Source organism: Vidua macroura, chromosome 20 (assembly GCF_024509145.1).
Source record: "Vidua macroura isolate BioBank_ID:100142 chromosome 20, ASM2450914v1, whole genome shotgun sequence".
Lineage (NCBI taxonomy): Eukaryota > Metazoa > Chordata > Aves > Passeriformes > Viduidae > Vidua > Vidua macroura.
Genome location: NC_071590.1, coordinates 9541642 through 9808026, shown reverse-complemented (window position 1 = coordinate 9808026; position 266385 = coordinate 9541642). Strand labels below are relative to the sequence as shown.

The window sequence follows — 266385 nt, the reverse complement described above, 5'->3', positions numbered from 1 at the left end:
CTTTATCTGTTTCTGCAAGGCTGTGCTGTTCCCCTGCCCTTATCAGAGTCAAACGCTGTTCTGTTCCGCTGTCCTTATCACTCCCAGGAAGCCATCCCCGGCTGCAGTGCCACGCTCACGGTGTAACATTACTCTGAAGAAGCAATTACGGCGGGCAGAGCAAGGAACTAAAGACAGGTCACCTAAATGAACTGAGGGAAAAGTACATGAGAAAACAAGAAAATGTCTTCATCACTTTTCAGGCTTCAAATTGGAAAAACAGGGATCAATACAGCAGAACTTCATTTAATGGTGTGAAAAACAATCCACCCCAAGACAGGCAGGAATCACTTATTGCAAAACAAACAGGCCAATTAGGGCCGGGCAGGGCGTTTGGGACACCAGCACTGGGGCCATTCCTGCAGCCCCGGCTGCTGAGACCTGGCCACAAGGGATGGGGACACCAGGGCAGGCTGCTCCGAGGCCTCAAAGCAAAATATCCCCCAAAAAGGGCAGCGTGGCTGCATTTTGCTGATTTTTCTCCCCTCGTTTTTTCATCCATGCTCCTTCCCATTCCGTTTGGTGATGGCTGAAACGCTGGGCAGCCCTGGCTGATGCAAGCACTGACAGCTGGGCTGGGAGATGGGAGCAGAACTTCTCCCTGATACCCAGTCCAAACCTCTGACAGTGTTAAACCATTCCCTCCTGCCCTGTCACTCCAGGTTCTTGTAAAGTCTCTGTCCGTCTTTTTTCTCAGCTCCTTCAGGTGCTGAAAAGTCACAGTTAGGTCACCCTGAAGGATTCATGGCCTTAAAACCTGTGGTGTGAGAGTCCAGAACCCTCAGAGTGACTGTTTCTGCTTTGGGAAGTTTTCTGCAGCTCTGCTCTCAGGACACCTGAATACAGACATCTGCCACGGGAGCATTTTATTGCTTTTCCTGTCATCGCCACTGCCAGGCCCTGGAGCAGATTAAACAGATTAATAGAAGTGATGTAGAGGGAGTGTAAAACCCACCAGGCTCCACCGTGGGCCAAGCGAAACGGGGAAAGGAGGGTGGAGCTGACATTTGCAGGAGCAACCTCATGTTATTAAAACAAATTTGGCATGAGGGGAAGATATGTTTGCTTTGCACTTCCTAATGGCTACGAGAGCATATTCAAAATCAAATATTTGGAAGGCAGTATGTCAGTGGTTTTTCAGTGTTTTCTCCTCCCCTTTGCCAGTCAAACATGGTCCCTGTGCTGCTGTGTCACAGGGCTGCTGCTTTTAAAGTACACGAGAATGCAGAGTGGACATCAGCCCTAAATCTTAAAATCTAACTGGGAATTTATATTTGTCTTCAGGAAAATAATCAGCCCCCAAACTCTGGATGCATTTCCAGAAAACTGCTACACACTGCAATTTTTCTCTCTTTTTTTCCCCCTTCTGACGAAACATTGGTTGTATTTTCTCCTTTTATTTATTGGAGTGCTAAATGGATTATTTCAGCAATAAATCAGGCCCTTTCATTACATTTTTAAGGTGTTGTCACTGTTATGAAGTACAGTGTGCCATCAAAATTAAGCTCAGATTGCATTACCACCTATTTTATAGGTGGAGAATTACTTGATGGATTTTTTTTCCAGCAGTCTAAGCACTTTGTGTCTTCCCTTCCAAGCCCAACTGTCTCCCTAGTTCCACAGGCATTTTCCTTCACAAGTTATGAAATTCTCATGCACATTCTCTCCCAAACACCTTAGGTTTTAAAACAGAGGGATGATACTTCTTTTAGCCCAGATTATCCATGTAAAGCACAGGGAAGTCAGGGGTGGGAAAGACCTGTCTGAGCCCCCCGTTACAAACCTGAAGCACAGCAGCTCTTCTGTGAAACCCTCCAGCTGGGAGGAGCTGCTCCATTAGAACCACTGGAATCTGAGATTAAAGCTTTACAAAAGGTGTCCTGAATGGCATCTTTATGATATTATATTTAACATATAAAATATAACTGCTGCCAGGTGTAAAGAAAGGGATCCATAACGCAGCCAAGGTGCTGCTCCATGGCCACCTTGTGCTGGGGACAGGCTGAGCTGCACAGGCCAGACCAGGTGGGCAGGACTTTGGGTCACAGAGGGTTAAATTCAGACCACTGACCCCAGTCCCCTTCCCCCAGTGCTGCCATCCTGCTGGGTTTAAGGTGGCACTTCAGAGAAGAATTTCTTCTAAAGTTTCAGAGCAAGAAACTTTTCAGCATTCCTCCTCCATGCCTTTCCTTTAAATTGACACTAACATTTTTTTTGCCAGGAGTTTTAGAATCCAGAATGTCCCAAAAGAAATTAATAAAGAATGTCTCACCTGAAAATTATACAACCCTCTCCAACCTCCACCGTGCCTGTTCCTTCTGCACCCCCCTGATGCACACTGGGAGCAATCCAAAGAAATTAGTGACATTACCCTCTGGTAGCCTGGTGACACTTACGTTCCAATCTTCAGAAAAGTGACTGCAAATCTGCCTGGTGCTGCAGAAGTAATTTTAGAAAACTAGCTGCTGCACATTATGGGCGATATTTTGGGAGCTGTACGTGTCAGTGACCCACTGCTGCATCCTCTGGCAGAGCTGCAGAGCGCTTCATCCATCTTCCCTTTCTGGCAAGACGAAATCTTATGTATTATTTAAACCTTCCCCTTTTTTTTTCCCCCCCCTCCTCTGATTGTCCAGCTCAGGGACAATGTCCTGCAGCTCTGCAGTGCCAGCCCTGCTCCTGTGCAGGGCCTGGGGTCGGGGAGTTGGCTCAGAGCGAGGTGTTGTGGCTTTGCAGGCTGCAGAACTTGGCACCTGCCAGGAAAAAAAAAAAAAAAAAAGCAATAATTTCCATTTAGTGCTTGGGGCTGACTCTCCCTAAGTGCCAGAGGATGACGTGAGTGCTCGGAGCTGGTGGGGAAGGGCCGGCCACCAAAAATCCCAACTCTTCCCAACTCCAAAGTTTTCTTGTTCATTAAAGACAGAGCGGAGGACCAAGCTGCTCAAGGAGTTAAATGTATTAAGCAATTTACAATTAATATAGAACTCATTCCAGAGATATCTACTAGAGAGTACAACAGGGCAATTAACCCACTAATACACTAGGCTATTACATCGCTATGTCTCTTATTTTAGCCTGAGGTGATTTGAAACGCATTGGATTAAAGGATATTACAGGAGATAGCATGAAAAATAGCTTAATGTAATGAGCCATCCCGTGATGTCTGCTATTAAAGATGATTTGCAGTTGAAAACTACAACATACAGTAGTTCAGCCATTTAGAAACACGAGTGTGTTTAACCCTTTTCTGGCCTGCACGTCCCTTCCTTGAGTCGGTGCAAGAGTTTCTCCCTCTCCTCCCCCTCACTTCAAATGCCTTTATCTGAGGATTATCAAATGCACCTTATTAAAGTACAATAGTGTCTTTGGGAGATTGGTGCCTGAGGTGGATAGAAAACCAGTAATCTGCTAATAACTTTTAAAAATAGATCCCCGAGAGAGTAAATAGGCTATTTGACTGGAGACACGTCCCCGAAATGGGAACTTGTAACAAATTTCTCTGCTAGCCTTAGGCCTGTCATATCAGTTCCAAACGGTGACCCAGGCACAACTGGGAAACAAAAGCACCTTATCTTAAAATCTATAACTGCACAGAAACAGCAGCACCCAGGGAGGGGAGGGAGAGCAGCTGGAAAAGTTCCTGCCTCTGGAGCAGCCCTGCCATGGAGTCTGAGCATCTGCTGGTTTCAGTTCCCAGGAAAAATCACAGTGCTGGGAAAACAGTTTCCACCTGGACAGCGTGCATTTCTCTTTCTCCCATTTCTGTGCTCTCCTCCCCGATTGGAAACACGGGGAAATCATTGAATTCGTGCTGTCAGGCGTGATGGGTTTTGTCTGTGAGACAGGTGAGGCTCTGCATACCCCAGGCACAGTCTCTCTTTCTAACAACCCCATTTACACAGAAATAGAGGTGAACAAAACTGGCACTAATTTTCCCACCAGAAAAAGGGAAGGTTGTTTCCCCGTGTTTCCTGTGAAAAAGTTTTTCTTCTACAAACAAGAAGGAAAAATAATCCCATGCACCCCATTAAAGACATCCCAGGAGGGCTTGGGGAAGAGCTGTACATATAAAAATATTATGAAAAGATGAGTTTTCTGGGCAGATTTGCAGCTGGGTGAGGCATTACAGAGCTGGGTTATCTCACCTGCCTCAACAGAAACAATCCTGCAGGCACTTCTCACCTTCCCCACCTTCATCATCTCCTTCCCCATCCCATTTTGCCACAAGGTCCTGCAGATCTGTGGCAAATATTGGATTTCCCCTTTTTCTTTTGTGATGTCCTCCAGCCTTCTCAGAGCAGCAGTGCCTCCCTGAAACCCAAATAAAAGCACATAGTATTTTTTAGAAGGATCAAATGAGGATTTTCGCATTTGCATAAAAACAGAAAAACAATTAGCAGTGCAAAACAGCCCGAAGTGATCACACTTCTCTTGGAAAGCACTGAGGTGCTCTTCACACAAGGGATAACTGCAGGGGGGCCAACAATTGGATGGATGCTATCAATACTGCTCCTTCTCTAAAAAAAATATGTGAAGAATGGGGAAAAGAAGGGGAAAACAAAAAATAAACAAACAAAAAAAGCGCTTTCAGGCTGAGACTCCCCTGAGCCTGAGCTGACACATTGCTGCACCAAAATGGAAAGAGAAGACAAGAAAAGAACCCATTCCCCAGCTGACCTCCCTCTGCATCGAGCATTTTCAGCAGAGGGTGCTGCTCCCCACAACCCTTTCGGCAGGGGGGAGGCAGCGCTGGGGACCTTTTCTACCCAAAGGACTTGTCACGGTCGCTGTGGTGGCAGCAGGTGCAGGAGCAGCACCCAGTGCAGGCTGTGCTGCCTGCTCCCAGGTGCCGCACGAAGCTGTCATCTCTCGTTGCCATCCCGGGCGACGAGTGACGTGGGAGGGAGGGAGAGGATGACCAGGGCTCCCTGGCCTTTTCTCGCTCCACCTGCCTCGCCAGGAGGAGATGGCAATCACGCTACGCGGAACCGACAAACTCATCTGCGTGTCACGGGCTGACGGCGGCAGTGGCGGCGTCACCCGGCTCGGGGACAGCGTGTCACCCTGCCGGGATCAGGGCTGTGATGGCCCCGTCGGGGACTTTGAGCCTTCCCACTGCACCCCACTCCTGGCCGGGGCGGGATTGTTTAATCGCCAGCGCGTTCATCGAAAGTCTCGTCGTTCCTTCCGCAGGGGATCGGTGTCTCCTGGCAGAACTCCTCCTGGAGGGGGTAAAACTGTGAGACCTCTGAGCTCTCTGCGCCACTTTGTCAGTCAAACTGAAGATCTGTTATGGGGATGGGGAAACCGAGGCACGGGCAGGTGGTGGAGATCTCCCAAAGCCACGCCCCGCTCCCTCCAAGGCTTGTCCTGCAGCCACGGGATGGACAGATGGACACGCAGGGACAGCCCCTGCCCTGCAGTGCCCACCCTGTGCCACCCCCAGAGCTGTGCCAGCAACAATCCCACAGAGGGAAGAGGCGAGGTGTCAGTGACCCCACAGAACTGTCCCCAGCTCCTCCTGGAGGCGAGCAGGGCCCGCAGCACCCAGGCACTTCCACAAATAGCCAGCCCAAGGCACTGCCAGCGTGGTGATCAGCAGAGCAGTTAATTAGTCCAAATTCCAGCAGTAAAAGTGGCCAGACAGGAGCATTCAGAGCCAGGACTGGCATCTCTTAGCAGGTGAATCCCGAGCCCGGCTTCCAAACTCTTCTCTGCCTTCAGGGCAGGGTCCTGGAATGCCCCTCGGTATCCTTGGTGTGTCTGATGCTGAGCACAGATTTTGGCCACAGGGGGCTGTGCCTGCTGCAGGCGATGCTCTGGAGCTGCCCTGGCACCACAAACCCTCCAGGCCTGCCCAAGCCCTCTGCTCTGCCCTTGGATGGGCACTGCAATTCCCATCCCAGCTCCTACGGCTGGCAAACGCACCTGGGTTTGGGAGGGAATGTTTATGGTGAATCAGAGGCACCACATTACGGGGGGATTTTTACATTTCCTCAAAGTATCAAACCCTACACAAACCTGCTGGGCACACAACAAAGAGCAGCCATGGCATCATTTGTGTTCCAGGGGAGAGATGGTGATGCAGGACTGAATGTTCCAGGTTGGCACGAGGCAAGGCAGCTGAATTCCCCTAATACCTGACTGGAGAAGTGCAGGAAGGCAAAGGGGGAGAGGGGAGAGAAGTGAGGGAGAAGGTTTTGTACAGAAAACTCCCTTTTTGGAGGGGAGGAGGGATATTAGTTGTTAACAGCAAGAGCAGAGATTTTTTGCACTCCTATAAATCATTATTACTGGATGTCCCTGAGGGGATGAGAAGAATGAATCAGTTACACACACACAATGCCAAACTTTTAGATGGAGGAAGAAAAAAGAGAAAGAAGAGAGGGGGGGAGAAAAAGAGAAAAGGAGAGAGAAGAGAGGAAAAAAAGGGGGGACGTAAAAAGGAAAATAAAATATTAAAGATGGGGGGGGGAAGAGATGAAAAATAGGAAAGAGGGGAAACAGAAGAGGAAAATAGAAATAAGAGAGATAAAGAAGAAGAAAAAGTGAAAGAGAAGGAGACAAAGGCAAAAGAAAAAGGGAGGAAAAGGGAGAGAGAACAAAAGCCAAAGGAGAAGGAGGAAAAGAACGGGAAGAATGAGAAGAAGAGAATGAATGAACTTTGGAAGCAATTTATAATTCCTTTCACTTACATCATGAATTGAACATGCAGAAAAAAAAATAAAAAGAAGAAAAAAAAAAAAAAAAAAGGAAAGGAGGAAGGGAAAATATTCCGCCTAGCATGCAGATTATCATTTGAAAAGATTCTGTTGCCATGTTTTTGTCCCTGGGTGATGAAAATGAAATTGTCTGATGTGTGCGCCGTGTTAGATTTACCTTTGCAGGGTTCACCCACAATCAGTAGAGAGGGGTCATGCCACAATATGTCATCTCACAGCTCCATCACACCAACTCCAATTTATACGAGGAGGTATTATGCATTTCAAAGGAACCCCCTGCGCGTGGCTCTTGTTACTGATCTATATCACAGCTCAGCTGAGGGAAGATTAGTTCTGCTGCAAGGGCAGCCAGACTTATTTGTTTATGATTATATTCTCCTTAAAGACGCACCGTTCCATTTTTTTTTAAATGTCTAATTTCAAGTGTGCATTAAAGGGGCTGGGGAGGGGGTGGGATGTAAAAGGTGAGAGAATTCTGCACTCTCCCACAAGGAAACCTAATAGTCTTAGTCTCCCATGCATCCTGCTCATTAAAAAAAAAAAAAAAAAATCTCCATTTAAATGCAAATTCGAGTTTTAGCTGGGGACTCCCCCAAAAGCTTCTCTCGGAAGCACCAGGGAAATAGAATTCAGAACCTAAAATGGCTGACAGCAGCCGAACGCCCGTGGAAAACGCTTTTTCCCGTGTGAATCCCCTCGTCCTCCTCGCCGCCGACGGCCCCGGGTGCGGTGCTCGGGCAGGGCTGGGGCAGCATCGCTCCCGTCCCACCTGGGGCAAGCAGCGCCCGCGTGTAGAACTCACAATGTCAGCTTCCAGCTCCTGCTCGCTGCTGCTTTCAGCAGCCTTTGCCCACGAAGTCGCCGCGTTTGTCCCTGGTAAAGGCTTGCGAGGATTTGCGGGGCAGCCCCGCGCTGCTCCCGCCCTCATCCCGAGCGTGCCTCGGATTTTGGGGCCACCCGGGATGCCACCGAGAAGCTGGCACTGACTCGATCTGTCCCCGAGCTGAGGGGGAGCCCTGTAACCCTGCTGGCGTTAAGAAATCAGCGAATTCTAGGAAGTTTTTCCAGGAGAAAAGCCCATTTGTTTGGTGGCGAAAGACGCAGAGGGAAAGGATGGTGGTACCCACGTGCCTGCCTGCACTGGGGGGATGCCCAAAGCTGTCAGGCACCCCAGGAAGAAAAGTAAATATAAAAAACAGAATCAGGGCTTTCTAAACCAAATAAAAAAGGAGGTGTGTGGGATGAGAGAGCTCCTTTCTCAGAGTGGGAGGGTGTTTTCCTCTCCAGCAGGGTTTGTGCCGAGCTCTGGTGCACGGACATTCGTGCTGCTTCTCGCTGCTTCCCACTCCTCTGCCCCAATTAATGAATTGCTGGTCACGATACACAGGCCCAGTCCCAGCCAGGAAATAAATGGGGACAGCAGGAGCAGAGACACCGAGGTGCTGCTCTGCCCCCATCTCCCAGCACCTCCAGCCCTGGGAACGAGCGGAGCCACCAGGACTCTCCAGGAGCAGAGGATGGGCACACAGCTCCAGCTTTTCTTAGTGTTTTGCCGAAGAACTTTGCCAAATCAGTGCAGAATCAGAAGCATTGGCTTCCAATTGTCATCAGCCATGTCCATCAGAAATGCAACCAGAAGTGGGAGGATGGCAGTGGCACTCATCTCCCGTGGCAGTGCTGGTGACACACAGGGACAATACACAGAGGTAGAAGAAAATGAGCGTGTTAATTAGGGGTGAATAGGCCCATATTTCATTGGAAATGTATCCTGTATTTATGTGGCATTTCCCCTGACCCCAGGTTCCCACTCGGTGGGACCCAGGGTGGCTGTGGTACCCACAGGGATCCCACCCCAAAATGCTGCTGGTCCTACAGCAGGTCCCTCTCGTCCTGAGGGTCTGATCCTGCTCATCCACGGGCTGGGGAGCACCCTGGAAAACCTCTGGTATCCCCAAACCCCTCTGCACTGACATGAACAGCCACGCTGGGCAAGGAGCTCCCAGCTGCTCAAAGTGTTAAAGATTTTCTGCCTGGGTGCAAAATCCTCACAGTGCAGCTCATCGAGCTTCTTCCTGTGCCAGAACCAGAGATGCCAAGGGCCTGGCACTGCCATGGCACCACCTTCCACCACCCGGGTCAGGAACTGAGAGCCTGGGGCAGGCAGCCAGGTGCCCATCCCTGCTTTTCCAGAAGCTCCTCCTGGGAAAGGAGCCAACCTTCCCTCTCCCTGCCATTTCCTCCCTTGTTCTTCGTAAAAACCGCACTCATCTCACTACTTTGAAAGCACATAATATGATGGGTGAAAACAATTAAATGAAATAGACTGGTAATACCCATGGGAAAACATTTTTAGATATGATATTACAATCTTGTTTCAAAATTGGATTTTGCCAAGAGGAAATACAGTTTATTATAAAACACATTTTCTTTTAATTTAATTATATAATCTTTGGCTTCAGAGAAGGGATGCTTAAATCAGACCCATTTAATTTTCAAGTGTATTCACCCATCACCTAGGGCAAATTGGTTTAAATTAGTAGGTGACTATATAAGTTCTAGATATGTGTCAGACAAAAATTTATCTGCAAACTCCATATAAAAGACTATCTACAGCAGCAGCACAGCGGCAGAAATCACCTGGGATGAACGCACAAGCACCTGAAGAGCAGCATTTGCTCTGATTTCAATGCTACCCACTACAAAACCCGACCCGGGATTATTTTTTAGCTTTGTTAATGTTTTGCCAGATCAGTCCATCACCCTGCACGTCTGCGCCGTGCCAATAAAACCTGATGACCTGCAGTTAGATTCTACCAGGTGCATTAAATCCCCATAAGGGGAGCAGGTCTCGCTGAGTCTCCCTGGCAGAGATTGCATTTCCAGCCTAATGACAGCCGCGGTTTGTTCCACCCCACCCAGCTCAACCCAGCCAAAACGAGTTTCAGCACAGATCTCCTCCCATCCCACTGCTCCTGCTCCCACAGGCCGAGGCTGAGGATTGTTTGGAAGCAGTTTCAGAGGAAACCTCTCCAAACCCAGCAGCGCCCCGATGCCCGAGCCGGGCTTTGCTGCTGCTCGGGAGAATCGCCCGCAAAAGCCAGAGAGGAAATTCCCCAGCCCAGGGAAAATGCTGCAGTGCAGTCAGGGCTGGCTCGGCAGGAGCTCCACAGTGAGGACAAACAATCCCCCGTGGGCCGTGGAAGGTGCTGTGCAGGGCAGGGAACCGAACTGCAGCCGTGCTGCCTGGGGGAGGACGAGCTGCCTCCCGCTGCCTGCCCAGCCCCAGCACCCAAAGCAGCTCGTCCCCAGCATCCCTGGGCTTTGGGGCTGCTCCCACACGGGGATCACCCTCCAGAATTCTCCAGCAGCCCTTCTCCAGGTCCAGCAGAGCCCCCAGCCAGGCTCATCCCCATCTCTGCTCAGCCCAACACACACACCCAGGTCTGTGCCCTCCCTGTGACAACACCAGCGCCAGGCACAGGGACCCTCACCTCAAATAAACCACAAAAACCAGAGCTTCTGCTGTGACACTCACATTCTCCGGACAGAGAGACATAATTCCAGCTCTCAGGATTTCTTGGAGAAGCACAGAGAGAAGAAGAGAAAACAATCTTTATCTCTGCTCCTTTGTTTTCCCCATGTGGAATGTGGTGTGGAGATTGTTTACCTGCAGTGATTGCTGGGTTGGATTCTGGTGAAGGTTGTTTGGGGTCAGTGACCAATGGGATCCAGCAGTTGGGTCCAGCAATGGGATCCTGTTGGGCTCTCAGCAGTCAGTCATGAGTTAGTTTTAGATAGGTAAGTAAGAAGTATGTAGAACAGTACAGTATCTCTCTAAATAGTATATTAATGTAATAGAGTATAGTTTTACTAAAGCAGATCCTTCAGCCTTCTGATCTGGAGCCAGACATCAGCATTTCTTCCCTGAGATGGACTCTGCTGCATTTTACTATATTCTGCCCTTGCACCTGGGCCAGGAGCTCAGCCAGCCTCAGGAGACAGAAAATGAAAGCAATACCAAAACTCAGTTTAGTTGTTAAATTCTCTCAGAGCTGTTTTAACAAACAACAACAAAATCTACATGACAATTCTCATGCCAGGCAGGAGCGCAGGTCACTGTGAAAGCCAAAGCCAGTGAAGGCTCCTGCTGCCACAGCTCATATATAAAAATAAAAATATAAATATATACATGCACCAGTGCAGAGAAATTCTGGAAAGGTGAGCTGAAAGTGTTTGCTAAAGGCAAATTCTTACTAAACTCCACCAAATCATTATTTGCTGAAATAGCTCATTTTAAACCACGGCTCACAAACCCAGAATTCCAGGCAGCATCTCCACCCTGCATTCCATGTGTTGCAAGTCACATTGGAGCACTGGGGGCTGCCCAGGGCAGTGGTGGATTCCCCATTCCCAGGGGGATTTCAAAGGGTAGGAGTGGCACCTGGGACGTGGTTTAGTGTGGGGGCATGGCTGGATTTGATGGTTTTAAACACCTTTTCCAACCTAAATGATCCTGGGGTTTTCCATATAGGTGTAGTGTGAACGTGGAGGTGGTGCTGGGTTGAGGGCCGGACTTGATGATCTCAAAGATCTTTCCCAGCCTTAACAATTCCATGATTCTATGGGTATTCCCTGAATAAATGTGAATATTTCAACAGGTGTTGGACACCCACTTCCTTCTGGCTCTTTGATGCTCTCCCCCTCAGTTTGGGGAGGTGCCCAATCCATCCCTGAGGACCAAACCCCAAACCCAGCCGGCCCTGCCAGCCCCAAAAGGCAGATGCACTCCAAGTGTGATGCAAACATATGATCTCAGCCATGTCTGGCAAATAAACATTACAAGGGGCTGTTTCAAATCTTTGTAGTAGCAAATCTCAGCACTTAACTAGTAATGCAATAAGTCCTATCAAGAGCAGGCTGAAAGGTGGAATAAATTTCCTGGAGAACAATGAGGGTGATGTATGCATATGACCAAGGCACAATAAAACTGTAGAAGGGGAGGAAAAAAATGCATACAGTCAATACAATAAAATCAGCACAAACATAGGTTGTGTAAGCAAATAAATCTAACAATCCAAATATTTTACAACAGGCTCACATGCAGAACATTTTCCCCCCCCTCCCCAGAAATCTTAGGGTGAAAAAAAAAAAAAAATTAGACTGTTTTGCATCTGAGTGTATTGTAAAGGCACCAGCGGCTGTCTGCACAAATTACCATTCATCTAGGCGTTGTTGTGGAAATTTTCAAGGGATTTGCAGTAATTATATGACAAAATGCTTGCAAATCTCACTCATTGCTGAATAGAAACACACGGGTCAAAGATTGAACACTCTCAGCTTGGTAATTTGTAAATGTCAATCAGACGGGGGCCACGGGAGGCACACAGGCGTAAGCACTGAAAGGCACAGCGACGCCGTAGCAACCAGAAAAAGCCTTTTCAATCCACATTATAAAAGGCACGGGATAGTTTTACTTTCCAGCTTTTTTTTTTTTTTTTTTTTCCCTCCCTTCTCTCTCTCCCTTTTTTTTTTTTTTTTTTAAACAAACTGATCACCTTGCGCCCAGAGGGGGAGGAGGAGGAAAAGGGGGGAGATGGGAGGAGGGAAGTAAAGAAAGGAAGGAAAAACAGTTTAAATAAAACTGGTGAGATTAAATTAACTGATACATACATTCGCAGAGGTAGATCGTTTGCTCTGTAATAAATATGGACTCCTATCTCCCCTCCTCGCAGACAGCAAGGAAAGCAAAATAAAATTAAAAGATATAACAATAAAAATTATAAATGCATTGCGGGCCCGCAGACCAAGAGCCTGTAATGAAGCTGCTGCGAGGTGGGAAGCTCCTTATCTCTGGGGATCATAAACGGGGAGAGGCAGGCAAGGTGAGGGGGCCAAAATCCCCCTCCCAAACTGCCCCGCGGGGACACGGACCCGCCACAAAAAGTCAGCTCGATCCGTTCTCCCCAAAGTGCAATTCGGAATTCGATTGTCCCCAGCGTTACCAAAGGGACAATCCCGGCTCTCCCACTCCCCCGGGAATGCAGATTTGCCTCTGGAGAGCAGCACCTCCTCCTCAAGGGCTGTTCCCGACACAAGAGAGCCCCGGCTCAGGAATTCAGGAATTCAGGAATTTGGGAATTCCTGTGGCACCTGCCCTCGAGGGCTTTTCTGTGCCTTGCCCTCTATTTCGGTACCAACCAAAACTACACTTTTGTTTAAAACCAGACACGTTTGGGGGTTCCTGAGGCTGCTTCCCTTTGTTTTTTTTGTTTTTTTTTTTAACACGGGGGAACCCCCCACGGAACAAGATGCTGCTGGTTTTGTCTCAGATATTCCAATTTCAGGGCTGGAGCCCCACGGCAGGAGAGCTGCCACCATCCCAAAGAGCCCCTGAGCCCTTCCCACGAGTGTCCCAAACTTTCCCCTTCCCCTCCTCCCCCTGCTGTGACACCGTGGCCAGCCCAGGCTCCTCATCACACCCGATTTTGTTAAATTCAGCATCCTTTTGGGCGAGTTCCAGGAAGCACCAAGGGCAGGAAGCTGCAGAGAGGATTTTCCATGTGCCCACAGTGAGGGGACATCCTGGGCTGGGGAGGATGTGACACCAAAAGCCCTGAAAGCCCCCAAAACATTGAAATGTGAGCTTTGGTAGAGGAGCAGAAAGGTTACAGCAAACAGAGCAAAAGGTTAGTGCAGAAATGGGAGAAACCCCACAGAATCTGTCACTAGCCAGGGCCAAGCTGCTGGAATTCAGCTCTCACCCCCCACTCCATCCTCTCCCTCAATCCCAGGTTCACCTCACACAGTGTGAGCTCAGCCTGGAGCTGCTTCCAGGGGGGTTTTTGAGAATCCCAGACTGGTTTGGGTTTGGAGGGACCTTAAAAGTCATGGGCAGGAGCACCTCCCACGGAGCAGGTGAGCCAGAGCTGCCCATGGCTCTGGGAGTGCCATCAGCCCCACCCTGCACGGGATTTAATGAATCTGAGAAAAATTATGAAGTACCATAAAGGCACAAGTCTCATAAAAAGTATAATAAAATTGAGAAAAGCTATTAAGTTATAAATACAACCAATACATGCAACATCACTCAGATGGCAGAAACTGGCCATAAAATAAAGTCATTTTAAGCCATTATTCCACAAGTTACCAAGTGTCTTAATTCACCAGTCACACGTCCCTTTATGGCACCCAATCCCATTGTCTGTACAGAAGCTTTATAACTTCCACCTTCCTGTACAGTTAAAAATGCTCCTGCCCTGATAGGAAATGTAGGACAAAGGGCTTCGGTGCCTCTTCCAGAGTCTCAGGGAGAAGTTGTGCAGATCACTTGGTGATTTCTCTTATTTAACCAACTCCCAAAATACCTGGGACGGGCAGAAAACACCCCTGGAGTTCTTGCAGGGTACAGCAGAAAGAGGGGAGCAGGGAAATAGAAGGACTCCTGCAGCCAAAATCCTGTGTTTTTACAGAAATCAGTGATGATATTTGAATTTTGAGTCGTGGTGCTGCAGCTCCAAATACGTCTTCTTTTAAGTCATTCTCAACACTCCTGGTGTCCGTTGAAAACAAATTATTCTCTAATAAGTAGGAGTTGTATTCATTTCTTAAAAATATATCATATATAAAAATGAATAAAAATATAAATATATGCACCAAGGATTTACAGTGCAGGTGTATTTCATTCTCCTCCCCCAATTTATATCTTTGCTTCTCACCCTCCCAACTGCTGTAGAACAATTTCCTCTCTTTATTTCCTCTACGGGTCCTGTACATTATGAATATTCATTGAAATAATTAAGCACCCTGTTCACAGCTTGTTGTGTTTACTGTTAGTCCAATAAAACCCAAACAGGTTAATGATGATATTTAATATGGGAATTTAATATTATTTCACCTCTATATCGGTGAAAAGTTTAACTTCCCTTTTAAGCCTCATCAATTTAGGGAAAATAAGTAACCACCATAAAAACCCACTGCAGACTCACAGGTACAAAGCTCCTGTGGTTTTGTCTTCCGAATCTCTCTTTTTGGTTTAGCTCCAGCATTAGAGGAAAAGTGAGGCGTGTTTTTGTTTTGTTTTTTTTTGTTGGTTTTTTTTTTTGTTTTGTTTTTTTTTTTTGTTTTTGTTTTTTTTTTTTTTTTTTGTAAGAATTACTCACATCCCAGTGATTTTAGTACAGGTGGTCAGTGGAAAGCAAAACCACCTTCAGGATGCAGCAGCCGTTGGGAAAATGCATTTATCAAAGAGCCTGGTGAGGGAGAAGTGGAATTCGTGGGTGCAGAGGCCAGGGCAGCACCCGTAGGTGCCACCCAAGGCAGGGCTGGCACTCGCTAATTAACCCTTCATCAGCCCCATTAGCCGTGCAGAGCAGGAGGCAGAGCCCCGCAGCCAGAGCAGCACGAACCAGGGGGGTTTATGAGGATTGCTCGCATCAATTCCATCCTTTACAGGCAATAAACCTTTGCTGGTTCATTACTGGCCCCTGTTAAGTTTTACAGGAGTTTTTCAGGGCGCAGCTGGGCTGGCCAGGAGGGGAGCAGGGCTGGGGCCAGCGTGGGCTCGCTGGTGGCACAGGGACATGTCACCCATCCCCAAAAACAACTCTGTAACTACGAGAGGGGTGAGCCAAGGAGGCATTTCCCCGTTTCCTCAGCACTCGGGTGTGTGCCAGGACAGCCCTGCTGCCTGTGTCCCTCACGGGAGGGATGTGGCTGCACAGCTGGACCATTCTGGGATTGTCCCGGCGCTGCTGCCATCCCTCTCCAAGGGCTGAGCCCTCTCCCACGCCTTGCCCGGCCCCCACAGGCACAAACCCAGCCGGCAAAGCGAGTTTCCCATCCCGCTCCCCGCTCCAGCTCTGCCACCGCTGGGTTTCCCCTCCTGCTTCTCCCATCATTTTGTCCTTCCAGGAGAATCCAGGGCCCCGGGCTCACCCCCCATGCCCAATATCAGAGCTCCATCTAGCGCTGCTCAGCCCCTCCCGCTGCCAGGGCCACGGGGAAGGAGGGGGGAAAAGGAAAAAAAAAAAAAATTAAATATATTAAAGGTGTTAATAAGCGACTTATTTAAACGGAGTATCACATATTGAACATTAATCACCTTGCAGTAAAAGTGTAATTAAGGAGTCACTCTGCCTTCTGGGGAAGGCTCGCTTGGAAGCCGAGAGAAAATGGTCTCTTTATTAACACAAATTATTTTATTTGGCTAAAGGTAATAATTCTAAGTGAGGTCAACGGGCCTCGTGCACACGCCAGCGGTGCCGGGGCCCGGCCAGCGTTTCCATGGCGACTGAGCCAAGTTCATCCTCCGCGGTAATGGCTTTGCTCTCCCACCTCCGCCGGGATTGTTCCTGGGGAAAAAAAACCCAGCCTGGGCTCCGCCAGCGGCTGCATCCCGCCGGGACAGCCCCCCGCGCCCTCCCGGGGATTTGGGGCCGCCTTCGGGGGGTGCTGCCACTGTCCCCCCACCATGGCACGGCACCCTCGCAGCGTTCTCCGTGTGGGAATGGTGCTCCCGGAGCAGGAGCAGCACGTGGGATTGGCTTCTGGCGTTTTGCAGCCCGGGATGGTTTTAGGACAGCTGTAGGGCGGCGGTGAGGTGGTTGTAGGGTGTGGCAAGCACATTTCTCTCTCTCTCAGGATTTTTTATTGAGGTGCACAGAGAGAAATGAAAGAGAAAACAATTTCTATTTCTGCTCCTTGTTTTTCTCTTGTGGAATGTGTTTGGAGAATTGTTTACCCAGAGTGAGTGCTTGGTTGGACCATGGTGGATTGTTTGTTCCTGACAGCCAGTCGGATCCACCTGTGTCTGGGCTCTGGAGAACAGGGTCACAAGTTGTGAGTTAGTTAGATATGATAGTCAGAGAAAGTAGCATGTAGTATTTAGTATCCTCTTTTCTATAGCATATTAATGTATTATAACATAATTATAATAAAGCAATCATTCAGCCTTCTGAAATGGAGTTAGACATCATCATTCTTCCCATTGGGTTCACCGACATCTACAACAGTAGGGTGGCTGTAGGAGCCCATCCCTGCACGGCCAAGCTGTGGGGATTTCCCCCCCGGGGGAGCCAGGGCTCTGCGTGGCTTCACCCCTCCAGCAGAACTGCAACAGGCTGCAAGCCCAGCGGGAGAAGCACGCCAGGGATGGAAGCTTTCTGCCCAGAAGCCTGTTTGCCTCCTCATTTTAGCTCGATGCCCACCTCAGCACCCTCGTGGCAATGAAGCCTCCAAGCACTTCCAGCGCCGGGCATCCGAGGGGAACAGGGAGCAGCAAATTTAAAAACCTCTCGAATGTCATAAAACCAAAGTCCAGCAAGGCACTGGTGAAAAGCAGAGGGGTTTGGGCTGGAGCCCCCTTTGTCCCGGGCACGCTGCTGCGCTGGGAGCTCTCATGTGTTCCTGTGTCTGGCAGGGATGATGTGGCAGTGATTTATCTGCCCCCCGTGTCATGTCACCCGTTTACGTGCAGCCTTAGACGTGGAGTACAGCATTAACATTTTACTATTATTCTTACCTTTCAACGCACAAAGATAAGAGTGTAAATCTGGGAGACAAGGGACGTGTCAACAGCGCTCCTGGCACCGGGGCTGCCCGTGGATGCTCCTCCTCCTCTTCCTCCTCCTCCTCCTCTCTCTGCACTCCCACGCTCCGTGGGGACAATTCCACCACCCAAATGTGCTCTGATTCTCCTCCAAAAATAAATCCAACCCCCTTAACCAACATTCCTCGTGGTCCAACGTCCCTCCTGGCCCAGGGCTGCAGCCACAAACAGCCTGTCCCCAGCTGCTGGCCAGGCCCACGGAACTTATTAACACCTAGTCGAGATTAATCAAGCAGGGAAAGCTAAAGCAGGGCCCTAATTAGTTGCTGATGATAACTATATTTGTCATCCTCTCCCCAATTAGTCTACTGTACATTTCGGAGTTTAATTGCACCTTATTCTTCATTTAAATGTCATCATGTGCATATATTCTCCCCCTTCTTTAGCAAATTTGAGAAAAATTTGACATTAAATATAGATTATCTTTAGATTTTCATAATTAACGCAACTGAACTGCCATGGGGCTAAATGCATCTCCTCTGCTGTAAATGTGGCCTCTCTCTTGGGAGTGGGTGTTCCAAAGGGCCCTGGGTGTGGGCTGCACCCCCTGGCACTGCTGGCACTGGGACATGGCCTCGAGGTTCCCCTCAGAAGGAAGGGATGGAGCAATCTCTGGGATTTTCTCTCTTTTGGGGCTTTCACAGCTGATAACGTTTGGCAGCGTGGTGGCTCAGAGTGTGCCCGGGGAAGGACGAGGGTGAGGGGACTGTCCCATGTCCCCCAGCCCAGTGAGAGCCCTGCCCCGGGCAGCCCCCGGAGCCCTCCCTGCCTCCCTGGGCAGGGCCAGGCCGGGCAGCTCTGCCCGTCCCCGGCTCCTCCCCGTGCCGCTGATCCAGATCGGTGGATATTCAGCACACCCATGGACGCGGCAGAGCTGCGGGGAGTGACCTGTGCCTCCGCATCCAGCGCCTTTAACCCTTCAGCTGCTGCCCACGGCTCGCCACGGGACTCTGTGCCACCCAGCGAAGCTGTCCCCAGGGCTGGGGACACCCGGCCAGCCCAGCCCCTGCCACCCTGTGCCTGCTGGGTGCCATGGAAGCTCAGGGGCAGCAGAGCCTGGGGAATGATCCTGAGCCGCTCCCTGCTGTCACCAGGGAGCCTGGAGCTCCTCTCCTGACACACCTGATGCTGCCAGGCCCTGCTGTGCCCCCCTGAGCCCCCAGCCCGGCCAGGAGCCACCCCTGCAGCAGCTCCACAGCCCTCCCTGTGCTCCTGCTGGCCACTGCCAGAGGCTGGGACCAGCACCAGCCCCCCCAGTGCCCACCCCAGCCCCCCTTGCCCACCTGGAGGGCACCCACTGCTGCCTCCTGAGCACCCAGCCAGCCGATGTGGCCAGCAGCTCTGCCCACAGCAGGGCTGGCACCGAAAGCACCCAGAGGAGGGGAAGGGAAAAAGCCATGCACAGTCCTACCTGTCCCTGAGGAGGAGGCTCAGCACACGGGTCATCCCTAGCACCTATTAAGAGCCCAAAAAGCCCCTCTGGTCTCTGCTCTCCTCCCTGCTCCAGCGTGTCCAGCGCAGGGAATGCAGCACTCACTTCCCGGGAGGAGCTGCTGCCGTGTGAGGCAAAGAGAAAGGAAAAGTGGGGAAAAAAATAAAAAAAAAAAAAGAAAATCGAGGAGTAATCTGAAAGTGTATTAGAAGCAAATTTGGAAGGAAATCGATGGCATGTAATTAGGTTTGATTTTTCTGCCCGTCCTCTGTGGCTGGGGGGGTGTGTGGGGTCCCCCTGTGAGCACAGGGATTAGCACAGAGAACAGGTGCTGGAGCACGAGCCCGTGGCCACCAAGGCGTGACAGCTCCACCACTGCTGGCAGGGCCACGGCAGGAGGAACATGGAAACAGAGACAGGGGAAGCACCCAGGCATTTGCTTCTTCAGTGTTGTACCTGCTGCCCCCTCCCCAGGCACAGACCCGGCCTGGCAGGGCAGGGATTGTCCCCAGAGCTTCTCCTCCTTCCATGGGCGACCCAGACAAGTCCTGCCTGGTGGAAAGGTCCCTAAACCTCTGGGGAGGGACTCCCAGGTCCCCACAGCAGGAATGCTCCTCCCCTCCTGCTCAGGACATCGCTGGGCACGGGTGGTGGGCTGTGGATATTCTCAGTTCAGTCAGAGAGAAAAAGAGAAAGATTTCTGCCAGGCTAAGCCTGGGAAAAAGTCTGGGAGAAATGTAAACAATCTGTTATCTTGTTTTCCATTCATATTGTTCATAGATCTGTTCTGCCACACTGACCTAAGTCCAGTGTACCAATCAAGTGAAATGGTTTTACTCTAAGACCAATGGAATTAATGTTCAGGATGTTCTCTATAAAAGAGACAAGTGCTTTTGAATAAATGCTCATTTTGCCTCCTGAAATTGTGTGAGCCATTTCGCCTGTCCCAGTCTCAACAGCATCAGTGGGCAGCAGGAAAAGAGAGAACACTTGTCCCAGTCCATCCTGCATCTCCACCTGCCTGTAAATCCCAGGCAGGTTCTCCTGCCCTAAACAGGAGAGACCCACGAGGTGCTTGGAAAGCAGAGCCCAAGCCCTGCCCGGCACGCACGGGATGCTCACAGGGATGCTCGCTGTTATTCCTTGGGTAAACACGGCCAAACCTGAGGCAGGAATTGATAAAGCCACGCTGATGGTGAACCTCAGCCCTTCCCACAGCCAGCAGCGTGACAAAAAGCTGCTTTGGCCTTTTATTCCACCTCTTTCCTGAGGAAACTTCCCACAGCTGGAGAGCCCAGCTCCACGTCACATTTTCCAGCCAAAGCTTGGGGAACAGGCCCAGTCTGTAAGGAAAGAGGATGGGAAGCACTCAGGGGTCTGCAGGGCATCCACATTCACACACAGAGCTTTGGGTGCCTCATGCCTGTCCCTGTGTACACACACATTTATTTATATGTTCATCCCTCCCTGCAGTTTTCCAGCCATCTCTCCTCGCCTTCCGAAGTTGTTTGGGTTGTTTTTTTTTTTTTTATTTTTCCCCTTTAACCTTGAAAATTAACCTAAAACACAGGGTGCTGTACACATGACTTGCTCAAATAAATTGCATCCTTAATTATGAACACCCTCGGCTCCGCTGTGCTCCAGGCCACGCTGCCCCAGCAGACACCCCCCTCCTGATGAGTGGTTATTGAACACGGGAACAACAATCAACACTAATTAAATACTCAGCTGTTGAGAGGAGACAATGTTTATCAAAAAATGCAAGAGGAGGGGAGCGCATCTCCTGTTTTCTATAATTAGTTAGCGATATTCCCCAGGCGGTCTCGGAAATCGAACTCGGGTTTGTTCACATCTGTTTGGCACGGGCAGACAAAGGCCAGCGTGGCCCTGTCCCCGTGTGTCCCACCCCACCCTCCTCAGCCCCCCAGCCCCGGGGATTGGGACATTCCAGGGCAGCCAGGCACTGCTGGGATCCCGTGCTGGGCACCCCAAGGGATGTGGGCAAGGGGACCACGGGGCCCTGTCCCCAGAGCCAACCCCTCAGGCACAGGAGAGGGGGGAAAGGGAAGGGAGGGGGCACAAGGTGCCTACACCGTGCCTTGCACCCACCAAACCGAGCCCCTCGTCAGCAGGAACGTCATTTGAATGCAAATTGACACCTTTTTAATGCTTTTCTGGAATTCTTCAGTGGTTTTCAGCTGGGGAAGGGGCAGGACAGGGCCCTTCATTTCCCTCTGTCTCACGTTATTACCAGTTTAAGGATCTACTCAGCAGCAGAGGACAAGAGTTAAAATTTCCCTGAAGGGGAGGAATCAGGAGATTACTGGGGCTGGGGTTGGAATGCTGGAGCCTGGGATAAGCATCCCAGATAAGCAAACACTGGTTTCAGTTTTCCCATGACTGAAGAATAGGAAGAAAACCCTCTCTCCATCAACTCCACGTTCCAACATTCATCCAAGCACTGCTGGATGGATCCCTGTCCTGTCCATCCACACCCACATTCCCTTCCTGCGTGCCACACAAGCCTTGTGGTGAAACCAGGCTTGCAAAAACCGACCTCAGGCCCTGCTCTGTCACCAGATGACACAAGCAAAAACGATGCACCACAGCCTTGGTCACGATGAAGAGACTCATTTATTTTTTCTGACTCCAATCTTTTATAGTTCTCAAAAGGTGCCAGTGGGTTGGAGGGTGAACGTGCCACCTCTCCACCGACACTGGACAAACTACCTGTACATCAAATTTCTCCGCCTCTATGAAAGAATGCAAAACAAGAGGTTGTTTACAGAAAGTTGTGTGGGAAAGTTCTCTACAAGAATGTCAACTCAGAAGGCTTTAGAAAACTCTTGATAACCAGGGCGACACTGCTCCGAGGTTACTCCACTGGCTGCACTCAGAGTGGTGCCAGGAGCCCCTGGCAGACCCCAAATCACCTCTGCTGCCACTCGTGGGCACCCCCCGTGCACAGCCCCTGCCGCAGGCAGCCCCAGCGCCTTTCCCAGGGCTGTCCCCTCACGATGAGGGCTCATCTCCCCAGCTGTGCCCAGAGCTCGGCATTAACGTGCCAGCGCCGTGCCCAGCCCGCTCCGGGAGGATGCTCGGCGGGGCTCGCCCCGGGGATGCTCCCGCTCCCGCCGCTTCCCAGCCCGGCCCCGCTCGATCCGGCACTGCCGGGGCCGGGAAGGGCAGGAGCGGCCCTGGAAGGGCAGGAATAGCCCTGGAAGGGCAGGAATAGCCCTGGAAGGGCAGGAATGGCCCCGGCCCCATCGATCGGCCCCGGGGGGCTGCACTTGTTGAGCGAGGCGGCGCTGGAGCGGGAGGAAAGCGCAATGAACGCGTTCTTCCTCCTCCTCCTCCTCCTCCCAGAGCCAAGGCTCGGGGGAATCAGCGCCTTCCAGAGCCGTGCAGGGAATTGGGATGGCAGAGCTGGGGCTGGGGCACAGCCCTGTCACTGTCACTGCAGCTGGCAGCGAGCTCTGCCACAGAAACACACGGGGAGAGCAGGGGAAAGCAGGGGAAAGCTGAGAAAAGAAGAGGAAAGAAGAGAAAAGCAGGGGAAAGCAGAGGAAAGAAGAGAAAAGAAGAGAAAAGAAAAGAAGAGAAAAGAAGAGGAAAGCTGAGAAAAGCAGAGGAAAGCAGAGGAAAGAAGAGGAAAGCAGAGGAAAGAAGAGGAAAGAAGAGGAAAGCAGAGGAAAGAAGAGGAAAGCAGAGGAAAGCAGAGGAAAGAAGAGGAAAGAAGAGGAAAGAAGAGGAAAGCAGAGAAGAACAGAGGACAGCAGAGGAAAGCAGAGGAAAACAGAGGACAGCAGAGGAAAGCTGAGCAGGGCTCAGGGGACTTCACCTCCCTCACCCTCACCCAGCTGCTCTGGGCACCTCTGGGGGCTACAACGAGCACCAAATCAGACTTTGCAGATACCTCTCATGCCAGGGATGTCCAAGTGCTTGTATGGAGAGCAGGAATTAATCCAGGCTCCCCAGGAGGCAGAGGAGGACGGGGAGCCTCTGCTGATGGTGGCTGGGGGGTGACACTGGGACAGGGCCACAGCAAAAGCTGCTGCTGCTGTTGATGCCCTCCCAGCACTCCAGGTTAAATAACCAGGCTCAGAAATGAGAACACTGCCCTTACCCTCCCATCTACCCTAAATACCTACAACATTTCTGGTAGCAAACAATCTCCAAGACTCATTTCTTGGAGCAGCAGCAGATGGTCAAGAGCATTTCCTGAAATTGAATACTGTAATGAATTTAGGATCGAGAAAATTTACATAATAATCTGTTTTAGATTCTGATAGTGAAGAAACCTACATAAAACTCTTTCTTTTCAGCTATTTGAATTAAAGTATAAATCTCCAAGTATTTTAATTATAAACAAACTTTTTGCTCTTCTGGATCCATGGAAGAAATTGAAAAATTAACTACCCAGGGAGGCTGAAGGCCACACATCAATTCAGGTTTGCCTCTCATGACCCAGGGGCTGGAGTGGGATGTTTGGGGGCCTGGTGTGCCAGAGGTGACTCAAATTTGGCTGATCCCGTTGATCCCTCATCCAGCTGCACCATCCCAGACTGGGAACCTGTGGAGCTGCTCAGGGAAGTCAAGAGCTGCTGGACTGGGGGGTGTTACAGCCTTTGCTGGAGGGGTTCTGGGTGGGCACCCACAGCCAGGAGTGGGATGGGATGGGATGGGATGGGATGGGATGGGATGGGATGGGATGGGATGGGATGGGATGGGATGAGATGGGATGGGATGGGATGGGATGGGATGGGATGGGGATGGGGATGGGGATGGGGATGGGATGGGATGGGATGGGATGGGATGGGATGGGATGGGAATGGGATGGGATGGGATGGGATGGGATGGGATGGGATGGGATGGGGATGGGATGGGATGGGATGGGAATGGGATGATGCCTCCCAGGGAATCAGCCATTCCCAGATCCCAGTGAAGGATCCAGGATGACGCCGTTGAGGCAGGGACGGGTGAAATGGCTGACACAATTTCAGAAGGTAAAGAATGATCTTTATTCAAAAGCACCTCTCTCTTTTATAGAGAACATCCTGAACATTAATTCCATTGGTCTTACAGTAAAACCATTTCACCTGATTGGCACACTGGACTTAGGTCAGTGTGGCAGAACAGATCTATGAACAATATGAATGGAAAACAACATAACTGATTGTTTACATTTCTCCCAGACTTTTTCCCAGGCTTAGCCTGGCAGAAATCTTTCTTTTTTCTCTCTGACTGAACTGTGAATATCCACACCAGGATCCTCAGCTGGGTGCACACATCCCACTCCCCACCCTGCTCAGGGCACACACGGTGCCACAAGGCACAGGGTCAGGCTGGGAAGTTCCTTTTGGGGTCACCTCATCCTCATCACTGGCACAGCCCTGTGCCAATCCCATTCCCAGCACTGGCACAGCCAGGGCTCCAGCCATCCTCACCCTCCCTCTGGACCACAGGAGAATTCCCCATCCCACCCTCGTGCCAGGAGAAGCAGAGGGCCCTTTCCTCTTAGAAAAGCAAATATTTAGTCTGGATAAAACCCCCCCTGAGCGTTTTCCCCAGGTAATACTGGTAACTAAAATAATCACATTCACTTTGCTGGTTTAATTTTATATTTCCATTCCTACCTTATCTTTTTTCTGCAAGCATCATTAAACCACACCATAACAAAAATACATGAACTGTTATTCTTTCCAGAGAAGCCATAAACCACCTCAAAGCTTTTCAAGTTTATTCTTATCTCGTACATCTTCCTCTGGTTCGGGGTTTTTTTCCCCCTTCATGCATTTCAGAAAGGTAGTTTTCTCTAATGTTAAGAATAGTTGCATTGAAAATGAGATGCTGCCTCTGAAAAGCCCCTCTGGAGGATTAAATAAGTAAAATATAGCCAGAAAATAAACTGGAACCTCATTAAAATAATTTTGCAAGGAGAAATCCTACTCTACAATAGGTTTTCAATATCACTTAGAAAATTCTTCGAGTCATATATATATGTTCTTAATTCAGGACCTTCCATTAAAAAAGACATTACAGAGGGAAGTGAAAGGCCATTTAGCACCCTTGTTTATATAAAAATGCATATTAGGCACAGATGCAATCTCCAGCAGAAGGCTTGGGATGCAGTGGGAATGAGCTGTGTCTGGCTGGGAGGTGCTAATGAGGGCTGGCAAAGATGTGGGGCAGCACCAACACCTCTTTATTCTGCCAGGGAATTCAGCCACTCCTGCATCCCCCTTTCCTTTACCTATTCCCCTCTTCCTGGCCTCCCTGGGCAGTCAGGCGCCCACCCCAAGGTGGGTTTGTGGCACCAACCTGCTCCATCCTCACAGACAGGGATAAGGCTGTGCCAGAGCTTGGAACAGGGGTGAAAACTGCCCAATTCACCCCAAAATGCTGCCCTGGGATGGAGCTGGTGTGCCAGGAATGATCCTCGGGGAAAAGGGTGACTGTCCCTGCTGTGACTCCCTGTCAGGCACGTCTGCCATGTGACACCATCCCAAACCTTGCCACCAGTGTGCCCCTGGCTGGTGGAGGGGGTGGATCCAGGGGATGTGCAGGATGGGATGGGCACAGCTCCTAAACCAGGCCAGGTTTAACTTTGCATCAATTCCCAGCACTTTGGTACAGTTTTAAAGTGTCAAACTCCTGATCAGGGGCGAGGCAATCACTGCTGCTCCCTTCAAAGAAAATGCCAAGGAGCCATCACTGACCCAGGAGGGAAAAATTCCTGAGGAGGCTCCTCCGAGTGAGGCACTCTCCAGATCAGTCTGGGGGATAAATCATGGAAATTGCCCAGCTGGGAACAGTTTTGGATGTCCTGCTTAACAAGAAGGTAAAATACAGGTGACCCACGGAGGTACCCCCAGTGTGCTGAGAAATATTTAATCTCCAAAGGCTCCAAAAACCATCATTAGTGCAATTACTGTTCCCTGCCCACTGAAAACATGAGAACTTCAAACTTCCATCGTGTTGAGTTGGGCCTTGAAACAGCTGTAATAATTACAGGGTTATTAGATTATTATTATTTCTAATCTATATCTATTAGATTATTAATAGCTGTCATTTAGATGGGATATTGGGAAGAAATCCTCCCCTGTGAGGGTGGTGAGCCTGGCACAGGGTGCCCAGAGAAGCTGTGGCTGCCCCTGGATCCCTGCAAGTGCCCAAGGCCAGGCTGGAGCAGCCTGGCACAGTGGGAGGTGCCCATGGCACAGGGTGGAATGAGATGATCCCAAACCATTCCAGGATTCTGTGGATAATCCTGAGCCCGAGGCCCAAGGAGGTTAAAGGCTCCTCCTTCCTGCACTGACCACCAGATCCCACACAGCATTTGGGCAGCCAGTTTTGTAGAGAATAAATATCACACTTCAATTTCATGGTAACTTAGGAGGGTTTACTGGCAAATACCATGGCTTTTACATGGTTCTACCAATTACTGAGCAATTACATGTAACCTAGATCTGGAGGACACACGGCAGCCTCGTGATGTGTTCCTCTCTCCTAGAAAAGAAGAAGGCAGTTAATAGAAAACACTCTTTCTTTTATTATTATTTAAAACTATAAACCCCTCCACAATATTCCTGTGTGACATTATTAAAACTCCACGTCGATAGCAAACCCAAAGCAAAGGCTGCCATCCCATTAACACATCACTTGTGGGATGATCGATAAAAATTTACTTTAAACTGCACCATATGTTGCTCCCCACAAAGTTTTATTATTCAGATTCATCAGTTTGTACCTCAACCCCCTGTGCAATTAAATCCCATTTAGCAGCACTGACCTTCTGATTTGAACTCGTCATTCCTGCAGCTGGAGTTTTAGCAGCACTTTTAAATAAGGAAAATGTAAAATGTCTGTGAATTAATAGTGGGGAGGGGGGAGCATTCCATGGGGCAATCCCTCCTGTGCTGGAGCAGGGAGGGAAAAAAAAATAAAGGGGGGAAAAAAAAAAAAACCCAAAGAGTGCCAGCCCATTTTACCGTGTTGTAGCATATTTGTAAACATCGTTAATCACGGATTAGCAGATGGTGATGTTAATTGCACCTGTGGAAGTAACAAGACCTCAAGGTTGATTACATTTACAAAGCGGGATCGGGGCTGTGCGTTCCGGAGGTGCCCCGTGGGCAGCAATCCCAGCCCCAGCAGCAATCCCAGCCCCAGCAGCAATCCCAGGCTGCTCCCTTCCCCTGCCACCAGCCTGGCCTTTGGAGAGGGAAAGGTGTCCCCTGTCCCAGAGCCATTCCAGCCTCCAAAATATCACTGGGAGCCAGCAGTGAATTGGGTGGAATGGGATTTCTGCAGCAGTTGGATGGGGTGGAATGGGGTTTGTCCAGGGGTGGTGATACCATGAGCACAGAAGGGTGATTCCCAAAAGGGAAATGTGGGGCAGGAGCTGAGCTGCTCTCCCAGGCAGAGCTCCCCAGGGTGGATTTTGGGAGGTGGGAAGATTTGTGTTTTCCCCTGGCTGAAGATAAGGCAGCGCCGGCGCCGAACTCATCTTGTGAATCAAGGAGGACAAATATTTTGCCAGTGAGCTTAGAGACACTTTGATTATTGAGAAATCATTCTGGAAGGGCAATTAGTAAATTTTAAAATCAATTTGGTAAATAAGCCTCTGAAAGGAATCCATGACAAGCAGCAGGGAGGGAAGAATTGACTTTCAAATTACACACACTGTACTTTATTCATATCTAAATATCAAAGAGACTCTATGTACAAACAGAAGTAATCAGGAAACGTGTTTTGATCTTGCTGATGTACACAAAAAGTGACAATTAATGTCCCCCTTTATGATATAAAGCTGGGAGTTTTTTACAGTTACATTACAGGGATTATTATAGTCAAGCTTAAGGCTAAAAATAATGAAAGACTATAAAAACTACATTTTAACATTTAAAAATATCCAGGAAATTAACTGGAGAAGCAGGCAATGATCCAATTAATGGATTGCATTTATTAGATCAGGGGCAAATGGCACAGCACAAAGCTCCAGCACCAAAGGTAGGACAGTGCAGAGGTCCCCATGCTCCTCAGAGTCTCAGGATGGGGCTGGGGCAGGAGGACAAAGCATCAGCTCCATCCAAAAGTCACTGCAGGTGGATCCCAGTGGGAAAAAACGGGGCTAAAACTTATCACAGAGGGAAATGGGGTCAGTGGGAACAGCAGAGCATCCAGAGTGGGATTCAGTGCCCTCACAAGCAGCAAAGTCCGAGCTGCAGCCTGAGTTATGCACTCAAATCCTGAAATTCAAGCTCAAATGCACTCAAATCCTGAAATTCAAGCCCAAAAAGCCTTGTCTGATGCTCCAGTGCCAAATCAAGGTGCTCCATGGATACAGGACTGGGGAATTCACAGGAGAGTGCTGATGGCTGCTGGGCTGATGGCCAAGCAGGAGCTTCTCCTCTCACTCCAGTGGACACAGAGGTTCCAAAGGTTTTTGGGAGCCTTCCAGAAGTAAAGGAGCTGCTGCAGGGTTCCTCAGCTGCCTCCTCGTTAGAGGGGCTGAGCAGATGGCCAAGCACAGCCTGACAGAGCCCAGCTTCCCCAGCCCCACAAAGCCAGGAAGTGCTGAGACAAACTGAGAAAAATAGAAACGAAAAGGGAGAAACAGCAGTTCCTATGAGATGGGAAATAAATATACTTACCTGTAGGTGAATGAAGAAATGGCTTTACCCTGATCCCTGCTGCTCCAGAGGAAGGATTCAGCTAGCCAAGAGCTGAATCCTGGAATCTTTTCTCTGGAAAATGAGCAAATCTGAGCCACGGGCACCCTCTGCTGGGGCACCCTCAGCTGCTGAGCAGCTCCACAGGGCTGCCAGAGGCCTCTGGGCCTGCAGCCTTTTCCTCTCAGCTTTAAACCAGAAAAAGGGGCAAATTCAGCCCCCTAAATGCACCAGGCTCTCAGCCCACAGGGCACCAGCTCAGGGTTCTTCAGCTCCCTGTGGATTTGGGTAACACAGCCCTGTTTGTACGATGGTGTCGTTTCAGAGGCATTTGGGATTTGTCCTTTTCCTCAGGACACGTCCCCACCCCAGGCACCCTCCTCTCCATCACAGCCACAGAAAGGAGCCCTGGACACCTTTCAGGAGCTCCATGCCCTGTCCCACATCCCAGGCACCTGGAGTGTCCCCAGTGCCACCAGCCAGACCCTCCCAGGGACACACAGGGAATACCTCCACACCCAAAGACCAAGGTTTACAGACTTCATTTAGCTCAAAGATAAGTCCCAATTAGTCACCCAGAGTGATTTACTTATTCATTTGGAGTGGGGAGGGGGCAGACTGAACAGAATTGTTTGAAATTATCCCTAAAGGGCACTGTAAATTAAGTGTTAATGAGGAACCCTATGCAAAGGGCCACGGTAGCTAAATAAAATAATTAAGGTGCTAAGTGATAACATTCTTTTGGCTCTCAATAATTTAGCCAGCCTGGCTTTTCAAGCAGGATAGCTGCAAATGAAGCCACCCCAGTGCCACCAGCAGGATAGTGGGGCACCTCAGCCTCCAGTAGGATCAGCCCAGCTTGGAAAGGAAACCTCCCCAGAAGTAAACGAGCTCTAGATCCCTCTTCCCACCTGAAGGACTAATTACACCCTGGATTTATATGACACAAAATGGATTAATCTGAGTCTACAACCAATCTTTACAAAAGCTTTATTTCCACAGGCTGCATTTTCCCCCCATTCCAGCTGTTTGCCAGCCCTTGGCAGGGCTGCACACCTAGTTTACAATCAAATACAGAAAAACCAGCTCCAGTGGTTCCCAAGCACAGCTGGCACTCAGCAGCTGCTGCCCAGGGCGAGGGCACAGGGCACTTTCAGTGGCACTTTCACCCACAGCCCAAACTGCCCCCACGGTGCAAGTGATGCACAAAGTCCCCAGTGCACAGGTGCTGGCAGCCATCCCTGGGTGTTTTCCTGCCACAACTGGCTGCTCCCAGACCTGCCTGCCTTCCCACAGCTGCTGCTCCCAAGGTGTTACCTACGACATCAGGTGTCTGCCTTTGGTGTTAAGTCAGGGATCTGGTGGCTTCTGCAGCAGCCAAAATGCAGCTCAGGTCACCAGGGCTCACCCTGGAGCTCACAGTGATGGTGGAGACCCTGGGAAGAGCATTTCCATATCCTCCACCAGATAAAGATTATTTCAATCTCCATGCCTCCGTTTCTGGCTGCAGATGGAGTGCAGGAGGATACCTGTAGGAAAGCAAAAATAAATAAATATGAAGGGATTTTTTTTTTTTTTTCAAACCACAAGCAAATAGTCCAGCAGGCCTGGATGCTTGATTGTTAAATGCAGAAGGTGGGGTTTGGTGCCTGGTGCCCAGGACTGCTCTCACCTGCAGCCACAGAGACGTTGAGGGAGTCGAGGCCGGGGTGCAGCGCCCTGCCGGGGGGGATGGCCAGCATCCGCTGGCACTGCAGCTGAGTCTCCAGGGAAAGTCCCTCCCCTTCACTGCCTGCAGGACAGAGACACTGCTCAGCTCAGCTCCCTGCACTGCCAGCTCCTTTCCCCTCCTCGGTGCTTGTTCATGCTCTGTGTCTCTGACACTCTCCCCCTAAGCTCAGCCACCTCACCAGCTCCCACACAGCAACTGAGCCACCAGAGGGGAGCCAGGCACCTTCCTCCCTTCCCTCCCTTCCCTCCCTCGATCTGTTCCCCAGCATCTGAAGTGGTTTTGAGGAATATCCATGCAATGCAGCTGCCCAGAGATCCCACGGGGAGCAGCCACTGTGCCAGCAGAGAGCTCCCTGTGGGCACAGGCTGCTGGCACTGGGACAAGGCAGGCAAGGGGCCACAGGCCAGCTCTGGTCCAGCAAATCCCACATCCCTGTTGGCAGTGACAGCTCCAGCCTTCCCAGCACACACACACACACACACCCCCACCACAGCCTGGGTGCAACTTGTGCATGCAGACAGTTTAACCAGAGGCTTCAATTGATTAGTTGTTAAACCAGGCAGCAGCCCTGATATGTTTGGGCTGATACACTGGTGAAACAGAGTTGAAATCTATCCCAGGTCATTAGTAGTTGTTTGACTCACACTGTCACAAAGGGAAATGGAAAGGGAGAGGCTTTAAACAATGCTGTGTGCAGACAGGTGAAAATGCAGAGGGCCACGGACCTCCCAGCCCGCCTGGCTCCCCAAAGAATTCTTCCACATTGTTATTTAGAGGCAGCTCCAGGGCTGCAAGGATGGCCAGCTCGTCCCAAACACCTCTGGCAAGCAGGCCCAGCATGTGGCACCCCTCCAATAGCCATGCCCTGACCCGGCTGAGCCCCACACCAGTGTGGGATGGCACTGCCAGGGCACCCTGATCCCTCTGACCACACAGGGATGGGAAGTGCCATCATTCCCAGATGGTTTTTTTTTCCCCCTCATGTTTTACTGGGCTGTACTTTGGGTGAGGAAGAGGATGCTTTGGGTAATGCATCCTGCATCACCTTCCCAGATGAAATCAGTCATGGCAAAAGCCCTTTGGCTGGGGTCAGTGAGCCTTCAGAAGCCCCTGACCCCATCCTGACCAATCTTTCCCTCCTGCTGTAAGCCAGCAGTGCACACAAGGCCTGGGGGAGTTATCCAAGGTCACAGGGTGACACCAGGAATCAAAGCCAGGCCTCCCATGGCCCTGCCTGTCTCCTCAGCACTACTCCAGGGATGCTTAAGAAACCCAGAAATAGTATCCTGGAAAAGTTTTACACCTTACAGTGGTGTTTGCCTCCTGAGCCTCTCAATCCACACTCCCACAGGACTCTCCAACTGGGACAGCAGCAATGGCTCCTGGAGAAATCCTCTCCTGCCCCTGACAAGGGTCTTACAATTCCCAATAAAGGCACCGATTTTGCCTCCAGCTTTTACAAAGCTTTTTATGGCCCTGGCTGCTTAAAATAATTAGGAGAGATAAATTCAGGGCGAAAAGACTCGCACAGTGTGACACAAGGGAGGGAGTATTGACTGAATCAGATTAAATCCTCCTTTAGACTGGTGAACAAAACACTTCCCACTTCAGATCTTTAACTTCCACCTCTCAGCTTTGTCCCTCACTGACAGAGCTCAAAGACCAGAGCTTGGAGAAATGACAAAACACATTTCCTGCCCCATTTACAATTAACACCACTCACAATTGCAGTTTCCAGTGCAGGAAATTCAGATCCAGCAGCAGAAAAATATGCAAAATGAGCATCTCCATAAAACCAGCTCTATGAAGAGCCTTAAACCCCAAGCTAAAGGCTGAAGGTCTAAGAAGAATAAATTACCCAGAAACTCTTCTTACTCAGCCATCTAAGTGCTCCCAATCTGTTCCTGTGTGCACCAGGCTCCCAGTCTGAGCTGTCTGTCGCCTCCAGCAATGACTCCAGTGCAGACAACATTAAGCTGGACTGTCCAAATCACTCTCTGCCAAGCCAGCGAGGATGCCAGGAGGGGGAACTGGAAGCCTGCAAATGCTTAACTTACAAGACAATCTGTGTGGTGCCAGGGAGCTCAATCCCAGGCTGAATTATCTCTGCTGCTCCCTGCAGCTGCAGGAATGCTCCATATTCACATCCAGGACGTTTCTCCCAACAAGCCCAGCATCAGACGACCGTAATGTTCAATTTTCTTTTCAGCCAAGAGTTAGTGCTCAGCAGAGAGTTGAAATCATTACTGCTGCAAGGTCCGGGAGCTCTCCTCATGCATCTACCAATCAGCCTCCAATCTCCCCTGACAAAAGGATATTTGGACTTTTTCCTGGAGAAATCTCTCATAACTCAAGGTAACGACACTGCTGCCGCTCCCAGCCCCTGCCTCTCTCCGGGTGCTGTCGCCGTTTGTGGGATGCATTTCTTTGTGGGCAATCAGCAGAGCTGCCAGCCTCCCTGCTCCCCCTGGAATACAGCTCCACACATCTTGTAGAGATGCCAGATTTGCAGCGTTGTCTTGTCAGTGTTTCCAGGAGTTCAATAAACATTTTAATTAAAGGAATATCCTCCGAGCCAAGCCAGCCCCAGCACGGGGCAGGATTACAGCCCCTCCCTGGCTCGTGGCCAGCAGGACTCTACTTCCAAGTGTAAAAGCTCCAGCCAGCTCCTGTGCCAGGTGACATGGAGTGGGGGACATGGCACGGCCACACACAGGTGCCTGGAGCTGCATTCCTGGGGGAATTTCTTTCTCCAGCTGCCACAAAGCTGCTACTCCCCTTCCCTTCACCTTCTGGGAGGCTGCACAAGTCCAAACTGTGCTTACAAAAGGTGAGAGTGGGCAGAATTCCCTGCAGGAATTGCCCAGTTCAGGTGCTCAGGGAAGTGGCAGCCACTGCTCCAACAGGGAGGAGATTCCTCTGCTCCTGCTCCACAGCCAGCACCTCCTGCCCTCTCCCAGGTGTGCCCTGGCTGCTCTCAGGGGTGGCTGCAAAGCCCAGCTTTGCATCCAGACCACCCCCAGCAACAGCCCCTCGTGGTTCTTCCCAGACCAGACATTCCTGGTTTCGAAGGAGAAATGTGGCACAGCTCCCCCCGAGCAGCTCTGTGCATGAACAGCAAGCACCTCCAGGGCTCTCCTCCACAGAAAATCCAAATCTGGGGCCCCAGCACAGATCAGAACACAGAGCACAATGCAAACAGCACTCTGCAACTGCCCTGGCACCAAAACTGCCACCCAGACCCTCCACAGCTGCTGAACTCTGAGTGCACCCACAAACTGCTCCTGCTGGGAGCCCCCTCAGCTCCCCCCGTTCCTCCCAGTCCCTGCTTCGTTCACAGCCACATCATTCCATGGCTCCCTCTCAGCTTTTCTTTTCCAGACCTGCAACAATCCCTGGAGTGAAGCATCCCCCACCCAGCCCTCAGCTCTGGAAATGGAAATACCTATCACTACAATAAGGGGTTTGTCCCACTGGAATTGCGAGCAGCTGATGACAGGAACATCTTCCACATCCTCAGGCCTGCTGACTGTTCCCACCACTTCCCAGCCTTCTGCACTTTTAGCCTAGAAAATGGAAAGAAATCAAGAATTGCCAAATACTCAAGCTTAAAAAGAAATCATGTATGCAAGCACTCTTCTTTTTTTTTTTTTACATTTTCAGTTAAACTGTCTAGGATTTTTTTTTGGCACGCCTTAAATTTTTACCTGCAAAGGGCTCCCTCTCACACCTCATTGCATAGGGAAAATGTAAGAAGATTCCCAGCAGCTCCCCCCAGCCCTGGTTTCTCCTCTTTTCCTTGCTCCAAAGGCTGCCCAATGCTGCCATCGTGTGCCTGGGCCCCGGGGATGCTGCTCTGCCACACATCCCGAGGAGAAGGGAGACAAACCCTGGCATCCTCAGAGTAGCAGGATTATCCTGGTACTTCCAGAAAAAACAGCCACCCTCTCCCCTACCCGATGGAATGGGGCTGGGGTGTCCCAGCACAGACACTGCAAATAACTCAGGGCTCCCCCTGTGCCTCCCCTCTGTGGCATACCTGCGGTGTTTGAGTTTTCCTGAAAAAAGGAAAAAATATGAAAGAGGCTCACTGTACCTTCAGAAAGCCCTGCAGGTCATCCGTGCTGTACACATCGAAGACCTCCATGGCTCCAGCGCTGGCTTTGCTCACTATGGGAGTCAAGGGGCAGCTGCAAGGGGAAAAGAATGGAACAGTGTCACACGGGAGGAAATGCAGGTGAATTTTTAGATCCCACTCACTATACAGATGTGTTTTCCTATGGAGAATAGGAGGGCTCAGGGACTGACCCAGAAAACAGGTCACAACTGGGACAACAGAACAGGTTAAAACAAGGAGAGTCCAGGGAGAGCCTGGAATCCCACATCCCAAATCCTGCTCTACACAGATCAGCCCCAGAAATCTCTTGAAACAACAGGAGAGTGATGCAGGCTGGAAACCTGTCTGGGAGGAAAAGGGGGGCTGGAGGAGCCTGTACCTGTTGCTGTGGCTCATACCTTTTGCTGTGGCTCATACTTTTTGCTGTGGCCTGTACCTGTTGCTGTGGCCTGTACCTTTTGCTGTGGCTCATACTTTTTGCTGTGGCCCGTACCTTTTGCTGTGGCCCCTACCTGTTGCTGTGGCTCGTACCTGTTGCTGTGGCCTCTACCTTTTGCTATGGCTCATACCTGTTGCTGTGGCCCGTACCTGTTGCTGTGGCCTGTACCTTTTGCTATGGCCCATACCTTTTGCTGTGGCTCATACTTTTTGCTGTGGCCCGTACCTGTTGCTGTGGCCCCTACCTTTTGCTGCGGCTCATACTTTTTGCTGTGGCCCCTACCTTTTGCTGTGGCCCGTACCTGTTGCTGTGGGTCGCCACCACTCTGTCCACCCCGAGGAAGTACGCGGAGCGCAGCAGAGCCCCCAGGTTCATGGGATCCTGGATGTGCTCCAGCACCAGCCACAGCAGCTGCCGGCCCCCGCTCTCTCCGTGCCCCAGCCGCGGCTCCTCAGCCTCCCGCAGGCTCTTGAAGGGCAGCGGGGCGGCCTCCAGACACACTCCCTGGTGGGGCCGGCCCCGGCACAGCGAGTCCAGCGCCCGGCCCGGGACGTGCAGCACCGGCACCCCGCGGGCCGCGGCCTGCAGGGCGAGCTCGGCCCTCACGGGCCGCCCGGCGCCGCCGCGCTGCTCCTTCAGGAACAGCCGGAACATGGCTCTCCGCGCCCGGGCCAGCGCCAGCCGGCACGGGGCCACCCCGAACAGGATCTCGGAGCCTCTGGTCCTCTCCAGCGCCAGCGGCTTTCGCTCCGGCCCCTTCCCCGTGCCGGCCCGCGGCAAGTCCTGCTGTGCCCGCCACAGCTCCCGCCCGGTCCGCGACCCCCGCCCGGCCCCCGCGCCCTGCGGGAGGGATGCGGGGGGATCGCGGCCTCGCGGCGCCCCTTGCTCAGCCCCGCGGCTGGAGCGGAACCGGAGCCCGCCCCGGCACAGCCGCAGGGCCCGCTGGCACAGGCGGGGCAGCAGCGCCCGCTCCATGGCGGGGAGTCCCTGTCCGCGGGGCCGGGCCAGCCCCGGCCGGGCAGGCGTGAGGGGGGGAAAAAACAGCGAGCCCCGCTCCGCAGCCGGGGCCCGGACAGGGCACGGACAAGGCACGGACAGGGCACGGACAGGGCCCGGCGGGGCACCGGGAGCCGCGGGCACGCGCGCGGAGCCCGCCCCGGTACCGGCGGCCCCGCCCCGCGCGGCAGCGCCCCCTGGCGGCGGGCGGGGATACCGGGAACGGGAACGGAGCAGCCCAGAGCCGGGAACGGGAACGGGAACAGCCCGGGAATGGAGCATCCCAGAGCTCCTGGACAGAGCCCGGGAACGGGAACAGCCCGGGAATGGAGCATCCCAGAGCCCCGGATAGAGCCCGGGAACGGGAACAGCAACAGCCCGGGAATGGAGCATCCCGAGCCCCGGACAGAGCCCGGGAACGGGAACAGCCCGGGAATGGAGCATCCAGAGCCCCGGACAGAGCCCGGGAACGGGAACAGCCCGGGAACAGCCCGGGAACGGGAAGTGGGGAACCCCAGCGACCCTGGGTACTGGGAACAGCCCGGGAACGGGAAATGGGGAATCCTAGAGACCCCGGGTACCGGGAACAGCCCGGGAATGGAGCATCCCAGAGCTCCCGGACAGACCCCGGATACCGGGAATGGGGAACCCCAGAGTCCCTGGACAGACTCCAGGCACCGGGAATGGGGAACCTGAGGCCCTGGACAGACCCCGGGACCAGGAACAATGCAGGAACGGAGCATCCCAGAGCTGTCCCCGGACAGACCTCCGCAGGTTACTCCCAAGACAACTGGATGCTGTCCAGCTCTGGAAAGAAAATCTGTTTTTCCTCATAAAGACCCCCAATGGAAGGATTCTGTTTGGATCGTTCCCCAAGCAAAACTCTGGCTGTGAACAGCAAAAGGGCTGTTCAGTTTTAACACAAAAAATAACAAAAACACGCCACAGACGAGCCACAGTGTGCCTCTCTTTTTATTCTTTATTTTACAGCTCACAGTTAGAACCTACTGATAAATTACACAGTTCACTGATCCTCGCGTTTGAGGGGTTTCACTGCCTCGGAGTCGTGTCCCATCTCATCCCAGGAAGGTGGCAGGAGGTGCCACCAAGGCCACCCGAGGAGCCCTCCTTCGTGGGAGGTTAACAGGCAGCAGGGATGATCCCCTAAAACCACACTTCAAATGGAAAAATATACTGCACATCACCTCGAGGTGACTTTAGAGACTTACAAATGTTCTTGGGGGAAAAAACAAACCAACTTCCCGGGCTGCAGGGCTGCCAGGTTGTACTTGCAGGGAGCCACTACCCGGACAAACCCTTTGCCAAGGTTCTGCATCTTAAACAATTCTCTCCAAATCCTCCTTTTACAGCACAGGGAGATGTAAAGGCCCTCCTCAGCCACACATTTCAACATCTGCTGAACTCTGCACACAGCTGCTGCCACAATTCCGTGTTTCACCACTGCTGCCCACATCCCTGCTCAGAAGTTCCTAATTTCTCAATTTTTTTCTTTTTTCTTTTTTTTTTTTTTTTTTTTTTTTTCTTTTTGGCCTCTTTAGTCATTCAACCACCATCTCCTAAAGGTGGCACACGCTGCCCAGGGCACCTGCTGGGAATTCAGACAAATCCACACTTGGCATCCTGGAGAAGGGCAGTGCAAGACTTCCCAAGGGGCAGGGATTCTGCTCACAATAAATTAAAAAGCCAAATCCAGGTGCACTTGTCAGTAGAAACTGGTGACAGGTGAGGAATGGACAGAACACACCACATGTTAACAAAGAGGAAAAAAAGGGGCAAATTGCCTTTTGTTTTTGCCATCATGAAAGGAACATTTTGCCAGTTTTCTCCTTGTATCCTCCTACAGCTGCTCACCTTTGGCACAAGGAATTCTAAGTATCACGAGGTTTAATTCATAATAATACTTCAACATCAACACTCAGCACTTACACAGCGCCTGTCAAAGTGCTTTACAAAAGCTTGTGGGTCCTCACAACACCCCTGTGAGGTAGGTGGGTGTTATTATCCCCATTTTCCAGACAGGGAAACTGAGGCAGAGAGGTAAAGTGACTCGCCCAAGGCCGTACAGGGAGCTGAACTCGTGTCTTGGTGGCCCAGCTCTGGTCTCCCTTGCGCAGGGGTAACACAGATGAACTCCCAGGGCTCTCCTGGTGTAAGCCAAACAATCCAACCCCAATTTCCCAGGCTCTCCGTCCTCTGCTCCGACCAACTGACCATCCCTGACCTTCTGAAACGCTGCCTGGAGCTCAGCAGGAGCTGGGCAGGGTCTGCAATCTTAAGGCAACGTGTCCACGGAGAGCTGGACACACGCAGACCTCCCTGCAGAGAGTCTCCAGACAACTCCAGCTCTGCTTTGAGGCCAATTTTCTTCTCCCTCAACTCAGAGTAAACCCAGAGTCACACACTGGGGGCTGCACCAACACGAGATCTCAGCCAGACCCTTCACCTGCTGCTTTTTGTAGCCAAAATGCCCCTGCAAATCTCTCCTCGTTCCGGACACCTTCGGCACGGCTCGTTCCACTCTCTCTCTCTCTCTCTCTCTCTCTCAGAGTTTGTGTCTCTACGTAAAAATAAACTTCCACCATTTCCAGCTCCTCAGCACCAGCATTTCAACAGCACCAGAGCAATCCACATTTCCAGAAAAGTGCCAATGCATGCAAATATCACATACAGAACATCAAGAGTGCTGGGAGATGATACCAAGGATAGAGGTGATCACAAGACAGCACACGTTTAGTTTTTATTCAAAATACCAAACAACTCACTCTTACTGTAACTATGCCACTGAGATTATCATCCTAACCTGCACAGGGACAGGTGCTTTTCCTCCAACTATTTACCTACCTAGAAAAAAAGAGAAATGTCAAGCACACACATTTATACTTCCTCAAACTTGGCAGGCATGAGTCATGTGAAGGGGAAAGGAGGGCTGGGGGAGGTTGTACACTGGGGTTAGGGCAGTGGAGTACAAAAGAAATGGAAAATATCACATGCATCACCACCATCAGTAATCAACCTGATGAAAATAAACTCAGAATATTAGATGGATTCATGTATGACATCCACGATCTGAAAATCTCAAACCCTAAGCACACTGAAGCTGGCAAACATCTTGTGCCACTTCACTTAGGTCCACACACAGCATCAGCAACTAAGATCAAACAAACCTTGAAAAGAAAGCCAAATTAAGAATAAACCAGCCTGGAGACAAACAATCTTCCACAAACCACTTCCCTGCATTATTTTCAAATACATTTTTACTCTTAAGCAGTTTCAGAAAGGAGTGGGGGAGAAGGAGACCCACTACGAGTTTGTGGTTCTTTTTTTTTTTTTTCTTTTTTTTCAAACTGGCTCAGCACCAGCACCAGCTCAGAGAGAGGGAGAGAAAAACAATTCTTCAAACATGATCCTTGGTACTTGGTTAAAACGTTGCCAGCCAGCCGAGGGAACCCTGGGCTGCCAGAGGGCTCCAGGGGGAGTGGACACGGTGCTGCTCACGGTCCTCCTCATCCTCCTCCCCTGCTAGGAGATCTGCTCTGTGGGCCTCATCTGTATATCCCCAATCTGCAAGAGACCAACGTGGGGTGGGACTGGAATTCTGCACAGGGATTCTGCACTGCAGCCCTGCACTGGGCACTTCCCTGCTGCACCAGCCTGTGACCAGGAATGAGCCTGAGCTGGGAGGAAAGCAGAGCTGAAGGGAGCTGCTCTGCCTTAGCAGGTGGCAAAAGCTCAGATATACACGGGGAAGGTGCAGGATGAACCTGGTTACAACCCCAGGGCTGCCACAGGCAGGGTTTTTGCTCTTTTTAAGCCAAGAAAAGCCATTTATCCCCAGGGATGCAGTGTCAGGGGACACGTCTTGCTCCAGGGAGCAGAGTCCACCCCAGACACTGAGGAAGCTCTCGTGATCAAAGTCTGCTCTCACAACAGCAACCCTGCTCCTGCTGCTCCTGCCTCCAGCCCAAAGCTGGCCAAGCATTCCTGGTTTCTCAGGAGGAGAGTCCCTCTGGCATCTCACACTGGGGAAACAGGTCCAACACATCATCTGGCAACTGGCAGAAGCCAAGACTCTCAGCAAATCTCAGATGGCACCATCCAAAAGGGCAGAGTGTGCCCTTATCCCTCACCCCCCACCCCTTGCACAGTCCTTTTCTGGGATCACGGAAGCACAGAATATCCCAAGTTGGAAAGGACCCACAATGATCATCCAGTCCAGCTCCTGGCACTGCACAGACACCCCAAAATCCCACCCTGAGAGCACTGTCCAAACACTCCTGGAGCTGTGGCAGCCTTGGGAATGTGCCCATTCCCTGGGGAGCCTGGGCAGTGCCCCAGCACCCTCTGGGGGAAGAATCAGAGCCAGCTCAGCCTTTGCTGAATCCATAGGGATGTGAAGAGCCCCAGCAGTGCCATCCCAGAGCAATCCCACACCCCGAGCAATCCCAGAGCCCCAGCAGTGCCATCCCAGAGCAATCCCACACCCCGAGCAATCCCAGAGCCCCAGCAGTGCCATCCCAGAGCAATCCCACACCCTGAGCAATCCCAGAGCCCCAGCAGTGCCATCCCAGAGCAATCCCACACCCCGAGCAATCCCAGAGCCCCAGCAGTGCCATCCCACACCCCGAGCAATCCCAGAGCCCCAGCAGTGCCATCCCATACCCCGAGCAATCCCAGAGCCCCAGCAGTGCCATCCCAGAGCAATCCCACACCCTGAGCAGTGCCATCCCACACCCTGAGCAATCCCAGAGCCCCAGCAGTGCCATCCCAGGGCTGGAAGTGTAAACAAACGTGATCCCTGCTAATCCCCAGCGCAGGCTCCCTAAGCTCCCAGCTGATCCAGCAGCAGATCAGCCAGGCCAGGGCAGCCCTCAGCCCCCCCAGCCTCAGCCCCAGCCTACCTGTACATGAGGAGGGGCACTGAGGACATAGATGACAGCATTGGCCATGTCTTCAGCCTTGAGGCACTGCAACGACAGCAAAGGGGCTCTCGGTCAAAGGGCACCCACAAAGCTCCCCACGAGATCCCTCCTCTCCTGCCCGTCCTTGATGAGGTCAGACAGTGTCACTGGGGCTTGCCCAGGAGGTGCAAGCCAGCAGGAAACACCCAATCCATTGGAAATGTAGCAAAGGATGTGTCTGGTGCTGGCAATTCTGCCATTGCTGTGGATAATCTCACTGCTGGCACAGGAATTCTGCCAGGTCAGGCAATGCCATCCTTGTCAGGAATTCCCACAGGAAATCCCGTGCCACCTGCAAGACAACACTTCCCCTTGTGCTGGCACCTCTGCTTGTCCCATCTGCTCTGCAATGAGGAAGTCACAGCCTGCAAAATGGCAAAGCTGACTGACACTTATTTACAGAAGCATCAAAATAAAAGGACAAATGTAGGGAGCTGGAAAGTGAACTCAAATGAAAACCTGCACAATGTGTAAATACCAGTGGGAAGTGGAGGTTTGAGGGCTGAGATTGGAGAGCATGGGGCACCCTCAGGAACCATTAGCCAGGAGAAAGACTGTTCAGTTATAATCAGAGCCACTTCCCTCTGCTTCCATTCCTGCAAGTCCTACCCGAATGCTCTCATAGGTTGCAGCAGCTCTCTCGGGGTCGTTATCATGAAGTTTAAAAGCAAATCCTGTTTCCACCAGGCCCGGAGATATACACTGGAAAAAAGCAGAGCACATCCTAATAGGATGTGTAATATAACCTAATAGGATTTGTAATTCCCCTTCAGTAAAAGAATTAAAAAAAAAAAATCATTTTTCTGTTATTCTCCTTTCCCACCCATTTTCAAGGGACCAGTTGAAGTGAGCAGACCTTGCCTTACTGATTGTTGTGGCAGGTACCTCAGGTGGGTACTTCCCTCCTCACAGCCCAGAGGGGCAGAGAAGCAAAGAAAAACATGGAAAAGCTCCGACTGAGCACCAACAGCCCAGCTGAGTGCCTCGACGTGAAAACCCCAACAACCAACTGCCCACTCCGTGCACCCCAAAAAAAACCCTTCCCAGACCTTCTGTGCCCCCAGCCTGCCTGGGGCAGCTCCGCACAGCATTTCCTGAGCCCATTTCTGCACCCCCTGGGCTGCTCCCCAAGGGGAGGAGCTGTGCCCCGTGGCTGGCAGCGGGGCAGAGGGCATAGGCAGCCCTGGCACTCACCGTGGCTCGGATGTGGGTCCTGGCCTCGCGCAGCTCCTGCCGCAGCCCCTCGGTCAGCGCCGTCACCGCGTACTTGGTGGCGCTGTAGAAATGCACCACGGACTGGGGCACCACGCTGTGCCCGTTCATGCTGGGGACAGAGCACAGGGCACGCTGCTGCCAGCTGGGAAGGGCCCAGAGCACCACAATAAACCCACCAGGGGCTGGCACGGGGCTGCAGCGGGGCACGGACGCCACCGCAGGCTCCTCTGGCACAGCCCGACCCTCCTGAGCAGCTCCAGAAAGCAAAACCAGCCCTGCCCCATCAGCTCTGGCTGCTGTCATGCTTTTCTCCCCAGTCTGGGAGATCCTTTAAGCTCTGCTTTGGGGTATCCTTTCCTCCCTGGTTTGGGGTATCCTCCCTGATTTGGGTATCCTTTTCTCCCTGACTTGGGATATCCTTTTCTCCCTTGTTTGGGGATTTCCTTTCCTCCCTGACTTGGGATATCCTTTTCTCCCTTGTTTGGGGATTTCCTTTTCTCCCTGGTTTGGGGTATCCTTTTCTCCCTGGTTTGGGGTATCCTCCCTGATTTGGGTATCCTTTTCTCCCTGCTTTGGGGATATCCTTTTCATCCTGGTTTGGGATATCCTCCCTGCTTTGGGATATCCTTTTCTCCCTGCTTTGGGATATCCTTTTCTCCCTGGTTTTGCGTATCCTTTTCTCCCTGATTTGGGTATCCTTTTCTCCCTGCTTTGGGATATCCTTTTCTCCCTGGTTTTGCGTATCCTTTTCGCCCTGGTTTGGGATATCCTCGCTTTAGACCAGCACAGATTAATTTTGAAGTATCAACCACCACAGTCCTCAGCAAACTCCATCATCACCACAGCAACCTTGAAACTCCAGTGCTGAAACCCTTCCTGCAAGGCAGGGAGGAGGAGAAGGAAATCCTCTCTGTGCTGCAGGGAAGAGCAGGAAGGCCCCAGGCTGATCCCACACCCCCCTTTGTTCACCTGTTAATATTAATTATATGCCCATCATCTATATTTCTCTCCTTCATGGACTGATAGGCCTCCCGGGTGCAGATGCTCACAGCCATCACATTGACCTGAGGGGGGAGAAAAGAAGAAGAAATTAAGGCCAGCAGCCCTGCCTGGCACCCCTTGATTTGCCCCTCGTGTGCCCAAAATCCGGGATATCAGCTCCAGTGCCTGTCCCTGGGCAAGTCCCAGGAAAACCCAAAGAGGGAATTGCTCATCCTCACACCCCACAGCTGAGCTGGGGGCTGCAGCCACAGGGGTAGAGGGTGCACAGACACCCAGAGGGAGCAGGAATAAACGGATTTGGTTGTTTTAGGGGCAGGTGTGAGGGTAAAGCCCAGTGAAGGGAGAGCAAACCCCCTCCCCACGGCAGCTCTGCCCAGCACGGAGCACTCCGGGCTTTGGGCAGCTGGCAGGGCACTAGCAGCAGGTAATTAGGTCAGCTCGTTAACGAGGAAATCCCCAGATCCTGCCTGTCAGAGCGCCAGCAGCTCACAGGAGGCACCAAAAGAGCTCCCAGGCACAGGAAGCAAAGCTCACTTGGTGCCACAGGGAACGCCAGAGCGGGCAACTCAGCCTGGGGCTGTGGAAGCCACCGAGCTGTCACTGCCTGCTGACATCTGCCTCAGCCCTAGCTGGCAATTCACCCAGTCCTCCAGGATCCAGAGCATTCCAGGCTCTTGCTCTTTGGACCAGCACTCCCCAGAGTGCCCTGGCTTGGTTAAACTCGGTCCTATCGCCTCCACAAGCATTAATGCACGGCTGCCTCCAGCCTGTCCTGACCATAAACACAGAGCCAAAGCTGCTGGGAAGATAGAAGATAAGGAAACTCTCCCAGCTGGAATACAAAGGGCCCGGAGGTGGGTGCAGCACTGATGAGCAGCGATCTCAGCAGCACTGCTAATTGCTCAGGTGGCTGAGATTTGGAAGGGGTTTTGCTGCAGGCCTCCAGAAAGGATGTGACCATCCCCTGAAGGTCCTATCTAACATCGTGTCACTTTGCCAGCTAAAGGAGCAGCCCAGAAGGGTCTGGACACTGCAATCTCCAGCAAGAACTGGTTTTCTGATGAGCCAGAAGGCAGGTGGAGCAGCAGGAATGAGACCACGTGGACAGCGAGGGATGGAGACGGGAGAGGGCTGGGGATCATCACTGGGGAAATAAAGAACAAGAAGGGGGCAGAATAACTGGGACTTGCACAAAAGGCAGGAGAGAGGCACCGGTTTGGGAAGGGATGGAGCTGAGGGATGCAATTACTGAGCAGCACAAAGAGGAGCAGGGTCAGATCTCTGTCACTGCTTTTGTCTGGTCCTTATTCCCTATCCACTGCCAGAGGCCATCCCTGAGGGGTTTGTCTTGGCCAGAGATAAACAGGGCTTTAATCTGATCCTGGGAGTACCCAGGCAACCCGAGTGGAGCCATCACCCCCATCCAGGTGCACTTTGGTCCAGCAGAGTCGCTGCTGGATACCTCAGCCATCACACCTGGGGCTGCCGAGATAAATCTTTAACCTGGGAATTCACCTGGGCTGTGCCGGGAAGAAAACGAGCAGGGAAGGCAGTACAAGGGCCCCTCAGCACTGGGGTGAAGCCCAGAGCAGGCAGGGCACGGGCAGGATTTGGGATTTCACAGCAGGGTGCTCAGGGAAAGCAGGAGCCACCCGTGCAGCCTGCCCCGGGGCTTTGGGATACGGATCTGGTGTAAAACCCTTCATGGCAAACAATCCCGGCCTCCCTCACCCTCCTTTTCGGAGCAGCCACTCCCAGCTCCCTCTCCCAAGGCCACTAGAGGGTAACATCATCCCAAAACCTGTGACTGGGAGCAGCCATCCCCGGTGTGGGCAAAGCTACAAGGTTTTGACAGCCCCTGGCAAAGCAAGATCCCAATCGACAGGCACAAGGGAAAGTCCAGAGCCCTGTGATAAAACCCCACGGTACAACAAAACAACTGGCTGGAAGGCAGCTGAGCTGGCATGGCCTTTTCCCACCAGCACAGAGTGGTTTTTGGGGTGAAATCCCATTTCAAAACGTGGAACAGGCACTGAGGAACCTAAAAACACACCCGGGAAAGGAGCAGGTCTGTGTGACCCCGAGGCTGTCGTTACAAATACCCACAGCAGACATTTTTCTGCCTCGTTCCTATTTTAGGGAGAAAAGGCTCAAAGGTCCCTTGGCAAGGGTGGCCCACACACCTGGGCCCTGCTCAGTGCAGGGGCAGCAGCTCTGAGAAAGCAGCCACCAGATTTCCCAGCAGTTAACCAGCTCCAGCTGCCAGACTAGAGAACACAAAAGGTCCCGTTCCTGGAAGTGCTCAGCATTTCCCTTTCCCAGAATCAGCCTTTTCCAAGGCATCCAAACATATGGAAGCACAGCTTACAGCAGACATATCCCTGCACAGATGGTTTAGGAAAGCAAGAAGAACAGAGCCTGGCTTGTCAGTGAATATTGCCAAGAATCAAACCCATTCCGTGTCTAGAGGAGGGAGAGGATGTGTGCTGCAGCCCTGGGTGCCCTGGGCAGGGAAAACGGGAAGCTCAGCTTGAATTCCTGGCTGGAAAGGTCAGTGGGTAAGATGTGAAGGAGCTGCTGCAGCCCCAGAGGCTCAGTGTGTGCACAGCAGCCAGCCCCAGCTCCTCCTGCACATCAGGACTTTGCTCACAAAGCAGTGAGAAAATGGGGGAAGCTGTGAACCGAGGGAGGATGGGCTCAGAACCTGCCTGAGGTGACACCTTCCCTCCTGCACCCACTGCAGATCTGCTGGCTGGCAAGGCAGGGCTCTGCGCTGCTGGAAAGCAGCACATCCATAATTCCAAACATCCTGCAGCCTGGGGAGAAGCAGCTCCCACCTCGGGAATAAATACCAGACAATAAAGGACCAGAACATTAGAAAAGGAGAGGAATAAGTAAATTACAACATGGTTTTGACTGTTAGATGTACAGCAAGAAGGAAGATGCTGAGAGGGGAATCTGGAAGGACACAGAGCCTCAAAGCTCATAAAAAATGCATGGAAGCAAAAAATCAATTTACCAAAAAGGGAAAAAAAAAAAAAAAAAGGCTTTAATTTAAGGCCCTAATGCCTCCAAAATCGATGGGTCAATGGCTGTTTGGAAACTTTTCCCATCCTGCAGCCCAGAGGTGCCCTGGAACTCTTCCCACAGCATCTCCCAGCACTCCAGGGAAGCTTGGGAAGGAGCCTCCCTGCTGCCACACAGCTCTGCAAGGGCCAGTGGCCCGTGGAAGGTGCTGGCAGCCCTCCCTGGGAGGGAAAGGGGCCTGGCCAGGGCTGCTCTGGGGCTGGGGTGCCCTGGCAGGGGGGGCTGGCCCTGCAGAGCCCCCCCAGCCCTGCCACGGCGCCTGCACGGCCTGGAGACAGGGACACTGCCAGGGGACACTGCCAGGGGACACTGCCAGGGGACACTGCCAGGGGACACTGCCATGCAGCCACGAAGCAGGGGCACAGAACAAAGGGGAAAACTCCACTGAGCTGTTCCTACCCCTCAGCAGCAGCACGAAAAGCAAAGCCCAGCCTTGTCGGGCTGCCCAGGCCGGGGTGGGTGAAGCTTTGGGCTCTGGAGCATCCCAGGGCTTTGCTTTCCTGTTGGAGAGCTGTTCCATGAACACAGAAATCAGGAGCCAAGCCAGCAGCTGCTGGAGGGTGGTGAGAGGGAAATATCTGCCAGCACAGGGAGAGAGCTGGGGTGTCTCAGGCTGCTGCAACAGCCCTTCTGCCAAGCAGCCATGCAGATCAGCCCTGGGAATGAAACATTCCCCCAGCCTGGCCTCCTCACACTGCCCTTGTGGGGTCACCACCCTGCCTGTCCTCCCCACCCATCCCACCCCAAAGCAGCCCCCACGAGCAGGGGGACCCCACAGGCCCCCAAACTTGGAGCCACTGTAAACACCAACCCTGGAGTGCCTCCCACGGGACAATCCCCACTCCAAAAATCTTTCTCCCTAACAATGGTGGAAGGTGAGATAAAGGGAGCGCTTCCAGCTGAGCAGCCAGGGAAGGGAATGTGGATTGGGGAAGCTGGGAAAAGCCACAAGTCCCCCCCAAGCCCGCCCACCTGACAAAAACAAAGGAGCACGAGGGACACGCAGCATCCCCGAGGGATCCACACACGACACAGTGCCAGGGACCAGGACAGGGATTTTCCAAGGCCCAGATGACCCCCAGGGCCTGGCTCCCAGCTGGGCAGTGCCTGCTGAACAGCAGCTCAGCCTCAGCTACACTTCACTTCATTTTCTTTAAAGCCTCCATGGCAACCGGGGCCGGGAGATGCGGCCGTGCGGTGACCCGGGCTGGGCAGCCCACAAAAGCCTGCCTGGGCAGACAAAGCTGGGCTCAGCTCTGGCTGCAGTCACAGCAGCCAGCAGTCGGGCCAAAATCCTAACAAGAACTTAATTAGGCAGGATATGGCAGCTCTTGCCCTGGCAGCAGGAGTCTGATGTCTCAGTGTGCTTCTCTGTTCTGCTTTACGCAGCCCCCAGAGCACAGGAACAGCCAGGGGAGCTGACACGTCCCCACTGACTCCTGCAGCTCCAAACAGCTTTTCAGACATGTCCTTCCCTTCACCAGGACAAGCTCTCAGAGCTGCTGGAGGTGCCACAAGGGTTGCTCACGGCCATGAGTTCCACTCCTGTTCCTGTGAGGAAAACTGCACAAGAGAAGGTGGCACAGGATGGGGAATCACTCCATGAAAAGCTCACTCCATGAAAAGTTCAGCACCCCGCTGGCCAGAGACATTGCAAGGACACCCAAACCATCCTGCGGTCCCACAGCTGTGGCTGCCACTGCTATGTGCAGGAAAGGGCCCCCACATCATGACAAAAAATGGTGAAGTCACAGGAAGATGCCCAGCAGCACCTCAGGAGAGGAGGACCCAGGGAGAAGTTGTAAATGGGATGGGCCATGTGCACAACTCCCACTTCAGCACGTGAAATACTCTCATTCACATCCAGCCCTAACCAGATTATGGGCAGAAAATTAAGCTATAAAGACAAAAAGCATTACAGCTTTTTAAGCCAAAAAGAATCTGCCCATTTCTACAAACCACTGCCACAACTAACAGGATTAGCTGCAAAACCCAGCGCCTGGCATTCAATTTCCTGCTTTATTGAAGAAAAAAAAAAAAGAGGAAAAAAAAGAAAATATCACCCTTCAGAAAGCCAGTGAGCTAAAGGAAAAATGCTGCTGTGACTCCATCCTCCAAGGTGAGGGCTCAGCAGGGCAGGATGTCCTTCCACTCCCCAAGCAGCAAAGCTGGGCTTTGTCAGAGCATGCTGGGGAGCAGATCCTCAGCTCTGAAACGAGCAGATGGTGGCCAGAGGAGGCAGAAAAGTGGCCCAGCTCCTGGTCCCCCTGGGGGAATACTCACATCTATCATGGTCCTCCAGCCCTCTGTCCTCCCCGAGAGCAGGGGCTCGGGCCGGGCCAGCCCCGCGTTGTTGATGCAGACGTCCACACCCTGGTGAAGGGTCTTGATGGCCGAGAACATGGACAGGATCTCCTCCTCGTTGGACAGGTCACACTTGTACGGGATCAGCGTGCCCGGGTAGCCAGCACTCTGGCACTCAGCTGCCAGCTTCTAGGGGAGACAGAGGCAGGAGGGAAACAGCCATCAGGGAGGGGAAAAACAGCCAGCAGGGAGGGGAAAAACTGCCATGAGGAAGGGGGAAAAACAGCCATGAGGAAGGGGAAAAACAGCCAGCAGGAAGGATGGAAACAGCCAGCAGGAAGGATGGAAAGAGCCAGCAGCCCCCTCTCCCCATAGAGCAGCTTGTCCAGCCACTTCCTGAAAAACACACCTCAGGGCTATCACAGCCCCGGCTGAAAAGCAGGCACTGGGGAAGAATCACTGTGATGCTAATTAAGAAAAAGGAGCTATCAACATCCAGGAGAAGCTGAGAGCTTCAGCCTTCCAGTTACTGAACTGAGGGCACACTCCGTGCCCGCCCATCACCCTGGGCAGTGCGGCTCAAGGGGAGCAGCGCTGGCAAAATACAAATCAATCCTGCCCTGGCACCAGGCTGCAAGTCTGCCACACTGGCAGAGGACGTGCCTGGCAATTCCTCCTTAGCCATGAGCAAGGATGACTCCAAATATCCCAACCTTTTGTCAGGCTGGGCGGTACAAAGCCAAGGAAAGGCCAGGAGCTGCTGCCGGCCGCCACCACGTCCCCGAGGGTGCCCTTTCCCCCTGACACTAATGAGAAGCAGCATCTCCTCCCCGACGTGTCACAGCAGTGGCAGTGACAGTGACAGCTCCCAGCGCCGGGCAGGAGCCACATGATGTCTGGCTCCTGCGGGGAGATGGATTTTGGCTACCAATGTCCACCAAAGCGCTGCTGGAGCGCGTGGCCCGCGGCGGCGTCACCAGCGGTGACATCGCAGCGGGTGCCATAAAGCCCTGCTCCTGCCAAGGGCAGCTTTCCCACTCCTCCCTGCATTCCAGGCACTGCAATTCCCAGCCTTTTCAGAAAAGGAGGAGCGCAGGAATCTCCTGGAAGTGATCGCACATGGAGGCAGCTCCGAGCTCCTGCCCCACAGAGGGACAAACGCCAGCTCCTCCCCAGCCCTCCCCGCACCCCAAACACGTTCACTTGAAGCATCCTGGGGCAAGTTTGGTCAGTGAAGCACTCTGGGGCTGTTTGGTAAATGATTTTCAGTGTTTCCCAGTAGCTGAGCCCAGCCCTGAGCAGGGAGCTGCAGCTTTGCTGCTTTGCCTTCCCCGGACCCCGGCAGCTCTCATGGACCACAAGCCAAAACCAGCCCAGGGCAGAGCTGTGGTGCAGGAGCTGCTCTCCTGCCCGGTTCCCAGCTCAGGGAAGGCCCTGCAGAACACAAGAATGGTTATTATTATTGCTCTCACAGCACCAGGAGGGGATGGGCGTGTGGAGTTGAGCCGGAGATCGATGCAGCCCAGCAGCATCCCCGGAGAGCCCTGCTCGGCTGGGCTGACAGCATCTCTGCCTGAACAAAGGGACTGAATCCCACCTCTCTGTGCCCTCCTGGCACTTTGCCATGCAGGCAACCTTGCTGATGATGTGCTGATGGGAGTGGGAAAATATATTCCTTTTCACCGTCGGAGCACACGCTTGAAAAAACTGTGAAGCGGGGGCAGGGGGGGAAATCTGCAAGAGCAGCATTTAGGAAATTCACAGCAGTACTAAGGGCTGCTGGAAGGTTCCAAACTGCTCCAGGGATGGGGCCTTGCTCCTGCAAAGATACAGGAGGGGAAAAAGGGGCAAAAAGACCATGAACTGGTGTGAGAGCATGAATCAAGCAATGCCAATGATGTTCAAAAGTGAGAAACACGAGCACAAGGGGGTGGGAGGAATCTCCCGGAGCAGGAGCCGTGCCAGGAGAGCTGGCTGGAGGGAAGAGGAGCCCATCCACATGGACAGGAAAGGACAGACAAGATCACTGACAGCCCAGAGGGACACAGGGCCGTGTTTCACAGCTCTGTTTCCATGTCCAGCTGCCACTTCCAGCTTTCCCTGCTCAGTGGAGACACAGATGAAGGAGCGGAGGAAACACGGGGTGTGATTTGCTCTGGGATGAGCCTGCTGGAGCAGGGAGGCTGTAGCACTGTGGGCCCTCCAAGCTGACCATTCTGGCTGTGAGCTCGGGGCAGCAGTGCCCATCCTCTGCTCCCAGCCATCCTCCAGCTACCCCAGGAGAAGGGACTTTCACCCTGGGAGAAAAGCTGCTCTGACACAACCGACCAGGGAAATCAAATCCCTCTCAAAACCTTTCTTTCCCTGTCTGGTGTCTCCAGCACAGATCCTTTCATCTCTCAGGCTGCACTCGTGCTAACAAATTCTCTTTGAAAACCAGGCTCTGACATCCAGGCAGGGCTGAACGTGCTTCAACCATCTACAGATCAAGAGTCATCACAGACTCTTCAAAGAAACATCAACTGCGGGCAAGCTTGCAAGAGACTTTTGAAAAGCAGCTCTGAGCTACAGGAGCTCGTGGAGTTGGTTTTTGTTTTTTTTTTTAGAGCATCCATTAAGTCACTCAAGTGATGCTCATTCCACTTTGAGCACACCACATGCACAAGGAGGAAATTAAAAAAAAAAAGAGAAAAAAAAGCTGTTTTTCCAGATTCCATAAACAATTTGAGAGTGAGCAGGTAATGCAACAGCAGAACAGAGGAGGCCAGTGCAGGTCCAGCAGCTGGAGATGGAAACCTGAAATAAGAATTGTTTGGGTTGGAAGGGACCTTAAAGATCATTCAGTTCCCACCCCTGCCATGGGCAGGGACACCTTCCACTATCCCAGGTTGCTCCAAGCCCCGTCCAGCCTGGCCTGGGACACTTCCAGCATCTCTGTAGCACACCGTTACCTCTGGATGCTTTGGAAATGGACAGCCAGGTGCTACCCAGTCGGAAAGGATGCCTCACGTTTATGGGATGGGTCTGCTGGGTTCAGAAATCACCAGTTCTCCCCTGAAAGGGTTAAAGCTCTTTGTGCCTATGGGATGCCCTGCATCCCCATTCAGTCCTGGTGAAATGGTTTTACAGAACTAATTGATATAAAAATGTTAAGGGACTGGAAAGAGGAGGGGAAAAGAAGGAAGGAGTCAAGCAGGGCTTTATTTGGCAAACCATCCCATTAACTTCAGACACATTTAGTTCAGAGAGATTAAAGCCAGAAGAAGCCATTAGGTGATTTTTAATCTAACCTGCCATTCATCACAGGTGCTTGTGTCCTAGTGACTGAGCTTGTGCTTGAACACAGAGCTGCACCAAGAAACCAACTGGAAAAGCACCGAAATCACCCCAATTACCTTTGCTATCTAAAGGAAATGAAGGAGAAAAATTGTAACAAACAGCACCACAGCTGTGAAAGAAAACTGGGGGCTTACAAACGCTTTCATCCCACTGATTGGCAAGTCTGAAGCTGCTTTTAATCAAGATTTAATAACAGTACCACAGCATAATAGAGATGTACAGTGAATAAAGCACTAGGGGGAGGTTTATTTAGTTATTTCCACAGTGCTCTGTGACCATGAGTGAGGTTCAGAGCTGTGTCCCCCCTGCCAGATGGAGAGAATCACACTCAGAGCTGTGGGTGCATTTTGGCCCATATGATCCAAGGATAAATATTAGTCCCCATTTCTTCCCAGGCACTGGAGCCAGGCTCCTGCTAAGCTGGCTCTGGCTGAGCCATCATCACACCTCGCCAGAGCTGGGAGCTGTCCTCCAGAGCCACGCTGCTCTTTTCCAAGCCTTCTCTGCTCCCTGCACTTTCCCAGCAGCTAAACATCCCAGGATATGCTTTTCTCAGCTCTCTCAGTTTTCAATTTCCCTTGTCACACGTCAGCCAAAGCGCCCTGGAGGTCCCTGCCACCTTCAGGCACTCACACAGCCCCTCCTCACTCTCAAGGCAATTTTAGTTTTCCATTCCTTGCTCCAGGCTGGCGTGGGGGAGAGGAGACACTGCTGTCACCATGACAGCTCATTAGAGCAATTATCTCTGCCTTCCTCTGAGCTCTGCCCAAACCCGGCCCCGCAGAGCCCGGCCTGCCCTGAGCCCAGCCCTGAGCCCGGCCTGCCCTGAGCCCAGCCCTGAGCCCGGCCTGCCCTGAGCCCGGCCTGCCCTGAGCCCAGCCCTGAGCCCGGCCCTGAGCCCGGCCTGCCCTGAGCCCGGCCTGCCCTGAGCCCAGCCCTGAGCCCGGCCCTGAGCCCGGCCTGCCCTGAGCCCGGCCTGCCCTGAGCCCAGCCCTGAGCCCAGCCCTGAGCCCGGCCTGCCCTGAGCCCGGCCTGCCCTGAGCCCAGCCCTGAGCCCAGCCCTGAGCCCGGCCCTGAGCCCGGCCTGCCCTGAGCCCGGCCTGCCCTGAGCCCAGCCCTGAGCCCAGCCCTGAGCCCGGCCTGCCCTGAGCCCAGCCCTGAGCCCGGCCTGCCCTGAGCCCGGCCTGCCCTGAGCCCGGCCTGCCCTGAGCCCGGCCTGCCCTGAGCCCAGCCCTGAGCCCGGCCTGCCCTGAGCCCGGCCTGCCCTGAGCCCGGCCTGCCCTGAGCCCAGCCTGCCCTGAGCCCGGTCTGCCCTGAGCCCAGCCCTGAGCCCGGCCTGCCCTGAGCCCGGCCTGCCCTGAGCCCGGCCTGCCCTGAGCCCAGCCCTGAGCCCAGCCCTGAGCCCGGCCTGCCCTGAGCCCAGCCCTGAGCCCAGCCCTGAGCCCGGCCTGCCCTGAGCCCGGCCTGCCCTGAGCCCGGCCTGCCCTGAGCCCAGCCCTGAGCCCAGCCCTGAGCCCGGCCTGCCCTGAGCCCGGCCTGCCCTGAGCCCGGCCTGCCCTGAGCCCAGCCCTGAGCCCAGCCCTGAGCCCGGCCTGCCCTGAGCCCGGCCTGCCCTGAGCCCGGCCTGCCCTGAGCCCAGCCCTGAGCCCGGCCTGCCCTGAGCTCGGCCTGCCCTGAGCCCGGCCTGCCCTGAGCCCAGCCCTGAGCCCAGCCCTGAGCCCGGCCTGCCCTGAGCCCGGCCTGCCCTGAGCCCGGCCTGCCCTGAGCCCAGCCCTGAGCCCAGCCTGCCCTGAGCCCGGCCTGCCCTGAGCCCGGCCTGCCCTGAGCCCAGCCCTGAGCCCAGCCCTGAGCCCGGCCTGCCCTGAGCCCAGCCCTGAGCCCGGCCTGCCCTGAGCCCAGCCCTGAGCCCGGCCTGCCCTGAGCCCAGCCTGCCCTGAGCCCGGCCTGCCCTGAGCCCGGCCTGCCCTGAGCCCGGCCTGCCCTGAGCCCAGCCCTGAGCCCGGCCTGCCCTGAGCCCAGCCTGCCCTGAGCCCGGCCTGCCCTGAGCCCGGCCTGCCCTGAGCCCGGCCTGCCCTGAGCCCAGCCTGCCCTGAGCCCGGCCTGCCCTGAGCCCAGCCTGCCCTGAGCCCAGCCTATCCTGAGCCCAGCCCTGAGCCCAGCCCTGAGCCCGGCCTGCCCTGAGCCCAGCCTGCCCTGAGCCCGGCCTGCCCTGAGCCCGGCCTGCCCTGAGCCCGGCCTGCCCTGAGCCCAGCCCTGAGCCCGGCCTGCCCTGAGCCCGGCCTGCCCTGAGCCCGGCCTGCCCTGAGCCCGGCCTGCCCTGAGCCCAGCCCTGAGCCCGGCCTGCCCTGAGCCCGGCCTGCCCTGAGCCCGGCCTGCCCTGAGCCCGGCCTGCCCTGAGCCCGGCCCTGAGCCCGGCCTGCCCTGAGCCCGGCCTGCCCTGAGCCCGGCCTGCCCTGAGCCCGGCCTGCCCTGAGCCCAGCCCTGAGCCCGGCCTGCCCTGAGCCCGGCCTATCCTGAGCCCGGCCTGCCCCGGGACGCGGCCGCGGCGCCGGGCTCAGCTGCGGCTGCTGCCGGCCCGGGGAGCGCCCCGGCCCCGCGGAGCCCCGGCAGAGCCGGCATGCAGCGGGAGCACCGTGGCCTCTGCCGGGACTGGGATTGGGAATCACTGCCGGGACTGGGAATCACTGCTGGGACTGGGAATCACTGCCAGGATTGGGAATCACTGCCGGGATTGGGAATTACTGCCGGGATTGGGATTACTGCTGGGATTGGGATCACTGCTGGGATTGGGATCACTGCTGGGATTGGGACTGGGAATCACTGCCGGGATTGGGACTGGGATCACTGCTGGGATTGGGAATCACTGCCGGGATTGGGATCACTGCTGGGATTGGGAATCACTGCTGGGATTGGGATTAGGAATCACTGCCGGGATTGGGATTGGGAATCACTGCCGGGATTGGGATCACTGCCGGGATTGGGAATCACTGCTGGGATTGGGATTGGGAATCACTGCTGGGATTGGGATCACTGCCGGGATTGGGATTGGGAATCACTGCCGGGATTGGGATTGGGAATCACTGCTGGGATTGGGATCACTGCCGGGATTGGGATCACTGCCGGGATTGGGAATTACTGCTGGGATTGGGATTGGGAATCACTGCTGGGATTGGGATCACTGCCGGGATTGGGATCACTGCCGGGATTGGGAATTACTGCTGGGATTGGGATCACTGCTAGGATTGGGAATTGCTGCTGGGATTGGGATTGGGAATCACTGCCGGGATTGAGATTGGGAATCACTGCTGGGATTGGGATTGCTGCCGGGATTGGGATTGGGATCACTGCTGGGATTGGGATTGCTGCCAGGATTGGGATTGGGATCCCTGCTGGGATCACTGCCGGGACTGGGATCGCTGTCCATCCCCGAGGAACCCACAGACACCCAGCTCAGGGGGCAGAGCTGAGCCCCAGCCTCTGTCTGACACCCCCAGGTCCTGGCACCTGCCTCCTGTGTCATCTCCCCCTGGAAAAATTCAATTTGACTAAGCCAAACCCCACCTAACCTTGCAGCAGCGAAGGTCTGAAAAGGTGAGGTGTGATCAGAGGTCTGTGCAAACCAGCACGTACCCACCACCCCGAGTGCAACAGGTGACGGAGTGAGTAAGGGAACAGGTGACCCTGGTAAGGGCTGGGAGCGCTCCTGGGGACACCCAGGACTGTCCCCAGAGCTGCCACAGCCCTGCCCAGCACCCTGGCAAAGCCCCAGCGCACCCAGAGGGGCTCCCGGGCAGACCCGAGCCCCAGCTGCCCCCAGGGGCTGCTCCACGACAGCGCTGTCACAGTGTCACAGTGTCACAGTGCCACACCCTGCCCCTCTTCTCCTGCCAGCTGTGCCCGTGGCCTCTCTGCAGGGCTGCCAGGGCCGGGTGCTCTCGCTGTGCCCACGGTCACTGCAGCTCCCAGGCTGTAATCCCCGAGGAATCCTCTTCTGCCGAGGCAGATTAAAGCACACCACGAGGGGCCCGGCCGCCCCCCGCCAGCCCCCGGCTCCCAAATTCAGCTGGCGGGCGCTGGATTTCATTCCAGCCCAGGTGTGTGACCCGTGGAGGAGGCTCCAGCCCAGCCCAGCCCTGCCAGGAGCGGCCAGGGGCACACACAGCTGCAGCTGCTGCCATCCAACATCTGCAGCCACGCCAGCCTAATCCCAGCTAAGCTGGGCAGAGCTGAGGCTGAGCCCCACGGGCCGGGCAGGGACAGAAATCCAGCATTTCGCAGAGCCAGGGTGGCACAAACCCCCCTGGGGCTGCCCCAGGAATTAGTGCCAGGCAGGAAATCCCCGCTGGCACTGCCCACCAGGACACAGGAAAGAGGGAAAAACTCGACTTGAGCACAGCCACTGCTTCCTGCAGAGCTTAAACTGCTCATAAACCCCAGGAAAAACACCATCGACAGCACCATGGCAGCTCTTTTCACACCTCCCTGCCCTGGGCACTCTCCTTAAACCCAAAACCAGCCAGAAAGTCCCCTCTGTGTCCAACTCTGCTCCTGCACAGCCCTCCCACCTTCCCAGGACAGCTGCCAGGTTTTACACGGGGAAACTGAGGCACAGGACTGCCTTCCTTGCAGCACACACCCCCCATCCCAGCTCCAAAACCCCAGGAAAGGCTCAGTTATGATTTCTTTTTGGGGCTCTGAGCATGGTATGGCTGCTTTATTGCAAACCCCAGGGAACAGAAGAGCAGCAGAGAAGGTTGCTGCAAAGTGACATTCTTAAAGCACATTTTGGGGAGAAAGAGGAGGAATCCAACCTGGTTTAAACCCCCTGAGCCTCAAGGCTGAGGAAATCCATGAGGACAGGGAAGTTATTTGTTCCCCTTGCTCTGACAGCAGTTATGGGATCTCTGCTGTTTATCAGGACAGGATCTGGCCAGGGACAAGTGGCAATAAAAGCACTTCAGAGGCCTTGAGCGCCCACCATCCCCGAGGCAAAGCCTTGGCCAAACACAGAACAAACCCTCCCAGAGGCCAAGGAGACTCTGAAGGTCACTCACTGCACAGGGACCGTGCCCTGGGATCCTCCTGCCTCAGCACTGGGGAAACCTGTGGGAACAGCCCAGGAATCCCACCCCAGCTGCTGGGCAGAGGGACAGACCCACCAGGGACACACAGAATGCCAAAGTGGAACCAGGTGACCCCTAAACCATCAATGTCATCTGCCTGCAAGTAGTTAAACACCCCACTCAGCAATTAGCTGTTAATTACCCTGCTGGGAGCACCCACGGGGTCCAGAGCCTCCCTTGCACCTTAGGGTTCATGGAAGTGACCAGAGAGCCCAAAAATGGATGCTCAGGTCCCACGAGGAAGACTCAGCTCCTTCTTCCTCCTCCCACACAGCCTCCTCAGAGCCTGGGCTGCTCCAACCTGCAATCAATTGCTCAGCTTATCAAAGGCTGTTTCCTGAGCAAGATCTAACCTTGACAAAGCAGGGCCTGGTTATAAATGTTACCTTTGATCAATACCTGTCACAAATGCATTGGAATTAATTGGTTAAACCTTGTATCTTAAGTCACATTTATTGCTTCCTGCACGGCTCTGCTCTCAGCACGCCAACAAAGACAGGGAGGGAAAAAATGGATTTCTTCTGGAACACGGCATCCATGGTGTCCCTGGCCACACCAGAGGAAGGCAACCAAGCTGCTGGAAGATTTCCAGTGACCTGGAGCAGGTGGGAGTGTCCCACCTGGAGCATCTCCCACCAGTGACAGCCCCAGCCACGCTGCAGATCCAGGGCTCTGACACCGTGGATGGAGGGAGAGCACCTGCCAGCACTTCTGCCATTCTCTAGAAATGTAAAATAAATCAATTTTAATTATATAAAAAAAGCGTAGTACATCAATGCAAACCCCTTGGAAACAGCTCCCTGTCTCCTGCCTTCCTGTGCTGCAGGAGAAAAGCTGCAGAGTCCCTCTGAGCCAGAAAAACCCTCTCAATTCTTCCCCACCCCAGGGAAGAACCCTGCAAAATAAAACTCACATATCTCACTGAATAAAAGACCAGAGAGGGCTTTGCCAGCTGGGAGGGCAAGAACATTTTGTCCCATGCATGTGCAAATTCTCCCCTTTTTTCGTGCTGCTGCAAGAAGCCAGACACCAAACACAAATTTCCTGGAGAACACGAGGAGCAGGGGGAAGCTGAGGAGCACCAGAGTGGCTGTGGCTGTAAATCTCAGCGAGTCTCTGCACCCTGGAGACCCCAGGAGCAGCAAGGGGGTCCCTGTGAGGGTGATCATCACCCAAGGATCATTTTCCCCCCAAAAGCCTGCTCTTCCAAGCTGCTAAAAACACTTGGCTGCTTCATTAGAGCTCCTGACTTGGAACGCGTGGCGGTGTCTGGAGTGCAGCAAACACTCGCTGAGCACACGCCAAGAAGTCCTTGACAGCTGTTAGAACCTCCAGGCTCTGCATTTAAAACAAGCCTTCAACCTGAATTACCTCCTGGCATGCAAAAGGAAAATGCAGCCACTTTAATTATATTTTATTCCTCGATGTCTGACTGCTGAAGTTCCTGTTTGATGACCCACACGAGGAGCCTGCAGCAGCAGAAGCGGCAGGAGCAGGGAGCACGGGGAGCAGAGGGGGAAACGTGGCCAGCGGAGCCACTGGAAGGAAAAAAAGAAAAAAAAAAAAAAAGATCCTTCTGCAGTTTTGGTTTTTTGGGGCTTTTTTTGTGAGCCATTAATATTTTTATTCCAAAAGCCAAATAAAGACCACTGGAGCTGTGACACGGGTTTAATGCCAAACACGCAACTTTGCAAATCCTTCGTTATCTTGCCTCCAGCCCTTATCTGATTTTCCAAGAGATTAAGAAATCTTGACATAGCATTTATTGCCCGAGCTAAATCCCCACTGGACAACCTGCTCTTTCAGTTAGCTGGAGGTTACAAAACCACCTCACACAGGCTTCCAGCCATTTTACCTTAAAACCAGTGATTTTCATGAACTTTAATGAAATGTGATGTTGTGCTACAGAGTGAGCTCTGTATTCCAGGTTTTACACCCTGCTGTTTGCCCTCTTTCCGTGTCAAGCTTCCTTGGAGCACCCTGGGATAGTGGAAGGTGTCCCTGCCCGTGGGGGTTGGAATGGGATGGTTTATAAGGTCCCTTCCAACCCAAACCACCTGGGAATCCATAATTCTGTTAACTACAGCTGTGATGCTCTGGCATCACCAAACCCTCAACTCCTTCACGTTCCCCTTCTCTCCTCCCTCCATCACTGTGTTCCAGTCCTCAGAGCATCCCTCGAATCCCCCCCCAGTCAAATCCCCAGCTCAACACTTCCAAGTCTGCATATCTTCCTATTTTACTGTAATTTTTTTTTTAAAGGAAAAGCCTCAAGGTGAATCTGCTGGAGGAACCAGCTCTGCTCTGAAGCATGGCAGGATTGGGCACGAAGTTCCCACAGCATCCCTGGCAGCCAGGAGGTGACAGAGCTGTTCCCACAGTGACCCTGGATCCCCCCACGCTCCAGCACCTTCCCTTCCCCGAGCGGGCAGCACCGCTGGGATTTTCTTCCTCGTTAAGGAAACATGCTCGACAATAAATAAACCCAGAATAGCAGCGGAGCAAAACACAGTCCAGACACCCAGCAAAACAAGTGACAGCGCTGCAGACACACTTGGGTCCCAGGCAGGAGGGAGGGAACGGGGACAAACATCAGCTGCTGTGGGAACACGTGTCCGAGACAGCACAGGGCACTGGGGAGCAGCCTGGCACACCTGCAAACCCGACCAATCAATCAATCAATCATCAATACAGCAGTGATCGCTCCTGCTGCACATTCAAATCGAACCACAAAGCCTTACAGCACTGCTTGTTTTCAAACCCACGCTGTGTTTTGGCCAGGAAAGGCTCAGAAAGGAAGGAAACTCACGTGAACGCCGAAGGAAAACACAAGTTGCATTGATTTCTTTCCCAAATGAAAAGATTCCAGAACAAAATCCAAGATAAGGGCGCTACTGGAAACAGCAATATTGGAAATAACTTTCCTGGAGGGGAATGGGAAGCAACAACATCCTTTGCAGCATCCTTTGCCAGGCACCCCGAGGCTCCAGCACATCCAACGCCGGCAGCTGCACGTGGGAAAGCCTCTGGAGAGCTCAGCTTTCCCTGCAAACCGCAGCACCAAAACGCTGGCGAGCCCAAAATCAGCAGCAAGCCCCACGGGACGGCTCACGGAGCCGCCTCGGTGCTCTCTCCTCTCTGCAAGCGGCGCCTCCGTGACACGCAACGAAAAAAGGGAAAAGTTTGGCTTTTCCCAAGCACTTCTTTACTCAACCCCACTTAGCAACGCCACTGATGTCAAGCCTTGGTTTCCACGAATTTTGGACCATTTATTCCCAGTGCAGTCAGCTGTGCAGAGCCCTTATCACCTCGGCTAGGGAAACACAACCCTGGATATTTTACAGGTCTCCTTTCGCTCCCAAACACCCCGGACGGCAACACTTAAGATGACCAAAACTTATTTCCTCCCTCAGAGGAAACTTCCTAAATGGCAAATAAGGCACTGCGAGGCACAGCTGACCGACGCACAGAAAGGATCCCGAGGAAACACTCCTTTTAAGCATCTTTATTCTCAAGCCAGCGCCATCAGCTTTCTGACGGGGCTGTGGAGATGCTCCTCGCAGGACCGAAGCTTGTTTTAACACCAACTCCTAGGAACGCCCTGCCTCCCGAGCAGCCGCATCCCCGAGGGGCCGCAGGGCCCGCAGCCCCATCCCGCTCCCGGGGAGATGCTATTTTTAACCTCGATAAGAAGCGGCTCAAAAAAAAAAAAAAAACAAACCAAAAACCAAAAAAAAAAAACCAAAAAAAAAAAACCACCAACCCAAAACTGACCCCGCTCCTCGCTCAGGCACCTTCCCCCCGCTGCTCCAGGGGCTCTGTGGCCAGGAGCGGCCGGGGCTGCGCATCCCCCGTGCGGTGTCCGAGCCGGGAGCGGCCCCGCTCCGCCGCGGCCTCGTGGGGAGGCGCCCCCCGCCCCGCCGCCGCCCACCACGCCGCTACCTCGATCTTGTCGACGCTGCGGGCGCATCCCACCACCTTCATGCCGTGCTGCACCAGCGCCCGCGCCACGGCCGCGCCGATGCCCACGGAGGCGCCGGTGACCAGCGCGACGCGGCCGGACCAGCGCTCCATGGCCCCGGCCCGGCCCCGCCGCCGCCGCCGCGCACAAAGCGCCGCCCGCCCGCCGGCCCCGCCCCGCGGCCCCGCCCCGGACACGCCCTTGGGGACACGCCCCGCCCATGGGGACACGCCCTCCGTGCGCTGAGTTTTGCCGGGGCTCAGCTCCAGGTGCGAGCGGGGTTGGGGGGGGTTTTCCTTCCCCGGCATGAATAAGCCGCGGGAGGGATGAGCGGAGCAGGGAGCAAGCAGCCAAGCGAGGTTTGGAGAGGGAGAAAGCGGGTGTGGAGAGAGCAGAGGGTGAGCAGCGCGGTGAAGGGGGTGTTATCCCCCCTCCCCAGGGCTCAAATAATGCCCAGAAATCTGAGGAAGCAGATTAATTGGAACAGAAGAGGCACGGCAGGTATTGAATTGATGAAAGGGTGGGATTTAACAATGCCCCCACAACAGCCCAAGCTGCACCTTCCAAATCCAACCCCCTCCCCAAAGCGTGCTGCCCTTGGGCACGGCCCTCAGGCCAGGGTTTGCAGAGCAGAGCCCCCACCAGCTCCGTGGCCATCCCTTATCCCAGCTCCTGGAAGCAGAACAGGCACCTGATGCCGAGCAGTGCCAAGTTGGGAGTGTGCCACCAACACAGCCAGGCCCTCACAGTCCCTGCTGGGCTGGCAGCAACTCCACATCCCCAAACCATCTCCCTGGAGGAGCACAGAGCCTGGTTTTCAAGGATCTGTCCTTTCCCAGCCCAGCTTTCCTCACCTTACCTCCACCTCCACCCACCTGAAGCGCAGGAATTGAGCACTCCCGAGTACAAACATAGACTCCCACCTTTACTATGCATATTAATAAATATTCTTTATTTAAATTTTTGCACATTGCGCTTTAACATATTACATCCAAAACATTTTGCAAATGGATGTCTACTTTGTAAAATCTTATATTCAGCTCCTTGTCATTCTGTACAGAATTATAGGTACAACATTACTTTGCCACTAGTTTGCTTTTTGTAAGTCTCACAGGAAGAGAAACATTGAATGAAAAGAGATGGCTTAAATTAGAAGAGAGGCTTGCACAGCTACTCAACTAAAGATTACAAGCCTGGAGAAAGAACAAAATTAAGGAAATCACCTCCACCAGCCTCCCCCTGAAAAAAAAAAAAAAACAAGAAAAAAAAAAAAAGAATCACATTAATTTAAGATAAAATTTTGCCGTAAGTCACTAAATTAAGTTTGGAAGGAGAAGGCGCAGTAGTCATCTCGAGTTTCAGTGACAGACAGAGTTGGATTGGGTTCAGTTGGCTCCAGCTGTTGCCAGCCAGCTGTTGCAGACGGGCCCCTTGTGATCGTTGAGGCGACAGTACTTGTTGAACTTCTCCTTCAGGTGCTGCCGGTACTGCTCCCGGTTGCTGTAGAAAGACTTGTTGTTTGCCATGAATGATTGGATTTCATCCTGGGAGATGAACAGTTCCTCATCAGAAGTGCACTCTGACTCATCCTGCAATGAGAACGGGGATTTCAGAGCTCCAGCACATCTGTCCCCACCGCTCCCTGCCACACCAGCCCAAAGCTGATCTGGACACCCCGCTCACACAGGGCTCTGCTGGTTTGAGAAACAGCCAAGATCCATCATTAAATGGATCCAAATCTGCTTCAGTCTTAGCACATTCCCATGGGAAGATGATAGATTTTATTAGAGGGTTTTGGGGGAAAGGTGGGGGGAAAAAAAAGAAGGAAGGCAAGAGAGAAAGATGAGGGAAGACGAAAAAAGAAAAGAAAGAAAAGGAAAAAGCAGGGAAATAGAGCAAAGGATCTAAATAAGTGGAAGAAGAAGGAAAGGAAAGGAGAGAGATGAAAGCTGCCCAAGGAGCCTGCAGTGGGAAGTCACATCTGAGGCCTGAAGGCAGCAATAATGCCCACTTCATGTTACGGAATAACGCAATCCTCGACAATGAGCACTTGCAACACAAGTTCTGTCACTGCATTCCAGCGACCATTTCTCCTCCTCTGCAATTATAAACTTCTCAGGGAACGTGCACAAGGAACTGAACTGAACACTGGGACTCAATTCCTCACTGGGAGTTGAGTTCTCAACTCCAAAGATTAAAGCAAGATGCTACAACCCAAAACTTGAATGCAGAGGTTACTTACAAGGAGTTCCACTAAGCTTTTGGCACCTTTTCCAGTATCAGGGACAAGTGACATTTCTGTAGGTTCTGCAAACTGTGACACATTTTTCATATGCTCAAACCAAGGCAACTGCTGGCCGCTTTTGTCTGCGCTACAGCAGCTCTCAGCGTGTGTGTCTTTGGTCTTGTCGCGGTGAAACTCTGTGTGCGTGAGATTTCCTGAGGTCTCTCTGCTACCTGCATCTGCCAGACAGCTCCCAAGTTTCTGAATCTGAAATGGAAAAGAGCCTGCAATCAACTGCCAGCAGTGTTTAGTGTGGAGTATTCGAGCTGGAGACGGAAGCAGAGGGAAAAGAGGAAGGTTCAAAGGTGAGCGAGGGTAGATATTTATACTTAAACGTGTGCCTGGAGAGCTGGGGTGGCACATTCACTGAGAGTGAGTAAAAGTGCACATGCTTAGGAACACAGAAGAGACTCCACCACAATCTACTCGAGAGGAAGGACCTCAATGCCAAAACTTGGGATGACAAGGGAACAAGAGATCCCTGTTGTCCCATTTTCAGCACAAATCTCAATCGGAATTTAAAATCCTTCCGTAACTACTTTCAAATGTAAGCACTTAGAGAAGCATCTGGCAGAGCCATGTTCCTTACGTGGTCATTCTCACACTTCAAAGCTTTACTTTTCTTTTTCTTCTTTTTGTTTTTGCCTTTTATGTTACTCTCCTCTGCATTAGCCCAGCACTCCACACAGCTATCTCCATCCTCCTCCTTGTCGTCGCAGCGATGGACGCAGGCATCGTCCCCTGCAAAACACAGCCACGTTTCTTTTGAGATGCTGCAGCTCTGGGGATATTAAAGCATCATTATCTTCTTCCCAAACCTACCATTTTCATCATGGTTGCAGATGCCCTCAGTGCAGGCCACGTCCGAGCCCTCCCGGGACCCCGTTTCGCTGCCCTCCATGCTCGAGGAGTAGCCACAGTCGCTGCCAGTACAGTGTGGAGATAAACCTGAGACAGAGGCCAAAATTACTGCCATCTGTAGGAACTGCTGCACATTCTTTAGTTATGCCTCTAGCAAGAAAGACTTCAGAGAACCCCAGACAGGTTTGGATTGGAAGTGTCCTTAAAATCACCCTCATTCCACCTCCCTGCCACGGGCAGGGACTCCTTTTTAAAAACAGGTGACCGCTGTTCACCCCGTGAATGGCAAATGCTTTTTAAAAATGAAAAATACTGACATTTAACATACCTTTCTTGATTTTAGGTGAGCCTAATAGGGTACCACTACTAGGACAAGTGCAAGAAGTGCTTTCATTAGTAACAATTACTTCTACACAGTTGTTGGCTTCTTCGGTGCTACCACAGGCTTTGCAGCTGCTTTCCGTGAAGTTTGAGTTCTCCTTCAAACAGAAACAAAAAACACTTGCAGGCACTGAAAGCAGCTCAGCCAGCATTTTTGTAAAGGATACTCTTTCCATGAGAAAAACCAGCTGACACTGACTGATAACAGCATTGCTTAGAATTCTTCACAAGTACAACACAACTAAACAAAACCCCAACCAATTTACCTTGACCCACAGTCACAGCCCATTAAGGTCGGCCAAGGGATCCTGAATAATAACTGCACTTAAAGATTCCACCTCTCCAAAAATTCAGTGGTAATTGTCTACAAGCAGCATTTGAATCCCCAGGTTCTGAGAGACTGGCATGACCTGAACCTCAGATTTGTGATTTATAAAAAAACCCCACCCCACCAAACCCCAAAAGCTGAGGAGTCCCAGGTAACTACTTCACAAAGACTCTGCTCATCTCAAAGAGCATTAAATTCCACCAGGGACACAAATACAAGAAAATCCCTCAAGAACTCTACCATGGAACAGTGAGCTGATGGATGAAGCCCCATAAAGCCCCAGCTATCCATGTTTACCTTTGCCTGATTGATTTCCTTCTCTTCTGCTGCCTGCAGAGGAGCAGGGATCTCACACACACATTTATTTTTCCGTCTGTTCTTCCGCTTTTGGCGTTTCTTCTCTTGTTTAAGCTCTCTCACTCTCTCTTCTTCTGAAAACTCTTCACAGAGCTGCTCCAATCGACTAATGCCCTGCACTTTTTCCACAGCCATCTGTTTACAAGAGGTTAGGTCCAGTTATGGAACTCATCACAGTTCAAGCTTTTTCATTTATAAAACAGGAGAAGGAAAACAGCCACGAATGAAATCCCAGTAACACAACTATCGACTACAGGAGAGAAATGCCCACCAAGATGCAGCCACTCGGTGTAGATTGCTGGAAACTCATGTGTGGGGGAGCTCTGGCTTGCACCTATGGCCCAGATTCACATTTTTCAGTGAAGAGCTGCAGATTTTATTGCATTGGTGGATCTGTGATACTCTGGTCCTGTGGGAGTAAAAAAACTCCAAGAACTAACCAGCTCAAGGTTCCACTATGATCCTTCCCAAACTGATTTTCCTCCTTCTTCTCTGGTGTTTTAGAGGTTTTTAGAGAGAACAGTTATTATGAATGGAAGATGAACATAACAAAAAAGATATCCATGCCATATAAACTGATAATGAATATTAAGTATTGGCAGATGTTAAAGGAGTTCTGTCTGAAGCTCAGGATCCCACAGGATCAGAGTGCACTCGGAACAAGCTGAACACAAGAGTTTGCAACCACTTTTGTAATTCAAAAGCACATCCTCCAATGCAATCAGGTAGAAAAACGGAATTAATAACACAGAAGGTTCAGTGTACTGGAATGGGCAGCTTGAAAGTAAAAGCAAGCCTCAATCTTTTATATCCCAGTTTATTCCACATGGGAACACACTCCAGTTGTGCTGTGCATGGATGTCACACAGCTGAACAAGGGACTGACTGCAACACCCTTGACACTCCTTCCAGCCCAGTGCTGAAAAGCAGAAAATGAACTACAGTGACAACAGGCCCAGTTACTGCAGCAGCTCAGACACAAGTTGGACAAAACTGGATGTTTTTACCTCAAAGCTCTTGCGTAAAGCATCGACCCCCAGGTAAAAGAGCATCTGCCACGTCTGCTCCTCAGCCCTCAGCTTCTGCCAGATCCGGTGCAACCTCTCGTAGAGGTGGATGCCCAGGCAGGTGAGAACCTCCTCCTGGGCTATGTCTATTGTCTTGGCGTGCCTCTCTCTCCGTCTGGGGGAAAGGGGAACCAAAGCATTGTTAGGGCAGCTAGAAGCCAACCAAGGGATCAAAGCAGGGCCGACGTGTTCTCTGGAGGTACAACTGCAGCTGTGTTTGCAGGAGCAGCCTGGCAGGGCTCTGCTGTGCTGCATGCAGATGCAAAATAGAAAGGAACAGGTCAAAGCCACCACTGTGAAGCAGCACTGTGCCTTGCCACCTCTGGCTTCAGGTGCCATATCCTGCCCTTCCTAGGAGGGATCAAGAGTTTAAATGCCAGAGATGCATTCTTTTGTGTCCTAAAATTTGCTGGAGTTCACAGCAATTATTTCACCATCAGTTAGCTCAGGCTGAATAAACACACAGGGAATTATGTACATTACTTACCGTGCAGAGTAAAAACATTTCAGTATTAATCTGTTCATTATCCATCTATTATCTATCAATTTGGTCAATCTGTTAAGGGAAAACTACTATGAAAGGATTTACCCTCCTTATTAAACAGTTATGACTGAGCTTTAAAGGCACTGAGGTTGGAACTAGATGATCTTTAATGTCACTTCCAACTCATTCTTTGATTCTCCAATACTGAGCTCAGAACTGTCCTTTTCACTGGACAGTTTCAAGCTGCTTAAAAAAAGGTTCGGAAATACACAACTGGCAACAAGGCTAACTTGAATACTTGGCATTTGGCAAAACTGGACCAAGGCTCTCTTTCTATTTCGCATATTTGAACACCTCAGTGGGCAAGCAGGCAGCTGCAGGGAGTGAACAACCAACTGGAAGACATTTGGTCACTTCCTTCCTTCCAAAGCACAGCTGAAAACCTTCCAAGCGCTCTCTCCGAGCCTACGCCAGGTACAGATATCCACAACCACGAGTTCATCACACAGCAAAGAGGCAAAAAAAGCCACTTTGGACAAAGACATTTGAAGAGTCAAATAAAGAAGCAAAGCGCTAGATAGCCCACTCTAGCCAATTACATACTCATACCCTCCTGCGAACTCGGGCTCGGCCCGGCCCAAGAGGTGCGCGATGAAGTCGGTCTCGCAGCACACGTGGATGTGGCGCTCGTGGGGGCAGCAGCGCAGCCCCTCGTACAGGGCAGCACAGTAGCCCTTCTCCTTGCTGCAGTCCAGCTCCCCAATCAGGATGTTGTAGGCACGCAGCACTTTGTTCTTGCAGTCGGTGCAAAATCTGGGGGGGGGGGAAGCACAGAATCAGGCGAACGCGCCGGGTGCGCGGTGATGTGTCTGAACTGGGGTGTGGGAGGGCTGTGCTGCTCCAAAAAAATGTAATTATTATGGTATTCTGGCTATGATCCACCTAAATTGACCATGAATTATCCCATCTATTCTACGTTACTGACCTGGATATCAAACTTCTGTCCTCTGACCCATGGAGCGCAGCCCACCCAGCAAATCCTCGATTTGAAGAAATCCCCACAAGGAATTCAACTCAAAGATCAGAAATCTCAGCAGTGAGCAAATACTCCCTCAAAATCTCAAGTAACACATATCACATCTCCTTCCAGCAATTCTTTCAAGTGTACTCAAGTGAGTGATAAGAAACAAGGCAAAGTATCCTCCGGTGCCTGCTGTACAAGAGTGATCCTTGTTTCTACCACAGACATATTTTGAATTATTAGATTGCTGTGCTGATGGCCAAACGAGGGTTATTTATAACACAACATGCTCATTTTAAACATGTGACAGCTCACGTGTGACAGGAGTATACTTATAATTAAAATACAAGCAAATTAAGCTCATTCTGTGTCATAAGAGGAGTAACCTTCAAGAGGCTACGAGATCTCTTGCTGGATGACTCTAAAAATGCAAGTCAGACAAGCTGCTCACATTTCAGCTCAAAGCTGGCTCCCCATGCCAGCTTTGGATGGTGTTTTTCCCTCTCCTAGTGTCTCCAGCCATTCAACAGCACTAAATCAAAGATATTTTGCTGCTAGAGCTACGATACCTGTCTGCTTTCTGTGGTGGAAGGAGAGAAAACAGCAGTATTATTGCAGGTTAGCACCAGGAAGGCAGCCAAGGCAGTGTTTAATGTCACAGGAGATTAAAGTTATTTTGTTTCCAAAGTGTTATTTCCACAGCACCGCCACCCCCGCGCCCATCTGTGCCCCCACAGTTGATATCAGAACCTTGAGACTGCTGGAAATTAAAACTTTTCAATCAGCACGGCAGGTCCTGTGCACATGCAACTATAATTTAATGGTTTATTTCTGCCCTGCAAGAGAGATTTAACAGCACCAGGCATAAATAAGTGGTTTAAAACAGTGCTTTAAAGGCAACACCAAGCCTAAAATCTGCTTGCAGTAGAGCAGCTCACAGGATTCTGAAAAGGCACATAGTCCCTGAAAGCCTAAAAACAAGCACAGCCCAAGAGCAGTCAAAGAGTGAATGAGAACACACAGTTTTTAAACTGTAAATCATCATTTAAACCCAGCCAAAAAAATAAGACAAGCAGCTAGGACTTCATCAGAGGTCTCCACATCTTCCCTTTCATTGAACACAAAGAATGTTCCACCATCTTTGTCTCATCAACCGCGTGGCAAAGCCTCCCATCACCACCAAGCTGAGATCTTCAGCTTCACAAGAAAAAAACCCTCTGCACTTTGAGCGTTTTGAGCTCACAAAAACCAAGTGATTCCCCAAAGGAAGGTGTGGTTTGCTCCCCTCACATACCTGTGTTTTCGTAGGTAGGTTTCTAACGTTTCTAGGAGGCAGCTGGAGTCGATCAGAACCACTTCATCCCTGCACTCCTGGGACATGAGCTCCCACACATCCATCCAGCAACCCCTGCATGGAAATGACACCAAACTCTTCATTATCCTGCTGGGGGGCAGCAAAGAAACCCAGCAGAGCCTCATTCTTTACCTGACTGCTCCCTGGGAAAGTCCATAGCAGAAAATGATGCTACACTTGTTCTTCCTCTTCCTGTCTTCTCTACTTTTCTTAACTGCTCTTAATTTCTTTGAACTGAGTCTGCTACTGCTCCTTTCATTGTCACACAGTATTACCAAACATTTTTCAGACCTATAACATATATATTATCAGCTAGTTATTCTTCCTTAAAAAATCCTATGGAAAATGCTGCTCTGTTCCTTAATTTAATTTGAATTCTTTATAGGCTAAGCCATAACATCTATGAAAGTTTGGGTCAGAACTGACATACAAATTTTGCTTTCCATGTTTATAACCCAGACTCACCATGGCTTTCTAATGTCACAGCTGCAAACCAGCTGTGATTTTCAGACTATTACTTTAAGTATAAACAAATACAAGTTTTAATACTTGTCAGCTGAAGACAATTTGGTAAAATAACAAAAGAAAAAAGCAAAACGAAAAAAAAAAACCCAAAACAACTTTCACCATAAAACATCCTACCTCAAATTTCAAAAATCTGTTAGAATATCAAAGTAACTTTACAACTCACATTTGGATGTGCTAAAAGTGAGCAAAAAAAATGGACTTTAACAAGTCATGGTTACTTACAGGCTTGTCTACACTTGACACTTTATCAGAATGGTCATTTCTGTGTTATGGACACAACAGAGCAGGAACATGGGAAGAAGCAGCCCTGTTTCCTAATGAGAGGAGTTCTGTGTGCCATTACCCAGTTTGCCAGGTCACAGGGCTTGCATTTAGGGGAGTTTGAAATGCTCCTGAGCCCCAAACGGAGCTGAGGAGCCAAAAGCCAGGCACAGACTGAGGTCATCAAGTAACCCTCGAGTGGCATTAGCTGCTTACATAACTCCTCTAATTAAACACACAGCTCCAACTCAAAGCCTGTTTTGTGTGGAGGAAATGCCCAACAGATGCAACTCATCTGAAGGAGTTTCTTGTAAAGACGTGGAGCAGGAGCTCTAGGTTGGTAAATGAAGTTTGTTCTGTGACAACAGCCCAGCCAGAGCCTGTTTGTGTCCACTGCAGGCAGATTTATTTGCATTTATATCAATGCTGATAAACTCTGGTCACTTGTGTACACAACTCAGGGGTTTTAGCTGAGATGGGGAGTGCAAGTCCTGCTTCTTTAGCAAGCTGCAGTGCTTGTCCACAGGCCATGTTCTCTGAGAACCCCAACGTTTTACCTGCAGAGTATAAAACATTGCTCTTCCTCATATTCCCTGTTAACCTGCCAGCATCCAAAGAACTAAGGGGATTTATTCCAGCATGAAATGAGGAAATAAAAGCAGCATTTTCCTCTCTATTCATTCAGCTTCAGAATTGTTCTACCTTGCCAAAGCACCAACTGCAGGTTCCACGGCATCTGTTCTCACACAGGAAAGATTAAGCTTACTAAATATAAAAGAACCCCAAAACCCACTTTCATGATGCTATGAATTTGCTTTATTTAAAAAATAAATATATGTCTCTACACCCCTATACTCTCAGGATCTTGTGTAACATAAGCTTTAAAGTAATTTTGTGAAAGGCCTGTAACCAAAATATAATAGCAGATAATGATTAGCTCCCAGTATCCTCAATCAGCACAATCAAAAATCAAGTGTCAAATTCCACATGCCTGGTATCCCAGGGGATTTAACTAAACCCAGAGAGACTCCAATCTGCATAGAAAAATACATGTCTTGTAACTGGAAACCATGAGCAAGCTTTCACAGGTTGGAGGCTTCAGCAGCAGCAGAACACAGCTGAGTAAAAAAGGTCCAGACACTCCAATTAAGCCCAAGAGACTAATTTATTGGTCATCATATGAAAAAAAAAAAAAAAAAAAAAAGGAGCCACACCACAAACAAGAAACCTCCTCAGAATCCACAATAGATTTACAGGGAGTGTTTTTCTGCTTAACCAGCTGGAATAAATCATTTCAACTTCAAGACAGAGGCATATATGCATATTGTGCAGTGGTGTATTCAAAACATGCTGTCACTTTTGAGAAAATACATTTTATGGAGTTCCAGTTTTAACCCTGCATCCAACCACAATAAAGCCCTTGGTTAACAGTTGTGCAAGGAATTTTTAATAATGCCAAGCAAAAGGATGTATATTTATTTAGCATGTACCCTTTGACCTAAATGTGAGAAAATCTGCTGAGCAACCATTTTGGTCTAGAGCACAAAAACCAGTTTGTCTTTCTAGAGCACTGTTTATATCACAGTGCACAAGCCATCCATGCCCTGGGCATGCCCAAAACTCCTGATGCTTCTCTTCCTTCTCCCCAACAACTATTTGGGTCTGCTACAATCCAACTCCCACTCTGGCAAGCAGATCAGAGCATAAAAATTGATCCCAATGCTTAAATGATCTCAATGCTTAAAAATAAATTAGTCTCAGTACTTTGCCTCCTTAAAATATTTCAATTGTGCTTTTTAAACACAGACTTACCCCAAAGGTTTTGGTTTGTGTGTGTCCAGGGAGTGTAGCTGACACCTCTTGTTCTTCTTACTTTTGGGAATTGCATCAATCATGTCATTCAGTTTGGACCTATGGAAAAGAAAAAAAAAAAAGTGAGGAACTTTGTATCCTGAAAACCACTGGATCAGGTTACACTGCCTCACTTTCCCCATCTCAATCTCAACTCTGCTCTGACCTTCCCTACTTTTCCTGCTAACTGGAGCAAGAAGAACAAGCTGAAGCCAACTGGAAGGCCAAGACACACTGTGCTGAGCACTCACTGTTTGCTCTGCTGACAGCTGAGGAACTAATGGCACTGGGGTATTTGTTGTGCTCACCAAGCCCAGAAGGTTTCACTTTCTCAGCGTTACCTTTCTACCCAAGAGCAGCAAGCTTTGGTGGAAAAAATTAACACTTGTATTTCATTTTTTTACACGCCAACCAGTGAGGCAAACACTCTTCTTCCAGAGACCACGAAAACCCCGCAGGGCCTGCATCAGATTAAGGACCGAACATTAAACACTGGCATCTTCCAACTGCAATCATGGCACTGCAGCTGGTGCTATCAAAGATGAGGTTTGCTTTTTCCCCAGTTTAGGCAAGGAGCAGCTGTAATTACGGATGTTGAAGAGGAGAACGTGCTGCGACAACTCGGCAACGCGCAGAGCGCGGGGACGGTGCAAGCAGCTCGCAGACACTGACCCATGCACGTAGAAGAGCGTGTAAAGCTTCTTGGCATCAGTCATGCAGCTGCGGGTGACTGAGAGCACCCCCTTGGGCCCCACGGTGAGGGGCTCCAGGGCAGGGTTCCCTGACTCCACGAGCTGGGAGAAGAGGCGCTCCACGCTGCGCCGGCAGCCCACGCACGGCACCAGCTGCGACAGCGCGCTCAGCACCTCCCGCGACGTCACCATCATGGCAATGTTCAGGTCCTGCTGCTTCAGCATGCTGTGCCTCTGCAAAAACACCACAAAAACCAAATCATTTGATGCTTATTCTCCTCTTTTTTTTGTTCTCCTCTTCGTTGTCTCCTTTCGCCGCGAACGCTGCTTCAGAATAACCGTCCCAACTGGGAAATTCTTTTTCTCCACCTCAGCACAGATGTTGTAGGAAAAGGTCTCACACACACCAACTGCAAGTTTTCAACTTCTGCTCACACTCGTTTTGTCTTTGGCACATGGAAAGGAAATTCACGAAGGCTCGTTGGCATTTATGGAAATCTCATTTACAACCAACTTGTTCTGCTCAGACCGCGACAATTTAGCAGGATTTTTCTTGGAAGGCTAAATGCCATTTCCCATTACAATCCTACTAGCTGGAATTAAAGAAAGCACACATTACTACTCAGGGTGAAGCCTTCCACTTCAGTAGTGAACATCCAATGTGTGCTATTAATAGAACATTAATGAGAACACCTTCTAATATTGCTTACGTCAATAAACAGTTGTAGCTGTGTCTCCTGGCCCTTGTGTCAAACACATCCAGGCACACGTCCTCACAAAAAGCACATACCCTTCTAGTCCTTCTCACTGCTGAATTACTGCCTTGGCTTCCAGCAGCACTGGAGTGCCACCAGCAGAGCTGTGCAGAGCAGAGAGTCCCTTCCTCACACCCCAACACACAAACCCACACTTGAGTTGTATCTGCACAGGGAATGTCATGCCACCATGGAATTTTCTGTATTATTGTCACATCACACCACTCAAACACTCCCCATGCACAAAGGACTTGCCACAGCTTCTGGGGGAAGGAAGAAAAGACCACACAGCACAGCAGAACTCGCATCCACTGAAAAGAGAAAGCGTCCTCAGCTCCTTCTATGCAATATGGAAAGCAGAGGTACATCAGGCAACGTTTAAGGTTTGTGCTCTTACAGGAAGGCCCATTAAATCACCTGCCAAGCACTATCACTCTGCAATAACCCTGTTTCCTGTAATTAATTGCAGGAGTCACAGCAAAGCAGGAACGAGCTATTTTCACAAGGCAGCTGCACTTGGCATGCAGCACGTGTCTGCACTGCTGCTGTCAGCCCTGAGGAGGCAACTGTGCAACTGCAGAGCAGCAACCTCTGCCCCTCTGGACATCAGGAGGCACCACTCTGCAGCTGCTACAGGTGTCAGAATTGTAAGAATTTGGCACGTCAGTTTCTAGGATTAAAGTTTCTGGGGTACCACAAAACCAATTCTCACTACTTATCTACATAAAATCTACAAACTGGCACACAAATTCTACCCTGCTATGGGCACTAATCATAAGAACCCAACCTCGAGCAATCCACTCTTCCACTGGAAAGGGTGGTTCAAAACTGCTCAGAAAAATAAAAATTAGTATGTATTTAGAAGCTGTAGCTCCCACTGTAAGTTCTGAGCTCTCAGACGTGCAGCAATTGCCTCCTGACAAGACAACGTGCAATAAATGCTGTGGAATCCAGAGCACAACTGAACCCTGTGCACTTTGGTACCAATGTGTGATTGCTCCCAGGTGCTGACGTGTCTGAGGCATTCCAGGAGTCACAACCTCCTGGAGAAGCAAAAACACAAACCTGAGGAAAGCAAAAATCTCACTTCTTAGGAACTGATTTACCTGGATGAACTGTTTCAACTGTGTACTGTTATTCTGATGTCCATCGAGGTTCAGCACATTATCAGGAAATTCCATCACCATCTATACAAGAGAGGAAAAACAATTTAAAGAGGAGCTCTCAGACAAAACAAACAAACAAACTAACAAACAAAAAAAAAGCCAAACAGAGCATTAGCTGTTTTACTTTCTTGGGGGAAATAAGACTGAAATGATGTTAAATGCTCATTCTTTTCACATAATTACTGGAGCTTGGGAAAGGATAAAAGTAATTGTTTCAGATAGTGAATATTTCAGCAAAGTAATAAATGCTTCATTGATATAATGTTCTAGAGGCAGTTTATAAATGGCAACTCTTAAATAGCTGTTAGAAAGCAAAAGTTGCTAAATGGACCATCAGTGTTCAAATTATCATCTACATGACTTGAGACCCTGCTTCAGTTAAAAAAAAATAAAATAAAAAAAAATCCTTCAACACACTGAGATCCAAATGGACCCAACAGCTTAACTCGATTTATAAAGCTCTGAGGAAACAGTCACAACAGTTTAATGACAGAGTCGACTCCTCCAAAGGCTAATTTCAAACCATATTAACCCAACAAGGTACTCCAAGGCACAGTTTGCTTTGTGTGATTGCAGCTGCAACTCTCAAGAGGCTCAAAGCAAAATGTTAAGCCTACAGAACAATGTGATTACTTGTAAGTAATTAATAACATTTCTTATCAAATTACTGAGAAACAAAGAGGGTAATTTCTTGGGAGAAGGCAAAATCTGGAAAGCAACTTTCAGTCAAAAATCCAACTGTGCAACCATGGAATAAAATGAAAGCAACTAGAAAAATATGTAAAGTCTGGCTTAGTTCTCTTCTCTGTCCAAACTGAGAAACAGGGAATTTGTCAATATGAATACTGAAAGTTCACTCTAAAATGTGAAAGGCAAAATAACAACTTTGGTTAATAACCCCAATGCAAATGGAGCACCAAATAAAAGTGTCTGATACACCCCTTTTCCTCCTTCAGCTGTCTAGGGAAGGCAGAATTCCCTGCTGCCTGCCTAATTACCAACACGACCTCCAGAGAACTCACTTTTCCAGGCACTGAACACCACTCCAATATAAACACCATTTCTCTGAGAACTGTTTTGCAGTGCCATGTGCCCCAGTCTGAGCACTGGCCTTATCTTAGTGCAGAGCAGTGCCACAGCCAGTGCCAATCCTAACCCCCAGCTCCTTTTCCAGCCTCCCTCACACCCCTGATCCATCCACACACCAGTTTCTGCTGCAGATTTGCAGGTTTCCTACATCACTAATGTGGAGTTTCTGTGGGCCAGGAGCTACAAGCAAAAGTAAAAGCTCTATCTGCCAAGAGCAGAGACAAGAGATAAATCTGCCTATTTCTCCCCCCTCGCCTTCATCTCCCACTATCAGACAACACCCTGAGGTATTTTGTACAACAGAGCAAGAGAATCAAAGACTAAATTAATTCATGTGTCTGATGAGATTTTATTAAGTGGTTAAACATCAACCACCATCACACCCTGAACTGGAAGGGGGAAAAAAAAAATCCTGTAATACCACATCAAATGGAATGCCTTCTAGAAACCATAAAAGCTGCTTAAGAAATGAAAAGGGTTCAATACTGAAACCTCCTTTAATTTCTGGCTGAGCCAGAAGGAACAGGGAAGTGTGGTGGTGAAGAATCCACTCAGGGCAGCAGCATCTCCCTGCACCTGAGCTGCTTCCTGGGCTACTACAAAGCAAGGTTCCAGATGAAGAGCACATGGGCCATTCACTCCTCATTTGCAATCACTAATCACAGATCCCACATTTAAGGCACATATTAACTCTTTCAGCTGACTGGTCGCACTAATTTTTAAATTTGAGTTTTTGGAAGCCAGTTACTATCAATACCCACCATTATTTTTTAAAGATAGTGCTGCAGATGTAAAATTCTGTTTCAAAGACAGCTGCATGTCTTGTAATAGCTCTCATTAAGTATTTAAAAAATAAATTATAGATGACAGACAAGGAAGCTCAGAGTTCATTCACTTGCTTCTGCAGATTTTTTTTTTAATAAATGCCTCCAGAAACCACCTAGAAATCCAAATACTTTGTAACAACAGTAACACAATCATAAAAAATAAAATGGACACAGAGTAAGATTTCTTCATGGTGAGGATGACTTGCACTTGCATAAATGCCTTTTCTCCAGATGGATATAAAACTGATTTACAGCTAGAGGACCCTTTCAATCATGAGGATGTAAAAAGCAGAAGGGCAGCAACAACACAGTGCAATTACACAAAGTTTGGGCCTGGTATTAAATTCTGGGACTAAACCACAAATGGCATTTTAGGTCTTCTGAAGTCATCCACCTGGTAGAGCTGAATTTTCACTCTCAACCTATTACACACAACAAAAAAAAAGCAGAGCGTGGCAAGTCTACATGACACAAATTAATGGGTAAATTTTATAGGGAGTCCAGGAAGGATTAAAAAAAATAAAAAAAAAAAAAAAAAAGAGAGAAATCCAAGAGCTTAAAACCACATGGAAAATGAATGGGCAAAATAACTTTCAAGGTGTGGCCAAGACAGCAAAAAACTCAAACTTGCACTATTCCTGCACAGTGCTGGGTTTTCCAGGTCATCAGCCCCTCTAGGAGAGGCAGGTACGGCTTTGGACAGCTTTAGGGGAAACTTTGCCTGATACCTGAACAGAGAGAAGCCAAAAATAGTGATGATAATTGGTAAATTAATAATATGTCACCTTTCGCATTGATCAAAACTAAAATACAGCAACAGGACTTCCTTCAAATGCAGCAAAACCAGATGGGGCCTGTCTGAAGACATTCAACACTTTTGTTCTGGAAGGTGGAAGAATGGTTTGGGTTGGAAGGGAACTTGAAGATCATCCAGTCCCACCCCTCTGCCATGTGCAGGGACACCTTCCTCAGCTAATAAAACTCAGGGATTCTTCCATCCTAAACATCAGATTAGGAATTTAATCATCCCCATTTTACATCGCTTAAAGTAACAACAGTTACTGTCCAACTATCATGAGAAATCAAATATGAACCATTGAGATACCAAATTACACTAAGTGCAATATTATTTTCAACACATTTTCCTGCTTTAAGGATTAAAACAAAGAGCAACTGGCTAGTTTGAGATTTTTTTTTTTTTTTTCCATTTGCTCTGTGTGCTCCTCCAATGCAATTTTTTGAACCTTCCTCTAAACTCACGAGGAGAAGGACCAGAGAACCTCCAAGCTGCATTTAGTTGATTTTTTCCACTGAATCTTCTGGAAACGGCCAAACCACGTTTTCCAACTCCCAGCAACACCCTGGAATGGGAACTCTCAGATTCGTTACGTTTCTGCAGACTCCATAGCCCTGACTTCACGCCAAAGCTCTGGAAAATGCCTTTAGCCTTTCCTGGCCTGTTTAAGAGCGGAACAATCGGCCGGTTTTAAGCCGGGTTTAACGTTAACATGGCTCCCTTCCTTCCCAGCAGAAAAATGGCTTTGCTCCACCCTTGAGCACCGAGGCACGCTTGTGGCTCCGGCACAACTTGTGCACAGGCCCCGGCACAGCGATAACTCCCTCATTACGCGCTTCGCCCGCTTCCAGAGCCGGCCATCAGATAAAAAAAGTTGCCACATTCAGCTCTGTTAACCCCAAGTGTTGCAAAGTCCCGAAGATTAACGCTGCGGGAGCCCGAGGAGGAGCCAGCGAGGCCCGGCAAGGAGGAAAGGCCCGGCCTGGGAATTGCAACACGCGGGAGGCGCGGGCACAGCGGGACGGGCGGCGGGGACTCACCGTGAGGGTGTCATCGATGTAGAGGGGGATCTGCCTCTTCTCGAAGGGGAACTCCTCCTCGCCGTCCCGGCACACCGCCACCAGCCGCGCCATCGCTGCTGCTGCTGCCGCTTCCTCCCCGCTCCAGCCTGCGGGCGGCCCCGGCCGGAGGTAAACACCCGCCGCGCTTCCCCGCCACACTTTCACCAGCAGCCGGCACCCAGCCTGCGCTCCCCATCGCCTGATTCACCACGCCGAGCCCGGCCCACCCACCCCGCCGGGAGGGACCCGCGCGGGCCGGCAGCGGGCCGGGAATGCGGCAGCACACGGGCGGCGAGCGGGCACGGCGCGGGGGGGAGCGCGGGCAGAGCCGCGGGGGGATGGAGCCCCCCGAGGAGAGGGGGAGATCCGAGTGGGGGAGACGGAACCCCGGGCGGGGATGGAGATGGGAGGTCTAAGAGGAGAGATGGAGCCCGCCACGGGGGGAAAATGGAGCCGCCACGGGGAGATGGAACCGCCACCCCCCCCGCCCGCCACCGGCCCGGCGCGGCCGCCGGGACCCGCCCAGCCCGGCGCGGCTCTGCGGCTCCTCCGCCGCCCCCGGCCCGCGCGGGGGGGAGCCGTCGCCTGCCCGGCGCTGCCCCGGGCTCCCCGCGGAGCGGCCCCAGCGCCCGCCCCGCCGCCTCCCCGCGGGCTCGCAAGCCCGGCTGCCCCGGCAGACCCACCCCTTCCTCCCGTTGCTGCGCGGCCTCGCCCGGCTCCCCACGCCGGGCTGCGCTGGCGGGGAGCCGCCCGGCGCGGCGGTGGGGGGGGGGGACCCTATGCTGCCGCCCCTAGCCTCGCCCCCCCGGGAGCGCTGCCCCGCGGCCGGCGGGCCCTTACCGGCTGCTGGCGGCGCTGGGCGGCCCGGGCGCTGTGACAGGCGGGCGGCACCGCGGGTCCCGGAGCCGCCTCCTCCCTGCCCGCCCCGGGGCCGCCCCGCCCCGCTCTCGCGAGAGCCGCGGGCGCCGCCCGGGCCCGCCCCGGGCACCGGCCTGGCTTCGAGGCCGCGGGGCGCAGCGGCCGCTCCGGCCGGCCGGGATGTGCGCGGGGCTGTGCCTGCGGGCGTCGGGAACGGCTGCCGGCGGCGCCAGGAACGGCCCCCGCGGCGGTGGTTGGGCCGGGGGCGGGTGCCGGCCCCGGGGCGTTGGGGGTTACAACGAGCGGGGCCGGGCCGGGCGTTACCGCGGGTGCGGACGGCCCCGCCGGGAGCACGGGCTGATAAAAACGCGCTGAGCTCAACGCTGCGAGGCACGGCGAGGGGGGAGATTTTGGGGTGTCCTGCGCAGGGATAAGCGCTGGGCTCGGCGTCCTTGGGGCTCGCTAAAACTCTCCGCCTCAGACGCTGCCCCGGCATCAAACGCTGCTCAGCCCTCGGTGCGCTGGTGCCGAGCCAGGCAGGGCAGGATTTAACAGCTCTGCTTGGCGCCTGCAGCACCCCAGTGCAGCCAGCCCGAAATCCTGTGGCTGCCTAAATTAAGCAGCCAAAAAAAAAAAAGTAAAAATAAAAAAGCAACAACGAACCCAGAGCCTTTCTTGAACTACTGAATAATACAGCTGACCTGTTCATTCTTGTTGTGTATGGATATAGGCACTAAAGCCCTCACAAGAAAATGCAGGGGAGGTAATAAAGGAGCAGGATTCTTTCTTGTGTCTGCATAAAAGTGATGTTTAGTGGAGGAGCTAATTTACTCGAGCTCCTCGTGCAGCAGCTGTAACGGGAACAGTGTGTGGAGTCACGGTTTGCAGTCGGTGTGTTCGTGGCTTTCTGCAGCAGAAAAGCTGGGGTTCTGTACCGAGGGTAGTTTCTCACAGCAGAGCACGCTGAACCACGATGAATTTAGGTCTTTGCAGGGATGTGCTTTTCCTGTGTCACTCCTCCCTCCCACAACAACAGCATTGTCCCACGTTCTGTATTCTTGGAGCACACATTGATACAAAAAGCACCATTTACATTCCATACCATTTCTATCCATGGATTTTTAATTTTTTTTTTTTTTTTTTTTAAGTCGCTGGAACGCGTGGCTTGTTTTGTTATCTCCAAGGCGGTGGAAAGGCAGCCAGCCCCTTCCTGCGCTCATTTGCATGGCCCTCTTTGCCTGGAAGAAATACCTGTTCTCTGGGACGGCGTGGCTTTGAAATAGGATACTGCCTGGAATCTGCAGGGCAACATCTGACTTCAAAAGAGACACCACTGCAGCTGGGAGGGGAGGCATGCTAGAGTTGATCCTTAAAAGTAATGAGATGTGTTAAGGAGTTAGTGATGTTTAATAACAAGTTAAGGATAAATGTAATCAGCTCTACTCTCCCACCATATCCCAGCATTTTTCTACCCTGCAGCCCTACAGAAAGGTCATTTGGTGGAATTATGGCAGCAGAGGCAAAACAATTTCTGTTTTCCTCTGCTTTATTATTGCTGAAGCAGGTGACACATGATGGTTGAACCATTAGTCTTCGTACTTGAAACATCTTAAACTTTTAATCATTCTGTAACAACAAAATAAAAGCTTCTGATTTTAAAAAATACACCTTTAATCTGTACTTTGTTTAGACAAAGGCTTCTTTGTCTAAACATAGCCCAGAGTGAAGTGAAATGCAGAGTTCCTGTTCCTTCAGCTGTGGAGGTGTGTGGAGAACAGCAGTGTCCTGGTGTTCACTTTCCACATCTTTTCAAACCCAAACAGAGCTGTTTGTGAGCCCTGTGATCAAAGGATGCTCGCTCGCATCTCTGGGTTCGTTCAGAGGCCTGGGCAATTATCTTGTGTTCATAGCTGAACACTCAGCATTCAGAACTACAGCAGTTGCTTCAGGGCAGAGCTCGCTGCATTTGTTATCGACAACAGGCAATGAGAACTGTCTCATTAATTCACTGGTGAACAGCCCGCAGAATGCCAGATCATTTCGGTTGGAAAGGACCTCTGAGACCATCAAGCCAAACCTGTGACTGATCCACACTCTGTGAACCAGCCCAGAGCACTGGGTGCCACATCCACTCCTTCCTTGGACACCTTCCAGTGCCTGACCACACTTCCCATGGAGAAATTCCTCCTGATGTCCAACCTGGACCTCCCCTGGTGCAGCTTGAGGCCATGTCCTCTCTTTGTGTCACTTGCTGCCTGGGAGAAGAGACCAAAGCCACCTGGCTACAACCTCTAAGTTACTCCTCAGGCCTTTAGAAGCAGGAAAAGTCTCAGGCTGAGAAGCTGGCCTTGGTGAGAGGGCTGTTCTCAGGTGCACAGCATCCCCTGGGCTCGCTGCTGTTGTGGCAACCACAGCTGCAGCCCTGGAACTGGCACCACCAGCCCCGTGTGCAGCTCGCCCACCAGACCTCCCACGTCCTCCCTGCTTCACCCAGTGCAGTTGGCACCTGGATGCCCTGTGCTTGTCCAGACACAGCTCTGCCTGTCACACCCAATTCATTCTGAATCACACCGACAGGCTTGTGCTCGCAGGCAGAACTCGCTGCAGGTCCTGGGCTTTAAATATTTCAAAAATAAATATCCATGAGTAATTTTGCATAAATGAGTAGTGCCAGTTGGTTCACGAGGGAGACCTTTCTTCCCTAGGCAAGTCTAGGAAGTGTTTTAAAATAAACACATCCACCAGTTACCAGAAAACTCTGCTATAAACTGACAACTGTTTCTAAGAGGTTGTTGCCAGTTCTTGCATCTGTCCCCGGGATAATCCAGGCTGGTTTGCTTTAATTCTCAAGACTACATGGCTTTAAGTTGGAAGAAAACAAGGATGAACTCAGTGTGGCCACAGCCTGTAATCCTCAGATTTCACCTTTCTGCTGGCCAGGGGCTTGGAGCACTTAATAAATTTATGACTCTTCCACAGCATGTCTGTCTTAAGGAATCTGATTTAGAGGCTTATTCTCCAAAGGTTTGATGATTCACCACTTGTGATAGACAAGGAGAAATATGAAATATGGCCCAAGCGTACTGCTGTAACCCCACTGACACTGGACATCTATCATCAACTACCCTTGGTATTCTAATCTTTAAGTATTTATATCACATTATTGAATTCCTCACAATCTTTAAGTGTATTTCTCTTCCCAACAACTTTATGGGGACAGGAAGAACTGTCACAGTCAGGAAAGGGAACACAGAGGGTGTTCTGCTCTGGCCTTGCACGGAAGACTGAGAAACTGAGCAGTTCCCTTCTCAAGGCATTGCCAGAACCCTGGCCCAGTGCAGCCTGTTTGTTTGCTAAGAAAAATTAATACCAAATGTCCCCCTTGGAGACATCTCAGCTGGCAAAATACAGTATTCAATGTGCTGGTCTGCAGGTTGGAGCTGAATTCGTTTGGTATCTCTGTATTTTCTTATGAAGTGTTGTTCTTATTATCTGCACCACAACCTCCAATAACTGCTTTATGAATTCATCTGCAGCTGAGTTTATCCTTCAGAGCATCACACCTTATCTCAGGTCTTCATTTATATTCATCACTGGGGACAGAAGTAAAATTTAGCTTTAATTCAAAGGCTAATTTAGGTTTCAGTATATGATTAACATTCCACAATTACTACCATCAAAGTCAAGCTTATGCATAAATCTCTGCAGGACTGGGGCCAAAACATTTTCAAGTATCCACTTATTCAGTACATTTTATATGAAGAATTATTCTTATCTATTATTTATTTATGCAAGGGCCTTAACTAGGTAAATCTTGACACAGCTAGGCCTCTCTCTCCATATATAATTACTCATCTTCTTACTTTTCATCTGGTTTCTGCTCTACCTTGTTATCTAATTCCTTGGGTATGAGCACAGTTCACTAACTGTAAATACAATTTACTCTCAGGAGCAGCAGGAATATTCAGCAATCTCCAACCTAGGTTTTCAGGATAACATGCAACAACTCCCAACAGGTAAGATCATTGACTATATAATTTGGTAACATTAACCATTAAAGAGTAATCAACACGAAATAATAAAAAGCTCTGCTAAATTATATATTATTGCAACACATCCAGAAAAAATACGAATTTTTCCATGAAATGCCATCATTCAACTACAGCAAACAAAGTCCAGCTACTCCACTCAGCCAAAGTGGAATCACCAAAACTTTAATACTATATTTCTGGCATGCAATATATACATAATTAAACAGTTAAAAAACATGTACAAGTGCAGTATGCATAATGTAAAGGCAGCCTTGCTGTGGATTGTGTCTATCAGGATGTTCACAGCACCAGTCATAACATTCGCTAGCAAGAAAAACAGTAATTGGTTTTTGTTAATAGCACTAATGAGGCATAGCTGTGACAGCTTGTCCTGCCTTCCCACCGGCACGGCCTCCATTCCGCGCTTTTTCCCGGAATCAGGGGGCTGCACAACCCCCCAGCAGCAGGGCACGCTGGACCCCTTGACCAGCAGCTTTGTGAACACCAGGGTGAGGTCAGTGAGCACAAAAAAGCCCAGCAGCAGCAGGCAGTGGGCGAGCACCCAGGCGCAGAAGGGCAGGTTGGCCAGGCGGCGGGACACGGGCTCCGTGCGCGCCTGGCACAGCTGCAGCAACAGCGACAGCACCAGGACGGCCAGGGCCAGCCCCCCGAGGGCTTCCAGCCAGCCCCTCACCGAGCTCCGGCGCTGCAGCAGCCACAGCCCCACCTGCACGCTCACCAGGTAGATGGCCAGGTAGCCAAAGAGGGAGAGCAGCCCTTCCCGGTTGGCGTCGAGGAAGCCGAGCCGGGAGCCCCTGCCGTCGCTCCCGTGCAGGATGAAGGACTTCAGAGAGGTAGTGCTGAGGAGGAGCTGGTAAAGCACGGCCACAGCTAGAGCCACCAGCCAAGCCTTACGTTTGGGGAATATGGCTAAAAGCAGAGATGCTGCAAGTCTCACCAGTGCCAAGGTAAAGAAGAAGTTCCAGTGCACCCCGTACTCCGAGGTGTGCTCGTGGTACTCGATGGATTTAACACTCAGCAGCCGCCCAACGCCGAGGGAAATCAGCGGCCACACGGAAAACACCTGCCTGGCCAGGCTGGAGAATCTGGGCTGTGTCGTGTGAGACTTCTGCCGAACCTCAGGGCAAACGAGAGCATTTCCAAAGATGAAGGCTCCCACCCCCAAATCCATGGCTCCGGTGCCGTAGGTCTCGGCCTTGGCGTATCGCCGGGGATACTGCGGGAAATCCACGGCCAAAATGCTGATGGATGTCAGCACGTTGACATAAACACGGAACACAGTTATTGCTGGAATGCACTCGGGCTCCAAGCACGTCTTCTGGAATTCTTTTACAATTTGCCCAAAGGGCACTCTAGCCTCCCGTTTTCTCTGGCTGTATATTTTGGAAAATATTCCGGCACAGAAGGCAGCGAGGATAACTGGTATGAAAAAGATGACTGGAGACAAGACAGTGCAGGAGAAGAGGAGAGGAGACACCAGCACCAAGAAGTCTAGCAGCAGGCTGTACTGCCTTGAGCTCACGGGTTTTCCATGGTGCAGGTAGTACAGGATCAGGAGGAGCCCTCTGCAGAGCAGGCACAGCGGAGGCAGGGACAAGCCTGCGGAAATTTCCAGCAAACTCGTTCCGTTCAGGTTGCTGACAAAAGCTTCTTTCAGCTGTTTCTGGGACATTCTTCTTCCTTCCTCTGAAAACACAAAACGTGAACTTGAGGTAGCTTTGTAAAACGGGTCTCCGAACTCCTTAAAAATGAATCAGTTCACGAAACCAACATTGATTCCAGAAGTTACTGCATTACTTTTCAATTTAAAGAACACACAGCAGCACTGGAGCTGGTCTGGGAAGCCAAGGACAGGCACAGGCTTGAGGAAGCCTCCAGCATTTTTCATCCTGCTGTGTTCCAAAAAGATGCTCCGTACATTTTTGAGGGAGATCTCTCAACATCAAATACTCCACTGAATATTCACATGGTTGAATAATCTTACTGCTCTGTAGAACGCCCTTTGCCATATCCTCTATGGCCCAAACGGCACAGACATGTAAAAACGTGGCCCTACAGAACTTTGTACAACCAGCAGCTGCAGCCCCCAGGTGCCTTTTTACGGCAGCGGAACCCCGCGGGACGGAAAAAAACGTGAATTAATCAGGGGTTCTGCTCAGCCGCGGGAGCTTACCGGGAGCGGGGGGACGGACGGCGCTGAGGGCGCAGAGCCGGCGGGGCCCGCGGCCGCCTCTGCCGCCCTCACGGCCCCGGGTGAAGCCGGGCCCGGTAAAGCAGGGCCGGGATGAAGCCGGGCTGGGGTAAAGCTGGACCCGGTAAAGCTGGAGCCCGGTAAACTCGGTAAAGCGGGGCCGGGGTGAAGCGGGGCTGGGGTAAAGCTGGACCCGGTAAAGCCTGCCCGGGGTGAAGCCGGGCCCGGTAAAGTGGGGCCCGCGGCCGCCTCTGCCGCCCTCACGGCCCCGGGTGAAGCCAGGCCCGGTAAAGCGGGCTGCGGTAAAGCTGGACCCGGTAAAGCTGGACCCGGTAAACCCGGTAAAACGGGGCCGGGGTAAAGCCGGGCTGGGGTAAAGCTGGACCCGGTAAAGCCGGCCCGGGGTGAAGCCGGGCCCGGTAAAGCGGGGCCCGCGGCCGCCTCTGCCGCCCTCACGGCCCCGGGTGAAGCCGGGCCCGGTAAAGCGGGGCCGGGGTGAAGCGGGGCTGCGGTAAACCCGGACCCGGTAAAGCCGGCCCCGGGTGAAGCCAGGCCCGGTAAAGCCGGGCCGCGTTCCCCGCCCGCACTTTCGCCGCTTCCGCAGCGCCCGAGCCCCGCCCCGGTTCCGCCTCCCCGGCCCGCCCGCCCCGCTCCGCTCCCGGCCCCGGCCCCGGCCCCGCTCCGGCCCCGCTGCCGCCCGCGGTAAGTCCCGAGCCGGCCCTGCCCTCCCGACCTGCCCGGCACCGCCGCCGCCGGGCCCGGCCCGCCTCAGCCCCGGCCCCGCGCGGCCCTGAGGGGACACCGCGCCCGCGACCTTGCGGTCCCGCCCGGGAGCTGCCGCGGCCCGCCTGTGTCCCCGGTGTGTCCCCGGCGTGTCCCCGGTGTGTCCCTCGTGTCCCCCGGGGTCTGCGGGCACCGGCACAAAGGGCTCTGCCGGGGGAGCGGGATGGATCGGACCGGGGTTTGGGGATGGGAGCGCGCCCGAGACTCCGAACTGACTCCAAGTGGTGTTTTCATGCCGGGTTAGGAAGGAAATTAGGGATGGAGTAGGAATAACAATGGAATGAGAAGAGAAACTGAATAGGAATGGAATAGAGTGGAAATTTAGAATAGAATAGAATAGAGTAGAATAGAATAGAATAGAATAGAATAGAATAGAATAGAACAGAATAGAAACAATTAGAGTATAATAGAACAAAATTAGAATAGAATTAGAATAGAATATAATAGAATTAGAATAGAAAAGGAATGGAAGTAATGGCAGCCTCAGCTGCAGGAAGGACAGAATTCTTCCCGGCGGTGTGACTGGAACCTCAGCGTTTATCACAGAAATTCAAATGACTCACCTTGGGCTGGCTCCCAGAGATTTTCAGAGGAAACAGGAAGGGGACAACACAAACTTCTCTGAGTTACTCCCCTTCCCAAAGCTCTGGCTTCTCTGGCACTTTCAGACCCTCAGATCTGCCCTGTTTCTCCAAACAGGAGGAATTTTACAAGTAGTTGCAGTTTCTTACCAATAAAACTTGCTTTATTAAAGAGAAACAAAGTATTTTATTCCTGATGAAAGGGAAGATACATGATTCCCTCCAAAAAGCTTTATTTGCAGGGGCAGCAGCACAAAACCATCACTCTGGGTGGGATTTCCAGCTCCAGTGTTACTTGGGCTCCACTGGGATCACTAATTCTGTCTGAAGTCCTTGAGACTTGCTTGTGGAACCCTCTGGAGAATGACATGCCCTGAGTTATTTTTCTCTAAATACCTTTTTATTTTCTTTATTCAAGCATTCTCCAGTGTGATTTGAATGAAGTACCCTAAAGTAAAGGCCCTCTCCAGTGTTCCCATCCACAGGCCTGGACAAGATGCCAAAGCAGGTAAAAAGAAAAGCAGGAATTGTGTATGCTAATTAAATGTTACTGCCAGGAGAGAATTCTTGGCTTATTTCCATGCAGTCAAGATTAGGTAACACTAAAGAATGTTCACCCCTGCTTCATGAATTGACTGGACTTATTTACTGTGGGTTTGAGCTGTGTTAGAGACACCAGGCAGTGATTTTTGTTGGGCTCTAACAGGATTGGGATTTATTGTCACACATTCTTTTACTTCTGGCTGAGCAATCAGCATCTCAGCTGAAGTGATGCTGAGCAGGGCAGCAGAGCCAGGCCCTTCCTCAGGCCTTGCAGTCTCACAGTGGGTTTGACTTGCCTGGTGGAACACAGGGAGAAAGGGGAAAAAGGGGAATGGGCAGGAACTCCTCAGGTCCACGGGGTGTTTCCTAATTGTGGTGTCTCTTCTCTGACAGCAGCAAGCTGCTTAATGCTCATTCAGAGGAGAATATCAGAAATCACTTGGATGGCAGTGCTTTACTGCGTTGCTAAGCTTTTTTTTTTTTTTTCCTTACTGTGTAAAATTCTGTATCACTGGAAATGAAGTATTTATGCTGTCTGCAAAAGATGAAAATGCTCCTAAATGAGTACACTGTTGTAGCTTTTTTTATTTTCTTTTTAGGAACATGCTGAGTGGGGTTTGCAGTGCATTTCCCCTATATTAATGGGCTCAGCTCACATAGTGGGAATGCTGCTAACTAAATGTAGCATTTTCTGTACAAACAAGGTGCAGCTGTTCATTGGTTGGTACAGGTGAGCAGGGATAGTTTGGAGAATTTTCTGTCAAAGAGAAGGAGATCAGAAGAGGAGTGTACAGAGTGCAGAAATCAGGACTGGCATCTTTTCCATTCTTCATTTTCTCTTCTAGCCCCTCCTTTCCCCAGAAATGGCAAACAGGTCCTGGAATCTCTCTTCTGGCTGGTTTTCCATTACCTACAACAAGTGTGTCCTTCCAAATAATGTTGTCAAGGACATGGGAGCCCAGAGGCTGACATTTGAATATTTTAAGTGATTCAAAGGGGACAAAACTTCAGCTAAGGCAGGGCAGCTCTTCCCCCAGCACCATTCCTGTGCCCTGGCTGTGATGTGTGCACTCTGCAGCTTTCACCCTGAAGATGAGAGTCTCTGCTAGGAAAGCTGCGTTTGTTTTGGCCTGCAGGGGCTTCCAGCTGTACCTGCAGCCAGCCCTTCCTGCTTCCCTGAGCCCGGGGCACTGCTTGGATTGAATGCACGACAGGCAGAGGCTTAGAAATGAGCTGGTTGAAAGAGCATGGTGTGGGTGTGTGTGTGTGTGTGTGTGTGTGCAGAGCTGCAGTGTCAGCCCAAGGCCACGTTCCCTGAGTGCCTTTGCTCACAGCCAGAACCCTTTTCTAACATCAGAGCAGGAGGAGGGCAGCTGGGAGGAGGAGTAGCTCTCACATCCTGAGGTCTGGCTCCTGCTGAGACTGAAATTCGGTGACATGGAAGCAGCAGAAGAGCTGGAGCAGGGGAAGAGGTGAAAGTCCAGCTCTTCACCTTTCACTGGTGCTGATCTGACGTCCCCTCCAGGAAAATGGCCAAAGGGAAGATTCTCTCATCCAGAATGACCTCAGTGAATCATTTGAAGAAGAAGTTAGAGCCTTCCTCGGTGATGAAGAGAAACTGCATCTTTTTGACGACCTCACCAAAGTGAATCCGGTGACAACCAGGACAGGTGAGCAGCCAGGGACTGTGTGCTGAGGGATCCCTTGCCCTGCTGGCCACTGACACGTGGCCACTGCATTCCTGCTCTCACTGCATTAACACCATGGACACAGGAGTTATGTATATTATATTAATTATATTAATATGAATTATATGTATAATTATGTATGTTACACCTCCATCACTCTATGACCTCTCTATTAAAGGTGATAGGAACACACCTAGACTCTTGTTACCAACAGGCACAGCAAGAGTCAAACACACTTTGCCAAAGATGCTGACAGAAGGTGTTGCTTTTCAGTTCTGAAATGTCTTCAAGCAAGATACAGAGTCAACCTGTTCTACACAAATGCTGGCTGCAGCCTGGTGGCTTTAAATCCTTTCCAGCCTTTCTCCTGCCTCTACTCACCTGAGCTCATGAGGGAGTACCACGTTGCACTTTGTCCTCAGGTAACCCTTGTGTTTGAGATCACTGTCCTTCTGCAGAGCCCAGGTGTCCAACTGCTCCAAATTCATCTGAGCAAAATGCTCCCACAGGATAAACCCCATTTCTAGTGAAATATTAGTTCTGTTAAAAGAGCAGTGCTGTTTTCAGGTGAACGTGAGATGACCCTTGCTATCCATCGCTGTTGAACTGTGTGGTTACTGTACTCTTAAATATAAATATTCTCTTTCACTGCCAGGATCTAAAACCTCACATCTTTGCAGTGGCTGAGCAAACCTACAGGAATGTCCAAAAGCAGATGGACCCTGTGAACCAGTCCATCATTGTGAGTGGAGAAAGTGGTGCTGGGAAGGTAAGGAAATGTTTTTCTATGACATTGCTCTCAAGTTTTGAGCTCTGCCAGTGATTTGTAGTGCAGAGTAGTGCAGTGAATGAGCAAAGATGAATTAAAAACCCCTCTGACACAGCACGTAGCCAATCTGCCCAGCACGACTCTCTTGAAATGTGTGTGAAGCATTAAGTGATTGCTGCAGTTAAACACACTCTGCTTAATATAGCAGCTCTTCAGGTGACATCTGTCATTTCTGGAGGGCTGGGTTTGAATCATTCAGCAGGAATTGCACCTGAGTTAATGCCTCAGCCTGGTCTGTCAGGGAGCTCTGTGAGTCTGTAAAGACTTAGAGCAGTGGATTCAGCTCCTGTGATGGTCCATCCCTGCTCAGGACCATGCTGAGGAGGGTATTTTAAAGCCCAAGAGCAGGGTGCTTTGCTGAATGCTAATGACTCAAAATCCATTCACATTCATTCCATCCCAAGGCAGTTAATTCTGGCTGAGCTTCCAGATGCTGACACCTCGATGGAAGTGCCATTCAGCAGAGCACTCCCACTGCAGCAGCACTGAAATGTGTGTCTGTGGCACGGAGTTTCCACTGAAGCAGAGCTCTGAAGCTGACAGCTCCTCTCTTTAGCCTCCCCTCACCTGCACACTGTGTTTCCAGAAGGCAGCTCTGCTCCACTGACATAAGTGATAACATGTTAAAAACAAAGAGCTACTGGCAGATGTCTCTCTTGCAGACCTGGACCTCTCGCTGCCTCATGAAGTTCTATGCCTCTGTTGCTGCCTCAGTTATCTCCCCAAAAGGCAACGAAACTGTGGAAAGGATAGAGAAGAGAGTGCTGGATTCCAACCCTGTCATGGAAGCATTTGGTAAATGTGGCTTTTTTTGCAACAAAGTAAAGGAATGGCCACTGTGGGAATTTCCTTTGTTCCCACACGAGTCTAAGCTATCTCTTGGTCCTCTCCTTAAAAACAAACTCTTCAAATACTGGAGCTATTTACAGAGCACCCAAAATACCTGTATGTGCTGCATGGCAGAGTGGCACCACTCTGACTGTTCTGTGTCTGCCACTGGCAATTTCACAGGGAATGCCTGCACCCTGCGGAATAACAACAGCAGCAGGTTTGGGAAATACATCCAGCTCCAGCTGGACAGGTAAGAATTACTGTGTAAAACCTCACCTGTTGTCTTGTTCCTTTAAACCTTTATTATCTTGTTCCTTTAAAGCTTATTTCTGAAATCTGTTATAGAATATTTTATGTCTTTAGAGCATATTTTGGTTTGCTGGCAGCTTAAACTGTTATTATTTTCTTTTTTTTTTTTTTTTTCCTGAAAGCTCTTACCCTGATCTCTAAGAGACAGCAATGGGAAAAATAGAGATGTAGTTAAGAACTCTGAATAAAATATGAACAAAACTGAAGGTGAACTGCAAAACATTCACAGTCAGTTGGTCTCAGAACAACACAATCCCTCTTGGATTCTGTGAAGAGGTTTTGTTGAAATCTTTGCTCTTTTTCCTTCTCCAGATTCCATCATCTGACTGGTGCTTCCATCCAGACTTTCCTTCTGGAGAAAACAAGAGTTGCCTATCAGGCCCCCAATGAAAGAAACTTCCATATTTTTTATCAGGTTTGCCTTCAGTTAATTTTGCTGAGCATTTCTGACACACAGCAGGGATGGAATCACCAGATTTAGCACAGTTGCAACTTTTAATAATTACCACTTTCCCTGTCTGCCAGGCTTCCAAATTAAATCATCCTCCCAGTATGTTATTCTTCACTGTCTGGGAGCTGTGTAAACACCAAAGGCAGAATTCAATTTCTACCTTGTTTTCTGTCTCCAGATCACAAAAGGTGCTACTGCAGAGGAGAGGCTGGAGTGGAACCTTCCAGAAGGGGCTGAGTACCGCTGGCTGCCAAATTCTGAAAGAAACTTAGATGGTAAAGATTAGCTCCACTAACTAATTAATCAATCCATTAATAATGGCTGGAACTTTAAAGGGAGGCAGGCAAAAATACATCCTGTTCCATCCCCTGGTCAGCCAACAGCAGATGTTTTGCAAAGCCACCAGCATTAATGGGATTCTTTCTAAGTTTCACTTGGCACTAGTAAGTGTTAAAGCTTAGAATCAGTCACCTGGCTTAAAACAGCTGCTTCTGGCCTGGCAAATTTGCATCTTTGTGGCTTTGTTTAGAAACTGTCTTTGTCTTTGCATGTGCTTGAAGTGACAGAAAAAAAACAGTGGGTTGGTTGTCCAGCTTGTGTGTGGGATTTACCCAAGCAGCATCCCTGTTCTTCCCCGCTCTCCACTGACCATTCCAGCTGGACTGGATGTGCTGAGAAGTTCTGCTTGCCCCTGTTTGTGTGCTTGGCTTTTTCAAGAGCACTGTTTGGCTTTTCAGAGGACTGCTTCGAGGTGACCAGAGGGGCAATGTTCCACCTGGGCATCGGCCGTGCCACGCAGAGCAATATTTTCAAGGTCAGCCACGCAGCAGGGACAGCACGAGGCTGCTGAGGATGTTGGGAATGTGTTCCCAGGGTGGGATTGCTGCTGGGATAAATCCCTGGCACTGTGCAGAGCTGCTGCTCCTCTCTGGAGGGCCCTCAGCTCCACATCAGGCTGCACAGCTGAAGGTTAGAGCTGAGCCAAAACTCTGCAGCTCTGAATTTCAGTTTGCCTTCAGGAGCTGCAGCGTTAGGGAAACACTCAGAAGCCTGGGATCTGTTGGCTGCCTTTTGTGCAGGAATGTGCAGGAGCTGGCCTGTTCCAGGCTAAAGGAAGGCTCAGGGGAGCCTGCCTTGGGGGGAGCTGTCCTGAAAAACTCCCTGATTGCATTCCAGGTGTTATCAGGCCTTCTGCACCTTGGGAACGTTCAATTCTCTAATCCAGTGGATGAATCTCAGCCTTGTGAACTGGAAGACAAAACCAAAGGTGAGGCAACAGCCATGCCATGCTCCAGAGCCTTGTTAGTTCAGTGCAGATGGCCAAGAGAAAGGATTAGAGGGAGAAAAGAATGGAGAGAATTCTTTCCTTTATTTAGTTAGTTAATTTAGATTTACTTATTATATTTACTTCATTATTAACATTCCTTAAAATGTATTAAATCTACCAAATTTTCACTTGAGTAATTTTAACTATTTTTACTTTTCATTATTAATTCCTTTTAACTACTAATAAGTCTAATTACTTTATTAATAACAATTTTGAAAATTAATAAATTCATTTAAACAGTATTGAATTGATTGCATTTTAAATTATTAAATATAATTTGTTTAATTTAAATTAATTGAATTCAGAAAGAATTCCTTATTAGAGAAAAGAATTTGAACAATAACTCTCCTGCTGATAGGAGATGATCAAGGCCGTGAGCAACCCAAAATTTAGGTGTGTTTTTGTGAACAAACAAAAACCTAATGCTCCCCTGCCCTGAGAGATAATATCCTTCCTGACAGGTCAGGGCAACTGCAGCATTACCCAGTGATTTCAGGAGGATTATTGGCAGAACTGTGGCTCTTGTCTGTAATCTTACTCTGCCATCACAGGGCTGGCAGAAATCTGACCCAGAGGGAGAGCAGGGCTTTTCACATGAAAGCTTGGAAGTTTTCATGATAAAGACCAAAAGGCAGTGACAACAAATCTGTTAAATTGCAGCAGAAATAGAGGTTGTTCTGCATGCCTTTAGGAGGCTTGTGGATCTGTCTCTCCTTCAGAGTTAAAATGCCCTGAATGGTGAAGGTTCCTGCTACAATTTCATGTCCTCTGAACTCAAACTACCTAATAATTTTGACTACAGCTCAGCTGAGAAAGATCTTGAATGCTTTGTCAGCAATTACTCATTCTTCTACACTTCTTTCTATCCCCAAATCCCTGCTCTTTTCTTGGTCATGACTGTTTGATTTGTCCATCTGGATTTTGAAGTCCCTGCTCAAAAAAGGTGAAAAAGTAACAAAGACACACCTAGAGAGAAAAACAGCTTTGGTGTGGCAAATTTCAGCTTTTTCTGTTATTCCTCCATTTTAAAGAGAGCACGCAGAATTCTAGGGGAGCTCTGCATCCAAATTAAGAGTCTGGTTTTGGAAAACTTACTCCCAGGTTTGGGTAGAAAGATCCAAAATCCACATTTAAGTTGGGGAGCTGATGGAAGTGGCATTTTTCCTACACAATCTCTAGACCTTCCCTACCTTCAGAGGTATGAACACACCAGGTAACCTTGCACTGTTTGTTCTCCTGAACAAGAGTTTGTGAAGACCACGGGGGATCTGCTCCAGATTCCCATTGAGGAACTCCTGGAATCTTTAAGGATTCGAACAATCACTGCTGGAAAACAGCAGCAAGTGTTCAAGAAGCCATGCTCCAGAGCTGAGTGTGAGACCAGGAGGGACTGCCTGGCCAAAGTCATCTATGCCAGGTAAGGATGGGCTAATCCAGGTGACTTTTGGGAGGGAATGGGGAGGCCAGAGGGATTTACTTGCTGCTGTTTCATGGCACCACATCAGAAATTCCTCTTCCTTCTAAGTGACACTGATGGAAGCAGCAGTAAAAGAAACAATTCTGGTTATTGCAAGCCAGCAGCTTCCAGCTGATCCCATTGTTGCTGTCTGCAGGTTGTTTGAGTGGCTGGTTTTGGTCATAAATGAAAACATCTACACAGATCCCTCAGTGTGGACCAGCTTCATAGGTAAGGATATCCCACCCTGGTTTAACTCAGGGGCCAGCAGCCCTCCAAGCTGCTCCTAAACTAAAGCTCCCTGTCCTCCCACATTCTTCCAGGTTTGTTGGATGTTTATGGGTTTGAAGCCTTCCCTGAAAACAACTTGGAGCAGCTCTGCATTAATTATGCCAATGAGAAACTGCAGCAGCACTTTGTAGCTCACTACCTGAAGGCACAGCAGGTAATACCCCAAACTGAGGATCAAATCTTCAGTATGTGATTTAAACCAGCATCTTTTTGTCACTTCAATTGCATTGCTGTGCCCATGGTCAGGTGGAACCTTCAGTCAGTAATGCCACAGAAAGCAGTGGGAGGGAGCAGTGGCTTTGTGAAGAGGGGAGTGTGGGGCAGTTGGAATGACACAGCTTTGTCCCTTGGGGACTGGAAATCTCTTCCCAGCCCCACTGCATCTCTGCCTGTCAGACTGTTTGCTTTTCCTCAAAGAGCTGAACACTTGAGACTAAATTCTTGGGGTAAGTGCCGCCTGAAGTGAGATTCTCTTGGAAGTTTCTGCTTGCAGCCATGAAGCATAAAGTCCCTAAAGAGTGGAGCTGCTAGGTTGAGCTTGGTGTGAAGGCAGAGCCCACCAGAACCCTGTCACCCACACCTGAGCACGTGGGACCTGTGGAGGCCTCCTGCCACAGGGGCACAGCTCCCTGAACCCAGCCATGCTGGTGCCCTTAAAACAAGCCCCAGTGTGCTCCAGCTTTTATCCTTGAGTAAGGAGGGACACAAATGCTGTTGTTTCACAGCAGAGAAGGTTTTTTTTTTCCCACCGTGCAGTCCCTCACTGGTCACACACTGCTATTTCCAGCTCTCATCTGAGTGCCCTGCAAGGTGCAGAGTCCCTGCCAGGGCTGCTGCTCTGCCCCTCCCCACTGCAGATCCATTACCAAAATGCTCTTTGCCATTAACTGGAATCAGGGAAATCCTTTTCTTTATGGCAGCAGCGTGCTGGCACCTCCTGCCTCACAGCAGGGTTTTGTCAATTTATTCAGGAGTTAAGTATTTCTTTGACTGCCATTTGTGCTTTGCTACTGCCAGGCTGCTTTCCCTGCCTGCCCTGGTCAGCATGCCAGGGGTTAATGGTCAGGGAAGATGGAAAGCAAGTTCAAGCACACAATTGCTTTGCTTGAAACGGCTCCATGACCTCTGTTTATAGCACCCCTCCCACTCACTGCCTGCCCTCTTACCTCTGGATCTGGCTGTCCCCCAAACCACTTAAATGCCATTAGTGGCTGTGCTGAGCAAGCTTTTGGCAGGAGGCTTTTCAAATAACTGCCCAGAGCTTGTGCTTGTTAAACACTGCTGACAGTTTGTCCTGTAATTCAGCATAAATATTGTACTGATTATTCCAACCAGTATCTCCCTGCACTTCCTTTCAGATCAGGCTTTGCTTTAAATGGAGCTCAGTCAGTAAAGCCTGGCACACAAAGGTTGGGCTGGGGCAGTGTCCCAGTCCAAGGAAGGAGTTCTGCTTGTTCCTTGTCCTTCAGGGAAAATCTCAGCACAGCCAGGAGAGGCTTTGTGTGACTGTGGCCTTTGTTTGCTCTCTAAAGCAGCCTTGCAGCACACTCTGATAAATCCATGGGGTTCCCAAATCCTCTGATAAATTGTTCCAGCAGGTTCTGATCCACACCCAAAAGCTACCTGGGGTAGAATATCCTCACGTGGGTTGGTTTTTTTCTCAAGCTTGGTGTTGATCTGGAGCTGAGCTGGGATTAACTCCTCAAACAGGACCTGGATGAGCTGCCCAAGGCACAGAGTCCTGAGCTCTGGTGCCCTCTGCTGCAGAATAACCCCTTCCCTCTTCCTTCAGGAAGAATATGCAGCTGAAGGCCTGCAGTGGTCATTCATAAACTACCAGGATAACCAGAACTGCCTTGACCTGATAGAGGGAAATCCTCTCAGCATTTTTTCCTTGCTGAATGAGGTAAGTGGGATCATTTCTTGGGCCCAGTTTCCTGCCTTTGTCCCATGCCACCACAGAAAACACAAACAGTAAATTAATAGAAAACCTGTCAGCTATAAAATTTCTGCATGGCTTCAGCTTCACAAAATCATGCCACTGCTTCCTCCTGCTCTGAGTTGTCTTTTTCCCTCTGATCCTGGATGTTCTGATTCAAACATGAAGCCTCAATTACTTCTCTCCCCCTCTTCCTTCCCAATATTTCAGGCCTTGCATACTCAAAGCAGCTCTAAAGGTAAAATTGCTACGATTTGAATTTTAAACGTTGTAGCTTTTAGAGTCAGTTCTTTGGGACAAATAAGAGATGCTGCAACTGTGTGTCCTTTGCAGGAGTGTCGTCTGAACAGAGCCTCCAACACTGACCTGTTCCAGACCAGGATTGAGAAAGCCTTGTCCAGTAATCAGTGTTTAAGTCGAGATAAGTTTAGTAAGAAGCCCAACTTTATCATTTCACATTATGCTGGCAAAGTCTGCTACCAGCTGGCAGCAATGGTGGAGAAAAATAAGGTAGGTGTTTGCAGAAAGAGCTGTTTAAAAGAAATCTTAAAAGTATCTTACAGACCTAAAGTGATTTAAGTCAAACAGATATATTCAGTGCTGGGTACTGGACGTAACTTGCTGCAAATAAATCCTTGAGGCCATGTAAAACTGGGTGATGTCCTTGGTGTGATTCTCTGAACCACCACTGGCATGAGCAGATGCTTTCTTACACCTTGAACCATCACCAAATCAGGGCTTCTTCCATTCCTGGGGGATGCAGAATTGTTAATGGCATCAGGGCATTTTTAAATACAGCACTTAATTCCCAAAAAAAAAATCAGATAAATTTATGAGAAACAAGAGCATGGGCTTAACTGCTGCAAGTGCTCAAAGTACTCAAATTTTGGCCATCAGGGAATAACTGAAATGTGAAATAGTCTGTAGAGAGCAGGGTCCCTTCTCAGCTCTGACAGCCCCAGCAATTATAATTATGGCAAGTGCTATTATTTATTTAGCAATGAAACACCATCTCTTAATTCAAAGGGATATTTCTGATGTCTGCTGCAGTTTGTCTGTCAGGGATTAAACCACTCCTGAGAGCTGGAGCTCCCATCACTGTGTAACAAGAGCAGTGATGGGAGCAGTTGTATATTTGACTGGAATTGCTGAATGTTCAGCCAAACATTGTTTTCTGTTCCTAAATCTGACTATGAATGAATGCACATCATGAGATTTGAAACTGCAGCTGTGGTCACATCAAATTTGCCATCAGAAATACTGTTCTACTTCTCTGTGTGGAATTCTTAGTTATTTTCAGAGGTGCAGGTGCCTGCCAGGTCCAGATACTGACAGTCCATGTCTGTTTGCAGGATGCTGTTCCACCAGAGCTGGTCCACGTTTTGCAGAACTCAAAGGACCCCTTGCTTCAAAAATTATTTCCTGTGACAGAAAAGAACCAAAATAACACCAAAACCCAGAACAGAGCAACTGTTGTTACAGTGGTGTCCAAGTTCAAGGTACATCCTCTTCAGGTTTCTGCTGTAATTTTGGAAACTTTCTGGATTTGCCATCAACAATTTGATGAAATGCATCCACAGAGTGGATTTTTTGCTCAAGCTGTCCTGCAGAAGTGCTCTGACACTGAGTCTGTAAAGCCATCCTTGCCAAGAGCAGCTTCCTGGGGGTGGATGGGAGATCCCTGAGGAGGAGGAGCCCTGATGAGCCCTGTGTTTGTTCCTGCAGAGCTCCCTGGAACACCTGATGGAGATTTTGAGCAGAACCACACCCCACTACATCCGCTGCATCAAGCCCAACGCTGACTGCAAGGCCCTGACTTTCAGGAGAGAAGAGGTAACTCTTGCAAAGCCTTTCCCCAGGGCTTTGCACTGGCTTTCTCAGGCTCTCGAGTCACTTGCAAAGCTCTTTCCACAGCACATTTTGAAACAGCTCTTTGTCCTGTGAGATAAGCACCCTTTCAGAGTCACTGAGGTGCTTGTCCAAAACAGCTCCTAAGCACAGCAGCTCTTCCAGCTGCACCTTGCTTGTTGCTGGGGTGATTTGGGGTGCTGCCCTCCCAGCCCTTCACACAGGTGCAGGTGATCTGAGCAGCCCTGGGCACACACAAATACCTTCAAAACAAAACTCTGCTCGCTCCTGCAGTCCAGGGAGCTGAGAAGCTTTGGGAGCAGAGCAGCAGATGCTAAAGCTGTAACTAGAGAACCTCATCTGATGGGCAATCAGGCTTTAAACACCCGTGGAATCTGCTGAGCATGGAAAAACCAACCCTGAGCCTGGAAATACCAACGCTGGCTCTTCACACCCTGCTGGCTGTGGATGCCCAGGACAGGGCACACAAGGAGCAGCTTCCACAAAAGTCAGCTTTGCCTAAACCATCTCAATTTGTGCCTCAGGTTCTCAGCCAGCTCCAGGCCTGTGGAATAGTGGAAGCCATCACCATCAGTGCAGCAGGTTTCCCAGTCAGGTAAGTCCAGCTTCTTCAGCATAATCCATTTCTATAGCAATTAGTGGCATGTAGTTATTCAGAAGAGCTTATAAGCAGGAAACCCAAATATTTTGCACCATCAGCATATCCGTGCATAATTCCTGCCCTGGCTTTGCTACTGTTGCTGGGAAATCTGAATTTCTTCACCAGTTCTGTACTTTCTGGCCTGTTTGACCATTTAGTCATCAGTCTGTTTGCATCCCCTGCACTGGGTCCACAAAGCCATTCTGGAATTTCCCCCTTCAGAGGATGAGTTATTTACCATACAGCAAAAAGGATCAGTTATTTACAATAATGGAATTTACTGCACATTTGTCTCCCAGGATCCCTTTCCAAAGTTTCACTGAGCGCTACGAACTACTGAGAAAATCCTGGGGCTCCAGTAAAAAAAGAGTGTGGGACAAAAGCAGCTCTCATCCTGCTGAGAAAAAAGGTAAGTTTCTTCAGGTAATCCTCCTGCCATCAAGTAAAATTGTCACTGCACCCATTTGGTATCACACAGATCAGGTAATTACTGTATTCACCACTATTCTCAAAATATTTCTTTAACCTGTCACCAACCTGTGTTTCTAATTTGCTTTACACTTAAAATCTTACCCCTCACTGCTGGTTTTCTGTGTTCCTCCTGGGTGGAACAATCAGTTATGGTGGTGTCTGGGGTTCCCCTCACCCAATATAATTTGATTTAGATTTGATTCTTTAATAGACTTGAAAACCACTTACCTTTTGCTTTATCTTCCTTCTCCTTCCTTTCTTTCCCCCCACCCTTATTTCCTTGCTTGAATCACTGACCTTCCAGCTTACCTGGACTCTGCTGCCTCTTCCACCTTTTGCAAACTTCTCTTTTTCTAAGCAAGAGTGAGGATGGACTTTAACAAACACAATCCAGCCCACAGGTAATGCCTTTGCTATGAACTCCTGAAAGGAGGAGCTCATCAGGTGGTTACATTTAATCCTGAAGGTTACTGCAGCCCCTTTCTGTGCCCCAAATGAATCCCCTCTTCACCCAGTGGGTCACTTCAATGAGCAGCAGCTGTGGGAAGCAGGACCAGCCTGCTCAGATGAGTAAAACTGGTGGAAATCTGTTCACCCTGTGGAAATGGGGTGAAGTGAGGAAGTGCAGGCTGGAAAATTACTTACACACTGGATCTTTCCCCCTCAATTGCAAACCCATTAACTGCAAAGCCTCTTTGTGATGGCTTTTTAGTCCTTTTTATCGTGAGGGGGTAATAAGCTGCAAACAAAGCAAAACAATTGCCCAAACACGAGGATAAGCTTTGGTTCCCTTATCAGCCCAGCCCCAGGAACACCATCAGAGCCACCAGATGTCTTCCTGTAGGCAAGAATTGCTTCTATTTGTTTTCAGGACCTTAAAATGCTCTCATCTCCTTAGAAATATTTATAGCAGAAAAGCAAACAGTATCCAGGATGGAATGATGCATCCAGCCCTGTGCATGCAGGAACTCCTTCAACAATCTCTTGTTCCAGGTCTGAATTAAGTCTGTCTCTATTTCCAAAGAGATTCATCTGGCTGACCTGTTTGTAATGTAAAAAATTGTGCACTGTGTCCCAGAAATGGCTTTAATAACCTGTAATTGCTGCCATAAATTCCTGCTCAGTACAGGACCCCATAGCTGCTCCCAGTGTCCTCTGAGAGCTCTACAATTGTGTAGAATTTGTTTCCCCTTCCTGTACTTTTCAGTACATTAAGGCTACAATTCCCTGCCTTTTGTTCTTTGCTCCCACAGCTTTCAGTTTTGAGTATTTCATGTGATTTTCTTAGGACTGAGCTGCTCAGTCTATTCTTAATGGCATTGCTGCTGCTTTCTCATGCTTCCATGTGGGATGGGAGAACACCTGAGCCCTCCCTATGTCAGTGTAGATTTACCCCAAATGACAATTTTACCTGTGGAGGACAGAGGTGATAACAGATGGGAAGGCAGCACCCAGCCACAGCCCAGTTAAAACACCCCACACTGGTTTTCTGCTTGCTGGCACCTGGTGGAATCTGTGCTGTCACATTTTAGCCTTAAACACAGCAAGATCAAGTGCTCTCAGCCATCTCCTCCTCCCCTCTTGCTGCAGGTGTTTCCCCTCTAAATGGCCAAGAAATCTCAGTGCAAAGACAATGCCCTGGGCCCCATTTCCAAATTTTGTGGTGCCTTCTCCTCAGTGTTTCACTTCCAGGTGAGACTCCAGGGATGGGTGATGACAAAGCACCACGTGCTGCTGTTCTGGAGATCCTTGAGGATGCTGTTAGAGGACAAACCCCTGCTCAGGAAGCAGGGAATGGAGCAGGAGTCCCCTCAGTCTACTGTGGCAAAACCAAAGTGTTCCTGGCCAATTCCCTGGTAAGTGCTGTTCCTTGGCTGATGCCTCTGGAGTGCTCCTGCCTCAGGGCCATTCTGGCACAGACAGAGGCAAAACTCCTGCCAAGCCAGTGTGACCAGAACTGGGCATTTTCCATCCAATTATTAAACTCAATCAAGCACCCATCAGCATCGAGCTCTGCAAAGCACTTTGTGTAATGTTGGACAAGGAGCTGCGCTTGTGTCAGAATTCCAGTAAAGGTGGCAGCTTTCCTCAGCTCCACGTGACAGATTTGGCTGCTCCAGCAGGCCTTGGGAAGGAGAGGAAGGAGTCACAGGCACTTCTGCCAAGCTTGCAGGATGCAGCCCTAGAAGCAGGCCCTTCATTGGAGCTGGGAATGAACCTGCTGCTGCTGGGACCTTGGGAGGCTCCACTTCCCTCCCCAAGAACTTCCATTTCCGTTTCCTTGTTACCTGAAAGGCACCAATGAAGTGCTGTCACTTCCCAAGCCTAACCCAGCAGTCACAGGACACTGGAATGAGGCAAACACCAAGAGGCTCTAAAAGAGGGAAGAGTTGTGAGCACAAGTCCATCCCTAACTCCAGGCTCCTGTTCCCCACTGCAGCTGGAGCTCCTGGAAGCCAGGAGAGCAGAGGTGTTAAATGAGAAGGCATTTTGCATCCAGTGCTGCTGGAGAAGATTTAAAGAGAAGAAGACAGCAAAGGAGAAACGCTCTGCAACTCTCATCCAAGCAGGTGACCTGTGGGGTGGGGACGAGATAACAGAGCAAGGGACATTTCCAGTCACTCTGGGGGATTCCAGTGGCACGAGTGGCTAAGTGCCATCTCTCCCAGAGTGTGCAAGAGCTGCTGAGATCCTCTGCACTCAGGTTTCTCTCGTTCATCCCTCAGCTGTTCGTTCCTGGCTGGCCAGGAGTCGCTTCCAGAGGCTGCGCAGGGCTGCCCGTGTCATCCAGCGGGGCTGGAGGAGGTGGAAGGTGAGTGTGGGGGACAGGACAGCACTGAAAAGGAGCCTGAGGCTTCTTAGGGTCTGAGAAAGAGTAATAACTCTGAGAACTACAAACCCAGTGCTCCAGAGAAACTCTTCTCCAGCTGAAGAGCAGATGCCAGTCCTGTACAGCTGCTCCTGGCTCATCCTGCAGAACAAACTCATTCCTTACCTGCATGGAAATTGGGGTGTGCTGTCCTTCCAGCCTCCCTCTTTGACAGACTCAGTTTTGCAGTCCTAAGTCGTGCCCAGGACATTGACAGTGTTGTTGTTGTTGTTGTGTCTTTCCCAGGCAACAGCGGCCGCGCTGGCAGCAGCGGAGCTGGACGAGGGGGAAGGAGAGGAGTTCCCAGCCCCTGGAGCTGCCCTGGCCAAAGCTCCCTGTTCCCTGGACACAGCGTGGCCTCTGCAGGCAGCTGTGCAGCTCTGGCCCCTGGGCCTGGTGCTGGCTGCTGCCCCTGGCAGCACCACGGGGCCGCGGCGGGCGCTGGCGCTGCTGGGCTGCCTCAGGGGGCTGCAGGAGAGCCCCAGGGGACACCTGGGCTGTGGCATCGCCTCCATCAGAGCCCTCCCGCAGGTACCCCCCCCCTCCCTCCTGTCTGCAGCTTGGGGTAGCATTTCCCACTGGCTGGCACTGCCTTCCCTCAGAAACTGCACCTGCAAATCACCCTGGGGGCCAGGGGGGAACATTTCTGTGTTTGCAGCAGCTGTGGCAGTTCCTGCACACAGAATTTGATGCAGACACAAGAACTGAGCCAGGAGCACTCCGACCTCCAGAGTCTGAGCTGATCTCAGTCCAGTTCACAGTACTGGCAGTTTCTGTAGTGACCTAAATTTCTCCTAAATCCCATTTGTGGGGACTCCTCTGGAGGAGTTCCTCCGTCCTCATCCACCAGTGGTTCACACACTCCAGAACTAAATGTGAGTAACAAAGTCAGCTGCACACCTGGCTGAACACTGTCCCCTCCTGTCCCTGCAGGGCTCTGTCAAGTTCCACTGCAGGAGGTCCCCCCTGCATTTTGCCAACGTCAGCCCCCACACGGAGGCGTTCTCCATCACGGGACTCAACCAGATCCTGCTGGACAGACAGGAGCTCCTGCCCACATAGCTCTGCCCTGGCCTCGGCCTCCAGGAGGGCTCTGTGCAAGCTGCTGCTTCCAAATCACTCAACATCCACTTCTGCTGCTACCTCAGAGCTTCCACAGCGCTGCCCCGCACCTACACGGTGATGGAATGGGATACAGCTCATAATACACCTTACAATAACATTGTAATAACTTTAAATTACATTTACTGTGTGTGGGGGCAGCTCTTCTCCCCCCTCCCCACCTTACAGGAAATACCAACACTAGGAGAACAAATCAATTCCAAGAGATCAGGTGCTTGAAGCAATGAATACTTGAACTGAACGCTGCTGGCAGTGCCTGCACCAGCCAGAGTGAGCAAATAATGCAAATAAACGTTCCTGATTCCTGCTGGCTTCTCAGAGCTGCCGTCCTGACCGAGCACCAGCGTCCCCAGGGGGGGAGGAGCAGCCAGCTGCAGCCCATGGGGCAGATGTCTCAGGGAAAAGCAAGGCTGGGCTCTTGCTTTTATCTACAGAACCAAAATGTGTGAGCTCTCACAGCTGCCAGGTGTGTGCAGAGCTCCCCAGACAGCACCACCCTGCCCAGGGGCTCACCAGGGGTGCTCTGAACCCTCCCTTTGTTGCTTGTGGATCTTCAAAACGTTCAGCTGCTCGGTGTATGTCATTTAAAATAAACTGCTCAATGCCTTGTCAAAGTGTCTGACCCTTCCCAACAACCTTTAGTGAACAAAAACACTTCAGAGTGCCCGTGGCTTAAAAAAAATGTAAATACATTTAATATTGGCACCGTGAAGCAACATTTCCTGTGCCAACAGAAAGAATTCCACAGAGGACCAAGGTCAGCCCCCAGGATGTAAAAACGTGTCCCAGCAGAGCCCTGGCCGTGTGGCAGCTCCAGGCTGGAATCAGAGCCCTGACATCCCCGGGCACAGCGGCCAGGACACACACAGAGCAGCAGCTCTGGCTGCTGGCAACCCTCCCAAAACAAAAACCTCAAGGACAAATGAAGAAAAGCCCCGCTCGCACGGCAGCTCACTCGGGGAGCACGTTCTCCTTCTCCTCGGGAGGCTCCACAATGCGCAGGCAGCAGTCGGCGAACTCCACGAACAGCGGCTCCTGCATCAGCTGCCTCAGCACGGAGCTTTTGTCCCGGGCCCGCTCCAGGGCGAGCAGCAGCTGCCGCAGGTGCGGGTTCCGCAGCAGCTCCCGCAGCTCTTCCGACTCTCCTGGAGCGGGGAAAGAGCCGAGTTACGGCCGTGCCCGCGAACCGCCGGGGCCGCGTTAGCTGCCGCCGCTCCGGGGGAAGCCGCGGGGTTTATTCCGAATCACCCAGGAGCTGCAGTCGCTGCGGCGGGACGCGGTCCTGCTCCTCCTCCTCGCTCGGGATGTCCTCCGGAGCGCCGGCTGCGGGGCCCGGGAGAGGGCCCTGCCCGGCCGCCTCCCGCTCCCGCCGGGCATCGGGCGCGCAGCGCTCTGCGGACAGAGCCGCGTTAGCCCCGGGCCAGCCCCGGGCCCTCCCGGCCCCTCCCGGCCCGCACTCACCGCGGTGGGTCCGGCAGCACGGCACGGAGCAGCTGCGGGGAGAGCGGCGTGAGAGACGGGCCCGCACCGCCCGCCGCGCCCTGCCCGCTCCCCCGGCCCGCGGACAGCGCTACCGGCCGTGCCCCCCCCAGCCCGCCCCAGCGCGGACAGCGCTACCGGCAGTGCCCCCCGTGCCCCCCAGCCCGCCCCTCGCTCACTAAGCGCTGCCGCAGCGCGGACAGCGGTACCGGGCTGTGCCCCCCGTGCCCCCCAGCCCGCCCCTCGCTCACTAAGCGCTGCCGCAGCGCGGACAGCGGTACCGGGCCGCGCCCCCCGCCCCGCACTCCGCGCACGGCCCCGGGGCCCGCATGGCCGCGCTCGCCGCTTCCGCTTCCGCTTCCGCTTCTCTGCGCGCCAGGGCTGCCAATCGAGCGCCGCCAGCCAGGCGCGTTTAATCCACCGCCGAGCGCAGCGCGTTTTCTCGAGCTGTTTAGAAATATTTGCATAAACAAATAAATCCAGAGAGAGAGATGGACACGGATACACAGAGAGAGCGCTGTAGGTGGGGAAAGAAGGAGGAGAGGAGGGAGAGATGTATATATCGAGATAGGGGGAGAGGTATAGATATGGGTGTATATAAAATACATAAATAGGTGGAGATATAACAGAGAAATATAGAGAGTTAGAGTTAAATATAAAGATGAGGGAACAACAACAAAGCAGAGAAACTGGAAAGAAGTCCCTGAAAACTGCAGCTGTGGGATGGTGTGTGATGAATGTGAGAACATCATCACTCTGTGGGTTTTCATGGAATTTCATTGCCGAGCGTCGCTGAAAGCCACAGAGCAGCCGAGCAGTGCAGAGCCAGAATCAGGAGCTGATGTCACAAAACCTATCCAGCCCAGGCTTCTGAACAAGTTTAAACATTGAGATTCTTCTGGGAAATGTCCCAGTGTAGCCAAGAATAAACCCCCATCTCCAGTGGGATCTGACAGAATAATATCTATTAAATAAATATTCAGTAACCAACACTTTTTTTCTTTTGAGAGGGAGGAGTCAAGACCTTTTTCTTTTACACAACATTCTGGTTTTGACATTTTTATTTCTTTCTGTCCAGGCAACTTGACTGCAGCTGTGATCCTGAAGAGCCCAGGCAAGGTTTTCACCTGGAGCAGCACGAATTTCACAAGGCAGGCACTTGAGAGTGCCCTTAAGAGCAGAAATCTGAAAGTGCAGGTGAAATATCTCACAAAACCACCTCATCCAGCACTCAAAATTACAGCAGGGAGACAGTGCTGAGTGCCCCTGTTCATACAGATTCACCCGGCAGTCACAAGTGACTGAGCAAGAAAGTAAAACGCCGTTTTTCCCCCAAATTCCTGGGAATTCCCCAGCTGTCCCACCCTCCCGGAGCCGGCAGCAGAGGCAAACAAAGCAGGCAGGGCTCGTGGAGTTCTGTGAACCCCCGAGGGCAGGGACAGCGTGAAAAACAACAATCACCTGGTTTTTTTTTTAAATCTTAAAAGTTTATTAGTAATAGAATAATTATTAAAAAATAGTAATCAAATTAGAGTGATAAAATTTTGGGCAATGAGGATCAGGACACTGCGAGACAATAAAAAGCAAAGAATTTTGGATGTCTGGGTGTTTTTGGGCACTGAGCTGCCAAAACCATGCCTTGGGAACAAAGGGATAACCCTGTTCATGTGGCAGGCACCTTCTTCTCTCTCAGGATTTTTCATAGAGCAGCACAGAGAGAAGAAAGAGAAAACAATTTCTATTTCTGCTCCTTGTTTTCCCCATGTGGAATGTGTTTGGAGAATTGTTTACCTGGGGTAAACAGTAATCCAACAATGCTTGGTTGGATTCTGGTGAGGATTGTTTGAGCCTGGTGGCCAATCCAACCCAATCCAACCCAACCCAACCCAAAACCCAATCCAATCCAACCCAATCCAACCCAACCCAACCCAACCCAATCCAACCCAACCCAATCCAACCCAATCCAACCCAACCCAACCCAATCCAACCCAACCCAACCCAACCCAATCCAACCCAACCCAATCCAACCCAATCCAATCCAACCCAACCCAATCCAACCCAACCCAACCCAACCCAATCCAACCCAACCCAATCCAACCCAACCCAATCCAACCCAATCCAATCCAACCCAACCCAATCCAACCCAACCCAATCCAACCCAATCCAACCCAATCCAATCCAACCCAATCCAATCCAATCCAACCCAATCCAATCCAATCCAACCCAATCCAATCCAATCCAATCCAATCCAATCCAATCCAACCCAATCCAATCCAATCCAACCCACCTGTGGCTGGACTCTCAGAGAGGGGCACGAGTTGTGAGTGAGTTAGATTTGGCAGTTAGAAATGTAGGTTTGTAGTTTTAGTATCTCCTTTAAATAGTATATTAATGTATTCTAGCATAGTTCTAATAAAGAAATCATTCAGCCTCCTGAGCTGGAGTCACACATCAGCATTTCTGCCCACTGGGTTCACCTGCATTTACAGTACAAGCTCTCGCTGCTCCCCGGGTCCCGGAGCAGGTTCCAACAGTTCCAAGAAAAGGGAAAGAAAAAAAAAAAAAAACAATCCAGGGAAAGCTTCTCTGCCTCAGCTGGCTAAACGAACTAAAAGCAAAGGAGGGCTGTGTCCTGCTCCGTCCGTGCCCACACAGCACAGTCCAGCAGAATGGGGAGGAGAGTCGCTTTTAGAGGAGCGAGTGCAGCCTCTGATAACAAACTCCTGCTCCTGGCTTCGCCCTGAGCCAGTCTGGAGGGCGCAGAGCAGAATATCCAGCAGGGACAGAGCGCAGGACTGGGGACAGCAGCATCACAAAGCCACCCCAGGACAGTGGGCAGGCGCCGGTCAGACGTGGCCGATGGCGCAGGCCCGGGAGGCCGAGAGGCCCCGCAGCGCCTTCAGCCTGGCCCCCAGCGCCCTCAGCTTCAGCGTGTACAGCACGGGGTTACCCAGGCAGGTGAGGGTGATCAGCATGGCCGTGCAGTTCCTGAAGATGTACACCCCGGGGTACAGCTCGCCGTGGCAGCGCCGGTTGGCCGCGTCGAAGGCGACGCCGGCCAGGAAGGGCGCGTAGGACACCAGGGCCAGCAGCCAGATGGAGATGCTGGTCCTGGCCACCTGCGTCTCCGCCGACTTGTAGGTGCCCATGGCTTGGCCGCACGCCTGCATCCTCAGCTTCCTCTTCCTCAGGATGAGGATGATGCGCAGGTAGGTGAAGAGGGGCACGAGGAAGGCCACGGCCACGTTGGGCATGGCGATGAAGACGAGGTAGTTGACGCAGAAGGGGCTGTAGAGCACCGAGACGTTGCTCTCCGCCTGCAGGCAGTTCCAGCCCATCAGGGGCAGGCAGCCCAGGAAGAAAGCCAGGACCCAGCTGATGAAGACCACGGCGATGGAGTGGTTCCTGGCCACCCTGAACCTCGTCCTCATGCTGGCGGCCACGGCCAGGTAGCGCTCGATGCCGATGCTCACCAGGTTGTAGATGGTGGACAGGATGGACGTGGTGTACAGGGAGTAGGGAGCCAGCATGTCCTGGGAGCCAAAGATGGTGATGTCGGGGTTGGTGATGAACAGCATGGAAATCCAGAAGCCAGAGAAGCTGGTGAAGAGGTCAGAGACAGCCAGGTTGCAGAAGAGGATGGAGATGGGTTTGTGCAGGTCCCTGGTGGCCAGGCGGGTGAAGATGACGGTGCAGTTGAAGATGATGGAGACGACGTTGATGGTCAGCTGGGGGATGCCCAGGGCCAGCACCAAGTAATGACTCCAGACCTTGGTGTAGTTGGCAGAGCAGTTTGGGAACCCATTCATGGTGGGAAATGCTCCTTTCGGCCGGCTCTGCTCATCCCATTCTCCCCCGGAGCTCCCACCTCGGTCCCAGGGCAGAGATCCTCTCCTGACACAGCTCCTGCTGCCACATCATCATCGTCACAGGGGTTAAACTTTAACCAGGTGTGTTTTTAAATGTTTGGGTTGCCAGCTGGGGGCTGTGCCAGTCCCTGGGAGTTGCTAGGATAGCCCAAACTGCAGAACACGTTTCCCACACGGATGAGCTGCTGGAAGCAACCTTTGACAAGAGCAAAACCTGCCCAGGGCTTGGGGAGATGGGTGGGCACTCCTGCAGCTTAAAATCCTTCGAGGATGTTCTCAAACCCAGTGAAGTGAATCCAGCTTTAACTCACAAGTTAATTTGATCATAAAGGACTAGAAAGCCAGGAAAGGGAGAGCAGAATTTTGTGGGTTTGGAGGGCTGAGGGAGCTGAAATAAAACATCAGTGCTGTGTCTCCAGCCTGGACCCCAACAGCCCAGAAAATGCCTTTTCCCACTTAATCCTTTCATGGTAACACAGCTCAAACCCAGCCAACACCACTAGCCCTGCCCTTGCTACAGGATATTTTGTGTTTATTTTATGTGGCTTGTTCATTAATAAACCAGTATCAACACCAGTGTAGCTTTTCTTTCTCTGTCTTTTTAAATGCAAATGATTTTTGAGATCTTAGATTGAAAATACCTGACAGCTGGGGAGAGGAAAAAAGCTCTGGGGACACACATTCCATGCTCTCAGCAGAGGGCACTGCTGGAATAAAATACAGGCTACAGAGGCAGCAGGGAGATTTTATCCAGCTGAGCAGTCCAGGTGAGCAGGACAATTATCCAGGTAAATGATCCATTTATCCACGTTATTTATTCTGATTCAATTCTTATTTTATTGTTACCTTGATGAAGGATTCACCTCTGTTGGTCACAATTTTCTGCCACGGCCTTGCCAAGCGGCTCAGCTGAACTGATGGGCTCCCACATGCAGCACTGACTGTGACAGCAGCAATTCCAGAGCTGGGAATCTGTGAACTCTGATAGCTCTGCCAAACTTAAAATGTAAGACAGTTAGGCTATAATTTTGAGTTTTAAAAGGGGAATTCTAGGGCTTTTTTCTTCTATTGACGTGTATGAAAGCACGTTCAGTTTAATGTGCAGTCAGCATCCACAGTTTTTTGTGTACAGGAATACTTTATAATTAATTAATACACTTTCTAAGTGTGATTATTATACTTTATACAAGTCTAAGTAAGCAATAAGCATTTCAGATGGTCACAAGGGAATGATAACATAGAAATAAGGGCTGAGAATTGATCAATCAAGCCTGGGGGTGTATTAACACCCTAGAAAATGTTCCTCTCCCAGCGTCCCAGATAAAACTCCCTTTGTAATCCCAGCGGGGGCAGCCCTGGCAGCCACACCTCAGGTGTGAGGTTGCTGCTGAACAAGGGCCCCACTATTTCTGTCACCCCTGAGCCAGCCCAGCAAATCCTTTCCCTCCCAGCAGAAGTGGCAGCACGGCCCAGGTGGGCACAGGACACCTGTGATGGACACAACATCCACAAAGCAAAAGGGTTTTGAAAATACCCTGGTGGCTAAAAATAACTGAGCTGTGAATTTGGGCTCCAGAGGGCTCTAGATATTCCTGAAAATGCTGCTTGAAGTTGCTCTAATTTGAAAATTTGGTGCTCAAGCACAAAATGCTTAATGTTGTGATATCAGAATGTAATTAAAGTAATATCAAGTGGTATAAATAGCTCTCCACAAAAGATTTGTAATCTGATTTCCCTAATAGAATTGCATACAAATTACCATCGTGTTGCTGGATTAAGGGAGACAATAGTGGGGAAGCTGCTTTTTTAGTGGGCTTTAATACACAGAAACCCTCGGATTTGTATATTCCAACCCTCTGTGATGCAGCTGGGGCTCCCCAAACCAGATGAAAAATACTTTAAATTTGAAGCCCAGCCTCTTCATGGAACAACCTCAATTCAAGGGTGTTTTTCTACTCCCATATTCCAGGAACTGTGCAGCATTCTCTGTGCTTACCTCACTATACCCTGTGAGGAATTGTTATCTGCATCCTATAAGTGGGGAAAGAACAATCCCATTGTTTGTTTAAGGTGACACAGGATTCCAGGGAACTGAATCTAATCTCCAGGATCTCGGGCTGACACCTCAAACACTGACTGTACCTTGCTGTGGGCAGCCTTTGATTTATGTTCACTGAGACTTCTGTATCACTTTTTTTAGTTCTGTGATTGCTTTTCTTTTAGTTCTGTGATTGTATTGACTGAATTTATCTGAATGCCCAATTTATTTTGATGCATGTGTAAGAAATGGCCTCGTTTTGTGGAATTATCTGTTGACTGTGCCTGTGGGGAAGACAATAACCACTGACCACACTGAAGAGACTGAGAAAGAGGCAGGAGAGGCTTCAGGTGAATTTTTAGTGATGGTTCAAGTGAGGAAAATCCAAGTTCACCCAGCTGAGCTCGCAGCCTTGGAATTGCCCCCAGCTGCAGCTCTCAGCCTCCAGTGGGACCCACAAGGGCTCAGAAGGAGAGGCCCCAGCTGGGGCACACCAAAACTGATCCCAAAACAGGGAATTCATCCAGGAGCTGAGCCCCAGCCCTGCCCAGGAACCCTTGGACAGCTCCCACCCTCACCCTGGGGTGAGACACTGCAACCTCTGTGCTGGAACAGGAACTGTGCCCGAAACTCCAGAGAAAAACTGCATCCTTGTGGTGAAATAGGAATGCCACAGCACAGGGAAGAGAAGAGATGTGCATACAGGACAATCCAAAAAGGATGAGGGCTTTCAGTGCCCTGCTCTCTGCCCTGTCACATTCTCCACTCCTGACACCAAATCCTGGGAACTGGGATGGTTCTGCTTTCTCCCCGTTGTCCCTGCACTCAGCTCTGCACTGTCACCACGCTGCAGGCACCAAACCTGGGCCAAAATCTGCCAAGTGGCGTGAGCAGCTCAGCAGGATCAGTGCATGAGTCCAAGTCTCAGCATGACCCTCAGCAGAGCTGTGGGATCAGAGTGTCCCTCTGCCCAGGCTCTCCGTGGCCATCACGAGGCCTGTGAGGAAGAAACAGTCAGGAAAGGGAGTGATACAAATAAGGAGCCTATTTATCAAATTTATGTTTCAATTAATGCAGATTAAAGCCTTCCTTTCTGGAGAGGGAGACACAAACGGGGTGTGTGATCTCTGTCCAAGATTTTTTGGAGCTGTTTTGAAAACACAGAGCTCTGCTCCTCCCCGCTCCAGCCTCTCTCTTGGAGGAATTTTTGCCTCCCAGGTTTGGAGTGATGGGAGGCAAACACCTGGAAGCAGGTGCGTGGCAAACAGAGCCTCTCCAGGATGAGCTGGGTGTGAGGAAGGCAGAGCACATCCCATCCCTGCTCCCAGTGCTCCATGGCCTGACCCCGTGCTGGGACAGCATTCCCAGGGCAGCACTCAGGAGAGCCAGAGCCAGCCCACGCTGGCACATGGAAGATGAAGCTGTAATGTTTCTGCTTCACCCAGAGCTCTGAAATTCCAGATTTCCTCTTCAGTGCCGTGGGAACTCTCAGGAATAAAATGACAGCACACAGCCAAGTGAAGAGCACTCTGTGTTTTCTCACCCTGCAGGGTGGGATTGCAAATCACCCACTGGCTAATCCTGAAACCCATCTGGGTTTTAAATCCCTTGGAAGTGCTTCCCTGTCCCCTGCAGGGCAGTCCCTGCTGGATCAGCTCATCTCTGACCAGGGTTTGGACTCAAGCCAGCCTCATCCTCTCAGCCCTTGCTGCTGTGGCTCTCCAGGCCACAAAATAAGTGCAGTTTTTAGTGGATTTGATATTCCCACCTGTCCTTCCCTACACTGTAGCTGCCAGGAAAAACCAGCCTGGAATTCAGAGAGCTGCTTAACTTTGTGTCATCTCCTCTGACCAAGATGCTCTCACGTTTTCAGGTTCAGCATCCAAAAATCTTTGTGTAAAATGCACCCAGTTCTTGATGGCATCCTTGCATCTCAGGGCAGTTCTGGTTTTGCAGAGGAATCAGAACTACCCTAAAGTGCATCAAGAACTGACACCCAAGCACCTGTCAGGGGAGTTTCCTTAGGAAAAAAAGAAAATATATAAGGAGATCAAATTATGCCAGCCCTGCTTTTTTAGATGACAGGCTTTAGAAGGAAAGGGAATGCCTTTGCCTGAGTGTGCCTTCACTTTTGAGCTCAAATGAAGGCTTAATTAACGTGACTGCAGTGCAGTTTATTACCACTTTGATAATGACAGGCTGGAAGGTTTAGAAACAAAAAGAAGAAAATAAAAGAAAAAAAAAAAAAAAAAGAAAAACAAAAATAAATAAATCAAGCATCCTGATTTTCAAGACCAGAATTTCTAACCCTCAGCTTTCCAGTCCTGAACAGAGGACTTCAAGGAAATAGAGCAGGAGAAAAACTCCAGAGACGTTGGTTCAGCTCCCCCGTGAGGAGCAGCCCAAGGAAGGAGCAGAGCCCAGGAGGGAATTGTCCCTTGGATGCCCTTGGAGCTGCAGAGCTGCTCTGCATGCTCAGCATCCCCCTGGCCCCGCGGGGACCTGGAAGGGACAAAACGCCACCAACCCCTCATTGTTCCCCCCCCCCGCCGCAGGAATTATTTACCTCATCACCACGTGCGAGGCAAACCAGCGCCTGTGCAGGGTGGGAAATGTTATTTACAGCCCCGTTTTTATGAATAAAGGAGCTGCTCTGGGTGTGCCTGCAGCTCCCGAGCCCCTGCGAGAGCAGCAGGGCAAGGAGAGATTTCTCAGCTCCTTTTTCTTGAATGCAGCCTCTGCTGGATGACTCTGCATGCTCAGCTCAGCTGGAATAACATCACTCTGCCCATCCCTCACGGCATCCTGCTCTTCTTCCACCCAGCCCAGCTCTGGGCTTGTACCCCCAGGGACATTTGGGGAATTAATTTGTTTTCCTCAGCTGGATCAAAATGCACCCCCAAAAATCCCAAAGATGATGCTGTGTCTGTGATAAAGCTGTGTCGCTTTTCTTTGTTGAATGTAAAGTCTGAGTTGCCCCCGAATGGTGTCTAATTAAAAAAAAAAAGATTAGAAAACAAAGGGGATCAAAACAAAAAATCTGTGTATTTATCTTTCTACAGTAGAATGTTGAGAAAAAGGATTATTAAAAAAAATGTATCGTTGCTTAATTACATACGTAAGGTGTTGTATGTCACCTAATTACATTTCCTGTTGCTGCACATGGAATTCCCATTTTCCAGTCCCACAAATCAACTCCAATCCTGTTTGGAGAGCTGTGGGGTAGAAGTGAGGGGGAGTTGGAGTTTTATTTGTCTCCCTGGGTCTTTTTTTTAAAGGAAACATTAACACACGTATTAATTAAATGTCATGAGGCTGCCAGGAGAAAAACTCGCAGTAAATAAAAATGTGGCATTTTACTTGGGCTGCTAAACCTGTGCAGGTTGCAAAGCCTCAGCTCTTCACTAAAGGCTCCTTGCTCAGTGCCAGAAAGCCTCACTCCCTTTGCCATCCACTTTGGAGAATGAATAAATTCAGGCAAATCAGGAGCAGGGCAAATCTGGAGAAATTACAAAGGGGAGGAGTTCACCTTCCTGCTATGGCTTTCAGGTCTGTCCTGGACTACTTACTCCAGTATAAAACTGAGAGCAGAAATATGATCACGTCCTGAGGAGTCTAATCAATTCTGGTTTTAACACTGAGCCTATTTAAACTGGAGAATGGAATTGCTGCTCCTTGCTCTGCTCTGCCTGCACATTCTCAAGACAGAGGCAGTAGGTAAGTCCTTCCCTGCTCTTTCTAACCCCACCTTAAGCTCACTCTTACTTCTGATTTGCTTCTATCAGGACACGCAGTGCAGGCTCTCTGATTCTTCTCTCTGGTAAATGAAGGATGATTTATTTATTTCTCTTTTATTATTTGTGTTAAAATATCAAGGACAGGCTTTTCTCATGAATGAATGAGTGCTTTGGGGGTTTCTTTTCACCTTTAGAGATTCTATCTGCCTTCCTCCTCCAAGAAAAATCAATGAGCTTTGACTTGATCTCTGCATTTTATTATGTATGTGCAATTAAAATACCAAAACTTAATTTCTTTATCTTTAAAGCCCCTTTAAACTTGAAAGAAATTGCTTGTTTGAAATTTCTACTCCCTTTGCTTTGCTGTGTATGACTCAAGATGAAATTCTGCTGAGGGAGAAAGAACAATATGTCTTTGCTGCATCAGCCCAGCAGCCCCATCTATTTTTGCTCCCTGGGCACTATAACTGTGCACTTAGGATGGCTCAATTAAATAGTGATCTATAATTAGTATTGAAAAATGCAGGAGGTATTTTTCCCCCTGCTTCTGTTCAACCAGCAGCACTGAATAAATCCCTTTTCCTATGCAAATAGCAGCACAGAGCCTCGAAATTAAACACTGCAGCTCTTAAAAGTGACGAAGGGTCCATTGTTTGCACTAAAATAGAGCAGAGTGCAGGGAGGAGAAAAGGGATCCAGCATTATCAGGGGGAAGTGCTGCCCTCAGAGCTGCTGAAGGGAGATGGTGTTAAAGCAGATCAAGGTTCAGAGCTGCTCAGAAAGTCCTGAAGGGTTTCCCTGCGTTTATTTCTCTGCTCTTAATTAATTCCCTGTCCCTCGGCAGCTTGCCTTCCCCAGATTCTTCCCTGGCATTCCAAGCCCTTCCCTCTGCTCAGCCCCTGGCGCCGGGCTGTTCTCCCTGCAGGGGCTGCCCACACCTGGGGCAGGTAAACACAAAACACAAAAAGCTTTTGCTTTTCCAAAGTCTGCCCCTGGTGTTTGCTTCCGATTGATTCCTGGCTATCAACGCTAGATTTACTGCCCCATTAGGGGCTTTACTAGGGAAACCTAAGGACTGTCTAGAAAACCCTTGTGACTTGATTAGATTGGTGTCAATAATTAGGGTTTACCTCTCTATCAGAAGGAAGTAACAAAGGGAATGCATAGATGATAATTTGTAGGCGTTTTTTGCCACTCCCCCCCGATTATTTCCACATTTTTCCTTGAGTGTGGACCAAATTTCACAGTCATTAATAGACAAGAAAATTGCTCTCTACACCTTCTTCTCTAGACCTTTCCTCAGGCAGCAGCTCCACAGGATACAATTTATTAAGTTAAAGGCTACACGTTTCAAGAAACTCCACTTTTGAGAATCAGCTGAAATTCCTTCTTGTTTGTGTTCCTTCTTGTTATCTATATTTTTTAAAGAATAAACCTTTCCTTCCTGTCTTGCCACTTGTCAGAACCAGCCTGGGTGATCAGCTCATTGAGCCCAGCTCCACCTGGGCAGTTCACAACTCACCACACTGCAGCAGTCAAATGACTGATTGCTAATCTGAAATTGCTGCCAGCCTTGTCTGAACAGCAGAGCACCTGTGGTTTAAAATCAGTATTAACAGTTCTTAGAGGGCTTTCTAAGGAAGGAAGGGGCATTATCCCTGTGGTAGGAGAGGGAAACTGAGGCACGCTGGTGCAGGCACCTCCCCAGGGACCAAACCATCATCCCCAAACCTTTTCCAGCCCCTCATCCTCTGGCTCATCCAGGTCTCAGGGTGTTCCATTCACAGCTGCACTGATCCACCTCAGGTTTCTTATCTGGTTCCTTTGAGAGCTCAGGGACCCTCTGGTGCTGTTTTTGGGGAAAAGAGAGACAAAGTGTCTGCAATTTTCAACAGGAATGCTCCAAACCTTGTGAGAGTGAGGGACATCCATCCATCCATCCATCCATCCATCCATCCATCCATCCATCCATCATCTATCCCTACATCCATCCATCCATCCATCCATCCCTCCATCCATCCATCCATCCATCCATCATCCATCATCCATCCATCCATCCATCCATCCATCCATCATCCATCCATCCATCCCTCCATCCATCCATCCATCCATCCATCCATCCATCCATCCATCCATCCATCATCCATCCATCATCCATCCATCATCCATCATCCATCCATCCATCCATCCATCCATCCATCATCCATCCATCCATCCCTCCATCATCCATCCATCCATCCATCCATCCATCATCCATCCATCCATCATCTATCCCTACATTCATCCATCCATCCATCCATCCATCCATCCATCCATCCATCCATCCATCCATCCATCCATCCATCCATCCCTCCATCCATCCATCCATCCCTCCCTCCAGCAGCTCTGGGGTGGGGTTACAGCAAAGTCACTGAAAATAATTTTTCTTGAGGGGGGAATGGAATGAACCCCAGCACGTTTTAACCTTTTGCTTTATCACAGAGCAGGACTCAGCCATGAGGAGACAAATCTCCCACAGTCCATGCTCTGCTGCTCCAGAAGATTGCTGCCTGATAGGACATTCCTCTAATTTAGATGAGATTAGATCCCTCTAATTTTCTATATTTCTGCTTACATGCCTTTACCCTTCACAAACATTAAATTTACATAACCATGCGGACATTGGCGTCAATTCTCACTCTGGGGTTTCCTCAGGGCCATTCAGGCACAAAATACCCCTGAGAGCTCCATCAGCAGCTTAAAAAAAAAAACAAAACAAACAAACACAAAAAAAAAAACCCCAAAAAAGATTCTGTGATTCTTCCCTTTCCAGTTCTAATGGTGTGGACTGCACACAGATTTATGGTTGGGCTCCAAATCCATTTTAGAGCTGGCAAAGCGCACTTGGACACACTCTGTGATGAAAAGTTGCACTTTCAGCTGATTAAAGAAAGGATAATAAATGCAATGTAAGGCCTGGAACACAGAGAAAAGGCAGTGAGCCACAGGAATGATTGAATTACCCATGTGAGGGGTTTAGGTCACCTCTGGGGTCTCCATCAGGTCGGAAATCCAAGCTGCCCCTTCCCCAGGGATGAGGATGATCCTGCTCAGTTTTATCCATGATTTCCCCATGGATGCTCCTGGCTCTTCCACTGGGATCTTGGAAGCAGAAAAGCCTTTGACACTTGCAAAAAACCAGCACAAAGCTTGAGGTCTCCTAGAAAAGCTGCAAAGCCCAGAGTCTGTCTCTGTGCAGGCTCTTTTCCCTGCTTGTGGCGTTGCAGGAGATGCTTTGTGGTGTTCCAGCATCTCTCCACTGGCCTGTTATTAGATTTTTAGTCATATTTTTAGCCAGAGGATCAGCCAGCAAAAGCTCGGTGTAAAAGGCTGCAAAAGGCCAGCAAAGCTACCGAGTGATTTGCTTGAATGAAAATTTAAAAATACTTAAATAATTCTGAATTGTATTTTTATTAAAGAAAGCAAGGCAAAACCCCTCACAGGAGGAAATCACCTTAGCCCTGGATCCTCATTTTTTGTTACAGCTCCTGCCTTTGGTACAGGACATTTCTGAGGGCACTTTATCTACTGCAGAGTATCACAGGTCACAGCTGAAATCCTTCCCCTGCTCTGCCACACAGAGGAAGTCGTTTGCAGGTGTTAATAGATGTTTGCATATCCAGAATCCCTGATTCCCTTTGGATTTTTCCTGCAGTTTGTGTCTGTTCCAAAGGCCTCACCCAGCCTGTGATTTATGTGTGCACATGCAAATTAAAAACATCAGATGTGCTGCCCTGCAAGGCTTCACCACCCCACCACAGTAAAGCTGATTTCCAGGGCTAACTCCCCATCATCTCCTGCAATACACCTGCATGGAGATGTGTATCCCTGGGGAAAATCAAATTAAGGTTAAAAGTGAAGAGCAGTGAATGGCCACCAGCGCTTGCAGAGACACACAAATCTCGAGGTGAACTTTTGGAACTGGTTTTGTCTGTCAAAGGGGCTGGCTGGGCCTTCCTGAGGATGTGTAATGCTTCAGAAGGTACAAATATTCTCATGCCTATATGCTCAGTTTGTGGTCATTAATTAGAAAGACAGGCTTAGATAACAATTGCTTTTGTTTTGTCTTTTGCACTAAAAATAGAAAGTTTCACAAAGACAGCTAAAAATAGGATGAGCCCAACACAAGCCAGACCTAAAAATAAATCCCATGCAAACCCAGCTTTTGCCATTTTGGTGGAAAGGGATGCAGAGGTGAGAGCAGATTTTGGGGATGGATTTGAGGACCGAGGAGGGCAGAGCAGGGAGAGCTCTGGAGGCATCCCCAGCTCTGGGACCACCAGGAAAACAGGGAATGGCCAGGCAGGATGGCTGGAAGGGGGACAGGAGGCTAAAGGGACAAACAAAGGGCTCAGGTGAAAGAGAGAAAGGATTTGAATTAAAAATCAGCACAGGACATTCCTGCTCTCCCAGGCAAAAAGATCATTCACACTCCCAGAAGCTCAATATCTTTAATAAAACCAGCAAAAATAATAATAAAACCCATAACAACAACAACAACAACAACAACAACAACAACAACAACAACAACAACAATAATAATAATAATAATAATAATAAAAACGGCAAAATAGAAGCTGAATAAACCACAGCCACTCTATCAGAAGCAGGAATTGAGGCAGTTTAGCCTGTTTGAGTGACTCTTGAGTGCACAGGAACAGGTCAAATGGCATTTTCAGCCAGCCTGTCCCCAGCACTCCCAGCACACCAAGCAGCTCCAAGTGGGACAGAGCAGATTGGGGAAGTTTTGTGGAATTCAGACAATCTGAGCGTGGTCCAAAGAGCCAAAGGGTCTTTTCCTAGATCTCACAATAGCACCTTGGCAGGGCTGCTCCAGCCTGGCCCCCAGCCAGCAGCACCTCCCCTCTCACTGGGCAGGAGAGGCAGTTCTCAACGGCAGGAATATTTTATTTATTTTTTTGCCTCGAGCTTCCAAACGAGGCATGATAGCTAAAACAATTGAAACCGTTTGCAATAAAATGAAAACAATACGTAATTTGTATTGTTTTTTCTGCCAAGCAGCAGCTTTGGGCAGGAAGCAGTTGTAAATTCCAGGAGGAAGAGGCAGAGATAAGTGGGACTGCTCACGTGCCAAGAGAGACTCCCTAAATTTAACTGTCCTGAACTCTGTGGAGGAAGAGCCAGCCCTGTCCAGCCCAACTCTAAATTAAACCAAATAAAGTCAAGGTGACACCTGTGGGATGGCAAAGAACCACTGAAATCAAGGATAAATCCATGATAAAATGTAAGAGAAAGATGTAATTGATAATACATTTAGTCCAGGTGTGATATCTATATCGTTATCTATATCGTTATCTATATATTTTTATATCTGTATATCACAGCAATGATCTCAGCACCTAAACCACAAAAACAAACAAAAAAAAAAGCCTCCCTGAAACACTGAAAACCCCACTTTCTGCTGTGTTTTTCCAGCAATAAAATGAACTACAGGAAAGAGAGCGTGGGAGCTGAGGTTTGACTGGAAGAGCAGAGCAGGGTGGGATCTGAGGGCTCCCAGACCCCATAAAAAAGGGGGTTCAGAGGGAGGTTTTGAAGAGGGGACAGTGGGAAGGTGAAGGGCATGGTTGTCAGATGGGACAAAAGATGAATGAAGCCTGGACAGGAATTCCAGATGAAGAGGGAAATGTTTGGATGCTGTATACACCAGGGAGGGAAAAGAATTGTTTAGGGTGGTTCGGTGATATTTCTAGGAGTGATGGGATGCAGATAAGGAAGTGGAAAATGTAAACTATTAAATAGGAAACATTTCCTGACAGCATGGGCTAATGCACTGTGGCAAAGTCTTCCAAGGGAAGTGGCAGGAGCCTCTGGACAATTAAAAGTGGCCTGAACAACGTGCCTGAGGACATAATCCTGCCTAAAACCACGGAGAGCTGCCTGGATGTGACAAGGATCTTCCCTTCTTGCTTGGGAAAGAAAGCCCCAAAGCTCAGGGGAAGAAAGAGCCATTGTAATGCAAGGTTCCTATAGGGAGGGAGGCTCACATCCCACTCAGGTCAAATCCAAATGCAAATTTTCCTCCTCAGGGACTGCGTGGTTCCTCCTGAGCAGCACCCACAAAAAGGCTCCTGTTCCCCAGTGTTCCATTGCTGCCAATAAAAAAAAAACAAAAAAAAAAAAAAAAAAAAAAAAAAAAAAAAAAAAACCAAAAAAAAAACCCAACTACAAATAAAAAACCAGCCCTAATTCACACTAAACATGAATCCACTGTTTGCTCAGGCATTCTGTAATGTTTAATTAGCTCGTTCTTTAAGGTTTAACAGCTTCAAGGACACTTTTCTTATGAAGTGCTTTATTTATGTGCTCTTCTACTTCACTGATACCATCCAGCCACAAGTGTGGCAAGGACTTGGTGGAAAACACAATCCTTACCTCGTTCAGAGACATTGGGGATTTGGTGGAAAGATGCAAAAATCAGACACTAATTATTAAACACTCCTGAGAGCTGGATGTGAGAGCTGGATGTGAGGCAGTTGCAGCCACTGAGGGCTGGATTTTCAAAATTAAACTTTATTTTATGAAACTTTTTCTCCCCATCATTTTGATGGCCAGGCTGGAAGATCTGTGGTGTGCTCAAGTGTCAGTTTATTGAGACATGATTGAGACCCACAAGTTTATTTGATGGCACAGAACCACTGAAATCAAGGATAAATCCATAATAAAATGTAAGAGAAAGATAATTGATAATACAACTTCCCAGACACCTGTCCAGGGGGTAAAAACTCAGTGATTTCTGTGTTTGAGAAGGGTGGGACATAACCCATTTCAATCCCTCCTGGCTCAGGAGCACCATCAGCACAACCTGGGGATAATTCCCCTTGCCCCTGTTTGAATTTGGTGATTCCACAGGAGAGGTTTAAAATCTCCACAGCCCTGAACCTGCTGCCCTGGCTCCCAGCTGTGGCTCAGAGCACCTGGAAAATCAGATTTGTGTTGCAGAAATGCTTTGATGTCCGGGCCATGCTCCCACTCCATTGTGAAACCTCCTGGAACTGCCCAGCCTGGAGCTCTCACCTTCCCCTTCTGCCTTTCCATCCCAAAGATTTGGCAGCAAATCCTTCCAGGTTATTCCTGCTGGGTTTTTTTCACACCTGAAGGTTCCTTCGTGTGTAAATTGCCAAGAAACTCCCAATCCCAGGCTTGGGGGAATTGTTAAAAGTTCACACCGACCCCAGAGCAGCTGCCAGAACCTCACCTGGAGTCTTTGATCTGTGCAGAAAACACACGTGGAGGCAGTGAGGAGATCAGCTCAGCTGGCATTCTGCAATGAATTAAAATGAATAATTTTAATTTATTGATTAAGGCACTCGATGACATCCTGTGCTTGGAAATTCTGTGGTTTCCCAGTGGGGATGAGGGAAAGCTCAGTGCCACTGTCCTGGAAAGATAAAAAAAGCAACAATCAGGGCTGGAAAGTGAAGTTTTGTGTGTGTGAGGAATCTGCCAAAAGGATAAAACCTCATCAAACCCAGTTTTTGGATAACAACATAGAAATCCCTGCAGTTCTTACCACACAGAAAAAGCAAAGTTTTCCTTCCCAGTCTTGCTAAACAACAAAGTGAGGCAACACTGTTTGTAGTTTTCATCAGAAATTTCATTTTCGTGAAAGAAAAAGCAAAACTGACATTTTTTTTAAGGTTATATTAATTGCCATGAGGTCTCCCTCTGTGGCACAGCAGCTCAGGTTTTACAACAATTCTCTATTTATAACTTCTAAATCCTTAATAGATGGATGTATTGTTATGCCACTGATATCAAGATAAAGGTGTAAAAAGCCTTCCAGCAGGTATGTTATAAATTACAAATTAAGGTAATTACCAGTCAAGTGACAGGGCTCCTCCATAATTATCTTTAAAATTGATTAGCCATTTATTAAAATGTCTATAATTTACTAATCACAAGCAAACAGAAGGTGTGGTATTAATCATCATTATAAGAGGGTTTGAATTGTTATGGGTTGAAGTTAAACAGCCAAAGAGAACTACCCCTGTCAAAGTCAATTTAAAGTTTAGAATAAATAAAGAGCCACTGAAGCAACTTGGGATAAACAAATCAATCCTACTTTCCTAGCTAGATAAACACATAAAGTGAAATCAGCTCTTGTCCTCTGAAGTTTGTATTTCTTCTGACAATGAAAAAGCAAAACTCAGACGTTCTGCTGAAGAATTTTGCATCCATCCCTGTGGGCTAGGACCCAGCTGAGTTAGACCAAAGCTCCTCCAGGTCCTGCAGGAAGCGAGATCCTTCATTTCTCAGAATTCTTCCCCAGGTAACCTTCAAAGGAGTTCCTGGAACAGGCTGAGATAAGTCCTCTTGCAAAAGTGAATTTACAAGTCTGCGAGAGGCTGGCAAGTGCAGAGCTGATAAAAGGAAATTTAACACTGCATATATTCAAACGTGGAACTTTTGCCTCAAGAAGTTGAGGAAGCCAAGGTTTGAAAATCAAATTCTTTAGGATTGCAACCCATTCAGAATTCTGATGTCCTAAAGATTCCTGCCACCAGGTTTTGGGGGGATATTAACGGCTATAAAGTGGTTTACGAGAGATCAGGAGGAGATCTAGAGAGGGCAGAGCTGCCAATCCATTTCCCTGCTGCTTTTTGGGGGGTATAATTGGTACAGTTTTTCATTCACCTGTTTCATTTATTGTTTTTTTAGTGGGCCACTGGTGCTATCGGTCCCAGAAGTGTGAGCAGCCACAGTGTGAAGGTACTGCCAAGCAATTTACTTTTCCAATCACATTGGTGATTCTTCTGCTTTGCAAAGGGGCTGCTGAGAGAAATAATGCAAAAAATTCACAGCACTCGGCCTTTAATGCCCCGTGGTCACATTATTTGTGACCACGTCAGTGCCAAACAGGGTATTTTGAAGCCCTCGGTGTTTGTGGTAACTGCTCATTTTGTGTAGACCAAGGATAACGTAGAAATGTACAAATAAATGTAAAAATGTAAATACACAAACGTAAAAATCAAATACACAAACGTAAAAACCAAATACACAAATGTAAAAAGCACCCCAGAAGTTGGGGTGGTGTCTCAAACGCCCCATTTTGGCCAGGTGGGTGGTTTGGCTTTCTCAAGGATTTGCTGTTTACAAGGAAAAAAATAAACATGTTTTCTTCATCCCTGAACAGATCCTGCTCAGTGGCACAAGATCAACGCGACGTGCAAAGGGGACAGACAGTCCCCTGTCAACATTGTCACCCGAAATGTGGTTTATGACAAGAGCCTCAAGCCCCTGACTTTTGAAGGGTACGATGTGAAGGGCTCTGCCAAGTGGGACCTGGAGAACAACGGCCACACAGGCAAGTACTGCCCAGCCTGCTCCTGGGGCTGGATTTGGCCTTTCCCTGGCTCCTTCCAGCTCTGATGGGCAGCACTGATGAGATCCCACCCCTCTGTTTCAGAAGGGAAACTCCCAGAACCTTTTTGGCGTCAATATTTTCTTGGGAAGTTTGTGGGATGGCGAAGTTTTGGGGTTGTGGATGTGGTTCCTGAACATCTCAGCAGGAATTTCTGTGCAGAAACAGAGCTGGAGCTGCCACAGAACCCAAACAGAGTCCAGGGCTGGGGGCAGGTGGGCAGGACAACAATTTGGGCAGAATTTTACCTTTTTCTGCTGAAAGAAAGATAAAAGATCTTTTCCCACTTCATTCCTGGGCTGGTCCTTTCCAACTCTTGCCTCTGCACAAAGAATCCTGCTGGAGAAAAGCCTGCTGTGGGAAAGTCATTCTCAGTGCTGTGTGTTATTAGTTCTTTAAATAATGGGCTATATTCTTCTCAGATCCAGACCTGTTTTCTCTGCACACAGAATTATCTGATGTTGATCAGCTACTTAGTGAATCAGTAAACCTTGAATCAATTAACAGTAATTTAGAACTGTTCCACTTCCTCCACTTTCCTTCACAATACTGAGGATGCTGCTCCAAAAAAAATGATGCTCAATTACTTCGACTTTAAAAATAAACCTGTAGTCTAATTTTTTTTTTTTTTTCTTTAAGTTACGTGTAGGTGTTTTTAGAATCGTGGATGGGTTGTTTTAACTGCCAAATCCTCAAAGCAGAAAGTAGCATGTGGCAAATATTTCCCGATTTAAAAGAGAAAGGTGGGAAGGCAGTTGGGGAGATTTTAACAGCTACAAATTCTAATTTCAAACATTGCTGTCGTGGCAGACCACAAGAAAAAGGAATGTTTTGACTTTTCACTAATATATGGATTAATGACTTTCCCATTACAGGGTAATACTCCGGGATGTCCAATTACGGTCCCTTTGACATCAAAATTAATATTTATAAGGATTGCTCCTCATCTTCCCCAGCCATGCATAAGGATTAGGGGTTTAATCTGGGCTTTTAAAATCTCTTCCTTCTGAGGGCAACCAATTCCTGTGCTAAATGAGGAGGTTATTGCTTAAATTACAGCTGCAATTAGAGGCTGCAGGTGAGATTAGACCCTCGTTATGTTCCGTGATGGGCACATAGCAAAGGTCGCTGTCTCAAAGGTCTTAAGCTAAATAAACAAAGCCCACAAAGACATCTGACTCATCCATTTACAGATTAAAAAGCAAAGGAACTAAATGACTCATGCACTCTCCAAGTTCATTTGGAATTCAGAACAGAAATGAAATCTCTGGGGCTGCAATCCAGAATTTTCCTCTGGGGCTGCAATCCGGAATTTTCCTACGCAAAGAGAAGTGCTGTGCTTAAGGTGGGGGTCGAAAAAAGCAAAATTTTAACATATATCTCAAATATGTATGATTTAGGCTTAAATTGCAGCACTACTCTAAATTAAAACAGAACATCTTTAAACCCTGCCCAAAAGAAATGCTACAGTGCAGACAACAGGAGATTAAAATAATGGTTAAAACCCAAATAAACTGGGATCAAATTTACTTTGATAGAGGGTTTTTTTTAGGAAAAAAAAAAAAGAAGGAATATAGGGTCTTCTGAGAGGTATAAGAAGCTCTGATGCCAGAGGTCATAATGGTTAGAATTAATCTCAAATTAAACTCAGCCATGATTTTGTAGGAGTTCATTTTCTGCAGAGCAGAATTTCTGGAACACTCGGTCTGAAAAGCCAAGTGAGAACTTGCAGATAAATTTGAATCTCAAGAACATCTCTGCTCTCACTCGCTGTTAATGTGGGGCCTGCTCTTCTCCTTTAAAACAATTTATGCTTTTTTTTTCCCCAGTTAAAGTGGCACTAGACACATCCCCTAAAGTCGGAGGAGGAGGCCTGGGGAGAAAATACAAGGCAGTAGAATTCCATTTGCACTGGGGAGTCCTAGGTGAGCCACAAAACATCCCTGGCTCAGAGCACAGCATAGACGGAGAGAAATACCCCATGGAGGTAGGTGGGACTGTGCATGGAGCACGGCTTTCACTCCAGAACTCTGGAATTCTGAGATCCTGCTCACAGAATCTCTTGCCTAGCTCCCCATGGGAGGGCTGAGGGTGGAAATAATTGGCCTTGGCTGTTGTGTTCCAGCTTCACGTCATCCACATCAGAGAAGATGCTTCGGATGTGACAGAAGCCAAGAAAACTCCAGATGGTTTGGCTGTGTTGGCCTTCTTTGTAAAGGTAGGCAGGGAAATTTTCAACTGCCCCTCTCAAATCTCAGCCAGCAGTTTGGCTGAGGGATTATGTCAATATTTTATGTTTATGTCAATATTGGTAGCCCAAGATTTAACCTCCCTATCTTCTGCAGGCATTCTGCCAGCACTGAGTTCCTCTACCCTTTTCTACATCCTGCTTGCTGTTATTTTTTCTTGTGGCCCTTTTCTGTTTAATTCACCACTGATTAAAAGCAACCACTTGTAGGGAAATACATGACGTGGAATGAAAATATTTCCCTTTCAGGCTGACGAAGAAAACAAAAACTATGAAACTCTAGTGAGTGAATTAAAGAATATTAAATACAAAGGTAAGACACTCGTGCCAGGGATTTCACAAGCTGTGTGGGGTGAGGATAAACGTGGGCAAAACCTGCAGCCACAAGCATTACAAGGGATTTTCCCCCGTGCTTTTTCCAGGGCAATCAGTAAAGGTGGATCCTTTGCCACTGAGCTCTCTTCTCCCACCTGAGGAAGACCTTGGGAGGTACTATCGCTATCAGGGGTCCCTCACCACCCCTGACTGCTACCAGGGCGTCATCTGGACGGTCTTTGAGAAGCCAGTTGAGCTCAGCTTGTTCCAGGTGAGTGGCAGAGGCACAGCCTGGAGGTTCTGTGCCGTGCCCCCGGGCTGCCTGCCCGCAGGGTGACACCTCAGTGCCTCACTTGGCAGCAGCCTCAACGTGCTCCCCGCTGCCAGCGGACTGACCCTGTGAAATCACCCCTCAGAAAATGGCAGGAAAGGGGCAGGAAGGGGAAATGACGGCGTGAGGAGAAAGCCAAGAAACCCCCCCAAGCTCAGGGCTTCGTCAGCAGCACTTGCACTGCTGCCACCTGCTCACTGCCCAGCTCCACGGCTTTTGTCCCATTGTCAGGGCAGCAGAACACAGAAATTCCAAACCCAAACCTCGGGCCCATCAGCATCAAGCAGCCCATTTTTGACCTGCAGGCAGGAAGAGGAGATGGAGTTATGAGTGCCTGGAAAACACAGGCAGTGCAGAGATCAGCCTGGCCCCGAGCCAGCTGAGCTCCTCACTCACAGCGTGCCCTGAGCGCTGTCACAGTGCCCCCAGCACAGCCCAGGGTCACACAGAGCAGCCAGGAACCTGACCAAGGGCAGAATTCCTGCTGTTCCTGCCTCGTGTCACCGTGACGTGGCGGCGGGGGCCGGGGCCGCGTGCGTCAGGAGCTCTGGGGGAGCCAGTCCTCGGGCTGCACAGAGCATTTGGCTCCCACACAGGGGAAGTGCCCGTGATTGCCAAGGCTGGAAGGAGCCATCGCTCAGCGACCTCTCCAGTGGCCTCTGCCACGGCGTTTCCTGTGAGGCTTAAGGCACCCATCAAACCCTCGGGTTCAAAACCAGAGCCAGGCAGCAGGGGTTGGCAGCACAACAACTCCCAGAGTCCTCTGGCAAGCAGGTTTAACGGGCCGTTGTGTTTTGCAGCTGTCCCAGTTCGCAGCACTGCACTTTGATGGGAAGAACTCCACTCCCATGATGGAGAATTTCCGGCCAGCGCAGCCCCTGAACGGGCGCGAGGTGCTGTGGTCGGGTGCCAGCGTGGCCCTGCCCACGGCACAGCTGCTGCTGCTGGCCCTGGCTCTGACCTGCACCCTCAGCTCTCTGGCCCACTGAGCCTTTCCCACCTCATTCAACATCCTGGGCCTTAACTTCTTGTTATTTTTGCTGTTCTTTGTCTCAGCCTCTCGTGAATTTTGTCCCAATACAGCCTTGTCCTCCTCCAGACATTAACCAAGGGCTTCTGTGCTGCTCTGGTGATACCCAAACCACCAGAACTCAAAGGACCTGGGAGATAAAGCAGTGAAAATTCAATTTTAGAAGCCAATACACTCAGAGAAAGCATTAGTCTGGATTATTTTGTAGTTTTAAGGCAGCACTGGAAGGAGCTGCACAGAGAACCTTGGAGAGGAATCTGTTCTTAAGTGCCTGTGAAGGGGGTGGTTTGGAGCACGTTTACATTGAGCACTGCAAATCTGGCAGTGAAATGTGGAGTAATTCCTACAACCCCACACTGTCCTACCTGAAGGTACAACACAGAGCAAAGATAAATGCTCACACACAACCCTCATCCCCTCCAGGGAAGGGCACTCACCCAACACATAAACCCCCCTCCTTGCTCCAGAATGTCTCAGTTAATGCCAGATAAGGACACTGGGTTCCTTCCACCCAATCTCCTGCTGGGGCTACCAGGTTCCTCTGTTATTTATTCACCTCTCTCTGGGATGCCATGGCCAATGTGATGTGCTGGGGAGCAGCAGGGAGGCTCATCCCCACGGACCAGAGGCACATCTGTGGAAATTCCCTCTCTTTGGAGGGCTGCTTCTGAAGCAGGAGACTCTGATCATCCTTTGTAGTTGTTATTTGCCTAATAAAATAGGACAGCTCAAGAAATGGCTCTTTCTTACATATAAATATATATATATATATATTTCTTTTATATATATAATTTTTTATAGTAGCATACCTGCAATAGTCACATATGGCCAAGATTTATAGTTTTTTTCCAAGAAGATTGTGGTTTGAACCAATTCCTTCAGAGCTTACCCAATTACTTATGAAAAATACACTGGGAAATGGGGTTTCCTTGTATTATTCTAGTTCTCCCTCTGAAGAGGGACATAACATTTCTCTTTGGCTAGTGCCATATAACATGTTACAGCTTCTTTTAGGATTTTAGATTTTGGCCACACCAAAATAGGATTTCATATTAGCAGATATGTATTTTTTCCCTTTAAGGGCAATGTTTGCAGAGATGACTTTATGTATTTTCAGAAAAATCCTGGCAGTGAGAGCAACCACAGCTCACCAAAAGCAGGGAAATTATTTTCATATTAATCAATCAGTAAAGCTTAAAAAAAAAGCCAAACACATGGGAAAGCAAATGAACCTATTTAAGTTTAAAGGAAAGATTAATACTTTAACTGTATTTTTATGTAACTGAAAATCTTTGGAGGAGCAAACAGAAATGAAATATTAAAGGTGAACAACAAACCTATATTTGAATTGTTCTGAGTTATTTCTTTTGTCCTTGCTGAAGGGGAATCCACAAACTCTTTCAGAAGAGGAACATGACTTTTTTTCCCCCCTCCCTGTTTTCTTCACAATATTTAGGGTTGGGTTTAGGGCTGGGTTTGCATTTTTGGGGCAGGGGGCAGGGATGTGCAGTGCCTTGGGATGTTTCCACTGTCAGCAGAGTTCAGGGCTCTGTTTCACAGGGTGTTCTCTGCACTCAGCAGGCTCTGGAGTCTGGCACCTTGCCCAGGTGTGCAGAGCTGCTGCCCCACCCCACCCAGCTCCCAAGACAGGGAACTCCTGCTTTAAAAGCAGGGATGGGAACACTCCTTGGGACACCTGAGAAATGCCTTTTGCACTGAGCAAGGTGTGCAAGAGCCACCATCCCTCTCCTTCAGGTTATTCCTTCAATTCTCATTTCATGGACAGCTCTCCAAGGGATGATTGGGATAAACCATGCAGGATCTGGCTCAGCTGTCATTTATTGCTAATAATAATTGATCAATCACAGGGCACAGCCACGACAAAACAGATTAAAGAGAACTACAAGGAAGAAAACAATCTGCTGGAAAGAGGGTGAGCCTTCTCTAAGAGCTCTTCAGCACCAGCCCCAGAGTGAATAAAATCTCCCTGGACAAGGATCAGTGCTTTCACTGAGAGGCTCAGTGCTGTGGCAGTAAGGGAAAGGGAAATGCTCCATCTGCTCCTGTGGCAGGGATTGACACCAGTCTGTGCTCTGCCCGAGGCCCCTCTTGGCACCCAGGTTCTGCTCTGGGGCAGGAGGTGACAAGGACAGGACCAGCAATAATGCAGGGAATAAAAAAAAAAAAAAACAAAAAACCAAAACAACCCAAAAAAACTATTCCCAGGAAAAGACAAGAAGGCTTCCAGTGGGACATCTGATTTGCTTTGTGAGGATGGTTATGGAAAAGCAATTTGCTGTTCCTCAGGTAACCTGAGGTGCTGGTTTTCAGGAATTTTGTCTCGGCTACGTTTGGCATGAAATTCTTTTATTGTGAAGACACCAGGAAATGACAGTCACTCCTGAAGGACAAATAGCCAAGGCATGATACAGGAAAGGGTGTGGGGTGGAACAGAAGCCTTTGGAAGGATCCAGCAAGAACATTATTTTCCCATGTCCATTAGGGTTAGCACAGAACTGCACTGATACATTTCACACATGTTGGAGCCAGAGCTGATGGCTGTGGGGCTGAAAGCTGCAGTCCCAGGGAAAATGAAACAACACTGGCAATTAAAATTGGGGATAAAACAAATAAAACAAGCAGGGGGTTGTACAACCCATCCACAAGCAATCCTTTCCCAGCTTTGGGCTGCACTTTGGTTTGAGAGCAGCTCCAGAGGTGTGAGAAGTGAAGGTACTGCTCCTTCCCAGTCATCAGAGGGGCAGGGGGTGACAGCAGGGGCAGGCACAAAAAAAATCCTAATACAATGTGTTTTCAGCAAAACATTTTTCTCAGGAAGGACAGAGAGACAAGGAAACCAAACCATTACTCACTAGAAATGTATTTACATTACCCACAAAGAATTCTGACAAATTTGGCAACTCCACTTACAGTGAGCTCCTCCTGTGACAAAACACCAGCTCAAAATGAAGTTGTCTGGACAAAATTAGTTTTCTGTGACTGCTGGGAGAGAAGGACAAAGGCTTTTCCTCTGTCCTTTCCTTCCTTATGCAGCCAGATGTGGATTCCACAGGGAAAATAGCACTTGCCAGCACCCTCCCCATTAAAAAGATGTCACACAGCAAATCCACATAAAAAATCCATTCATCCACCTGGAGTCAAAAAAAAAAAAAAAAAAAAAAAAAAGAAAAACAAAAGGATACAGAGAAGCCTATCAAACTTCCCAGGCTGGTTTTAGAGTTTAATAAGTGTGGAGTTTAATAAATACCAGGTGTAACATCAACCCCCTCTGCTCCAGGGACAGGGACCCCATTGCACAGGAGCAACACCCCAAAAATCACAGCTGGACTCAATGATCTTAAAAGGTCTCTTCCAACCTAAATGGTTCTATTATTCTATAAATGATTCCATGAAAAATTAGTACTCTTGGAGATGGGAGGCTCTTTTTGACAGAATTAAAAGTGGACTTGGTGATTTTCTTCCATGAAGCACTAAAATGAGATGGGATTTAAAAACTCTGCAATGACAGAAAAACAAATTACCTGGGAACTGAGGTGGCTGTGGAAAATGCTTTGTGTGGGAGAAATGCATATGTAAATTGGATTTTTAAAGAAAGGAAATGTAGGATTTACTGGTAAATTATGTGTACCTGTGGAAAAGGCAATGAAAAACCCCAGCTGGAGGCACAGCAGGGCCACAGTGACCTCAGCCAGGACACTTTTCCTTCCTGATCTCCTCCAAACTTCTGAACAGACACAGCTCCTTCAAGACAACTGCTGAGAATGGGAACATGCAGTTTTCATTACAAGGTTTAAATGCATTTCCTAAAAATAACCTGCTGTTTGGGGCTTTTAGTATCAGAAATAAATCCATATACACCGCTAAAAGCTGATTATAATTAGTCACACAAGTAAAATTATGAGTGTAATTAACTACAGCAATTAATTGAAATGCCTTTGGCACATTATTTCCCTTCTTGCAGTTGAATGCAATTTACATTTAAAGCTATATCATAAAGGGTATAAGATGGTAATCAATTTGGGTTATTTTATTACCTTTTACCTATTAATATCTTCTGAAGTGATTTAGACATCCAGTACTCAAATACAGTTTGATGTAAAAGAAACCCCAACAGCTGACACTGTTTTAATGAGTTTTGTTTCACAACAATCCACTCCAAGCCATCTAAACTTTTTCCCTGCCCTTCCTTTTGACTGCCTCACAAAACCACACTGGTTTCCATCGAGTGGAATCACCTTTAGAATGCCACCACCCTTCCCCTCCCCACCTCGCCAGGGCTGCTCCTGTTCCCAGCACACTGAGAGACCTTGATGGATGAGTTTGCAGATTGGGGGTGGTTATGAAGAATTTATGAGAGAGAAAGGCAGGCAGAGAAGTTTTACATTTTGCTGATTGTGCTGATGTCGAGATTAAACTCCAAATAAATCATAGACAATCCCTATCAAGAGTGCAGTATCTTTGTAAGCCTCCAGTCATTGGAGTTTGTGGTACACAAAGCTCTCAGCTTTACACAAAATGCTTTTCTTACAGGCAGTAAAACATAATGGCTCATGTCCTGGAGCCCAGCAGCCACTGGGAAACATAAGAATAATCCTGCTAGAGCAGCAGTGACCTCCCCGAGGAAAACAAAACGAGTTTAAGTCTTAAAAGAGCAGGATAAAGACAAAAAATGAACTGTGGAGGTGCTGAAGCTTCTCTGTGCAGCTGAGACCCTCTGTGGCTGAGGATGCCCCACGTTCTGCGCGGCCCTTTCTGCCAAACACATCTGAGAAAAGGAGGATTCACCACTCATTTCCACCTCCTCAGGGAATTCCAGGGCTCCAAATCCTTGGTCCAGCTCAGGCATTTTGTGGACTGGGAGCTGGGACAGCCCCGGAATGTGGAGAGAGCTCAGCCCACAGAGCAGGTTGGGAGCAGAAAAATTGCCAAGGCTCCATTTCCTCCGAGGGTTTTAGAACCCTTTTTTTAAACAATTTTTTTTTTTTTTTTTGATTGGCAGGAACACGGTGTTATATCAAGCACTGCAAAAAGGGCTCTGGTGTCACATCACCCCCCCGGACGGGTTCCTGCTGTCCCTTTGTTCATGTGGCACTGCCAGGCCATAAACGGGACCTTGTGGGTTTATGATCCCACAGATAGGAGCGCACATGTGATGGAACCTGATGGATTTCTTCCTTAAAAAAAGGGGGCATTAAAGCTCATAAAGCACAAACATTGCAATTACCTTTTAAAATCCGGTGCAATTCCTGCTGCAGCCGCGGGGCTGTTCCGGGATTGCGGCAGTGAAGGCCCGGTGGGACCACGGGCAGTCCACAGGCCACGATTTCCAAATGGCTCGGGTAAAAAAAGCTTATTAAAATCAAAATCCTGCCCGTGTGTTCCTCAGCGAGCTCGGAATGACCTCGGGCAGGATTGAGCCTCGGGACACCGGCAGAAGTTCAGTGAAACCACACGAGGAGCTCCCTCATGGGCACAGGGGTTGACAGCGCCGCCTCACAGAGCTGCGCTCGTTTACTGAAGAAATCCAGCAAGATATATAAGGTGGAATTAATTTCCTCTCCTCCCATCCCTTGCTCCTTTCCCCCCCTTTTCTTTTAAAAAAAAGAATCCCCACCAATGACTGCAAAATTCAGTTTGACCAGCTATTCATAGGAGCAAACCAGAGGGGCAACACAGGTTGGAATGCACAGCCAGGGAAAAACCAGGCACCCGAGGAAACTGCAGAGATTAGGTGGAAACAGCAATATTTTGAAAGAAAAAAATCAATTAGGGCCTTACCAAAAGAAATAAAATCCCAGACAGGGCACAGCACAACTGCAGAAATTAAAGAGAATATAGTGACCTGCCCACAACGCACTCAGCTTTTGGTGTTCCAGACATTTGGGGAGTCCTAAGCAGTAAAATTGCTGGAAAGTTTTTGATGTGGCTTGCAAGGGATTGTCAGCATCAGTCAGCTGAGCTCCAGCAGGGAATCTGCAGGGAAATTATTGTGGCAAAGGCAGCTGAGAGGGCTTGAAGGACTGGGAATGGTGCAGGTTGTTGTCCAGCTGACAGGACAGCACAGCCAGCCAAAATAAATCTGGCCCCTCTCTGCAAGCAGTCTTCCTCAAATGCCTTCCTTTGGAGTAATCTTTTATTTTAAGCAAAACACACAAACAAAAGAAAATAGTGTCAGTTTTACTATTGTACACATGAATCAAAAATATCCACTATAATCACCACCAAAATAAATTATTGTCCCGGTCTGAAATGCTGGGAAACTGCAGTTTTCCTTTCATTCAAGTGGAGGACATTTTATGGAAAGATATTCCTCAGGGATAACTTACATTTTCATGGATTTGAGTGAGAGTTATTAGACATTTATTTATATTATAGCTGTGCATATTAAATTTAGTACTGTGGGAAACGGAAGAAGAACCTGATGAGGCTCTTAAATGGTCATTTTTATGCAAGAGAAATGAAGGATGACACTTCCAAAGGGGCAGAAGCCCCTTAAAACAGCAGCTTTCCATGAAAATGAAATAGCAGACAGAATATATTTTGATATATGGGTGACTGCACTCTTGTTCTTTAGGCAGGTGACTCCATGCAGCATTTCCCCAGTAAAGCACTTTCCAGCTGCATTTTAAGACAGAGAACCCAGCTAAGAAAACCCTTCCCTGTCCCCCTTTTCCCTCTTTTTTTTTTTTTTTTTTTCTTTAAGCACAAAGCAAAAGAAGTTTTGTTTAACGGGCTGGAGCAATCAGAGGGATCAGAGCTCAGGTTGCGGACGTGTCAGCTTTTCCACCACTGATCCTGTTCCCCTCAGCCATCCTGCATTTATTTTTAAGAGGTCATTAAGCAAGACACAAAAGGTGAAGTGCAACGTTACAGATTTATAACCTGGCCTGGAACACAGAGCTCAGGTACAGGAGGAGTCTCTTTGTGCTCTGCGACATCAAAGCCCAGCAGCCAAAGGCAGGGGAAGATACTCAGAAGGGAAATTCACATCTGGGTTCTATCCCCCACCTCCCTTTAGTCATCCCTTAGTGTATTTTGTTTATTTGAACTCTACCCTTCCTCACACTCAACTTGGCTTTTGCTGTGTGGCAGCACCTGCCACTCTCATGGAAGAAAACCTCAAATTACAGCCAGTTAAATCAGTTAAACAAGAGATTTCATGCTAAAAGCTCATCATTCTTTAGGTCACTTTTAATTCTTACTACTTAAACTGCAGTTAGAGCAGCCAGATCTCTGGATTATGTTAAAATCCAAATTTAATGTCCTTTTTAACTGAGCCACTATCTGAACACATACACACGGGAAACAATCACTGTCTCTCTTATAATTCATTCATAATAATTTAAAGAGAGAAAAAAAATAAAAGGGAATTGGAAGGAAAGGTAAGAAGTTTAAACACCCAGTGTGACATCCTTGCTCACATCTCGTGGCCAAGCTGCTCCTCTGATATGCTGCCAACTCTTTATCAAAAAGCTTCCACTCCAACTCTCTTTGTTACCAGTTAAATGCTGGGGCTGCTTGTGCTCAAAGAGTCTGTGGGCCCAGAGATTTATTCCCTGGCGTGTGTCTTTTAAACAGGAACATTTATATAATCAAACCTGCAGATAAAAAGGCACAGCCACACGGAGAGCAAACATTTCCAACGCGTTAGCTCCTGAGCAAGGTCCCAAACACGAGCTCACAGCCAGCGTGCAGCACCGGGATTCCTGTGTGGAATCCTTCCCTGCCCCTTCAAGCAGTGTTTGGGCACAACAGGACTGGCTTTGATTTAAAGGGTTTTTTTATTCCATATCAGAAGGAAAGCACCACGGAACAAAAATTCATCCACCTTTCTGTTCTGCTTGCTGGGGGCTCTCAACACAAACCTCCAGCACCGAGCTGTGGTTGAAATCATCCCTGCGTGAGCTGCTGAGCCCAGAGCTCCAACTGCAGCCAGCTCAGCCCTGATCTCTGCAGCTCCCCCGGGCTGGTTTGAACTGGGGGGGCTGGGGCTGTGCCCCAGCTGTGTCCTGACAGCGCTGAGCTGAGGGGGATCAGCACAGCCCAGATTTGATGGCTCTGCTCCTGCCAAGTATTCATAAATATTTGAGTCTGCATTGCACTGTGGTATGTTCATCCTGCCCCATTGCTGAACTCCTCCTCCCTCTCTTGGAATCCCAGGGTGGTTTGGGTTGGAAGGGCCATTAAACATCCTCATCCCACCCCTGCCATGGCAGGGACAACCTTCCACCATCCCAGGCTGCTCCAAGCCCCATCCAACCTGGCCTTGGGCACTTCCAGGGATTGAGGGGCAGCCACAGCTGCTCTGGACAAGCCCCCCACATCCTCTGCCCTCCCCAGGCACCAGGGGACAGCTGTCACCCTGTCACCCGAGCCCCTGGAGGAGGGATCTGCCTCACAATGTCCGGGCTGAGCTCTGTAATCACCCTGTTCCTTGCATTGTCTCCCTACTCTAAACATCACAGTACAAACATCATTTGTAAGGGTTTTGATTTGCCAGTGCTGGTGTTGGATCCTTTTTCTGGCCCTGCAGCAGCAGCTTCCCTTTGTTGTTCTCCAGCTCCCAACCAACACCCAGCTCCAGCTTTCCTGCAGCTTCTCCTCGGGAGGCCAAGGTTTATTTATGAGAGAGACAAACATTTTCCCCAAAGAAATGCTGCGTTAGGTGAAGGCACAATTTCATTGCATGTTAAACATACAGGAGATTTAACCTAAAACTCGGCTTTCTCTATCACATTTCAGCAAACTTTAAACCAGATTACCCACACATGCAGCAATTCCTGGACAAACTTCTGTGGGATGTAAAGACTGAGCCAAACCTGTTGCCTCAAACCCTTTCATTGACTGCAAACACAGAATATAATCCACCAAGTTTCCCATTTATTTGTTGGTTTAGTTCCTTTCTTCAACCTCAGTTTGACCAAAACCTCTCAAATTCACGGTGTACAAACAATGGAATTTGCAAAGTACTTTGAGGGAATAAGAAGCTGGAGAAGAATTTGGGATTCAATAGTTGTATGCAAAATAACACCTTGGTAGGGGCCTCAAGGAGCTCCATGTGCTTCCCTTGTTCAGGATCAGGGAAAACCAGAGGATTTTAACCTCACACAGAGCTGAAAAACAACACTGAGAATGCTCACAGCTGTTTAGAGACAGTATTTTCAAAATCCAAAAGAAGTCATCACACACCACAGCTCTCTCAGCCACTTCATTTGGACTTTGCACCCAATAAAAACCTAATGCTGAAAAAAGATTTCAGCAGCACTGAGATAAAAAATATCAGAGTACAGAGAGTGCTGCATTGCCAGCTCTCACAAACACTCTGACAAAGGCTCTGAAGCATCTGCTGCTGTTTATTTTTTTTTGCAGGGGAGGGAAGTGCCTGAACTCTGACCACCCAAAGCAGCTTGTGACCCACCTGGGGACATCTCTGTGCTCTCACCACGAGTTTTAAATGCACTGGTAAAAGTTGGGTGAGGTTCAGTCATCAGGTGTGTCTGAAATGACCCTAAATATAAATAAAACCTGTATTTTGCCGCAAGTTTTCCTCATTGGTTTTCTGTACTCACAACTCCCAGCAAAATCTAATTTCTATCAAATCTAGGAAGCATCCTTAATCTATTTTCTCCTTTGGACTCATTTTGCTGAAGGGACCTTATCAAACATTGCTTTTCATTTTCACAAACAGGAAATCTTTTACACACGATCGAGGAAGCCAGAGGCTTGTCCCAAACAAAAGGCACAATCTCCCCAGCTCCTGACAGGTTTTTATTTTCCTGAAACGATAAATCAGCAAGCATGGATGACTGCATTTTAGTCACTTCTTGCTTCAATTTACAGGACCTGAGGGAAAAAGGGTAACAAAAGGTATAATTAATATAATTAATATCTACGTGGATGCTCTGGGCCCCGAGCCAGCGGCTGTGCCTGGAGGCCAGCACGTTCTCAGGACATGATCACAGATAAATCTGGGATATTTTGATATTTAGATACAGGGAAAAGCAGGGATAGAGCCTCCTGTGCCAGCCCAGGGGAGGGCAGGGAGCAGAGCTGGTACAGCAGCTCCAGAACGGATTCAGCTCTTGGATCAGGATGGAAAATGCCTTTGGGATTTGGGATTCGGGGAAGGGACAGTGGCCACTCCTGTGGGCTGCAGGGCCCTGCAGGGTTGGTGCATCCATCCCTCCCCTCTCTCTGGGGGCATTAAGAGGGTTTGGCACAAGAGGTGCTGTCCCTGCTGTCCCCTTCCACTCCCTCCCAGGAGAAGCACCAAAAGGCACGCCAGGTTTGCAGAAGTCTGGCTGACCCACCCCAAAAGCAGGACAGTGCTCCAGCAACTCCACACACACCAAGGGAGCAGGGAAAACCCCAGCACAGCCCATTTCCCACTGCTCCCACCTCACCAAAGGGGCTCTGCCCAGCTCTGAGCCCTCCTGCGAGACCTGCACACCTCTGACCTGGGGAGTCAGAGGGATTCAGCAGCAGCACGTGGCTGCAGGTCGGGCAGGGATGTGACACCTTCATCCCTTTAATGTCCCCTGCTGCACTGAATCAATAACAGCTTTACCACTGACAGCAGCATGTATGAACATTCTTGGTAATTAAGAGTTTTTCATCCTTTTAAATTCCCCTTTCAATACCTCAAAGCAACAGAGGGAAATTCGTGACAGGAAGTACTGTAGCCCATATTCTTTATACTGAAATTACATTTTCAACCTTGAAAATGCCCAAGTGACCCCAGTGAGGCCGTGGGGTGATCACACCTGGTAAGAATGACCAGTGCTCTGAGAGTGGATCACCAGGGAAGTGTCACCACTCAGTGCTGCACCAACACTCCCATCCCAACCAGAGATGGCTTCACCCACTTCCAGAGACACCCTGAGGATGCTGCTGCGTGCTAATCCTTGGATAAATATCCACTGAGCATCTTCAAGGGCTGTAAAAAAAGAACAATGGTTCATTTCCAGCTAAAGAACCCAGGTGATGCGTGCTCCTGACATCAGCCCTGTGCAGACTTTGGTCTGGTTGCCAGCTCAACCAGATCCACTTCCTGCTTGGAGAAAAGCAGGGAGTGAGTGCAGCAGGGCTCCCCCATCCCTGTCTGCCCAGGGGAAGTGTCCAGCACTGTCTGCAGTCACAGCTACGTGGGCAAACAGCCCTGGCTGCAGCAGGGACACCTCAGGCACCAGGACTGCACATCAGGTACCTGCAGATCCTGTCCAAAGACACCAGGGCAAAGCCTTCCTGTACCTGAGGGAGCACTTCGCTGCTGACATGGATTGTTCTCAAGTAATAAAGTGTTATTATCATCAACAAAATACCCAACTTACCTTTTGTAAACAACGAAGAAGCTGCAAAGAATTGCTGGATGCACGCCCATGCTTCAGCTTTTGGATTGACAAAGGCATTTAAGCTTCAAAGAAGCAGCACAGATACTTCAAAGCAGGAAAACACTTATTAAAAATTATCTGACAAGAAGTGACACTTCATCTGCATCCACAGTATTTAATTTGTTTGAATAATATAGTTACAGATAAACAGGTTCACTCCATATACAATTACCAATACCTTTGTTTTAATACAGCTCATATTCCAGTACATCAACACTATTTTATTTACAAGGCATTTATGTACATTAACATCTTTCTAAAGTCAGTGCATTGTCAATAAGTTTTATACAATAATTTACAAAGTGAATGTAGTTAATAGTTAACTTAATAAATTTACTACTAATTCTTGAATTAATTTAATTTAAAAAAATTAATTACAACCAATGTAACAAACACAGAAGATCAAATAACATTAGTAGATTGTGCTACCTGCTTAAATAAAACATTTTAAAGTAAATCAGTTGAAAATCTTTCACTTTTCATGGAGTTTGCGGAGGGAGGAGTAGACAAGTGGGTGTTGAAAAAGCTTCTAACCTAGAAATTCACTAGTCATGTTTGCTTTTCTTTAGGCTCAATGTTCAGATCACTTTAAAGATAAAAAAAGACCATAGAGGATAAGGAGCAACACCTGACAGGTAAGACAAGACTCATTTTGGAACAGATCTGCTGTCCCCAAAGAGGCACAGCCTCCAAAGGCTGGGAGGGCTCTGCCTGAGCAGACAGCCAGACCAGCTGATATCATTTCTTCAATGGATAAACCCCAGATCCTCCTGGAAATGATAAACTGCTGAAGGTTTGGCATTCTTGTCAAACACCCCAAGATGAATCCAAACGTTCATCGCAGAGAACCACGTGAGTAACAGTTCTGTTAGTGAAGGTACAAAAATCTAGAGAACTGGGAAGATGATGTTCAACAAAATTAATAAGCTGCTTAAGCTCAGCTGAAGAACAAAAGGCCAAAAGAGTGAAAATTTTTATCTTCATTCAGATATGCAAACAATTTAACACTGAAAATGTTTAAAGAAATGCCAGCTCAAAAAAAAAAAAAAACAACTCTCTTTTTTTCCAGTCTCTGCTAAGACTCAGTCACACTTCCCCTCATGCAAGAAGGCCCTTGAATTACAGAGCACGTTGCAAGGGCATGGAAAGCAAGTCTGGTTTAATTGCAAGTATTTGCATAACCTGGTGTAACAAACAAACAAGATAATTTGAAAAGGCAACCAAATTTTGAAAACAAGAAACTGAGTTAGGAAACCAATTAAAAAAAAAAAAAACCTCCATCCATGAATGCTACGACAGCTACCTGACAGCCACAGCTTCTTCCTTTGAAATACACAGTGGATATTCACAGCCATTCACTCCAGAGCCCTTACAACAACAGCAACACAACCAACCAAAGGGTGGGTTTCAGTTGAATCAGATGCATTTTCAAAAGTGCAAATTTCAAAAGCAACACCAGTCATGAAACATAAGCTCAAGCATCTCTCCTTCCAAAAGCTGGGAACGTTCTGTGCAATGTGCACATTTTAAGACACCGTGAGTGTAATCACAACTACTCTCTCCAACCTGAAGTTTCTTCTTGAGGCAGCTCAAAAAAGTTTGAGCCAGCACTCTTCAGGCAGAAAAGCCATTCCTGAAACATGTTGATCTGCACAGCCAACACGTGGAAAGAAACACAAGTATAATAAACCATTCAAGTGTAGAAATTAATCTCTTCTCAAATGATGATTTGGTTGTGCTCCCAACATACAGAAAGAAAGCAACTGACACACATTAGTGGTGGCAAAACTGGAAACTTCTCTTCCCCATGACAATAATTTGTTTCCATTTGTGCACTTTTCCTTCTCTTGCCTTCCCTGTTTTGCCAATAAAATGCAATAAAACTGCAGGAAAAAGGAGGTAGCAATATCATGTTGTCCAAAGACAACACTATAAATTGTTTTTCCCCGTTACCTTAAACCTAACGAGAGCCTTGGGGGGTGTTAGAACAGTTGGTAAACTCTACACTACTCTGTTTAGCTCTTATTTGGATGTTTAATTTAGCTCTTATTTGGTCCTAGTTGGCTTTTCTCAAACCATTGGATTTAAAGGCCAGTGGCAGTCTCGGATGTCCAACATCAGAAACGTTTCGAGCATGTAGTGAGAAAACAGAACAAAACAATACTACTGGATATTAACTGCTTAACCAGGGGCTCTTTTTGTGCTTTCAGCTCACAGGGGACAACGACAACCACAAGCTGCTCTCTGTCTCAGTCACAGCCTCCCCAGGGGCACGTCCCAGGGTTTCTCCCTCAGCCTGTGGAGCCCAGGCTCACTGCAGCACGCAGTACTTCTTGTAGTCGGACTCGAAGTCCTCGTCCATGCTGCTCGTGTCTGCCATCTTCTTGCCATCGATCTTGGGCAGGAACTGGGCGTAGTCCACCCCCTGCTGCTCGTAGAACAGAATGTAGGCAGAGTCCGTGTCGATCTCGTCCGGGTGCAACTCCTGACACAGGGAAAACACCCGGGAAATCCCCATGGGATAACTGCTGCACTTCAGCCACACACTGCTGCCCCAAAAAGTGTATTTTGAACTGGGTGCAACATAAGGAATCCCATGTTCTGTCTCCCCTCTTTGTTAGCTCACTCCATGAATTACTTGGGAACTCTGACAATTTTATAGTGATGAATGCAAATACTTAGAAGTGTCAGAGCTGAGTTATTCACCCACTGAATACAAACTGCTGCCATCATGGCAATGTATTCCTGACTTTCCATTCTTAGTCACTTTTCCATCTTTGTACAAAATAAGCATCTTCCCTTAACTGTGGGAGCAGCTGATGAACAGATGTTACCTTGGAAAAAACCTCACGTACAATTTCAGCTAATAATTTTAATATTTATCTGGTGCAGCTTTGGAGATGCTCCTGATTTCAAACAGCAGCTCTCCACAAATGTTTGAGTGAGTGGAAGGTGTTCTTGCCCATGGCAGAGGGGTGGAATGGGATAAACTTTAAGGTTCCTTTCAACCATAACCATTCTGTGATTCTAAAATTTCTTTAGCTAGAATTTCCGATTCTAAATTTCTTTAGCTCTGGGTAACTGAGGCAAACATTATTTGAAATAATTAGAATAATGATGTGAAATAATGAGGAAAAGAAGTGCTTTACCTTGCAGCTGCTGTCATTGTAGCAGTACCACTTGTTGTTCGGGTTTTTGGCATAAGTGACATAATGACCCCCTCCCATAATTCCTGAATGGCACTGAGGAGAACGAAGAAGAAGAGAAATCCTGGATCAAACATCCAATAAATGACTCCCAAGTTCATTATCTGTGAGTGAGCCATCATGACAATCTAGACAGCTGGAGCTGACTAACTTTACACACACGAGCACAACAAATTAGCAGACACTTAATTCATCGCCCGTCTGACAGCGAATTTATGGTGCTGACTTTTGCCCTCCTTCCCTACACATCCCTGTGCTGGCACGAACCCAAGGAAGGCACTGGGTTAAAGCAGGGTGCCAGGGAGGCACTTCTGGCAGAGGAGCAGCCACCTACCGAGATTGCATATAGGTTGTAGATGGGGTTGACCCAGACGTCGTCTCTTTGGTCGTCGGCCGTGTCGTCCTCGCTGTGGTTCTCGCCCTGCCCGTTGCTGAGCGAGCTCTGCTCCCACAGGTACCCGTTGGCCAGAGCCCCCTCGCTGTCCTGCCCGGGGTACAGCTCGCTCTGGCTGCCCCCCAAAGCCTGTCCTTTAGTCAGAGCATCCCCCTGCTCGTGCTCAGCACCGTTCTCCCTGTTTGCAGCCAGGTTTTCCTTGCTGCTGGACAGTTTGTTTTTCCCCAGCTGGGGCAGCCGCAGGCGCCCTTTGCCTCTCCCCAAAGTCCTTGGGCTGCTGTTGGGGCTGCTGTTTTTACTTGAGGGGCAGCTGGTTCCACTTTTCCTCCCCAAGGACGGAGATGCTAGGACAGAAAGCACAGAGATTGCTAAGGTGAGTACAAACACAGTCTAGACTTCTTTTTAAAGTGATTTTTTTTGAATAACCAAACACTAAACCCCACTGTTTCACTGCAGCTCATGAGTAATATATAGAAATAAACCCCCATCTTTGTGCACACACATCCATACACCTAAAAACTGAAATTTAATTCTTTTATGCAGAAGCACATCCCTCACTAATTCCAGCCCACTTACACAAGTACCAATATCTGTTGTCACTCAAGAACTTCTTAAATTTTCTTTCATTTTTTATGCTAAAACTTCACTAAGAAATATTTCCAAGTGTAGTGCTTTGGCAAAAAAAAAACCCCAAACATTAAAATTTTGAACATAACACTTTTCCCTTCCAAACACCAGCACAGAGTGGAATTTTCCCCAGTCATTCCCTACCTTTGACATTATTGAGGACAGTAGTGTTTAGGGAGGATGGACTCCTGTTCAGTGTGTCCCCCTCTCCTGCTGTGCCAGTGTTCTGCACTTCTGCTTTCCTGGTGTCCCCTTGGCCAGGCCGTGCTTCAGGAAGGCTCTCAACCTGCAGGGTGAGCTGCTTCCTTTGGAAATGACTCGGATCCCTTTGTACCAAAAAGGCACTTGGGTCAAAATTTTCTCTGGGGAATTTAACAATTTTCTGGGATTTTATCCAGCGGCCGTTAACGAACTGAAATCTTTTCAGGTGAATGATCTAAGGGGAAACACGGTAAAGAAAATTATTAAAGTGGGGCAATGATATCCCAGTGAGTGATTTCACTGTTCAAAGAGAGCTTTTCCCAAAACATACACATTTTATTCTATGCTAGTAAAAATCATGCTCTGTGTGACGATTTGGATTTTGGGATTGAGCTGGTAAAATACGAAACCAATGTTTTCATGTGGAAATGATGGCAAAGGTTGCTTCAATACAGTGATCAACACTGTCTGCTTTGAATAAGCTACCAAATGTGAAAAATAACGACTGTAGGTGTCCCACAACCAGAGAGGAGATCTTGTCACCATCTGAGCATGAGCTGTGTCAGAACAGCTGACACTGAGCACAAACCACCACCATTTCCTGCAAGGCAGCAGCTAAAAACATTCAAAAGGACTTGAGGTTTGCTTTATTTGCCTGCAAACTCAGCCAGTGCCCCACCTGAGAGTGTGAACAAAGCAAACGATCTTATTCAGAGCAAGGCAGATTCAAATCTGGGCAGATTTGGGAACAACATGCTTTGGGCTTGCTGCTGAGGAAGAAAATGACACAAGATCCTACCAAAATAGGGGGCAGTCTCCAAAGATCCAGTTTTTTGGTGGCCAGACAGTGGGTCTTGCACTTGGAGCAGTAGTACATCTCATCCTCCCCCAGCTCCTCCTCGCTGGTGAAGGCTCTCAGACAGCTGTCCAGGTTGATGGGCTCCGCCTGGGCTCGGCGGCTTTGTTCAACACTTTCATGTTCTTCCACGATCTGAAAGGGACAGAAAACTGTCTCTGACTTGGAAATGTAACACACACTGCTCAGAGGAGGGCTCTCCTCACAGTATCACACAAATAACTTACTTTGCTGGGTTGTTCAGAATTAAAGATAAAAATGAGATGCAGCAATTTTTAGCAGGAATTTCATTTCAGTTATGAAGAGGCAGATAAAAATAATTCACTGTTCTTATACTTGGGCTCTGCTTATAAATTATCCATAAAGCACAACTTTATAGATAAAGCTCACGAATTGGAACAGTTATTCCAGATTAACCCAGCTACAGGCTCACCTTCAGTTGTGTTTTGTTGGCTTAAAGAAGAAATAGGTTTACTCACATGCTTAACTGTTTATAGTTACAGAAAATGTATCAAATTAAATATTTTGTAATGTATTATGTAATATATGATTATATATCTTGACTAGCTTAAAAGCAATTCACAACAGACAGGAAATGCACTGCTTTAAAAGCTCCTTTAAAAAGCTTCCCTTCCACACCATTAGACCACATCAGAGGTCTAAGTCTAACATCAAGACATCGATTTATCCAGAACACACTGCCCACGGTCTGACAGAAAAGGGACAAAAGCAGCATCACACAAATAGAAAGGCTGCAATGGGTGGTGTCTCAGAGGTGCTAACAAAGAACAAAGGGGGTTTGATGGGCTTTTACCCGTTCCTGCGAGGTCTGGTAGCGCAGGTGCAGCGCGGTGGGGTCCCAGTCCACAGCAATGTAGGCATTGCCCACACAAGCCCTGTCCTCTGTGCACTCGATCTTACAGCCACGGCAGAACCTGAATCAGAAAGGGTTGGGTGTGGTCAGTGCAGGGTGCAATCGCTTCTACATTCCTTCAGTTCTGCCCCTCGTTTTGGATCCTCTGCACCCTTCCAAGCTCCAGGCCTCGCCTTCAGTGTGAGACATTTTTATGTAGCAGTGCTCAAGGTTGTGTTTTTAATGCAAAGCTTTACCAGAGTGAGAAATGGAGGCAGCTGGGTGAGCTCCACCATCTGCCTGCACATGATCCAGTGGAAGGTGTCCCTTCCCATGGAAGGAGGTTGGAATGGGATGATCTTTAAGGTCCTTTCCATTCCATTATGATCCAGTGGTAACCAAACCCAGCTACAACCCCAAAAACTCCACTGCTCTGTCTCCACAAGTCATTTTCACCACGATAACTAATTCTAGGGGCTATAAAACACTTTAAAAAAATGAGTTTGTGGCCTGAATACCTTTGAGCAAGGATCTGGAATTTTCATTAGCAAGTCTTTGTTTATGGGAAATTCCAAGCATCCTTCCAGGGTGAATTTCTCATAGCCCATTTTAGATCTTACCCTTCAAATGGCAAGGAACTCACAGGGGTAGATGAATTACATCTGAAAACTTGGGTTTGTGTGCATCCCCTCAAACCATGCAAGTCTGTGGACATACAAAGCTGCACACAGACACTGAATATTGTAAGGGGTTAAGAGGTTTTGGATAATCTCATTTCTGTCTCCTAATTTAAAGTTTCTGTGGTAGCAGAACTTTCTGCTCTGCAAGTCATAAAAGCCATGCTGCAGTGCAAGTCTGCCTGGAGAGAGTTCTGGTGAAATTACATTCCAGATTCTTATTGTTTGATATTACCTCTGAAGTCTGAAATGTATCACAGGCCCATTACCATAAATTACCTTTCTGCAGGAGTGATTCCCTGCTGTAAATGGAAAAAAGGACAATTTACCTGTACCATGGACACCAAGCACAAGAATTTCCATCCTTCTGAACTACCCTGAGGGTGAAGGGGTACTGATACCCCATGCTGTCATCACTGAAACAGAGGAGAACACAACATCAAACAGCAGCACTCTCACTGCAATTACCTCCCTTCACTGGGCTTGTTATGATCACTTAAAGAAAACCCTCAAAATGATAATTTTGGTTACAATTTACTATTAAAAGCTGCCTTTCCATGGCTTAAATTCGTCAGATATAAATAATTATCAATCACTGGATAAGAATGAAGCCAACATTTAAGTGCAGCTACATTTAACTGCACTAAAAAGGATTTAATTTTAATTATGGCCATTGTTATGAGAAACCAAATGAACACAATTTTAAATCTTGCAAGCAAGGGTAAGGCAATGTACTCTAACTCGGATCCAACTCACCAGTCCTGTGCATGGTTACTGGCTTCCTGAGGAGGGAGGGGGCTGGCCAGCCTGGAAACCTGGATCCACACAGCATCATAGAGGTCCCTTTTCCGTGTGTGAACTGTGCAGGGAACAATCAATGGCATTCCAAAGAGACTGGGCCGATTCTTCTGAGATGAGAGAAAATACAGCTCTGTCCTCATCTGTGGAAGCAAAAGGAGGAGTCAGATGTGAAGCTGCATTAACTCACACTGCAATAATCACCTGGTTTGCTGGCCTTGTGACTTATTTCAGACTTTGGCAATTAAAATTAATCAAGAATTGTATTAAAATGACTTTAATTCCAATATTAAACACTGTAAATTTTGATCACTGACTTGAATACAGTTTAGATTTTATGACACCATGGCGAGGTTATCCGACCACATATAAATGTGCATAATTATCACGTGCACACTCAAAAAAATCTTTTGCTTTTTAAAAATTTCTTCCCAAGTGTGCAGCACCAAGAGCTGCTAAGCGTGCCAGGCCACTGACCATTTTCCTGTGCACTGCAATGATGTAGCCTGTGCAGGGGCTGTCACACAGCGAGGGCACGTGGCCGTTGAGGGCCCAGCTGGGCGGGCTGCGCTCCGTCCCGCATGGCACCACCGTGTTTGGCATCCCATTGGCAATGAGGCTTGGCTTGGCCACGTCCCCGTTCATCAGGATGCTGGGGGCTCCGTTGGCTGCTGGCCCAGTGGAGGTCTCTGCAAGCAGATAAATAATTTATCAATTATCCACAGAGCTGATCGGGGTTTTTATTCCTTTCCATTCCGTGTGGGTACCGAGCACAGCCCACACGTGTCCTTGGTAATCCTCCCTTAATGATAAGCTTTAGTCCTGAGCTTCTCAACAGAGTGCAGCTGAACTGAGCAGGAAAAGCAGAGTTTTGTCTCACCTGTCTGCACAGGGCTGGATGCTGAGGTGGGGGAGCCTGGGATGGGGATCTCAAACGCGCACAGGAAGCCGCTCACGGACAGCCGGACCTTCTGGTTGTCCTGAGGGAAGTTCTTCAGGAGAGAGGGAAAGCTGCTCAGGCACTTGGATACCTTCAGCTGGGACCAAAATGCCTTCTGTTCTTCTGCAAACCGCGTTTATCAGCTCCTCTCTCCCTCCCATCTGCCTCCTTACACCTTTCCAGAAGAATAAAGGAACCCCAGCCCTCTGTGGGAGTCACCAGTGGTTCCCCAACCACACCCAGAGCATCTCATTTCAAGCACTTTTGATCTACAGCCTCTCATTTCTACACTTTTGACCTAAAAACATCCCCCTGGAAATATCCACACACACTGTAAGCCAGTCATTACTTATGGTCCTGATGTCTTGACAGTGTTTAAACTCATCACAGCACCTTAACTTGAGATTTATTGCCTCAAGATGATTTTTTCCCCCTAAAAATATCATTAGCAATCAATTTTAATCTATTTACAGCAAGCCAAATTGCTGTTTAAGAATGAAATAAAAGTTCATCTAGAGAGATAACTAAGGTGATCTTTTTTTTATCATACTTTTAGTTAAACTATTTCACAGCTCTTGTAAGAAAGTTTAAATGTTAAAAATAACAAACAAACAACAAAATCACCCAAAGCATGTTGCAGTTATAATTAATCTTTTTTTATTTTTACCTTTATATTGGAGCTGTGCACCTCTGCAAGCAGAATCTGCTCTGGTTTGAGGCCACAGAGTTCACTCAGCTGTTTTTTCAAGCCTGTGTATTTCTCATCCATGTTCAATCTCAGCCCATATCGAACAGGAGTGGTGCCATCTAATTTAATTACTTTAAAGGGGAAAAGAAACACCCTGGTCAGCAACCCAGGCAGGTTTTAATGACAATAATACATTACAGCTCCCCACTTATTGGACAATATTTTTTCCCCAACTTGAATGGATGATTTATTTCATTTTCCAAGTCAATTTTTAAGGTCTGCAGGCGATGTCACAATGTCAGAAAATCTCTTGCTGCATAGGCAGTAGAAAATGGTTTCAAAATTTGTTTCACTTTTTTACCATTTTTCCTTTTGCTCCTTTTCCAGCAATCCTCAGCTCCTTCAGAGCACAGTTTATAACCCATATTGTATTCTCCCCCCCAGCCCCTGCTTTTCCTCTGGGCAGATTTAGAACAACCTCCACAAGAGAGGGAACAGAAGGAAAGTTCTCAAAATCTCCATTTTAAAATGGTTTTGTATTAAATCCTTCAAACATGAGTAAAAACTGGCCATCCTTTTCTGTTTCTAAAGGTCTTATCTCTGTTTAACTGTGTTCCAATGAAAATTCTTGCACTCTCATATTAAAATGACTGTATTATTCTTAATAAGTAGTAACACAAAATTTGATGTTTCATAGCTGTTCCACTTTTCCAGATTTTATTTGAGGAATGGCACGTTTACACCACTCACCTGTAATTTCTAGGTGCATGTAGCTGTCCATTGGCAAAGGCAAGGATAAAAAATTAAAAGGGTCAAACCTAACACTTATATGCCCACAAGTTTTACATTTCACTTGTGACTTCAGCTGCCCATGAAATAAATCTACAACAATGGATCTGTTTCTTCTCAGATGGTTTTCCCAGGCCTGAAACGAAGCACAAAAAAAAATATAATACAAAGTAAGAAACTGGAGACTACTTCATTAGTCTCCAAAGTTTCACTGGCCTGTGGGAGTTAAATTATTTCCACAAATTTATTTCCTAATTTCTAATAAATGAGAACTATTTAGTTACAGCACAAGTAAAGTCCAAACACAATAATCAAGGTATGACACCATTTAAAATATTTCTGAGGGGATCATCAAGCATCTTGAAATATTTTGATACTCCCTAATTTTGAGTTGTTCAAAATTGTTGTCAAGTATCATCTTCATAATTTTATTACAACAATTAAAATTAATTTCCAGCTCAAAGGTGAAATTATCTCTGTAAATCTCAGCTCTGACATGATCCAAAAGGTGCTCGAGTCCCAAAATGTTGCCAAAGGCAGCCTCATCAACAGTTTCTCAGCTTAGTACTGTAAGGAAAAGAAAAAACACAGAAAAACCCCCAAAGGCAAAGATTTGAAGCTCTACCTCTGCTGCTACCTCCCAGTCTGGCCGACCATCACTGTCCTTCAGTTCCACGTATGGCTTGTCATGAACTCTGTTCAAGTCCTCATGGAGCCCATCCAGAAGAAAAGCCAGGAGCTCCTGTGAGTCTTGCTGTTGAAAGCCATTAAATCTTGGAGCATATTTTGCTATTGTCCACTATGGGAAAAAAAAAAAAAAACCAAACAGAAACTTACTTACTATAGTGTAAAAAATGTAAAAATAAATCAAAATACTGTAGATGAGACATGTGCTCAATGAACACAAATTCAATTGCCAAGAGCTGAAGGGAGCCCCTTTGCTTTCAGAACAAAAGCTCATTTACAGGTAAATGCATCACCTTTTGTACCAAACAAGTGCTACAAAAGCCACTTCTTATGGCACAGCTTGTGTCATACCACATAACTCCTTTGGCTTTATAAACACTAATTCCACCAGGTCTGATGAACACTGACTCCTTCTAGGGAAAACTCTGAGTCTCTAAACAGCTGCAATACAAGGAACACCAGGAAAAAGTGCACTGAATTTCTGCTTTTCCAAGAAATCCTTGTTTTCCACCCCAGAATAACTCACCCTCAGCTTTAAGGGGGCTATGTTCTTCTGGGTGCCACTCCACAGCTCCTGCACCAAATCCCCATAGCACTTGGCCATGTGTCCTTTCATTCCTATGGGGTTTGTCCTAGAAATCACAAAAGAATTAATACCAGGTTCAAATGTGACCAGAGCTCAAGCCTGGAGATGAAGAAGGAAGCAGAAAAGCCTCCTGCTCCCAGAAACAAGAGGTTGTATTTCCATGCCTTTAACGTAGTGTCTGCTGCAGAGCTGGTAACACTGAATTTAAATCATTCCTTCCCACTGAATTTCAGCTTGCAGAAGCAGACAGCCCTGAAGAAATGCTCCAGCACCCCAAATGGCACTGATCTCCCCCAGGAATTACCTGTTGAGCTCGTAGAGATGCCTCCCTGAGATGAAGTAACGCGTCAGGGGCTGCGTGTTGCTGACACACTGGATGCTGGAGTTCATGAAGCACGTGTTCCCCAGGTTGCTCAGGCCTGTAGCACCCTTCTCAGTAGGAACTGAGCAAAAAACACAGCATTTTAGCAGTTGTGCAGATGAGGAAATTGAGAATGTTGTAGCAGCATCTTCTCACAGTAACCAATTTAGTGGAACCTGCTCCCAATTATGACACTACACGGATGTAGCAGATGTTTAAGGTATCTGCTCTCTCAACTCTTCTTCACAGAAATTGAGGTATTTTGTTGATCTGACCCACCACAGACAGCAGTGCAATCCATACAGAATATTTACAGGAGATTATGGTACTGAAAATTCTGGGTTTGTTTGTTAAAATCTTAATTATTCCTTGCTTTAACAAAATCCAAGGAAATACACAAAAAATCCCACCCTGCCACATTTCCAGCATTTCAGTTAATACAAAGGCCAAGCAAAGCAGCATAAAAACCTCACCCAGTGTTAACAGGTCTTGTGTTTAAAAGGATTGTTTCAACATTTCAACTGTTTTCTTGGATTTTTCTTCTCATCATAATCCAGGGACTCTGTGAAAGACTCACCTTTGTGTCTGTCTATTTTACTGCTGTTTGCTATAAAAGACATCTCTTCTGGCCAGCTCATGTCTTTGTTTCGAACTAAAAAAGGACATGAAAAGGGGCTTTTAAAAATTGTTACTTACTCCAGAGAGCTTACACAGCTGAAGAGGTTTAATTAATTTTTTCTAATATTTAGGATTAGAAATGTGCTTACTTCTAGCTATTATTTTTGCTAGTTTTCATTTCAATGTTTCTAATCATTACTGGAACTCATTCTAACACTGGCATCCCTCCAACCACACCAGTAACATCTTTAGGAAGCAGCCTTGGGATTGCTTTTGCTGTTGAATAGCAAATTTTCCAGTGCTTATTCTAATTCTCAATAAAGATCCACCAGGTCTGAACAAATCAGTTCATGAGCCACCACTATTATTTTGTGTTGTTGTAAACCAACAAAGGATCCAAATGCATTTCAAAACAGGGACAAAATACATTTAACTTTCCTAAATTAGCTTTGCCACCACCTCCCCATAGGTTCCCTCTGTAAACCTCTATTTTTAGAATTATAGTCAATATAGTCTTATACCTTCTATTACTAAATGCTGCTCATCTTGGATTTTAAGATATTCCAGTCTGTGATCTTCATCATCCAGCAAAGTGAGATAGTTCTGCAGGAGGAGAAAACACATCACAGAATTAGAGTTCTACATCTACAACACTCTGAGGATCCTTTCACCTCAAATGGGAATTAAAGCACAAAAACCTCTGAAAAACAAACAGCAAGAGCCTTTAACTGTAAAGGATCTTTACGACCACTCTCATTTCTCTGTGCATGTGTAGTTAGTAGATCCTGGAGAGGAATAAAAACCCATAATATTAAAAAAAATAACGAAAAGAAGGAAGGAAAAGGAGCAAGGTTACCTCACTGTTGTAGAGCCAGAGGCGCATGTCCTCCTCCTTTATCCGCAGCCTCTGGGACAGGTACTCGTGGATCTCTTTGATGGTTTGCATCCGACTGAAGCAGCCAGTGTAAGCCAGCACCCTCTTTAAAGGAGCATTTGGGGAAGGGACATTCCCTGGATTCACAGTGAGAGAGCAGGAAAAGAGAATGGATTCACCCAGAGGTCAGATCAATCATTAGACACTGAATGTACGCTCTGCAGAAAGGGTTATCCACTCGTAGTGCTTGTGTTTAGGAGTTAGGTGGAAAGGCACTGGTTACTGACCCTTTGGGACAACAAATTTGCTGTCACAAAGCAGATAAAATACCCCCCTTCTTATTAGAAAATTGCTTCTCTGAGATTCTCATAGGAAATTAAGAACTTCAATGGAGTTTTTTACAAGTTTTCACAATTCTTTTTGTCTCTTAAAGACACAGCATGAGAGGCAAAGGGAATTTTCAAAATAACTTCAAAATTTCATTAGGATTTCCTTTTTGAGGGACTGTTTTAAGTAAAATATAAGGTACAAAAAACCAGTTTGGCTATTTTTGGGAGCAGCATGACTTTGCTTCAGCTCTTCTGTGGGGATGAATGCTGATTCTGTGCACATGAAATCAGCCTGGCAGCTCACAATAGAAGTACTCTTAATAACTAAATTTCTTAAAAACTAAATTCCTCAAAACATTCTCTGAAGACACCTGAGATTTCCACCAAAATTTCTCAACAAGCTCACACTTGCAACAACAAATTAGTTGGTCAGGATTGTTGCTCTTTCTAATGGGAGCTCATCTTTAAATAAAAGATTTGCACTAGAGATGAGACCAACTTTAAAGAGGTGGGGTTTTTTTAGCTTTTTTTGTTTAAAATTCAGAAGTTCCTCTCTCCTTACAAACATGCAAAGCTTTTATTATCCAGCCCAACCCAAACTGGGCAACTGCAATACTTAAGTAGCCTGAGAAGTGAAACAATTCTATTTTCACTGTTAAAAGAATACAATAAATAAACAGTACAACATGAAAAGGTGCAGTTTTACATTATCACATGCAATTTGACAAGAGAGTAAATGATACCTTATAAATCAGCAAAGCATCAATCTGGCTTCAGTGTACCAAGCAAAGTATTCAGTTTTTTTTTAAAAGAAAACAACATTTTCTGAGATTAGGGGTCAGAGGATTAGTTGTAAGATTACAGCAAGAAAGCACATTTGAGAACTCCACAAGATTAATAACAGATTGGACAATCAAATTAGTGCAGTGCAAAGTAATTCCAAATCAAGATCAAATTTGGCACATGAGAAGATTCTGTTCATTGGAATTTGGGCATTTTAGGATGTCCAAACAAAGCAGTTTCCATTGGATTAGGTCAGGCAGGAAAGCTGAATTTGGGCAGAGGCAGTTTGTGCAGCACAACTCGATGGCACAGGCAGCTGCTGACTACACAGAGGGTTGAGATCCTGCCAAAGCAGTGAAAAACTGAGCATCTGCACCAGGGTTTTACCCACATCCTGACACTAACAAGGCTGAATTTTCAGCAGTCAGGTGAGCCCATTTTTGGACACGTTACTGGGGATGCAAATGTGTGTCCCAATGTGAATGCAGGGCTTCCTTCCAGCCTCTTGTGCGAGGCAAACTGGGAACTGGAGACAAATCCTGCAACACCTCAGCTGAAATGTGAGGCCACAACCTAAAGATTACTCTTGTACAATCTTTTGGTGAGCATTACCACCACAATTATGACAAACAGATTTTAGCTGGGTGTTTATACTTTGTATTTAATTGTCTTTTTGAACTACATCAAATAATAGTCTTCATATTCCATTCACTGCATCGCTCTCTAAAGAGCATGAAATAATTTTGGGCATCAAAGCCCAGCTGCCCAAGTAACTCAGAAGCAGCTGGCTGAGCATTAATTGAATGTATTGTGCCACTGTTCTATCAGAGAGGCACAGAGGCACCTATTCCATGGCTACAGCAATCAATCCCAAAATGGGAATGCCCAGCTCTGGCTCTCCTGATCAGTTCAGCTCCTGCAGTGCTCATTTCTCACCCCCAACTCACTCATAACAGTGGCAATCAACTGATTTCCCTGCAAATGCTCCCTGCTGGCCCTTCCCTTGAGGAGAGGGCAGGGGAAAGCCCTGCAAATGCTTTTTCCTTTGAGGAGAGAGCAGGGCAGCCCTGGATGCTCCCGAGCGCCGACTGCGCCGCAGGGCGATCGAGCTGGAGCACAAGCACGGCACAGGGAGCTCCCCCAGCCTGGGCTGGCCTAGAAACTGCACAGGGGGTGGTGGTTCTTGCTGCATTCTTAAGTTACCTCTGGGCAAATGCTGAGGGAACATTCTGAGGCTCATCATACCCATATTGACCCAGACGTTGGACTGCTGGGTGCGCGTGGCCGGCTGCTGCCGCAGGAACAGCAGGTACCGAGGGAACAGCTCCAGCTCTGGCACGTTGGTCTTGCTGTTCTTGATCACCTGCAAAACACGTGTGGAACATTTTAGGGACCTGCCTTGCAAGTGTGGAGGGAACAGCAATAGGAACAGGAGTGATTCGGTCATTAAAAAGCGATTAAATTATTAAAAAGCCAAATTCTTTTATGAGGAGACAAAAAAAATCCAAACTTCTCGTGGGGTTTTAGGCAAATATCCCCAGGAATGACAATTTCCTCATTCCTAAGCACTTTTTGGAGCTTATTAGCTGCAGGTTGTCAAAAGCAAACACCTTATTTAGTGCAGCATCACTCTCTGCACCACACCATGGAAAGAATATTTTTGTAATTCCTGGAATATATGTGAATCCACAATGAACCTCATTAATTCCACTCGGTGTGTAATACTTCCACATAAAAGTTTCACAGCTGTTGAAAGACCTGACAAATTCAGGATAAGACATTTGGTTTGAACTTTGTGATTGACTTAAAACCTTCATATTGTACAAACAGGCTGCAACCTACTTTTGTTGCGTTTTGCTGCATTGACAGAAAAAGCTGAGATTACCCCAAAAAATATTTTGCAGCTTTTCAGCCACCGTTTCTACAAAGATTTTACCACTTAGATCTGTCCAAATATACAACCAGAAATGGAAGGACTGTTCAGTCTTTTTGTGACCATGTGAAGCAGAAGAAAACAGCTCAAGCTGTGAGAAGGAACGTACCACACTGAAGTGCCACAGTATTCAACTTCAGCTACAACAAAAACAATGGTGATGACATTTTCTGAGGGGAAAAAAGCACATTACTTTGTGTATAAAGTGATGTGGCCTTTTCTGGATCATGAAAGGTGTTTGTTTCCATGGAGAATGTGTGGGAGGAGGCAAGAAGCCAGTGATTTTTCCCTGTAAAATAATTGTCTGCACTAGAGCCAACAGACCAAATTGTCAAAAATATAGAGATAATACTCTCCCATCTGTGACACTGCATGTTTGTGACACCAACCACCAAAAACCTATTGCTACCAGCACAAAAATCCCCTCACATCCTTTCTTTAAGTGCATCTCCTACAAGGGACTACCTGACACAGAACAAACCAACCACCCTGTGGAATAAATACTCTCAAGAGAAATGGAAGAAAAAGTTCCCAATGTTTCCAAGTGAGCAGACTCCTGCAGCTCCAGCTCCCAGGTGCTCCTGAGCAGCCATTCTGCCAGAGGAGAGTCCTGGCCTGCTCTCTTTCCTGGACTCACCTAGAGCCAGCTGCTTTTGAGCTCTTCCCCCAGCTCTGCACATTGTGTTTGTGTGATGCTGAACCTGAAGGAGGAATTGTTGCCTTCCCCCCACTTCACAACAATGCCAGAGAGAAGGAACAGGTTTTCAGAGCTGCAGGTGTGCCACTTTTCATTTTATAGCTTTTTAACTGTGTCTCAGCCTTAAAGATGGCAGTTTTGATGCCAAGCCTTTTAGCTGAGCTCAGGTTTAGTTCTGTGTGCTTTAGCAAACAGCAGCAGCTGAGCAGCACCTCTGCCCTGCTGCCAGAGCCCCTGGGATTGTGCTGCACACCTCCTGCTGAACAGCCACAGCTTTCCATCCAGGGCCAGCCTGGAGGCTGCTTTTCCCCAGTTTGCTCTTCCAGACACAGCATGAAGTGGGACATGACTGTAAGAGGTTACCTCGTGCCACTGGACAAATCTGGTTGTTAAAAAAGGGTCTAAAATCACAACTCACCGGCCTGGGCAAGGACAGGTTTGCTCCATACCAGTGGTAAAGTGCTCTCCAAACTGGTTCTGGCACCATGACATAGTCCTTTCCTTCCACCAGCTGTGGAGATCTCTTCAGCCTTCCACCCTCCATAGTTAATGATGCAGCCTTTAAAAAAAAAATAAAAATAAAGGGTTTTGTTGTCACATCTCAAGTGGAGAAATGAGTACATGGCCACAATGACGTTACTTCATGAACACTCTTTAATTATTAAAAGACTTCTAAGTAACAATTTGCAGCTGCTTTTCACCCTGAGAGATGGTAGTTAAATGTAACAGTAATTAACGTTCAAGTCTCATTATTTACTGGTTCTCTAAAAGCTTGTGCAGTATAAAATTCATGTGTTTTGTTCTTGTGTCACCTACTCCAACAACTCTGAACAGAAAAATCCCATCTCTCAGCACTGCTCAGCACTGATGCTGCTGCTCTGTGTTCCATGTTCTATTTGCACCCATACTGCAAAAACTATCAGTTTTGTTTCACTATATTGTTATGCAGCAGCAGTAAATTCATATTTAGATGGAAATGTTGAAGTGTTTGGTTATCAAAGTATTTTACATTTCATGCTGCAAGCTGTCTTTTCATAAATACCTTTCCAATTGTAAGAATATTTTGAATGTTTCTTTTCTCACAAAACACAAGAGAGCTGTAGAAGCAGAACACAATTTTTTCCCTCTTAGAATATGAGTAAGAAACCTAAATTTTGCTGTATGACAGAGCAGCATTGATCCAGAATAAAGCTGAAAAAAAAAACCCCAACATAAAAAAGCTGTGATAAAAGAGAGTTAAAATGTGTTTTTCCTCTATTGCCACGCCTTGGCTGCCTTTACCTTGACTGGCTCCTGGGTCACCAGGGGCTGGTTATCAATAGCTCCTGGTTTCTGGGGGTTCAGCTGGAGCAGAGAATTCCCACTGGATCCAAGGAAACACTGGTTGTTATTGTCTGAAGTGTTGTGCTGCCTTGCAAAGCTCACCTCAGAGCCTGGGGTGCCAGGGTACAGAGTATCTGAGCACAAAGCAGGAGGAAAACCAGAAAGAATTCAGTTCCTGATCCCATAAACCACAAAGGAATGAGTTACACTCTTGTATCCTTGCTTTAAAAAATAGCAAGTTTGCTGCCCTGCATCCTGCAGTGAAACATGCAGCTCCTCCACCCCCAGAGGGATAAATCTATTATCTCTCAGAAAGGGATTTATGATTTTATAGTGTATTTTATATATTTTACATCATGACTACACAAACACAGCTCTGAAACAGCCTAACCAGTTTTGCATGAGCAAATGTGGTGAGCGTTTTGTTATCTGGATGTCTGAATATCAAACTCCTAAAAACTCATATACAGAACTGAAGATATATCCAATAATGCCTTGTTTTATTTTTCCTTGAAAAAGCAAATGGTTTTATTCTTATAGAAGCTGCTTTGGTCATGCAGAACTAAATGGAAATTTCAATAAAAATAAAAATAAAAATAAAGAACACTTGTCTCTCTAGCCTTTGTTTCCCCCAACCCCTATACCCAAAACCATCACATTAATTTACCTAATTTCAATTTAAGTTATTATTTTAAAATATCAGATGCAACCTTCATCTGCCTTACAAGAAAAAAAAAATCTTCAATTCTCACAACTTTTTGAAAAATCAAGACTAAAATCTCTTCTTTTACAAAGATGGCTCTTAGGAGCTGCACAAACTCATTCAAATTTAAATCACATGCCCTGTAAAAGTACAACTGTGCTTTTCCTCATGGTTTTTTGCTGTTTCTTCCCTCTTTTTGCTATCATTGCATGGTAGAATATAGGATCAACCAGCTTAAAACAACTTAATGTGAAAGTGGGGGAAAAAAATCCACTCAGAAAATAAACCATAGGACAAAAAATACCTTGAAAATAATTCTGGAAATGAATCCCAGCATAACAGATGAGCTGCTGTTAAACAAGACTTTGTGTTTAGCCACAACAGAATAAAAAAATCTTCGAAAAAATCCTTAAAAAAATCCTTAAAAAACCCTTTTAAAAATCCTTAAAAATCCTTAAAAAATCCTTAAAAAATCCTTTAAAAAATCCTAAAAAAATCCTAAAAAATCCTAAAAAATCCTAAAAAAAAAAAAACCCTTAAAAAATCCTTAAATAATCCTTTTAAAAATCCTAAAAAAATCCTAAAAAATCCTAAAAAAAAAACCCCTTAAAAATCCTTAAATAAACCTTAAAAAATCCTTAAAAAATCCTTAAAAAAACCCTTTAAAAAACCCTTTAAAAATCCTAAAAAAATCCTTAAAAAAACCCTTTAAAAATCCTTAAAAAGTCCTTAAAAAGTCCTTAAAAAATCCTTAAAAAAATCCTTAAAAAACCTTAAAAAATCCTTTAAAAATCCTTAAAAAATCCTAAAAAATACTTTAAAAATCCTTAAAAAATCCTTAAAAAAAACCTTAAAAAATCCTTTAAAAATCCTTAAAAAAACCCAAAAACCCCCCCCCAAAAAAACTTTAAAAATCCTTAAAAATCCTAAAAAAAACCCAAACCCCCCCCAAAAAAAAAAAAAAACAAACTTAAAAAATCCTTTAAAAATCCTTTAAAAATCCTAAAAAATACTTTAAAAATCCTTAAAAAAACAAAAAAAAATCCTTAAAAAAATCCTAAAAAAAACCTAAAAAAAACCTAAAAAAATCCTAAAAAAATCCTAAAAAAATCCTAAAAAAAACCTAAAAAAATCCTAAAAAAACCCTAAAAAAATCCTTTAAAAATCCTTAAAAAATCCTAAAAAAATCCTAAAAAAATCCTAAAAAAATCCTAAAAAAATCCTTAAAAAAATCCTTAAAAAAATCCTTAAAAATCCTTAAAAAATCCTTAAAAAATCCTAAAAAAATCCTAAAAAAATCCTTTAAAAATTCCTAAACCCCCTGCAATCCAAGCTGTGCTATATCTCTGGCTGGAGGGGTCCATGCAGTGTGCAGTTTTCCCAAAAGCTGTTCTACATTAAACCTCCAAGGAAATAAGATGCTTACTGCTGCTGGTGGACTCTGAGGCTTCTGAGGCAGTGGAAATATTATCTGAAAACTTTTCTTCTGGTGCACTGAAGCCATTAAGACCTCCCATTTTGTCTTCTCCCTGTTCTGGGGTATTGGCTGCAGCAGCTACCAGGGGATTCTTACCTCCACTCAAGACAGATGAAGGCTCTATCACAACTGGATTTGCATCCTAGAGGTGGGAAGAAAAAGAAAAGTTAATTATGAACCGAGATCAAAGACGTGGCAGTCAAACCAGCCACCAAAAATTCACAGTTCTCTGACTGCTTTTGCACATCACAGGACTTGCTAGAGGAAAAATGCTTTCTACGTGTACAAATAAAAAAAAAAAAAATCAGCAGAAATCAACTCCTTAAATTGTTGAAATAATCAAATAAACCATCCTGCTCAGAGTTAGAATTCCAAAATTATTTTCCCTACCTAGATACATAAAAATATACCTGGTTTTAAACAGCTGTAATTACAGACTGTAAATATTTGAAGACTTGAAGTGCCTATGGTTAAATGAGAAGAGCAAGCACAACAAAAACCACATTTTTTCCCCTCAAACCTGCAGCATTTTCACAGAAATTCTGGTGGTTTTTGATTTTTGCTTGAGAAGTGCAGTGAGTAATAGCCTTGTGCCATTATGCAAAGGATTAGGGATAAAATCCTGTGCACATCTGAGCACTCACACCAGGGGAAGGATCAAATTACCTGGCATTTCTGGCATTTCAACCCTCATTTGGCCAATTCATTGTGCACAAAGAATGATGGTCATTGCAAGGTTAGTTTTCTGAGTACTTTCAGCTATTTGTTTTTATGAAACAAATCAAGTACTTCTGTGATTATTTAGGAGGGCATAAAAACTCTTTTGAGAGGTTTATTTCATTTGTTTAGCCTGTAAATAATATTTATCTCCAATTACATTTTATTAAGCATTCTGTATTTTGTACAATTCAGTGGTGCTTTAGCTTAAATATTTTAATTAAAGGGTATTAAAGAACACCCTGGATCTAAAAAGTTTTAGTACAACTCCTTTAATTGGGTATTAGACTACTTTTTGCCATTGCCTCTGAAGCAAATTATAGCAATTTCCTCCTTTGTCTAGAAAATTCAGAGTGTATTTGTGGCCCAAACCAAGTCAAACCCAAAGTGGGCAGCTTTATTATCAGATGGATCAGAAAATGTGAAATAAATGCTCCTGTGAGCGTGGTTTTTATTCAAAAATAATCTTAAGATGCAGGAATGATGAAAGAGATGAGAATTTAATGAAATCACAGTGCAAAGTTCCCCACATAACAATGATTCAGCAGAACAATTATTTTCCACCGAGGGACAGGAGATGCCCAGTTCAGCATTACTGGTTCAGCAGTCATTTCCTCCCCACTGTTTTTTCCATCAACACATTCAGAAAGACAAGAAATCACTCCTTCAGTATAGATTATTATTATTATTATTATTATTATTATTATTATTATTATTATTATTATTATTCTACTTACATATTTGACATATTCTTTCCACTGGTGCCACCAGGGCATAGCAATGAGAAACCAGTTGTGCCCTGGCTGGAGACCATACCTGCTCTCTCTTTCCAGCCAGCCTCTGCACAGGGAGAATGGGAAAATTTAGCTCAAACAGGGAATTTCCAGGTGTTTTGAAAATACTCAAAGGTGGATCTGAAAGCCATTTAAGCTTCTGAGCAAAGCACACACCTAATAATCTGTCCTTCCTCCTCTGGGGTGGCAGGTCTCAGTCCCAAAACGATGTGACACACCTGGAAAAAGAAATAAATTCTTATTAACGGGCAAATAAAAGCAAATAAACAACTCATCATTTAATAATGGAGTAAGATTACTTAAAATTGAATAAATCACTAATAAAAAAGGCTTTTGAGCTGTGAGATTCCCAACTTGTTCCCACTGTTAAGATAAAAGCACCAAGAATGTCAAATGCCCCAAGACAAGTAGGGAGGTGAAGAGCAAAGCAGTTTTCATTGTTTTCAGGCTGTGACAGACCCCAGGGCTGCAGTGGATCAGATTCACAAATGAGGATGTGTGGGTGTGCTGGGGAGAGGGAATGAGGAACTGGGAGAGTGCAAGTGGTTGGAAGAGGATGAACTAAAAGTTAAAAAGAACTGAAATGGAAAAAACTGGGAATGAGATGGGATCAAAAGGGAAACAAGCACTGGAGAGGCTGAGGGAGAAGTTCAAAGCAGAGCAACCAACCCCAACCACAGCCAAAACCACTCTGCAAAGTGCAGGGCATTCTCTGGATGTCTGCTGCTAGTTTTCTTTCTTTTTATTTAGCTCTGAACTGAACTGCAAGGACAAGGCTCCATCTCCTGGGCAGCTGCCTGGCTTTACTCCCAGTACAAACCAGTGTCAGATGGCTCCTACTGCACTCCCTTCCCAGTAAGGCTGGACAGGAGGGGAGGGAAGGGCTCCTCAGGAACCTGCCAGGAGCAGGGGCAGCTCTGGATCCTCCCAGATGGTTTTGCTGCTCCCCCCATGATTTACAGCCTTCTCCTGCTGTCTCTTTTGAGGCTATCAATTTGTATCTCAGCTGGAGATTTCTAATCACTGCTAAGATGTCTTATTTAAATTTATATTACAGTGAGAGAGACCATTTCACATTTTGAATGAAACAAAGGCCATTAGCCAGGGGGTAGCAACAGATTTTCCAGCACACACAACACAGCTGGGTCTGGTGTTTCTTTTTAAATTTGTGTAGCTAAAATGAGATTCTTCAGATAAACCAACCCCTCTGCAAACAAACCCATTTGTTGACAAGCTTTCCACTCAGAATATTTGGCTTTTCTGTCTGCAGATGAGGCACATGACACCTCAAATAAATGCCCAGATAAATCAATGGCAGACTCTGCCCTGTGCTGTACATGATAAAGTTATCAAAAAAAAAAAAAAAAAAAACCACTAAAATTAAAATCTGAAATGAAAACACAGCAGCTATGCCAGGAGGAAAAAAAAACATTGTAAATGAGACTTCCAATGAGCAATGTGCAAGATTGGTGATGTGTAATCAGCATTAAGAGAGATTTATTACATCTTCATTCATTCTTTATCAAGATTGCAGGGATATTTGTTAGTTCATCAATATTTAGTTATGAGGGGATATTTGATGCCAGACAGGCCAAAAATAAAGACAGCCCTTCTGCAGAAGGCTGCAACTTCAGCAAACTTGATGTAATTAGAGCTAAAATGAATTTGAAGAGCTTTCTGGTGTTATTCTTTCCAGCTGTGGTGTAGCTGGTGGCCTCAGGATACTCTCACTCAGTCACCCTGAAGCTCTTGGGAAAGTATAATTCAAAATGCAATTTATAAAGTAGTCACAGGCCAATTATTATTATTATTTAAACTCCAAGTATCAACCTGAAAGGAAAACAGGTAAGGAACAAACTGCAGTGGATGAAAACACTTTTTAGGGTTATTTTCTGCACAAAGCGAGCCAGAGCTAAAATATGGCTTTCAAGGATTTAGAAAAATCCAATTCAAGCTCAATTAAAACCCAATTCAGCACACACTTAATCCTCAGCTTCTGCAAGTGAACAGGGATAGGATATCCCAGCTTTCCAGGACTGCTTCATTAAGGAAGCAATGAGAGGCACCTTAGAGGGCCTTGACAGAAAGTGTAAAGGGAAACTGGCTGCAAAATGAAAAAGGAAAGAATTAGGGATTTTTTTCTCATTCCCTGGGTTACTTTCTTGGCAAAGATTTGCCACAAAAATCATTTCAAACACAGCCTTTGTCTAATGGAAAACGTAATTGCTGATGCACTCCAAATTTCATTTTCTGAACAGTGCACCAGGTTCTCTTGAACAGATGAGGCTTTGGGCACGTCCATGCACTGCAAGAACAACAATCAAAGAGAATCATTCTGCCAAGGCAGCCCAGAGCTGCAAAGCCACATCCCCTCCTGTGCACACAAATGCTGATGCTGCACTTCATGGCCATGCAGAAAGCTCAGCAGTTAATTACTGTAAATTATAACCTTAGATTTCCCCTAAACATACCTGAAAAAGCAGGTTTAAAAATTCATTGGCAAGAGCACTCTTCACACTCCATATCTGGTAGTCCTCCAGTGTAAGGTGTCCAAGCTGGAAGGGAGGAGAAGGAAAGGGAAGGGAAAAACCATCAAAACATGAACCTGGTTCTGGTAAAATGCTCAATACCTGCCTCATGCAAGGCAGGACAAAACCAGGGAATTGATAAAAATTGGCATCTACCACTATTTAAATAAAATGTGATCCAGTAAAAGGAAAAATTCCAGTTCTAGCATAGCACAGGCAGCCCAGAGAACTGAAGAGCTCAGAGTGCAGAGGGTGAGCAGTGCCCAGTGTGGAACCTCTCCATCACTCCCACCCAGGGTCCATCACCTGCACCCCTCACACCCCACATCCTCCTCTGAGGGCTGGGAAAAGCACTTTGGCTCAGCAGGCCCTTGTGATCTCACCTAACACCACAAATGCCATTAATTCCTCATCAGCTGCCAAGGCACAGGGGTGGAACACTGACCATGTCAGAGGGATCTCTGATTCACTGAGGGGATCAATCTGGTTTTTTTTTTATCTGGCAATATAATTCAGAGCCAATTTTACAGCACTGGCAGTTACTCTGCCTCTCCTTACAAACCATTTTCTCCAGATTTAACCCAGGTCAAAGCTAACACATGAAAAGAGGTTAAATAATTTATGTAATTACTGCACCATCAGCTCTTTCCAGCACTACACTGATGATGCCACTAAAAAAAATATTCTGAAGATTCAAGTCTTATTTTTTAACTCTTTGTGCAACCAGGACTGCTGTACACTTGCTTATAAATTACCTTTTCAAGAAGCCAAACAATAAAAACCTCAAAGGACGAAACAGAGAGAAGCCACAATTTCCACTGCTTTGGCAATTAAAGAATTACTATAAAGTATTTGCCCACCACTTTGTTGGAGTACAAGCAGGCAAGACAACTATTCACACACATAATTAAGCATTTCTAGACATTCTTTATAGTTCTGCATAAATTATTTATCGTTTCCAGACACTCTTCCCAATTAGTGAAGCAAAGGATGAAATAATGGAAGCAACTTCAACAATATTTTTTGTGGATATCTCCAAATCTCCTACTTCCAAAGAGCAAGGAGAAGAATTACAGATAATTACAGATTTACACCCAGCTACACTTAAAGCACAATATAAACTACCAGGACTTTCTGCTGTGTCATGACAGATGCTTCCATAGGAGGATAATGTGTCTTGACACAGCATAAAATCTAAGATAAACTCCTGCACTCTCTCACAAGATCAATTTTAACAGGAAACAAAGAACAGAAGTCAAGCATCAGATTTAAAACTGGTGTTTGCAAGCAGAGCCTTGCAAACAGTGCAGGCTTCCAATTAATTTCATCTAGTTATGCATTTTGGGTTTAGCTTCATGTATTAAAATGGCTTATAAAATTCAAACACATTCTTTCTTTCACAGAACAACGTGGTCAATTTTAATGGAAAACTGACATTTCTTGAAAAAGACTCTTTTATTGACACATCTCTGTTCTAAAGAAAGCACTTCCTTATAAATAAACTGAAGATACTGAGGTATAAAAATGACAAAGAAAGAACAGCAAATTCCTACCTTTGTGTTATCATGCACATGTAAAATATCTTCCACAATTTCAGACAAACCCATGTCCAACTCCTTCAACAAAAGGATTAGAAATCAGAGTTAAAGTCTCCCAGCAGGATGTGCTCAGAATAAAAATAAAACTGTTAGAGATGCTGGAAACTCTCAGTAATTCAAACCAAGGGCTCCCAGACAGAAAAAACTGTGCTTTTGTACCTTTCTTTATATGAAAGAACACACATTATAGACAAACCACTGAGCTTTGGGCAGGTCAGAACACACATTTAACCAAACCTGGGAGATTTGGGCAGGTCAGAATTTAACCAAACCCTGTGCTTTGGGCAGGTCAGAACACACATTTAACCAAACCTGGGAGATTTGGGCAGGTCAGAATTTAACCAAACCTGGGAGATTTGGGCAGGTCAGAACACACATTTAACCAAACTTTGGGATTTGGGCAGGTCAGAACACACATTTAACCAAACCCTGGGATTTGGGCAGGTCAGAACACACATTTAACCAAACCTGGGAGATTTGGGCAGGTCAGAATTTAACCAAACCCTGGGATTTGGGCAGGTCAGAACACACATTTAACCAAACCTTGTGCTTTGGGCAGGTCAGAACACACATTTAACCAAACCTTGTGCTTTGGGCAGGTCAGAACACACATTTAACCAAACCTGGGAGATTTGGGCAGGTCAGAACACACATTTAACCAAACCCTGGGATTTGGGCAGGTCAGAACACACATTTAACCAAACCCTGGGATTTGGGCAGGTGACAGCTCTGCAAGGCAAGGGACAGCCACCTCTCCCCCTCCCCAGCTGAGGGGCTCAGGGGAGCCTGTACCTCACTGACCCCCACCCAAACAAGATGCACATTCCTCCTCTGGAAGGATGGCTCAGGAAACAGAAGGAAACCAACCCCCAGACACCACTCACAGGTATTTTGTCCGTCCTGTTGTCTTTCCAGACCTCTAAAAGTGCCACCACCATGTCCTTGAGCTCGGTGCGAGACAAGACCCCATCGCGGTCCACGTCAAACACCTTGAAGCAAACTGAGGGAAAAGGGAATGACTTTGCTGTTAGAACCATTCCACAACTCTTTTTTTTTCTTTATTCCTTGCAGCTGATTCAGTGCTGACAGTTCTGAAGGGGGGGATGCACGTGTGGAGGTGAGGAAATGGAGCAGCTGTGTTTAATAAACTCAAATCCACATCCCTGCAATCCTCTGCTGTGCTTGCTGATGGGACCTAGCAAGGAACAGATGTGCATCCAGAAATTTCCAGGGAATTACAGCTTGGAAGTTGCAACAATGTGGTTTTGGAGAAGTAGGGAACAAAGAGTGCTTCAAAACACAGGAACCTTGCAGGGAGCCAGCTGGGAACTGGGCAGTGAAAAGCCACAACATGCTATTTACCACAAGACAATCAAATAGGACATTTGTTTTCTGTTATAGATAATGAGTAGCTAAGTGTTTGCACTTTCTATATTGAGATACCCATTTCTGCCTCAAAATGCAGAACACTGAAACAGTAACTTCTGAAATGTAGTTTTTCCCAGTTAGATAATTTACATGGAACTACTGATAAGCTGTAAAATATATGAAATTAGGTTTAATCATCCTTTATAAAAGGAAACCTTGATATTTAAAATTCCTCTGTTTTTTTTTTTTTAACTTTTAAAGTCACTCTTCTCACAGACTTGTTCAGTGGGAAAAGAACCTCAAAAGGTGAAAACAACTAAACCTCATTGTTCAAACTGAAAAACTGCTCCCAAATTAACAGTTAAATTTTGCATACTTACACTTCTGTCTCTCTGCCAAGGGTCCCCTGCAACATGCTGAGAGCCCACAGGAAATTTCTTTAAAATCTATGTGATTGTCTCGGTTTTCATCAAAAGCATTAAACAAACCTGCAAACCACAAAAGCATCTCCTGTTACAGCACCTGAGAGCCACCCTGCACCTCCACGAGAACGTGGGCAAGGAGAAGTACAAACACTTGTCATTTGTTCTCATTAAGTGTAATTAAGCACTACTAAGGCCATTTAAAGGTGAATTAGTTGTCTCAGGGATGGCTGATCCAGCCAGGGGTGGGGAGGGAAATCAGGAATTCTGAACAGCTGCCTGGTCCTCACACCCTCCTTGTAATGACTGATTTAGAGTGGAGCTGAACCTGTATGGCCAGACCTTCCCAGGCAGAAATTCCTGTGCAAATCACTGAATTGCACTGCAAATTTGGCCCTGAGCTAAGAGCTGTGGCCACTAGCCTTCAAAGCACTTAAGAGTTCAAATCATTCAGCATTATTTATCCTGTAACTTATTTTTTTTTAGCAACAATGACTCCACATAAGGCAAAGAATGACCAAAAAAGCTCCCCCCAGCAGCTGTGTAAGTTTAAATCACTCAGAAAAAAAAAGGATGTGGGGATATATCTCTACAGAATTGGACCTAAATTCTGATTTTTTACCACTGCAGATGATTTTCCCATTTGTTAATTACTGCTGCCACTTATCAGTAAAGCCAACCTTTTGGTAATAAAACAATTGTCACCCCAGGACTGCAGAGTGCAAGTGCAATGTCCCTGAATGTCCCCATGTCATGCAGCAAATGGCAATTGGACAACTCCAGTCATTACCAGAGTGACTTCAACTGGACAGACCAGTTTGGTTGTCAGTAGAAATAACAACCTACAAATCTCCTGAGTCTCCTGAATAAAATCTTCCTTAATTTACACTGTTAGGGAGGAGTGTTTCATGGGCTGCATGATACAACAGCTGAGGTGTCATGCAATAGATGAAACTCCCATTTGGCATTTGAAAAATGCTTCAGGGCCAGCAGTTTATTTTGTCTTTACAGAATCTTAAGAAAAAAAAATTATAAACAACTGCAGGGCAACTTCTACATAAAATCTGACTTATTTCCTGCCAACTGATAACAATGCAACACCTCCTTCAGCACTCCAGATTTCCCAGCAAACAGAGATTTTTCCCTCTTTTCCCATTTTTCAGAACTCAGTGAAGTTATTCTGTCCCTCGAGCTGAGAGGACATTTCAGAACAGACACTTTCAAAGCCATGAGAGCAGAGCAGCAGAGGTTCCTCCCTGCTCTCCCTCCTTACCTTCACTCAGGGACTGATGGATTGGGGGGGACACCAAGGGGGCAAATGTCTCCAAATCGAAGCGGCCGGTCCTCGACTGAGCTTTCAGCAGCCAGTATCGCTTCTCCAGGTCGATGATGTCGGATTCTTCCACTGCAGAACCAACAGAAATAAACCCAAATCACCTCCTTTGGCCACAGGATCTTCTCACCTATTCGCCATCGAGGAGTTCACCATCAATAACATCATCACAAGTGTGTAGAAACACAGAAAATTAACTTTTCCCACTGTTAGAGCCTCTTCATTTTTCACCTCTTCCTGCTTGGTGATTTGAACAGGCAGCTTGTATTTGCAGTGTCTTATTTTCCCAGGGTATTCAGTATTAAAATCCTCAAAAAAGATGTGAAGTAGCATTAAAAAAAAAAAAAAATCACAGATCTTTTATGGAAAATAATTATGTAGCACTTGGCTGCCCCTAAAAGACTCCTACTTGAAATTTTTAGCTTCTTTATAAAGTAATAAGGCTAAATTTTAATGTGGCATTTAAATGTTGTCTCTCAGCATTATTCACTTTATTATTTATACTATAGAATTATTCATAATTATTTAATTTACAGTAAACACTGGGGAATGGTCACACAAACCTACAATGCAGAGGAACTTAGAAGGCAATTTAAAAAGGGGGAAAAAAAACCCCAAACCCAAGAAATAAAACAAGGTGCTAAGCAAGGATGGATAAATATAGCCAGAGGAAGAACTTGTGTTTTCCTTCAAAACATTCTATACAAATGCTCTCTTTATGCTTTATCCTTGAAATTAAATATATATATATATATATAAAACAAGATTAAATTTCTGCCCAACAATACTTTTAACCTTTTTACATATGCAAGTGTGTCACAACAGTGCTTTAGGTCAGTGCCAATTAATTGGCTCTCAAATAGATCTGTAATGACAAAGCTGTCTATATTAAGAAGCACTATGTGTGATCTCATTCCCAGATGGTTCTGAGCCTTTAAATCCATGCCAGTTTTCTAATAGGTTTAACTGGAGCTATTTGGCCTGGTTTAGTCCACAGAAACAATAATAATCCTGTGAGGCTTAAGAACTGAAGGGCTCCACCTAAAAAGTTGTGTCAAATTGAAATTTTATTGATTTCTTTGCCCCTTTCTGTCATTAGTGGCAGTAATTTACTTAAAATAGTAACTTAGGTAACCCACAGTGAGTATGAAGTAGTTGTAACTGCCCAGCAGGAGCATCATACGATGCACCAAAACTTACACAACCCTTACCCCCAGCAGCAGAGAGAGTGGAGAAATCTGAATAAAATATCTGGAGCTGAAGGAGTGGAAAGGGTTTTGCATTTTCCTGTAAGGTGTTTTTAGACAGCCCAGCTGGAGAAGTGCCATCAGTGCCAAGTGTCCCTTTGCTGTGTGCCTTCAGAGCAGTGGCAGAGGTGACAACCCCAGCCCTGCCTCCCCAGTTCCTCAGGGCATCACGCCCAGCTCCTGGGCATGCACACAGGGAGAGAAGAAAAACTCATTTCCTTGCTCCTCTCCCCTCCTTCCCAGATGGATCAATGCCCTGATCTGTTTTACCATCAATGCCCTGATCTGTTTTACCATCCCCTGGCTCTTGGCTGGGGTGTAATCACAAAGTTATTTGGGTTGGAAGGGACATTTAAAGGTCACCCCATCCATGGACACCTTCCACTGGATCAGGTTGCTCCAGCCAACCTGGCCTGGAATGTTTCCAGGGATGAGGAATCCACCACCTCATCACAAAAACTTTCTCCTTCACATCTTCTCTCGGTTTAAAGCCATTTGCCCATGTCCTGTCACCTACAGAAAGTCTGTCCCCAGTAGAGGAGGAAGCACCAATCCAAATTTCTGAAGGAATATTATTCTATTAGAAATCAAGAAAGAGGAATAGAGGAGTTATTTCTTTAAAGATCAGCACACAGAAATATCACAGATGTGAGGAGAATCCCAGGGCTCTTCCCCTTCCCAAACAATGGGAGAGGGGAGGTTGTGCTGCCATTTACAGGAATTCCACTTCCACATTACTGCTCTCATTAGCAAACACAAAAGCATTATTTATGTTCTCTTGTGCATGACCATGTAAATCACTTTGCTTCCTTTTAATCCACCTCTGTAAGGAGGAAGAATAACAAATGTGTGAGCTGCACTTCATTCTTCAAGTGATGCAACACTGAGAATATTCAAAAGCCAGCAGGAAGTTCAAATTGTCCTCACTGAAGTGTAAATCTGCAGAAACCTTTCTCTGGCAGGTGCAATATTTATCTTTAGTAATTAAGAAATGAAAGAATATTTTGCCAGAGAACCTCTCTCAAATACCTATAGTAGAAGTTAGTTGTATTTTGATTTTTTTTGCTTGTACTTCACAGATGTTTCTACAGCGGTAACTCCACTGTTTTATTATTTCAGCACAGAAAAGAAAGGTTATGAGAAAGCATCTTGTCTTTGTTCAGTGGTTGAGCTGACATCATGGTCACTTAAAGATAGAGAATTTTCAAATAATCACCTTTAAAAGAACAGCTGATAAGTGTTAGCACAAGTGTTACATTCTTATTCTAGCCCAAATGCACTCATCATTTTCTGCACAAGAGCCAAGCACTTTAGAAAGTAAAACCACGTAGTAAATAACATTCTTAGCACTGATTAGCCTTACACAAATCAGGTTAACCACGAGTACAATGTGACAAAAGAATATTTCTCATTCCCAGCTATAACAAATTGCAGCCCAGTGCACCAGAATAAATGGAGCAGCATTTCTTGGATTGCAGCACAGGGAAGTTCAACTGCAGCTGAGCAGCAGCTGTTGCATAATTTGATTTCTCCAGACTAAGTTTTCACATAATCTTGTAAATCACTCTCAGGATATGCAGTGCACCATCTATTCCTCCATGAGTGCAAACTAAAAAAATCTCTGGCAATTTATGATTATTCACATAATCATATTTGTTACTGAAGTTAAATGAAGCATGGGAAAGGCACACTGCACTCAATACCCAAACATATCAATGTGCATGACAAAACACCACATTCCACAGAGGTTTTGTACAGATAAAAGACTTTATCTTTTCAAAATACATACTTTTTGCCCCTAATGTCTGTTCAAATCACATCAAACTGTAAACTGGGCTTTCACTCAGATTACTTAAAAGGATGCATTTTATATACATGATATAGGCCAAAACCTCAGGACACACAGGCTTTCTAGGCCAAGTAATTTTTCATTTTGGTAATGAAATACATGATTATTTGAGGTCACATGGACATGATGCACCTGAGAAATTTAAGCAGTTTACTACCACATGCTGATTTATGTCTCCCTCATCACTTGCCCATGAGAAATACAAAATCAGATCTTTGAAATACAAAAATCAGAAATACAAAAATTCAGATCTGTGAAACTATGAATACTTTTTTTTTGGTTCAATTCTCTAAGAATTAGACCAATATAATCAGAGGGATGATAATAAGTACAACTGAAGCACAGTCCTCTTCTTGTAAAGGAAGAAGAACAAATAAACATTTTCAATCAAAATATCATCTAAAACTGTAAAACTACTAAAAATGAGTTAAATTTAGAACGTTGATCAACAGCCAGGTACATGGCAGTGATAAACACTAAACCCCCATGTTACATTTTAATGCCATTCCCACAAAATGCCCCTCTAAAATATTCCATAGATACCAAGCCATGAATAATCTTCTGCCTTAGAAAACAGATTTAAAAGCACGTTTTCATTTCAGCCACTGCTGATTACAATCCTTTATACGACCAGAACTCCCCAAGTATTCCACCATATGACCAAAGTTCAATATTTACCCACCTATGGGTACAATCCTGTCTGGCTCACAGCAGCAGAAACATACCATATTCCCAACATTTTACCAGGACTGGCATTGCTTCCCTGCTCACCATGGCGTGCTCCAGGCAGCCCCCAGCCCCTGCTGGCAGGGAGGGCTCTTCATGGCCAGGCAGGAGCCCAAACTGACACCAAGCACTGGTTCTCACTCAAAATTCTCCTTTGTGCCTTGCAAATTAACCCCCAGAAGACTCTGGGACTGAGAGCTGCTTTGCAAGACATAAAATAGCCTGGAACTAAGAGGATAACAAGTGGCAAAATACAGATTAAGTGACACCCAGGCTTTTACTTATTGGCCTGGGCTGCTGTCAGACTTTCATCTTTGTGCTCTTGCTAATTAAAAACACACACACACAGGGAAGGGAAGGTTAAAACTCAGCCAAGAGAGATCCCTGTGTGTGTGTCAGACGTGGCCACCCAGGTGTTCATGCAGCAGAGTGAGGATTATCAGTGCCTCAAGGTGGGAACAGGGAGGTGTGGAGAGCACAGCTCCTCACCCTTGGGAAAGGCAGCACAGAATGAAAATCAGCCCTTCAAAGCAGCTTTCACAGAGCCAAAATCTCCAGGATTGTCTTCTAGTGCCTTCCACACATGCCTGTTGCTAGAGTGGGTGTCCCAGCTCCAGAAGATGGATTTAACAGCCAGCCTTTTAATGCCAGCAAAGTGAAGGGATCCCCTCAGTGCACTTTGCTTCCAGCCTCCCATCTCGTCCTCCCACAGAGCTGACAATCCCAGCTCTGGCACAACATTCCACAACCTTCAGCTTGCATTCCGTGCTGTTTCCAAAGCTGCCTCTTCCATTTCAGCCACCCTGCCTGCTTAGCCAGGCCTCCTCTCATTTACTGGACTAAATAGTGATAAATGTATATTCCAAAACAGGATTATTTGTACTGATTGCAGTCATAACTGCACCTCGGTGAGTGAGAGCTGTCAGAAAGAACTGGGTGAATTTTTCTGACAACACAAGAGTCTCTTCCATTCAAAGGGGAATTTGGATGTTATTTAATGAGAGCTCAGTGACACAAGAACTGGGTGACAAAGAAGGACAGATTAAACATTCTGTCAGTTCAAAACCAGCAACCTGATGAACGGGATTATTTTGCCCATGGAAAAGGGCTGAAAACCTGAGTATCTAAGCCCATTGCATGACACTGAGTCACACCAAAATGACACATAAAAAAGGCAACCAGCACCTATGTTGCAGCAGAAAAAACATTTCCAGCTAAATGAAGGATATCAATGAGGTGTCCCCTGAGTCAGTGTGACAGAAATGTGGGATTTACAGGCTCTGCCACAGTGCTGTTCAATGTGATGGCTTCAAAAAAATATAGATTAAATGAATTTAAATGCATATGATCATACTAAAGACCTGAGAAAATCCAAACTACTGCTACTTGGTCGCTCCTCAGGTATAAGACAAATTCATATCCATGAAACTGCTTTTTTAGGAACAAAGGCCAGTTATTTTGGCAGCTTTCAAATAAAATTATTCATATTTCTGATTTAAGTGAAACAGAACAAAATTTGATTAAAAGCAGCAAGTGTGTGCAACTTCCTGTAACTTTAAAATTTCATTTCTAATTACGTGTTGAGAAATGTAATTAAAGTCATCTGCACACCAAAACAAATGCTATTTACAAATGAAAAATTAGTATTCCTTTGTTTCCCTGATAGCCTGGCTCATTAAGCAAATTTAAATGGAGTCACTGATGCCGTGCATGAAATGGGGGCTGTTTCTAAATCAAAGGGAATAACTTTCCCTATTTTTATCACTGCCATTTTTTATGGCTCTGACATATTGTCCAAGAACTTGGATGGGAAGCAGAGTGTGAGGTAAGGCTGGGGAGGGGGGTCTGGGGCCTGTGCCAGGAGATGCAGCAGGACTGAGAAATTCCTGATTGCACCAGGGAGAGGCACAAATTACTTTGCATTTTACAACAGAAAAAAATTGAAAACTTCCCCCCTTTCCAGTATTACGGTGTATGCCTCAGTTTACCAAACATTATCTCACTTCCTGGTCCTTCCAAAGGCAATCATTCTCCCAGGAAAAATACTAAGAACGAGCCTTCAACAGCTCTCAGTGTCTTACACATTCAGCTGTGTTAAAAATACTGCTGTACTGAATTTCTTACTCTTTGGAGTGACCTGATTAGGCTGAAATTACTTCCAAGTGCTCAAGCACATTTTCCTTAGTTTTGCATCTGTTGGATGAGATTCCTACACTGTTGTAAATCACAAGGGAATTCAGTAAATTTTAATTTTATCTAGAGGTCCAAATGTAACTGTCACATGAACTTCCCAATTCTGTGGACAATAACCACATCACCTCCATGTATTTCTGGAATTCACTGAATTCACTGAAAAGCTCAATCCCAGCTCTGACACGATGGTACCAGTGACAGGGATATCAAAATCAGAATTGAGAACAACAAATGTTAAATAAAATCTATTAAAACAGTAGCTGTTACATTTATTTTTTTTAATTCGAAACCTCAGTTTCAGTATAAATAAACTACCTGTGAAAAGCCCAGTAAAAACCATTCTGAAAGTTTCAATTTCAAAGTGTAAAACAAAGCAGATCTCAGTTTGACACAGGTCAAGATCTTTCCCAGAGCTGAACTCCAGAACACTCAGAGGGTTGGGTTTTTCTTCACATTCCTCTTTCTCTACCTTGTCTGTGAGACCTCAGAATATTCAGTGGTTTTCTGTAACCTCAATGTCTCCTTTCAGCCTTTCATGCAATGCAAATAAATTACCTGTCCATAAACTCCTGACTTCATTATGCATTTTCATTTCAGATGGTCAGAAAAGAGTTTGAGTGCCCATATTTAAAACCAAGAGGATAAAATGGATGTGTTGCTTTATTCAAGTAACTCACCCATGAGAGGATTAAATGCCACACTGACACGTGTGAGGAAAATCCACGAGAGCACACGAAACACAACCAGACTGCTCAGATCCCTGACACCTCCACAACCAACTCCCTCCTCCCAGGGATGGAATGGATGTTTGCATTACACTGCTACATCAAGTGTCATTTATCAGCCTTTTGGTTTTGGATTTAATTTACAACCCAGCTGTTCCTTCTTTTACATTAACATAGACATAAGGAAGCACTTCTTCTCTGGAGACAATTCCTGAGGATGCTTCTCTTTGGTTAATTCTACCACATGCCAGGAATATTATTTATTTTACTGGAGAAGCAAATTAAGAGGTAACACTTATTTTTGAAGCAAATATTATTTTCTCAAGTCTCTCAGTAGTTTTACAACCCACTATAAAGACCAAAAATAAACCCAGTATTACCAGCCAGCCACTTCAGAAGATACTTTTTTTTTTTTTTTTTTAGCTTGCTTGGTAGCAAACTTCTATAGAAGTGTTGTAGCCTCAGCATTATTATCTCTTAAAAATAACAACCCAGTGTCCTTGTACACAACATTTTACATCCCAGCACAGAGAACAGATGAGCTCAGAGAAGGAATTTCTCTCACTGAACCCAACGTGGCGGAGCAGGGAGATTCAATGAACAACGATTCTGCCTGTGAACTCTGGCAGGGTTTGTTTGTTTTTTGTTTTTTTTTTTAAGATGTGCAGGACAAGAAGCACCTTTACTCACAGTGTGTGACTCCAGCCAGGGTCTGGTAGAAGGTTGGGGTGTCACTGTCATCAGTGAGGGTCACGTAGACCCCTCCTGAGAGCAGCCACCGCGAGAAGGTGAAAGCGTCTTTGTTGTGCAGCAGCCAAACCCTGAACTTCTCGTAGTTCACCTTCTCACCCTGCAAGAAAAACCAGAAAATGGGAGCTGTTTTTCTCACTGCCAGTAAACAGGAACCATCCAGCTGCATGAACAAAAAATTGGGACAATCTCCTAGAAAAATAAGTGCTAATGTAATTTTTCTACTTGGAGCCATGCCTGTTTTTCCCTTTCCTTTTGAAACAGCAATGGGAGGGAAATTAACTTTAAGTTCTCTCTGCATTTCAGCCACCTACTCAATGTGGCCTTTGGAAACTCATTTACTCTGAACTTCAGGTGAAAGGGATGAAAAGAAAAATGGTTACTTGCAATTCAAAAGAGCAGAGGTTATTTTGATGAATTTAAATGTATTATTATAGATACCAGCTCTGCTGCACCAAAAAAAAAACAGGAGCTATAAAATCATAAACATTCTGTTCTATCTGTGCAGGTATACAAACAACACAGAAAAATCAGACTTGGGAACAATTGATGCTGTGATTAATTACTGCAGGAACATGTGGACTTTTTTGCCTCTACTGACCAAAACCCACACTGGAGCATAAAAGTGAACATGACATTCCCAGGATCTCCTCACTCCCTGTCTCCTGGAGCTCCCTGTTCAGGAACACGTAAAAACTACACATTCACACAATTCCAGGGCTGTTTAAACCATTTATTTGGATCCTTGCCAAGCTGTGGCCATGAAACCATAGGGATCAGCAGACTAATTTCTACAGGACCTACAAAACTACCTCAAATAAAAGCAAACCCATTATCAGTAGACAAACTCATTATATGGAGATTCTCATCTCCAGGGGAAATAAACAGGGGTCTGCAAAGTGGAAGAGGTTTCAAGTCATTGATTATTTAAACTCCCCTCATATCACAGACCATTAAACTTCACTGAATTACATCTCTACAGATTCCAACAATTTGCATTTGGCCACGGACTATCTGCAACTGCCAAGTGCAGAAAATTGAAAATTCGCTATATTCCCTTTGCCAGGCTGCTCCAATGGTTCATCACCAGCACTGCTGAAACATTTGCTTCCTATTCCCATTGCAGGGGCTTGTTTCAGTTCCAGATACTCATTCTTTTCATGCCTCTTTTTCTAGACTACTTAAGAGTTTTATATTTTCATCCAACAAATCACAGACTGGTTTGGGTTGGAAGGGACATTAAAGCCCAGCCAGTGTCACCATGGGCAGGGACACCTCCCATTGTCCCAGGCTGCTCCAAGCCCTGTCCAGCCTGGCTTTGGGCACTGCCAGGGATCCAGGGGCAGCCACAGCTGCTCTGGGCACCTGTGCCAGGGCCTCACCTCCCTCACTTTGATTTCTTATCCTTCCATTTCTCCACCAGTTTGGATCAAGAGAAAAGAACATTTTCTCACTCTCTGTTCCACCCTTTCCCTCTACTTTCTGCACTGCTCTTTGTAAAGGCAGCAAGAGCTGGGTTGTTAAAACTCCAATTTCCCCTGGAAGGACAACGAAGAGGAACAGAAAAACTTTGGACAGGAAGAAGAAAGCATTTGAAGCAAGCAATGATTACAGCTGAATTATGATGGGACCTGAGCAATGCAGTTATCACTGAATTTTTCCCCTGTATTTCAGAAACAAAAGAGAAAAACAGATATATCCTAAAGCTTCTATTTCTAGCTGAGTACATGCAATAATTCTGATGAACAGGAGTGCCTATAAACATCATCCTTGAAATCAAACCCATCCTCCATAAGGCAGGCAGGAAGGCCCACAGCAGGAACATTGAACTTTCTCACTCTCCAGCAATGACCGTGGATGATTAAGAGCCCAGTAAATCCTGCTGAGTGGGTTATTACACTATTTTCATTTTAAAAGAAAAATCAATATGCAGCATTTTCTTGAACAGGAAAATGCTCTGAAGCCCAGATTGATACTCATCTTCCTGCAAGGCTTCAGAAAGTATTTCTGGATTTCTTGGACAGTGTGCAATTAACTTGTAGGGTGCAATTCATCACACCACACTGATGGGAAATTATAAATAGGAAATGGCACTGAGGGTCATCTCCAGAAGCTGGAGTGCAGTGGACTCAGGATTTATGATTGCAGCCAGGACTCAGGAATGCAATCACTGCCTCCAAAGCCAACAGGACACCAGGGCCAGAGCAGACTCTGGCTCAGGCACTGCCCACAACCAGAGCCATCTCCAACACAGAACAATAAAATGTCAAGTAATTAAGTAACCTGATAGCCACAATTAAAGCTTCCAGTCAATCTGGTCAATCCTTTTGCCAGAGGAATGTACAGTGATATCTCCATTTTCCTGGTCTTAGTCATCTGATAACAAGGCAAGCAAAAAGCCCTGAAAATTCTTCAGGATCCCTGGAGTCAAAGAATCATCTATGAATATAGCAAAGTGCCAATGCCCTGCTTTAGAGGAGGACTTCAGCAAGCTCCATAAAGATTACATCTCTCAAACAACTTAAAGCATAATTAAATGTTGTAGCTCCTGGCAGGAACAGTGATACAAAAGCAATAATATAAAACTATTATTTTGAAGCAACCATGGCTGTCAGGCATTTTTAAATCCAGGGTGCAGATTTTCTTTCTTCTCAGCTCTGTGTTCTAGATTTCTTCCCTGATTGCAATAAAATGTTCACACTAATGACTAAGTTCCCAGCAGCAATATTAGTATTTAAATTCACCTGATGACATGATTACCATTGGGAAATGATCTCTTTCCAAGGAGCACAGTGAATGCCTGCATTTATACACCAAACAATGTTCTCATCAATATAAATTACACGGAATACCACAACACAAAAAACCCATGAGCTTTTACCCCATTTAAACAAGGTCAGTTTGTTCCCATATGTGCATGAGTATGAAAAAGAAGCTATTTAATGTAATCTTGACTTTTTTTGTAACTGCAACAGGAGGAAAGGTGCATGACAAACCTCAGAGAAGCATTTCTTGAGTGACTCTGGGACTTTCCCATCAACCACATGCAGCATCTTCTCCATCTCTTCACGGACAACATAACTCCCAGATTCATTAGAGAAGAGGCTGAAAATATCTGAGGAAATAGAAATATGTGTAAACATCTACAGCAGTGACATTTTTCAAATGTAAGGTTTATAACTGGCTGAGAATGTCAAAGGCTGTGCAACAACTAAAGGATAAAAACTTAGGTTGATCCAAGTTCAAAATAGGTCCACAAGGTTTAGGTCAAGACCTTCCTTTTCTTTTACCACTGTAATCAAAAGAAAAATGAATATTATCAAGTCAGATTAACAGAGAAGACAAAACAACAGAAGCCAGTAGGCAGATGCTTGCTTTTTTTTTTTGAAAAATATCAATGCCATCCTCCTTCCTCTGCCCACATACAGAGACCATCAGGCTTTCTGTATGACATTCATGATGACTTGGCAAATATTTCATTTTGATGAACACAGAAAACAAAAGTGCACTTAATTTCCAAAAATACAGCTAAAAATGGTTCAAAAAATCCCATCTTCACTGTAAAGTGGTCACAACTTTACAATCACAATCCACTGTTTGAAGTTACATCACTTACATTTTGTTTTCTCCTCCTCTCTGCCTCTTGTGAGTAGAACTAATCCAACTATCAAGTTATTGAAGTGCAGCCCTTTGGATATTCCTCCAAATGAACAGTAGATAACCTAGAAGAATAAAATGGAGAAGTTAACCAGAGCCAGAGCAAACAGGGATGTCAGAAGTAAAACCAGCAGCTTATACTGAGGCTCCATCTTACATGGTTTTTAGGCTCATCACCCCACATTCAGCTAAAGACACTCCAATTATTAATTGTGTTATCCTTTTGTAGCTCTTCTGGTACCAAACAGCCTTTATTTAGTGAAACACAGGTCCAAGTCATGAACAGCAACATAAAAACTCCTCCAGTGAAGACACTTCTCACTTGCTCCTGGTGGTGTTTCCCCAGATTTCTTTATCAGGGCTGAAATCTCCTCCAGGCTGGGCTCTGATAATCTCAAAGCATCAAGGGGATGGAGCAGGAATCCCCAGGAGCAGGCTGGCAGCAGAGAGGGGAACACCAGAGCCCTGTGAGTCACTGCATCACCACGGGGTGGTTTCCACCACAAGTCCAAATGAAGCCGGGAACTGGGAGTGCCCAAACAAAACCAGTCCTGGGCCTGGCAAGGTTAGACCTGGCCAAGCCACACAGTGCTGTGGTGGCAGGAAGGTGATAAGGGGACACCTGACACAGAGTGGCTACACCAGATTTACTGCTGCTCCTCAGCAGTGCTGTGCCACCTGCAGAAACCCTCTCCTTGTCTGTCTGTCCATCCATCCAAACCTCAGTGTCAATCCAGGCACAGCAGGGTCTCATTCTCCACAAAACACCCTGACCCTCACTTCCATCCCACCCTGAGACACAGCATTCCCAAATACTTTCATTTCCATCAGCCTCTTCTGTTACTAAACTTTAATCCATTTACAAATGCTTGAAGGGCTGAATTATGACAACTGAATTTGTGCTTTATTTGGCCACAACAATGGTAGAGGCTTCAAGGCAGAGATTTGAATTCCACACTTGTTATGTCTAATCCTTCTGTCTTCACCAAATGCCTTCAAGGCTACACTGCCCATGTGAGCAATTTACCTTCACTGGAATAATTATTTTTTTTTAAATATGCAGCTAAAATATCCACTCACTTCTGCTGAACTTTGTACATCTCAGCTGTGAGACCAGATGAGCACCAAATATTACATTTATACATTATTTCAACACAACACAAGGATTGCTCATGAGATAAACAGGGGAAAGGAATTCTAGGGATAATGTCCAATGTATCAGGATTTAATATATGGAATTGCAACCATGGGCAGCTGGCATTGCTTGGAGTTTAGGTGCTCAATCATTCCTTGGGAAGAGTTTATAAACACTGAATAGTCATGTAACACATCATTTCTCCACATTTTTTCACGTTGGTGTGACATTTGGAAAACTTCTAATAACATGCACCATCAAAATGTGATGTAATTTTGTGTCTTCCAAAATTACTTAATGCTGTTGCAGCTTTCCTTCAAACAGCCACACCCAGGGAGAACCACAGCAATCTGCATTTCAGAATGTAAAATTTGCTATCATTATAAGACACATAGTACTTTTTAAAATAAAATTTAAGCCTGACATGTTCTGTTTCATGGGCAGCTGAAGAGAATAACAAGATTTAAGAACCAAAGCTGTGCTCATGCTTCCCACCACCTGAGCAGCTTTCCTGCAGTTTAACAACACAGACACATCTCTAAATTTCCTTTTATTAATATCTTCAACCCCATTCTCCCAAGAGACCCTCCCAGAGCATTACTGTCCTGAACATTTAAAAAATGTTTTGTGTGCAGGACAATCACCCAAATTGCTGGATCAAAGTTCCACCGGTTTCAGTTCTCTGTTTCATGTCCAGTTTAAAACTCCTGTGTTTTTAATTTCACAAATTCCTGAAGGCCTCTCACTCCTCAGATATGAAAAACCATTATTTACAGCATGCAGAGCACACAGCCCAGCTCCAAGGCTCCAAATGATCTGTTTCAGGGACTGAAAGGCTGAAAACCCAGGCTTTTAGCTGCCTAATGACTTTGCCTGCCTCTCCCCATCCTGAAGCCAGGGATTACAAAGCATCCCTTGACTCAAATCCCAATTTTGGCCCAATTTTCAAGCTCACAGATTTGATGCTGCAGTGCCTGAGTATGAATGCTACAAGTACATCATAATTTGTACTCGAATTTTGAGATGAGTTCTGATGAGAAGCCATCAAAAACCAATTAGGAGTCTTCCATTAATTTTATTTCACCACCTGGAAACCAAAAACTGCTCTATAACCATCATGAGTGTTAAAAGAGATAATCAGCACCAAAATAGTGTCTTTAAGGACAGATTTTTTTAAAAAGTAAAATAAAACCCAGGCAGAAGACATTTGAAACTCCAGAATCTCTGTTTGTGACCAAATCAGTAATTTAATCCTTAATACTGACCTGAAAGGGATATAAAGGTACAAGTTAGCACAGAACATAAAATTCTCAATATTTTATACTATTTCAAACCAATTGTGAAATATACATTTTTTGTTTAATCTTAGGGGTTACCAACTCTCAAAGCATCCAGAAAACACTCAAAAATTCATGCTGAAGACAGGCCTTAAGCTCTGGGCAAATCAGACCCCTCCTTTTCCACTGCAAATTCTCCTCTAAGCCTTAAACACCCACATAAAAAGCCAACTGTTTACAGAAGTAAAGTAGTATCATCCTCTTTGCCAAAATTTAGAAAAAACAGGGGGGAAAAAAAAGAATGGAGAAAAGATTAAGCTGAGGAAAAGGAACTCTGCCAGAGTGTAAAACCTTCAGCAATGCAACACTTCAGCACTCACATTATCTAAATAAAACTGGGGGACTTGCACGCTGCCTCTGAGGTCAACAGCTCTGAGGATGCCAAAAATAGAGGCTGTGACTAGAAATGACATGGAGCAAGAGATCATTTGAAAGGTCTGCCTAATCTGTGTCTCTCTACCAATAATATTTTGATATCTCTCTCAAGAAAGGGGCAATTCTCTAAAAGAAAATAACTTTTTCAACTTGCACATGTGTAGGATGGTATTACTATTTTGTTTTTTAGATATATACACATGGATGTATGTTTATATCCATGTTGCAGATTTTGATTCTGGTTATTTTTCAGCTCATTCATGCATCTGTTATGAACAAATTTATTTTTAAGAGCTTGTAAAGATTCATCTCTAGAAAACAAAGTAACAGCCAATGGAATCTCAAAGGAACCAACAGCAAGTGCATCTCTGGAGTAAATAAAATCTGTTATTGTGTTCTTATTACAAATTCCCAGTCTTTTAATTGCCCAAATTTACATCTGGATATTTAGGTTTGATAGGATATTTGACTTCCAAGTCACCTACCAGGTATTAATAGGGTTGGGAGCACGTCACAGCCCAGCACACCCCTGACCACCCACAACCCAAGTCTGGAAAACCATTTCCAGGCAGAGAAGGTGCATTGTGACGTTGCATAAAAAATGGGAAGCAATTCAATCAACTCCATAAATACTTGTGTGTGCACAGCAGCATCCAGCTGCTCATTATCCACTGCTTTTGGCTTCCCAGGAAAACAGCAATCCACAGCTCACCTCAGCAACTTTGGGAGGGACCCCATCACCCAGCACTTCCCTGATGAAGCACTGCTGGGTCATATAATAGGAGAGGCCACAAGTTCTCTTGAAAGCATCTTTGAGCCTCTTCAGTTCTATGTCTGTAACTGAGAACAGAGGAAAGAAATAAAAAAAAATCTGGTCAATAAAGATGTTACAGAAAGATAATAGCTTAAAGAATCTCAAAATCCTCCACTCCTTATGTTTACCTTTACAATAAAAAGACACAAAGGAATTAAATGCATGATTTCCCCTAAAGAGTGGGAAAATGAGATCGAATAATCTAATCTTGCTTGAAAAGAGACAAAGGAAGCAGACCTGTGGTTACCATCAATGTGAACAACAGCTCACTGCCTAAGTTTTCTGACTACAATAGTGGATTGTAATTTGTTCTAAATTCAGCACCATTCTTGTCACACAAAGGAAAATGAGGCAGCTTTATGATCAATTTTGCATTGCACGTAAGCCAGGGAAATTATCTGCAACCAACAGTGGTGAGTATTATTAAGAGCAGCTCCAACAGCATCTTTCAAGCAGTTTCATCTATTAACCAGTCTGCTTTTCTGATTTAAAACAAATAAAATACTTTGTCACCACTACAAGTTCATGAGACAGTGCAGTGAGGTGTGATTTAATAGGAAAAAATGTTGGACTACATGTAATTCTTCACCCAAGATCCCCTTGCACAGCCAAAACCTGCTTGCCAGCTACACCTGTTCGAACTTGTTCACAACTGCAAAGGTGGAAAATGTGATGACATCCCACTCATCCTGGCCTGGGAGCTCCCTGGAAAGCAGTGCTGCCTTCAGATTTTACGAGCACAAAGCAACTTTCTTAGAAAGTGTTTAAGAAGGGAAGGATCTCGTGGAACAAAACAAGCCCTCTGCCCAAAGCCAAGCTGTAAGGAATGGCACAGGACCCCCTGGAAGCTCCTGAGTGGTGCAGAAAAAGCAATTTACCATGCAGAAGCCCAGGGAAATGATGCTGCACACGGGAGCTGTGTCACTGTATTTATAGCAAGGCATTTTCCTTACCCTGCTATCACAAGCCAGACAGAAACAACACTGCCATGGCCAAAGGCTTGTCGAGCTTTTTGTCAGCCAAAATAAAACAGAGCACTAGAGGGCTTAATCCAGCACTCAGTAAAACTTCTGCTCTTCCGTTAATTCATTCATCAAAAGCAAAAATCAATCCTTAAAAGTAAATCACATTAAAACACTCCTCCCTAATTTTAATCCGAGTCAACACTGAAATAGAAGTTGACTCCACTTAACAATTGTGTAAAAACAGAAATTGGGTTATGTTTCCTCTCAAATTTTATTACAGATTCTGGGTACTTCTAACCATAAAGAAAAAAAAAATCAAATTATCTAAGAGATAAGCCTCAAGTGTGACCCACACAGCACCAGAGCTATCAATTAGCACAGTGGTGATTACCATTAGCACGTATCTTGTTTGACTAAAACGAGCCTGCTGTAATTACATGGCAGAAGAATGCTGGTCTCATACTGTTACCTGGCTTATAAGGTATTTAAATTCCTTTCTTTCACATTAACATCTACCCAGATGGTGCCTTTAGAGGGGGTGCTTTGATGAACACCCAAACCAGGAGGAGATGAAGGAAGTGTTTCACCTCCTATCACCTTTAAGTCACTACAGCAAATCTCCAGGCACGGGGACATCTCCCCACATTTAACAAGGGTTGGGATTGCTCAGGGATCATGGGAAGGGGAAGCTCCTGGCTTTGGAATTTTGGCAAAGCAAAGCAAACAACCTGGATCTTAGACTAAATCTAACAACAGTTCTGGGATGAAATTATTCTCATTTTTTGCAGTTTATATATGCCTGCTCACACACACATATCTTTAACAAAAATAAACTCTGTGCTCCGCTTTCTTCTCCCTCTCTTAATTCTTTGATCTCCTCACCATTAAATCCCATCTGGTTTGGGGTTATTTGGCAAAAGTTTCTATACAAACATTTGCTAAGCTGATGCTTGCAGCACCCCTGACTGCCCAGTGTGCACTCCAGGCAGTGCTCAGGAGTAGGAAAATCCCATATAAATGTATCTCCCATAATCCATGGGAGTGACTGGAGTGCCAGCCAAGGTGAGGAGAAGGTTGGGAACAAGACTTGTCAAGCAATACTCCCAAGATCTTCAAAAAGAACTGCACTATCAGTGTATTTAACAGGGGTGATAAGTTGATACTGCCAGTCCATGTTACATTTCAAAAGCAAATTATTATTGCCAGAACCCACTCAGTATTATTGTTTGCATACAGAAACTACAGAAAAGGTCATGGAATAACAGGAAAGGTAATTACTTCCATTCCTTCCCCAGGAGCCATTAAAATGACTGATGCTGCCCATTTAAAATCATCTGCAAAGCTTTGTAAAGATAAGTTCATTATACATTTAGATCCATGCACATGAAAGTACAACTGAAATGAGCAGAGTATAAATCAAAGATACTATCAATGTTTACTATGAGTCTGGAAGGCAAAATATTTGAATTCAAAATCCCAACACCAAAGCACCAATTATTCAACAGAGATAGAGCACGATGGCGTTTTGAGAGGAAATAAAACTAAGTCTTCAATTATTAAAGGAACATTTCTAGAAGCAATACATCTATTACTATAATAACTATAATAATTTCAGAAATTAGAACGCTCACATCCCCAGAAGCTGCCTTTTCTCTCTCAATTCCACAAGCCCAACACACAGGAAGCATCAGAGAACACAGAGGGGTTTTTCATCCTGCCTTTAGACACCAGCCTGTCTCCTACACTGACTGAAGTCCTTTCATTAGGAATATTCACTTTTTCCAAAGGCACAGATTCCCCAAACACTTCCAGGAGCCAGTTGTCTACAAACACCTCTGAGAAGGAGAATTCACAGGCTGCTGTCATTAGGCACAGGAGACAGACACCACACTGTGGGGAGCACCCTTGTATTCACAGCCTGACAGGGGAAAACAGACACTGACAACTTCCCAGGAGGAGTTTGTGGTAGTGAACACAGCAAAAACCATCTTCACATCCCACCTGCCACTAACAGGTGGCACAACCTCAATATTATTGCAGGGAAAACGACTCAACTGGAGCTGCACATTTCATTCTTTACACCTCCAGAGCACACAGGTGACCTTTTGACTGTGAGGTTGATTCAAGGTAACAAAACCACGTTTCAACACTTAAGATACCCTTACAAATCTACCTGGCCACTTCCAAAAACCACCAGTGAAACAAAGTCCCAGCCTGTCACTGTGCCTGTGGTAACTTTGCTAACACAAAGCTCCTGTGCCACCTCAGCTGGAAGGTTTCCAGCAAAGCTGCAGACAGTTGAACAGGAGATTAGTGCTGCATCCAACTCTCCAGGGAATATTCCAGCTCCAGTTTGTTTAATAAAGTTTAAATGAAACCACGCAACCTCAGCTAAAAATGTCACCCGGCTTAAAGTAATTGTAACAAACCTTCAGCTCACCAACTGCTGAGGGTATTTTTAGTTTCCCAGTGTTACTTAAACTTCAGGCTGTTTATATAGATATACTAATCCACATTTTTTGTTTTAATTCCCATCTATCCAGGTAATGAAATGTGTAGTGCCTTCCAAAACTGGCCCCTGCTGGAAACCACCTCCTTCTGCTCTGCCTTCACATATTTGTCACCAAGTCATCCTGGAGTTCTCCTTTTGGGCTAAAACTCTATCTGAAGCTCAGATTATGCAAGTCCAACTCTAGACTTGAACCTTGTTTTGCCATCCCTCTAAAACTGTTCAAACCAAGCTGGAGGAAATCAACCCTTCCAGTGGAGCTTTGCAAGTTTTGCTGCCACATTTCTCCATTCATTTTAGAACCTCTATTCACTTGAGAATTTTTTTTTTCTTTCCACATCCTGTAGCTCTAATCCCACCCCCACCTTCTGGGAAGGCTCTAAAATACCCTGGGAGCAATGTAGGGTTTGGGGTATGGCACCACCTCTGTCCCCTCCAAAAATCACAGTGAAAGGACAATTTTTGACAACAAAAACTGGGCAGCAAATACCTTTCTCAGCAAAAGCTGCTCTGTTGTTACCAGGCTGCTAGTGAAAATTATTAAGAGTCATCATAAAAATATAACTGCATGGCTAAATACAAGTAATATTGATATTTCTGCTTTTTCACGTCCTGTTTTGGAAAAAGACAGAGGAGAAAATGGTTACATCAAAGCCAATTCCTCACTTCTCAAAGTACCTACACTGCATATTCTGTGATACTTCCTTAGAGGCCTCTGAATCTGAGCTAAGGTTTGCAAAACTTACCTCAATAAAGTGTTTTATTCAAATGCTGTAAGAAGGAACTCAAGATCTTCCTTAATTTTACATATTTTTGATGATGTAACTATTGAACATAAGGAATAAAAGAACTGCCACACACTCTGCTTAAAGGTTAAAAGGAGTGGTTGGTCAGGCCTAGTGGAGTTATTACAGCTTAGAAAAAAATTATTATACACCTTACCTGTGATATATGCATCAAGAGCAAACACAATAAAGGTAATTAAAATTCCTATTTAATATTTATTTACAAAGTCAGGCCAGCCACAAAAACACCTTCCCTTACAACACTTTCCCCCCATCCTTCCAAATTAAAGCACACTTGTGTAAAATGCTGAGAAATAGAGGCTGAGACCCAAAACACAGCTTTCCAAAGCAGCCACTTGGCTGATGGAGCAAAGGTGACAAATAAAAGCATTTGAACTCTTAGTACTGCCTGAGACATGCAGGCAAGAGACACTTAACCTCTCCATGTCTTGTCTCAGCTCTGAAATGGATATAAACCCCAGGCTGCATCAGCCAGATGTGTGATAAATGAGCTCAGATATTCTGTAAAAGCACTACAAGCTACTACTAAAAAGCTGATTTAATCAGTGAAAAGGGCAGAACTCCAAGTGTTTAACCGAGGGGAAGGTGGAATTAATCTGTCCTGGCTACTATAAACTGACCAATTAACATCAGGTAGAACTAATTGGACACAGAAACAGCTCCAGAATCACAAAAGCTCCCTGCAAACCATCACTGCCATTAGGAGGAGCAGCAGTAACCACAGCAAAAAGCTGATCTTTGTCCCAAAAGCCTGAAATACTTCATTTGACTACGTGAAAATAAAGGATTTATTCTGGTTCACAGGTTCTCAGCACAAAACCCAAACCAGCCCAACCAAGGGAGAAAACCACGATGTATCAACAATGCTGAAAGTCAAAACAGGAAACAAAACCTTGCATAAGCAGGAAGAGAAAACACAGGATAAAAAGGTCAGTCAAGGTGAAGGGTCAAGAACCTTTCCAGCTCATCTGAGTGAAGCACTGGAAATTTCCCCTAGAAATGGAAGCATCAAAATGCCCCCATTACCTCCAAACACACCCCAAAATCTGAATTTCCAATGTCACCACTGGGTGAAAAGCAGCTTGCTAAGTCAGTGCCTTAAAAAACAAAATCCCACCAGCCCTGCACATCACAAGTACACAAAGCAAGCAATAATTTGCAACCATCAGCATAACATTGCATTTATTCTTTACTAAAAATAACCAAACCTGAATTCTAATAAAACTGACAACTTGCTCATCCTTCAGAAAGCAAGAAAAATTCACCTGTCTCAAGTTCTTCCTTACTTCCAGCTCGGTTTTTTTCATAATTCTAATATTTTGATTTTTAAGTGACAATTTTAGAGGTTCAATATCAAACTCACAGGGCATATAATTCTCTAACCAGACAATTATCTTCCCTGTAATCAGTCGCTCAATATTTCCCTTAGGAATCCTCATCCTAGTTATACATGGAAATTTTATTACTTTTTTCATTAGTCTTTATTGTGACTTAATGGCTGTGGTTATGAAGTTGTCAAGAACCAAAGCAATTACTAAAAAGCTTCAAAGAGGTAAAATGTGCAAGGGAAAGTAAAGTGTGTTTGGGAACAACCCCAAATTGAAGGAACCAACTGCAAAATACAACTGAGATAAATGAAGCAGCTATGACTAAAAAGTCAACCACCACACCCACACACCCTTGCTAAAAAGGAATCCGTTTGGGAATATTTTGGGAGAAAACACAGACTAAAAATTCCTGCCTTCCCTAATGGAAAAATGAATCCACTCCTAAGGAATCTTTCATGACTGGAATACCAGAAATGGCACCACTCAGTTTACACAGGGCACCTCCACAAAGGCTTCACACATTTACCACTAACAGGAATTTAAGGATAACAACACCACGGTTTGGGTATTAAAAAAAAAAATGGAATTATTCAATCCAGCTGTATTTTTTTCCTCCCACCTATTCCTTGGTTTTGGTAGCAGTGGCTCATCCTGTGGATAAAGCTTTCCCTGGTTCTATCAGACCTTCCCCTAATGCATATCAAAGGTTTAACATCTCCTGTGCAGGGAGTGCAAGGAGATTTAGTCATTACAACAGGATTTGCCAATTTTCTGTAACAAGAATTCTTAGCATTTATGTGATGCTTTTAATCTTCAAAGAGCTTACTCCTCACAGTCCCCATTCCCCTAAGAATTCCAGCATTCCCAGCCAGTTTTATCCCTCTCTATTTCCAGCATGGCACAATGCTATTTAGATTAACTCTCCCAGTAAGCCCAGTGTGGAGAGGAACTGGTACACAACAGCCAGTGAAATAATAATAATAATAATAATAATAATAATAATAATAGCAGTGAAACAATTCCTCCCACTATCTGAGCATGGAAATCTTATTGGCCATATTTTAGATCCTCAGGAATTAAAGGAGCTCCCTGGTCCATCCATATGAGCCATGGGATAAACGTGAAAATTCACAAAACTTGGCAGATGAGCAAAATCTATTTTATCATTTTTACAACTGCAAATTTAAGCACAATAAACTGCAATATTATATATTAGGGACAAAAAGGGATTCCTGTTATCAAGTAAAAAATTGGTGAACTCATTCTCCAGGAGCAATTCCTAACCCTGGATCATCCCAGGATGTCACCTTTCCCACCCACTCTGCTGGCTGGAAAAAGGGGCAAAAGGGGGACAAGTTTTAAATGGTTTTTAATGGTTTTAAACAGAGCACACATCATCTTGAGCAGCAGCATTGAGAATCCTGAACTACTCTCCAAAAGATAACATGGACTAAAAATAAATCAGGAGTCTGGGATGTCCATCTTCACCTGAGCTCCCAGTATTTGCTTTCCCTTTCCACTGCCATAGTTGTGGTTTGTCCATGATTTCCCAGGTGAATGTTTTAGCTCTCAGTCTTTCCAGCATTTAGAATTAACGTTTAGTCCTGCTTAGATTAGAAACTAAACTGCTTTTCTGAGCTGTCCCTTCATCAGTTTTCCTGGCAAACACACTGAAAGTTTGTGTTGTTATAGGTGAGCAGAGCAGCTTCTGTCACAATTCAAAAAAGCTGCTTCTGCTTTATTGCCACCACGAAAATCATCGAGACATTTATGCTTGTTAAGATTCACAAAATTACAATATAGAACTCATTTCCAAGAAATAAACACCCTGCTAAAATGAAAGGCAAGTGCCAACTATGTAAATGCAAACACCACATAAGGACCGTGCTACAAAATAAATTGAAATATAACAAATATTTCACATCCTGTCTCCTAGCAGTGCCAAAGATACTAAATGCTGCTGTAATATGAATTGTTCTTTAAATAAAAAAATATAGTCTAAGCTTGAAAGTTAAACAGAAGCTACAACTTCTACATAGGAAGGCAGAGCTTCCCATCACCTTCAGTGAGGATGAGAGGCAAGGAAGGAGTTCTAATTTGGGATTGCTGGCATAGTTTTGATCAAATATTCACTCCAGCGTTGGCCTCTGGCAGCTAAAAGAGCCAAATCTAGTAAAGCACAGCATTTACATACTATGACATGAATAATAAAAAATTCAGATAATATTTATACATTGCTACATCTTAATTTCTGAAGTCAGAGGAAAAATATGACTCACTTGCAAGGCAAGTGTCCTGGCACAAGCACTCCACACGTGTGTATTCACACGGCCAAGAGAAGGCTCTCTGCTTCCAGCCTTCCTATTCCCAGCTCTTGGGGACACATCTGTCTAAAATATCATCTCAAACTCAGCTGTAAAGGGCATATTTTAGTGTCAGGTCCCAAATTTCTGTCTCCTGTTGCGCTGTTACAAGCACATAATGACAAGCTTGATATACAACCTGTGAAAAATACCAGCACCATCACAAACACAGACACTGGACTAGGGAGAGAAGAAATAAAATAAAAACCACCATGTGCTTAGTTCTGGGACCCCATTACATGGTTGGTAGAACACCAAGAACTGAATCAGAGCTTTATTTTTTAACAGACAATAGCAAACAATTAGCATTACTATTTCCAAACTCCATTGCCACTGCTGCATCTCCTGTTAAGAGAATCCTCAATGAACATGCCAGGATTCATATTTAGGATTATCCTGAAAGATGCCATGCTAGTTTTACATGAGAGAATTCCTCAGTGCAGATATTCAGCATTATTCCCCCTCCATGGGAAGGATGAAACAGCACATTTAGGTGCACCCTGGGCCAGCTGCAGGGGAAAGCAGCTCCCAGTCACTGCAGGGCCACTGAGCAGCTCGGATGGATGGGATGGCTCCAATTCCAGAGATTGCTGTGGACACACTGCCCATTGTTCACAGACAGAAAAGGTGTCAGAATGACTTCACACCAAAGAGCCCCAGTGCCCTGAATGGAGGCAGCAGCTGGAAGCTCTCCCTGAATCCCTGGAGAGACTCACAAGATATCCTCAAGGACATTACAGTCTCTATTAGCAGCAGTACATTTACATAATAAATTATGAACGTTTTATGATTCTATATTTATCAAATATTTTCTATTCTGCTTTTTAATCTCTAGCCCTGTAACACTGTGGCCTCTGCAGATATTTATCCTGTGTTCTGCACTGGAATTAGTGCATGTTGTGGTTTCTTCCTGCTCCACCCTATCAACATTGCAATCTACTCATTATTTTTAAAATAACATTAGTTCTCACAACATATTTACTCCACAATTCTTTAACCAAGGTGATCAGAAGACAACGCTGAATTGCAGGCAACAAAAAAATAAAAAAAAAGTGGGGAATTGGTTAATGGCAAAAAGATGAATTATAGTTCTTTAAGCAAAGACAAATCATGGTGTTAGCTGCAGGATTGGAAAACAGGGACCACAAAGCTCTGACATTACTGTTCCACTGATACCAGCCCTCCCTAAGATCCTGCCACAACACAGACCAGGCTGCCCTGACTGCACCAACTGCTGCTCATTCCTCCTAAAGTACTCCTGTTTCAGCTGTACGAAGTGCAAATCCACTTTTTCAATTTTTAAACTGAAATCCAGGATTTAACTGTATCACATCACGAGGGAAAACGTGCTAGAAATCTTGACAAGACTAGGAAATTTCCAGAGTAAGATTTTGCTTCTGGATAACACCTAACAGCTAGAAACAGGGATTGAAAAGAAGTGCTTCTTCAGCCCAAAATACATTCATGATGCCACATTCAAGTTCATTTTTAGAACAAATTCAATCTGCAAAACTCAAGTTCTCATAATTACTATCCCAATACTTTCAGTTCTTTTCCCCCCCACATCCACAGACTTATTCAATCTGGTACTTCCTGTTCTGTTTAGGGCTCTGTGTTTCTTCCACTTTTTTATTTCATTCAAGGTCTCAAAATTTTAAAGGAACAAATTTTGCAAACTAATGGAGTAAAATTAATCATCTGAAACAATTCCAGCATCTGAAGGGAGCTAACAAGGAAGCTGAAGAAGGACTCTTCATCAGGATCTGTAGTGGCAGCAATGGGTTCCAACTGGAAGAAAGCAAGCTTAAATCAGATAGAAATCCCCGTTAAAATATTTCAGCTCAGGAATCTGTCACAAACCCTGAGCACTGCCATTGTCACCAGATTTGAGATAAGGAACATCTATTCAAAACACAAAAGAAACATAAGCATCCATTCTATATTAAACACTTAACATGAAATTAAACTGTGAGTGGATGACAACTGAAAGACCAGCTAACAAAAAGAGAGATATAATGTGAATAAAATCACTGATTTTGAGGAAGAATTCCAAAGGGCTTGTAGTAAGTTTTATTTTGAAAGGATGAAGCCTACATTTTAATACAGAATGTAATTCTCTCTTATTTTGGCCCAATGACATTGCCTCTCATAGCCTGTGGGCCCAATTCAGACTCTAAGTGAAACAGCTTCAGAAGATTTGGACATTTAAAAAAAAAAATCAAAATAAAGGTTAGAGATTCCTTTTGCCTCTGTAGCTGCTGCTGGAAGCAGTGCCTGGCTCAGAGCAGCTCCCACTGCCCAGCCCTGTGGCTGCAGAGCCTGACCAGGAGGAAGTCAGAGCTCTTTTTAAGGTACAGACTGTCTCAGTGACTATTTAAAACCACTCCAAAAGTCAGAACCGCAGTGTCTGACAAAGCCAGACGTTCTTTCTGCCCATCTCAGTCTGCCCAGTGTTTCCCACCACGAGGGAGGGCTGTAAAATGTATTATTTTTCAGGAGCATTCCTGTGCCAGGAGCTCTGGTTTGCAGAGAACTCCATGGTGGGCACAGGAACAGAAACAGCTCCTTAACAGCACCATTAATACCTTGTTTTGCCCTAAATACATCCCATAGGAAGCACAGGTCGCCTCAAAACCACATTTCCATGGGATGGGAGAGGCTTGGCCTGGTTAGTGACGGGTTAAAAGAGGATTTGAACACGCTGGAGATCAGGGCATGTCACTGCATCTGCCAGCTCACCCTACCTGTGACAGCTGAGCACTCCAGGGGAGGCAACGATTCAGTGAGGAACTATTTCAGGGCTTGCACCAGTCCCACGTTAAATAACATTTATTCAGTGGGAAATAAACCCTGGTCACTACAAAGTGCCTGATTAGCACCTGCCCAAACCTTTCTCAGCCAGCTCCTTATATTCAACACCAAATAAAGGCCCTGTTGCAAAGGTTACTCTATTTTTATAAGAAAAATGGTTTTGTTAAACTTTTAGATTATTAAACCAAGAGTCTCACATCTCTAGGACTTAGGCACATGCCAGTAATACACTAAAGTAATTAAGGAATTGCCTTTAATTGCCATTCTAATGAATTAATTAGTAGGCTACATAGAGAAATTCTGATTGATTATAACTTGCATCAGTTTTTAAGCAGATTTGGTGAACTACTGCAAAACCCACATGCAGACACATTTAGTGTCAAACCAAGATCTGAACTCCGTTTACAGCCATTAAAAATCAGAAATGCAGAAGAGATTTTACATCAGTTTAATAAAGCAGCATTTCAAAGTGATGCACTTGCCAAATAAGCCCCACCTGCAGGGACCATGTCAGCCCTGCTCAGCTGTAAATACAACCCCATAAAATCCCCATTTCTCAGAGGTGTTCAAATTCATTATATAAAAAAAGAAATGAAAACTACTACTAGACAGCTCAGCTGCAAACATTAAAGCTCCACAGCCTATGAGATATGGAGTCATCACTAACAAAGGTAAGGTGTCCCCGAAGAAATCACAAAAGAAAATGTGCATTAGGATTTTGCCACTCTTTTTAAGCAAGCAGGGAATTTTATTCCAGTAAGTGCTAGCAATAATCCAGCATTCAAAGTTTGGTGAATTAGGCCCTTTCAAACTCTTAGGCAGAATCTACCTTAATGGATTTTTCTTCTACATTCATCTTTGCCCAAAGGCTTCATTGTCTCATTATGTAAATGACCTTTTCATATGAAAATTAAATGTTAAAGATGCTTTTTGTAGTTCTTCAATACTGCAAATATCACATGGACATTCACAATAATTCAGACTAAGTACAACTTATAGAAAAAGCACCTGCTTCAAGGAGTGGAACAAATTAAGAAATAACTTGTTTTTAAATGACTAAGAATTGAAAGTCTTAATTAGAATTAACCCACAGAACTTTCTTTACTATACAGAAACTCAAAGTAGGAAACCATCAGGCAAAGAGGAGCCCTAAAGGAGGCCCTAAAAAGCCCAGCTGGGCAGTTCTGGTTTACATCAGGCTTGGAAATAACCAAAGTCAGTGGACAGAAAGAACTCTGCTGTTTGAAAATGCCACATTTGTCCTACCCTTCCTCCATCAGCTTTCTGCATGCTCACAGTATTTAGAACTTCTTCTTGGACCAGAACAGAGCGGGATTATTTTAATAATAATTAATAACTAAGTAATGGAGATGTCATAAGAGCTCTGGACTCATCAGACCTCCCATATAGCAAATGATTTATAGCAATGTATGACTTCACAACCTAACCAAAGATACACTCAATTTTCAGAAGACAGTGACACTTCTTGAATGACAGATATAGCATCAGGGTTTTTTAAATACAGAAGAACCCTACCCAGTCCTACCTCAAAGCAGGAGCTGTACAATAATCCTAATTTACAGAACTCAATAGACACTTCATGCCTCACCTCATCACATTACTTGTTAATGCTATGTTCTTTTTCATTCTCACAAGCTTGCCATCCCTTCAGAGGCCTATTTTTTTAATCTGATTTCATTTTCTTGAGTACTAAAGAACTGAATGCCTTACTTATTTTATGAAAGGAGACAGTGGGCCGAGCTCCCTTGAGCAGAGCAAAGGGGTGAGGTTTGTTTTACTCATTCCTGCCACAGTGCCAGCAGCCAGAAAGCCTGAAACTGTTACAAGTCAAGTAAACAGGATTCAAAGTAGTCCCCTCTTATTTTTTTTCTTTCACATTTCATTAGAGATGCTTCATCTCACACTGAACAACTTCCTAGTTTCTATTTTTGTCCTTTTTTTTTTTTTTTTCCCCTCTGTAGGACACTGTCAGGTAGATTTAGGACTTCATCAAAACAAGACTTCACAAAATTCAAGCTGAACAGAAATATTGTATAGAATCTATCAGGTTGGAAAGTATCTCAGGAGGTCACTTGGTTCACCCTTGTGCTTAAAACTGGGTCAAGGCTGAACTCAAACCAGCTTCCGGAGGGTTTTGTCCAGGCAGAGCTTGGAAATCTCTAAGGATGAAAGTTCAACAACTTTCTCTGGGCATGTATATTTTTAAAAAAGCCTGGTGTTACAGGAGGAAAAACTAGAAACTGATTAGAAACTATAAAACAACTGATGTCATTGATTAAAATCCAAGACATAAAGCTCAGGTTTATGACCTGTGAGATACACAGGCGTATAATCTATAATCCAAATAAATGTTTTGAGGACTCAGTTTCAGTCTACATCAAGATAAGAAAATGTATTACATATAGAATAGCCTGATAGTGGTCTTTTCACTTATATCAAGATATTTAACACTCAAAATGAGGATTTGTTCAGCTTATCCAGTGACCTCCAGCCCCATGGCTGGAATGATATCTATTTAAACTCCCCTGGCAGCTTTCCTCACTGCTTTGATTGGAATCTCCAGTAACACTCTGACAGGACAAAACTGCAGCTAATATTGTGAGCCTGCTCCTATTTAGAGACACGATTCACCTGAGAAGTGAGAAACCAGAGGATTCCCAACATTTACTGAATCATAATTCAGCTTTTTGAGGGTTTTTTCCTTTAAGATGCTCAACTTTTTCTTATTTATGAAACACCTATGTTCTTAAATCCTCTTTTCTCAGACTTGCATCACACTCTGCACATTCAACACTTGTGCAATCCCCACGTTTCTGCCACGCTTGGGAACCATCTAAGAATTACTAAAAACCTACTAAAAGGATGCAATCATCTCCCACAGAACCACAGCACTTGCAGCAGCCCAAGCAGGAGGCAATATTTACCCCTAATTTGTAAGTTTTCAACTGGTATTTCATAAAGAGCCTCTAAAGACCACAAAAGGTATGTCAGGAAAGGAAATTTACCGTTAGCTGACTTAAGTTCACGCCACCAATGTTCCTCATTTCCAACGGGAAATAACTTGGGGAGTCCTAAGCAAGAGGCTGAAACCCCCTGAGTTCACTTCCCTCAACTTGGGGAAGGAACTGAGGTAAAGGAGAAAGTGGTGGCTGCAATTTAGCAGCTGAAGAATTACAGATTACAAACCAACTCTCATCCAACAGATCAAGTGCAGCTGTAGGGAGAAGGATTTGGGAGTGCTGGTGGGTGAGAGGCTGGACGTGCCCTGTGTCCTGGGCTGACCCCACAGCGTGGGCAGCAGGAAATGGGGGATTCTGCTCTCTCAGGTGGGATCCCACCTGCAGAGCTCCCCCAGCCCTGAGGGGCAATCCAGAAGGACCTGGATCAGAGGGATGGAGCAGCTCTGCTGGGAGGAAAGGGTGAGGGAATTGGGATTGTTCAGCCTGGAGAAGAGAAGCTTTGGGGTGACCTAATTGCAGCCCCCCAGTACCTGAGGGAGCTGACAGGAAACACAGGGAGAGACTTTTCACAAGGGCCTGGAGTGCCAGGAGAAGGGGAATGGCTTCACACTGACAGAGAGTGGATTAGATTGGACATCAGGAAGAAATTCCTCCCTGTGAGGGTGGTGAGGCCCTGGCACAGGTTGCTCAGAGAATTATCCAAGGCCAGGTTGGAGCAACCTGGTCTCATGGAAGGTGTCCATGGCAGGGGAGTGGAACAAGGTGATCTCTGAGGTCCCTCCCAACCCAAACCAATCCGTGATTCCAAGGAACATCTCATCAGTTCATGGAAGTTTCAGTAGAATTCCCCAAGTCACTCCTGCCTTTGAAATACATGTTCAGCAGAGACTGCTGAGGTGCCCTCCCAAAACAAGCACCACAACTGAATGCCAGAGTTGTGAAATAATTACTGCTCTGTGAATTTGAGCGGCCACTTGCAGCTCTGCAGCTTTATAAACAGGAAGTGTGAAGCTCTGCATTCATACCTGCTTTCATCATATGACAGAGCCCTGAAGCCATCAAATACTGGCTGACATAACAAGCCTCGCTGCAGAATCTAGACTGTCTCCACAGTGGATTCTATTCAATCTGATAGCTTAAAAAAAAAGGCTGAGAGACTTGTAGGCATTTTCAGCACATGCCTCTGAAACTCAAGGCTCAGAAAAGCACAGGTTTGTACCCTTAGAAAATAACATATCCCAAAGAATCTTCACCTCCCTTATCATGGTCAAGCTCTGGTTTTCAGCTACGAGAGAAAATAAAGCAGAACAATCTTCTTTGTGGAATACAGGAAGAAGAGAATAAACTACTAAAATGGTTCCCTGACTGTTTTTCCTAAAAAGATGTCTGGGGTTTAGAAAGTTAATTTCATAATCTGGAGTGATAAAAAGCAGTTTTCCATGGGCTGAAGGGCTGAGTCCATGGATTTGTCACCAGGCTGAGATCGACAGCCTCAACTAGATGATTATATATTTGCACAAGTTTTCCATCATCCTCTTGTCAGATTTATGACATCTGTACGCTTGAGGATGTTAATGATCAGACACTAGATATATTTGCCTTGATTTAAATAAAACAAATGTAGCTATTTTTCAAATTCAGTCAAGACACAAAAGGTCATTAGCAAGATTTATCCTCTGCCCATCACACATTAGTCATTACTGGCACACACTCACCAAGCTCCTTGTGGGATAGAGAAGGTTCTTGTTACTTTGGTGCTTTCCAGTTGGTGCCATCTCAGAGACACACAACCAAGGGAAAAAACTGCCTTAAAAACCATTATTCCATGAGCTCTCCAGAGGGAAAACCTGTGGAATTGATACACCTGCAAGTTTTGCCTCGCTGTTAGCTGGCATTTTAACTGCACGTACATTCTCCAACAACAGCACTATTTCTGTGCTTTCATTTTGCTCTTTTTCTCAGAGATCACTGAGCACAGGACCAACACAATTAAATGGATTTATCAGCAGTCACTCATTTCTCCAAATTCTACGCTCACTGACCATGCTGATGTTGCAGCAGTTCCCCTTCTTCCATCCTGCACTCATGAAACAAAAACTGTACCTTGCTTTGAGCAGAAGGAAAACTCTGCCTTCCTCTCTGGCCCAAATTTGACAGATCCATGATTATTCACCAACATTTCTTTTAAGTGGTTCCCTGACTCAATATTTAGCATAGATAATTTAGCTGGGAATGGCCTGGATTACACCTGCTCTAAGTAGCATTCACAGAAACTTTGACTACAGATTCCACAGTTTCATAATTCACAAGTACCTACATAAATTGACGCTCAGACTACGATTATCCTCTCAAAGTTACTGAAGCAGAACACATTAACAGCCACTGGGAAATACAATCCATAGGGATCTGAAATAAACTGGCCACCAATACCACACAGGAACCTCTTTCCCGGAATTCTTATTAAAATATTCCATATACAACACAGGATTGTGCAGGAGCTGCTGTGCTAATACAGGAGCTAATACAATAGTACAATAACTGATAAAAAGTTCTTCTTTTTATCAAGTTTTATTGGCCCAAAGGCAGCCCTTTGAGGAACTGGGTGTTAAGACTGGCAGCAGAACTAAAAGATAAGGCAGGCTTTAGAGCACCATCTCCTTGGCAAGGCCAGAGCACCCAGACAGCCTGATGGACACAGTGGTAGGAGAGGAGTGGGAAATCAGGGATAAACATTGGAAAATCCACCAAAACAGGACACTGGCTGACTTGCAGCACTGTCATAAGCAGAAAATTGCTGTTAGAGCTTAGGTCTAAGAAGAAAGCAACAAGCTCGAGAGCCACAGTACCAGTTCATGCCACCACAAATTCAGTTTGATAAAATAACCGACAATTTTATGCTCAGTTTGGAACAAAGCACTTCTGACTTCACCTCCAATGACCTGCCCAAGGATTTCATCTCCTCACAAAGAATCCATCCTTGGAAGGAGGTCTGTGGGGTCAAGAATAGCTCTCCTCACTTCTCATTTCATACCTTTTCCACAGCAGCACCACTCTGTGCCTCTGGCTACTATAAATAAGATGACCACAATTGGCAAAATTCATAAAAAGAGATGTCTAAAATAGCATCCCTTGCTTTCCACTGCCAGGCTGCACAGGCAGACACAGATCTCAGGGAGGCTGATGAGACTCCTGTGACCTGCACTGGTGGACACGGGACAACTTCACCGTGCCCATCCACACGGCCACGTCACCACAGCAGTGTCAGCTGCCTGTGCCAAGGAAAAAGAGGAAAATAAAACAGCAGGACTGTCTCCTGTTCAAGGGTGGAAAAGGCCATCAGCACCAGGCCGCTCTGGCACTTTCGTCTCCTTGAACTGAAGTTACATTTTAGCTACAGTTATTTATATTGTGAGCCTTTAACCACAATTCCCCTCACCTTCACAACCTTTGGTTACTACCAAAATGGGATTGCAATAAATGAAACTGCTTAGAAGTCAGCCTCATTTTCTGAAGGTGACAAAAGCAGCATTTTTTCCAGATATTCTGAACAACTGAAATTCAAATTGGTGACTCAAAAATACGACCACAGCATTCTGAATGACTACCACAAGTACAGGTAACCAGTACTGATTACTCATAAAGAATTCCCAGCAGAAAAATCTGTACAAATACCACCTAATACAAAACTTTCTTGCCATTTAAGAACCAGGAAACAATGTTAGAGAAGGTGGATCTAATTGGAGATAAATATATTTGGCTTTCTTTTTTTAACATTTACGTTTATCCATTATCTCTGTTTGCATCCACAGAAATGCCACAAGTACCAGCAAGGTTCTGTGGAAGTAGGAATGGTCTAACAAATAATGTTTTGATAACTGGCCTGTTTTATACATACAGTGATTCACTGGTTTAAGTAAATAACAGAGTTATTTAGCAAAACATCAATTTATAACAGAGTGCCTAAAACAACCTTTCTGCTCTCCTACAGAAAAACAGTATTGAAGGTCTCATATAGAGAAGAAAAACATCCAAAAAAGTAACAAAGAAAAGTATTATATTCACTGCACAGAAATAATTCATTATTAAGGAGAAATCAATCTTATTACTTATGAAGCATCTAGATCAACTGCCTTGATTTTGAAGCAATGTAAGAGTTTAAATTGAACTTTAAAATTCAAAACACTTGTTTTTTCTTATTTAGGAACTTTGAATATACATCGTGACCAAACGACTGTATTCTCCACCAAACAGCTTATTTCAAACGCTTCCTGATATATTTAACTTCACACCTCTACCAAGCTGCATTTATAACTCCAGCTCTTCTAAAAATACGTGCACCAAAGCTTTCAAAGACTTCCTCCTATACTTTCACTAGCAGTGAAAATCCTTCAGGGCTGTTATGTTTAAAATCTGTAACAAGCGACTTTGAATCATACGTTTGTTTCTCCTGCTCGACACTACGTTGCTCCATTTCCTATCTGACATGGCATCCTTCAGAGGCTCCACCAGAAAAAAAAAAAAATTAGAAAATATTTAACAAAAACCCCATTTCACATCAATTTGTTTCTTTTTCAGTTAACACCCAGTGGTTCCTCCCAGTTCTCCCTTATCACTCCTGACATGCCTCTCACATGCAAGCAGGAATAGAAAGGGCAGCCATAGATTGCCTTGAGCTTATGAATTTTATCAGGGCTTTAAATATCAAACAGGTGAGCTGCTTTACCTGCGCTGCACCACGTGAACGCACAACAGGGCAACAATTACCAACACCTGTCCTCCCTGCAGACCATTTACTGCTGACAATTCCTGTCCCTCTTTGTCCTTGGACTTGGCTACCAGTTCCAGAGCCAGGGAGCTTCCAGGGTGTAGCTTGCCGTCGCCTTGGAGCCCTGCAGCTGCAAGCATTCACCATTCAGCTTGTTTATGTTTTCCCTTCGCTAGTTCCTCTTTAAATCCTCCGGGAGGACCCTAAACCGGGCTAAAAACAGCGACATCAAGCCCGAGCCACGCTCGCCACATCCATCTTGCCATGCGGAGCTGCAGATGCGTGATCCCCGAGCACGGGGAAGTAAACACGAGGAGCGGGGAGGGACGGCGGAGCCGGGAGCTGTGTGACAGCCCTGTCACACCGGGATGGCAGCGCTGCCCGATTTCTCCAGGCTGCCCGCGCACAGCCGGCCGGCCACAGGCGGAGGCCGGGCCGAGGGGCGGCGGGGAGGGGACGGCACCGGCGGAGGGGACCGGGCCCTGCCGGGGCCGCGTTAAAGAAGGGGAGAGAGGTAAAATAAATAAATAGATAAGGCAGATAAATAAATAAACGACGCGCTGGAGGGGCGAAGGGTGCGGGGAAGGAGCCCGCGGACGCCGCAAGTGCCTCCGCGCGGGGTCCGTCATGGAGGTGCCCGCCTCACCGCCCGCTGCCGGGGAGGGGGGGGGCAGCGCGGGGCCCCCCACACCCCTTCCCCCCGCCAACCTCCGCGCAGCCTTCCCGTCCCCTCTCACCCCTCCGCAGGGCCTCGTCGTAGCCGAGGAAGCCGATGCGGGACTCCTTGGCGCCCATGGTGCCGGCTCAGTCCATGGCCGCGGCGGCGCCCGCCGGAGCCGCTACCGACGGGGGAGGGGGGGCGGGGCCGCCCGGGGGGGGCGGGGGGAGGAGGAGGAGGAGGCGGCGGCCGCGCGCCCGCCCCGCCGCCGCCGCAGCCTCCATCGCGGGTCACGTGGGGGGGGGGGGGCGCGCGCCGCGTCACGTGGAGGCCCGGAGCGCGGCTGTGATTGGTCAACGCCGATCACCCCCCCCCGCGCGCGCCCGGCGGCGCCGTCGCGCGTCCCCTCAGGGGCGGCTGAGGGGGAGCCGCAGCAGCGCTCGGGGCTCTGCGGCGCTGCGGCCGCGCCGGTGCCTCCTCGGCTGCCGGTTCGCTCCTCGCCCGCAGAAGAAGGAGCTGTGAAGAGGAAGGACGTAGCTCTGCCCCGGCAGAGGCGCTTCGGAGGGTGTCGCTTGCGAAAGCTGTCAGCGCTTCCTGTGGCGCGCGCCGGCGAGAGGAGGAAGGTTGCGGTGCGATGGGGCCCCCGGCGGAACAGCCTCAGGCTCGCTCCTGTGGGAGGGTGAGAGTCGCAGCACCCTCAAAGTGCGCAGGGAACAGCCCCTCAATCCCTTCGATCCTCACAGGGGATCAGCCCCCCAAAACCTCACAGGGATCATCCCCTCAATGCCCTCAAACCGCGCAGGGAACAGCCCCTCAGCCCCCTCCATCCTCACAGGGATCATCCCCTCGATCTTCACAGGGGATCAACCTCAGCCCCCTCAAAGTGCACAGGGAACAACCCCTCCATCTCCTCGATCCTTACAGGGATCAGCCCCCCAAAACCTCACAGGATCATCCCCTCAATGCCCTCCAACTGCACAGGGAATCAGCTCCTCACCCCCAAAAAACTCGTAGGGGAGCAGCCCCTCAGCCCCTCAAACCTCTCAGGGCACGGTGGTTCTCCTCAAAAAGTCCTTTAAGTCGCAGGGCTGCAGGCATGGGGTGACAGTAGGAGGTTCCTGTTCCATTAAAATGTCTTTTCACTGTCTGAAACAGAAACACGGGCTGAATTGTAAAAGGATAAAACCACCCCTGCCCTTTGCTGTTCTCCAGCATGTTTGCTTTTAGTATTCAGCCCAGGACTGACACAGAATGGGAGGATTTCCCAAATGGCTTTGTTACAACATTAAGCCTGGTAACCTACCCTGGGTCACTCCCAAGCAGAAAATAAGGAGTTTGAAAGAAAACACTGATTTCTAAGGGCAGCTTGTTCCAAGGATTGTTCCTGTGCTGAAACAAAGCCTGTGAAAACACCAGTTGCGAGTCATTCCCTAAGTTACTGTTTCCACACAGAATGATCTTGCCACATCAGAGCTGCAGAAAGGTCAAGCCGGAGTTGCTTTCTCGCTGATGTAAGTTCATGCGTAGGTATTTTTATAGCAAACATTCCAAACAAATTTCATATCTGATATGCAAAGCCAGGAATGCTGCTTACAGGGACACGGGCTCCAAGGCCAAATTTCTCCTCATGTAACCCAAGGGCAAACACACTACAAGTGAAATAAGCTCCATAAAGCTTCCTTTTATCTTTTCTGATCTGTTTTTTTTATCTTAGATTTGTGGCATATCAAAAAAAAAAAAATAAAATTCAGCCATAAAATCTGCCACAAAGAGACCTTTTACCTCTCTTATGAGGATGAGGGGGAGAACTTCAGTGATTTTTAAAAATATAAATTAAATTGGTGGAAATATACTTCACTCATCAGCCACTGGTTATGTACTTATCATTTAAAGAGTAAAGGTAAATGTAATGTAAAAGTAGCAGAAGAATAACAGGATATAAGCTCCCTTGAGATTACATAGATATAGATATATATAGATATAGATATATATCTCCTCTTATTCCTACCCTACCTTTACATATCTCTTCTTAACATAGTTCCTCACCAAGCAGCTTTCAGTTTAGATACAAAATAAACTCTTTAAAACATTTGAGGATGAATTCAACAAACATGGCAATGTGTCAATCAAAAGCCTAAGCTGGCAATACCAGAAACAGCTGGAGAAATCTGTTTTATCTTGTGATTAAATGAAATATTCCATGGCATCCCTAGAGCCACGCTCTGTTTGTGATGGATCCCTTTCTTAAAGTATTAACTCTCAGCTGAGATGATGGGGTTTAATTCCTGACTTGCCTGTCGTGTTCCTGCGTGACCTTACGTCCAGTAATAATATTTTAATGTTTTGGTTTCTCCTCTGAATTACAAAGATAATGACCAAGTCCCATTTTGCCTGGAACGAGCAGCGCTGGGACACAGCCAGCCCCGAACTGGCAGAGCAGTTAGAGAAAGCAATTAGAGCAGGAAGCAGCTTCAGTGGTGGGGCAAGGCAGCTCCACACCAATTCCTGCTGGATTTCAGGCCAATTTCTCCATGATTGTTTATCCTCAGGCTCTTACTAGAGAGCAACAGCCAACCCCTGAGTACCAAGGCTCACCAGAGACCTGACACAACCCTGCCAGGCCTGTTTTGTCTACACCCAGCAGTGAGGGACCCTGCCAGGACAACTCTGACCCGATGCCTCTGCAGCCACCACAGTTTGCAAAATTATTACATTTTTATCTGTGATGTCAAGACAGAACTTCTGCTTACAGTTCACACAAACCCCACTCTCAGGCAGTAGAGATTATCAGGCAGCATAGGGGGTTTAATGACAGCTAAATCATGAAAAAAAATGAATGACTGAAATTATAATTACAGATCAGCCACCAGCTTATAGTCACAAACAGCTGACTGGGTATTTGGTGCAAATGAAGAAGCAGAACCCTCTAGCAAGGAGTTCCTTCCACTGTGGGAAGGAAAAGGGATTGGAGTGATGGTTCTTAATAATGGCTAACATTTCCTATAAACCACAAAACCCAGACTTCTTTCTGAAGAAAACATATGTCACTTTAAGAAAAACCCAACTAAAGTGGCATCCCTCATGTCCCAGAGGTACAGGCGGTGTCCAAGAACCAGCTGAATTTTGTTTGAAGAGCACTTCAAAATCATTTACTGGATCCATTGTACACACGGTGGCCTGCACCAAATTTAATCACAAAGATACTCTGGGTTGGAAAGCCAGGCTGGAGGCTCCCGATGGCAGTGCCTTTGTTCAGATTAAATTAAGCATGTTCTCAAAGGCACTGAAGCAAGAACCCAGAGATGTGTGTGCTAACCCTGGATTAGATCTGGCAGTAAGTTTTTACTGAAGCCTTATTGGGGAGCACAAGATTAGATGTTGCTGCTATTTAAATGCTGTGTCAAAGGTAAATCAAATTAAGATACAGCAAATTTAGACTTGCATTAAATGAATTGAGCTCCTCTCTTGTCACAGAGAAGTGCTACGTATGCAAATCGAACTGGGCACGTGTCCTTTGGATTGCTCGAATTTATTTAATTATTCGCTAATCAAAAACTAATTCACAAGCACTTAGCAAATATCTTTAAGTGTCTCTGCATCGCTGTCAAGGATCTGAGGCAAAGCAGGTATTTACTGCTGCACAGGAGCAGCGGGAGCCTGGCAGCACAGCGGCTGTCGGGCTCTGCCAGGGCTGCTGCAGTCCAAGGCTGCAGGGAAAAATCCACAGCCTCCGGCTCCTGCTCAGCCCACAGCAGGCAGCTGCAAGGAGAAGGGCTTTGGAGCCGCACTGGAAAGGCCTGAACTCAAAAGGGACGAGCCAAACAACAGAGGAACTGCTGCAGCGACTCAAAAACACTTCTGAGAAGAGCACTGTAAGGCCTTAGGATTTCCTGATTCATGTTCACTAAAACAAGCCAAAAATGCAACTTTGTTGTCGGCCTCTAAATCGGTGCCTCTTTCCCCAATACCTGTCTCCCCACCCAGGGATATTGTTAATTTAAAGGACTCTTCCTGGCTCTGGAAAAACACAAGACAACTTTTACCCCTTCCTGCATCAGACAGCCCTGACAGGACTGTGGCAGAGCACATCCCAAATATTTGAGAAGAATAGAAAGTGGGAGAGAGAACAAGATGCAATAAGAGGATTCAATCAGGTCTGCAGTGGTCAGAACTAAATGGTTTCATATCTAATTACAGGGAACTGGTGAATGAGAAAAATACCCCGAATCATTATCTGCCAGTCTGATTCTGAGGTTATCAGAGAGAGAGGAAATACAAAAGGCTTCCTCAAAGAACAACAGAACAATATTCAAATTGAAACTTCTATCACATCCCACATTTTCTAGGAAACAAGCGGCTTAGAGTGGTAGCAGAGGGTGACAGGTTTATATGAACTCTGAGGAAATAGAAGGAGCAGATTCTTACCAGGTCCCTTCCATTGTTGTAACCTGTACTCTCACACTATTGCTAGTATGAACTTTGTAGTAGAATACTGCTGGGGAAAATGAAAAATTTAATTTAAAAAAAGATTTTAAAATTACATTAAAGTCATCCGCCTTGTTGAAGGGACATGCTAATGAAGGCAGTGCTCACCAGGGCTGCAATGTGGTGTAGCCAGGAGATTCTTGGGGTGTGAGGATTGGGTTTTTTTCCCTCATTTCCAGTTTGAGGGCACTTGTCTTTTCACACCTGCCCTAGAGATCCCCTCTTCCCAGTACTCTTGTGACTTTTTGAAGCAGCTGCCCATCTCCACCCCTGCCCCAACAGCCAGGCCCTTGCCCTGGCATCATCCCCTGCTGCTTCCCGGCAGCAGCAGACACCTCATCCCCTCCTTTTTCCTGGTGAGTTCCAAGCGGGGCGGGGACACAGGAGAGAACAGCGCGTCCCTCTGTCCCGGAGGGCTGAGCTCTGGTGACAGTTCAGTGCGGGGGTGACAGCCACTGCTTCGCAGGCAAAGTGACAGCCCTGCTCTGCACACCCACGCGTGCCAAACGCCAGACCTGTACATCAGGTTGTGGCAGATACGGGAACGGGGTTTGGACAGCACTGCCCAGGCTCCAGAAAAGGCAGCAAGGGAAGCAGGAGCATCCCTCAGACCTCATTTGAGCTGTGGGCTACCTCTGTTTAATTCTGCCTCCTCTTTATGAGAGAATTAATGAATGTTTCTGCTGAGCCACTTACCCCTGGATGTTTGTGTTCAGGGAGCCCGTGACAGGTTTAAAGCTGCTCAGAAGTGCTGCTCACATTACTGCTCAATCCATAATTTCAGCTCCTGTTATTAATAGCGGGATCTCCACAAACCAGGAAAGTGAGGCACGCCACACGCGTTCACAGCTATTTTAAGGTTCGTGGGTAAGTGGTCCCCCACTTTTCCTGCAGTTGCCTTTGAAAGACAGAGAAGAAAACACCATAAGGCACCCTCCACTCTTGATATTCTCCTAAGCAAGGCTTCCCTGTGCGTGGAAGGGTGGCACAATCACACTTGAGGCCCACAAAGAATGGTGACAAACTCTTCTTTCCTGGCAGACTTTGCTGATGCTCCTCCAACCCAGGAGTAACGAGGTGCCACAGCTAATGGCAGTCACGAGGTAAGTGTAATGCCTTGGATATTTATAAAAATATCACGTCCTTCCCGATTTTCTATCAACCTGTTTGATTATGCCTTATACAGGGAAAGTGTGACAGAATTAATCAGCCTGCTGGAGTGCACACTAAGGGAACAGATGAGCTTTGGCAAGGCTGTTGTTAGCACTGAAAAACTGTGACAAAAAAGAGGCAGACTGCAATCCAGACACGTGTCATTCAGGAAATGAGACATGCTATGATTTATCAACGTACCAACAATTGATGGGAATAGAGATCTCCCATTTCAAAGTGTTGTTTCTGTGTAGATTAAGAGTAGTATCTGTCATCAGGAAACAATGGGAGAAGAAATGTATTTGATAAAAGCAATTCTGTGCTCTCTTGTAGACAGCAACCACTGTAGTGTTGGAATGGAGGTAGAGGATTTCTCTGCAGTTCCATCCAGGGCAGTAAAACCACCAGGGTTGTGACAAGAGGAAGTGCAAATAATTAATACCAGAAGATCAAATGAAAGGAGTGGCTTTGCAAGAAGTGACTAATGTTGACTCTGCTCTGGGAAGGCCCAGATTGCGTTGTGGAAAGAGGAGCTTGAGTGGCCCCCAGAGCACGGCACACAGCGGGCAGGGACTCGGCTCGGTGGCACCACAGGACACCTCTCCCCTGCAAAGAAAGAGCTGCTTGCTTCTCAGCTCAAAGGCTGCTGCTCACAGCATCCCCAGCACTGCAGCAGTTTGATTGTTGTGTACAGAGAAAGCAACACCAAAGCATCAAACACAGACCAACTTGGGGAACATTTTGCCAGCGGCTGATACAGTGGGAAGCGCATCTCAAAACAGCAGGGCAGCAGAGCAAAACAAAAGCCACAGAGCCAGAACTGTTGTGTCATTTGGCACATCCTGGCACTTCCCTTAATTCTGCTTCAGAACTTGCAAGGGAAGGCCAAAGCTTCTTATTTGCTAATTAGGGTTTTACACGATTCAAACACTGAACAAAGGACATCCCCAAACAGAAACCTGCCAGCCTTCATGCCCCTGCCAACAGGCTGATGTCTCAGTTCAGTGCTCTCCCAACACAGAGTGAAAGAGCTCTGGACAATGGCATATCCAAATGTGCACACACACACATTTTTATGCTAGCATGCACACATTACCTCTGATCAGGTTCTAAAAGTTCCACCTCCCTGTTTTTGTTAAGGACAGACACCCTACAGACAGAGGTGAAACAGGCATTAAAACAGCAGACCTCTATTTTATGGTGTCAAATGGCTAATGATAGTAATTAAGGATCTTAAAGTCCCTTATCAAGAGGCTTTATCTAAGATGGCTTCATGCCTGTAATCAGAGTCAATGAAAAACTGTTTGATAAGCCAAGAAGGCAACTAAAACAGTCTGATGAGTTGCCATCTGCTCAAGCCACCCCACCCCCTGAGTCCAGCAGTGAGCCACTGCAGGACACTGACAACCAGGTTGTTTTCCTGTCCTTTCAGCTGAACACTCGGTGCCTGTCGATGTGTTCCAGAGGACTCCCAAACCCAAACATGACACACCACTGGTCATGTAGCTCTGACAACATTTTGCCTTGCCACTCTTGTGGATTGATTGTGCATGTGCAGCAAGGTAAATCATTAGGGGTTAATCAGAATTTTGCCTACCATATTAAGTATTTGCATGTATATTTATTTTATAAAACGTATGGTTAATTGATCCATAAAAGCCTTTGGTACTCACTCAGCCCCTGGGTAAAAGTCCAGCTACTCCTAGAAGAGCTTTAGACCCAGCAATTGTAATAAAATTTAGGCCTGGAGTATGGAGTAGACTCTTGAGCAGATTCTTAGCAATAGAAGACAAGTTCAGGGTAGATGAAGGTTACCAAATTGTCACAGTTTGAAAAAGAAAATTGGTATATTCAAGGAAGGAGCAATTTGAAGTTCTTATAAAGCACTTGGACACCACAATGATGGGCAAGAGTTTCTTTACTCATTTTGCTTTCTCTTATCACTTCCCAGCTGTTTCTTCCACTTTCAGGTAGTTTCAATTTATCCTTCTATTTTTACCCACACAGTTCACTAACAGCCTTTGAGTTGAGATTCTTCTGGCTTTAGTGATGAGGTGCCAGCTGTGCATCCCTGCAAGCTGGTGCATGTACGACCTTGAAAATTTCTGGGAAGCCAATCAGGAGGTGCTCTCAAAGAGTTTCCTATCTCCCAGAGAGCATCTCTCTGTTTTTAGCTTTAGATATATATCACATTAGAACATCCAGAGCATCGTGCAGACATTACCCAGCTAATGCCAGCCCAAACCCCTCCCAGCCTGTACCCTGTTATTGCCTAAGTAACAGCTCCTCCATTCCACTGAAGCCAGCCCAGGGAGTTCTTTCTGCTTCCTTCTCTGCAGGAATATTAAACCAGAATGAGAATGAAGAGAGCTGTTCATTTTATGTCACGGCAAGGAAACTGAAGGTCTTCAGATCACACTTTCTCCTCAGTCTTTTAATTGCAAAATTATACTTCAAGATTTGACACAAGTTTCTCACCTCCCTGTTTTCAAGCTACTAGCAAGCAAAACCAGACAAAAATGCTTCTTTTTTTTTTTTCCTACTCTGCAAAGCCTATTAATTTCAGATAGGTGAAATATTGCTAATTAGTACCATATTCTAACAGAACTTGTGATTTTACAGTGAGCTGTCAAACTAAACCAGATTAAGGGTCAGAATGTGCCAATCTTTTCATTGTTGTCACTTTGTGATTTATGTTCCCCCTCAACATGTGCCCTGCCAGGTTCTTGGAGCCCTTGGCTAGCACTGCTCAGCTGCTCCACAGTTATTCCTCTCACCAGATCCAGCAACAAGACATTCACAGCACACTCTTCTCACATTTTCTCTAAGCATTAGGTACAATAGCAGAAATAGAAATTGGAGATTTAGAAGCAAGAGACACGGGAATCTGGGTGGAAACAGATGACTAACAGAATTTTTGCTAAATAAAAACATGAAAAGGGGTAAAAAAAGGATTCCTGAGCAGACATAATACCTTTCTTTTTCTGGATAAGCACTAATCTAGGCCCTGGAACACTCCCACGTCTAGATATGATGCTTAGTAACATTTTTCTAATTTCAAATTAGATTTTAATGAAAATAATGGGAATACTCCTTAAGTTAGAATGAGACTTCCTGTGGTCCTCCTCCAGGTCCCACACTTTTTACCTTTGCCATGAGACTGAGATTAACTCCACAATGCTTGACCAGCAGTGTGTCATGACCCTTCCCTGTCATCCCTAGAACCATCCACAGTGTCTTTCCTTTTGACTAAACTTCACCTTCCAAGATGGAAATTCATGCCCTGCCTCAGGACAACACCCTGCACAACAGGATCTGAGCATCTAGAGACCCCACAGGGAGTTACATAAGCAATAAATCATCAAACCCCATTTTTTGTGCAAATTAATGTTCTCCAAGTTACTCCTGCCATAAACTATAAACAGCAGAATATGCACTTCTTTGCATTCCAGCATGTTGTGGGAGATCATAAAGGCACTTAATATATTATTTAAGCCATTTAAACGAGATAGCACAACTGCTGTAATTAGCAACAGTTCCAAATCCCCATATGCCAGACAAAGGCTCACGTTCAGCATTTCCAGGCTGGTAGGAGGGAATCAGATCATCACAGAAATGAAATCCATGCTCTGCTTTTTTTTTCCTCCTGCCAATCTCAGTAGAGCCTACATTTCACTACAGCTACTCCCCTGCACCACCATACAGGAGACCCAAAGCATAACATAAAGAAGACTGCCCTTTTTGGGGCTTATTTTAAGAATAACAGACTACTCAAAGCTTTAAGAAAGAGAAATGAAGCCACTTCTCTTGACAGCTACATTCTGCAGGCTGGAGGGGAACTTCCCTGCTTTTTCCCTTGAATAAAGCCAAAATACAACAAAAGCCAAAACTTGACTTCCTCTAGAAAATCCATGAGCTGCAGTCAGTGTTAAGTGGGAATTTAGCAGCACTGCAAGCAGCAGCCACCCTTTGTGCATCCAGGGTCAGGCACAGGGCAGTGTGACAGGAGGCACAGGTATGAGAGGAGAGAGGCAGGACGAGTACGCAAAGGGCAGCAGTGACAGCACAGAGACGAGATCTGAATGCTGCCACCAGCCTGAACTTCACTACCCCGTGGAACCCCAGGACACATCACTGCCCAGAAGCCTCATCCCACCATGTGCTCCCTGGAATTGCAGCCAGTTGGACACTCCTCTGCAAAGAACATCGCTGGGACAGACACCAAAATCTTCTAAAGGAGCAGGGAAAGGAGATACAGAACTGAGAGCCTCTGCCACCAAGGGGGGCTGTGAAATTGGGAGTGCCATGGCTCATGAAGGGGATATGCCATCCCCTGCCCCATTCCCCAGACAGCACCTACTGGGAAATGTGTGCCAGGCTCATCATTTTCCAGGCTTCTCTGATTCACTGGGGAGAGGAAGTGACCAAGGCTGGTATCACCTAGAGAGTTCATATTTCATCATCCAAAAGATTAATGAAAGAAGTCATATTATTTTCAATACAAAGAGATGCCCAACTTGTTACAGATTTGATTTTATAAGTAGCACCTAAGGGATGGGCTCATTAACATCTCATTAATAATGCCTATTTAATTTGCATAAACCCCTAAAAACTTACAAAGCACGATAAAAATAAAAGCCTTTAACTATTCTGTTTCCCACAGGCTGCAAGTTGAAGAAGTGTGGAGGAAGCTGATAATGCTCTTTCAGTTCCTGAGGACTTCAAGCTCAGTTACAGGACATTAGCAAACACCAACAATCAGCTCACAAACAGCTGGCTGAGAAGTTGAAGACAAACATCTACAGAACCATTGAAGCATAAAATTGTGTAGGAACACCAGCACCAGAGGTTGGTCACTGGTACCTTTGGGCACTCTGGAAGGTTTGGCTGCCTGTGTCTCCCAGTCTGGGAGCACTTGGAACAACCTGATTTTGCCAGAGGTGGATAAAAGAGATGCAGATGTGTTTATGGTTTCCCCACACCACTGGTCACCAATCACACTTGTGTTTAGACCACATTAATTGCAAACAAGTGGTTAAATGGGCAACCTCCCTTCAGGTACCAGAAAGGAAGTCCTCTGGCAGTTCAGATGCCTCTAATGATGCCACACAGAAACAATAACTGGCCCAAATTCTCTTTCAGATCCCTTCCCCTGACACAAGATTTGTTAACTGAAGCCAATAGGCACCCAGCTGCAGAGAGAAGATGATCTTCATCACCCTTAAGCACCAGGAAAGGAATTTCCAGATGGAATTAGCAAAGCCTCCACCCCTACAGTCCAAGCAGTTGCTGAGTATCATTAATCATTCCATCAAATGGAGCATTCACCACCCTCCTGGTAAGAGCAGGTTGCTGGAAAACATTCCTCATTACAATTCCTATTTGGCATTGCACTGCAATACATCTGGCAACAGTGTTTGGGGTTGATGTTTAACTAAACTACATGTACAGGCAGTTGGTTTAAGTACAATGCAGAATACCTGTACATTTATCTGTGTTTATCAGCTCTCCTTCCTGTGACCTATTAGTACTTAAATACCATATCAGATGCCTGCATATATTATATACACCAGACTCACCACACTACACATGGTAATCATGGTAAATCTGCCCAAAGCAGCAAATAACAACCAGCAGCAGACACAGAACACCTTCACAACTGCTTCCTTTTTGGCTCCATGCCTACTCTGCACTGCAAGAGCTGCTGCACCAGAGTTGGTTAACATTTGCACTTGCACAGCTCCTGGAAGATGAAGGCACTCAAATAGAGAAATTAATATTCACAGGAGAGCTGTCAGGGGAAAAGGAAGAGTTTTCCCTAAGGTGCACTGTTTCAGTACAGTGTGTTTGACTGGCACTTGGGCTCCTTTCCTTCACAGGGAGAAATGGGAGAGGCATAATCTGTTTGTACTCTGATTTTCCCCATCCAATTAGAACATCCTTTCAAAGTATTCCTGTTGTAGGTAGGCAGGATAATCTGATAGATTTCCAGAGATGTGGCCTGTCTTGTGCCACCTTCCAGCAGGAGAGGCTTCCCAGGAGAAAGCAGTGTTGTCTCCCAGAGGAGGGGGAAGGACACAGCCACAGGCTTCTCACATGCCTGATCTCGCAGGAGTGAACCAGGTTGATGGACAACTTCTAAATACAGCAAGATCCTCAGATGAAGGCTGGCCAGAGAAGTCCATCTGTGCCTCCCTGCCTTTGGCTGAGCTCTGAATGCAGCCAACACTGAAAGGGAGAACAAAGCCTTGGATTTGCAAGGGGACCTCAAGGCCCTCTCAAGCCTCTGCAGAGCGAAGTGTACACATGATAAGCCAGGAGAGCCATTCCATGCTGCAGTCACATGCCATGTGGAAGCTATAATCTCACAAGGACACAGATATGGCCATGCAAATATGGGTTATGCCTGTGCTAACATCCAGCTCATGTCCCTGGAGCTCCTAAATGGCTTTAATCTGGCTGCTAATGCAGGTGAAAGCTTGTGCTGGAGAAGCTTCATTTCTCCTGGCTCTGATCAGCCAGGAACATGCTACCCTTTGGCACCTTGACTGGAGAGGTGAGGACATAAGCTGGCTACTCCTTGGTTTCAGTGTTTGCAGGTGAGGAGGAGAGGAGCTGTCTGTCACAGTGGGGACAGGTGACATGACCTGCAGGCAGCAGGCACAACGAGAGGGTGGTTGGGAAACCAGCTGCATTTTCAACACCCCCTTCAACCAAACCACTTCTAACAGAGTCCTCACAACAACCAGGCTGAGGCAGCACAGCTACACTCACAGCTATCACCTCTGCTTCCCTCTGCACAGTTTATCTTGTGTAAAGTAACACCTAACACTGTCAAATCCTAGTGTGGGTTAAACAATGGTAACATACCTCAGATGGTCCAAGCAGACCTCACTGCAAAGTTAGCAAGAAATTGCCTTTGCATCTGCTCAGCACCTGCCTGTGAAAGGCTCCTGCATCCAGAGCTGACAGCAAAATTCAGACAAGGGGCAGGAAGAAAGCAGACACAGGAGGGAAAATGCCACAGACATCTCAAGGGGGAGGGCTTGTCTTAATGGATTTTTGTCATTATTGACTTCAGCCATGAGTAAAAGCCAAGCTTCCCTAAGACAGCCTGAGAACAAGAACCTGCCTCTGTTTTAAGACCCACCTTCCCAAGGTGATACCTGCTCTGGGCATTTGGCTCAGCAAGAGCTCAGCACCAGCTGCACGAGGAATTCCTGACCGAGATCATCCCAGCTTCTGCCAAGAGCAGTGCTGGGCCTGAGAGACCTCAGAGAGAGGGGCCTTTGTGCAGCCCTGGGACAACTGTGGGTGCCAGAAGCGACCTGGCACAGGAGCACAGCTGAGTCACAGCTGCAGCAATTGCACCAATTGTCCCAGGGACACAACAATTGCACTTGTCTGACTGGTCAGGCCGTGACGGCAGCACAGGGCAGTTCTCTTTGTGAAAGCATTTCGCCTGGAAGTAAATTTCCATAACAAAATCCCTTTAACTCCAAGCCTTTCCAGGCTTCTCCCTGGCAGGGGCAGTTTACTGAGAGATGTCATGCAGGAGAAAGAAATGCCACTGCTGTTGGCTTTCACCATCACCTGTGAAGGAGATAACCCTGAATCCCCATTACACTGGGATGGAATTCAGGTCTCAGCTCCAGCCAGCTCCCCTAAGAACACCCAAGGTGCAGCCCAAGGTCCCTGTTCTCCATCAGAATAAAAGGGTTTTTTTCCCCCCATCAGAATAAAAGTTTATTTTTTGTGCAAAGGGTCTGTCAGTGGTTACACTCCCAAGCCAGACCTGAGGAGCAGAATGAGGAGGAGGATGAAGTTTGTACTCACCTGCACAATCCACATCTTACCTTCTGGTCTTTGGGGAAAATTTGTCTCCCTCTTCTCAGGATGGACACAAAGCAGCTGCACAATCTGTAAAAGCACATCAAGACCAAGCAAATGGATGAGAAAATGGGAAATTTAATCCCCAAAAGGTGTTCCTGCTGTACTGATTTAAGGGAATGACCATTCCCTGCAGCATCTGTGGCTTGATCCGTGTCAAAGGAGAAGCCTGTTACTGGGAAATCTGTTTATCAGCAGTACTTTCTCTGCTGCTCTGGGTGGCTGAGTGCTGTTTACAGTCTTTAGAGCTGTTTGCTCATCCCATCTTCCAGTCATGCTTTACAGACCCAATCTGATCCATAGCTTTATCAGATTCTATAGGAATTAAACTTTGAAACAGGCCACAAGATCAGGTACAGCCTGGGTTTGCCAGCAGTGATCTCTGTGCCTGAGCATCACCTGTACAAGGGAAGGAAAGTACAGCAAGTTCCCTGAGAACACAAACTCCAAAGGGTTAACTCAGAACCAACCATAAACATATCTCCTGAGCAAAGGCTGGGTGCACCAGGAAGTTCAAAGGTCCACAAGAAACATTAAGGAGTTCATTAAAAAATAATTGGAATCAGATACACACACACACACACAAAAAGTGTCAATTAAAAAATTGTTTCGAGGAAAACAGGGACTACTTTGCTGGGTTGCTGGGACATTTGCCTGCTTCACATTTAGAAGGGAGCTGTGGTCATTTGATAGCTGGCAGTGATAAGGCCACAAAAAAGTGTGAGGCCACAGCTAAACAGCTCTCTCCTCCAGCTAGAGAGAAAGGGGAAGCCAGCCAACTTTTGCCTTTAGTTTCCTGGGGAAACAAAACCGTTTATTTCTTTTTAAGGCTGCGAGAAGATATTCCACCCAGGAGGGAATCAAACCTACTGTAAAGAAAAACCCAAACCTGAATTCCTGCTGGTAGCAGAGACACCCAAGATTAGAGGAGAGGCATTAAAAGAGCAACTGGCAGCCCAGGGAGGCAGGTGGTGACAGATGCTCCTGCTCCCTGAAACTTGTGAGGGCTGCAGAGAGGAAATTCAGCTCCATTCCCAGCACAGCCCTTCCCGCAGGCCTGGGACACCACCTCAGCTAAGGACAAACCCCACTGCCCCCTCAGACAAGTATTGAAAAGCAAAAAATCCCCCAAACACCCTCCCATCCTTTTGCTCCCCTAAAAAACCACCAGCAAACGCCACAGCTCCACACCTTCCTGTAGAAGGAGGGAATAAAGGCCAGGGCAGGTGCTGGGTGCAGGATCAGCCCCGGGGGGCTGTGGGGATGCCGGGGATGCTGAGGAGCATCCAGCGAGGCTGTGCTGGGGCCGGGAAGGGCCAGCGGGAGCAGTGACAAACCCCGCCGTTATGTAACGGGTGACAAATGCCTTTTGTTATGCAAGACAAGTGGGAGAAAAATCAGCATTTTGCGACTCCATGCTCGAGCACGAACAACAGGCTACGGCTCCGGGGGGCACCGGCACCCTCCGAGCAGCAGAAATAGATGCCTTGGAAACGCCTCCTGATTCGAATGAGTCAACAGAAAAATACGGAATCAATATTTAATTTTAAGGGATTGATGTTGTCAGCACGGTCATTTGATAATTTTGGGGGCTTTGTTAAGGAGAGAGGCCAGTGGGCAGCCATCCACCAGCCTTGCTCAGCAATCATCTAAAATGAGGGATCTACATCCCCTTTGCTCAGCATTTGAGGTTCTAGGCATTTTTTAAATTAAAAAATTAAATTGGTATTAATATAATTTTATAATAAAACGAATAAACCAAAAAGCCACACACATCTGAATTTAAGCACTGGTCCCAGCTCTGTTTTACACTCGGTGAAAATCCCAGATCCAATTCTCAGCTTTGAGCTAGAACAGAGAATCCTCTGCCCTCTCCTGGCTCCTGTACGTGGTGAAAGCTGCAGAAATCAGCCTCACGTCTCGCTCCGGGAAAGAAATCAGGCTCCTGGGCTCTCTGAGACCCTGAAAGCGTTTGGTTTAAAAAATTAAAAATCCAAGCAGAGTGACCTCTGGCATCAGGAAGGTCCTTTATCCCCAGGGACTGCCCGAGGGATGCGCAGCTCCCCGTCCCACCCTGCTCAGCGCAGGGACCAGCGCCACCCCCGCCGTGCTCCCAGTGCCACACGGCGACAGTGACATCCAGTGGCAGCGCACACCCCTCCGCATCCCCCTGCTCAAGCGCAGCCACCGAGCAGCTCCCCGCAGAGCCCGGAATGCCAATTCCCTGTGCCGGGAAAGGTCTGCGTTTGGGCAGAGCGGGCAGGGTGGCACCCAGGGAGCAGGGACAGCACGGCCACACGGCTGGCACTGGCACTGCCAGCACGGGATGGAGCCCCGCGTCCCCTGCAGGGACAAACCCAGCACAAAGACAGGACGTGTCACCCCTCAGCTCATTGCTGCTGCCACCCCACAGGGCCCAGGTTAAGCAAGAGCTGTTGCCCAAGCATGAGTCAACCTGTGGTGCTCGTTCACATTAACACCTCTGAATGTGGGTTTATGTTCCTTTTTTTTTTTCGTTTAAGCAATTCTGCTGTCCTTCAGAAAACTCAAGTTGGCTCCAGAGCTCACAGGAAAAACGCTGAAGCAGTTTTAAACCAGTTGTACCTTCAGGAACAGCCGGGTCAAAGAGACTGTCACCTCCAACACCTGCAAGGTCACCACCCAGCAGGGACAGGTGAGGCACTCACACAGCCACTGTCACACTGCCACCGAGCAGGCTGAACATTTTCCTGTTCAGGGACAGGTGAGGCACTCACACTGCCACTGTCACACTGCCACCGAGCAGGCTGAACATTTTCCTGCTCACACAGAGCCTTTACACCTGGAATTTTTACAGAAGAATGAGCAGGTGCAGATGTGATCAGTGCTGGAGGAGCTGGGCAGGTTGAGCTGCTGTCCCAGACATGGGAGCAGGGAAAACAGCAGCTGGAGAAGCTGCTCCAGCCGGGGAGGGAGCGAGGAATGAGCCATCGCTTTGTTGTCAGCTGCTGGTAATTAGGGTGTCCCTACCTTGCAATCTGGATGCTCCAACATAGTTGTGGTTTCCTCTGGACCCACCCCGGCCCAGCCACACGTTTGTCTTCCCAAGAAAAAAATGCAGCTCGACCTGTAGCAGGGGTGTTTGTGCCTCCCAGTCCCTGCACTGGTTACTCCAGCACCTGCACACCCCAAAGGTGGAACGAGACAGGGACGGGAGAGGCAACTGCTGACAGCACCGGCTCTGCCACAAACAGGTGCCACAGGCTGCCCGGGGAGGAGGATTTGTCCCACATAAACCTATTTTCAAGCTGCTAAAACACAGCCACATGTCCTGTGGGAGTTCTCAGGCACTCAGAATCAGCTCGTTTCTCATCTCTTTTCTCCCCAGTCTCCCTCTCTCTTTACCTCTGAAACGTCCAATCTGGTCCGTAACAGCTCAGAGGGAGCGCTTTAAATATAAATAGGTAAACTAAAAGTCAGAACCCAAGAGCTGCCAGACAACGTGATCCGGGAGGCTGAGTAGGAGTCCCTCAGTGCCCTGCCGGCTGCGCGGCTCCGGGCGATCCTCCCCCGCCTGGCTGCTTCCCGCAGGGCTGGGGAAACAGCAGCCAGCCAATTCCTACGGAGAGAAAGGCACCAGGGACACAAAACGCGTGAAACGCCCCAAATCAGCGCAATTGAAATGCAAGGAACATCCCTTGGGGTTGGGATTGCTCTCTGGCCAGAGCCTGGGGATGGGCCAGCAGAGCAGCCCGCAGTTCCTGCTGCTCCCCTGTACTCCTAGTGACAAGGCAGCTGTGGGATGCAGCCACAGAAGCCACCCAGTCAAACCCCCAGGGGACAGACTGGGCTCAGCAGGATCAGTTCTGCCTTCCAGTTACTTTAAGGGGTTTTTCAGGTTCCCAGACACCGTCAGAGAGGTCAATGGAAATTAATCAGTACAGCATCCTCACCTGAACAAAAGCAGAGAATCCAGACTGTCTCCATGGTTTCCCAGAACCACAAAGTCCTGCAATACTTGCAGTGTCATAGCAACAAGCTCCAGCCCAGCTAAATGCAAATTCTCTTCTTTTAGACCATGGGATCTTATTCACGATGATCCTGGAGATCCCTAAGAGTTGGGCATCAACACCAAGACTGGATTAAGGCTCTGCAAGTACCAGACCTACCTTCAGTACATCATTCCTCTTGTATCACCCCAGTCACGGAAGAGCAGCTTTTGGAGGAAGCAGCAGCTGCTCCTTTCCTTGCTGGGCCAGAAACTCCTCTTCCAGGGACTTGGCAGGGCTGGATCAACCATTGGGCTTGATGATCCCAAAGTTTTTTTCCAGCCTGAATGGTTCTGGGATTCTGAATGACTCTGGCTGGGCTTTGGAGTTGGCCACATGATTCATAGTTCAATCCAGGCTTTAAGGAAACATCAGAAATATCAATAATTTGTCCCAGAAATCTTTCAGTCTGACCAGCAAAACCCCAAAAGATCCTTGACTCCCACATGCTGGAATGGGACAGCTGGGTGGGGGCTCAGTAATTGCCTTCACCTCTGAACCCAAGCAAGAAAAACTCCCCTAGACCCTTTTGGGGGACCATTCTCAGAATCAGGACAACAGATTTCCTTTTTAAATGTGGGTCCCATCCCCAAACCTGGGCAGGGGCCGGGGATTCCTGGCTGTGCTGGCCCTGCCCTGGAGAGGCTGTTGTGTCTCACCCTCGCAGGGCAGCAGAGCAGACACTCGTGTGGGGCAGACCTGGATCTTGAGGATTTTTCCCTGGATAACAGAATAGTGCCTCCAGCTAAAGGTAAACCCGATGTCAGAGTGCCTGTGGCTGCTTTGGGAAAACACTGTCTGCCCTCAAAGTGTCACACTGGTTTAAGAGGGAACTGAGCAAGATTAAAGGCTGCTCAGGACTTGGATTATCCCACAATTTTTCCAGTAGGACTTGAGGTGACTTAGAAGTGACAGGAAAGCTCTCAAGGAAAACTGAGCTCTGCCAGAAATAACCTCAGTTTCCTGATCAGGTGATGTGGGCAAGGAGGAAAGATTTCACCTTCAGGGGTTCCTGCTCCAAATAGGATCAGAAAATCTTTGGAATAAACTACAGGATGCAATGTTACAGGGATTGCCTTTCCTGCTGCTGCATTTTAGAAGATGGCAGAGGCAGCTGGACTTGCTCTCCCCAAAAATCAGCAGAACAGCCTCATTCATACCTCAGTTTTCCCTTCACCTGGGCAGAACTTTCAGGGTTGTTGTTGTTAATTCTTCCTTTACACCAGCAAACAGAATTGCTTTGGAGTCTAGTGTTGTTGGCTTTTTCTTGGCAGTGTAGATCCAGCACTCCCCAGTTGTCATTTCCCTGAGGAAGAATTGAGAAAGCTGCAGGAGCACACACAGGGGTATCCATTTCCATCATGGAATTCAGGCTACAGGAGCAGAGCTGGCACTGCCACAGCCCCAGGGACTCTGGGGTCACCCTCGTGAGCCTGGCCTGGGCTCTCAGAGCCAGGGGAGTGTTCCAGGGCGTTTTGCCTTTAAAAATGGAAATCTCAGCCCCGTGAGACGAAGGGAGGCCTCTGCACAGCTGGGGAGCTGCAGGTCACACAAACCTGATGGTTTAAAAATAAAACCCCCCAGAAATGCTGACTTTTAACCCACTCTGTGCTCAGGCAGCCACACGAGGTGCTGCCAGTGCACACTTGCAGGAGAGAATTTGTGTCCCCTTGTTTTTTAGGGGGAAAAAAACCCAAGCAGCAGGGAAGGATCTGGGAAGGATCCGCATCTTCCAAGTAGCACAGGCTCCCCCCTCCCATTGTCCACATTGCAGAGGTATCAACACAAGCCCCATCCATAAGGATTTACCCCAAAGGCAGGGATTTCACCTTCTCCTGGCAAGGACAGGCACTGCGGGAGGGAAGTTGTAACCAATTCACTGCAGATACTCCAGGCTGCGGGAACACTCTATTTATTAGGTCAATATTTCATTTGAGCAATACAGTTACAGAATATCACAATGCTGGTTACAAACAGAGGATGGCTCCGTGGGCACAAAGGATGGCAGGGAGAAGTGGGGTACGAAACCTCCATCCTGACACAACAGGGAGGGGGGGCTGCAAGGTCTAGTAATGAGCAAGATACTTTTATATAAATGAACGTGGCACTACAGGTGGAAATTCTGATTTAGAGGTGGGTTTGTGTAAGTAGTTCAATTTATACAGTTATACAGTTCAAGCAACATATTTTTCTTTTTTTTTTTAAATGCTATTAAATTAAAATCCCCTGTAGTTCAATAAAGTATAAAAATAGTACTGAACCTGGTAATATTCAATAAAATGTAGAATTCATTCACATCATTAAGTAGTAAAGAAATTGTAAAGTTGTAATTACCATGGCAACATTGCTTCCCAGAAAGGAATATACAGAAAAGTTACACATATGGTACCTGCGACGAGTATTTAGCGATCCAACACTGAACTTGTGCACCACAAACCAAGTTTCTAAATATCTCTATATATTTATATAGTATATATCTTTTTCATCTTAAAATTTACTTTTGAAAAGAAAAAAAAAAAAAATGTGCACTTCAACAAACTCACTAAGGCCACTCATGCTATAGATACCGAGGATTGCAAGGAGTAGTGGAATACGAGACCCTAGAGCACACACTTTACACCACCCAGGGACACCTGTGTCACTGCCCAAAACGTTCCTGAGATTTAGGGACAAAAGCATTCCCAGTGCTGCCAATTCTTTGTAGGTATTGGAGTTTATTTCTGCATAAAGGAAATTTCCCCCACTTCTCCCCGAAGCCCTCCCGGGGCCCAGTGGCACAAGGGCCCCAGGCCAGGAGTGTCAAACACACCCCACAGTGCAGGGGCAGCTTTGAACTGAATTTTCTTATAAGGGAACAAGGACTTCCAGATAAAATCAGGTTCTGCACAGGCAGCAGAAGGAAGGATCTGCTGAAAGGTTGGTACCAGCAGCACCTGCCCTGCACTGCCTGAGTCCAGCCCATCCACATCACCCAAGGGAGGTTTTGCCAACAGCTTCCCCCATTTGAGGCACAGAGAGTTTTCCTTCCTGTGCTCTCCCACACTCAGGACTGAAAAAGGGAATGAACTTCAATGTGCATTTTGTACCATGAGAAGCAGCAATGGCACCTCGAGCAAACTCCCCCCTCACTGACCCAAACAACCTCACACAAAGTAAAATATTGAGGGTTTAACTTCATCAATAGTGAAAATAATTTACCTTAAAGTGACACCCGCGCTCACCACTTGCACCCAGTGACTCTGGGGTGATTCCTTTACTCACCTTCAAGGAAAAGATGCATTTCACAGGACTGCCCTTTCACTGCCAGCACCAACAGCCCCTGCGTGGGCACGTTGTGCATCTAGAAATGCCAACCATTCATTCCTGGATCCACGTTCCACCTGCCAGGCCCCAGCCCAGCACTGACCCAGCCGTGCACGGAAAACCCGCCCTGGGCTACGGCAGGAGGGGAGAGAGGAGCCACGGGGCGCTGGAAAACCCCAGAGGGGAACAGAGGGCACTGCAGCCCCTGCTTGCAGCTCTGCCGGGGCAGAGCGGGGCAGGACTGGAGTCTTGCTACAAGATCCACCCCAACCAGTCCTTTACCTGCCTCTGGCACCACCCCAGCAGCTTCCCACTCCTCAAAAGCACCGAACAAACTGTGAGAGCAGAGAGAGCGACAGAAACAGCGGCAGCACAGCATCCCAGACAGGCTCCAGGGGCCAACACAGAACTTTCCAACAGCTCCACTTGGGAGACACGGAACCAAACCCCACAGGGTCAGTTCTGTGCCATCCCAGCCACAAATGCAGGTCCTGAGCAGGGGCAGCAGAGCTGTCCCAGGAGGCAGCAGAGCTGTCCCTGGCAGCTGCAGCATCATCCTGCCAACCCACCATGCTCCAGCAGCGTCAGCGATCAGCCACAGCCAGAAGGGACCTGCCCCAGCACGATGGAGCTGCAGGGGCAGCTCAGCCCCAGCCAGGATTCGCTGCAGGCACAGGAGGAACACGCTGGAGCCCTCAAGGATCACCACAACAGCCCCTGGCCAAGTCCTCTGCCAAAGGGATTCCCAGAGAGCATCAGGACCTTCCTTCCTGCCAGCCCAGCCAATGCCCGGGGCAGGCACCGCGCTGAGGCAGCTCTGGGGAAGGACACGGAGGAACGGCCACCAGAGCTGGGAGCGGGGTCACCAACAAAACAACTGCAGGGATGGGTTTGGTTCTGGAAGGAAGCACGGCTCTTCCCCAGGCTGCCCACACCAGAAGCTGCCCTGACCTGAAGGCAAACCATGAACAAGGACACAACCAGGGCTGGCACAAGAGCAGTGGGTCACACAGGCCACTGACTGGTGTCAGTCAAATAATGCTCCTCATCCCAAACACACCTTTGGGATTCCTTAGCCAAAAGCTGGAGACCACAAGACTGGGAACATGGAGTGGGTAAATGACCTCCAGCCCATGGCAGTGTAAACCCATGTACCCAGCTGGGAGCACTAACACTTCTGCAGTACAGAATCACTCAGGTTCTTCAGGACAGCTTTAAGCCACTTTCCTGCCCAAGTCCTGACACTGTTACGAACTTTGTTTAACTTTTAATAGGACTTAAGAACTCATAAGAACTTCATAACTTGTCAGTGCCATGGGCATTCAGGGAGAAGAAGGTTTTGCCTTGTATAGCTGAATTTGTCTGTAGCTCCTACACAGTCAAAAACAAAAACTGCTATAAATAAATCACATTTTAAATCCACACATAACTAAGTTGGATTTTCACTGAGCAGCTGTTGCAGACACACTGCAGTTAAGTCCTAATACCACAGGGGGTTTTATGCAAATACTTCTTTTCACCTCAGTGAAGATATTCGAAGTATGCAATCATTAATCTGCATTCACTAATTACATCATTGCATTTAAAAGTTGATATTACTCAGCCTTTCCCCCTCAAAAAAACACTTGAAGGCACCAGAATATGAACTATTGGCCTGTAAAATTTCATTTCTTAGAAGAGCCATTAAGCTCCAAGTCATGTCCAAAACCTCTGTTTCTTCCCTGAAGATCATCCAGCACCTTTCCCTGCCACAAACCCCATAAACCAATGAAAAACCAGACCCCAAGCAGAACATCCAGTCCCAGTCCCGCGGGAAGAGCCGGCCCAGCCCCAGCAGCGACTGGCCAAGGTACAAACCCTGAAAAGAGGGGGAGAGAAACCCCCAAAACTGACAGAACCCACAGAATCCCAGATCCAGGGCACTGCTGGTGCCACTGGCACAGCTGAGGGAACAGCAGCGAGTCGGTTCTAGTTTGTGGTACACAGACTTTCAAATATTACCCAACATTAGGAAATAAAACAAACCCCAAAACAACACCCGAACCCACACAACCACACAGCCCCCAACAGAAGAAGAATTAAGACAAGCTAGTGAGAGAGGCATTCTCAGAGGGTCTGTACAGCTGAGCTCTGCTTCGTAAATTAACGTAAGGAATCAGTTTCTGGTTGTACTCTTGTTTAATGTAGAAATGAAGCATCACAAAAAAAAAAAGACCTGTTGTGCTTTTTGGCATTTTTCACTGACCCCTGCGAACTGTACAGTAAGTTGTGTTCTCCAGAAACAGAAAATGGAACTGGATTGGAATACAAAACTCTTCACTGGTATAAACACGGTATGGCCTCTGTTAGCAGAGAAAGAGCCCGTGGGAGAGGAGAGGAGGAGTGGCTGCAGCAGAGTGGAGCGTGTGGAGCTGCGGCACTGCCAGGAATCTCTGCAGAAGCTCACTGGGTACAGACAAACCATCAATTCACTTCCTAGCTCTGGATCTATCACATGGATATCATTTGCACTGATCAGACACCTAAATGAGAGAGTTCTACTGTCAAAGTGAATGCAGGGGCAGAAATATTAAATTAAAGCCACTGGTCCAAAAGCGGTTTCTAGCAGGCTGGTCCACTGTGGTGTCCTGGTCCTGCTCAGGGGAGCACTGGTGGTGGCACCAAGGACACTGTGGGTGCTGGTCTATGGGATCTGTTCTGGTCCAGTTCAGGGCATCCACAGCAGCACAGGTGGCACTCAACGAGCGGATGGTGCTCTCCAGAGCGGGTCTTTGCCACTTTTCTTGGTAAGGCAGCAGCCAAGGCCAGCACATCCTCCCTTTGCTGGCTATTTACCATGAACTTTGCTACAATGATACAGCAGCAAGACCTTTCTCCTACAGCTCCTCAGAGTACAGCTTTTGTTCTCTCTGGGAATCAGCAGAAAGCTCTCGATGAAACCTTCCATCTGTAATAAGAATGCAACTCTTTTCAACTCAAACAGTTTTATTTAATGTTTTCTTGCAGACTTTCTGCAAAGTAGCTTCTTTTGAAAGAAGAGAGAAAGAAGGGGTTTTTTTTTGGGAATACCAAGTTAAAAATGTGAGCCGAACTAAACATGCCATACACATGCTGAGAGGAATTTAACACACATTCATCCGTATGGGCACTCTTCAGTAGACTGGACCAGTGTTTCAACGCAAATTCCAGCCCCCAGAGAACTACATGGTTTAGATTTCACAGTATGACTTTTCCCCCTGTAACCTGGGGGAAAAAACCTTAACTGGTTAATTGACCAAGTTCTTAGCTGCTCTGTCCGTCGAGGCTCTGAGACATCAGAAAAGACTGGACCACTTCTTCCGTGGACTGGGGGCTGGTGCTGACGTCCTCCAGCGCATCCGTGACCGAGAACTGCCGGTCCCGCAACCGGTTCCAATTGGCCAAAATGTTGTGGTACTCAAACACCTTCTCGTAATTGCCAATGGAATTGTACAGTTTAATGAGACCTCTGTAATCGTATTCAAGTCCACTGTATCCTTCACCAAAAAGCTTCTTTCCTAGAGAAACCCAAGAGAAAAAAACAAGTTGAGAGGTAAAATATCCACGGGCTGCATCTGAGTTATCAGGTTATTTTTACCAACAAAATTTGCCTTCATTCTCCATTTATGTTCTAGCCACAAAATGTTGTCTAGAGATTAACAGCCAAGTTATTTTCCAAAGACTTTAACTTAAGTTTCCTGTAGTCACTTACCAATTGCTATGGATCTCAGATAAAGCTTTTCAGCATTTTCATACTGGTTCATGTCATAGTTGTAGAGGGAGGCGAGATGGCCCACGGAGAGGGCAACTTCATAATCCTCCTGCCCTAGGAGCTGCTCCTTGATCTGGATGGCCTTGATGTGCATTTCCTCTGCTTCCTGTCAGGGCCAGATTCACACAGGTCAGTCAGACACCACTCACCACCCCACAAAAAGAGGGGAAAATTAGTTTTAATAAACTTAACTATGTAGCAGCTCAAACAGTAGCATTTTGTAACAGGCAAAAAGTAACAATGCCAAATATAAACCAAATTCTCCAAATTCTTTAGTGAAGTGGATCAGCAGATTGCAGCACCCAGCTCTCTGTCACCCTCTGAGGGCATCATCCATCTCCATGGATTATTTTTGCACAAGTTTTCCAAGCACAGAACTACCAACTGAACTTGGGAATTGTGGACATTGAAACCCCTCATTTGTAGTGACAGATTTCAGCTGTCTTGAAGGTTTTAGGCCAGGAGTAAAGTCTTACCTTGAACTTCCTCATGGACTGATACAGTCTGCCCAGGTTGCCGTAGTGTTTGGCTGTTTGCACGTTGAACTCCCCAAAGGCTTTTTTAGCCAACTGGAGGGAGGAGAGGTGCAGGTCATGAGCCTCCTGGAGCAGCCTCTGCTCTGTCTCCTTGTTGTGACAGTCTATGGCAATCTCCTCCAGGATAAGAGCTGGGGACAGGAGACAGGAATTGTTACTGTGCCCACGCCCAGCTCAGAGCCAGGGACCCCAGACACCTGGGGACACAGCCCAGGCTTTGTGTCTGTCACCAACTGCTGTCACACTGCTGTGTCAAGCTCCCAACACATTTTATATTCTGTAGTTTCATCCCCCCACTCCAACTCGTCTGGTTAAGTTTTTTTTGTATTTTACAAGTGTGCTGTAAACACCAAGGACTACAAACACCTCCACTGAAAAAGACAACTCAAGCTACATTGCCTGGGAGGGACCAGGATGAGCACAACCAAATGGTTCAAACAACAAACCTTTAACTCTCTTTGAAGAGGCCAAGAGGAGATGGTCTTCTGGGAGAATGTGAGTGATAATGCCAATAGCACGTTCAGCATGGAATCTGAGAGAGTTGAAATAAAAAGTTCAGGATCTGTTTATGTATGCCAGCAGTTGACTGATGAAAAATTACAAATATTAATGCAATGAATATTTTTCTTCATTTACAGCACTAACTGTGCTGCTGTGTGTTGTACTCACAGTGCATTGTCAAATTTCCCAGAGCTGTACTGGTGAACATATGAAGAATAAGCCAAGTCTTCATGAGCTGTAGCTACGTGGATGTTTTTACCTCCAAATACTGACTGCCGGATATCGAGCGCTGTCTGCAAGGGTTCCAAAAACACAATTTCATCAGTTAACACAGGAAAAAAACCCCAAATTCATCTCTATGATCAATCTACTGGCTCTGAAATTCTCTACATATTTGAGGCACTAATTATATAAAAGACACGAGTGAGAGGAAGACCAAGAAAGCAAAGCCCCATAGCTGGTGGTGTTTGGGGTTTTTTTAAACATCACGACTGCAGTAATGAAATCAACTATTCTCTATCTCCATGAATTAACTACAACATCTGAGAGATGAAAAGCATCAAGAGAAACAAGTCCTGCTGCCTACCTGATAGATGGCAACAGATTGGCAGATATTGTCTACATTGAGCAAATAAAATCCGTAGTCTAGTAGCGTGTCGGAGTATTTGGGGTGCTTGGCTCCAAAATGCTCCCTGCACAAACACACTTCCATTACAAACTGAGGCAAGCTGAGTATAATTTTAGAAGGTTTTTTTCTGGAATGGCCCTTACCTGGCAAGGTACACGGCGTGCTTTATGAGCTGCTCAGCCTTCTTGAACTCCCGTTTCACCACGCAGGCCTGGGCAGGGGAAGGGAAGCACGTGAGCAGCTGCGCACTCGCAGCTCAGCCCCTCCAGACACTGCCACACTTACTCTTGTTTTTAATTTCAAAAGATCATTGTAGTTATTAAAGGACTTTTTGGTTATTTAAGAAAAGGAGCTCAGCATTAATAAACTTGTTATTTTATCCTGCCTGACTGAAGGGATTGTGCTGTACCTAGTCCAGATCAAAGAGGGATCAGAGCCCTTCCAGGGGAGTTTGCAGGTTAACATTGTCACAACGGTCACCTGGGCAGCTCTAACTCCATTTCAGAAAGACACAAATAGAAACAAACACCCCCACCCATTCTGAGACAAGCACAAACAACAATCCTTAGGGCCCCTGAGGAGAATTCTGAAGGTAACAACCTCTCCTCAGCCATTCCTGGCAGCAACTTAGTACCCAAAGCAACGGGGAGATTTCAGATTCACCTTTGACGCTTGTCGTAGCACATCCACCACTACTTTTACAGGCAGCCCAACTGTGATCTCCTTCATGGCTTCTATGCACCACTTATAGGCCTGTGGGACAAAGAGGCACCAACACAATGGAAGCTGGAACTTCACAGCATTGTAGCATCAAGAGAAAAATATTACCTGCCTCTGAAAAGCTGGTCATTTACATTCCAAAATTTAAAATACACAGTTTGATTGCTTACATGTAATGAATTGTCCAGTTATGTCTTAAAAGACAGACTTAAACCCCACTTTTAAGGTTAATAGTGAATATATAAGTATTTTATATTAATCTAAGGTTTATAATATTAAAATGACTTTTACAGTCAGAACAGGGTATTTTATAATCTTTAATCAATCCTCACCATTCCCATTGTGCAGGACAACACCCTGTCAGTGAACTTAGGGATTAAAGGAAAACCAGTTTATGGAGTAGTTACACCTCAGAGAGAGCGTAACAAACCAGGTGCAAAGACTGTTCTGCTATTCATTTTCAATTATTAAAATAAGCTTTTATAATATTTAATTTACAGGTGACCAACACATGTGGACAAGGTAACACACATACGTTCATGTTGGTCCAAGCGCTGTGAAGAGCTCACAGACTAACACAGAACAATACACGGAAACAACAGTGGCTAAATGAATTACTGCTCCGGCAGTGCCAAGGAGAGCAGAACCAGGACTAGTGAGGCACATCCAGGAGGTGCCAGTGCCAGGAGAGCCCCCCAAGCCCTCACCTCGTCGTAGTGGCTCTTGGCGAAGAGCAGGGCGCAGAGCTCCCCGTAGAGCGCCGCCTTGTTGGCCTGCTGCCCGTGCTTGGCCAGCTTGTCCATGTAGGACTGCGCCAGCTTGAACGTCTCCTCTCCCAGGTGGTACTTGCAGTTCCCGTTCCGAACGTGCAGCAACCTTGGGGGATGCAGAGAGAGCTGCTGAGGGAGCTGCAGAAACCTCTGCCTGCAGCAGCACCAGGGATCTGGGGGACACTCACAGGGGGGAGCTCTGCCAGCCCAGCACAGCTGCCCTGCCTGGGCTCGGTCACACACAGCTGGGCACAGGGCAGGAATTTCTCCTGCTGGAGATGCCACAGGATTTTACCTATTGATGCAGCTCTGCGTTGAACCACTCCGGTGTGGTGACTTTGTGTGTCATTTTCCATAAAATCCATTCTTCCCAATACCAGTGAGACTCCATTCCCAACACCCTGCCCTAGACAGTGTGAAGTCCCTTCCACCTCCTTCCCAAAGGGTGCAACCTCAAGCAGCCACATTAAGTGCAACACAGCTCATTTTCCTGCATCCCTACACTTTCCCCCCAAACCCTGAGTAGCTCCAAGTGGGAATTTTTGTGTTTTGGGGCTTGGGGGAAGTCTTCACATAAGATTTAGTCACATCCATTCCACATGAGAACCATCTCCACCAGGAGAGACCATTTTATTGATCACAACAACTCAAACATCCCCTGCTCTTCCCTCTCCTGTCTTGCTGCCTTCCCATCTGAAAGGTCAACACCCAAATACAGCCAAGTAACACCCAGCACTGCTGAAACCTACTCCTGTTTCTCAGAGAAGTAACACTTCCAGCTTGTGGCACTTATTATCACTAAAAACAAAGAATCTGTGCATTAGTGCAGGCTGATGCTCACGGGCTTTAACGAGGTGCATTTGGAATGGGTGTGTGTTGATATTCCAAGCCCCAAGGGCAGAGCTGGATTCCCAGCCAGGGCAGCTGCTCCTGCTGCATGGCAAACACCTGCCAGCAAGCAGACATGGAATTTTGGTGAATTAACCTCCACTGTCCCTGCTGGAAATGTGTCATTAGACAGTGAGTAACAGAGACTGAACACACCAGGCAAGGCTTGGGAAATCAGGGCAACACAGCACAGGGAGAACTGCACAGAGGGAAGGGAAGCTGCAAAGAGGCTCAAACTCTGACTATGTGGATTAATGTACAGGAACAGCATTTTAGTCCTGATATCATACATTGGGATAAAACTTCCAATCAGTTGTTAAAGGGGAAGGAGTGAACAGTGAAAATTTTGCTCAGTTTCTTTTCTAAACCTGTTTCCACTTGCTCCAAATAGAGATTTAAGCTACTGCAGCCATTCCCCAGTGATACAGCTCAGCTCATCCTAAGAGCAGCTTGTCCAACACTGTCCCTCTGTTTCCCACCCAAACTCCAACAGTAACAAGAAAGGAAATAAAGTTTCCGTTTTCCTAAGCAGGGCCTGAAAGTGGGCACATGACAGATGCGGATTTGCTGCACAAGGAGAACATCAAAAGAAAAGCCCTTCAAAACCCTGCAAAAGCTACACAAATTCCAGCTCTCCAGAGGGAAACTGCACCGTGGCTCAACAACAGACAGCAAAAAGCAACCCCCACATTTTTCCTTAAATAAAGCCTCAGAACCAAACACGATGTACAAGTGCATTGTGTGCCTGGTCACAGGAACATTCCAGCAGCAAGAGACAGGAATTAGAAAGAAACGAGAGAAGAATTAAGTAAACAGTTTTCCTAAAGAGAAAAAAAAAAAAAAACATTTTGCCAACACCATTCAGTTGGGAACTGCTCTGCAACATCAAAACCACGGAGCCCAAATCCCATGTAATGGAATAAGCCAGTGGGGATAGCACTGCAATTTAGATAAGCTCCTGGGAAAGATCATATCCAGTGTCTGGATGCTTCAGTGATAGTGTCTAGAAACAAAGAAATCTCCCCAAAACCCAAGCTAAACCTAAGCCAATCCTCTAGGATAAGCAGAGTTTATGTGATCCAGTTCTGAGTAACAAAAATCCTTTATTAATCCAAAGGAATCTTAGGAGATAAAGCCAAGAAGAAGAGAAAAGGCCTCAGGACGTTTATGCTAATGGCTCTGAACCTCCTTTGATGTCTGCAATAACAGCTTTTGGGGACTAACCTCCCCCAACAAACTCAGTCTCTCAGAGCCAACACAGCAGCTTAGGAAGTCTAAAACCACCAGAAGAAAACAACCCAAGAATCAGCCAAATGTGCAACAATGAAGTGGGAGAACCACATATTTGTGTTACACATTAGTACCCCATTGTTTAACACAGAATAATGAGAGAAGGCAAACCAAAAGGAGCACCACACTCCCAGAAAAGCAGGGTACAAGCTCAGAGAAACCTCACACCTTCCCAGCTTCTCCACAGAATTTACTACTGCCACAACAAGGAAACACCAAGTTGTGCCTCAATAACACAAAATTTGACATGTTTTTAAACTGTGTTCTATTAATACTGCAATGTATTAATTCAACTCCCAGAGGTTTGACTTGCCAGAGACAATGTAATATTTTCAAAATCTGGACTTGAATTTTGTCTCCTTAAAACTCCCCCCAACTCCACTGCAAGCTCAGCGTGAGAGCCTCCCGCAGTGGGATCAGGTGCTAACACCACCATTTACTCTCAAGCTGAAAGGCAGTAAACTGAGTCTAACGACTGCTCTCCGCCACACGAAGGTGTTTAGATTTTACAGATTTATCCCTTCTCTCAGGGCTAAACACTTCTTCCATTCTTTCAGGTTGATACAACTCCAAACCAACATGCTGAGTGTTTGGGAGATGCCAGAACGTTTCCCACTGCTCCTGCTGCCCAGAGGGGTGATGTCCCAGCAGAGCTCCCCAGGGAACAATGGATGTCTCTGCCAAACAGAGCCAACACCCCAGGTCAGAGGGGCTCATTCTAACACAGGGTGCTTTCTTCCAGCACAGAATGAAAACCTCCTTTCCACACTATTGTCCAGCAGAGATAGTTCCCTTTCCCCCCCTCCCTTTCTTTCCCTTCTTTTCATTTCTATTTGGAGAAGGTGACAGTTATTTTTAAGCAACTTCTCCAGCTTGCCAAAGAGCCTGATGCAACGAGAAAACTTTTTTTAGATTAATTAGAAGGCAAAGGACCAAGCAGTAACTGTGCCTCTATATCCATCACTCCCCAGCTCTAGGAAGCTGGATACGTGTGCCCAGGCTCCTGGCATCATTTCTGGAACGCCAGCCAGCAGAACCAGGCAGAGCAGTGTTGCCATGGCCTTGGGGCTGGCACAGGACAGCAGCAGCTCTTGGCAAAGCCTCTTTACTCTTCGTGTTTGCCCAACCATAAACAAGATGCAGGGCTTTTTTCGGAGCAGCTTTCCAAACAAGTTTTGCTCTAGATTCAGATAACTACAGCACATGCTTTGTTCTTTGTTAGAGCAGCTAAACAAAAAAAAAAAAAATCCTACATTAAATCTGCCCAGCAGCCTTCAGGTGCCCATAGGCACATCTGGAGTGTACAAAAACAACCTTGGCATGGTGAGAGCAACACAACCCAGCCAGCTCCTGCCTGCAGTTCATCACACCTCAATACACAGGGGAAGAGCAACAGAGGCCTCTGTCAATGAAATGTGAACCTCTGCAGGCCCTGAGGAACAAGACAGCTTCAAAACTCTAACAGCACAAAATAAAACCAAAATACTTTTCCAAATGTTTTCAGCTGTGGCCAGAGGTACCCACAGGAACTGGACAGCCAGATCTTTACCCAGGCCCAGAGCTAAGCACTCAGCATGGAGCAAGAGAACTCGCTGGATCTGGAATCAGGAAAGGTAAATTTGCCTTTATTTCTGCTCAGTTGTATCTCTATTGTTTGCATTTGGATTTGGCAAATTCTCTTTGTAGTAAATAGAACTTCAGCAAAGTCCAACACAGAACATTCCTTCACGTGCAAAAATCCTTGGGAAACAAGAACTGCTGGACCACTTTTATTATCCAGTAGTGTTACCCATGAGAGATTACACAGGAGAGCAAAACATTGGGGTTTTTAATCCATTGTACTGTGCTGCCAACTTAGAAGCTGAAAATCCAGGGATTAGTGTAAAACAAGCACCTCCTGATCTTCAACTCTAGCCAGGAAAGGGTTTAGGTGCAGCAGAACACTAAAGGAGCATCTGGAGCTGGATGGCTCCAAGGTTTCCTGGGAATTCAAGGTGAGCTCACCTCACACAACACTCCACGGCACGGAACCAGTGAAGGATTTCATCGTGGAGGGTGCACAGCTGAAGGCAGGAAAGGAAAACCTTCTCAGCATCACTGTACCAGCCTGCATCTGACAGGAACCCCCCTGCAAAAATCAGCAACAAACAGCAATTTGAAGAGCAAAACATTTTCAAGAGAAAAAGGGTTTGCTCAGGTCTTGCAAGAAGATCATTTATTTCATAGACCTGCTTCTAAAGACAGAAATCCTGTCAAGGTCAAACCCTCCTGACCTGGAAAGGATGAAATGTAAGAGAAGAGTTCTCCTACAGCTGAAGGAAATAACACTTGGTTTAGGATAGTTTTTTGTTATTACAGAGTTTTCCTACAGATTTCTGTCAAAAAAACCAAGAACTTACACTAAAATCATGCAAATTCTTCATCACATCTGCAAACCAATCTTAAATCTGAACTGTTTGAACTAACAAGTCTATACATTCTTAGATATTAAAATCCAATATATTTCTCTCAAGACACCAAGTAGCTTTCTAAAAATTCCATTCCAAAACACATAATTCTTTAAAAGGCCTATCTTTAACAGGGAAAAAAAAATAATGTTAGATTAACTGAAGCTTGCAAGAGAGAAAGCAAAGAGCCCATGAGCAGCAGTTACCTAAAACAAAGCCAATCTGGATTGCTTTTTCTTTCACAGCAGCATCTGACTCTGCAATGTAGGAGCACCGTCTGCTGAAGGAATAGGCCAGGACAGAAGCAACCTTGACTCCATGGTCCATCAGAGCCTGGAAACAGTGATGGAGCAGATGTCTGCAACAAAGCAGAGTTTGGTTACACATGAAGGTTTGAAAGCAGTCAGTTGGCTCTCATGAATTCCAAGGAGAGAAATCAAACCCAAAGCAGATCAGGGCAAGCCCTCCTGTGAGGCCGCAGCTGATGGATCCCAGGTGTTGGGTGATCCACACCAAGGGACACATTCTGCTGGAAGCCAAACACAAGCTGCCCACACAGGATTAAAACTGGGAGAGAGCGTTTCCAGCTCAAAGTCAGCAGGGAGGAGGCCCCAAACCCCCCCCCCTCCCTCCCCCAGCACTCGCAGACAAACGAGCAGTGATGGCTCCATTAACATCACCCAGCGATGGGCGGGACTGCTGTCTGAAGACTCAAAGCTCATCCCTGTTACAGAGAACCTGATCTAAAACAGTCAAGTTCTGTAACACCACAAATTGGAATATTTAATGACAGGAAAACTCTTCAAACTGGGGCAATCCTATCAGCTTCCCTCAGGATTTGCTAAATCAGCAGGAAATGGGTGCTGTGACTGCTGCTCCCAGGGACTCTGGGACCTCTGGTGTTGAGCAACTGGGAGGGTTTTGCATAGTTTGTTTTTTCTGGTTTGTGCTTCTTTTTAACATCTCTTCCTAGATGGAGAGATTAAGAGTTGAAATGAGAATTATTGATCTATTAAGATACTCACCTTTTATCTAAAGCTCGTAGCACCTTTGCAAAAACTTCTAGTTCACAAAATTCACTACCCAGCTGGCACAAGCGGCCCTGTTGGTAAAGCTGAAAAATAATCAGGTAAATTCATCTTAGTATTTAAGATTTAGTTTTTCTGGGAAATTCAGCTTACTAGCAGAGATAACTTATGATGAAATCTAGACTTTAAAGCACTGAAATCAGCAGGCTAAAAAGTAAGTTCCTGTATCAGAAGATTTCACCTCAGGAGCACAATTTCAGTGTTAAAAACTGAGCTATGAGAGGTCCACAGATGGTTTCAAGTGTTTTTTTTTTTTTAATCTATGGATGTATTTTCAGGTGTTTGTGCCCTCCTGCAACACCAAAACACTGCTACATGTGAACTACAAATCCAAGAAAAAAAGCCAGAAATGACTGAAGTCAGCAAAAAATACAATTGACAGTTTTGATACCAAATGCTTTCAGAACATGTTTAAATGACACACAAGCTAGGATGTAACAATGCAAATATATCAGATATAAATAAATCAATATATAAATAAATATATATAAAGCAATATATCAGATATAAATAAACCCAAACCCACAAGTTCTGCAAGGGGTCACTCACCAATACCAGCACCACAGGCAGGCACCAGCCCTGTCCCCACTGACACCTGAGCTCCCACAGGTGACTCCCCCAGCAGTAAATGGGAAAACTGGAGCCTGTTCATGCATTTATTAAAAGCACTGGCTTGTTTTAAGCCCACAGTGATTTGTACCTGCAGATAAGCAAATTTATCAGCTGAGTTGCCCACAAAAAAACCACAAACAGTTGTCCATGCAGTGCATGGTTAAGTTCTGCCACATCAGGCTATAAATGCCATGGATTTACACAGGTACAAAGGGACTGTGCAAAGAAATGTCAGAGAAATCCACTGTGAACTCTTAATTCCCATTATCTTAAAGGCCCTGACCCACAGATGAGCACAGGAGGGTACATGACCTAAGGAAGCAGCACTCCACACCTGCCACAGGCACCATCAGTGCTTAAATGGAAACATTAATATTCCTTCCAGTTTTAATAATGCCTTCAAATGCTTCCAGTGATAAGCATCTGGTGCCTGGTTCACCTTTTTCCCCACAAACACTGGGAGCTGATTAATTAATATTCCAAACACAGCACGTGAGCACATCTCCAGCCAGAAATTTGGTTCTAGTCAACTCTTATAAAAGCACACAACACTGGCTCTAGAGCACAGCAAATTTGTTATTTTAACAACACAACCTACAAAGAAACCTTCAAAAATACTTTGACCTAATAATGTCAATTGCCAGAAATGAATGTTTTCCTCTCTGTTATCTATTTTGCTGAGGGAACATTAAAAAAAAAAAAAAAGAGGAAGTCTTTTAAAAACCAGAGCAAGTTTGCATGCAAAGTTACTGCTCCGATAAAGCAGCGTGTCCCTGCACTTCAAAGGGATCAGAGCTCCTGCTGGAGCTGGATTCTCTCTGGCACTGAAGGAGCAGCCAGTCTGCTGTATTTAAAAGCTACAGCCATGCTTAAATGTTCTCATTCCTTCAGCACAGCTGGCTCATAGCAAATGCTCTATAAAACCTAAAATGTACTTTCTGCAGAGAAAAAAAAAAAAAAGCAGCTGTTTAAACTGCCTGGTATTCCATGGCCAAAGTGAAGGTGGGCATCCCATCAATAATTGATGAGATCATTTCTGGAGGAAGATTAGACACATCCCCAAAGCACTGCAGCAGGATTTAAGGCAAGCAAAAACACTATCACGTTTCACAGTGCTCCAGTACAGTATCATCACTCCCTCCTATCACCTTGCAGCACCAACCCAAAATCCCAGAGATTCCTGGGTTATCAAAAATTAACCATAGTAAGACTTTTAAAAATTTATGTATTTATGAGGTTACATAAACACTTCTTGTAAGGAGAGAATCCCTCTTACAAGAGATTCTGAGACTGCCAAGGAGTAAATGGCCTGGTGGGGTGGGAGGGAGGGGGAAGGTCCCACAGGACCCTCAGTTTTGGAACTGCAATAATTTTGGGCACATGTCAACTTTGGCTCGGGCCCCAAAGTCCAAGCTGCAATTTTTCACTGCTCCAACTTGAAATACAACATCTTTGGGACTTTTACTATCCCTGTAACCCCTTCCCTCAACATACTGGCAAACATTTTGAGGAATTAACTCAGCTGGAAGCCTCTTGGAACTGTTGTGGCTGTTACAGCAATACTTTCAAATGAAATTTGACATGGAAATAGTGAGTATACGTCAAACTGTGAAGTAATTCCAGGAGATCCAGTAACACTCATTGAGAAGCAGTTGGGAAGACTGAAGAAACAATTCTCTTGTTAAAGCTCCAGAGAGACAGAATTCCTGACCACAGCATTGCTACATAACATGAAAACAAAACAAAATAGCGATTCAAGAAAAACATGCCCTGACATGAACACAGAGCTTTGGACTTCTAAAGAACTATTCTGTTCTGAAGAGAGAAATGCTTTAGACACCAGCTTAACCTATCTGGAACCTACCAGGGATTTATTTTTCTTTAACTATGGAAAAATGACTCAAAGCCTGCAAAGATGACTCCCAACTCCATCAGCTCATCACACATGAGTTCTGGCTCTGAGGACAGGTATAAATTTAATATACAGGTGGATTATTACACCCATGCCCAATCCAGCTGTTGTGCACAGCTGTGAGAAACTCACCACAACCCTTCTTAGGATCCAAGTCTGATGCTGAATTGCATGTCCAGGTGGGTGTGTTACAAAAGCTGCACATTGTGGTGTCCCCAGTTAAACATATTAATGGCATTAACTTTATTATTATATCATAATTCTATTAAAGTTCTTGTCTTTCTCTCTCTGGGTAGATTAAGCTAAAAAAAAACCCAAACAACCAAACTTTCTCTAAGCATAATAAAAATATTTTTAAATAATCTTTTAAAGCAGATGGGGGTTAATTCCAGCCAGCTGTACAAGGATCCTCTAGAAAAGGAACTGAAGAAGACGCAGTTTGAAAAATATGCTCCTGTTGCTCCATTTTGGAAGAGGATTGAAAAACATGGATATTTCAGTAAGAATTACAGAGGAAATCCAAGAAGCTCCCCAGGATGTTTTGTAATGCCTAATAATGTAATGTGGAGTATCAGGCCAGACTGGGGAAGGACAGTGTACTTAACTGACAGCAGAATTTGGGAAAAAAGTTGGGCTGAAACCACCATCTTCCTTCCCCAAGCAACAAGGAAGGAAAAAGCTTTCCTGAGTCAACAGTTCACTCATTACCAAAAATAATCAGTTCAAAATTTAGGTACATTTCATGCTTTTAAACCAATTTCAAAATCATCTACAAACCCTCTGGACAAGCGCTGCTTCTACTGGATATTGTTCAAGGCAGGAAAAAAAGAAAATTCCAGCTGTCCTTGGAAAGCACAATGCCAGCTACCAGGTTGATCTGTACAAACCTCAATCAAATAAATAACCAAGAAAAACCCCAATGTTATTGAACTAGCATGAATTCAGAGACAACTTCTAGAGCCCAATGCCTGCACACCCCAGATGTTCTCACCTGCTCTGCTCTCTGGGCCGGAGCAGCAGAGTTTGTGTTCCACAAGGGAGACAAAGTCAGAGCCTCACAAACATGTGATTCTCCTCAGGAACTGGGAAAACCCAGCCTGCTTGGAGCTCAATCAGCCCAGAGGAAATGAAGTGGAAATAGGAATTATTGTTCAGCAGGAGCTCAACACCTCTGTTCATGATGTGACCTCATTATCTCAATTATGATGAGTTCTGGTGTCTCAGACTCAACAAGGTTACTGAAAAGGTTACTGAAAAGGTAGGGAAGCTGGAAGATATCAGGATGAGGAAATGTCCCCCATAGTTAGATTAAAAAAAAAAAAAAAAGCCTCAGTAGTACAAGTTAGAAGACAAGAAGTTGCAAACCAGTAAAGACTTAACAAGCAAAGCCAGTTCAGTTCACATCTAAATTTAGACTGTAGAAGTAAGGCATGTGTTAATAATAATAACTGGCAAAAACTCATGAGGCAATGATTCTCCTTCACTGGGAGGCTTTAATCTGAAGGGGTGCTAGAAGGATGTGACTGAAGCCCAGCAGCACTCAGTGCAGCCCTGCTGCACACTCTGCTCCTGCCAGGTGACAGAGAGGTTGTACATGTGTGAAATCATCGCTGCTTCCCACACACACATCTAACTCCTAACCCCAGAACCACAGCAGAACCAGGGGAGTTCAGTCTGTGAGCTCACCCTGGGGGTCACAGCAGAAGCCCCTCAGAAAGCTCTGGGATGCTCTGCCTCCCTCACACTCTGTGTTGTGACCTTGGGCAGGGAAGCTCAGAACTGAAGCAGCAGCACAGCCACACTTTATTTCAGGGGGAGTTCATCCTTCTCACTCTCATCAAACCCCCTGGAGACAAGCTTGGGACAAGCTTGTTATATTCTAATGGACAGAAATAATGCTTATAATGATTCTCCATCAGTAAACTCAACCTTTGCTGCAATGCAGAGAACGGACGTTCTGCTGCTTGTTGTCAACAGTCAGCAAATTCCTGCTTGTTCATTTTCTTTGGTTCAAAAAATACCTAAACGTGACAGAAACCAAATTAATGTCATCTCCAAGTGCTCCTGTGGTTAATGATCTCACCAGAAAACATTCCAAGAACAAATTATTTTCAAGAAAAATCAATTGGAAGAAAAGAGAAACACACAACCCAGAAAAGACATTCCAAAAGGAAAATGAGCATGGGATGAAACTCCCTGTTAACCAATCCAAGCCCAAGATGAGGCTGGCACTGTGCAACTGCAACAAATACCTGGGACAGGGAACGCTAAAGCAGCAAAGCACCTTGAGAACCAAAGTCATGAGATAATTATGCAAAATACAGTATAAAGCAGAGGCACAAGGGGGAAAAATGAAATCTGTACAAGACACTGACTAGAGAGTTCAAAACCAGACTTCTGCCAACAACCTTGACTCTTTACAGAACACCCTCCCTCAAAACATCCTCACCCCAACAAACTGCAGAACATAATAAGCTGATTTTTTTCAGCGATTTTGGGGGGTTTTTTGGTTGGTTGGGTTCTTATGTTTTGGGTTTGCTGGGGTTTTTTTGGACTTGCAGTTTATTCCAGCTGTCACTACTTCTTAATACACAATTTTGGCATTTTGCTCATATGCTGAGTCTGAGTTATATGAGATCCAGCATATTTCTTTCTTTGGCTTCTAATACCTACACACCCTCTCGCTCATCCTCCCCCCCCCAAAAAAAAAAAAAAAAAGACAAGAGAATCTAACTAGTTTAACTAGGAAAAAACCCAACCAGGATGTACACAAACCTGGCAAACAACTAAAGGAAACAAAGTATGATATGTGTGCACATTTTTATTTTCCCCCCCAAGAGGCAGGTGTTACTTGTAACAAAACTAGTTCTTAAGTTCCTCAAAATACAGCTGTCATTAATAAGAACTCTAAATATTTTGTAGCTCATGTAGGCTTGGAAATTTCCAGGACATCCTCACAAGCATCCTGTTCTGCCTCTTAATTCTCTAATGGTTGCAAGGAAAAGTCAAACAGTGCTTGAAAAAAGAGATATGCAGCGATACCCTGCTGAAGCAGGGCAGGTTTGTTGTTTTACCATAATCATGATTATTTGATAGTGCCTTGTTTTGTGCTTTAGTCACTGTTTGAGAATGCTCCAGAAAGATAAATATGCTCAGCATGAGGAACCTGCCTGTTCCTGTCACCTTGCAGCAGAACCCACTCCTTACCAAAGCCACAAGAGCATCCTGCAGCTGTCCCAGACCCATTCCCCACTCAGGTTTATAAGGCATGTCCCAGAAGTTATCAATTCTAGAAGATGTAAAACAAATTGGATTTTTTAAGGAGTGGGAAATAAAGGCAGTAAGTTATGACAATAGAGCCAAACCCTGGATTAGAGGGTGCCCTGGGGAGCAACACCAAGACACTGCTGGTATTTTTTTCCCTCTTAAATAGCAGCACATTGACTGTCTCTGCTGGGGTATCTCACCTCCAGCTTCTGAATCAACCTAGACACGTTGGTAAACCTGGCCAAGCCTGGCAAATGTTAAGCATTACTACCAATGAATATGATGAAAACATTTTTGTATAGCCACAGACAATTAACATCCACAGATCAAAACAAAATGTGACTGGTATCACCTTTATTTTTTTGCAAAAATCAGTGGCAGTTTCTCAAGTATCACAAACCATGACTACTACCTAGATAAAAAACTATTACTTACAAGTTATATGAAAGATTGGAAACATTTTTTATTCCTTTTACTCATCACAGAATGAAAGTAATACAGGATACTAACAAACAATTGACACCCTCCAATACAGCAGCAACAAACACCATGTAGTCAAACAAATATTTAGAAGTCTTCTAGTCTGTCTTACTCCAAAGACTGTTAATAGCTTTGGAAATTCTACTTCAAAGAACTCAATGGTCAGGCCATATGGAATATGGCTCACCATGAAGAACTGGGATTTAATATCCACCTGATATTCAAAATAACTACCCTGAGCCAGAACAGCAAAACAAGCACCACACACGCTGTGAGAGGGATGCTATCCCCAGCCTAACCTCAGTCAGCTACCCCAAATGATACTTTTTATGCTGTTGTGTCCAAATAGAGACTCAAGAACCAGTCACCAAGTGTTCTGTAGGTGCACAGAGGATCACAGGAGGGTTTGGGAGGGAAGGGACACTGGAGTAGTTCCAAGCCCTGCCAAGGGCAGGGATGCCATTCTCTAGACCAGGTCACTGCAGGCCCCATCCAAGCTGGTTGTCCTGCACTGAAAAGATGACACTGAGGACATGGAAGCCCAGCCCACTCTTACAGGCAGGCATGGCCCAGTTTGGTTCATTCTGCATCAGGACATCCCATAGATGTGGGCTGGTAAGGGGAATATCAGTGCCCCTTACACAGTTCAAATTACAGGAAAAGCAAGGGGGAAAAGCTTCAAACTGACAGAGAACAGGCTTAGATTAGAGATTAGAAAAAGATGTCTAAGGTGGGTGAGGCCCTAGCACAGGGTGCCCAGAGCAGCTGTGGCTGCCCCTGGATCTCTGAAATGTCCAAAGCCAGGTTGGACAGGGCTTGGAGCAGCCTGGGATGGTGGAAGGAGTCCCTGCCCATGGCTGGGATGGAATGGAATGGGCAGAAGGGTCCCTTCCAACCCAAACCAGTCTGAGTCCATGCAATCGTTGTCATTAACAGCAGCCGTACTGCCCCTACAACACAAACACTCTTTTGGGGACAGGCACTCATCACCTTTATTATCATCTGCCCAGCAAGATGACAAACCCAGGTACCCCAGCAGAAGAAACATGCTAGAGAGTCTCCTCAGAAATCAGATGTGCTGCTGGAGCTCCTTCAGCACTGAACAACTCCACGTGAACCTGATTCAAAGCAACCACTCAAGAGTGCTAATAAAAGCATAAAAAGTCAGTGATCTATTAAGCTCACCTACAGATAAGTTTTTAAACAGCTAGGAATAACACATCCTTGCACATTTCTATCATGAGAAGGTTTTGTTTCATGCTTTTGAAAGCCACAGAGCACCATCCTCTCACCTGAATGAAGTGAGAACAGGCAATGCCAAAGAAGTTTACTTGTCAACGGTCATACTTATTAACAGCTGAAAGTCACCCCCAAAATATTCTTCCACATTGTGATTTTCATATCTCTAGCCTTTAGCTGATATGTCAATCACATCATTATCTACAGGCATGCTCATGTGTCATAAAAATGGGTTTCCATCCTTCTTAGCACCTAAGGCAGACATGAAATAACCAGGACACAGAAAATGAGACGTGATTCTGGATTCACAGAAACATGCCTGTTTCAATGCCAGAAAAGCAATTTCCCTGTCTCCAGTAAATACTACTACTCTCTATGTGTATGATGGGTCATTACCCCTGGTTGATAAATATTAGTCTAAAGAGTGACTTCATTTAAAAAGTCCTAAATTTTTAGAAATTTGCTGGCAGAGGAAAGGAGAGTCATTCCATATCTTAGGTATTTGTAGGTTTTTATAGACAGTGTTTCTCCCCTGATGAATGCTCATTTCCAGCTGTTCCTGCACATGAATGAAATGCCTGTTTAGTGGACAATAAGAAATTAATGGACCATCTCAGTGCACCTTTTACACCAAATCCGTATATTCCAGGGACAGCTGAACGAGGAACAGCCCCTTTCACCAAGGAATAATTTAATGCCAATAAAACTGCAGCATTAAACAACCATCAGTCCTTTCCATCTGGTTCCTACCAGCTCATTTATACTAAACCACGGCAAACTGCTCCCTCAACCACTGACATCACCGTGTCCAATTCATTATTACAAAAAAAAAAAAAAAAAGGAAAAAAAGGAAAAAACATATTCCAGCACAGCCAGCTTGGCTTCATCCTGCCCACACCGCTCCGCAATGGCGAGAGGCACCTTCCCCCACGACCCCCTAGGCCGGGCCCCGTCTCCGCGTCCCCCTCGGGAGCTCCCAGCCCCTCACCGCGGCCTCGGGGCGGCTCCCGGGGGCAGCCACAAGGCCCCGGCACGGCCGGAGCCGCCGCTCCTCCAGCCGCAGCTCGGGCGGCCGCACAGGCCCTGAGCCCCCGGCCCGTCCTTCGGGCCGTGCCCGTCCCCGGCGAGACCCCTCACAGCCCCGCGCTCCCGGCCAGGCCAGGCCCGGGCCACCTCCCGGGGCCGCTTCTCCTTCCACGTCCCGCAGGCCCGGCCGGGCCCGGCCCCGCTCGGCCGCCGCCGTACCTTGTAGTACACGTCGAACTGGATGTTCTCGGGCAGCGAGCGGATGTCGCGGCGCCGCGCCCGCCCGTAGCTGTCCACGACGGCCGAGATGGCCGTGTTGTAGAGCGTCTCGGGCACCCACTCCAGCTCCACCGCCGCCATCTTGGCTGTGCGGAGCCGCCTTCCCCTCCTTCCCTGCCTCCGCCCCGTCGCCTCCCGCCCGCTCCGCCTCACGGGGCTCCCGCAGCCCTGCCTGCCTCACGGGGCTCCTGCCGCCCTGCCCGCTCCGCCTCACGCCCCACGGCTTCCACAGCCCTGCCCGCCTCACGGGGCTCCCACCGCCCTGCCCGCTCCGCCTCACGCCCCACGGCTTCCACAGCCCTGCCCGCCTCACGGGGCTCCCACCGCCCTGCCCGCTCCGCCTCACGGGGCTCCCGCAGCCCTGCCCGCTCCGCCTCACGCCCCACGGTTTCCACAGCCCTCCCCGCTCCGCCTCACGGGGCTCCCGCCGTCCTGCCCGCCTCACGCCCCGCGGCTCTCGTCCCCCTGCCCGCTCCGCCTCACGCCCCGCGGCTCTCGTCCCCCTGCCCGCCCGCTCTCCATCTCGCCCCGCGGCTCCCCGCGGTCCCACAGCCCTGCCCGGGCAGGCAGCAGCGGCAGTGCCGGGGGATTGTGAGGGAGGCACGAGAGAACAGACTTAGGGGGAAGCAGGGCAGCGCTGTGAGGCGGGTTTTATGGAGGGTCTGGAGCAGCTCCCCGCTGAGGAGAGGGTGCGGCAGTTGGGCCTCGTTAGCCTGGAGAGGACGGAGAGAGGATCTCGTTAACGCTAATGAGCCTCTCAGAGCTGTCCGAGGATGGTGCCAGACTCTCTCCGGTGATGCCCAGCGACAGGACGAGGAGCAATGGCCGTGAGCTAAAACACAAGTTCCACCCCAACACGAGGAAGAACTTTGCATGAGGGAGGTAAAGCCCAGGGAGGGAGCGGACTCTCCCTCTCTGGAGACATCCCAAACCCACATGGACACATTGCTTCTCCAGGTGGCCCTGCCCTGGACTGGATGGGCTTTAAAGCTCCTTCCAAACCTCTGGATTCTGTGAATCCCTGCAGGCAGCCGTAGGGAGTGAGGTGGGATTGACCACCACGGGCCCAGAGTCCGCACCAGCCCGAGGGGCTTTATCTTTTGGGGCTGAGCACCAAATATCAAATATCACCTCTCACACCCTGAGCCCCACCCAGCCCAAACTTCTCATAGAACGTAAATATCATTTACACCTCACCTGTGCTAACACCCAGCTAATATTGGGCTTTCCATGACCTCCAGGTGTGTTGGCAGCTCATGTGAGCACTATTTGGGCACCTGGAGTTTGCTATTACAGGACACAATAATCGTAACTATGAAAGAAGTTTCATTATTGTATGAAATTTCTGTTGCTGGTGTTTTCTTAGCTAATGTAGGACTGCTACTGTTCTTTTTAGTTTTAAACATTATAGGAGGCAGAGCTCCTGCTGTTTCGCTTTGGGCAAGTTATTTTTTAAACCCCAAGTTGTTGCTATTCCTCCCGTTTTTGTGAGAGGACATTATTCTTTGTGCTTTACTTGCACAAAGAAATGTTATGGGGTGGGAAGAAAGGAATGTGACATAACCAGACCATGGAAGATTGTTTTGTCCTTTTTTTTTTTTTTTTTTTTCCCCTCCCTGCTTTTCCTTTTAGCGGCTTCAGATTTTTCTTTTATTTTTTTTCTGAAATGATGAGGATTTATTTCACCTGAGGGAATACAGCTGAGGGAATCCTGTTGGCAATTAGTCCCCCCGGGGGCCGAGGCTATTTAGCTCAGTTACTTTTAGAGGCCTGGTTTGGGAAGGTTGGAGGCCTGTTAAGAGCAGAAAAGAGCTGGTTTTTAGTGCATGAAGGAAAAAGTATTGCTAATGTAGCAAAAAGGATATTTTTAAACTTACAATGCTCCTTATTTTCCTTTAAAATAAAGTATCTAGTAAATTTTCTAAAAAAAAAACAGCAGTGAAGGTAAATATACTTTTCAAATACTGTAGTAATGGACTTTATCTTCTTGATAAATTACTATGTTTTGAAAAATGAGCTTGGCTGCACCTTCTGCTGCCTGGCAATTTTTTGTAAAAAAAAACTAGAGTGTGCCCATTCAGAGAAAGAAATAAATGTATCTGTGCAGGAAGAATGTTATATAAAGCCCCTCTGGAGCATGTTATGTATTCAGTCTGTAACTTATTTTGGTGGAACCTGAAAAATAATCTTCATGGCAAAAACAATTTAATCTCTACATAGGGATAGAATTTAAATATACAAGAGCTTGTTTTTTATTAATACTGCATGGTTTGATATATTTGTATATTGAACAATTGGTGCTCTTTTATCATGAACAGTTATTTTGTTGTTAAAGGTGTTACAGAGAGTTGGTGGAGTCCTCACTGTGTTGAGATAATAGGTAAGTATCAAAATAACATATTTAGCAGAAAAACTGGCTTACAACAGACTGTTTTATTGAATAATTGGTTCCTCCTTTGTTATAATGTTTGTTTAATTCCTTTTTTTCCCCTTAAACCATATTGGGAGCTCATTAACAAAACAGCTCCATTCAATAATGTGTTTTTCACATCCGTAAATTATTTTAATGCAATCACTCATTAATCATTGCAGATGTTGGAAAATCCTTCCAGTGCTCATTGGCAGAACTTCTGATGGATATTCTTATCTTTGTTGGTATCTTTCTCTTTCCTTTTGTCTTTTTTCTTTATATGGAGAAGCAGTTAAAGGACTTTTCCACACGCTGCCGATGCCTGAGAGCAGAGTGGGGATGGATGTTGTTTGGGGAAAAGCCTTCAGTTGGTCTGGCTGCTGCAATCTGAGCTTTTGAAGATGCAGCTGGGTGCCTGAGCCCCTCACATGCACAGAATCTGGAGTGTGGGACATCTGGGTGTCACTGCAGGGGAAGGGGATGCAGACAAGGATCACAAGGGGTAAATGTAGAAAGAAAATCTAATCGTGGTTGTTGTAAAAAAAAAATCAAACTGCCCTCAGAGATCAAACAGCCTCTGGGGTGGAAGGAGCTCGTATGGAAGAGATTTTACATCTGCAGACATGGTTCTGTGATTTCAGGAGAATGGAAGTGGAGCCTGGTGACGTTCTGCCTCCCCTAAAAAGCTCAAAACCCTTAAAAAAAAACCCAAATCCCAACCAGATATTGGTATTGAGTTACTATTTCTGGACACCAGTGAATTGCTGAAGCTCCCCTCTGCTGACAGAGGCTGTTCCCATGAAAGGCTGAGAGTTGGGATTGCTCAGCCTGGAAAAGAGAAGCTTCAGGGTGACCCAACTTCCAAGGGAGAGGGACTCTTTCCACAGGGCACAGGGAATGGCTTCACACTGACAGAGGGTGGATTTAGATTAGATTTTAGGAAGAAATTCCTCCCTGGGAGGGCAGTGAGGCCCTGGTGCCATCTGCCCTGAGGACCTCTGGCTGCCCCTGGAAGTGTCCAAGGCCAGGCTGGGACAGTGGAAGGTGTCCCTGCTGCTGGCAGGGGTGAAAATGAGATGAGCTTTAAGGTCCCTTCCAACCCAAACTACTCCATGGCTCCTTCCCAGATGTGGATGGATCACTAACAAGTCAATTTGGTCTGAAAATTACTGCAGAAAGTAGCAGTGTTGTCTTTATCTCACAACTTTTGACTCTGTAACTGAGCTTCAAACTGAAAATAGGGTTTTCTTAGTTTTTTGTTTTTCTGTTGTGCTCATATATTTCTATTTCAGCCAAATTAGGAGCTGTATGTTCATTAAAGCCCATGCAGGAAACAATAGAATTCTGTCTCCTATTGCTGCTTTTTTCTCACTGCTGTGAGAGGTCAGGTGAAGTCACCTGCAGCTTCACCTGACTCATTTGTAACTGAAACCAATTAGGAAGTGCTCACATCAGGAGCATTTCTGGTGGGTACATTTGGGAGGTGATTTGTGTTTGGGAGCTCTCTCACTGACCCAGTGAGGAACTGAGAGGGGAGGCCTACAGGTGCTCTGCCTTTAATGCCTGTCTCAAATGATTTAGTAAATAAATACTATTTTTTTTTTTCCAGGAATACAGTTCTAGAAAGCCTCGATGAAAAATATGGAATCTATTTAATATGCTGCCAGTGAAAGAATGTTGTTTGCATGCTTTCTTCAAAGGTAAGATACTTATCAAAGAGCAAAAAGCTGTTTGTAAAATTCATGTGGTGACAAAGAGGAAGTTCAGTATGGATGGAGTTGAACATTTGAGCTAAGTCATCAATGGGAAATTAAGATTTGGATCATTATCTGGCACAGTTTAGGATTTTCAGATTGGACCAGCAGTTCTTGTTTTGTCATGGGTTAAATGTGAGCTTGTTTATGTGGACAGCTTTATTTTTAAAATTACTATAGCTGGGCATAGTTAGTGGAAAAAGAGGTTCTAAGAAAACAATAAAAACCTGCTGAATTTCCTTACAATATGCTTATTTTGAAGTGGGAAGGAAGCGAACTGACATGGATAACATATGAACCTACTATATCTCCTTGATGTGGATATTAAAGGAACCTTGAAAATAGTTTATGGGGAAGTTGTTGGAGGCTTCTAATTTTAAATTCTTAACAGGAAATCATTAAACTGTAGAGGAGCCAACATAACAGACTGTTGCTCTAAAACAAGAGCTAAATGCAGAGCATCCACATGAACTTGTCAGATCTTTTTAAATTTTTTTTTTTCCTTTCCTTTCATGTTTACTGCAACACAGATAAATACATTTTCACTTCTGTTTTTCATATACATCAGTTCAGGGTCCCATTCTGAATGGGATGTGAAACTGGTGCCCTTACTGTCAGACCTCAAGGCAAGTGGAGAAATTCACATTTTCCATTAGACCCAGGGGTGTTGACTCCTTGTGTGGTCAGGTCCCACCTTCCTTCACTGACTGGGAAAAACCTTTAAAAATGTGCATGTTGTTCACTTTTAGTTTCCTCTTTTACATGAGACTTTCATGCTTTAGCTGAGCCCCTTGCTGAGATGATTGGCACATTTCACATGGGTTATGCAAGAGGTGTAACAACCTTTGGGCACTGTCAGCTGGCCTGATGGAGCTTAATTAGGGGCTTAATTAGGGGCTGGAGGAAGGAGAAACATTCTGAGGTGTCTGTAAGCACTAAGAGATGAAGGTGAGTCCCCAAGTGCAGAGATGATTTTCAGGTGAAAAAGGCTCTAAGAACGTGGGTTTGCCAAAGGCAGTGGGCACTGCTGCTTTCTGCTGTCCTATAATTAATAAGTTTGTACCTAAATGATGAGATTTTCTGTATCTGACGTTAAGCTGATGTGAATTTTTATGTGTTGATAATTACATATGTTTCATGTGTCAGACAAAGTGAGTCATGGCTTTTGCAAAATATAACTTGGAGTGTCTTTCAAGCTGCTAGGGAAGAGAGAACAGGAGGTTGGGGAAAGAAAGGGCAGGATGCTGCTCACCCAGCAGCACACTGGGATGGGGAATTAGGAAGAACTTAAATGTACCTCTCTTGTTTCTTTTGATTGTCTAATGCAGCTGAGGGGATAGAATTCTGCTGTAAAAAAATGTAACTAATTTAGTTTAAGCCTATTTGAGATTTTTTTTAAGCCCCAGTTAGAAGAAAAATTAACTTTTCATCACAAAAGCAATCTTTGCCTTTAATTTTGAGAAATTTTAGTTGAACCAGAGCATTCTGAGGTAATTTGTTTCAGCAACTGTTAAACAAAATGAGGATAAGCTATCCTTACAGTAAATACCTGATTGTGTTTGAGTTAGAAACATTTTATGTGAAATGAATTTATTCTTATATAAAAAACTTTTAGCTGTGAGTGGCTTAACCTGACTTCTGCATCTGAAATATATGGCTGAGGAACCATGGGCAGTTTCTGCTTAGCATTTGCTTCCTTTAAGCATAAAGCAAGAAAAGCACTCTCCATTTTTATAAAAGCACCAAGGGTGCACAAAAATTGCTAAATTGCCCTTCAGTTATTGCCTGTTCCTTAGGTCCTGGGGTCTGGAAATGGCAGTGGCACTTCCTGTCAAGGTTCATCTTTAGTCAAAGTTTTTCTCCATGCATCAAGCTCCATCTTTATTAGAAACTTTTCTCCCTACATCTTCAACTTTTACATGTTCCTATTTCTGTGAGGGTCTGGTTTAGTTGAAGGGGTTTTTTTTTGTGAGCTGAAGGACTTCAGAAGAAAATAAGGAAATATGGTTTGAGTTGCTGCAGGATCTGCTGGTTGTGTGCCCTGTAAATCTTGAAGCACTTTGCTTTTCCAACAGCAGTTTGGAGAGTGTAGTGGTTGCAGGCAAAACCATCTTTAATGTATTGTAATTTGATTGAATTTGTGAGTGTAGGTATGATTTATATGGCTATTGTCTCAATTGTAGGAGTATTGACAGAAATGAGGCACTTTTTCACTTGGGAAGGCAAAAGCAATACTTGGATATAAAAAGACAGAAATACCTTAGGGTTTGAAAAGGAGTTTCTTCCATCATAACTATATTTTTCCTTTGTTTCCTTCTTTTTACCAGACTACTTAAAGTATGTTTCTGTAAAGTGTAGGGGTAGGAGCCAATCTGTGTGGTTCTGTTCCTGGAGTAGCTTGTGATTTTTTCCACTCAAAATTATTTAGGAAAGTATTGCCTTTATTGAATGAGACTACTCCTCACATGACAACATCTCTGGCTACATTTATCTAGCTATGAAATAGGGATATTGCACTTTTTTGGAAGTGATGGGCTTTAGCAGGCCCTGTGATGACACAGGTCTGACAAGGTTATTTTGTCTTTTTTTTTTTTTTTTTTTTGGTTGACAGCTTTAAGTCAGTTTGTTTGTTTTCTGATTCCTTTGTATTCAAAAATGTGGGTGGCAATGCAGGCTTGGCAATTGATGTGTCATGCCCATGGTTTTTATGTTAATTAAGAGAGAAATACATTGTGATGTTTGGGATTGCATAAAGCTCAAATTAGTCTTTGTCTCCTTTACACACTGTTGAAATGCCCAATATACTTCTATAAAATACTGTTATGAAACGTCATGGTCAGATTTTTAAAGCAATTCTATATTGGGGTTGATGATCTGGTGATTGATCTGAGGGTATAAACACCTGTAAAGTAGGAAAGGATCCTTACCTGATTGGATTAGCGTGGATTAATTCATTGATGGTTGTAACAGGTTTGCAAATCCCTCAGCGCTCCAGGAATCCAAAGCTTTGTTGATATCCTTTTTATTTTTTAAATACTGCTGACTTTAATGTGGTTGGTGGAAGGAAATCTAAAGGGCTTGCAGTCCTTAAGCCAAACAATTATCTCCAGGGAAGTATTTTTGTGAAATTCCGCGGTGGTTTTCGCTGTAGTGAGAAGGGGCTCTGGGAGCTGGCAGTAAAACAATGTCTGGAATTTCAGCTATAAAACCGAAATACACAAACCCCTCCAGCGTGAAGGAAACGTCTTAAACGGTCATGAGCATAAAACGCTGCCGCGATGTGTAATTCCAGAGGGGTCATTGGTGGGACTCGAGTGGGAAAACAGGGATGAAAGCAAGGAGCAGGGGAAATACGGGGGTCTGAGTAACAGCGGGGTTCCTGGGACAGGAGGGCCGAGTAACAGCCAGGGGGTTCCTGGAGCGAGGGGAGGAATCCTGTGCTTCCCGTTCTGCATCCTACTTGCGATGCTGAGCTCTGTGGGAAGCCTGTTTTGGAGCGCGTGTCGTGGGGGGACCCGGGGCACACTCATCGCTCCCTACACCTTCCTCGTGAGGGGCAGACCCCGATCTCTCTGCTGAGCAGCGGCAGCACCCGAGGGACCCCTGAAATTGTGTCAGGGGAGGTTTAGGCGGGAGATCAGGAAAGGTTCTCCCCCGGAGAGTGGGGAGCTGCCCGGGCTCCCCAGGGAATGGGCACGGCCGCGAGGCTGCCAGAGCTGCAGGAACGTTCGGACAGCGCTGCCAGGGATGCCCAGGGGGATTGTTGGGGTGTCTGGGCAGGGACCAGGAGCGGAGGGTCCCGCCGGGTCCCGGTCCCGTCCCGCCCGGGCTCTGTGGCGATTTTGGCATCTCCGCCGCCGCTGCGCTCCCACCCGCCGGCCGCAGGGGGCGCCGCGGAGCCCCGGCCGCGCCCGCCGCCCCTTCCGCCGCGGCGGGGCCGGCAGGGGGCGCTGGGCGGGCCGGGCCGGGCCCGTTCCCGTTCCGGCGGGCGCAGCGAGCGGCAGCGGGAGCGGCCCGGGGCCGCCGCGGACATGCCCGAGCGCCGCCGCCGCTGTCTCCAGCAATAGTCGTCGGCGGGCGGGAGCGCCGCGCGGAGCCGCCCCCCGTCTCCCTTCTCCCCATGGAGGGGCCGTACGCGCTCGGGGTGAGCGTGTTCTCCGACCAGGGCGGCAGGAAATACATGGAGGACGTGACCCACATCGTGGTGGAGCCCGAGCCGCCGCCGGCCGGGGCGCACAAAGGCGGAGCGGCGCCCGCAGGCCCCAGCGCCGCCGAGCCCCCGGCCGAGAGCGGGCGGCGGCGAGGGGGGACCCCGCGGGCGGCCGAGGACGGGGCGCAGCCCCCCGGCACCGGCCCCGGGCGGCGGCCGCGCCGCTCCGTCGCCTTCTTCGCCGTGTGCGACGGGCACGGCGGGCGGGAGGCGGCCCAGTTCGCCCGGGAGAACCTGTGGGGCTTCATCAAGAAGCAGAAGGGCTTCTGCTCGGCGGAGCCGGCCGAGGTGTGCGCGGCCCTGCGCAAGGGTTTCATCGCCTGCCACCGCGCCATGTGGAAGAAGCTGCGTAAGTGCCAGCGCCCGCCGCGGACCCTCCGCTGCCCCCGCCCGCCCGCCCGCGCTGCGCCGCTTCCCAGCCGCCTTTTCCTCCCCCTCTCCCGCACTATTGTGAGTGCCTCCCTCTCTCCCCGCTTCCCTCCCTCCAGCGCTGCCATCCCCGCGCCGGGAATCGCGGCAGAGCGCGGGAGGGCATCCCGGCCGCCGAGCCGAGTTAACTGGGGAGAACAAGAAGGACTGGAGGGCACGCTGGGAGAAGAGAGATGTAAACACAAGGCGAGGATACGCTGTTGTGTTACGTAGCTGGCGATGGTGCGATGGTAGGGCTGCAGTTTGTTTTCAGGGTGTTAGGCGTCAGTTTCCAAAATTGAATCATTGGGAAGGTTTTCGTCTTGTTGCCTTGTGTAATCGCACTGAGCTCCCCCTTAGATTTCCCTTGCGTCAGGAAAAGTGAAAAAAAAAAGTAATTTTAATAAACTGAAATGGGCTGGGAACGGTGTTTTTTCCCTAGCGGTGCTTCTGACTGTTTTTGTGAGTCCGGATGGAAGGACTGAAATGTGGCTGGTTTATAACTCGCTCATATGCGAGCATGGGGGAATACTCAGTGTCCCTGACGAATAGGAAACACATTTAGTATCCTGAGGATGGTTTTGATAGATGTGACTATATATCATCATTATGTATTTATGTATGTATTAGTTGTTTAATTGCAGTAGCAGAGAAGCTGTAAGTAAGTCAGTGTTGAGGACAGGAGCATGCCCAGACAAGTGACAGTCATCATTCCTGTACTCATCCTTCTCCCCGAGGTCTTGTGAGGCTGCAGTTTGAGTTTCTGAAAGGCTTTCTTTCTTCCTAAGATGAAGTTCTGACTTAGAGTGTGGTTGTTTATATGGAATGTGTGTGTATCGTTTGTACATTTAGGCATTCAAAAGCTTCAGAGAAAAAGCAAGAGCAGAGTTCAGCGTTGAAGGGAGGTGTAGAACACTGTAAGACTGGATCCAGAATAGTGACAGTGGCAGCTGGGCTTGGGAGGGAAACCTGAAAAGCAAGAATTGCTCTCAGAGCACCCTGGGCTTTCAGTGAGTGATTCAGGAGGGGTGTGGGGTAATTACAGTTTCAAAACAGTTTCATTTTCCTTTTTCTTCAATAGCAAAATAGAGAAGTTGTGCAAATGTCAGATACTTGAGGAGATCTTGGGGGAAGGAGCAGTAAGTTTGAGGGTACAGAGGGAAGGGTGTGAATTTTAGAAGCACCAGAACTTGACCACATCCTTGGCAGTGGGGCGTGCAGCCTCCTGGGCTGCAGGGCTGGGTGATAAGGAGCAAAATGTGTGAACAGGGGGACATGGCATGGGCTGGGGGAAGATAAGGAGTTCAGTTTTCTGGCTGTTTTGGCCCTGGTGTGTTATTTGTCACTGGAACTCTGTGTGAGCACCAAGGCAGGGAGGAGAAGAGTGCAGGAAGCTCTGTTTAGTAATGGGTGTTTAGCAAACAGCACCGGGGTTGTGGAAGCAATTTAAATTGTTGTAAGAAACAGCACAGCTCTGGCTGGGAGCCTTTGATGGCACTTAGAGGTGGGCTGTTTAGTAAACTCCAGAGCGTGTTTGCTCCTCCTGATTCCTGCTGCACGTGTTGAACAGCCCGAGTTCTGTAGGACAAGCCCGTCATTATCTCTACTTTATTACTTCATCCTGTTACGGAGTCCCAGTGTGAATTCTACTGACAGGCAATAATTTTCCATATCCCCACGTGTAAAGCAGCTTTTTAACTGTGTGGTGGTGACCCTGTGGACACGAAATGGAGACTGGCTGGGTTGGTATCTTGAAGGGTGTGGGAGAATGGTTTGGAATTTTGGGGTGGAGGATGGAGTCATTATTGCTTCCAGTTGGCTGTTGGAAGGGAAGCTTGTACTCAGCTGCTCTCTTGGTTGTTGGAAGTTCTGTGGGGTATCCCCTGATAGACACAAACCACACTGATCATGACAGTACCAGAAAAACTAAACCAGAAAAACGCCCATTTGATCGTTTTTGGTGTGAATTCTGTAGTAATAAAATCCTCTGAATGCCAAAGATCTTCTGGAGTAAGAGTTCATTTGGGAAGAATGAGTTTGAGTTTATGAGTTCAAAGTTACAAAGCTGAGTGTGAAGGGCAGTGGTTTTCAAGTAGAGGGAGGGAAAATGTTTTAGAAAGATGTGCTGTTGATGCTCCTGATCCATGGAGGAGTTGGATCCATGGATTTGATTTTAATACTTGAGCTCAGGAGAAAGCCCAGCAGTTTTGACACTTTTGCTGGTTCCTGGTGAGACAATCTCTCTCTGGTGAGAGAACTGGGCTGTATCTAACACTTATCTCTGAACAGGAGCAAGGACTGAACTACAGTCTTGGGATGACAGGCAGATAATTCCTGGTTTTGTTGAGCCTAAAATCTGAGGCTGCTGCATCATTCTTTCTCCCACAAGTGGGTGATTTCCTTCTCTCTGCTCTGCATCCCCATAAGGACTGATTTGACTCTCTAATACATTTTATTGCTGTTCAGGGGTTGTTACACTGACAGAAACTCATTAGTTGCAGCTTGTTTTCTGTTAAGTGCATGGTTGAAGTCCTCATTACCACTTGGCTCCCTCCCTTGTTTGCTTTCCTTTTGGAATGTGTTAGATTTAATATCCACAGTTAAAACTGCTAGACAAAGTACTTCCAATAAGCTGATTGAATGTTTGTGTTCTTGAAATAAAGCTGCTCCTAGGGAGAAAGTGTGTTTTAGTATTTGGAACACAAAGCTAGAACTGTTGGGACTTAAATGTTTCAATTGTGCTGGATGTCTTGGTAGCTCACACTGAGGAAATGCAACTTTTATCTTCATCCTGCCTGTGAATTCTGCTTCTCCAAATTCTCCTTTTCCACCAGCTCTCTTCCGTGTCTTCTTCCCTCAGGCACCTGAACGTCATTCAGTGCCACTAGAACTTAAGTTCCTCATTTTTTTTTGATTCTGTTTAAAGCTTTAGAAGGTTAAAATACCTGTTTTCACAGAAGATAATGTATAACTGTGTTTTCCTTTCCTTTTCTTTCCTGGTGTGTTTAGTTTCTGTGTGTTTGTTGTGCCACAGGCACAAATGCAGTGCTTTGGCAGCCTGAGCTGGGTATTTCCTGCAAACAGCTTGTGTCACAGTGGAATTTTCATGTTGTGCTGTGTGAGCCTGACTTGTGAAGTGCAGGAGATAGAGTGTGACAGGGAGACGAGGCTCCCTTTGGAGTTTGTCTGAAGATGTGAGTGGGTGCAGCGAAGATGAAACATGAGGTTGCTGTTGTCAGTCAGAATCAACTGATAACTGGGAGCTGAGCCTGCTTTTGTGGGTGCTGGGGTGGGGAGGAGGATGGTGTGGCTGGGCTGTGGCTCCATGGGGGTGCTGTCTCATGGGGAAAGATGAACTTGTGTGTGTAGACACAAAAATAGGAAAGGCATGAAGGAGAAATTTGGATGGGATGTAATTGGAGGGAGTAGTGTAACAGCAAGTTCATAGAAGTGGTTGAGGGCAAAGCAGTTGAGGAAGGAGATTTCCCTAACCAGGTGTAGTTGTGTTATTACTCTGAATCTCCTGTAGAATTTAAGGAGAGCACACTGAGATAGTCTGAGTTATTCAGCCCACCAAAGGGAAATGGGAATAAAACATTTGAGATGTCATTCAGCACAAAACATTGCTGTTCAGCCTATGAAAGTAAAATAGCAGTTTTTCTCCCTCCTAGGGGGATCAGGAATGTCCACAAATCCTGATTGCCAATCAAATAGCCAGACAAAATAACTGAATTTAGGACATTTCTACTACTTCAGACAGGGAAGTGAAGAGTAACTCTCAATGGAGCACTTCATCGATCCTGTTCAACCCCCAAGGAGCACATCTTCCCTCATGTTCTTCTAGTGATGCTTGGAATATCAGACCAGAGGAGACAGTTTTTAGAACCCTATCGTGGTGCTTTGATCCTGTGTCAGTTTAAGCTGAGGCTGGGGAAGGATGTTCAAGGAGTGGGGGGACCTGGGGACCCCTCTTGGCCTGGCTGTTGTTGTAACATCCCACAAGCCTCCGAGGCACCCTTCACGACATTCCCAGTTCCCCAGAACTAAACCTGTGCTTTTTGCCTGTTGTTTGCCTGGTTTCTCCTTGCAGCAGAGTGGCCCAAGACCATGACAGGCCTGCCCAGCACGTCGGGGACCACGGCCAGCGTGGTGATCATCCGCGGCTCCAAGATGTACGTGGCCCACGTGGGCGACTCAGGAGTGGTGCTGGGGGTCCAGGACGACCCCAAGGATGACTTTGTGAGAGCTGTGGAGGTGACACAGGACCACAAGCCAGAACTTCCCAAAGAAAGGGAGAGAATTGAAGGCCTTGGGGGCAGGTAGGTTTGTCTGCTTTCACTAAGCTTGAGCTTGTTGTGGGAAGGCACACAAGGAGCTGAATCTCAGCTATTTCTGTTCTGTACTCTTAATTTTTTCTTACAGCTTACTGGGGAATAAATTACAGGGATCCATTGTTACATGGTTGTGTTTTTTGCTAGTGGTTTATGGTGTATCCAGAATTTTAATTTCCTGGTGGATCATGCAGCTTGAGGGGTGGTCACAGTTCTAAATGTTCACCAACAACTTTTTGCAAGCAGAGATGTTCATTTTTGGCCTATTTTCCTTTAAATTCTGAGGAACCTTCAGGTTGTGCAAATTGCCTTTTCACGTAGGTAAAACGATACGAGGTCTGGAATATCCAGTTTGTCACAGCACTCTAATTTCTCAGGCATCCTGCATTGTCCCTGAGATGACAATGGCAGCTGTTGAATAGGCTCCTCAAAGCTTCTGCTTAGGGAACATGAGAAAAATCCTGCATTTGAAACAAAATCCTCCCTTTGCTGTTCTAACACCACAATTTAGCACCTGTCCTTCCAGGAGCTGTTCCTTCCGTGGCAGGAGCTGGCAGATGTTGGCACACCTGAGCTGGTGTGTGTTCCCTGGGAGTGAGGGGGAGCAGGCAGGGCTCTGTCAGGTGGCACAAATGTTTGGAGACAACCCCCAGGGCTGGGATCAGGGAGCTCTGTGTCCTCCCAGTGCTGCACCAGATGGATGGGCACGGTTTGCTCCTCGGAGCAGGGGTCACTGAAGGTTTTCCTGCTGACATCATTCATCTGGGAACCCTGTCAGCCCATTAACCTGCAGAGATTTGTGCCTCTGGCAGGTGGGAGTTGATCAGGGGCAGTTTTACTGTAGGTTTCCACGGCATTTCTCAGAGATTGGAAAACTCTGAAGGTGCAAAGAAGCATCCCCTGAAACTTAGTATCTCCAGGAATGGTTAATTTTTAATTTTTTTAATCTTTACTGGGGCTCCTCCTGTTTTTCCCAGGCTGGCTGTGAGGCATGTGGTGGGAGTGAGGTGGAACTTGCAGCTGTGCTTGGGAATGCCTGGTCTTTCATGAGAGCCAACTGGGAACATTTGGTGAGAGAGCATGAGGGAGTCTTCCATTAAAATGCTATTTTCCCAGTAACAGTCTGAGTGTGGGATGAGGTTTTCTTTCCAATAGTGACTGAAGTGAGCTGTGTGGTCATTAGCTGTACAAGTGGATGAGATCAAGTTTTAGGATGTGGTGTTTGTGACTTTGCTGTGCTCTGGATGGAGCAGAACATGCCCTTGTTGTTAAGGCCTTTGAAGTGTCAGGAAGTGCATCTTGAATGGCTTCAGCATGAGGAATCTTGAGGCTGTTCCAGAGCTGCTCGGTTTCCAATTACCAATGGCTTTTCCTTGGATGAAAGGAACTTTCAAGTATCCAGTTCCTAACTTGGTTGGGACCAAGCTTTGCTAGTTCCTGGTTTCATTAGCTCTTATTCCTTGATGGTTCATACTTGTCCTTCTTTCTTCCCTGCTCACACAGCTGCCCCAGTTATTTGCTCTGTAGCTCCTTTGACCCATCCAATGCCATTGGGAGAGCTAAGCCAGTGCTCAGTGCCCTGGAGCAGGTGTTCACATGCAAATGCAGAGCTGTTCTCCCTATCTCCTGCTTCCTGCAGACACCAGCCCGGGACAATTCCTCTTTTGTGTCTGCCTCCTGTTGGTGCTCCTTCCATCAAGCAAATCCTTTCAGGAGGCTGCTCCTTTCTTTTCTGTTGTTTCAACTATGCCATGCTGCTGTGTACAGCCAAATTTTGGGAGCTGGAGAAGACTGAAGGAGGAGCTGTGTGGAATTTACACCTGAGTGAGCTGATGTTGATGGCCCTCATCTGAGGGAGGCAAATCCAGTTCTGCTCTGTGTCTGACAGATTAAAAACACACTTTTGCATATGTTGTAACCAGCCAGAATTTCTTCCAGGTCTTCATTACCTTGCTTTTTATTTTCTTCTGCCCTCATCTCTCACTTTTCCCCTTGGCTTTAGATGGAACTATCAAACTGCTATCGAGTGTTTCGAAATAGGAACTCCCCCGAGGGTACAGTCATTATTACCTCATTTGCATATTTACCTGGTTTTGCCTCATTGACACCAACTTCCTCATTGCTGTTGCTAACCTCTGGCCCTGTCTGGTGCTTTCAGTGTGATCAATAAGTCTGGTGTGAACCGTGTGGTGTGGAAGAGGCCCCGGCTGACCCACAACGGCCCCGTGCGCCGCAGCACCGTCATCGACCAGATCCCCTTCCTGGCCGTGGCCAGGGCCCTCGGTGAGTGCCCTCAGCTCAGTTCATCCCCTGGCTTTGCCCAAGCACAGAGTTTACAGGGGTCTCCTCACTTGCCTTCTCAAATTCTGGGCCTTGAAAGTGTGTTTTTAATACAACAACACTGCGTTTCTTGAATAATGCTGTAACTGGGGAGAGAAGAAAGTGACTTACAACATGCAGGGTCTTCAGTGTCAGCCCTGCAAGGATGGGATTTAATTTTACCACCAACTAGTCAAAATTTAATTTAATTTTACCACCAACTAGTCAAAAATTACAGTCCCATTATCTCAGTGAGAAGGAGACACTGGTGCTCTCCCTCCTGGAGACACACAGGGCTTGCACGTTTTCATTTGCAGCAGAAATGAAGTTTTGCTGGATGGTGTATGAATTGCTTCAGTCTTTCTTTTGTGGAGAATACTTTTTTTTTTTTTTTTTAACTGGGCACAGAATGGGATGAAAGTCAAATCTATTTAACTTTAACTTGCCTTTATGGGAGCACTAGAACTGAGAGGAGCTGTCTTTGAGGAGCACCTCATTCCAAGGATAGAAAGGGATATTGCAGGACTAGAAATTGTCCTGCAATATCCTGTGATGATTTTTTTTGGGAAGTACTTTTTAACTGAGTTATTTGGTATCTCTTACCCATGAGTGTTAGTGTTTCTGGTCATTTTTCTCCTTAAATTCAACTGCAGAATGCCAGTCTTTGGCTGTTCATGTTTTTTCCCTTTGTGCAGTGAAGAGTCTTCTCTGCAGGATAGGTTTGGTTGGATGGGATTGTGGTTTTTACCTGTAAGAGCTGTGCTGTAATTCCTGCCTGGCAGCTTGGCAGGCCCATGGCAGTGCTGTCAGTGCTCCTGGGTCAGCTGGCAGTGCCCGTGGGGACAGGCTGTTCTGGGACCAGGGTCTGGCTCATTCCAGAGCCTTGCTGTGTCTGATTTCACAGGCAGGAATAGCTGTGCCACAGGGATTTGTCCAGAGTTAAGGAGAAGTTTGCAGTGATAATGAACATGGAAGAGTCAGCTGTGTGTCAAGCAAGGAGTCACAGGTGCCTGAAAATTAAAATTTTTAATTTTAAGGACTTTTTTTCTCAGTATTTGAAAGTCTTTGTGTCATATTTCAAGTAGGATAGAGTTTAGTTTGTGGTTAGGAGAACTGACTTGAGAATTTGAGTGAATCCTTTGGAGGTAATAAATGAGTAGCAAAAAAACCTTCATCCCCTGAGCAGCACATCCCTGTTGTTCCCTCCTGCAGGACAGGGGAGGAGTTCCTCCTGGATTGCAAAATGTGAACGCTTAATTTTGATGCATCTTTTGTTCCTGTGATTGTAAGTTTGTTGCCTGTCTAAAGAGCTGACTGGCTTTTGATCTGATTGCTCCCAGCAAGCTGAACAAAAGGATTTGGCTGGGGTTTGTGTGCAGATGGGAGTTCAAGGAGCCGTGCATTTGTTAGCCCCCAGTGCATTCTTTGCCAGCAAGTGCATGAAGAGAGGATTACTGGAGAGTTTTCAGGTCCAAAAAATGGGAACACCTATCTCTTACCAATTCTGGGATTTGAAAGCTCAAGCCCCATGCTGGGACCAGCCTCCCCTCCTGCCTGGTCCCAGCCTGGATAAAAATTTTTAGCAGGATAACAAGAATCTCTCAACAGAGAAGCTTAGAGTTGGGAATTTATTATATTTAGAATGAGGGAGATTATCTGATTAAAACCCCTAAAATTTAGATCATAGATGGTGTTTTGAGTGTCTCTTACAACACTTTAAAATATATTGATGTAGTCTCATCCCCCAAGTCTTTAAGTCTAATGCACTCTTAAGGAGTTGAGGAAAGGTTTTGGAAATAGCAGGAATAAAGCACCGTGGAAAAGTTGCATTCAGCCAGCAGAAAATCCTGGTGCAGGAGAAATCCTTGTGGCCAGATTAATTCTGTTTACATACCCTTCCCCATACTGATTGTCAGAAGTGCCCTTCTGCCCTAAAATAAGCATTTGTGGTATGCACAGTGGCTGTATTTAAGTATTTAAACAATGCTGGATTTATTTATAGCCCCATTACAAGTCAGAAGTATTTGGGCTTTGTGCTGTCCCTGTAGAGCATCTGTAAGATGCTTTAATGCACACAGCAGGTTGCTGCATCTTCTAATAAACCATTTTAAACTGTAGTTCTGTGTTTTCACAGCTACTTCTGCTGACCTTTTCTGGGCAATGAAAACTTTTTTTTTTTTTTTTAATATACTGATTTTTCTTGTAATAGATACTCAGGAATGTGTGGTGAGGGATTGCCTGGCACTGCTGGAGCTGTTTGAATGAATGAAGGATGAAACCTGAGCCAGGAGCCCGTTAGTTCAACCACTCCCTCCTGTGGGAACATGAACTCTGCTTTCCCTTTTTTTTCATGTAGAATAGAATAGACTCACCCCTATTTCAGGTGGAGCAGCTTCCACTGTACAGGTTTGACTCTCCCCAGGAGCAGGAATTTCCTGCTGCCCTCTAGGAGCAGTTCTGTACCAGAGCAGGGAATCCACGGGGAGCTGCTGCAGGAATCTTTGACAGGGATAGGGAAGCTGTTTTCCAGAACAACTGACAGGATGCCAGAGCTGTTTTGTGAAGCTCTCTGAATGCACATACCATGAAATCCTGGAGAAGAGGCTATGGCTGACCTCAGATGGTCTGAGGAAATTGCTGTGTAAGATTTTAGGGTTGTTTACATGCATTAAACTGTTTTTAAAATTAAGTTACCAAATAGAGTGGGCACAGCTGCCACTCAGTTTTTCCTTCCTGCTCCATTGTAGGCCATGAACCTGAGTCACATGGAATTGTATAAGATGTATTTACAGCAATTTCCAGCTTCTATTCATATTTGCTTTTCTGTTTTATCTCTATAAAACCAGACAAACTTGGGGTGTGTTTGGGATTCTTTTCTTGTCCTCAGGATATCTTGCTGTAACTTGTACAATTTTCTTCAGCCCTGAGACAAAATAATAAATGTGCTGTGCCAAATGCAATGTGTGCTTTGCTCTGGGGATCTGTGTGTAACACACATCATGTGAGGGCACCTGTGGCTCTTTGTGGAGAAAAACTTTGATTTAAAAAGCTCTGGGATTAATCAAACTGAGGTTTTATTTTGGACTGAGTTATGAAAGTAAAGTTTCCTTTCCTCTATTAAAATCAAAAGCCCTTTTTATATGCAAAACAGCATCTCCAGAAACTGAAACGAAAGACTTGATTTATGTAATTTCTGGACATGCTTTTGCTCTAAGAAGGCTTTGGGCTTAATCCACTCCAGCCCACTTACACGATGGGTGTTTTTGTTTGTAACTTCCATTACTTTCCTGGCAGCACTTGACTTAGAAGTAGCTTTGTTGTTGTATTTTACAAGGTAACAGTAAGAGAGACGGCCTAGTTTGATATATTCTTACAGGCAGCTGAATTAGTTTCTGCTCCTTTAGTGTCTGATTTCAAACATCTATTTCATTTTGTAAGATGCAGTGTAGATCTCTGTATATTATTCTGGTTTGAGTCAGGACTAAGAAACAGGTTTTTCTGGAAGATATGGAAGGAGCTACATTAATAACTTTTTTTTTTTGTTTGGAAAAGAAATATGCAAACCTCACACTGAAAGAAATACTCCCAGTGTGTGAGTTTTTAAAGAACAAGATTGTCAAGAGTTTTGTGAATGTTTGGGTTTTAATTCAGAACAAAAACAGTCTGGCTCCCAAATGGAAGCCTGAGAGCCTGGCATTGCAGCCCTGGAACACCAGCCTCTGGCACATCCCAGGCTGCCAGAGGGTCACTGCTCTGCCTGCTTGCTTTGGAACACAATTAAAGACTTCAGAGCACTTTGAAATGCTCATGGAAACGTGTTCTCTGCTTTCTGGCTGCTCTCCTCTCCCTTTTCCCTTCCCAGAGTTGTACAGATGCTGCCACAGAAAATACCTCTGCAGGCTTTGTGTTGCTGGGGTGTTAAACTCTCCAGCTGGGCAGGGAGAGGGGGAGCACAGCTGGGCAGGGAATGGGGGGGCACAGCTGGGCAGGGAATGGGGGGGCACAGCTGGGCAGGGAATGGGGGGGCACAGCTGGGCAGGGAAAGGGTATCATAGCTGGGCAGCAGCTCCAGAAAGCTTTGCCTTAGGTTGGGGAGCTCTGCCCTTCAGGGAAAAACAAGAAATAAAAATAGAAATGTTCCCCTCTCCGGGAGATGGGTTGGCCGTGGTGGGCTCAGGGTTGGAAGGGTCTGTGGGGTCACTCTGTGCCCTTCAGGAGTTTGTAATTCCTGGAGCTGGCCTTGTGGCCACGGTGACATTCCCAGCTATCCCTGTGAGGAGCCTCCTTCTCTTGGAGCAGATCCCCTGGAGTCAGTGTGATGACTGCTTGGCTGTTTCCTCGGGAAGGGCAGCAGATGGACACGATGACACATGTATTAAAGAACTCAAATTAATGAACATCGGGTTATTTTTATCACCCAGCACAGTGTTTTTAATTAAAAACCCGATTCAGCTAATAACATTTTGTCATTTCTCCCACATGAGTATGAACAAACTGGCAAATGGATGTGTAAAAATCTTGTATATATTGGAAATGGATGCTGCTCTTGTTAGTTTTACCTGCTGTGGCCGTGCCAGAGCGATGTGAGAAACTCGGAGTGCGGGAGGACTTTCCGTGGCAGTTCACATGCAATAATTGCTCAGCTCTGGTGTTACAGTATTTATTTTGATCTCGCTGCCAGCTGGCTTTGTCGGCAGGCTGTGGCAGCCGAGTGCACCTCTGTAGGGGCAGGCTTGGCTTTTAATTAGCGCTCATTAGCAGCATGTGCTTGTGGGGCTGCTGCGGCCGCGGAGAATCGAGAATCGGAGCTTTAATGAGGATGGGCTGCGGTGGAGTGGGGTAATTGAGTTGAAGTATTCCCTTTCCTGGTTCTGGAAAAGTCTTTTCAACTGGTTGATAGCTTAAGGCAAAGCTAATGGAGGCAAGGAGGAAGACAAAAAGCTTATTTATTGTCTTTAAAAGGGTGCTGATGGATGTGGAAGAAGCTCCAGGCTTTGTCCAGCAAAAAGCAAAGGAAGAGCATGACAAAACCTTGCTCTTGAGTTGTTGAGCTTCTGTTTGCTGCTCAGCTCTGACAGTTCAATTAATTTCTGCTTTTAGAGCTGTGTGTTCTGCACAGAAAAATGTAGCCAGTGCTTGCAAGTAATAATAATGTTACTTTTTGCTGCTTATCACTACAGGAAGCTGTTTATGAACACGCAAATAAATTTTAAAAAGAGGTGTTAGGGCAAATTATTACTATTCTTGATTTGAAGGCGTAGGCTTAGAAAAGGTTTTTAATTTTTCAAGTGTAGTTGATAAATAGAATTGAAATAAATTGATATGGAAATGCATTTTTCTGCTGGAGTGGTTTTTATTTGAGGATGGTTTGGAGGGAGCTCTTGAACCAGGGGCTGATTTGACTCAGATGCGTTGTTCAGCTTTGTTTCTGGTGAGGTGACCCCAAACTGATTCACACAGTGAGAGACATTTAAAAATAGAAATGTTCCCTGCACGAGGCCATCCCAGGGAGAGGCTTGAGCTCTTATTTGCTGCCCTCCTGCTGGAGCCCAGGCAGTGCCCGTGTTCCTGTGGCTTCTGTCCAGCTCCCAAACTTGGCACGTGGTGTTCAGCTCAGAGAGCCCCGTGTGGCTTTGCAAGTGATGCTCGAGCTGTGGGAGGAAAAGGAATGGCAAAGGGAATTTAACAGGGAAAAGGCTTCAGTCTCCTCCTTTGCTTTTTCCTTTGTCCCTTCCCTGTGGCACCTGCACACACAAATATTTGCCCATTTGGTGTGGGATCAGCAAAGCAAGGTTTTGCTTCTGTTTGAGGAGAGCTCAATTAATTCAGATAGGTTTTAGTTTGGAGAGTGGTTAAGGTTTCACCGTTTTCTAGGTATTAATATGTTTCATTTCTCCTTTTTCCACAAATACTTGTTTTAAGAGAGTAGAACACCTCTGATTACTGCTTGGTTTAGTTTAAAGAGGATTAGAAGGTGGCAGCAGCTGAGCAGTGACTGGGCTGGAATTTCTTTATGTTCCTGCTGGTGACTCAAGGCTGATGTTGATGGATTTTCTGGGATGGAACATTTTTCTCTATTTTTCAAGAGTGAGATTTCTCATGTGTTATGTAACAATTCCAACCCATTTTCTGCTTTGCCAGGTGATCTGTGGAGCTACGACTTCTACAGTGGGGAATTTGTTGTGTCCCCCGAGCCCGACACCAGCGTGCACACGATTGACCCCCAGAAGCACAAGTACATCATCCTTGGCAGTGACGGGCTCTGGAACATGATCCCACCTCAGGATGCCATCTCCATGTGCCAGGATCATGAGGAGAAGAAGTATTTCACGGTGAGAGCAGTGGCCAGAACTCAGTGTGGAAATTTCATCCTTGTTACCTCTAAAAATTGCTCAGCCTGGTAGGGATGAAAAGTACCCCGCAGAGCTGGTGGGCTTTAGGCAGATTGATGGTTTTGCCACAACAGAAAAGTTGGTACAATGTGGCTGATGTTAAATACCACGGGCGTTAACATAGTTTCAATTATTTGCTTTATGTTTTGGGGAAATTTGACTTG

General features: G+C 46.9%; 11 protein-coding genes and 1 long non-coding RNA gene across 39 annotated transcripts in view; 4 read left to right on the top strand and 8 right to left on the bottom strand.

Moving 5' to 3' along the window:
* Window positions 1–29446: 29446 nt before the first annotated feature.
* On the bottom strand, window positions 29447–35912 carry MRM1 (mitochondrial rRNA methyltransferase 1). The gene is made up of 5 exons (XM_053995999.1): window positions 35063–35912; window positions 34302–34395; window positions 33651–33771; window positions 30146–30265; window positions 29447–30002 (listed from the first exon to the last, which is right to left on the bottom strand). The coding sequence occupies exons 1-5, from the start codon at window positions 35734–35736 to the stop codon at window positions 29953–29955; spliced, it is 1059 nt and encodes a 352-aa protein (XP_053851974.1). The 5' UTR covers window positions 35737–35912; the 3' UTR covers window positions 29447–29952.
* Window positions 35913–36711: 799 nt separating this feature from the next.
* On the bottom strand, window positions 36712–60893 carry DHRS11 (dehydrogenase/reductase 11). Of its 5 annotated transcripts, none has more exons than XM_053996007.1 (7): window positions 60749–60893; window positions 48324–48533; window positions 42921–43015; window positions 41931–42060; window positions 41346–41438; window positions 40677–40742; window positions 36712–39339 (listed from the first exon to the last, which is right to left on the bottom strand). In XM_053996007.1, exons 1-7 carry the CDS (start codon window positions 60878–60880, stop codon window positions 39298–39300), a joined length of 768 nt encoding a protein of 255 aa, XP_053851982.1. In that variant the 5' UTR covers window positions 60881–60893; the 3' UTR covers window positions 36712–39297. The 5 variants fall into 5 exon arrangements, with proteins under 5 accessions (XP_053851982.1, XP_053851983.1, XP_053851985.1 ...); XM_053996008.1 differs by having other exon boundaries at window positions 48324–48530; XM_053996010.1 differs by lacking the exon at window positions 60749–60893 and adding an exon at window positions 55458–55476.
* Window positions 60894–61691: 798 nt separating this feature from the next.
* On the bottom strand, window positions 61692–78853 carry GGNBP2 (gametogenetin binding protein 2). Of its 4 annotated transcripts, none has more exons than XM_053995990.1 (15): window positions 78771–78853; window positions 77910–78037; window positions 74098–74178; window positions 72217–72470; window positions 71506–71604; window positions 69037–69195; window positions 68845–68958; window positions 67133–67342; window positions 65986–66160; window positions 64919–65113; window positions 64241–64391; window positions 63874–63999; window positions 63641–63792; window positions 63010–63258; window positions 61692–62356 (listed from the first exon to the last, which is right to left on the bottom strand). In XM_053995990.1, the coding sequence occupies exons 2-15, from the start codon at window positions 78000–78002 to the stop codon at window positions 62153–62155; spliced, it is 2262 nt and encodes a 753-aa protein (XP_053851965.1). In that variant the 5' UTR covers window positions 78003–78037; window positions 78771–78853; the 3' UTR covers window positions 61692–62152. The 4 variants fall into 4 exon arrangements, with proteins under 4 accessions (XP_053851965.1, XP_053851967.1, XP_053851968.1 ...); XM_053995992.1 differs by having other exon boundaries at window positions 67139–67342; XM_053995993.1 differs by lacking the exon at window positions 69037–69195.
* Window positions 78854–82981: 4128 nt separating this feature from the next.
* PIGW (phosphatidylinositol glycan anchor biosynthesis class W) lies at window positions 82982–85893 on the bottom strand. 2 transcript variants are annotated; one of them, XM_053995997.1, is made up of 2 exons: window positions 85846–85893; window positions 82982–84526 (listed from the first exon to the last, which is right to left on the bottom strand). In XM_053995997.1, the coding sequence occupies exon 2, from the start codon at window positions 84510–84512 to the stop codon at window positions 82992–82994; it is 1521 nt and encodes a 506-aa protein (XP_053851972.1). In that variant the 5' UTR covers window positions 84513–84526; window positions 85846–85893; the 3' UTR covers window positions 82982–82991. The 2 variants fall into 2 exon arrangements, with proteins under 2 accessions (XP_053851972.1, XP_053851971.1); XM_053995996.1 differs by lacking the exon at window positions 85846–85893 and adding an exon at window positions 85014–85096.
* Window positions 85648–103644, top strand: MYO19 (myosin XIX). 4 transcript variants are annotated; one of them, XM_053995986.1, is made up of 25 exons: window positions 85648–85733; window positions 86814–86903; window positions 88464–88608; window positions 88900–89048; window positions 89282–89395; window positions 90118–90250; window positions 90467–90536; window positions 90908–91010; window positions 91225–91321; window positions 91784–91860; window positions 92223–92313; window positions 93619–93790; window positions 93987–94060; window positions 94153–94274; window positions 95913–96026; window positions 96393–96569; window positions 97412–97558; window positions 97785–97892; window positions 98453–98523; window positions 98868–98977; window positions 100732–100895; window positions 101480–101609; window positions 101766–101851; window positions 102155–102439; window positions 102842–103644. In XM_053995986.1, the coding sequence occupies exons 2-25, from the start codon at window positions 86892–86894 to the stop codon at window positions 102968–102970; spliced, it is 2880 nt and encodes a 959-aa protein (XP_053851961.1). In that variant the 5' UTR covers window positions 85648–85733; window positions 86814–86891; the 3' UTR covers window positions 102971–103644. The 4 variants fall into 4 exon arrangements, with proteins under 4 accessions (XP_053851961.1, XP_053851962.1, XP_053851963.1 ...); XM_053995987.1 differs by lacking the exons at window positions 101480–101609; window positions 101766–101851; window positions 102155–102439; window positions 102842–103644 and adding an exon at window positions 99344–99440 and having other exon boundaries at window positions 100732–100814; XM_053995988.1 differs by lacking the exons at window positions 97412–97558; window positions 97785–97892; window positions 98453–98523; ... (4 more) ...; window positions 102155–102439; window positions 102842–103644 and adding an exon at window positions 96270–96297 and having other exon boundaries at window positions 96393–96509.
* A 58-nt stretch (window positions 103645–103702) lies between these two features.
* ZNHIT3 (zinc finger HIT-type containing 3) lies at window positions 103703–105301 on the bottom strand. 3 transcript variants are annotated; one of them, XM_053996005.1, is made up of 4 exons: window positions 105200–105301; window positions 104761–104956; window positions 104279–104422; window positions 103703–104175 (listed from the first exon to the last, which is right to left on the bottom strand). In XM_053996005.1, exons 1-4 carry the CDS (start codon window positions 105287–105289, stop codon window positions 103982–103984), a joined length of 624 nt encoding a protein of 207 aa, XP_053851980.1. In that variant the 5' UTR covers window positions 105290–105301; the 3' UTR covers window positions 103703–103981. The 3 variants fall into 3 exon arrangements, with proteins under 3 accessions (XP_053851980.1, XP_053851981.1, XP_053851979.1); XM_053996006.1 differs by lacking the exon at window positions 105200–105301 and adding an exon at window positions 104492–104523 and having other exon boundaries at window positions 104761–104932; XM_053996004.1 differs by having other exon boundaries at window positions 104761–105301.
* Window positions 105302–106668: 1367 nt separating this feature from the next.
* LOC128817488 (lysophosphatidic acid receptor 1-like) lies at window positions 106669–133578 on the bottom strand. 3 transcript variants are annotated; one of them, XM_053996002.1, is made up of 4 exons: window positions 133301–133578; window positions 121412–121477; window positions 115885–116002; window positions 106669–109376 (listed from the first exon to the last, which is right to left on the bottom strand). In XM_053996002.1, exon 4 carries the CDS (start codon window positions 108316–108318, stop codon window positions 107356–107358), a length of 963 nt encoding a protein of 320 aa, XP_053851977.1. In that variant the 5' UTR covers window positions 108319–109376; window positions 115885–116002; window positions 121412–121477; window positions 133301–133578; the 3' UTR covers window positions 106669–107355. The 3 variants fall into 3 exon arrangements, 2 of the variants coding, with proteins under 2 accessions (XP_053851977.1, XP_053851976.1); XM_053996001.1 differs by lacking the exon at window positions 133301–133578 and adding an exon at window positions 132747–133052; XR_008440204.1 differs by lacking the exons at window positions 106669–109376; window positions 133301–133578 and adding an exon at window positions 132747–133052 and having other exon boundaries at window positions 114333–116002.
* Window positions 113991–128825, top strand: CA4 (carbonic anhydrase 4). Its single transcript, XM_053996003.1, has 8 exons — window positions 113991–114133; window positions 122875–122925; window positions 123350–123520; window positions 125407–125564; window positions 125703–125795; window positions 126075–126138; window positions 126248–126411; window positions 127272–128825. Exons 1-8 carry the CDS (start codon window positions 114076–114078, stop codon window positions 127458–127460), a joined length of 948 nt encoding a protein of 315 aa, XP_053851978.1. The 5' UTR covers window positions 113991–114075; the 3' UTR covers window positions 127461–128825.
* A 5423-nt stretch (window positions 133579–139001) lies between the features above and the next one.
* Window positions 139002–202252, bottom strand: USP32 (ubiquitin specific peptidase 32). Of its 5 annotated transcripts, none has more exons than XM_053995605.1 (34): window positions 202146–202252; window positions 182779–182906; window positions 179179–179284; window positions 178559–178677; window positions 175503–175662; window positions 168013–168144; window positions 166698–166805; window positions 165834–165949; window positions 164905–164967; window positions 163295–163378; window positions 160980–161041; window positions 160767–160869; window positions 159262–159454; window positions 157091–157266; window positions 156228–156368; window positions 154383–154542; window positions 152050–152204; window positions 151715–151796; window positions 151153–151227; window positions 150519–150657; window positions 150155–150260; window positions 149567–149740; window positions 148903–149077; window positions 148132–148283; window positions 147405–147516; window positions 147002–147213; window positions 146483–146667; window positions 146056–146142; window positions 145011–145131; window positions 144140–144331; window positions 143284–143575; window positions 142453–142856; window positions 142062–142154; window positions 139002–141397 (listed from the first exon to the last, which is right to left on the bottom strand). In XM_053995605.1, the coding sequence occupies exons 1-34, from the start codon at window positions 202201–202203 to the stop codon at window positions 141224–141226; spliced, it is 4839 nt and encodes a 1612-aa protein (XP_053851580.1). In that variant the 5' UTR covers window positions 202204–202252; the 3' UTR covers window positions 139002–141223. The 5 variants fall into 5 exon arrangements, with proteins under 5 accessions (XP_053851580.1, XP_053851581.1, XP_053851584.1 ...); XM_053995606.1 differs by having other exon boundaries at window positions 154425–154542; XM_053995609.1 differs by having other exon boundaries at window positions 159409–159454.
* A 198-nt stretch (window positions 202253–202450) lies between these two features.
* LOC128817290 (uncharacterized) lies at window positions 202451–229794 on the top strand. Of its 9 annotated transcripts, XR_008440155.1 has the most exons (7): window positions 202451–202745; window positions 203427–203577; window positions 207593–207654; window positions 209136–209265; window positions 210043–210107; window positions 212367–212551; window positions 212846–215465. It is a non-coding gene; the product is annotated as an uncharacterized LOC128817290 (long non-coding RNA). The 9 variants fall into 9 exon arrangements; XR_008440157.1 differs by lacking the exons at window positions 207593–207654; window positions 209136–209265; window positions 210043–210107 and adding exons at window positions 218116–218267; window positions 229600–229794 and having other exon boundaries at window positions 203519–203577; window positions 212846–213041; XR_008440154.1 differs by lacking the exons at window positions 207593–207654; window positions 209136–209265; window positions 210043–210107 and adding exons at window positions 218116–218267; window positions 219648–221534 and having other exon boundaries at window positions 203519–203577; window positions 212846–213041.
* On the bottom strand, window positions 221518–244541 carry APPBP2 (amyloid beta precursor protein binding protein 2). The gene is made up of 13 exons (XM_053995687.1): window positions 244338–244541; window positions 235520–235608; window positions 234701–234852; window positions 234052–234175; window positions 229807–229975; window positions 229043–229132; window positions 228523–228590; window positions 228338–228443; window positions 227920–228044; window positions 227697–227782; window positions 227191–227381; window positions 226655–226820; window positions 221518–226460 (listed from the first exon to the last, which is right to left on the bottom strand). Exons 1-13 carry the CDS (start codon window positions 244476–244478, stop codon window positions 226207–226209), a joined length of 1761 nt encoding a protein of 586 aa, XP_053851662.1. The 5' UTR covers window positions 244479–244541; the 3' UTR covers window positions 221518–226206.
* Window positions 244542–252549: 8008 nt separating this feature from the next.
* The window catches only part of PPM1D (protein phosphatase, Mg2+/Mn2+ dependent 1D), a 19288-nt gene continuing 5452 nt past the window's right edge, over window positions 252550–266385 (top strand). Inside the window, exons 1-4 of the mRNA XM_053995686.1 lie at window positions 252550–253120; window positions 257270–257498; window positions 259669–259793; window positions 265971–266161. Coding sequence (XP_053851661.1) covers window positions 252682–253120; window positions 257270–257498; window positions 259669–259793; window positions 265971–266161 — 984 coding nt within the window. The 5' untranslated portion in view covers window positions 252550–252681. The remainder of the gene's footprint in view (window positions 253121–257269; window positions 257499–259668; window positions 259794–265970; window positions 266162–266385) is intronic.

Excerpts from the sequence above, each read along its gene's own strand:
- ZNHIT3 (XM_053996004.1), bottom strand. The coding sequence starts at position 105,289 with ATGAAATTCCATGAAAACCCACAGAGTGATGATGTTCTCACATTCATC. Across the intron at positions 104,423-104,760 it reads CCGCGCTGCGGCAGCGCTTA|AGCGCTGCGCGCCCGATGCC; the intron begins GTGAGCGAGGGG and ends CTCTGTCCGCAG. Across the intron at positions 104,176-104,278 it reads GCAGCGACTGCAGCTCCTGG|GAGAGTCGGAAGAGCTGCGG; the intron begins GTGATTCGGAAT and ends TCCCCGCTCCAG.
- CA4 (XM_053996003.1), top strand. The coding sequence starts at position 114,076 with ATGGAATTGCTGCTCCTTGCTCTGCTCTGCCTGCACATTCTCAAGACA. Across the intron at positions 125,565-125,702 it reads GAGAGAAATACCCCATGGAG|CTTCACGTCATCCACATCAG; the intron begins GTAGGTGGGACT and ends GTTGTGTTCCAG. Across the intron at positions 125,796-126,074 it reads TGTTGGCCTTCTTTGTAAAG|GCTGACGAAGAAAACAAAAA; the intron begins GTAGGCAGGGAA and ends TTTCCCTTTCAG.
- DHRS11 (XM_053996007.1), bottom strand. The coding sequence starts at position 60,880 with ATGGAGCGCTGGTCCGGCCGCGTCGCGCTGGTCACCGGCGCCTCCGTG. Across the intron at positions 48,534-60,748 it reads GCAGCGTCGACAAGATCGAG|AAGCTGGCAGCTGAGTGCCA; the intron begins GTAGCGGCGTGG and ends TGTCTCCCCTAG. Across the intron at positions 41,439-41,930 it reads GGACCCACATCCGAGCCACG|TGTATATCTCCGGGCCTGGT; the intron begins GTGAGTGCCAGG and ends GCTTTTTTCCAG.
- MYO19 (XM_053995986.1), top strand. Across the intron at positions 91,861-92,222 it reads CGCAGAGCAATATTTTCAAG|GTGTTATCAGGCCTTCTGCA; the intron begins GTCAGCCACGCA and ends ATTGCATTCCAG. Across the intron at positions 98,524-98,867 it reads GCAGCAGGTTTCCCAGTCAG|GATCCCTTTCCAAAGTTTCA; the intron begins GTAAGTCCAGCT and ends TTTGTCTCCCAG.
- GGNBP2 (XM_053995990.1), bottom strand. The coding sequence starts at position 78,002 with ATGGCGCGGCTGGTGGCGGTGTGCCGGGACGGCGAGGAGGAGTTCCCC. Across the intron at positions 74,179-77,909 it reads ACATCGATGACACCCTCACG|ATGGTGATGGAATTTCCTGA; the intron begins GTGAGTCCCCGC and ends TCTCTTGTATAG. Across the intron at positions 63,793-63,873 it reads CTGCAACCATGATGAAAATG|GGGACGATGCCTGCGTCCAT; the intron begins GTAGGTTTGGGA and ends TGTGTTTTGCAG.
- USP32 (XM_053995605.1), bottom strand. The coding sequence starts at position 202,203 with ATGGGCGCCAAGGAGTCCCGCATCGGCTTCCTCGGCTACGACGAGGCC. Across the intron at positions 165,950-166,697 it reads CTTGGCAGAGAGACAGAAGT|TTTGCTTCAAGGTGTTTGAC; the intron begins GTAAGTATGCAA and ends CTTTTCCCTCAG. Across the intron at positions 152,205-154,382 it reads CCCTCAGCATTTGCCCAGAG|GGAATGTCCCTTCCCCAAAT; the intron begins GTAACTTAAGAA and ends CTGTGAATCCAG.
- LOC128817488 (XM_053996002.1), bottom strand. The coding sequence starts at position 108,318 with ATGAATGGGTTCCCAAACTGCTCTGCCAACTACACCAAGGTCTGGAGT.
- MRM1 (XM_053995999.1), bottom strand. The coding sequence starts at position 35,736 with ATGGAGCGGGCGCTGCTGCCCCGCCTGTGCCAGCGGGCCCTGCGGCTG. Across the intron at positions 34,396-35,062 it reads GTGGCGACCCACAGCAACAG|CTGCCCCTTGACTCCCATAG; the intron begins GTACGGGCCACA and ends TTCCCCTTGCAG. Across the intron at positions 33,772-34,301 it reads ACCTGCAGGGCTTTCTGAAG|GCTAAAAGTGCAGAAGGCTG; the intron begins GTACAGTGAGCC and ends TCCATTTTCTAG.
- APPBP2 (XM_053995687.1), bottom strand. The coding sequence starts at position 244,478 with ATGGCGGCGGTGGAGCTGGAGTGGGTGCCCGAGACGCTCTACAACACG. Across the intron at positions 228,444-228,522 it reads CACGCCGTGTACCTTGCCAG|GGAGCATTTTGGAGCCAAGC; the intron begins GTAAGGGCCATT and ends GTGTTTGTGCAG. Across the intron at positions 227,382-227,696 it reads CTCTTCAAAGAGAGTTAAAG|CTCTTATCCTGGAGGAGATT; the intron begins GTTTGTTGTTTG and ends TCCTGTCCCCAG.
- PIGW (XM_053995997.1), bottom strand. The coding sequence starts at position 84,512 with ATGTCCCAGAAACAGCTGAAAGAAGCTTTTGTCAGCAACCTGAACGGA.